This window comes from Passer montanus, unplaced genomic scaffold (assembly GCF_014805655.1).
Source record: "Passer montanus isolate IOZ18808 unplaced genomic scaffold, ASM1480565v1 scaffold1, whole genome shotgun sequence".
Lineage (NCBI taxonomy): Eukaryota > Metazoa > Chordata > Aves > Passeriformes > Passeridae > Passer > Passer montanus.
Genome location: NW_024356504.1, coordinates 15,386,383 through 15,674,740, shown reverse-complemented (window position 1 = coordinate 15,674,740; position 288,358 = coordinate 15,386,383). Strand labels below are relative to the sequence as shown.

General features: G+C 39.4%; 1 protein-coding gene across 1 annotated transcript; it reads left to right on the top strand.

The window, feature by feature from the left end:
- The first annotated feature begins 83,583 nt into the window (after positions 1-83,583).
- CNTNAP5 (contactin associated protein family member 5) lies at positions 83,584-277,272 on the top strand. Its single transcript, XM_039701582.1, has 23 exons — positions 83,584-83,614; positions 85,051-85,244; positions 130,118-130,265; positions 137,116-137,319; positions 139,322-139,506; positions 142,862-143,005; positions 153,555-153,819; positions 156,132-156,281; positions 157,347-157,518; positions 171,824-171,930; positions 184,847-184,966; positions 195,941-196,141; positions 223,603-223,759; positions 232,461-232,588; positions 232,771-232,941; positions 235,010-235,228; positions 240,715-240,954; positions 242,272-242,496; positions 257,255-257,385; positions 258,856-258,940; positions 268,457-268,675; positions 272,830-272,901; positions 273,901-277,272. The coding sequence occupies exons 1-23, from the start codon at positions 83,584-83,586 to the stop codon at positions 274,095-274,097; spliced, it is 3,765 nt and encodes a 1,254-aa protein (XP_039557516.1). The 3' UTR covers positions 274,098-277,272.
- Positions 277,273-288,358: the final 11,086 nt, after the last annotated feature.

Genomic DNA, 288,358 nt, shown 5'->3' with positions numbered 1-288,358 from the left:
GTTCTCTTTAGAGCTGGATAGCAAGATATCACTCTTTGATTTTAAATGTTGGTGTCCCTGTAGCATACAATCTATGGAGAGATGGATGTGTTCAACACTATCCTCCTAACAGGATTATTCCCAGTAAATAACCTATTATCTACAAAAACAAAAACAAAAAAAAAGAAGGAAAAAACCACCAAAAACCCCCCAAAACAAACAAATAAACAAGCCCTGTGAAGATTAGCAGAGACTTAAAAAACATCCATTTACTCCATGTCCCCTTCATTTTGTGTTATCTTCTCTTGTATCAGTGTAAGACAAGGTAACACAAAGTTCCCAAAGCTTAACACTCCCAATTTCTCCAGGTAGCTTAAAATTATATAAAACCTTATATAAAACCTGTAGAATTTGGATTTGCATTTCATTTTAGCACCATATGACATCCAGCTGATGTAAGTTGAGCATTAAAATTAGGTGGAGCTACGTACAGTTCCATTAGGAATGCTTAACCCAGAAAGTTTAAGCAGTAGTTTTCAAAATAGCAGTTCCCAAGGGCAATAGGTCAATAGGGCATATTCAGCAGATTTGGGAATTAAGCAATTCTCAGAAAAAAGAAATCTTAGGTACCACAAGCATAAATTAGAGTAATGGAATATCACCTAACCACCTCAAAATCACAGATTTAACCTTGACCTTTCATTTCAATCATCTTTGAGGTGACAAAGAACAAGAAAGATTTCACCTAGGTATAGCCAGGTATCTGATCTTTCATTAAGCATCCCTTTTTCTTCTGAAACTGACCAATAAAGCAATTATTAAGAAACACATTTTCTAATTCAGAACCAAAATGATTGTTACATAGTCCATTCTTTAATTTCAAAATACTTAAAATCTTAAAAGCTGGGTTGTAGTTTTGCTAAAATCCCTAATGGGAATTGGTATCAGTTTTTGTGAGAGACCTCAATAATACAATCATCTCAAGTGAAGCAGTGTCAGCAGACAACTGTATGCACTTAACAAAATGGATGTATCAGTAATGTTAATCCACAGAATGCATCTCCAGTGACATGGGTTTGTGGTAAATGAATTAACCCTTCATTATCCTAAGTTCTTGGTGATTATTTCCTTTTTTGGTATTGTGACTTTTGCTCACTGCTGTGCTGGAAGAGTGCTAATTGTTTGTGTAATCCTTGACCTATGGTAACACTGTGATTCTACAACTTTCCCAGTGGGGTCAGAACTACAGCACCTGCAGACATGGATAGGGAGGAAGGTGGCTGTTTCTCAAAGGCTCATGATGTAAATGGATAAAAAAGTGGATTAAAAAAGAATGGAAGTGGAGGATAACGATTATAGCTGGTTGTAGTCACTGCTCAGCCTTTGTCAAGGAGAACCTGGTAGACAGAACAGATCATGTTCATCCCTGATACAGCTTCCCTAGATTTTATACTGGGGAGTAATTTCACTCATATCACACATTCATATATCTTTGTCTGACAGCCTTTCAAAGCTTTATTAATCAGTGTTTCATGCAAACAGTAAAAGCATTGAAGCTGGAATTATGTGATCATTGTCATAAAGTGAACAATATATTGCATCTTATTTATCCAGCTGTTATAATTGCACTCTGGGAATTAAGTTGCTTATAATAAATTAAATTACATAAGTGGTACTAACACACGTAGATGTCAATACATACTCCTCATTTCCACATTTGATTCTTCATATTAGACACTGCTAAAGGTTTTTATGGAGACAGCTGCATGCTTGTGACCTTCACTGTTGAGATTCTCTGCTGCCTGGATCTGCCTGCAATGAACATCTTAACCCCTAAGATGGAGAAACAAAGTCAAATGTCTCTGCTGCATTTTGCTGCTTATTTAGATAGGATTAGAGCTGTATGCTGTTGCCACAGATGGCTATAATTCTCTTGAGTTGTTACATTTATGAAACTGATTTTCAGACTGGAGAGATAATATGGGACAATAAATCCAATTAAGAAAACAAAAAGAACCTGGGCTGTCCTCCTAGCTTTGCCACACTCTATCTGTGGCTTGATCCTGCCTTTTGACTCTGGATACATCTCTGCAACCCTTGAAAGTGAGTCTGAATCCAGTCTCAAGCTCAAACTTAGCTCATATTCAGTGTGTGGATGACAGGTTAAAGTCAGGGGTTTAGCTGAACTCCAGGGCACAGTTTATTGCACTCCACCCCTTGGTCCTCAGCTCTGCACACAGCCAAGTAACCTCCCTTCATGCAGGCTCACTGAAATCTGGGCTATTCATGCACATTTTCTGCCTGAACCTCAACTGATTCTACACACAACTAGTAAGTGCACAGAAGTTTGGCCTCCTGGGAGTCCTCCTCCTTAATGGGAACATGGTGCGACTTGTTTGCTCTAGTTTAAATCCCTAGCACAAAAATTCTGAGCAATGAGCTTGATTTTCTTCCTTATGCTGGAATTTACAACACCATCCAGTGTAACTGCCCTTATAATGATCAAAAAAAACCCAGACCCTGAGAGTCAGAAAAAAAATAAGGAGGACTTCTAATTTTGGCTTAGTTTTGATAGTGGTTGCTCAAATCACTTATTGTTTTTGTAATAAGTAAAGCAAAATACATTGATTGCTAGAAAACCCCTGAATATCCACCCTTGCACTTAGTTACAATATGTTAATATTCTCATGTTGTCAGCAGATCTTTAGCGAGTAGGAGGGATTCATTATCTCCAGTGCAATCTGCAATCCAGACTGGCAGAAAGCAGAGGCTTTCTATACCTCAAGCTGGCTGCAGTCAGAAGCAAGATGAGCGTGTCTGACTCAGGCCTACACATAACTGTATAATCATCTCTCTCTCACTGAGTTAAAATCACTTTGCTTTGAAAAGACAGTGGTAGGTCTACATGGAACTGTTTCGTTTTGATGCAAATGCATTCACTTCCTAGAGGAAATAAACATTTTTAGTCAGTAGGTAGGAAATAAATGGATCTCCTAGGGAGGGGTGAGTTTACCTTGTTTGATTTCCTGTTTTACACAGATTTCTATATGTCTGTATATACTTATGTACAAATATATGTGTGTATATATGCATGTGTGTGTACAGATATACACATATACAACATAAATAAATGGTAATTTTCATAGTTTAGGCCAGATTAACTTTCAGCTCAGCCCTCAGCCAGTACTTTGTCTAGAAGCAGGTCAGTGATACTGTGACTAAAGAACCTCTATTAATTTCATTTTCTGTTCCATGTCCTTTAATGCCTGCATCAAAGAAATTACAGCATCAGCCTTTAGAATGGAAGGTATCTGTAAAAACATGGGCCCAAGATTCTAAATATCCTGTGCATATGCTGAGAAGGAAGCAACACAGGAGTGCTCAGGAGCTGCTTATTCCCACAGGATTGAATTTAGAAATCCTGATGGCTTTTGAGACAAGGTGTATTCATTTCTTCCTCTTTTTTCAAGGGAGTCTAAATTACTATCTTGTCTTTCATTATTCTCAGTTGACTCCTTCTGTATGATAATTGCAGCAAGGTTAAAAATAACCTAATGATTGCATTAGCTTCCACACAACTTTCCTCTTTTCAGTCCTCTCTGACCTCCATCCACAACGACAGATTAGTGAAGGACAGGCAGAAAAGTAAAGAGAATGTCTGAATACAGGTTGTCATACCCAGCCCAGCTGTTGCTAATAATAATTTTCTGAGTGCAAGCAGTGGATGAGCCATTTGTCACAAATGATTTATTTGATGAAATTAGCTCTCTTTTTCACTCCTTGCAAACTTTGTCAGTACAATCATGGAGACATTCAAAGTTGTTTGTTATGTATATAGGCCCAGGTGATTGTTTCTCTCCTAGAGCATGAGACTATGGATTAGTGGTAGACTGAGGTGCAAATGTTCAATGGAGGCTAATGATTTTGGATGCCTCTCCTTTTAGATGTCTTTTTTGAACAGGCAGATCATGGCACTGAGCAAGTAAAGGCCCAAATAATTCTGAAAAAAAAATCCCCTTAAGGGATACCTTGGTTGTTCATGCAAAATTGCTAATTGCTTCTGAAAAATCTATCCAAATTTCTATTTATTATATGTCATTACACACATCGGTGAAATGGCAGACACTATAATTCCATGACTGAATGACTGAATCTCTGCAAAATGGAGACTTGATAGCCACCAGTGAGTGACAAGTAAAGCTGTCTTCTTTATGTATGGAAAAAGGCATTCATACAGAAAACATTCCTCCCTTCCAACCCTGTAGTCTGAACTGGGCTGCCTATCAAATAGAGATTTCTGCTAAATGCTTCCCCAGCTTTTGTAATTTCTTTTGGTCTTGTTTGCCTTGAAGTTTATAAGTATTGTGAGACAGATGCTGGGCTTTGACCTCAGCTGGGAGACTCATATATCTTATTCCACTATGTTCCCATTAGTTAGCCAGCTGTACTCCTAGGACTAAAGCCATCCTGTGACACCTAACTGTCCAGGGACTTTTTAGGGTTTTCTTCATTCTAATTTGTATGGCTTTAGAACAAGGGGAAAAAATTGCATTACTTAGTTTGTGTATGAGTTCTCTAGTCAGGGCTGATTGTGGTTGATGAGACCACAGGAATGGGGTTTGCAGTTATGCCAGCACCTCATGAAGTCCATTTCTTCACTGGGCACTGGTGGAAAGCTGGTTCTGGGACAATAACTGCACCAGGATTATGCTGCATTTCAGTAAAAAGCAGCATTGCTCAGGGAGACAACGGTGGCTGGCCCAGTTAGAGCTGACCACTGTGTTTGGTAGGGAACCAGCACAGACAGCAGACCATGGCTGTGTCCTCTGTGACTCCTTCCAGCACTGCAACGCACAATGTCACTGGAATCACACCATGGAGGAGTGTGTCCCAAATAAGGCCTATTTCAGTCCCTAGGTAATTTGTAGTCATAGTCATTTGTACTATTATTTACTCAGGTTATTGATCTTTTAAGACCGGTAGCTGTATCTGGCCATGATTGACACAAGTGTCTTCATAGGCAGACAAGATAATGTAATGAAAGCAATAATACCAGCAGACAGTGGTAAAATAATGGGGGGGGAAGGTGAGGGGGAGGAAGTGGTGATTTCAGTTCTTTGTCTTCCAATAATCGCTGCACAGCTTGACATCTGATTTCTTTTACCTAATCTCAGCATGCATCTCAAAAATGCTACTGGCCATCAGATTATCCCAGCAGATCATTACATTTTCCTATCCTCTGGACTTAGGTATGCTGTGGATCTATCCAAGGATAATGAGCAGCCTGCTGTTACACTCACCTGGTTGAGGTCAGTGTGTTTTATGAAAGCTTCCCACATATTCTCTTTAATGAATGAGTCCTTTCTATTTATAGGGGAATACTCAAAGGGAAAAAGAAATAAATGACCTTCAGGGCTTTTTTTTATGTGATCTTTAGGTTTTTTGATGGGAAACATATTCTTCAGGTAAATTCTTAGTTATCAACAGGAAAGTGCAATATGTGATCCCAAAGCCATGTACAATTAAGTTTTCATATATGTAATGATATTCTCCTTCTGTGGATTCTGTACAGTCGGGGTCAGAGATAAAGCTTCCAGCTGCAATTATCCAAACAGCTGGATTGTTTGTGTTCATGGGCTAAACCGCTATTGCTTCTAGTGGCAAACTCAACATGGGTTGTAGCAGTACTAATGCTGTTTACTGACTCTAGGAAAGAAAACAAGTTTATCTGATCACAGATAAACTTACCTCCTCAGATAAACATTTAAATAAAAAAAGCTTTCTCCTTCAACATACAAAAATACATTCCCTAACTTCCCTGGTGGTAGCCAGCTTTTCCTGCTCTTCCTTATGTGTTCATGTCCTTCCTTTGCTTTCGTATTCATTAATTCCCACAAATGGTTCCTTCAGCTCAAATAACAAGGCTCCAGACTGGTAGAATAAACTTGAGGACACTGAGGCTAAAAAACTTAAATGCTTAATTTCAGCAATTTGTGGCTTGCATTGTAAAACCAGTAAGGCTGTGATGGGACCAGCTATTGGTGTAGTGCTGCTTGTCTTGCTCTTCCCATCACGCAGGTGTTGCACTGCCTGTGTCCTGGGCAGCATTAACAGGGACACTCAGCTGCCATCGGGGTGCAGAGAGTAAGGACCTGATTTCTTTTCCCATGTTAGGCTTTCTCACCAAGAACTCACACAGCCACTTCAGTACAGCCCCAGATGACTTAATGATGATTGGTATTGTCTCCGAAATTATGATCACTGTGACTGCAGGTTCTGAACAGGCGCCAGACATTTGGATATTTCTCCTCCTGCCACATGAACAAGAGGAAGTATTAGTGTGTTCCCTTTGTTTAACAAACAGGGAGTGAACATCAAGTGACTGGCAAAAGGGTATAAATGAAATTTATCAAAGGGACAGACATGGAAAGGAAAGAAATCAGGGTCTTCATGGTTAAGGTCAATTTTGCTTTCATTGAGGAGAAGAAAATGCGCCACAGTGAATGCAAGAGTTAGAAAGGAGTTAAAAACTGGTGAGTTAGAGAGGACTAGTAACTCTAGCTGTAATAAAGCCTCCACTCGTAGCCAAAGCTTTGAAACACCTTTAGTGGCAACCACCATTGTGATTTTGAATAATGTCCAAATACACTAAAACTAAATAAACAGCTGAGTTTTTCCAAATTCAGGGTACCGAGATCTGTAATTGATGATGAGCCACAGTTTTTGTCTGAACAACCTTAATAGTAATTAATAAATTTACTCTAATAAAAATCTTGCTGGCAAAAAGCCCTTAAACATGACATTATTTACATAATTTCCTGCAACAAACATCTGCGTAGCCCTCCACTCTGGTCATAACTTCTCACTTGTAGTGCTCCTGCACCCAAACATTCACAAATCTTAAGGCAATGCCTGGCATTAATGATACAAAGGAGATTATGGAAGAGGTGTGTCTCACAAGGGTGATTTGAAAACCAATATCATAACTGGGGTCCAGATTCTGCAGTCAGATCCATATTGGTGACCACTGGGATGCATTGTAGGATGGGGCTCATATTTACTGATAGCTTTTAATTAGCCTGCATAATTCATTTCCACATCTGTTTTCCTATAAACAAGCCACTAATTAGTTCTGTGAGTCAGTTAAGAAGTGTACCAATGTGCCAGAGAGTTTAAAGAGACACTGAAAATATTTTAAACACAGTCAATTTAATTTTTAATTATTTTTAAAAGAAAAGCATGAAACACCCCTCCCCATTTTTAATTTCCTTCTTTTGAATGCTGCTAATTTCAGAATACAGAGCTGCAAGGTTGTGAGTGTGTCAAAGACTTGTGTCTCCAGAGAAAACCCACTCTGGCTTATGATTTCTGATGTATTCTACTGCTTAGCTTCACTCAAGTGGTAGCTCTGGAAGCACTGCGAGCACTTCTAAAACTTGATCGCTCACCTGAAAAAGTCAAGTTAATAGCATAATTTTCTCAGTACTCCAGGCTCCTGGCCTAATGCAGCAAACAGAGTTCTTACCTCCTGGGCCAGAGTCACCAGTTGTGATTGGTATGGGGAAGATGAGATGTTTCTGACTAGGACCAGAAAACATGAACAGGTGTGAGACCCTCTCTCTCCCCATCCGCTGAGGGAAACGAGCGGAGCTCACTCCCTTCAAAAATGGGCCTGCTCAGACACAAGGCTGTCTGTGCCCTTGCACAAAGCTCTCCTGGGTGATCAGTTTAATGCCTCCACCAGGACCTGGGCAAGGAAAAGCTGACACTTCATGTAGATGACTTAGCCTTGGTCTGACTGCACCACCCTAATTTCCAAAATCTCCTTCTGCTCAGGCAGAAGTGTAGAGCAACTGGGTCAGGTCTTTGCATGAGCAAAGATGAAACCTTGGTGTGTTCAGATGTGTTTGAAGTAAAAAATTTGACACTTGTAGAGTTCATTAAGCTTTTAAGTTCTTCCTAAGTCTTAGTTTTGTCTGACTAAATCCTTTATTGACTCCAACTAAAAGCCTCGGTGCTAGGCAGCTATCCTTCCTGTTTAACCTTGTGTCACTTGTGTCACTTGTAACAACAGAAACTGAAATAATTAGGTCAATTTTTAAATGTGGGCTTCTGCTTTCCAAGCTGGCTACCCCTTTAAAGATAAGATGTACCCCTGACACCTCTCTGGTATAGTTAGTGCCTAATAGCTAAGCACAGTCTTTTCTCCACCCTCTCTGCTTTTTAAAATGAGGTTTACAGCACGCCAGCAATTTAAACTTCTGCTCTCCGTTGGCAGGTCGGGATGGCTTTGGAGAACAGTCTATTTCTTCTCATTATTCCTTGCCACTGTGAGGGATTATGGTTGAGCACCAGCGGCTTCCCCCTCCCCACCCCCAAAGACGACCCAAACACACTCTCCTTGCAGATTACAGCGGAATCGCTAATGCAATTTTGGCCTGACTTTGATGCAGCACTCTATTGATGTGGGGTGACGCCGCAGCAAAGCAGCAAGGTTAGACCTCGGCAGTGATTAAGCCGGAGTCCCTGGGCTCAGGTGTGCTCCCCCCGAGCGGCTGCGGGGCGGAGCGGGCCCCGCTCCGAGCGCTGCGGCCGCCTGCGCGCACCCCGCCAGGGCAGGGCAGGGCAGGATGCGTGTCCAGATCTGGTTTCCTGTACACCCCTCGGGAAAATAATCCCGGCCCGTTCAGGTGCTGAGCAGTCGGGTAATCAATCAGTCAATCAGTCAGGAAATCTGATTTTTTACAAGCATCACCCTCACCAGCCGGGAGAGGGACACGGACCATGGGTGCGGGTCCGGGTCCGCTATCCCGGGGGTCGCGGTCCTCTTCAGGCCTGGGATGCTGACGGGAGCTCCCCGTGTCTCTTCTGGAAGCCCTGGGGCCACCTCTGATCGCCTTCCGGGAGGGCCAGGCAGGGAAGCTCTGGACCAGGCTTGACAGAGGAGCGGGTAGAGCATCAGTCCCGTCCGAGGTTCATCTCCCCTCCCAGGACGTGAGGCTGAGCCTCGGCGGCGGGGCTGGGGCTCCTCGGGCTCTGTCGGCTCTGTACATGCCAGGATGTCATGTATATTTTATGTATGTGTATATAACATATGTATACATCAGCAAACAAACATCTGAGCCGGGGGATCTTTAAAATGCTCCAGCTACAGTGCTACCTAAAGGGAGAGTGGGGAAGGATGGAAGATTTTAATTTATTTTCTTTTTCTCCAGGAATCTGATTTACTCCGTGACTCTGATGCTTATCAACAACGCGTGAAGATTGCAGTAAGGATCCTCCCTGGAAGGCGAGGAGGAGCAACTTCCAGGGGGCTGGGAGGAGGTGGAGTGCAGCGCGGCTCTCGCCTATAAGGAGGTGCCCAGCGAGCGGCTGGTGCTTCCCACCCAGCCGCTGCTCGCAAGGTGAATCGCCGCGGCGGCAGTCGGGGCAGCGGGCTCGGCTCGGGCACTGCCGCCGGCGTCCGGAGCGGCTCCTCCAAGGGCTGCCAAGAGTCCCCCGGCCGGCCCCGGCTTCCCTTCTCCCGGAGTGCTTGGATGCTGTATGGAGTAAATGCGCGGAGGCAGAGCGAGCGCACAGAGGCTGAGAGGCGCTCGGAGACCGGGACCAGGGGAGACAGGCGGGCGGCTGGCTTCCCCCTCCGGGGCTGAAGATGGATTCCCGAGCCCTCGGGGGCTTCACTCTGCTGCTCTGCACTCTATGGCATCTGGGATTAACTGCAACAAATTGTGAGTAACGGGAGTGCGAGGAGTTGCCTGGGGTTGGGTCGGGGGCGGGAGGAAGAGATGGGGAGTAACTCGCGGAAAAAGGGGGTTATTGCGCCATGACCTCTGAGAAACTTAGCTCGGCTCCGCTTTGTTAATGGAGCTCAGAAATGCAAAGTTGGGGCCAGATGGAGGAACTGCTCTCCACCGTCCTGCCGGTGTGGATGTGGGAGTGAGCGGGAGACGCTGGAGCCTGCGAGGAGCCGCTCGGGCTTTTCCGCACGGTTTGCTGTCCTTCCGCAGGCTGCATGCATCTTTTTGCGGTCAGTGGCCGCTGTCGCCTGCCTCTGTTGCGGGCCACCGGCCGGGACGGGGCCGGGATGGCTCCTCTGCCTGATGGGGAGGGTCGGTCCTTCCCGCAAGGGCCGGGAGATGCCGCGATTTTGCGGGCGCAGCCTGGCTCCAGCCTGGCGGAGCAGCGCCGGTGGCGCTGAGCATCTTCTCCTGGCCCGGCGGTACCGTCGGTTCCCTGGGCGCTTCCCACGGGCGCGGCTGTGTCCCGGGGCGTGGTGCTCGCCCTCCCCGCTGCCCCAGCATTTCCCGGCTGGGAAATCGCCGTTCGCTCTTTTTTTTTTTTTTTTTTTTTTTTTTCCCCCCTCGGGAGATCCGCTCATAAGTTCGCCACGTATCTCCGCCGGCCCTGCGGGGTCGGTCCCCGCCGGCAGGACCATCCCTGCCCGCCGGGCTTTGCGGTGCTCCGGCGGGCGGGCGCGCTTGGGCGAGCCCGGCGCGGCCGGGTGCCGGCCGTCCGTCTGTCCGTCCGCCCCTCCCCACAACCCGGCCTCTTTCCTCTCTTTTCCTACGTATATGTGTTTTCCTCATTTATCTTCTTTAATTTCCAGTCAATTAAATCACGGCTAATATGTTTTAATATCGCTCGCGAATACTAACCGGCAGGCGATTTAAGGCTGAGGCTTGCCGTTACGGATGCGGCCGTAAAGTTAATTCCTAACACTTAAAAAGAAACTCGGCGTTAATGAGTTTTACTATTTCACGGGTGACAGTTTAATTTCACAGTGCCAATAAACATTTCCATTGAATACGCGCTGCTTCCTAAATATTTAGGAGTCAATCTTAAAGCATGATGATCAATGGTTTTATTATACTGTACAGATTTTACTTATTCATTGAGCAATGAATTAGCATGGAATCAGCTGTAAGTGCTTTCCCCGGAGCTGAGTGGAGGAGCCTGTGAATCTGTAATAGCTGCAAGTTCCCTGGAAACCTCGTTAGATTCACATGTGAAGATCTATGTGTGCTCGCACAGACCTCAATAATTGCCCCCAGTATGAAAATTCATCACCTGCTTAAATAAATCATCTCCTTATGTTGGAGCTCAGGGAGGCTGTGCACTCTTCCTCAGTTTTGGGCCAAGAAAGCTTATATGTGGCTTAAAATATTGAAGCAGTATCCTGAAATGTATTTGAGTAGCTGCATGAAAGTGCTGTTGCTTTAAAGGGTTATTGAGCTTCCAGGTACCAGTAACCAAAGGAAATAACAGAATTCCACATGTGAGAAGCTTCGGTACAGGTGACAGTCACAAGCTTCTACTTGAAAGCCCAGGTGCAAATGGGAAGGGATGGGTTCTGCACCCTCCTCAATCTGAATACTTTGGCCAGAGGAGTTGCATTCAGATGCCAGTGCTGGTATGCTCTCAGTGACTTCAGCAGGCTGATTTCTGACAGATTTTGTGAACAAGAACAAAACTGGGGACAGTATTTATAGCTGAAAAGGACTATGCTTGGGGGTGAAAGGGAGAGTACAACTCATTTAATTTTCTTCCTAATATGTCTTTAATCTAATTAGGGTTTTTTCCCCTTACTTCTAAATTTTAAAACTCTTAAAAATTGTTTTTCCACTTATTTAATTAATGTAAAATTAAAATCCTGAGTAAGTAAAAATCTTCTCCGCCACTGAGATATTTGAGTCTAAATTTCTCTTTGGTAATAGTTTTTAATTAAAGAAAGAATTGGTGAAGAAACTGCTTTGAAACACAGCTACAGGCTAGGGGTCAGTAGACATCATTAGAAAGATCAGAATTGCCAAATGCTAATAAAACATTAGAAATTCCTCCCACTTTGCATTTTGCAATATTTTATTAAATTAGGTAAATAGAGTGGCAATCGGATTTCTCCCCAGGATACTAATTACTGGAAAATGAATAAATAGCCGTGTATGTAACGGTGAAAATGTGTTGCATATGATGTCTGGGAGAACTGAAACTTCAACATTTATCAGACAGACAAGGAGACACAAAGCCTTGCCTGCTATATAACAAATTAGTTGCCCTTTAGCAGTATATTCTGTGATCTGAAAACATTAGTAGCTTTGGTGAATCTAGACTTGTTGAGCTCCATTTTTTTTCCCCCTACCTTTTTCATTTTAAACTTGGAAGGAGGGAGTAGTAGTAAAAAAAATGAAAGGAGATATGAAGTAATGTTTTTCTTAAGCACTTTTCTATATCAGTTCAGGGCTAGTCTGCAGCTGCAGAAAAGAATTGCAGGACCCATTACTGATCTTCCACCCAGTTTAGTGTTGTATACCCCAAAAAATACTCCCTATTGCTATTTTACACCTTATGCCTCCCTCCCCCTTACTTGCATCTTTCTTGACTGACTTTTCACACATGGCCTGAAAAGATGTAGCAGATTAAAACACATCCTGTTCAAGTGGCACCATTTAACTCCCCTTGTGAAAGTTATTCTCAAATTTTACATGTTTCTGTTCCAGAACACAGCTGCCTCTGCCACCTACAGCATTGCTAATACTTATTATCCCTTTTCACCAGCACCTACTAGCTGATCAGGAGACTTTCAAACCTTTCACTTAAACCCAGTCATAATTGTCAGTCAAAACTGCAGAAATTCAATGTGCAGTAGAATGAGATCTTCAAATTCAGTGTGTAGTAGAATGAGATCTTCTGCTCTTGCAGAAATGTATGGTCTATTACTCTGCAGTAGATTTCCATGTGGCCCTACAGAACACATCTGTCTTTAATAATTCTGTTCAGTTAAAAATAAGCAATATGCCTGTTTTTTTATTTTGAAAAAAATTACTGAAGAAAATGTAATTTTTTTTTACATGGAAGTTACAGATATTATTTATTTATTTATTTGTTTGTTTTACGCAACCAGTGTTCACTCTGATTTTAGTCTTCCTTTCTCTGCAGTGGTGATAATTGCACAGGAGTCAGCCATGTGCAAGTGAAAACTTACAAGAGCAAATCTGACTCTGGATATTTGAGAACATCAAGATGGGGAGGGGGGAGGGTGTGTTTGGGATTTGTGTAACAGCACAAATGAGACCTGTTGAGTCAACTGTGGCAAAGGCAAGAGGTCTCTTAAACAGTGACCTTTCTATCCGTGTGGTCAGAAATGCTAAGTTTGAAAAGCTGTGCTGAAATAAGGTAGAATATTGATCGTTGGTTTGTGCCTAGTGTGCTTGCTGGCTGAGTAAAGAGCATCAGACAAATCTCAGGCTTTTCCTCTGCCTCCAGTACTTCAATATTCTTAACAAGAGAATAATATTCAGACATACCTTCCTCCTCTTAGTGTTATACAGGGGAGGGGGAGAACCCAAATGTTAGCTTTTTCATGCCTTCAGATGTATCAATGGAGAACTGGTCCAAAACAGTGAGATTTCCTGAGAGAAAAGCTGTGAATGACCCACAGCTGGTGGGTGCCTCCTTTGCATACCTGTCAGTACCTACCTTTCAATCCCTTTGACTCAGTCAGCACTCACTGGCTGTGAGTCAGTCTCAAGATGGTCATTCCATGGAGTGCAAAGGTCTTTGGATTCTGCATCCACCAGGCAGATGGCATTGCCTGCTACAGGAATCCATCCAGGGTTATTATCTCAGCATCCAATGCATGATCTGCTTGGACATTTTTTTTTTTTTCCTTTTCCCCCTCTTAATGTCATGCAAATGCAGCAGGTTTTTCCTTATAAATTAACAGCAAGAACAATTTGTTTTCAAATGTGCTTGGTACATTTGTACAAAGTATAGACTTCAAGTGTAAAATATGGTGGGTAGAACAACCTACTTGTGAAGCTCTCCCTGCACATGGCATGTAGTGGCTTCTGCCAGCACTCCAGTCCATGTAGGACTGCTGAAGTGTTTTTTTTATTGTAATCATTCGTTTACCAATGGGAAACTGAAGGTGTGTATATAAACAAGAGATGAATGTACAATCAATGTGAGAATCTAAGTAGCTAAAATAAAACCTTAGGGGTCAATTGAGTTGATCCCATCTGGCATGGTTGTGTCCCATTCTCTGTTGTTAATTCATATTCATATTTGCTATATGTAGTAGTTTCTAAATCCATAGACTACTCCTCATTTCCTCTTCCCCTCCTTCTCCTTTCTCTGCTGCTATTTGAAGCAAGTGGAGTTTAGATATCTGAATACTAAAATGAATAGGAATCCAAAGGCAGTGGGAGTGAGAGGTAGCATTTATTTATTTTTAGCCCTCCCAAATGGTTTTTCTGTAGGTGTGACAGGTTTCAGCTCTATTGGCAAACTTGAATTACAGTCTTACCTACCCCCTCCTCTGAAAGAGACATAAGAAGGGGAGAAACAGAGGCCTAAAGGTGTATATGCCAGCTCACAGGTGCCAGGCTCTCTCTCTGTCTCCTTTCCCTTGAAGCAAGTGGAGTTTAGATATCTGAATACTAAAATGAATAGGAATCCAAAGGCAGTGGGAGTGAGAGGTAGCATTTATTTATTTTTAGCCCTCCCAAATGGTTTTTCTGTAGGTGTGACAGGTTTCAGCTCTATTGGCAAACTTGAATTACAGTCTTACCTACCCCCTCCTCTGAAAGAGACATAAGAAGGGGAGAAACAGAGGCCTAAAGGTGTATATGCCAGCTCACAGGTGCCAGGCTCTGTCTCCTTCCCCTTTGCCTGCCACCCTCCAGAATCCTACCAAGTGTTCCAGGGCTGTCTGTACAGGGCACCAGGTAACCTGCTGTGCCTTTTTTTTTTTCTTTAAATAATAAAGAACTCTGCTGTGTTTTTCCACTCTCAGATTAGGGGAATGATATTCTGTTCCCATACCATTTACTTTTCTTTTTCTTTTTTTTTTTTTTTTTTTAATAATAAAGAATTTTGCTGTGTTTTTCCGCTCTCAGATTAGGGGAATGATATTCTATTTCTGTAGCATTTACTTTTCAGTCTGCTGTGGCCTTACTGATACAAGTATTGTCTCTGTAGGATGTGGTTCCTGCTGGACTCATCTCTTCTGGGTCTGTGCAAAAGAGAAAAGAGCTAAAGAACGGGTAGATCTGTATGAATATTTTCCTTCTGCTTCCAGTAAAGTCTTTAAGAGGCATGAACTGGTTTGTTTTTTTTTTTTTGCTTTTAACTAAGCTCCCTTTACTCAAACTAAGAGAAAGAGGAAGAGAATAATATAATAATGATATAATAAAGGTTTAAAATCACAGGCAATTTTTGGAGGCTTTGAAAGCATCACCTGGTAAGGCAGGAAGCATAAGCAGACATTTTGTCATGTCTGTAGAGTTAGAGAAAAACAATATTTTTAATTTTTCTTGCTACACAGTGCTGGGCAGATATAATTGATTATTAATTTCCTTGTATTAATGTTGTCACTGATTTTTACTTTTTTTAAATCGCCCTGTGCAGGTTCTCTTGGGCTGGTAATGCCATTTGTTCACTAGATGAGTACAACTGATGTTTTAAATGGTGAAAATAATTCAATATATAACTTGGAGGGGAAAAAAAAGATGGCAAAGCATAGGTTTTCTTATTTTTAATTATCTGCTCCATTAAGCAGTTAAAAAAAATTTGGTAGTTCATAGTATGGTGATCTAACTGCCCTTCTGCACAGATATATTTTGATATATGCAGAAAATATTTAATACTTCAGCTAGTATTTTGTCAAAAAATAAAACAGGGTAACTTAGTAAAAGAGAGGGCATGAAGCCATTTGTAAATGTCATGAAGGATCTTGCTTGGTCTGTATTCTAGAGGAGGAATCCCATTTTTCTGGCTGTGTTTTTCCTTTGCCTGATACTTGCTCTTTCTCTACTTTCTTACAAATATATGCTGGAACTGGGATAACTTGGTCCATCTCCTGCAGAACTTTGTGCCCAGAGATTATCAGTACAAGTTCCAAATAAATCAGTGGAAGTCTGTATGAGCTTACCTATCTACAATACTGAATGGACATTAGAGTCCTGCTCCATTCTCTTATGTTGTATTTTGTAACCTGTCAGTTAGAGGCCTGCAGAGCTGATGTTTTGGTTTTTTTGAATGTACAATTGTAGTACTTAAACTGAAAATAAGGTACAGAGCACAAAGTGGCAGTGGCAGGTTTTATTTTATCCAGTGTTTCTCTGCCATAATGAAGACCTCTCTAACTTTGCATTCTCTAATGCAACACCAGGGATCTCAACCTGTGTAGTCCTTGAATGATCCACTTACCACAAGTGTGCTGTCGCCAGAACAATAGGATGTGATGAGTTCATGGACATATGTGATAAAAATTTTTTCTTCTATGGAATTGTCTGTGGAAATAATTTTGGCAGAGAGATGCTTGTCTACTCTTTTTCAAACACTGTATATGGAGTTGGAGACATTTTCATGGTTGAGAAGAAGGCTTTAGTGTTAGAAAAGTCAAGGAATTGGTCAGGTCACAAAAGCAGAACTAGGCCCTTAGTCTCTTCTCTATTATTGACATCCCACCCTTTGTCCTCATTTTGCACATGCCAGATCAGAGAGGAGTCAGGCTTGGAATCGGAGCCCTGTGTGCTGGTGTGTAGCAGGTAGGAGGAAGCTTCTAGTGAGCCCTGAGTTTGAGCCTGTTGAAACAGGCTGTGGATAACAGCAGCTCCACAATTTTTGTTGTGAATGGAGATTATCCAAGTAACTAAGTTTAAAGTAGCATCTAGCACCGCTGTGAATGATGGTCTGGAGGGTGTTGTAGCTCAGGATTGTGCTGGTGTGCTTGTATTGGAACAGGTAGCCCAGATTCCTGGTAGGGACTGGCTTATCAGTGAGTTGGATGTAGGTGCTGGAGGTTTGCTGGGAAGTCTCTGTGACTCCCTCCTGTTTTAGCATTAAACACATTACACCAGTGATAAACTTGTAAAATGCCTTCATTCACTGTTCCTATGCTGGACAACACAACTGTGAATTTCAGGTTAAGGAGTATTTTTAACAAGCATCACTGTTAGGTGGATTCCTAAGAGCAGTAACAAGAAAAAGCTAACTTTGTAATTGCTCAGTGAATACCATTCAAGACTATAAAAGGCTTTTAGTAGCTGGTGTTAATGTACTCTTTTCCAAACTGTTAATTGCTGGAGATCTGCGATATCTTTATGGCATAAAGAGCATTGAGTTGCTGTGGGACACACGGCATTCCTTTCAGCTTGGTACTTTAAAATACTCAAAAGATATTCAGCAACAACCACAGCAGTGGAAGCTGCAAAGAATAACTGGTATCATTTTGAGGAATGTTTCTCTTTTGACATTGGTAATTAGGGTTCAGCACAGAGCCCCAGCACATGAAACAGAATGGTGTTCAATGCTAACCACCCTGGCACTGCAGCAATTGGACTGGGAAGGAAACAAATGTGTTTTCCTTCTCTCTTTTATTGTGTATATTGAGAAAGATTGAGTGTTGACCCTTAGGAATTCTGGGGCATAAATTTTTCTTCTAAAACTATTCAGTGCACTGTGTTGCCAATAAAGTAGTAAATAATAATAATAATTTTCAAATGGGTAGAATCCTCTCTTTGTTCCCAGCTGGGCAATAAGGAGTTGATAAATGCTGTACTGCCTGGATAAGAATTGGCTTGTTCCATTTACTGCTCTAAATGGTGAAGCATTGTTCCTCGATGACAATGGTTCTTCACTGATGACAGCTCGTCAGCACTTCAGGAACAGAGACAAATGCCTCGTGATCTATGCCACCAGTGACACATCTCTAATCATTCCCATAACAATTCAGTGATGTCTTTATGTTTGGGCATCAGTTGCCCCCACTTACAATGTAGATACTGAGCCATTGCTCTCTGTCCTCCTCCTAGGTTGTAAAAGCAACCTGCTGGGCATTAATATATAATTTTCTTCCTTCCCTTCATGCAAATTTGTCACTAGAACAGGAGAGGAAATGCAATGTTTTAACTGGAGAATGTGTGTTGTGTCTATAAAATTATACAGGAAGAGCAGGAGAAGGAGTCTGGAGTATGCAGTCAAAAAGAGGAGGTCACAAAGAATGTACTTCCTCTTTCCCATTACCAGTGGCAGCATCCTAATGCACTCAGTGAAGAGGTCTAAATTAATGGTCCAAGTGAGTCATCAGTGAACCCTTAGTGGGAACACGTTCATTTGTAGTAATCAGGATTGATTTATGAGTGGGACAAAAGGGACCAAATAAGCTATGAAAATGTGTGTTGTAGATTTTTTTTCCTTGATGAATAATTCATCCTTTTCTAGTATCCATGAAAACAAAAACACTGCATGTAAAAACCCATTAAAAAAGTTAATCCCACAAATGGCTGAACATGGAGAAAATCAGCTTTTGTTTTAAAAGGTAGATTTTCTCAAATCTTCTCTAATTTGATTTGCCAGTGGGGTATAATTTAAGTCAAACAAGTTAGCAGCATTACTTGCTATATAAAGGTCTAAATATTTAATAGATTTTGATAAACGCCTGCCCCCCAGGATAAAGAGCTAAGGAACACTCATTTTCCACAGTGCAGAGGGTAAGCTAAACCAAATAGAAATGGCAAACACGATGGAGAGGGAGCTTCTGTTCACAGGATATGGTCCTCCAGACCTGGCCTTGGGAGAACTTGCCTAAGTGCACCTACATAATCCTATAAATAATCCTAAATCTGAGTAATCCCGTACAACTGACCTCAAATGAAAATGGATGCTTTTTAGTGACACTAAAGTATCATGGTCTCCACATGCCTGTGCAAATGCCTACAGTGAGCCTCTCTTGGGCAGAGCACATGCTCTGGAACATGCAGGATGCTGTGTATTCACACAGTCCTGGTGGCCATCTGCCCATCTCCTCCTGGATGGACATGTCAGTGGGAGAGGGAGATCAGTGCCCCTACAGGGACTGGTGCTCCAGAGGACCTCAGGTGCCTGTGTAAAGCTACATAGGAAGTCACTGGAAAAAACAGAATTTGAACTTGAGTGTGTTGGACTCTAGGTGGGCGCTTTACCCCTTGGCTGCCCAACCCTTGGTGTACCTCCTATGTCAACACTAAACAGAGCATCAGAAAGCAGGGAGAAACCTTACACAGAAAGAACAGTGCCCCTGCATTGCTTCCTAACTGCCCCCAAAAGTTCAGAGGGGTTGGTTTGTGTTATTTTACTATTTTTTAATTTTGTAGAAAAATAGTTTGCATTTTAATTTTAGAGGAAGAACCTCCTTCAGCAACCCTGAAGAAGATTAAACAGCTATGGCATTTTTCATAGAGACTGTTTGTTTGGAAAAGAAAATGAAAATTTGATGAATTTCAGTCAGATGTAGCTTGCAGCATTCAAATATTTATGGATTATCAAATTCCCTTTTCCCAGCTCTGCTTCTTAAGTACAGAGCTCATCTTATATGTAATATTAATTCTCATTATTCTTAGACAGTTATTCATTGAATTCTTGTGCAGACTCAGTTCATCTAGGACCTGGTCTAAATTCCAAGAAAATTAAGGCAATGACTTGTACTTGAATTTCAGATCATCTTTGCCTCAGAAGCCTGTTCATCCAGCATGCAGATCCCTTTTATTGTTCTCCTGCAATTTTTATTTTCCTTAAAATCTGTCTGACAATGTATGCAATACAAGTTGTGTTTGTACCTGTCAGCAGTGGGAGGAAATATCTTTTTTCCTAATGGTTCCTTTTGAGCTTCTCATTTGAGAGTGAGTTGACCTGTTCTGTTGTCATGTTCTGTGCCACCTTTGTATGCAATGTACTGAAAATACAGTTAGTTAAAGTTGCACATCCTTTTGCACACTTCTTTGCATTTTTTTATCAACAATTGTTCTGTTTTCAGAACTCTCCTGTTCTGTTGAGTTGAATACACTGCGCTGTAATACATGGGATTACACAGTGATAACAGCATTTTACAAACATTACAGAAAACATTTTAGGTGTTCAGAAAAGCTGATAGTCCAAGGATATTTCTTCCAGGCAAATACGAGCTCATGGTGCTGATGCTGCTGGGTCCTAGAAAACATATAGCTAGCTTTTTGTTAGTAACATTAGGTACATTTGCTTGCTAAATTACCAATGCTAAACATTTTAACTAAGATTTTTTTTTTTTGCAAATTATAAACTGTTTTCCTTTTGAAACCTATGCTTGGTAGGTGGTCTTCTTTCTTGGGGCCTCCTCCAGAGAGACTGCACATGAGTCAAAGCAGTCTCTTTACTGCTCCATTAGGAACTGGGATTGCAAACTCCTTTACACGCCCACATTCATAACCAAGTGTTTGCAAAAGCCCAGACTGTTTTTCAGACATGCAGTGGAGATGTACTTTTCATCTGTGCTTTTGCTTAGGAGCTGTGGCTGGCTTTATCAGATGGGGCCAGCCTGTATTAAGAAAGTTGCTTCCTTTCTTGAGACCTCAGCAGAAGCGATAAAGACCTGCTCACTAAACACAAGTCATTTTTCCACTTAAACTTGTATGGAGGTGGTGTCAATTGCCATGACTCATCCCATTTCACCACAAATATGTGTTATTTCACTTGCCTTGACAGCCTTGATCCAAACATCACCAGTTTTGCCATTGGGTCCAGGCATTAATGGCTTCTGTGGATTAAACGAGTCCTGATTTGAAAACCTTTCTCTGATAGCAAGCAGACAATGAGTCAGAGCTATAAGAGAACAGATTTTCCTCCTACCCTCTCCATCTTGCACCCATCCTAACCTTAGCAGAATCTGATTTATAGAGCCTGGGCTTTTTTTCAATTTCATCTAATTAGCAGAAGCACTGAGGTCAGTATTCTAACACCTGACAGACTTTACCAGGGTACACCACAATTACAAGTGAAATTATCTGTTTTTCTGCTGCACTGAAAAATGTAGCATGTGAAAATTAACATAAACCTCCTAACTGTTAAGATGAAAGTGTGGGTGTTAAGGAAGAGGCACCTTCTTCAAATTTGAAAGGCCTGGGCTTGATGCTTGACTTTTGGAAGGCTTTCATAGGCATCATTAGGTCATGTGCCTAATTATTTTGAGCTTGAGTTTACCTGTTCTATTTCATTAGGGCTAAATGTTCATGTGTATGCAGACTTTCACCTGCCAACAGGGGTTGGAGAAAGAGGTTCTTATGCTAAGCAGTAAATTAATATAAGCAATAATGCCTCTTTTAAAATTACCAACTGCATCCATGAATGATGGAGTCTCCGAACCATTGTGATTGTGTTGGCCCTCTCTAGTGGTGTCAGTAGGCAGAAACTTTTACAGGGCCTGGATATAAATCTGCAGTTACAAAGTTTTCACTGGGAGAGCTATGGGCTCATTGGCTGACAACCAGCAAAACAAAACATCTTTTTTGAGCAGTGTGTCCTTCCAGTCGTTTCTACATGGCATGCAGGTAGAGCTGACTTGCATCTCCCTACAAGAGCACATAAGTTTGCACCAAGTTGCTTACCTGGGTGCTAAACTAAAATTGTGTGATGAAACTGATGCATTCATATTAAATTGAAGAATAGCATCAGTTAAATATTATTATAAAGTACTGTCCTAAGAAGTCCTGCAGAAGACCTGCACAAGACAGGGGCTATCCCTTCTATTTCTTACATTAAGGGAAATGATAATCTTAGCTTAGAGGAAATTCAGAGCAAATCTATAAAGTCATGTTCAAGCTAAGCTTTGTAAATTCAAAGACAGGCACTTATTTCAGTGTTCAGGCAGGGAGAAAAACAGTTCACAGCTGGAAATGCCTGTTCTTCTCTTCCACGAGATGCACAGAGAAGGATAATTGATTTAGACTCCTTCAGGACAGGAATGGGTTTTCTGTGTTAGCAAGTGTGAAGCACAAGGTCTTTATCCTAGTGGGGGGATCTCTTTATGCCAGTGATAACAGCAAAGTCTCTGCTCTGAACACTCTGTATGAATGCAAATGCATTTTTCTGCTTCTTTGGCAAATTTGTATGTCATTGACTGGTGGCAGTCTTTAATACCTAGCTTGATGAGAGCATAGTCTGCTCTCAAGGAATACAAAGTTTTTTGGAATAATCCTTAACTAGGAAACCGAAAACTGACTAAGCTGATATTGAAGGTAAGAGTTCAGTAGTTCTTAGATTTCCACCATCCATATATTTGTATTTTTCTCAGCTGGTGATGGAAAAGCTGTCCCCCTTTCCATGTCTATAACTTACTTTTGAGGTTCTTTCATAAACATATGAAAAAAGGCAGAAGTAATTGATATGAATATAAGTATGGAGTAAATGATACTCCAAAGTATTATGTTAATCAATAAGTCCAAATATTTCATTGAGGCCATTCTTGTATGAAGCACAGTACCAAAAAGGGTCTGAGGCTAGCACCAGTATGTTTAAAGCCAAATGCAACCATATGATTATCCCACTTCATGATAGATTTGTCGGAATTATTAAAAAATGCTTCCTGTAATAGTCTTACATGTACGAACAAATAAATCTTGTGCTTGTACTTTGTGTGTTATGAATAAACAGCACATTACACATTGCCTCTCTTCATTCACTGAAGAGACCAAGAAGATCAGAACAAAGTGAAACAGTCCTGAGTTATGCAAATAAACCAGGCTTAGAGTGAATCTGCCTATATTAAGTCAGAAATCTGATTTTTTTTTAATATATTTTAGCTTCCCTGGGGGAAGGAAAAGTTTAATTAAAAAGAGATTCAATGAGAATTCAGAATAATAAGTCGTGTCTACTTTTCTTCTGCCAGAGCCTTGGAAAAGAGGTGGTTTCTGAAGGAACATATTGAGGTGCAAATAGGAAGGAAATTGGAGAAATAGGACCACCTCCTTTATGAGTTTGGACCTTCCCATCTGTACAAGTACTGTTTTCAGTATTCTCCCTCTTGATAGCAAGAGACTCAGCAATAGCTTCTCTTCCCCTGCTTTGTCCTATATTTCTTTTTTCTGGGTAAAGCAATTTCAATTACACCATCTTGTCAAAGACCCCAGATCTGGCAACATCTGGCTACTTGGGCATTGTGGTATCACTTCAGGTAGATTAAAAGCTGAGTCCCTTAAATATTAAAATTCTGGTAGAATCAAGTGTGTCAAATCAGCAAGGTAAAAGAAAGGACCTCTCTGTAAGCAGACAAGCACTGGCATTTTTCAGGGCAGTAAAGGATTTGTCTCGGATGGATGTCTTCTAAAAATGACTGAATGGTTTTCTAAGGTTGTTGGTCAGTTTTGGTGCAATAACAAGTGAAAAAGCACTTCAAGAGCTATTTCTAAGATTCTTTGGGGAAATTATCTTCATTTTTCAGGTCACATTTTCTGTGGCTGATTTTTTTTTTTTTAACATGTAAATACCTACCTTTGTAGTTTGAAAAGTAAATGGCTACAGAATCTCATTAGGACTACTGAGGTTGTGTTTTACAATATAAACGTGTTTCAGTTCAGTCCAGAGGATTTCTTTCTTAGCTTAACATTTAGAAAAGTAATAACACAGTACTCAGTTATGGTAAACTGAACTGAGTACTCTGTGTGCTCACTGAAGTCCAGTGTTCCAGTAAACAGGATCAGAAGCCAGAATGGTTCAAATGTAAGACAAGTATCTGTAAATCTTAATTGACACTGAATAAAAAGTATGCAGAACTGATGGATGTAAGTTCTCTTTCTTCCCCTTCTTTTAAAGGAATTTAACTTATTTTTCTTTATTTCATTCTATCGTCTAAATGTTAGTTCCTCCATCTTGAAATCAAATAATGAATGCTCAACTCTGACAATGAGATATGAAATCCTCAAAAGATGCTGTTCCTAAGTTCTGCCGACTGTTTAGTTCACGGAAAATTTGATCTTGAATAATATCTCCAGATCCTTCTACTGATTTCTGTGTGTGCACTTACCTGTATATGACATTTTAACAGAAAAGCTGTAGGTGTGCACACTGTCAGCTCTTCATATAGAGCAGGAGAGTATCTTTGATGTTGCTTCTCTTATAGAAATCCATTTTTTTACAATTATTAAAATAAACCCTTCAATACAACACCTCATTTTTTTCCTGGTTAAATCCATTAATTTCAATTTTTGTGTTTTATTATTGCCTTTGTTGCGCTCTTTTTTTTTTGATATGAGAATAATTTCCTAAGACTGAGTAGCTTCAATATCCTGGTTAATTAGACATTTACAGTTTTTTGAAGATTAGTCATTAGGAATTTGACTTCTGTGCAATCCTTTCCAAGAATTACTCTAATTTGTGACTTGCTGTCATTTCCCATTTAATGATGGCTAGTGCTGTGATGTGGCTCTGTATTACCAAGAAAAAGACATTTGTGATGAGCTAAAGGAATCTCTATGATTAAACTTCTCCTGTTTCACTGTACAGTTCATGCACTGAAATATTTCTGTGGTGTCAGAGGTGGACTCTTTGTACTGATTACATCTGATTTTAAGAATACCAAAGAAGTTGCCTAGAAAGGGGCATCATTAGTTACCCTTACACCTTCAAGCTCTCGGCTCAAGAGCCTGCTGCTGTTCCTGATAAGAAGAAAGAGTACATCCAGAAGGACCTTTATGCAGGCAACGTGCTCTGATTTCTGTCTCTGCCATTTAGTCAGTTCTCTTGCTAGCTTTCAACTTGTCTTCAGTCACGCTGCAAGAGCTCGACCTCTTCTTTTTCCTCCCTTTTTCTTTTCCTCTTGCTTATTCTGCTCAGCCCTCTGATTCAATGACTAATCTGTGTCTCAAAGTCAAAAAACCCCCAAAGAGTGAGTTGCTTTTTCTCCCATGATCACTCTAATTGTCACCACTTTTAAGTTCAGGATCACTGTCCTGCCTGTCCTTCAGCCTTACCACTGCAGACTCCCCTGGCTTCCTGCAGTCCAGCCTGTGTCCAGATCTTGGTACTTCTTGCTCAAGATTGAATGCATTTTTCTACAACTCTGTGTCATGCTGATAGATGTAATCCTGCCTCTCTTCTGTTATAGGTGGTAAATAATGTGGAAAGTGTTGTTTTATAGTGAAAGTGTACAAAAAGTAGGAAGAGGAAAACCAAGGGTCCTTTAATATAATAATACTGGAAAATGCTAGGAATACTCCTGATTTCAGGAAAATTACCTTCCAAGCAGAGAGACACAACTACTGCTAGAAGCAGGAAAACATAATTTTATCTGAAGCTGCAGATGGGGTTTACAAATGTTCAGGTTGAATGGGGAGCTCATAGACAGCAGTCTGCTTTATCTGCTGTAGCCTAGCGCACATAATTTTATCTGAAGCTGCAGATGGGGTTTACAAATGTTCAGGCTGAATGGGGAGCTCATAGACAGCGGCTCCTCTCTTTATTGCTTGTTTGGCTCTGGAAAGTCCTTTCTTCCAAGCCATGAGGTCCAAACTTTTGTGGAACCTGGCATTCAAAGTTCATTCCCATTTCCTTTTCATGCTATTATATTTGCATCCAAGTATAAGCGTGTTTACATATATAAACATTCAAAGGTAATTATCTGTGCTTTATGTGTAAATATGTATATACATATGTGTAAATATGTATAAGAATATAGAAAAATATATACCCAAAAGTAAATAAACACATACATATAGGCATTTTTCCAATGTTCATGGTCAAAAATGATCAAAAGCCTGTGCAGAGCTATATAGAATAATATAATGTGGTTCTTTGGAGACAGGAGAGTTTTTTACATCTTATATGCTGCCTCTGTATGAAGCAGGGCCTGAGCGTTTCTGTAGGATGCATTTAGCATCTCATCTGAAAAATAAAGCAGATAATAAATTTTGAATTAATGGGATTAGAATGGTTTAAAAGGTTTTGCAGTTTAAGACATATATATATATAAAGTCTAGATAAGTCTACAGACTTGTCCTCTCTAAAAAACTATATGGTTTTTTAATGCAGAAATAAGAGTTGTAAATTACCGCAGCTAGTTAGCCAGCTGGACAAATCTTTAAGAAGAAAGATTTCTTGTGTGGGCTTGAGCAAACTGTCAGCTTTATACTCTACATTTTGCTGGATCTTCATGCATACTCTACAAAAGTAGGGAGAGTGGATTGGTAGTGCTTTAATTTTATTGTTCTCTTCTCAAAAATGCTGAGTCAGTTAAGCCACAGAATACTGATCAGGGGATGTTTTGACGTATTAAAGATACTCCATTTATTTAATTGGTATTTTTATTGTTCAGTTTATCTTCCAATGATCTGAACCAAATCCTAGCTTATTTTGCCTACAGTTTTTATTATTTCAATTTATGTTCTGTTTTAGAGTGAAGTGGGAGGAGAACGGAATGACCACAATTAACCACTGAAGTTTAAAATTTCACAAGATAGAAAGACATGATTTTTGTTTCTCTGATGTAGCTACCCTGTTTTATAAAACATGCTAGTTTTCTTGATTTTAAGGTACAATTGTTTCAGGATTAAAATATTAGATATATTTCACCATATTTATAAAAACAAATATAAGAATAATTTTTCTGATAACAAAATATAGTTCCAAATAGGAAATTCCCTAGAATATAATTAAGGTTAACTATTAAGGAAGATGAACAGATAACAAGTTTGAACTACCATGTTCAAAGATCCACATAACTTTCCTCTTGCATGATGGAAAGCAGTTACTAAAGCAGAATAGTGAAAATGCAATATGAAATAAGCAGCTTTTCCTGAATATTCATAAGCACACATGTGCCTACAGCAACACATTGATCCACTCTGTATCAAAGAACAAGCAGGTGCCCCAAACATCCCCATGGATGCCCTGTGCCAGGGCCCTTCCTGTGCTGTATCCACAGGGATATTGGTTGTAAATATCCCCTGGCTTGCTCTGCTCATTCTTGTTGGCAAACACGAGGATTAAGGGCAATGATCCACAGCTAACCTCGGGTGTCTCTCATGCTTGCTTTTCTGGCTTTGTACAGTGTCTTATTTTTCATCACTAATCTTATTGACTTGCATTCTCCATAGGGAGCTGCAGCAGACTCCTCTCTGCCAATAAGACAAACCCACTTGTGTTATTTTGATTTTGGTTGTAGAATCTCTCTCCAGTGGTTTGTGTACATATGTGTCATCCAGAAAAATACTGGTGCAGGATGAACTGGGACATCCTTCTCAATTGGTACTGCTATAAATCTTTTTTGCATCACAGTCATCTTCTAAACATTTCTTTTTTAGCATTTTTAATGTGGCCTTGTTCTAATTTTCAGTCCCGTATAATGTGTCTTGGTAGATTGACCATGTCAGGGATGACATACAAGCATGATGTTTGGGCAGTGATGGCATTTTTTTTTTATTTTTAAATTGTTTGGGAAGGAGAAAACAGCATTGTGGCAGGATTTCCAAAACTTTTTCTCTGTGAAATCAAGCAGCCCTCACAGAGCAACTGAACTGTTTGCCTTCTGAATTAAAGAAAACAATCAATACTGAAGATAGACAATATTTACCTTCTGTTTTCAGCACAAAACTCAGAATTTAGTGTCTCCTTCAGACTTGAGGGATGGGAGTTAGCAAATGTTAAAGTATGTGGAGCTTTAGGAATGGGAGGTATTACTCCATGTTCTAGTTTGAGTTCATGACTGTAGCTGAAGACACCCAGAGAAGGATGGATCTCAAAGCACTATATATCATGGTAGAAGACTGAGGAGAAGGATGAAGTTTAAGTGAAAGTTAAATTTTGTTTAAAAAAGAAATATGGATTTTTGTAACTCGCTGTTGAGAATTCTCAGAGGTAATCTGAGACATGAAGAAGAAAGAGTTTTAAATCCCCTTTTACCCTTTCATGGGGACATGGACTCCAAAAGCCATTAACAGAGGGAAAGTGTGCAGAGAAAAAACTGCAGGGAAATAATGATCTATGCAGTGCACAGAATCCCACTGGAGAAATGGACTAAGAATGTTCAAATTGTTTCTATATGCAAAGGCTTGACAGTTGGAATGAAAAGTTTTGTGACTCAGAAATTAGTTTGATATGTTAATAAAAATGGGGCTTCTCATTTAGTTTTATTATTAGTTCAAAGACACAAACAGTTAGACTTCCTGTTCTACCCCCTTTATTTCCCTGATTTTTCTCTGTTCCTCTATTTCATTTTTTATCTTTGTATTTTTTTTTTGGAGCTGGAGTAGTTTAGAAAGAAAATGAGCCCTTCCATTTGGAGGGAGAGAAATAAAGAAGCATGAAGGAGAGACTTGATAATTGTTTTTTCTCTCCAAAACATGTTTCCATTTTTTAAACATAAAAATGACATTTCAATGCAGGTGGAAATGTATGAGTCAAAAAATTGGGAACATGTGTCAGACTTTTTTCTTGCTCTTTTCTTTAACAGTTCTTTTATAGTCTCTGTAATGCATCCCGCTAGGAATCTCTGCCATTTAGCCTGCAGTGGACTCAGAAAGACAGTCAAGTGGACTATCTTTTTATCAGATAGTGGGTTCAATCCTGTATGACTAAAGGGACTGGAGACTTGTCAGCATCATTTTAGCAGGCTGGCTTGATCAGGTGATGCTATAAAGATTCCTATTGCTGTTCTATGTTATCTTTCATGTCTTGCAATTTGTGCTGTTTGTACAAATTGCTCCCAATGATGGCATTCAAAGCCAAATTTAAACATACTACTAAACCATGGGAACATAGCACATAACAAGCCACTAGGAATCCAAGAATTATTATCATCTCTGGCTCAGAAATACCTCATGAATGGTAAATGCAGTTCAGTTCAGCTAATGTTGAATAATTAGCTCAGAAACAATGATGAAAGAGAGCTGGTCTGATGAAAGGGTAGTAGCACAGTAAGTGAGAAATAAATGTGGGAGTTATTAAAGGCACATCTCCTAAAACTTTGAAGCAACAATTTAGTCTTGTAGCAAAGGAACAGAGTAGGCAAAAGAAATGTGTAGTTGGTGAAAAGGAAGCCACTGGATAGAAGATGTTTGCTTGGACTTCTGCATGGTGAACTGAGGCAATTTCCCTTTACAGGTTGGGAAAAAAGACTCAACTGTGAGCCATAGGGTAATCTCATATTTTACTTCAGAAATTTTATTTAAATCAAAAGGGAGAAGGAGACCTGTCAGTCAGATTAATGAAGAGTTATAACCCCTGCCTTGGGAGGGAGAGTAGAATGGTCATTAATTGTAGGCTAAGTGGGTGTCAAGGCAGTACATAAACCCTATATTTAGCACCACCTCTGTGCGTCGTTTGGCATGGAAGAGAGCGAGTTCCTGCTCAGTCCTTCTGCCTGTGCTCCCAGCCCAGTTCGTGGGCAGCTCCAGTTGTGCCCTTTCTCTGACTAAGCACTGTGGGCAGCACCCTCCATGTTTCCCATTTTCAGTGCCAGCCCTCTCCCACTGGGAGGCTTCATTTTCTGTCACACAGCCTCTCAGTCTCCTCCCAATGGCAAAGACCAGAGACATTTCCATGTGGGTTATCCTTCCAAACTTCTGGATCCAAAAGTTGAAGTACAGCTTGCTCCATCATACAGAACACCTCCCTCAGGATGGGGATTGGTCTCTCACTGCTTGTCCAGCAGGTTTGAAGAGCTGAGGGGAAAGGGTAATAAGCTTTCCCACCTGATGTCAAGAAAAAAAATTGTATTTTGCTCATATATTCACAATAAAATGTCTTCATTTATGCATCCAAATGAACTGGACCCAATACACCTGTCACTTTGGTCTCTGAATGCAGAGAACAGGTTACAGTTTCTCCCCATTCTTTCGTTCTTTCGTTCTTTCATTCTTTCGTTCTTTTTTTTCTCTTTCCTAGAAGAGGGAAAGAAGAAGCTTTTGAATCCATGGGAAGTTTTAGTACTTTAGTTTGGGGTGAGATGTTTTTAAAAAATAATTTGTTGTTTCTTAGGCATGCCTAAACAATAATTGGTCAAAATGAATATTTTTATGAAAGGCCTTTGAGCAGTAAAGAATGTTTGCTATGTTTCTTTCCTTCCTTATACTCTGAACCTGCAGTGTCTTTATGAGAGAATCATTTATGTAAAACCACATTTGCTATATGGTCTTGATTACTGCTGCTTCAGCCTTGCTTTCCCTGAGAAATAAGCATTTCCATTTAGTCTGTTTGAGGCTTCAACCTGTCTTAAGTAACATGCAAGGGTTAAATAGACACAAGCAGAGCAGCACTCAGTTTGTCAGCCCCAGCATGCTCCATAAGCAGTTTCTTCAGAAATTTTAAATTGAGAAGAACACAGCTCTGTGTTAGTGGTGCTCTCCTTCTTTCACTGGAGTCTTTTGCTTGTCTTGTAAATGGATGAACTGTAAGCAAAATTCTGTCCGCCTAAAATATAATTTGCTCTGCATGGTGCTGGAGGAATAATTTATTGAGCTAACTGAGTATAGCATGTCTTAGCACTCGATCAGATATCCTTGACTGCTTGGATGGGTGTTGGAGAAAAGTCCATTCAGCTTTTGTTGTGGTATACACCTAAAAATAGTGAATCTCTTAGGTCTTCTCTCTCTGCACAGCCTCTCGTGTAAGCTAAGACACAGAGAAAATGACCATGTTTGGCAAAGAATTTATGCAATCAGTCTTCTGATAACTTCAAGTCTTTTATTTTTTGTCTCTGATATACTTAATGCTGCTTGCTGCACGTGGGATTGCAGGTAGTTATTGAATATTTTTTTAATATTTTGTGGAAACTTCTGACATTCTTTGATGTGTTATATTTATCAGTGCAGTGACAGCGCTTGTGTCAGCGATGCGATGTGTTCTAAAATGCACGGCACACAAAAATTATTGATCCTTTCAAGAAGCCCAAATGATTTTTAGCTTTGCCTCAGGCTCCATTAGCAATGTGGAAAATTGAAAAGGGCTCTCAGGAAAACTAGCACAAGATTGAAACTGCAACTGAAGAGCTGTCAAGTGGAGAAGTGCTTATGAATTATAATGAGCGTGATCTAAAGATGACATTATCCTTTAGGAGTTTGGTTAAATCTTCCCTCCTGTCATATGACTCGCAAAGGTCCCTTAGAGAAAACAAAAAAACAAAGTTGGAGTGGTTTTAGGAAATGTATTTAGGGATGGTGCACATGAAATACAAAGGAATTACAGAATGATGGGTGGCAGGGACAGGGTTTGAGGAGCTACAGAGGAAAGCTGCAAACTGGCTGTTCCAGGGGTCCAGGGTGCATTCAGAAGGAATTCTCTTATGCGCTTACAAAAGAGATTCCTATTGGTTTTTTTCCCCTTACACTATGTATTTTGGAACTTGTCTCCAAAACATCACAAGGCTTTTCACGTTACACATTTCCATATATTTATATCCACGTTGACATTTATTTCTAATTCACATTTTTGATGGAAGGAGAAAACATTTCTGTCATTATCTGGCACTGGTTGTACTGTGAGCTCTGAGTTGCACCATCTGGGCTGGAAGGAAACCTGTCCCTTTCTGCAGGTTTCTCAAACAGATTTCACAGGGCACATTAAGAGATATGTTAGCATTCCTTGGCAATAATATGATGGAAAATAATCTTTCTGTGAACTGCATGACTGGAATAAAGGGCCACAGTTGATCCACAGGCCACTGCTTCCAGGAACTAACCATAAATACCAGTCAGCAGTATTTCAGGTGAAGAGAATTATTTTTTTTCTTCCAGACTGCAGATATTTTTTTCCATTTATTCAGTACTTTGTCATATAACATTTACTTCCAAAAGAAAAAAAGAAAATCACGACCCTAAACTCTGGCAAAATATTTAGGATACAAATGTTAATTTACCTTGATACTTAGAAGGAATGTTCTCACCTTTGACAAAACAAGCAGTTTTTTTTTTTTAATTGCTCCCTTGTTAACGGAACAAATGAGAAATGCAATGAACAGCAGGTTCAAAGGCATTTCTAGGATCAGAAGAATGACTCCATCAGAGCTGTACTTTGGTGCTACTAATATCACTTTCCTGGATATCTTCCAGGTTATATCTGTTAAGATTTGCTGCCAAGGAGAGTATTTGGTTTTACTGTTGTCAGCACTGTGCAGACATTGTGGATGCAGAAAGGTACTTGGGTTTTTCTCAGTTTTCATGCATTTCAGAGTATATATACCTGGGAAAATTGCTAGCAGTGGGCTGTGTGGGGCAAGAGGGGTCTAGTCTTTTCCAGATTCCAAATCACTATGTGAGCAGCCATTTAGAAAAATCTTAACTTGATAGTGACCGTGCAAAGCCACTAAGGAAAAGTAAATGCATAAAATGGGACAGCCTTTACTTCTGAACGCATCTGAAGTACTGATACATCCTTCTAACAAAGTTTATAATGATGTTTCCTCCCCCCTTATAAATGTACACTTCATTCATGGCTAATACATGAACTCATGAAGGACCTGTGTTTAGACAGCTACAAACTGAATTATGAAACACAAAATTGACAAAAGCTTGCCCAGAGAGATGATATTACTAATTAAACTGTGGTGCATTAGAAATACTGCAAATCAATCTCACTTTACATCATGGAGTATCTCAGTCAAAACACTGAGTAGTGACTGATTAGAGCTGGGGCTCCTGAGAGTCTCTGACTTTGCTTTTATGTGGAAGAGGGGTGGGATCTGACCATGAGTGTTTGCCTGGAAGGGAGCTTGGGAGGAGTGCTTTGGTGCTTGGTTTTCCTCATGGCATGTTAAGTTATTTGACATTATTTGCCATATGGAGAGCAAGAGGTGTCCTAAGGAGGGATCAGGGAGCCTGGAGCAGCTGATGTCAGGTGCCTTTCCCTTCTCTGGAGGACACTGAACCTTGTGTCTCTCTCTGCATGTATGGACAGAGCAGCCTTGGGGGACTCTCTGACCACACACAAATGTGTCTTTATCAAAATAAATATTTTTCTGAATTTTACAATCAATGTCCTATTAGATGTGAATATGAGTTGCTTCCTCTTCAACCTTCTTTGAAGAGGCTCCTCAAAGAGAAGACCTTGTGTTTCCATCTTTCTTGTTAGATTTCTGGCTAGCACTATTTGACATGTTATAATACTGAAGAAATGTGGTCAAGAGCTGGCATTTATCTAACCAAACCTTGGGTACTTTAAGAAACTTTTGGATGGCTGAGATCATAGGACTGCAGCTTTTTTTTAAACTTTTAATTATTGTAACTATGTTTAAATTACATGTTCCCACAGACTTGATTACAAGGTGTTTGAGATAAAGCCTTTAACTTTGTTGGCATAAGAAACTTCCTTAACGCTTCCTGCCTGCAGAAAACACAGTGTTTTCCCCCTCCTATAATTCTTCATCCCCTGATACAGGGTGCATGCCTTCGTTCTAAAATACCATCTCCTTTCCAGCAAGGTGTTTGAGATAAAGCCTTTAACTTTGTTGGCATAAGAAACTTCCTTAACACTTCCTGCCTGCAGAAAACAGTGTTTTCCCCTCCTATAATTCTTCATCCCCTGACACAGGGTGCATGCCTTCGTTCTAAAATGCACCATCTCCTTTCCAGAGAGCAACAGGACACCAACTTTCTATTCTAAAAGCTCACTAAAGCACCTTTTTTTTACACAATAAATTCCACATAGAATGGTTTGGGTTGGGAGATCTTCTAGTTCTAATTTCCCTACCATTGGTAGGGTTACCTTGCACTAGACTTGGTTACCCAAAGCCCCATCCAATCTGATCTTCAGCATTTGCAGGGATGGGGCATCCACAGCTCCTCTGGTCACCCACTTCCAGTACCTCACCACCCTTATAGTGAGAAATTGCTTTGTTATATATTACCTAAACATGCATTTTGTCAGTCTGAAGCCACTATCCCTTGTTCTGTCACTCCATGCCCTTGTAAAAAGTCCCTCTCCAGCTCTATTGTAATTCCTTTCAGGTACTGGAATGTGCTCTAAGGTCTCCCCAGGGCCCTCTCTAGGTTGAACAAACTGAGCTTTCTCGGTTTATAGAAGAGGGATTCCAGTCCTCTGATCATCTTTGTGGCCCTCTGGATTCTCTCCAACAGGCCTGTGCTATGAAATAATCTCAAGCTCAGGGAAAAATGAGGCTGTCTTGCCAGGTTGTATCTTATTGCTTTGGAAGCCTTTATCAGGGTAAATGGATAGTGTGGTGATTACACTTCTGAAACCTTTCCCCAACAGAAAATTATTTTTCCCTGATTAAAAACTGGTTCTTCTGATAGAGGATTGCTGCTTGGAAAACAATTTTGAAACAGCTGTCAGCTGTTACATCATTTAATCTTTCATTTTCAAAGCCACTTTAAAACATGGTTATTGTTAGAACTTTTTCAAACCCTACTCTGCCTGAAAACAATGAACTTTCAAATCTTGTGGAAGGATTATGCATAATTTTCTGATGGTCTGTGAAGTGTGACTTGACAGTGTTATTGAAGGCTGCTTGTTGTCCTGACTCTGCATTTTGTAAGAGGAAAGAGAGAGAGGGTGGAACTTTGCTGCAGCACATCTGGGCCAAATGGAGGAAAAGAGAGAGATGAGCAGCTGGACAACTTGAGAGGGAAGCAGAGTCACATACCTGCAAACATCACAGGCCACTGGAAGCGCACTTACCAGATACACAGCCATGCCCTAGTGGAATATAGGGAATATAGGATAGTTTTTCTAGGGACCTGAGGCAGGCAGTGAACAAGTGTTTGTAACATGAAGACTGCTAATCTTTTAAATAGGCCTGTTGTCAGTCCAGCACATAAGGAAGTAACCTGCCATTCAGGACACTGGAAACCTGGGGTGACTTGTTAGCCACTATCTCTTAAGTTTTCTTTACTTTAAAATGTTCATCTGCTAGGAAAAAGGCTTGGGGGTTTTTTTTTTGTTGTTGTTGTTGTTTCTTTTTTTGTTTGTTTGTTTTTTTGGGTTTGGTTTTTTTGGGGGTTTTTTTGTTTGTTTTTTTGGGTTTTTTTTTTGTTTGTTTGTTTTTTGGTTTTTTTTTTCTGGTTGGAAGCATTTAAAATTGTGGAAGTACTTTAGTGAGAGGAGGCAGGCACTCCACCAGGTCCACCTCTGGTTCTCATCCTGGTGGGATCCTCTGAGTAGCTTTACTAGGCCTGTGCAAGAAGACTGTGACCTTGTGTGGATTTAAAAGTCTCATGGGGCCTACCTATGTCTTTTTGCAATGAATTCCTGTGTGTTTCATCCTCATGTTGAGGATTAAACACAATAATTTCAATATTGTGTTTTTCACCAATGAATTCCTGTGTGTTTCATCCTCATGTTGACCCTTTTCAATAGTCAGGAGTGAACTTCTGGAGATGACCCTGCCCTTGGCTGGCACAGAGGGGACCGAAATGCAAAGAAGGGCAGGAGGCAGGGGTCTGGCAGCTGTTGCACTGATCCCTGGTAATTTCCTTGTGGAAAAGTCCATGCTTCACGAAAATCAACTTCACTGGTACCCCAGGGAAACCCTTGTTGCTATCTCTGCCAAGGTGGAGCTTGTTCTTTCTTGCTGCAGAAACTGCTTCAGGATAAAACGTTTCCATTAAGTAGCTCTGCCACTAATGGATGTTGAACACACATACCCCAGGAATGGTTGGAGAAGAATGAAGGGGTTTCTCCTGTCAGAATAAATATTCTTGTATTTTAAAGTACATTCCCCATATCTTTACCTCTGTTCATGCCTATTTTTCACACATCTACTTTAGTATTAATGTAAACAATGCAGTATGAATATTCATAATGTGAACAGGTGTAGTCAGAGATACTATGGATTGTCTACCTCAGCATTAGAGAAAAGCTGAAGCATTATTAAATTTTAAAAGAATTTTTAGGTCAGAGTTTGGGCTTTAGCTAGGAGATGGAGTCATTGCACATATTGTGATTCAGTGGAATTCACCCAGCAAATTGTATGGGCAAAAACATTGAGTGTTTCAGATTTTGTGGGTCACTCTGTAAGACAGACTCCTACTTCAAGGTCACTAGACCAAGACTGATCTTTCCAGTGGCTTGATTTTCAGATGAAGAAAGCAGAATTTTTTGTTTTGACAGGTACTGAATCACACATATTTATGTAGATTTCCAATGCAAATTAAAGGTTCTGCCCCAATGTTAACTACTAATCAGGGCACAAGTTCCACTCCTATGGAACCTGTCCCATTCCTAGCCCTCTGCTATAGAACCCATCACATTCATAGCCTTGCTCTTGGCCTCTGCTTATGTGGCTGTATCAGAAAAACTATCCTTCAGAATAAATACAGAAAATGGAATGGCATGAAGATACTTAATGCTTTCCTCAGCGCAATTCTAGTTTATTGAAGTTTAAAATCTTTGCTTGAGTGATCTTAAAACGTGAAGGGAAAAAAGGACCCTTTTTAGTGGACAACAGATACCAGGCTTTGATGCAGTTGCTCATGAGATTGTTTTATTCTCCACATTCTGCATTTCAAAATGTGGTGGGAAAATTTTCATGTTGAATTTTTGGTAATTTGTAAAGTCCAAAGCCTAACTAATGTACATTTCTCACTACAATGCCTTAGCAAGTTCACAGGGCTGTTCCTTCAAAGGCTCATTAGGGACTCAATCCATCTCATGCTGCTGTTGTAATGAAAGTAAGAATTACAAGAACAATGAGATTTTCTTCGTTTATGGGAAAGAGGTGCAGAGCTACTAAAAATCTCACCATCCCAATTAAGTTGTGGGGAAAAAATGAGTGGAATCTTCATGGCATTTACATTAATTGCACTTAGGCTATGGCTAGTAATAATGTTTTCATTAATGCAGAAGTAGTTTGAGAACAAAATATAGGAAGCTTTCATTACATGGGAGTCTACTGCATTGAGTTCATTTATTTATTAGTTGGCTGGCCATAAAATGAATTTTATAATGATGGCACAGACAAAAGTTGACTTTAGATGAGTTCAGCAATATTTTTTACAATACATAAATAAAGTCCTCTGTTTGTGTGTGCGTGAAAAAAACCAAACATTTACCAAGTGAAATATGAGACATACAGAAGGAAAAAAAAAACCTATCTCCAATTGGAGAAGTGTAGTGGATTTAGCTCAAAAAATGAAATGTTTTCTTGCTTTTCTCTCAGTATTTTGGCGTACCAGCACATTCCATGGGAATCTAAAATTCCTGCATGAATGTATCGAGCTTTGCATCTGTGCCTGTATTTGGGTGCTTTGCATGTCTGCCAGTAAGGGCTTTTCAAGAATCCATCTGTGTTCCTCTGGACAAATGGGAGTGATTTATGAAAGAAGCTTTAAAATGTTAAATACATAATTCACACATTACAGGTGGGTGTGAGCTGCCTCTTGATGGAGGTGGGAAGCATACTTAATCTTTATTGCCCATTTGACATATTCACATTACCCCACAGATATTAACTAATCTTTTCTGTAACTCTAAGGTAAATTAATAAATGTTACTAATCCAAATTTTATACAGGGGGAAATGGATGGATTGCCTTGACCCTTGTGAAAAAGAAGGGGCAGAGCCAGGAATAAAATCTCAGTTTTTACTCACACATAACCTTCTATCAGTTTGTTCAGTTTGCCATTGCCGTTTTTAAGGTAAACATCTGTGCCAGCTGGTGACATCAGCACCTTTCTTTTCTTATGGGTCCCTGTGCTGGATGCTCACAGTTCAGTTGTGCTGCTGGGGGGAGTTGAGGGAGTTTTTCCCTCACCACACTGGGAGAACCTGTCTGGAGATATGCATTAAAAATACATAAAGATCGTTTACAAGGAAAAAAAAATTACCATAATTACCACACTGGCTAAATGTCATAGGATTGCTTATCTCTGAGAAGTAGATGTTCACAGATTATCCTGAGGGACCTGCTGTGAAGCAAAGCCCTGGTACCCCTGCACAGGGCAGTCCCGTTTGTAAATGGGTCTTTTACATGTGCTCTGCTGTAGCCAAGCATTAAAACCTTTTTCCATGAATGTTTAACTTCAGCTTATATTTGAGTACACATTGAGCAGATTCAAGTTGTTGGGTCATGAGTGTAATTCTTTTCTAGTGAGTTCTTAACAACTTCACCAGTAAATAACAAACCTATTAAGAAATACTGTTTTTTCAACACTCCTCTATCAGGTGTGAAAAGTAGCAATGCACTGAGCATCTGTTTTATTTCCTCTTCCTAGTTTTGTATTTGACACAACCTCCCCCATTTGCTTCAGCAGGAACTTGTTTGGCTTTAACTATGTTACAGTGAGTTGCTATTAAAGTTCCTAGAAGGAACAGATGGCATTATTTTAAGACTCACAACAGTTCAGTAGAGGTGAGTTCTGTGAAGACAGATTAACTTCTGCTCCATTTATGTCCATCTTTAGGTTCAGAGCAAGCTCATTTGGAAAGTTGTGGTGATTTACCAAGTTTAGTGTGAAATATTTAGTGCAAGTGAGATATTCAGTCGACAGTACAAGGCAGCCACACCTGGCACCATTAGACTTCTGAGTGGCTTTCAGGATAGGCTGTGTAGGGCTATTTGATTGAGAAAATCACTGTGTAAAATCCCAATAAATTAACTCCATTCTCAGTGAATAGTGGGACAGGATATATTCTGCCAGTCCCTAGAGAAGTCTCTCCTTAGAGTGCTTCTGTATTTACTGATATGGAGGCCTTTGCTATGATGCCATCTTGCTACTTGTTATTAATGATCTCGCATGTTTTGCGTTTGTAATGCCACCAAAGGCATTGCAAAGGAGAGATCAAACAATGCCAAACATCTCTTTTTTGTTATTCAAGTCTTTTATACCTGTAATTACCTCTCTTCAGTCATTTCAATGTTTTGGAGTAGATGTCTGAAGCAACTAGAGTGATGTCTGGAATTGACTACAAAATGTTCACTTGGAGTACATTTGCGCAAGGTGTCTCAAATCCCTTCTCGCTGTACTCTAACTGTAAATAGACAAGTGCATTCTAGAACTTCTGTATTTGCTTTTGGATTTCTGCTGTAGATGTGGATCTGCAAACCTGCTTTAACAGAGCACAGAACTATTTGCTTTCTGCTGCCTCTGTTCCCTTTTTATTTTTCTTAGCTCCCTCTTGGTATTCCTCTGCAGATCATATAATTTTCTGACTTAAATATACTAAAAGGCAGCAAGTTTATTTTACTAACTATCAGTAAGGACATAAACCAGTAGAAAAATAGAAGTACTTAAGAAATACATATCTCCTCATCAGTTGGATAATTATGTATTAGATGTTTGTGTTTTTAAAATCCCAGAACTCCTGCTGCCTAGTTCAGGGCTGGTTCATATCAGGGGATCAGCTGTGCTGTTGGAGTGTCCAAAGACACTGAGGGCTTGATCAAACCTGGGGAGGTTCTCTTTCAAAGACAGTCTTAGCTTTTTCCCTGTGTTTCCTCCTACACTTGAATCTCACAATGACTACATCCTATGCATCACTTCAGGGCTTTTTGGGTCACACACATTTCAGGCAAGTGATTTTGAGATAGACAAAGGACTGGCAACAAGTGCATGTGGGTGTCTGCGTGTGTGTAGGCATTGCTTTTCTTCCCTAATCTTCTTTCCTCTTTCCTCAGTGCAGTTATTCAAGCTGCAGGGCAAGGATTAAATTTATCTTCTTGATATTTTCATGTCCTACAGCAACATAATTAAGATCGTATTGCTATATTCATGGTTTCTTCAGTGGAAAACTCACCATGATCTTGAACAGTATGTGTGGGTTGACTTCATTCAGAGAATTGAAATTGGATCCATTTCACGTAACTGCATATGGCAAATAATTCAATGTAAAAATAAACATCTTGCCGATGTAAATACTACTCATTTTAACTGACTCTTTTTTTTCCTATGCTTCTTTAGAGCAATTACTGCCTGTCAAATTGTTGTACATATATTTCCTGCTGTCTTGGAAAAAAAACCCCAGTGTATTTCTTAGTTTTAGTTTCCATTGCACTTTTAGCAGGGAAGAGTCTCTATACATTGCAGTAGTAGAGAAGGAGTAGCAATCAAGGGAAAATACATTCTATAATTCAGATTCATTAATAAAGTCAGATTGGCAGTACGCAGTGCTCATTTGAAAAACTAAAAGTTTTGAAATTTAATAGCGAGTTATTAACGAGTATTGTTCCTTCTTTAAAACATTAGAGAAATTCACACCAAGGAAAATAATTGCAGAGTCCATGTGAATGAATGACTGTACACCATGAAAATAACTAGTATGAAACAGACACCCAGGGCTTGTCAGTAGGAAACACTGCTGAAAATTCAGAAGTAGGTGCAAAACCAAACACCACAACCTTCTGAAATTGCTATGCTCTTCTATAGAAGTTTTGCCACTGCCTAACTACTAATGATCTTCCTGAGTTATAAATATAGAAACTATCTTTTGACTCTGCAAGTATCCTGATTCATGGAACAAACAGAACCACAGGTGCTCCAGCAGGGCCAGATTTGTGGTTTCAGCTGTGCCCTTGTCATATGCAAGAGGGTAGTCCCTTTTTCCTTCCCTGTTTGTTTTTCTTTCTTAGTGAGTATCACAACTGAGAATTAATTCAGCATGGATACATTTTGTCTGTATTTCGATGGAAAAGACCCTTTGTGCATTAAGAAAAAGTATCTTTTTAAATGCACTGCCTAATAGTTTTGAAAAAATGGATACTTCTTCCTTATGCTGTGTTACGTCTCCCAGTAGAGATTTCCTGAGCGTAAAATAGATTTATTTCACTTGCAATCAGACTTGTCAGTTAAGATCCAAAGCCAGAGAGTTGTTGATAAATGTCTGTGTTGTTCATATTCTGCCTATACTTTTAATAAATATGAATCTGTAGAATGCTTTGTCAGATCAAAGATGGATCTTCTGAAAGAGGCTGATCATCACAAAGTAGGCACAACTTTGTAGCACTTGGAGCATATGGACAAATCTGAGTAGAGACATCTTTGTCCTACTTAGCTATCTTATATAAAATGTCTGAGACACTGTAATTAAAGCCCAGAGGAGAGGAAACAGATCTGGCATAGCAAGGTCTGCAAAATTCTGAGTCCCATAGTGAGTGAGAAACTACCAGGAAGATTATTTTCCGGTTATAAAGAAAGTAATTTACAGGAGTTAAAGGCCATATGATAATTTCCATTATGTCTAGATGATTAGGTACACATTCCAACACATCATGAAATCATCTATCAGTGTCACCAAGAAGTACATAACATATTTTTGCAGTGAAATGTATAAATTTCTATCTAGTCAGGCAGTGACTTCAATGGAGCTGAAGGAAGGAACTCATGTTTGGAATGTGATCATTTTGCTCTGTAAATAAACAAACACCATATTTCACAACTGAAAAAGATCACTGCAAGAGTATGAAAATTTCTTCCCCCATGTATATTAATGCATGTGTGTTTCAGCAGCATTACTCAGATAATTAGGACACATTCTGGAGCTACAACAATCAGTAGCTCAGCCTAACAAAGCACATCTGAACAATGTTTTGCTATGGAACTATCTGCTAACTGAGGATGGCTTCATTTACTTGCAGACCTAAACGTGCATGATTGCTTGTAATTAGGAAAGGAAGTCAAGGAAAGGAAGAGGGCAAGAATAGAAAAACTTGAATTTTGTAATGAACAAATGCAACTGAAAGAAAAATAAAGTTCTAAGCTAAAAAAAATCCTGAAAATCTGTAGCCAACAGCAGTCTTCTCAAAAAGTTCTCAGTTAAAGGGAAGAGAGCAAGAATTCAGTGCCATAGGAAGTACAGGGGCGAAGAAACTGCAGAATAAGTCATGGTGTTGAATATTTGCAGTTGAAAGTTTTTCTGTAAGAAAATTGTTTTAGTCATCTCAAGCTGCATATGTCTTTTCCCTTTGCCTCTTTCATTGCATAAATATCAGATGTAAAATTGGGAGCCAAGCCAGCTACAAAGTACACGTATGTGTCAGGGGGGTAATTACCATAACTGATGTATGGAAATCAGGTAAAACTAAAATTCCTATAGCACACATACAGAACCAGCTGGGTGCAGCCGAACTTACTGCAAATAAAATGCATTCAGCCTTTTGCTGCAGCCTTTTAACATCACTAAGTTTCCTGGCCTTTGTGTTTCTTTGAAATGAATTAATTTTTTTCACCTGTTTAATTCTCTTAATGATTGACTGGGATGTGCTGGGGTTTTTATATAAATATATACTTTGTATGTTTACAGTAATTTCAGACTGAAACTTCCTTGTCTGAGACTTTTTGCCAACATAAAATAATATTGCCAAGAAGCTCATCTTTGTAATTTTCTTTCTCCAGGAACACTTAGTGACCCATTTCATTCTAAATGTTTTAGATCTATTAAATACTTACATAGGAGATTCTTTGGTGCTTCAAAAACCTGGATTTTTCGTGGTTTTAACGTGGTGGTTCTCTTACCAAAATCAGGCTTTCTGGCTCAGTTCTGTCACATATGATGTATTACTGTCTGCATTTTTCCTCATCCCACCACAGAGCATCACAAAAGAGGATCTTTGAACAGGGACTCTGGCTCTGAGAAGAAAAGGGGCAAAAGAAAGAATCTTACAACCATTCAAGTGGTACAGCTTGATTTAGAGGAGAGAGAAAATAAGGCAGATTTCTGCTTTCCTCCAAGTTAGATGTTGTGTCAGAAAGCTTTGTCTTGTGTAATGTTTATTTGGAAAGGAATAACAACATTTTAGAATTTCAAGAAGGTCCAAAGTTTTCATTTTGCTTTAAAATTTAATTAAATAAATGGGAAAAATATGAGACTTTGCTGGACAGCTGGCGTTATGAAAATTAGGTGTATGCTCTGTTTCACTGACTACAATTGAACCACTTGTGTCCTTCACGTTTCAAGTATGCCTAAGTGTGTTTTTGGATTGAATCCAGGGATAAATGTCCTTTCTCAAATCTTGTAAGAGGTAATGCAGAAATAAGAAAAGTCTAGTAAATTTGATTGTGGCTGCATGGGGAAAAAGGAAGGCAAGAGAACTATTGTAAAATCTCACTGAGTATGCAGAGACATAGAGACCAAGCAGAAACATTCCTCTGGAATAGGTTTTATACTACTGCATGACCCAGATTTCTGTGGTCTCTTCTTCTGGCACAGGAGCCTCTTGAGGTGTTTGATTCTGTATTAAAGGTTTAAATTTGGTGTTGAGATGTTGGCTTGCAGATAGGGCACTGCAAAGTAAAGACTGCTTCTCTCTAGTGATGCATTATAGTCTAGAGCACAGGATTGTATTTTCAGATACATATGCTGGAATCATTTGGAGCACTGCACCTGGTTAATGCTGCCCAGTGCTTGAGGAAGGTAGATTACTAACAAGTTTTCTTCACCTGTACTTTTTCATTTGATTCTTCAAGTGTCTACCTGTCCAGGACTCCCCAGACTGTCCCTAGGAGCTCCTATTTGCATTCCACCCATTTCTGCAATAGTGGTGTAGCTAGTAATGGGGTGCTTAGCTCACAGCCTGAAGGCTGGGTAACACTTGGCCTGGGAAAACCTTAGAGAGAAAGCTGCTGAGATGCAGCAGTGAGACACAGACTGAGAAACCAGTAAGAACATGGAGTAATCTGTCCATGTACAGGACAAGAAGAGGCTTGAACCTGCACAAGACCAGTGATGTGCTGCTTCTCTTCTGGGTGGGGCACCTGGTAGGAAAGGTGGTAGCTTTCAGAAGTAAGCTTTCAGAAGTAAGGAGCCCCAGGTTTCAGCAGTCACTGTTTGGAAAGTGTTTTATGTCTCAGTGCGGTCTTGGAAATGCTCTCTTATCCTGGGATGATTTAGACCTGAAGTTTGATGTGATGACACAAATAACAGCCATTTTGGTTAAACTGTTGTGGTGGCTTTTGGGCTGTTCTTCAGTAGTTGGTTATTTAGTCAGTCTCTGAAGCTTTGAACTGCTTAGATCTTGCTTCTGTGTGCAGTCACATAATAAAGTTTGTGTAGCTTGTGCAGCTGCTGGGAAGTGCTCATCTCTGGCTAATAACATACAGTAACTATGGATCTGGAGGGGATCTGTCAGGGAAATAAAGCTCATCTAGCTACGGGTATCTTATTAAGCACATCTTGCATGAATGCTTAATGCTGTAACTTTTAATGGGATCTGTGTGAAACCCAATCAAGACAGGCAAATAATAGCTACAGATAAAGACTGTGGTGCTCAGAAAGCAATGAGGGAGGCTGTTAACTTCTCTGTTCTTGTCTTCAGCTTCAAATAGGTTACCAGCCTTAATTTACCAAAGACTAGAAGGTCAGAACAACTCTAGAACTTTAAAAGCCTTTTTCAGGAGGAGGGAAGGGGAACTGACACTTCTTCTGTGGCATGTAAAGTATATTTGAAATGAAGTAGTTTGGAAACTATGGCCCTTATCAAAAAACACCAGGAAAGATTTTTGACTAAGGTTAATCTGTGAACAGGCCAGGTAACAGAGACAGTTTCACTTGGGTTAGGGAAGCCAAAGCAGGACTGAAGTCACTATGGGGATCGACCAAGATGTGCACAAGCATTCCCCTTTATCTCTTCCCTCTTGTTGCTCTTGCTGCTCTTAAGGAAGGCAGCAGCACTTTGAGAGCAGTGCCACCACAGCAGCTCTCAAGGAATGAGGCACAGCTTCACTAATGTACGTTTCAAGAAACAATTACCTCTGTCCTGGTGCTGTCGCTTTATCCCATCATCAAAAGATGATGATCTTTAATCATAAATTGGCAGTTGGTGTTTGTGTGCATGTGAATCTCTGGGGGAATCAAGGAGGCTGGATGCTCATCTGGGTCTCTTTTGCCCTCAATTCTTTCTTCTCATATCTAATCTCAAAAAAAAAAACCTGGTACAAGCAAAAACCCCTAATCCAAACTCCTGCTTTTCATCCCGAGCTACTGTGTTAGACACAGTAACCCAAGGCAATACACACCAAGGCTTAGCTGAGATCGGGAAGATACACTTGCTTGTTTTGTAAAATAATTCAAAATTCCTAGCTGATCTGAGTTTGAACAGAATGGCACCTCAGTAGACACTGGCAGTGAATTTATGATGGCTGCAAAGCAGGGAGTTCACAAGCTGTGACCAAAGCTTTGTTATAGAGCCCTGTGCTTAAGGTTAACATGAGGCAATTTCCCTCTTTGTGCTGGAGGGTTTGTAAATTTATATTGTACCAAATACAGGAAAGTTCTGTTTCTTTTTGACAGCATACTATGCACTTGGAATTCTGACTGTACCTTGATTTTGTCTGCTGTAGTGATTCCATGCTTCTCTTATGAAATGCTTAAATAATAAAATGCATTTTTAATATTTAAATTGTTCAAGCTGTCTTCATAATTAGTTGGGAGCTAGGGGCTTTTTGAATGTTTGCAACAAGTTGGACAAACAGCAGATACTTCTTTGCCCATGTGTATACTTTTTATTTTCTTTTTTTTTTAATGAATTTTTTAGAGAGTGTAGTGCATGTACCAGAGCCTAAAGAGGCTTCAAATGTATAGTGCTGCAAACAAAAACAGCAGGAGCATGGACTTGCAGAGTATGTGTCACTGGAAAAGATGGGTGTCAAAAATAATGAGGCAAGCTAAGAAGATATTCTGTTTGCTGCCCCAAGAAAAAGGAGAAATTATGCCTATTAGCTAAGGGAACCAGGAGTAGAAATAAAGTGAATTATGGAACTCTCAGCTGTAATAAAAGTTAGTAAGGCAATAAGTGAGCTGCATCAGTAGAGAGAGAAATTTTGCAGTATTTATTAGTAAAAGAGAAGTCACAAAGATTAAAAGATAAATGACTAATTTAGGGAGGAAGAGCATCTGAATTTGTTTGTTGCAGTGGAATGTCATTAAGCAATGAAAAAAAAGCATTGTCTATGAAACAAGTTGTTTATGACGTGAGTTTTTTCCCTTTTTCTTTTTTTTTTCTCATTATTTCTGCTGAAATGTCACAGTGTAATTAGGTTAGTTTTCTTCCGAGAAGTCGGGTAAGGACTGATTTATGTAGTTGTTGCTCCACTTGGAGCCTAAAGTGAGTGTTTGTTAGACCAGTCCTTGCTAGTTAATTTGTGAGTTGAAGATAGTCCTGTCGTGGTGGAAAGGTAGAAAAATATCTGCCTGGCTGCTATAGCTGTTGAGCTGGGTAAGAGGAAAACCAGGTAGCTACTATAACACTTCCTTAAGTTTTCACTTAACTTGTTCTTATGCTAGCAGTAACTTCTTTGGTTTCAGCAGGATTGCTCATTGCTTAATTTATTTGTTTTTTATTGGTGCCCCAAGGGAAGATATTTCTGAAGGGCCATGTTTGCTGTTTAGGGGAGGAGTTATGTAGAACTTGAGTTACACAGATCTGTGCCTGGTCATAGAGGTGCCGTGACCAGCTCTCTTGCTGCTTTACATGTGGCTTTGACCTGCTGCAGCTGTGTTTGGTCCCAAAGCATCCACACAAGATCACTGGTGGGGAGCTGTACCTGGTGGTATTGGACCATGGTTGTTGAAGCAGTGGCTGAAAGGAATCCAGACCACAGAGTGAGGAAGTAGCAGGGAGGCACAGAAATACAGAAAATATATTGAAAAGGATAGAACAATGGTGTTTCCTGCCTCCAGTACAGATACTCACAAAAGTATTTATTGCTTCTTTCACCTGTTGCTTTAAACAGCATGCGGCCCTTTTAATGCTTGCTTGTTGAGAGAAACTGTTGGTTATTGTGTGTATTGAGTGCTTGTCCTAAGTAAAAAGTCTGTTCCTTCACCCAAATTAATTCAGGATACACTGGGAAAGAAAATCACCAGCTAATCTTCTAAAGTAAAATATAGATGTTATGTGGAGCAGCATCTTTTTTCTGTTACAGTTGAAGGTATGTGCTTCTCTCCCCGTCACATTTCCGATCTGGTTGAGGTATAACTTACATTTATTATTTCCAGAGTGGGTTACTACAGCAAGCCAGGCCCTCAGCTCAGTGAATTGTTGTGTACATCCTATTACTGTTTCATATGTTTCAAATCCTTCAGTCTCAAAGTGTATTGATGGGACAAGGGATATACAGTAAAGCCTTGCTTCATTTGTGCCTGACTGACAATATACTATTCCAAGCAAGCTTAAGGATGATCATCAAAAGATCTACAGAGAACACACTCTTTGTGTGACAAAAGGTAAGATGGGAACAAACCCCATCACACTGATACAGAATTATCAACTTGCAAAATGAAAGGAGACACAGAGGGGAAAATCACTTGTGAAATCCTCAAAGCACAATAGTCTGTAATTCTGAACAGCTGTAGTTAGGGTTTAGATTCTGTAGTGTGAGATGCTCTGAAATACTGAGGACTTGCAAAAAAATATTAAGAGAATTTTGTTGTACTTCATGTTTAAACATTTAAAATTATAGTAACTGACTCTTAATAGGGAGTCTTTATTCCAAAGCATTTAAACATGTATCACTTCTGTAATGCTTCTCTTCCTTGATGGAGCGTGGCTGTCACTCTTCCTTTGTATTATGCAGGGCAATGCCTCAAGAACAAATGCAAAATTTTAATATGTATAAAAACTGCATTCTCCCTCTACTACAGAGAATAACCCACTCCTTTGTAGTGTTCAGACTTTGAAGTTTGTCTGGGCTGTCTCAGAAGCTGTTAAAAGTGTTACCTTATTGTGTGTGCTTTAAACTTCTTATTTTTAAAGTGCTTTTGAACCAGTTTCAAATTGGTGACAGTCTCCACAGTGAAGTTGTGAGATTTTGGTTCGTGATTTTTTTTCACCAAATCTGAGAAAGGCAAAGTTATTTTTCTGTTTGGTTGATAAATTATTTGCTTTATAATTACTAGGAATTGGCAGTGAGGAGAAAAAGTTTCATTTCCCATGTCAATAACAACTTCTGTGTGTTGTATCAGTGGCTTGCATATCTTACAAAATGAAATGAAACCTTATGAAAAACAGTTTTCTTGGTCATATAGCATCATTGAGAAAAGAACTTCTGCCCAACATAAAATATTCAAGTATCGTGTGTTTCAGGTATGTTGTTATTGATGTTCTTCATCTGGAAATAAGCTCCTCTTAAAAAAGGTGTTTTATTGTGGAGCTGCCTGTGCATCTTCCTCACCTTCCAGTCCTGGATGATGTCTTTTTGCAGTTTCTTTCCAAAAGGATGATGCTTGGGAAGAGTGTACAATATTCAGTCAGTCTGGTGCCTTAGGGCTGGAAGGATAAAGCTCAGATGATTCCTATTTTACTTGCTCCTTATTGCCCTTCCCATGTCAAAGGAGGTTTAGGTGCTCCAAACGGTGGAAATCAAGTAGTGAAGGAAAGCTCAGATTATTTTTGTTGCCAGTTACTTGTGGAAGAGTTGAGTGCCTGCAAGCCTCAAAGGTGAAAACTGTGTTTGAGGGGAAACCAAAAGGACTGGTTCCCTTGAATTCTATTTTCTGCTCATAGATTTTTAACAGAAAACACTTGCTCTCTGAATTATGCAGAAGAAAATCTGCTGTGCTGGACATTCACATTCTTATATTGACCGTATCAGTACTGTTTGTGTTTCTGTAATGCAGTTGCTCAGTATTTGCAAAAGAAGTCAAGAATGTTTTCAAGGAGCTTAACTTCTCCCTTCTAAAGTAATCAGCTGCTGAAACAAATAATAATCATACACACAGCTCCTCTTTTGAAAGCCTGTAGGAACCCACATTCTGCCATGTTCGTTCCTGCCACATTTAACTACATTATGACCTGTTCATATAATCCTAAATAATTCAAAACAGCCATTATGGTCATTCAGAGCTGGGCCTGAGCACATTAGAGTGTGTCTGGGGGAGCTGAGGGTCTCTCAGGAACACAGCTCCTGCTGTCTCTGAACACCAGCCAGAGCCTTTAGTGGAAGTAGGACTGGCAGTGGGAGAAAGCCATCTTGTACTGTGTCCACCATGTGCAACCCAAATGTTTTTGGGGTGTTTTTAGGAGTTTTTGGTGGGAGGTTGTCTAGCTGTGCTGACCTAAGAGCTCAACAGCTTTGTGGCTCTGAAGTGGGTAAGTTGGTAGCTTTCTACCTCCTCCTGCTCCTGTAGAAATGTCTCTTCAGCCTGACTCGTTGTCTGCAGCATGGAGAAGAAAGTTGTACATCCCTGTATCAATTTTTGACCTCTTAGAATAACACAGAAAGGAAGCAATTTTGGGCACGGAAGGGAAAACAGAGATAGGTACCATAGGTTTTACTGTAACAGTTTGGAAGCAGTTGACTGGATATGGAAACAATCAGTTAAAGGGATTTTTTTTCTCTTTTTGAGTTAGACTTATTAATAAAACCTTTGCTTGGTTGGTTTTTGTTGGGTTTTTTGTTGTTGTTGTTTTGTTTTGGTTTTTTTTCCAATTAAAGACCACCAAAAATTGATATATCAAAATTGTCTGAAAGATAATGGTATTTTTTTCGCCAGATTTATTATTGCTTCTTCACAATTATTAATGTAAATGAATTTTGTATTTTAAATTCTATTTCTCCTGCAAATTCAAACTTTTTTGCCTTAAACTTTAGGTTGAAGTTTTTTACAGCTTCAGGTTGCCTTTACAATGAAAACAATTTAGACTGGCATGGGAAAAAAATACCCTAATGAACCCTTTGGGTGGTATATCTGTGGATGTTGTCTTGGAAAGGTGTGTATTTCGGGGAAGGAAGGATAGAAACATGGAAAAGCCTCTCCTGAATTTCAGTCATGGTGGACTTGTAGAATTTTTTTTTCCTCTTACTTTTTCTCATTTTTAGACATGTTGGAACTTATAATTGAAGGGATACAAGAAAGCATTTAATCATATAAAAATGTTTTGTCCTTTTGGAAAAATATTTCAATCCTCAAAAAACAAACAAAAAAACCCTCTTAGATTTTCATATTTTATTTTACAGTTAAGCTGGGAGAGAAATGTCCATCATTCCTCTTATTCCTCTTATGTATTTGTGGGGATAGGTGCTTTTTTTTGTTTGATTTCGTTTTGGTTTTGTTTTTTTTTTGTGGTGGGTTTTTTTTTTTTTTGGGTGTTTTTTGGCTTTTTTTTGTGAGTGTGTGCTGCTTAATGATATTTTTGGTATCTTTTTTTTCAGATGAAACAGGATATGTCATAAGCCCTACTAAAATATCCTTCTAGCATGAAAAGAGGTTATGTTTTACATTAGTCTGCTGCTTGTATGTAATCATCTGAAAATGCAGAGGAGAGGGAAGGATTTTTGAAAACTCAGCTACTTAGCCTTCCTGTGATGAAAGAGATCCTAATTTACTACTAAATGACAGAGAGGAGTGTATGGTTGTACATAAAATAAATAAATAAAATTTTTTTTAAAGCCCTGTTGATGCCATTTTGCATCTATGGGCTTGCTGAAAGGGAGGGGCTTTCCACTATAGAGCCCTGTACTTTGTGGGAACTGTTTGTTGTGGATGATATTAGCAGTGGAAACAAAAACTGTACTTGGATCATATGAAATGATTGCCTGCCTTCATATCTTTGAACCATCACCTATTAAATGGCTGAGGGGAACTGGTTTCGGGCCTGTGCAGTAATATAGAAGAATACCAAATTTGCTGAAACTTTATATGTGGGATGAAAGGACAACTTTTATTTAGATCAGTCAATATAGCCCATATTGGGCAGTTGATGTGTGTGCTCCCAAGTAAAAATAGATAAATGGAAGAACACTGGGGCTGTAAATGTTGTCTTCATGGTAGAAGCACAAAAGATCAAGAAAATGGTAGAATGGCGCCCTTAGAATTTCATTTCAGTGTTCTGAAAAGTAGTTGACATCATAAATATTTGTACCAAGCAGCTCTGTAATTGGGTCATTATTTACCTACGCCAGGCACAAGTACGAATGAGTTCAACACGTTAGCAGCTGTTGAACTGTACACAGGGCATGGATTACATTACACGCCCTATTGTTCAGTTTAAAATTAACATGCCATAATCCTCATTAAAACATCATATGTGATATTTCATTGTGGTTATTATACAGTTATCATTAAGGCAAATTGTATTACTGAGTTACATTTAATAATGCAGTGCACTGTAGCAGTTGCATATATTTCAATTAGAAAGTAGATTATGCCTGTAGAACAATTTAGCATTTTCTTTCAGCCTGCAAGAAATTAAAGAAAATTTTTTTATTTGTTTGTTTCTTTTTAAAAGTTGTGGATTAGCTGAGATTTTTATTCTCTCTCATGCATCTTTCCCTTATTCATGGTCTTTTAGCTTTGAGACTGAATGTCAGGGTGAAGGGGGAAATAACGTCAGCAGGACAATCTCTGCAACGGGAAAATCAGTCCTGCTCTGACTTCCTTTTACCTTTTTTTCTAAGTATAGAGAAAAATTAATTTTCACTGCAGCCAATCACTCTCCTTCTACCAGCTTAAAATTTACCATAGCTCTAAAAATTAAAATTTAATGTGTCATATTCTTATCCTAGAGGAACCTTGAGCTTCTTTTTGCTGAGGAATTGGCTTGATAACGTCGTCATCCTCCCCTCCTGAGTGTCACCTGGGGTTTGATTAAGAAACATTTTCTTCAGTGCTGCTGTCCTCAAATGTTGCTGATCTAAAATGTCAGACAAGTTTAATTCTGGTCTGCTGCTGTTTTCAGCATTTTAGCATTCAGACTCAGCCTGGCACTGTTGTGCCCTTCAGTATGAATCTCCCCCAAACCCCATATGTGAATTGTCTGTAGAATTTGTACATCAGCATGTTACACATGAGCAACAGCCACATAAAATAGAATGCGCATAGATGCTTATGGGTTCAGGTGCTTTCATTTTTTCCCCTGCTATTAAGGAAATGCTTTTGTTTTGCAGAATAGCTGTAATAAAAGATGAATTTAATTCCAGTTATGAAGACTGGAGCAAAGAGTTTGTGGGCTTGCAGTACAGTTGAGATGCAGGTGAACGGTAGCTGCTTCTAAATGTGTATCTTTGCTGCAGATAGGTTGCTAGCATTGAAATTACAGACCTCTGAGATAGGTGTTCTGTAATGTAAGTGATCTGAAGCTGTTTTCTTACACCCCGTGGGTAACAAATAGCATTTGGTGATAAATACAAGAATGAAAATGTGGAACTATTGCTTCACCCCCATATGCGTTGGCAGTTGTTCCTACATAATGAATATATTCACACCCAAGAACTGTTTGAGGTCACGTTAACCTTATTTGCCTGGTGTTGGCTATTGCAGTTTAAGGAATATTTAGTTACCTGGGCATCTTCTCTCTTTTTCACAACTAGACCCTTACTTGACCAAGGCATACCTAATACTTTCACTGAATGTTTTCTACCTCTAATATGTTGAGATTATGTTCTTTAGGATGATTTGTATCTCTCAGAGAGCCATAAAGGTCTAATGGACAGTGTCAGCATCTCAGTATAGAAGGGGATGTTTATGCTCAGTCACACAAAACCCCAGGGGCAGTTTTGAAAAATGCCAGCTGAAGAATCTGACCAGGTGCTTCTGCTGTGTTTAACAAGAAGGGTATTTATGTGGAAAAACTAGCAAGCTTACATTGAAAGGGCTCTTGATATAATCTCAAATTCTGTAGTTGCAAATGAAAGGTCACATCCTTTAGTTCTTACTTTCTTAATTTATACAGAAGTAACCTAAGTGCAAACTGGATAGAAAGCAAGGGCTGCTTTGGGTCCCCAAGTTTTGAGTTTAGTCTGCTGAACAAGAAAATAGACACAAAAGAATTGGTGAGTTTAAAGGATGCAGCCAGTTTTTACTTTGGTTTTCAATCAGAGGAAGCATACTCATGGAAGACTAAGAGTCTGTAGAAATTGGCTTTGATAAGCAGGAGATCATGACAGAAAATTTCCAGACAGCTCTAGAAATGTAGAAAGGTGATCTTATCTTCTATTTACTAGTATTATACCTTAAGGGAATGAGATACAAAGAAGAAAAAAAGTGATAACTTCAGTACTGTTGACTCGAAGTATTGTGAAAAAATTAATATTTTTGCAGTATCCTTTATTATCTCATTCATTGTTCAGGACTTCTCCTTGTTTGCTTGCTGAACTTTAAATAAAAATAAAACCTTCCTAAATATGTCAAGTAAGTCTTTTGGCTGAAGTAATTGGCATGAGGATAAAAATATGCCAGGCTGGGTTCTCAGCAGCACAGCTTGGCTTTGAAGGAGATTTGGAAATATATTGATATTTTGCATGGGATTCACACTGTTATTAGGAAGAACAGCATTATCATTTAAAATGAGATTAAAAAAACACATTCAAAAGAATTAAATATATACTTCACTGTATACTCTTGGTATTTCTAGCTTTATTCAGCTTAGATCATTCAAGGTCCTGGTGGAAACTGGAAATGCAATACAAGTCTTGTACAATACCATGACATAATGTCTTCTTTCTGCAGTGTGAGCTGAGACTAGATGCTGCAGACACCTAATTTGTTTACCTCTGCATAACTTATTGTTAAACAGAAGAAATTAAAAGCCTCAAGTCATATTTCTCACTGCAATCTGAATTGCAATCTGGAAGAAAGTGCAGCCATGTTTCTGTTGATGAATGTCATACATACTTATTAGTCCTCACGTAAAAGATTACTGTAAATCAGTATCATACCTGTAAGTTAGCAGAGAATTTTACTAATATTAACATATAAAATCTCTTGACTTTCAGGTGTGCTTGTGCTTATAATTCTTGCAGAAATGATAAAGCGTTTTGAAACACCATCTTCTCCAGACCTTGCTAGTGAGTGACAATAGAAGTGGAGATACCATTTTGAATCTGATAATCTAAGACCAGCTAAGCATAGGAGAAGATTTTGTGTCCTAATTTGTCTGAAGGCAGGAGTGCTTCAATTTCCTTTCACTAAAACCCCCCTAAAACCTGCCTGGCTTTTGGAGGATTAACAGAACTTTGATGCATCTATGATAAATTTGATTTTTAGATTTCAACAGCTGGTACTTTACCTCAGACTGACTTTGTTCATCTTTCTTCTCAGCAGACATGCATATTATAGAATATTCATTTTAAGATCTTCATCCAGGTTAGGTAGATCTTGGCAGAGAAATAAAAATGTAATCTTTTTGTGATTATTGTTCCTGCTGTGATTTCTAAGAACACATGCTTTCAGCTGTTTGGATGAAAATGTTTTCTGCAGCAATTGCATAGGAAAAAAAGATGATATAAAAACAGAATTAAATTTCTTGTATCCAAAGCTGTATTAAAACTAATGTAATCAATTATGATACCTAATAATACTCTTATTTATTTTATCTAAACCATGCCTTTAAATCAATTCATAACTTAATGACTTGTACACAGGAGACTGAAAACAGGGATAATTTATAGCTGGCACTAGTCTGTATCCCATCTTCACACTGGGAAGCCTCTAAGGAGTTAATTAGGATATCTCTGCAGTTCCTTTGCTCAAAAGCTGGATGAAAAGATCTCCAGGGTAGTGAAGACACTAAAGTGTTTTCAGGACTAAGTCCTTAAAGCTGGGATCTTGCTGTAGCTGTTGTTGACATGCACAAGCAAAAGCTAATATAATATGATGTTACTTCAGTTTTTCTTTTGAGAAGCGGTGATGGCTTCAGAGGCTGGTTAGTGGTGATTGTGGAGGTGAGAATAGAAACTACTTTTACACACTCTAAGGTGAGGAAACCCCTTGCTGACTGGCAGATACAGGGAGCCCACCCTTCTCAAACCCCTGTGCTCGCTCATCTTGATGTTAAGCTTCTCTCTGCACATAGCAGGTGAATTTCTGTAAGCTTTAACCCTTCCATAAAGCAATCCCTGTTAGAAACTGTCTTGCTACTTTTTCAGACAGCTGCAAGATCTCCTGGGTGAGGGTTGAATCTGCCTTTCTCTTCTATTCTCTACTGTATTCACTTCATGTTTTCCTACATGAGTTAAGATGAGTGGTCCTGTAGAAGAATTCCTGAGGATAATGACCCTTTGTATCATTCACCCTACAGACTTCATTGCCCAGGCTTTGATTCTTCTCTGCTGAGAGGAAAGGCTTGGAGCCCCTCTGTAGCCCAGGATCCTGGGGCTGTGTCATGAAAAACTTCAGATCCAGGAGGGTTCAATACAAATATTTATCCTGGCACTTCTGGGATGTTCCCTCTTTTGTTAGTTTAAAAAAGCGCAGTAGCTGGTTGGTTATAGCACCTTTAATAGCTCTAAACGTGTTTCTGAATTTACTTACTTCTCTCCAGCAAGGAATTGCCTGGAAGTGCTCTCCAGTGAGCTCGCTCCCTGCCTGCAGCCCCGTGTGCTGTGATTGCTCTCATTAGCTGCAGGAAGCTCTACTTCGCCACTCAGTGTTCACTAGGAAAATATTCACTGCTGTGCTGACAGTGATGTGGTGCATCTAGTTCCTGCTCAGACCTAAAGAGGTGTACAAATCTAAATCAGCTGCTTTTTTTTTTTTTGTCTCCTTATCTCAATGTTCAGTTTTGTCTTATGCTAAAATAAGCTTTAAAATAATTGAGATCCGTGTTGCTTTTTAGAGAAGTATCTGTGGTAGCAAATACATTTTAAGCTAGCATGAGTTGGAGAGAGGGAACAATTTCCTGCACATGCAGTAACTTTCAATACTGTTGAGAGGCAGCTTCGTTGCTTGTTTTCTTTTATAGATATAGGTAATACCTGGTGCACAGAGGTAAATCAGCAAAGGCAGTCTTCATTATGACAAGCTGATTTGCCAGGGTATATAGGTGAGTTTGATGGAGATAAATGGTTCTATCTGTTGCTTCAGTGAAGTTTTTTCCGTTAGAAAATTGAGTTTTCTGTTCTTCTATTCAATGCCAGAATAAATTAATGTCATGACCAAACAAAACATATACTGCAGTTTTCTCCACAGGTATTTTAGGACTAATAGGTCTTGCTCTTTCCTGAAAGAAGAACCATTACAAAAAAAGAGATGTGGTGCACAGAACTGTAGAAGAATTTTCAGTCATAAATGTGGTCTCTTCAGTATAGGACCACAGTAAAATGATGCTTCTGATGAGGTTATCACCCAGTCATGTGATTTAGAGAAAAAAGTATTTCAGAAAAATATTAGCTGGGGTAACTGCCCTTTGAAGCACCTCTGTTTCTAAAAGTGGGTAGAAAATAGTAATGAAAGGAGGTAGGAAAGCAAAAGAAAAATATTGTATATAAATGCAATATATTGAATTCATATATTCTAAGAGTCTTTTTTCTTCTTCCCCCACCCCCTCACATTTAGGGCTGCACAGGAATTTTTGCTATCATATTTCAGTTTAAAATTAAATATTCCCAAAGTGATAAACTGACTTTCCAATGAAGGAAAACTTAGTAAGGATTTAGATTTTCACAGGCTTAGTTGTAGGGAAATGAAGGACAAATTCCCACTTTTTGAGGCTTCTCTTATGGGAGGAAGTCAGAAAGGTGTGGACAGCATACATGTCCTGGATGTAGGCAGTAAAGCTTGCAGTGAGAGCTCAGCTTGTCCTGGGGAGCTCCCCAGAAAGAGGGAAGGTGGCAGGATGTGTTTGCTGAGTGCATTGGCATGCTCTGGTTACCAATGCATGTCTTTTCCTTGGAGTTCATCTCCTGAGCTCGTCCTTGCACATGAATCATGTCCTTCAGGGCACAGTGCTCAGCCTCAAGAAACTGACAAAGTTTTCACAGGTGGAAAAAGAGGTGTATTTTCCCCTCAAGAGTGATATTCATTGGCACTTCAACACCTTCATGGTTTCCTAATAGTAGCAGCTGTAGAGCTTCTATTTCCAGCATTGCTTGAAACACTCTTGGGATGAACCTGAATGATCTGCATTTTGTTCACATTCCCTGAGGCATTGCTCTCCCTGAGCCTACCCAAATGTAAATATAAAAAGTGGGCCTGACATCTCCTCTGCAATTATTACCAGTTTTTCCTGTCATACTGTAAGTATGATGTACTCTGTGTAGGCAGGACCGTGTTGTATTTTACTGTGTACTATGCATCATCCCTGCATGAATTGATAATCACAGTGGAGTAGCAATAATATGTCTGGTTTTGAGCCACTGATACAAAACACATGAAAATGGGTCTTATTTGCCTTCAGTTGAGGCTTATTCTAAGAAAAGAACTGATTTTTGCTCTTCTTTAGTCAGCTGATATTTGTTCTTAATATACAAGCTAACCACATGCCTGTGCTTCAGGAAGATACAGGATCTTAAAACTCTCCTGCCTTTTCTCCCGAGAGCTAATTGTTCTCCCAAGCACTTAGAGGGTCTCCAGTAGGTGTTTTTAAGTCCTAAACATGTTGGGAAAACAGTATTATAAAAATAAAAGTAAAATCTTATGAAACGGGAAGGTGATACTTACGAAACATTTAAGTAGATTTTTAAAGTATCTGTACTCTGCAGTCATAGGTGTAATTCTCTTGCATCTGTGAATTTGCAAGCATCAAGTTGAGCACATCCAAGTGGACTCGTTGCAGAGAATAAAGGATACAAGTTGATAATGCCTCATCATGTCCGTGAGGGTACCTCTTGTTAATGGTGATAAACTGGTTTCTGGATAGGTACTTCATGGTGTTCTGTAGTCTTCAACTCTTTCAGTGTGACCTTTTGTCTCCAAATCTTGTTGACTACAGCTTCCGTAAATCATCATCTGGCTTCTTGCCTATTTTCTGTTTTTTGACTAATTTTGACTATGGAGGAGTTCTGCCTTCATTTTGTTTAAGAAGAAATGAGTGGGTGTATATGATATGCTACAACCTTCTTGCCATTGTGGCTTTGTCCTTGTGACAGAAGATGTTTGTATTTCTTCTAGAACTGTTGTCCTGGGAATGGGGTCCTGCACTACCAGTGTAGGCTTTTTTCTTTTGCTTTGTGCTGGTTTTTAGTGCTTCACTCATACACCAACCTCTAGATAATATTTCTGTTACAAAACTGTGTGATCATTTGGAGAAAGACTTGGTACTGCTATGCCCTTTGCTTAGGTTGTATATAGGTAACCTCTTACTGCAAAGCACCTTTTGAAAACTTGATCCTTCTTTTCATTCAAGCACCCAGAATGCTTATTCCTACCAGAAAAAGAAGATAAGCCCTTCAAATGAAAACAAACCCAGAGGCATTTTTGGCTGAACATGCAGTAAGTTGTTGCTTCTGAATGTTCTTTTGGGATTGTTATAACTTCCTATTTGGTAGCATTAAAAAAATCCTTAAATTCAATGTGCAACATTAAAATACAAACTGATACAGCAAAACCAGTTTCTTTCTTTCCTGTGCTAAGCTATGTTGAACTATATTGGCTGAAAGAGAAGACACTGCTAGAAACTTACCCCAAGAGTTTATTGCTAGTTGTAATGTACAAAATTTTAACTGTAGCTCTACAGGCAAGAATCTTGTAGGATGAGACATATCTTCTGTTTTAATTTAGCCCTCATAACATCTTGACCACTGTACTGGTTTCTGTTTGTTTTTACCAGGAACAATTTTTGCAATATTCCTTGTTTAAGCCTCTCCATGACATTTGTCTTCAAAACCCAGCAGCTGAAATAGCAGAGCAGTTAAAAATAACTGAAGGATTCTTAATGGGGGAGGGTGGTGGTGGAAATAGGTGCCATAATGTCGTTCAACCCCTTTAAACTGTTTTCATTTAAAATTGGAGGTAGAAATGTGTGGGTTCTATAGGCATTTTACAGGGCTTGTATAACTCTTGGGGCTATGTGCAATTTGCTGGGAGTGACAGATGATTGATTTTGTGCTAAGAGAAAGTGGATGGTTGCATTTGTGAGTGTTTGAGTTCAAAAGTCCAGAAGTTAGGTGTCTGAAAAAAAACTTTATGATGAGGAGTTGCATTTTGGCAGATACCAAGTTAAGCAGAGGATGTTTCTAATTATTAATGAGTTCCTGGGCTGTGCTTTTTTTGACTTTTTTTTTTTAAGTACTTTCTGTTCTCTGTGAAAAGTACTAAAATTAAAAAAAAATATATACCTTCTGCTACATCTTGCTATTTCAGTGTGAAGAAGCATCGTATCTCTATTGGATATAGGCAAAAAGAAAGAAATAGGCAAGATTAATAACCTAGAGTATTTGTTGGTTATGTTTGTAGTCTTTTGCTTTGTTGGGTGAATAGGTGTTTGCATCTTGATGATATTGGATCAAAGGGAAAACTAGACTTTTCAGTTGTTTTAAATATTCAAAAATGTGTGCGTTTCTTTTTTCTGTGTGTGGCAATTTCTTTTTCCTTTTCATTTTAACAATCTTTTGTTATCAAAATAGTCAGGTGCTGTTTTTCCTAATTTGCTTATTTAATTAACTTTATCAGTCACATTCCTGAGAAAAATGAGATGAGTTGGAGGCAAAAATACTGCTTAAGAGAATTCGATGATTTATGCATTTCACACGTGAAGAAAATGTGGGGTTTTTGTTTGGTTTGTTGGTTTTGGGGTTTTTTAAAGTAAGATATGTTGGGTGTTTCCTTTTTTCCTTTTTATTACTTCTTTGGAATTGGGGCAATAAGCTAGATGTTTTGGCACTTGTGCTGTTATCTCACCTTTTTATTGATCATAAAATTCTCTAAAGTTCAGTCTGATCCATGGAGTGCTGAGAGAAAACTTCCCCTTGTCTCTGGTCTCCACATCTGCAGTTTTCTGACCATTTTTCTGGGCCTCATGGAAGAGTTTTTGAAAGAAGTGGGTTGCTTTGTTGACAGCTGTTCCTCTACCCTAATCACTCTTTTATTGCTTTTTGTCTCATCTGTGAGGCTTGCAGAGAACCAATGGGTTCTCTGGTTTAATCATGTGATAGTAGTCTGAAAAAATTCTGTCCTGGTGTGTTGCAGTCAGAGCAGAGTTTCTGGGTCTTGGGTCACTCATCTTTTAGAGACACATTCTTCAACTGAAGCTCATTTCTCACTGTTTCCCTCTTTACTTGCCTTTCTACTGATGCTGGCAGAGAGCAGCACTCTCCATGGTTGGTTGCAGACCTCCTTCTTCCAGAGTTGCAAGACATTTAAAAGTAAGCCTTGCTGGCTTTGCTAGGGGAGAATTGATATGGCTCACTGATGGTTTCAGCTTTGTGCGACAGCAGCAGCGCAGTGGTTTTTTTGTCTGCATTTTTTCCCCTCCCTAAAATAGCAACCAAATATAATAGCTTAATTTTAATACTGAAAATAATTAACTCAGTCCATCTCTTTATGTCCCCTTTTCCTGGTTTATGAGCAGTAGTCCAGAGTCTGCAGTGTAGCACAGGCGTGTCAGTGTTTGGAGATCTTGACTGATGTGGATTGAATGGAAGGGGTGGGATGAGGTGCATAGGGATGTGCCTTTTCTCTTTCATTCAAGGGGCTGAATCATGAACACAAGCCCCTTTTCAACATTTTTTTCACCATTTTATCAACAAAGCTTTGCTTTTGTGCATTTATGTAGCACTGCTGTTCAGAAGCTTGGGGGGATCTTTAAATAACACCTTTGTTAGGGTTCTTATGCAGGAAAAGTACAGGAAGGAACATTTTCAGAATTGCCTTCAGGGGAGCTAGATATAGTCAGTGCTCACCCTGCAGATGTGCAGAACTGAAAATAATGGTTGGATTACAGTAATTCACAGTGCAGGAAGGAAGCACAAGATTGCACACACACACATATATATTTATATATATATGTATATTTTAAAAAAGTAGTTCCTCATGCATTTAAAAATACTACAAATTCTTCCTTGTATCTTTCCTTTTTTTTGTTATTTGTCCTTCTCTTAAAGAAACCCACCTATACTCATTAAAAAAACCCCAACAAGCAGGCAAATAAAATATGACAAAATATCAATTAAAATAAAACCCCAAAACTGAAAACAAAACAACTCAAACCTCAAATCAGTTTTCCAGTACTTTATACAAAACAGTCTGTTGTGTTTGGTATAAGAATAACTATAGAGAGATGCAGAGACTGAGTTATTCTGGAGTTTAAACAAGGTAACAATCTCTTCAATCCTCAGAAATCCATAGATCTAGATACAGAGCTAGACTGTGTAAAGATGCATCAGTAGGAGTTTCTTTCCATGCCACCTAAAATTAATAGCCAGTTGTGAATAATCCCAGCTATAAATGAATCCTCTGGGATTTGGTTTTGTGTCTTTTTGAGTCGGTAATGAAACAAAGCCTGCGGTGAAATGCCTGGATTGAAAAAGTTGGTGACAGTATTTGGTGCAAATACAGCAAATAAGACCTTCCTTTGCTGTTGATGAAATCACTTGCAAAATCATGAAGAAATGGCCTGAAGGCAAACTTACTTTGAGTGTTATGTGATGGTGCAGTTTTTAGCAAGTCTAGCAAAAATGAAGGCGCAATACAGTGGAGGACTGAAAGATAAAGCCGATGAGCTCTGGCTCGGAGCACGTTGTCATGGAGAGAGGTCCCTCTCTCTGCACTGCAGTGCCTCATTGCAAAGGCACAGCTGGGGCTCCTGGAAGAGGTTATGGCATGGGCTTCTCCATCCCAGTGGCTGCAAAGGTGGCAGCAAAAGTACTTTGCTGTAGCGCACTGTGCAAGGGTGTAGTGCTGCTTTCCAAGGATGGGCTAAGGTATGAGCCAGAAGCAGTAGTGGTAGGACTTTCTTCTGTGACAAGGCTTTGTGTTGTCTCATAAGCTTCCACTGTGAAACCAGCTTTTCCCAGATCCTTTGGGAGAAAGGGAGGAAGGAGCTGTTGGGTAAAGCTCTGAGAATGTCATCTCTCACCAGAGAACACGCTGAGGTATGGGTGGGCTGCAGAGTGCTTCAGAGTAACAGGATGTAAAAGACCTTTGTGTTCTAGAGGATCTGTGGTTTAATGCAAAAAAAGGGATGAAGACAGTTAACTATAAATTTTAATAGTCATCTAGAACAGAAACAATCACCTTCAAGTATAAAAGATAAGAAGTAATAGGAATTTAGTAAGAGTAAAGCATAGTCCGGTCCTGGAGAACCTTCAAGACCAATGCAAATAATATTGCTTGGTAGTTTCACAAAAAAATCCCACAGCTTGCCATGTTCAAAAATCAAACTTTGCTTTTAGAATACTAGGTTTTTCCAGGTCTGAACTGAAAATAGGTTCCAGTTTGTAGTTTGCTTGAGCCAATGATGAAACTTTCCCTTACGTCAAACATGTAATTAGCAGGTCCATCACACAGTTGGGTGAAAATAATAATTCAGACTTCCAGTGGAAGATCTTAAAATGAGAAATTAAGAAAAAACTGTCAATGAAGAGAATGATATTATTATGTAAAAAAATTATATTTGTTTAAAATAAGTTATTCAAGTGAAAATTCCTTCTAGAATATAAGGGATTAAATGTGGGATTTAATTATGCATTATTCAGATATCTTTCCCCAAGAGAGGAATGCAGATATGTATATTGATGTTTGTTCAAACAAGAGTTGGATACTTCTAGTTTACTGCAATACTTTTCTATCTTAGTTGTTGATTGAAGCTTTTTCAATACCCAGTCTGTTGAATTATAGAGAAATATAGGTATACCTTATTTCACATGCCAAGTTGATATGAAAGTATAACAATATATGTGTTTGTTTAAAATAAATGTTACTGATATTGCATGTACAAAACTTGTGGAATGTATTGAGGAAAAATGGTTAGCAGGATTGGAAATGAACTAATTTTCAAAATAAAACTAAATTTATAATTCTAAAATTATAAAACTATTGCTCATGTACAAATGGCTTATATTTTTATGGGGCATTTGTTGAACTATGCACTGCCTACTTGGTTAATAGAAGAAATTAAAACCAAAGCTAGGAGTTTTATAATAATACAAAATATGAAAGCAAGACTTGGAGACCTAGTCCCTGTTTGTGTGATCAAAAGGCAGTTTTTCTTAGTAGGGTCTCTGCTATTAAGCAAAGTATTATCATAGTGAAAGTTGCCAGAAACCCATTTCAACTACATAAGGTGTGAAAAACTTGATTATGAATGAGTAAACATACTCTGGTTGGCATGGAAATACAGAAGCTAATTTTGCATCAGTCATATTTTCATGCTGCAGTGGTTTGACTTATTAGCTGTTGCTTTCCCATTAGCTCCAAAATCCAACCTTCTCCCTTGGTGCTTCCAAAAATACTAAGTTGTACTTGCAGTAAGAATGAAGCAAAAATGTATCTTGTTTGAACACAGGCAACTCACCTTCTGGTTTGTATCTGTAACCCATTGAAACATAAGGCTTTTGGATTACATAACTCAGAGGGTTGGAAAGTAAACGGAACTCCCAAAATACTCTAGATTGTTTTTGTATGCCAAGTTTTCTGAAAAGCTGCTTTTCCTCCAACTCTGGCTGAATAGTCCTGGTCTGTGTGATTTTCATGGAGAAGTTGTTTCTGAGAGCAGACTCGAGCTGCACTGATCTGGAAGGTCCTGTGCAGAATCAGTGGCTTGGGCATATGGAGGACACAGAGGAATCTGAGTCATCAACACATCTGGCCATAAGCTGTGGCTGTACTTTTCCACTGAGGCTGTAAGGCAGGGTTAGGTGCAAGCTTGCAGAGGGAAAGACGTGATGTCTCTCCTAATTAAATATTTTTTATCCAATTAGGAGAGACATCACGTCTTTCCCTCTGCAAGCTTGCACCATCTCTTCATAGTGTACCAAAAAAAGATAATTTTTCCTTTGTAAGAAATAGAAATAGTTGGACATACACTCTCAAGTAGGTATGTCTCAAGAATGCCCAACTGACCACTTGACAGGTGGAACTAATTCAGCTAATGCTTGAGATGCTGTTAAAGTCTACAAAAGATTTTATTTTCAGGGCATAATTACATGTCTGCCTTGTTTTACTGCATTAACAGTGTAAGTCGAGTTTCTAAAGGTTGCCAATGACATGAATTACTATGAAACTGAGAGTCTGCAGTGACAGTGAGTATTTAAAAAAAATGGAGTTTCCAAGAAATGAAAGCCTTTGACCATATAGAAATGTCATTAATTTATTGATCTCTTAGGAAACTTAAGTGTTGGGGTTTTTTTAAATTAAATAATTCAAAACATCGAAGTTGTTCCCTATAGTGCATGTATCATGCATCAATGAAGCTTTCAGGATGAAGTTTTATTCCCTTGAACTTCTCAGACCAGCAGTGTGAGAAACACGCTTTCCTCTAACACTTACTCAATTTGATACGTGGTGGGGGAGGCAGGGATTTGGCAGATTGGGCCAGAGGTAGGGGACTTGAAACCAAATAACATGATTCTGTTGAATGACTTGCATATGGCATAGTGCATCTCTACAAGGTCTTAGTGGAGTCAGTAAAGCTATATGATAGCACAAGTTGGCTGTTGTGATTATTCTTACAGGATTAATGTTGTAGCTCTGCATGCAAAATGCTTTGCAGCTACCCACATGTGCCTTGTATGTACCACTTGGTAGGCAGGTCTGGTGATGGGGAGAGGCAATGCTATTTAATACATTTTTCCCCTGTGAATTTTCTTGATTCTACAATCTGTTAATAAAATTAAAAAGAGTATTTTCATGCTAATTGTCATTAAATCTTTCAAATTTCAGAGAAGGGGCTTGGAGTCTTCAGCAGATGGTTGAAAATGAAATGCACTTTGGGGGAAACAGAAGCTCTGCCAAATCTGGACCTTGAACAGAACTAGTCAAATAAACAGAAGTGAGACACAGCAGGGATGGTTTGGAATAGGTTTTATTATGGCCAGAAAGCTTCAGGCTGTGAATGACCTAATCAACCTAAGCTCCAAACATATACCTAAATTAGCTTCCATTTTACCAATCCTCATAGTACTCCATTTTTCTGTGCTCAAACACCATCCTAACAGATCTGAGCTCTTTTAACTGGCCATGGTTGTCCTCTTTTCATTGTATTTGTCCTATTCTACTCTCCTAATGCCTGTATTTTAATTTTCTCTTTTAGTTTTCCCATCCTTTTCCCTGACTCAGTTCTGGCAATTTTCATGCATTTGTTGAGTTTCAAACGACTTGTTGTTCTATGAGAACAAGCAAAAAAAGTAATGGGAGCAAAGCTCCTCAGTGTTGAGGGACTCTGTAAGACTGTTCAGTTCCCACTTAACCAAAAGGATTTCTGTGTGACCTTGTTTCTCCCTCATTTCCATCTCTGCAGCATGGGGATAAAGTAACGTGCCCTGCCAGAGGAAGGGAAGCCATGCCTTATGTCCTATAAAGCACCATTCCAAAGGGGTCCCTCGCTGTCTGCATTTGCTACCCTGTGCGGTCCCTACTGCACTTAGGACTGCTGTTTACAGCTGGAATAGCAATTGAGCTTGGGCTTGCTTCTGTTCATTTAACCAGACTTGGCTTGATTTGCTGTGTGCAGCCCACAGCCATTGCCCCGCTCGGGCAGCGGCCGCAGAGCGTGGCCGTGAATGTCACACGGACGTGGCCTTGTTCTGGAGACACTGGTGCAGGCAGCAAACTGAAATGGGATAACAGGACTCTGAGCGTGCTTCAGCATTAGCCAGGCCAATGACAAAATGCTATAAACATCCTCCAGGTAACAGCTAAATAAAGGCTGCATAGCATCGTGTTGGTTGTCAGTGTTTAAAAAATGGTTCAGCGTGAAATTTGAATGGCAACAGCTTGTGTGTCATTGTGGTGTGAATTTGATTAACAAATTGGTCCAGCTTTATTTTAAAATGTTATACTGTGTGTATATGTTATCTACTAGTATGTATTAGATATAATAATGTACTAAACATAGATCTTTATAAAACTTTCACACTTTTTATTCATAAATCACATAGTCTCATGGCCTTTGAATTTGGCCTCTGCTTTGTACCAATAGACATGACTTTTCAAAATCTTTTTGTGGAAAGTACCTTTGAGAGTAGGACAGTCTCTTTAGGGGGTTTGATGTGGGTACATAAATAGTCACTTGAATTTATGAGGCATTATTGCTCTGGAATTCAAGAGAATGGGAATTAACCTGGTGTAGTAGGTGTTGGTTTCAATCACCTGAGGTGATATTTCTAAATTCTGTTACATTATCATGGTTTTAACATGAATTTAGTGGTTCACACAGAGGTATGCAGGGGATCATGTAATTTCCCTCTGTCATTAGGGTTTCAAGTGACCATAGTTGTAATGATTTACTAGAATTCTAATTCCCTTTACAATTAGTAGGCACACTGGAGCCCACTGGGTTTTATTCAGAGCTCGTTGAAGCTAATGGAGGGGAAAAAAATCCCTTTGACCTCATTTGGCATTGGCTCAAGCTCTTTGCAGTTGAAGCTGATGGCTTCATCAAAATCCACTTAACCTTCCAGGGCTGAGTGTGTGACAGGGACTGGCCATCAGGTCATTCTGGAGCTTTGTGGGTCTGCTGGGAGGGGCTTCTATACTTTTCCCTCATTATTCCCTTTATTACCATGCAGGTGAAAGGGACAATTTCAACAGTAGCAGAAGCCAGTGTGATGTCTTATGTGGTCTCTAATAACATGGTCCAATCTCAGTGCTGTTTGGGTAACCCAGGATTTATACAGTTAATAATAAATATGACAGAGGATATGCCTTAGAATTTGCATTCTGACGGGTTTGTTTTCCTTGTTTTCACACTTTGAAACATCCTGAGGTTAAAAAACAAATTATATGCCTCCCTCCCACTCTATTATTTAATCATATCCCTGAATCTTTCCATATTTTAGATGTGTCTTTCCAATGAACAAACCTACACAGATAAACACATAAATATAAGCAACTATTAGCATGTTGGTTTGGAACTGGTTTCTATTTCAAGAAAAAAGAAAACAAATAGAAATAATACAGATGAAAAGAAGAAAATTATCAGCCTTCCTTAATTCTTCCTCAAAAATGTGACAAATTCCACAAAATCATCTCTTTAATGCTCTGCATTATCATAAACACAAATTTAGATGTGTTATTATTGTATTAAAGTTCTTCTTGTGTCCTCGAAAACTAATTTATCTGAACTTCACCTGATTCCATTCATCTTAAGTGGGATGCAGAAGGAAGGTTTACATGGAGTTTCTCCAAGTTAAAGCCCATGAGGACACCACAAGAACTTTTTTATTCCTGAATTCCACATTTTGTGGTATGGAAGGATAGACTTTTGAATCTACAAATCAAGTTAGTTTCATTGTCCCTAAGGATTAGGGAGGAGCCTTGCTAAGACAAGCATGAGTCTGAAACTGGTCTTGGGCAAGCTGCTGTAGGGAACCCTGTGTGATCTCCTGGGCTCCCTCCCAACTTCAGCCACTCTGAGTTTCATGAGTGAACCCCTTCAATGGCAAGGGAAGCAGTAAGATCTGCTTGTTGGCTCCTCCAGGGCAAAACTGAAGGGAAGGACCTCTTTCACCTTTTCATTGGGCTGACGTACTGGGTTACGATGCTGCAAATAACTGCTCGTGAGATAACCAGGCTCTGCATTTCTTGTGTTGAAGGCATTGGCCGTGGATCTTCTGAAAGCATATTCCTGTCCCTTTGATTAGTGCTAGCAGCAGGGAAAGCTGTTTCCACCACTGAGGGATATGTTTCAAAGCTATGTGTAGGGCTTTGGAATGTGACACCATTAAATGTTAATGTGCATTTTCAAATAAGGAGCCTCAAGGCTAGAGGTAACTCTTTGATCTTTAAAAAGCTTGCCACATAGAAGAGAGTTTGAATGTATACTTACATCTGCAAACACTTGCAGGTAATTAGATTTTAGTTTCAGGGCTGCAGGACTTTGCAGAAATTATTTGGATTTCAAAAGGCTCAAAATCAACATCAATTTCTATTTATCTCAAGGGATTGAGAGGGGCATAAAACAAACCTTTAATGGCCTGAGCCACGGTTTATTAATTGCTTTGTTGAAGAGATAAAACCTGTGGGAGTTTGTATATTAAAATGGGATGTGAACCAGCAAAAATCCAAGCAGGATCTGAATTTGATTTAAAGTGAGTAAGAAAATACACAGCTGAGCTTTCCTCTGTTGTTTAAAAGATTATTACCCTAATATATACAGTTGCTTTGTTTTTAAATGTGTGTCTGAATTGAGCCATAATTATATGTGAAAGCATTTGAGCTAGTCATTCAGTATTGAAGGAATTGGATCTGTCTAAACAAAATGACATGCAATTAGGGAGCATGAGGGAGTTGTCTCTTTGCCATATCTGAAAATAAAGTTATCAATTATTACGTAAATTGTTCCACATCTGACAACTGTATCTAGAAAGGCTTCTTATGGTAACTTTGCACAGATGGCTCAGGTTTGTATCCTCTTTGTGACAGGGGACAGTGAAACATAGGAGTTTGGTTAGTTTGATTTTTTTCTTTAATTGAGACTTTTTTTTTTTATTATTTTTTGGTTTGCAAAGTTCCTCACAAGGAGGACTACTAATAGAAAGTGAACTATTTTCCGTGAATGAAAAAATGGCATCTTTAGACAAAACAAAAGGTAGCTGACTGCTAGAGTTCTGCTGGTGTTCAAACTGATAAATTTATCAATACTTTAAATCAAAACTGCCATCTTGTTGAATTTTGCCATTTTGGGTTTTTAGTTGCTTGAATTTTCACTGTTTTTTAAAGAATTTTTAAAAATTCTCATTTTGTTTACGCCCATGTGAAAGAAATACTGCATGCAATCCTTAGTGTATTTTATAGCTGTTATTTATTGATTCTGTTATTAATGTATGTGAACTTGCTGCAGAACAAGTTCTGCATAATCCTCATGTGGACAGTCCTACTTGTTCTGGGTGTATCCTTTTCCCTTCTTTTTCTCTTACTCTGTATTCACATGGTTTATGAGAGTTTTCTTCACCACCTTCAGTGTTCTGTGTTAAGTCCAGGAGTTACTGTCTGTTTCTGAAAAATAATGCGGAAAACACTACATGGGTTCAAATGATCATGGCAATTAGCAGATATGTTTTGTAGAGGGTTAGGAAATACCTTCCACTTCAGAGAAAATACAATGACAGAGATGCTGAAGTAGGTTTGAGTTATAGACCAGAATTACAGAGATGTAAAGGCTGAGGACTGTGGTCATACAGTGCCCTGGGTCTTGTTCAGAGCATGGGATTTGAGCCTATGATTGCATAAGTTTGTAATAAAGACTGTAGCATCGATATAGTCTCAAATACTGATTCTCAAAATAATCACAGGTAGTTAGAAAAGTTTGTGTATAAACTGTCTTGCTTTTTTGCTATCATGTTAAATCTAAGAGATCTCTGTTTCTTTTCTCCTGTGGCATTAAAAACGCCACTGTGACTGATAAAGAGAGAGAGAACACAGTGCCCTAAGAAATGCCTGGAAGAAAATTTTCATCTTTAAACTGACATCAAAGCTGCATTCACCTTGCTTTAGAACGGGAATTTTGAACTTTTTTCAATCCTGTCTCTTATCTAAACCATTAACTTGCACAGAAGAGTCTTAAAAATTGGTGTTTCAGGGCTAAATAAGGCATTTTTGTTGGAGGTTATTGAGACATGAAATGATTACTTATCATCCCTTGAAATGACATTACATTTAAATGCAATGGTACATGGGCACTTACCGCTACCTTCATCTCTGTTAATCCTTGCTCACAGCCTGCAAATTGAACATTCTCTCAGCCTTATGGGATGCGCTGAAATTCTCACAGTTATAATTGGTTTTCAGTGTGCCATCCTGCATGTTGCACAATTTGAAGAGACTCTCCAACTGAAAACATTTAGTGAACCCCTCCAAACAGAGCACATTTTATGAGTTCCATGCTGTGTATGCTTTCCCCTTTAATCAGTTTTATCCATGAGTTCACCAAAGATTCAAAGGGAAAATAAAAATGGAATTCATTTTATCATGATTGATTTGAAAATTCAGGGGACAACCTCTTGGTTATTGATGGCTTTTAAATCGCTCTGCATTGTTAGCTGGGCATGCCTGTGAAATTCATCAGCATTCCACAATCTGCCTCTGTTGTTTGCTTACAGATAGCAGCTCTAAATTTAGATGTGCACAATATAACCTTACCAGACAAAGTTATGGCATTAAGTTATGGCAGTCTGAAAGTCTTTGCAAGGTCTGCCTGTATAAATGAGCCCTTTTCCATAGAAGTCCATGGGAACCAGAGCAGAAACATCATCTTTAGGAAGGCGAAAGCTGCAGCCTGATTGAGTTTCCCACATGATGGATGTTGTCCAACATTATTGCTCTTCTGAAGCAGTGGTTGGGTTAAAAATAGAGAGAAAGGGAATGAGGCATCACAATCATGTAGATACTCCTGGGTCTTGCTCCAAGGTGAGGGTAAACAGTATGACTTCAAAGAAGCTGGGAGTATGTGAACTATGATACTGTGCTGGGGAAGAGGACAAGACAAGAACTTACAAAGAGCTAATTCTTAATTTTCCTTCTTGTGTTCATCTCTGAATTAGTGAAAATTGTGTGACTCCCTGAAAGGAAGCCTATCATGGTAATTGAATTCTTGTTTTTATTCTCTGAGCTACACTGTGCATCTCTACAAAGGCATCAGAGTCTTCCCTTACAGGTCTGATCTTAGGTGTCATGGTCACAGGTGTGATGGTGATAAGCAGTTGGTGTTCAGCTGCTCCACTGAAGTTTGCAGCAGTGCTGCCACAAGCACACTAAATTTTAAGGTGACTCAAAATGTGAGGAGTAGCATAAATGTCCATCTGTATGAAAGATTCCTTAGCTTGGACAGGTGTGAGGAAAGCCTGGAGAAAAGAAGATTCAGGGGAGTCCTTATCACTAACTAGAGCTGCCTGAAAGGGGGTTGCAGACAGGTGGGGGTCCGCCTCTTTCCCAGGAAACCAGTAACAAGACGAGACGGCCTCAGGCTGTGCCAGGGGAGGTTCAGGTTGGACATTAGAAGGAATTTCTTTACTGACAGGGTGGTTAAGCATTGGAATGGGCTACCCAGGGAAGTAGAGGAGTCACCATCCCTGGAAGTGTTCCAGAAGTGACTGGACATGGCACTGCTCTGGCTTAGCTGATGCAGTGATGTTCAAAGGTTCGACTCAGTGCTCTTGGAGGTCTTTTTCAGCCTTAATGATTCTGTGATTCTAGGTAGTCAGAACTATGTTTCTGCCTCATTTGGCTGAAGATTAAGTGGTAGAAGATATAATTGCTCTACTTAAATAATTGAAACAATTATTTTTCCAAATTTTACTAGAAAACAGATAATTTTTGTTATTAGTGGTGTTAGTTATTTGAAATGGTTATTTTCTCCCACCTGCAAATAAAGCACTTGTGTTTCCCAAACTGGTTTTCATGTTCTAGTCATGATAACCTATGTGCTGCTTCTTTTGGGCAGAATTTTTTTCTTATTTCTCTCCTGCTTGTTTGTTTGGGTTTTTTCTCAATAAACCTTATTCTCAGTGAAACAGGTATTTATATTCCATTTAAAAAATTGTATTTGGAAAACTTAGAAGAACTGCTTCACCAATGAATTCATGAACAATTTTAATACTGAGTAACATCAGCAGAAAATCTTCTGTACTCCCTCTGCATTTTAATTTTCTGATTGTCTGTGGAACTTAGTCCAGCTGGTTCTGATCATTCTTGTGTTTTTCTTCTAATAATGATCCTGGTAGCTTGCTGATGGGTGCACATACATGAACATTCTTTCCTGCAAATTTAGTGTTGTTTTAATTGTATTATGGTATCTTAAAGCATATATTATTCTGTTTTTAGAGTCCATGGCTTAATGGATGGTACTCTGTACTCCTTCAGTGACAGCCTCTGGTGAACAGAGCATGCTTGTAGCAAAGTCTGATGCTTTTGAAAGGCATCAAGTTTCTCTTTTAGTGAGTGCTGCTAAAACTTCTGAAATGTTAAAAGGCAGTCTTGATCTTTGGTGTAAATAAACTTTCAAACTTTGCTTGAAATGCATGAGTAACAAGTCTCATCCATGCCAAGGTAAAAAGAGTGCTTGTGATAACATGATGCTGTGTGGCCAGAGAAAAGGGCTTCCATGTCCTTAGATTTATTTTTTTTTTCTTCCCATAATGTAGCAAAAACTGCCCTGTGCTGACAAAGTCACTTGCCTGTGTTTTCCCGTACAGAAAGGTAATCTCAGGATACATTTCCCTACCATGGTGTGAGGGGATTTATACTGCCTCTTCTCTAAAGCGTGTTGAATGTCAAAAGGGCAGACTTCAGGTATAAAACTTGCTTCATCTGTTGTGCCAACTTTCTAGGTTTGTGCTCTCAGGTCAAAGATCAAAGCACTCTTGCATTAACAGGATATCAGAAATGTGGAAAGGAGAGGCAAATGGGCACAAGAATCATATTCTGAGAAGAAAGTAGTAAGAATTTCTGGCAACTGCTGCTACACCTGCTGAGAGTAAATCACAGCTTTAGAGAATAATATGCTTTTGCAGGTTGTTCATAGAAATATAAATGTTGAAAGGCTGAGTCAGCACATCCTTTTGTTGTTGTGGTCCTTTTTTGTTTTCCATATAGAGCAGTTCCAGTAATTTTTGAGTGTCAAAAACTGATTTCTGTGATGGATTTGCTGTTCATTGAAAACAGCTTATTCCTGTCTGACAACGAGCCTCTGATGTAATGAAAAGCATGTGGTATAAGATGAGGTGATGGTACCTTCATTTTGTAGCTGCAGACATGACTCACCTAAATGACATGGACTGTGACAGAGCTGAAATTGGAGAACACTTCTTCCTTTAACTTCTGATCATTCTTCTTTAACTATATTTTGTTGGTAATTGGCTTAGTCTGATGTTCTTTCACCCTCTCAAAACAAGAATTGCTTCTGCATATTAGTTTACTGGAACTGCACTGATGGCTATTTGAAATTCATAGTTTGAGCCCTGTCGCTCTGTTCCTCAAATGCAATTCTGCTTCATTATTGTGAGTAGGAGTTACATGGCAGATATGCTTGTTTCAGTAAAAAAATAAGACCCAGTATTGAATCAGTTTTATGAGAGCCCCTTTAGTCATTCAGAATTAGACTTGACCACTTTTTGTGAGACAAGGTTATAAGTCCACACTGTATCATAAAAGATACTCCATAAATGCGCTGATTGAGTAATACTTTTATGTCTTTACAGGCATATGAAGGAACACTTATGTAATTTACAGTTGCTTAGGAAAAGCTCATGATTAGCTTAACTATTGACGTTTATTTGCAGTATAGCACAAAAAGAAAAAGGAACATTGTGTTGTTAAGTACTTTCTCTAGTGTCTTATATCTTGAAAAATATGCCATGCATTTCAGCTAACAGATGGAGTTCACAGCTGTGCATGTACGTGTAGCCAGTCTCTAAGAAAAAAAAAAAGGAAAAAAGAAGGAATTTCTTTTTACAGAAAAACAGGTTGTTTGGGGTTTATTTTATTTTTCTCGTCATGTTTTCAAGCGTCATTTACTAAGGGCGTTAAATTGGTAGTAGAACCTGGTTGTAGGTGGTAGTTCCCATGAGAGGCTTTTTGTAGGGACTGTTGATACAGAAATAATCTCTCAATCTCTTCCAAATCTGTAGCCATACTCCATGTTACTGCACTTCCTGTGTCTTTTGTGTATGTAATTTTTTTTTACCCCTCACAGAATCTGTCCTTCTCCCATGCATATATATCTCATTGGACTATAACAGTGAAGGTTAATTTCCACAGTAAGTCCAAGTATGTATTTTTTGCCTTTTCAAAGGATAATTGTACCTACAGGAGGCAGGAGAAAAACAGATGAAATGAAAGGCATCAGTGGTCACTCCTGAGGACTGTTAAGAGGCATGGTACAAAACGCGTGGTTTACATCTTTAGAACAAAGTATGCCATTAAGTGGGTAATGCTAAGAGGAATTTTATCTAGCCTATAAATACCAGTGAATCTTTTCAACTTCAAATCCCAGTATGGAGACAATTTACAATTGCAATCAAAATGATGCACACAATTTAACTTCAGTACCATCTGTAACTCTGCTGGTATTTTAATAATGAATAAAATTATATCTTGGCAACAAAAGTCTCACTGAAATAATATACCTTTAATTTCCAAGTGAGACCTCTTAAGACTAAGTTACAAGGCATCTGTTTTACCCTGAAATCTCATTCATGTTTATTAAAAAATGGACATATCTGTACTTAAATAGCTATCAGTGTGCTAAAGGTCTGTGATTCTGTGAAGCCTTTGTTAAATTCCTTTGAAGTTTGGGGATTGTGGCTTAAGCAGGGGTTTGCACAGCTGGTCACAAGCACTCCTGCCCTCACTGTACCTCTTGCATCTGCTTCAGCAGAGATGTGTGAGCAAGGTCTCTTGCAGGAGCTGTTTGGTGATGGGCCAGGCCCTGTGTTCTTGAAGTAGAGCACCTACAGGAGGCACCTTCCCTTAAAATGCTGTTATTACCATGTGATAGAGCAGAAGGCATGACAGTTACCCTCTTCTGAATTTGTCTTTTTGACTCCATCATGGCACCTAGCCACACCATTCTCTGGGTTGTAATTCTCTCTTTTTTTGTCTTTGATTTTTGTATTTTGAAGAGAGGAGGCAATTTTTGCTCTGTTAATAATTTGCATGCTATGTCCTGTCCCCCACCCTTCCCTCAGTTACATCATTAGGTGATACCAGTCCCATGTTCCTACTCTGAGTGCTGCTTTCATGGTATTTATAATTATTTTGGGATGTTTGTGGTTGCTAATTGAGTAGCTGCAGCATAGATCTGAGTCTTACTGTGGCTTGTCAGATACTCTGCATTGATGGTGATATGAGATTGTTGGTGTAAGTACCAGTATAAGTAATTAGTTATTATAATGATAGGAGATCTTGACAAACAATATACTACCACATTTAAGAAAAATGCAAACTTTGCAGTAAGAGATTTTTTGTATGTTTGTCCTGGTACAGCAGTACCAAAAGCAGTTAGAGGCTGATGTTTGGAAAATCTGTGGAGCCCAGGGACTGGAAATGTTTGACTGATGGTGCTCTCTTTATCAAAGGCTTTGTTCAGAAAATGTTAGTGACCTTTCTGGATGGCCTTCGCAGGTGGAAATCAATGTGTTTTGTCCCACTGGCTCTTCAGGTGAACCAGGGAAACCAGAGCAGGATCTGTTGTTTAACACATGTCAGTTTGGGTCTGTAATGAGCCTGCCCATGTTCTAGGGACTGATCCTCTTCTGAGGACCTGCGCTAAGAAGCAGTAGTGTGACCATGATGGGTTCCTGGGGTTTGTGATTTTCTAAATGTCTTCAGTGCCCACTAATCAGAAATCTTCTAAATTTGTACCAGTTGCTGCTGATGAAGGCTGTCTCAGCCTTAAAGAAGGTCATAAACTGGATCATGACAAGCCTACCAACACCAGTGTGAAATGTGTCCTGGAAGAGCTAGTAAAGTTAGTCTAAATCTCTTATTTCTGTGCAAACTCTGTTTTGATAATATGTTAACTGTATTTGAGTTAACATATATACTGAGTTAACGTTGTATCCTGCTGTTCTTCAGGAGCATTTGAAATACTGTCTCACTAGGCCTTGGATATATATTTTTCAGTTATTTTTTCATACATGTCACAAATGTTGAAGGCCTTCACAACATACAAATGTTAATCAGGTATTTGGGCAAAAGGCCTTCTCTGAAATTCCAGTTTGTGTACTAGTAGCTGAAGCTGGTATTATCTGACATGTTTCAAAGAAGCCTAAGAGTTAGTATCTAAATGTCACTTGAATGATTTTGAACTGACAACATTTATATTTGTGGGATTGTTCAAAGCATTCTGTAAAAAAAATTAAAATACATTGGCAAAGAAGGAGAAGATATTTCTTTGTTTTTATTTGGAGGGTAATTAAAGCTACAAGAAAAGAATCAAAACCAATCAATAAACCAACTTCATAGTATGAAAACAAAAAGGATAATAGATAATCTGTTCAAAGCATTCTGTAAAAAAAATTAAAATACATTGGCAAAGAAGGAGAAGATATTTCTTTGTTTTTATTTCGAGGGTAATTAAAGCTACAAGAAAAGAATCAAAACCAATCAATAAACCAACTTCATAGTATGAAAACAAAAAAAATAATAGATTAATTTAAATTCTTTTTTTGTTAATTTTATATTTTTTTTTCTAAAAATCATTAATGAATAAAACCCAAAAAATTCAGGTTGATATATGTAACTCTTTTTCTTAATTCCAGAAGCAGGATTGCTTATGAAAGTTCTACTAACACTCATAACACTGAAATGCTGTCAGTAACTGTTTGTTTTTCAGAAGTTGGCATGTTCAAGGTCAGCTCCCTTTTCTCAAATGCAAATCAACATCTGTATTGTTGTGTGGTTTGCATAAAACAGTTGGCTTATAGGTACAATTAGACCCTCTTTTTCATTATTTCTTTGCTAATTGTCTTGTCAAGGAGAACATAGGTGAAAACAACTGAACAACTGGCTAGTAAATGCACTTTTGTGAGTGTCCAGATGTTTTAAATGGGTCTGTGGTGTAGAATTATTCATTGTTAAAACCAGTGTTTTTAATAGGCATGTAATGCAATTAACTCCAAGGAGCAAAAATCCTGTCCTGACAGGTAAACAGCCAAAGCAAATGGAGAAATAGGTCAGGAACTATAGGTAAGGAGCTGTAAATGTGGGAACGCCTGAAATAGTGGGGTTTTTTTGTCACATCAAGTGAGGGGGTATGAAGCCTCTTGAAATGTGTATGTTGGGATTGTATGGTGGGAATCAGGATACTCTGGTTTTGCTTTTGGTTTTACCATGGGTCTTCTCTGATCTTGCATAAGCACAAAATTTTTCATCTGTCTCTTGTCTGCATCCATCACAAAAAGAAACATGATAATAACATTCTTTCTTGGAGAGTTTTTTAATCTTGAGAGGTGTGTGTTTGGTTTGTTTGCTTTTCAGTATTGCCTCCTCATGGAAGCAGGGCCAATGGAATGACCCTCACTGTACATGCACATCCCACCTTTTTGAACTCTGTACCCTATTTCAGCTACGTTTTACAAGGAGATATCAGTCTCAAATGTGTGCATGTTGTGTCTCTGACAAGGGATGTATTGGAGGTGTTCTGCAAATGATCTGGATTGTTGTACATGTACAAGTTGACTGGTGAATCCCCCCAGGAACTTTGCTGGAATTTCATTTGGTGTGTAAAAACTGTGCCATATTCTGCATTGAAGGTCTGTGCATGTGGAAAGTTAGTTTTGACTGAGTGAAGGGCAGAAGAGTGACCTTGCATCTTGTCAGAGTATCCATTCAAAAATAATCTTCACTTGGAGGAAGTTCCTGCATGTACTCTGAGTCAATCGTTACTCTCTTATCTGTTGAAAGTTAGGCGGTATTAGTCCTGATGCTCTCAGAACTATCATCATTTTTTTAATGCTGTCCTAAATCCTGAAACCTTAAACTTACATGTTTTTATAGTTATATATTAATTCAAAAAAGGTTTCCTAGCTGTAGTTCGGCTCTTTTTTCTTTGTTTCTTTCTTTTTTAGAACAAAGCAAAATAAGAATCCCAGAATTTAGTGTGGAAATGATGTTGCAATTCTGTAGCTGCAGAAATACAGATGAATACGCATTGGGACAGAAGCAGAGGATACAGAAATTTAGACAAAGCATCTCATAGTTACAGGAGCTAATTGTCACTTTTCAGCCTGGAGCCTCTAGAGGTCCCAGCGAAAACCTTAAATGTGTTGCTCTGAAATGGTTTCCTCTTGCTGTGATGCTGAGATGCTTGGTGTCCCATAGGTGTCCAGTCCTACCTTTGGGGAACAGTGATGGAAACTGGATCACAGGATGATTGATGTGCTGGGCTCTCTCATGGCCCAGGAGCAACCGCAGGGAGCTGAAGAGAGCCAGCAATCTATACAGTGTTTAAAATGAAATCTCTGCATTCAGTTATTTCCAGCCTCTTGTTTTAAGTGTTGCTGAATAGTCCTGTAGATCTGTCCATCAGCATTCTAGACTTCCTTTTGAGAGGTTTCCAACCCCTCTGTTGGTCATTTGTTTTAATCACTTTTACAGAGAATAACTTTCCATGCTGTTTGTATGCAATGCATTCAGAGCCAAACGGAATAGAGCCATTAATTTGTGCTCCTGAGAGTGTACAATGTAGGAGCTATTTCCTCCTTTATTATAGAAAGCTTCTATTAATTTTGAAGATCTCCACTTCTAGAGATATCATTAAGGAAGTTCAGACAGTCTTTTTGCTTTGGATGAGTTCACATATTTTAAGAGTTTAAAGGTCATTAGCTTTGAGATCCTATTCTAAAATGTGTTAAAGACAATAGCAAGCAGGTATAAAATTCCAGTGGAATTCAATGATTGCACAACCCTGCAGAAATAGTGAACGTGAAAAACAACTTTTCATACATTTGCTGTCAAGAATGTTTGAGGTCCAGATAATGAGTTCACACACCAGGTGGAACTATGAATATAAAGCATAGTACCAGAAAGAAGTTGGCAATGTTTAGGGCACCATTTGACATCCTGTTGCAAATTTGGGTTGTCAGCTCTCATCTTACTTCCAAGGTAGAGCTACTAAAATTGGAAAGCCCTGTATTATCATATTACATATGAATTTCGTTTCAGGAAACACTAGAAAGATCACTACTAGAAAATAAGTTTTAATTGAAAATTAATCAGAATTTTCATTCTTAAACATCCCCGAAGTGTGTTTTAATCAAACACCATTTGTGATAAATCTATAGAAAGACAGTAAAGGGCTCTCTCTTACATGCTTGGTACTAATGATAAGGAGTTGCTTTGCCATTAAATAAGTGTTAGATGGGAGTTACAATATCATACTTGAACTCTTGAACCAGAGTTCCTCAACAAGTAAAAGGTCATATGGTTACTGCTCGACAAAAGAAAGTTGTAAACATTGAGCATCATACTTGAGTTTGCTCTGCATTTGTCTCCAGCTGTTGGCTGAGATGGTGAGTAGATATGCTTATGTGACTGTGTAGATAGCTCTAAAAGCTAATTTTATCTGTAGAAAAGAGGAAGAGGTTCAAAATCAGTATTGCAAGTCAAGCTCTGGCTATACTCTGTATTAAATAGATATTAACAATGTTTGAAATTTGTGGTTTCAATTTAAGGTCAGAAGTTGAAATAGGTCTTAGTTAACTGTCTCACAGTACTTTTGTCGTGTAGTGAGGGGTAAAATACTGTCGAGGAAGAGGTTCAAAATCAGTATTGCAAGTCAAGGTCTAGCTATACTCTGTATTAAATAGATACTAACAATGTTTGAAATGATGACAGTTGTTTCAATTTAATTTCAGAAATTGAAATAGGTCTTAGTTAACTGTCCCACAGTACTTTTGTCATGTAGTGAGGGGTAAGATACTGTAATTTTTTTAGCAATCCAGTATCACATTGGTAAGGTCCATGCTGTCTTTTAGCACTAGTCATGGGAACAGAAGACAGAGTATTGAAACCAAGCCCTAAGTAAGAGGGTTGTTTCAGCAACTTTTGTTTCATGTTTTGAATGCTTATGTGATAACTGATGAGCTGAGGCCAACACAGGGACCTAGAAGCTAAACTCTACCTTGTCTAATTATTTTGCTGCCTGGACTTGTGTAGGAATGTGCAGTTGTAGTGCTGGCAGAGTTCATATGGGGACTTGCTGTGGTTTAACCCTCAAAAACAATGAAGCCCCACACAGCTGCTCACTACAGCATGGCTTTACCACAGCCACAGTCCTTTTAGAAGTAAACCTGCTCCTGCCTTCCCATGGCTGCAGTCCCTGCTTTGTGGTGGGCTTTGACATACTCCAGCATCGCCTCATGCTCAGCCATGGTGCTTCAGGGAGTGTACACTTACCCCTGGCCCACAGTCCCTTCAGAGGTAGCAGCTGTGGTACAGCTGTAACCACAGTCACAGGCACTTTGAGGTGTGCCTGCTCTGGCATGGGCTTCTTCACAGCCACAGCCACCTGGGCTGTCCTTTTGCCACAGGGATTCGTCCACAGGTCACACCCCTTTGGCTTGAGTTCACACTGGAGTTCCAGCCTGCCCAGTGCACAAGAGCAGCAGAGATGCCCTGGCCACCTGCCAGTCCAGGAGCATGGGCACTGCTGTTATCAAAATGTTCCCAGGCCCAGCAGTCAGATGATAAGCAGTACAGCAACCACCAAAAGCAAAAAGTAGCTACTAATGAGCAGTAGACTCTAATAAGCAGTAAGGGAAGCAAGCCCCATGGCAAACACCAAAGCTGCTGATTAATAGGTGACCAGCAGTAACAGCTGTAAATTCAATCTAGTACATTCCATACAAATCTGCAATTTTCTCAAACCCTTTGAGGCCCACGTTGGGCACATGTCCTGGACAAACCCCAGCTCTCAGCCCTGCACAGCGACTCACTCTCTCTGGTGGGATGGGACAGAGAATCACAAGAGTAAAAGTGAAATCATCACTCTGAACTAGGGAAGTCATCACTCTGAACATCCCTTTTCCTCCTCCTGCATCCTCTGGCTGTAAGTGATGCATGGTGCTGTGTGGGATGGGATAACCCTGTGGTCAGTTGGGGTCAGCTGTCCGGGCTGTGTCCACTCCCAGATTTTGCTTACCCCTACCCTTCTCACCAGTGGTGTGGTGTGAGGAGCAGAAAAGGCAGTGTAAGCAGTTCTCACCAATAACAGACACATCTCTGTATTGTAGACACTGTTTCCAGCACAATTAGCCCTGTACCAGGTACTGTGGAAAGAACTAAGTCTACTCTTGCCAGAGCAGTGCCTGACCTTGGGTTGGAGGAGCAAGCAGGGGCAGATGGTGGTTGTAGAAACTTTCTTTGACTGTCACTTGAATGCAAATAGTAAATATCTTTCCAGGAATTAATATTTCTTAACAAGGACTGGGATGTGGCTTTCCGATAGTATTGAATGTTTTGATGAGTTGGCTTAGCTTTGCTTGTAATTGATAAGACAGTGCTGCAAGGAACAGGGCCTCTGGGTAGGAAGCCAGATGAATGTATTTGTTAATATAAACATGAATGCAACAAGTGAAGATGAATTTATAAAGCACAACCCAGTCCTTTATTGATATAAAGTTCTAATTCATCAAGTTTATTCAGTAATAGATAACAATAAGTAAAAGGCTGTTGTTTTTTTAAAAAAAGGCCTGCAGTAGTGGAATGTGCCATTTAAAAAACAAACACAAAAAGTACCCATGAGTAAAGCTTTGTGTGAACAGCTGAAAGTGCTTAATTAAAATTCTGATAAATCTGTACTGGTAATGCTAAAGAGCTAGTATAATTCTGATAAATATAATTCTGAGGTATGAAATATATTATTTTCCCATGAGAAGGATTTATCAGCTTCTTTGTATACAGTAAATAAATAATGAAAAATAATAAGAAAATTGCTACAGTATGACTGTATCACCTAAGATTTTTCAGTTCTTATTAGCTCTCAGCCTGAGTAGTCAGTATATACAATTATGTATGGGAATATAAAGCATATATAGTGTCAAAAAGAATTTATTTTATGGCCAAGAAGTGTTTGATCTGGGCATTAAAGTAAAATTCTGCAGCAGGGAAGCACTTAGTTGCAGTGGGAAGTCCAGGATTTTTTAGTGATATATATTGTATATAAAGCCATTTGAGCTGTTTGTAAGGCAGGTAGGGTGGAAATAATAATTCCCTTTGCTTTGTAATAATCAACTACAAATAAGTGTGGGCATCCTGAGCAGCCCTGGGGAACATCAAAAAGCATTGACTGTGTAACACTGGGCTTAAATGCACTTTTTGAAACAACTGTGGCAAAATGTACAAACAGTCTGAAAAATAAACAAAAGTATTTGATCATATTTCTTAGAATCATATGGGTCTCCAACTGAGAAACCATCAGATCCTTCCTCTCCACATATTTCTAACATTATGGTTCGTTGCCATGGAGAATATGAGCAATATATCAGATTCTTGTGGTATTGTTTCTCCACTGGGGTATTTTCCCCATGCCATACCATGTTGAATGCCTCCTTTGAAATGATCCCCAGAAGATGTGAAACGTGTGAGCTGTGAGGAATGATGGTGTAGCACAATGTGCAGAATCCTGTCGATGCCAGTGGGAACCTGGTGGGCAGAAAGGGGAAATATTGAGCATCCTGTCTCTTTCATTTTTGTGTGAGAGACAATGTGACATCTTAACACACCTAAAACGTGTGCAGATCTCATGGGCATAATCAAAGCCAAATTTTTGTCTGGTTTGCATTTATGCCATAGTTAATAAAAGTTATTAATTTTTATTAACTGTGGCATAAATAGTTAGTATGTCCTCTTCAATATGTTTGTGTCCAATTGCAGGAAAAAGATGTTGAGTTATGCTTGAATCTGTTCAGAGGACTTGATGTCCTGTAAGTTGTGTCTTTGGTAGCCCATGTTGTTGCTCATTAGAGCCTTCTTGTCCTTTGTCTTGGGTCTGTGCTGCCAAACAGTCCACAGGGCAAGCATCAAGGTGGGGACAGGAGCAAAAGGCTTTAAATAGTTGCTCTGCTTTGGTTGTACTTTTTTGCTACTTACTAAAAAAGGTACAGGATGGGTTGTTGACACATTATCAGGAAAGATGTACATAAAAGAAGTGTGCAGACACAGACTGTGCTGGAAGAAATGCCAGTATCCCTTGTGCCACCTGCTCTGTATGACAGAGTAAATGTGGAGGAAAAAGAACATTTATTGATTTTTGGCACTCACAGCAGTATTTGGTGAGAATTTGGGACAACCACAGAAGCAAGCATGTTTGCTTTATTAGCACAAGTGGGAAAAGCTTCAGTTCTGCCCTCAGTCATGCAGCCAATGCAGCTTTGCTGTTGCTGGGATTTTAGCTGGTATTCTTACCAGCAGTAGAATTACTGTCCACCTGTGGAAATGGTAATGGTGGAAAGTTTGGGAGAGGGGAAACACAGTGTGCTTGCTTCTCGACAGGAAAAAATATATGGAGCAGCTGCTGTTCTGTAAAGACATGGCCTGTAACTAATCTTTCTTGGAAGATCAGCTTTGGAGAGGTGATGCTACGAGCAGGTGGCAGTGCTGTGTCTGCAGTGCTTGCATCTAGAGAGTGACATTCCCAGCAGACAAATGTGCTTGTCATGTAAAGAGAGATGCAGTTCAGTGATACCATGCAATCTATGATTTTAGGGCTCAAGCTCAGCACAGGTCTCCCAAATTTCTGTTCAGTGTGTATCATTTGTTTGACTTGAAAATTAGAAGCCTGTGGTGTTGTGCTCAAGCTGGAAAATAGCAGTGCACAGTAAAGCCAAACACTTTTGTTGAAAGCATATCACATTCCTGCCACTTCTAGCAGCAGAAGGGAGAAAGCATAAAGTAGATATTTAGTTATGATGTTTGACATACTGCTGGGAAGCATCTGTGCTAACAGGCTTGGCTTAAGAATTTATGTATAAACCTAGAACATAGAAAGCAAAGTTTTGTGTTTTTTAATGGAAAACTCACCAAATATTTTTGTTGTATGTTATTTTCCTTCATCTAGTTGTCATTCTCTATGTTGAATGAAGGAGAGATGAAAATGCCAACTTTCTTTTAATATGTGCTGAAAACATTTAGAATAGGCTCTTTTGAGTCATGAATGGAACAACTTTGCCAGAACTTCTGAAGCAGATTTTTATATCAGTTCCTGGAATAAAACTGGGGAAAAAAAAGGCAGCAACTACTCTGTTCAGAGTCTATTTTAGATACTGGATATTACAATCCAAAGGAACCTTGCCCTTGGTTCCTGTGTGCAATAGCCACAATTGTGTGTAGAAGAAATCTGTAGTTTGTTGTCTTTGAATACAGCTCTGTAGTTTGTACCTTAAAGGCAGACAACATACTTTCTATATGGCACTTAAAATATCAAAATAAAAAAATGGTGGTGTGGGAGGCAGGCTTGTTAGGATCTTTAACAGGAGGTATTATATAAGCTGTATATAGATATGGAGTTAAAAGAGCTGTAAAGTAGTTGACGAAGAAATCAGTGATGAAATTCCTAGTATTCTCATTAGGTGTTTCATGGCATGCTCATAGGACAGAGTATTCTATTTAAGGCAGGTAAAATAATCAGTGATGGTGAAGACTTCTGTTGTGATTGAAGAGGGTAAATCATGGAACTAAGAAGCAGTATATGTTGGTTTGGTTGCAAACTCCTTTCCCCTGGAGAGTTCTTGTAGAAGAATGGAGGCTGAGTCATCCAGGGGAGCAGGAACAATACAGGTATGGAATAGATATGGTTCTGTTTCAGGAGTTCAGATAAATTCTATATTAATAAATTGTAAATTATGACAATTCTAACACCTACTCTTAGACAAAGGGATTTCAGTTGTGAGTTAGAAAGTACAATACCATCCAGGAAAAAAAAACTAGAAGTGCAGAGTTATTGAAATTGAGTTCATTGATGGAAACCACATTTATTAATCTTTCAACTCTATTCACTTCAATAAACTTTTCATGCAGCAACTTTGAGACAGATATGTTCAGTTTTATTCCCAATGTGATTGTGTTCACTGTAGTCATACTGGAGTGCTTTTCCATACTTCATTAATAATGACAAAACAAAAAGGTGTTGGGTTGCAGAAGCAGTGGCAGCCTCAAAATTTGCAGTCTTGGTTGATGGCTTGTGTTCTTCGTAGCTGCATTGGTTGCTTATTGGTGAGGCTGAATTGAATACTGGATGTATGCAGAGACTAAATGTGTGCAAAGAGAAACAAGTTAAAGGAAAATAAACATAGCCTGTAGTTTTAGGGTGTAAAAGAAAGCAGGAGACCATAAAATAATATATTACAGTCTGGAATGGTTTGCCTTTTAATCATAATCTTCCATTTATTGTAGTGGGCAAAGTGGTAAAATGCAAACAGTGGTTGCAATTCTGTTTCACTGGCTTGGTGTTACCACAGGACTGTTTATCCAATGAAGGAATTCAAGGGATAGTGCCAATCTTTACTTCCAAAGGACAAACAGGAATTACAAGCTCATGTCAGAGACATCCTGCTTTCCAGTGTGAAGGCAGTCCGTTTAGTTGTTCAATCAAATGGTTTCTAGCTTTACAACACATTATCTGGAATGCATTTATAAGCTGTAATTAAACAATTTTTTCAAATACTTAATAGGGCTCAAATAAAAATAACTAACATTTTCCATTTCTTTCAGAACACAGCAAAAAGGAAAATATCAAAGCAAACTGCAAGTTACAAGTTCACATTCCCAGAACTGCAAGGAGGGAATAGATATGTTTTTTTTGGGTTTTTTTTGTGATTTAGCATGAGCCAATCTCATTGATGTTTGTACAGCTGAAAAAGAATAAATTTCCTTAAAATGTCTTAGAAATTTAAAATTCCTCATGAGCTTTAGGTTAATGGAGATAACCTGATGGAAGCACACCTCATATAGTGTATTTCCTAATACTAAAATATGAATAAACATCTGCATGCTCAAGTAGAGTCTTCTGTGATACCTGAAATAATTTAACAGTTCTTTATCAAGCATAATTTTTTTTTCTGCCATTGTCATCTAAATCGTCCTCATCCAATCTTTCAGGAGCTGGTGGCTGGTCCCCGCTGGAGTCCAACGAGCAGCAGTGGCTGCAGGTTGATCTGGGAGACAGAGTGGAGGTGGTGGCGGTGGCCACCCAGGGCAGGTACGGGAGCTCAGCCTGGGTGACCGAATACGCGCTGATGTTCAGCGACACCGGCCGCAACTGGAGGCAGTACAGACAGGACGACGCCGTCTGGGTAGGTCTGGGCTGGCAGTGCCTTTGGCCCCACAGCTCTCTGGTTCAGGCTCGTTTGGCTGATTGGAGAAGCAGCTCTGGTTTCACATTGAGCAGTGCTGCAGTGTGGTGAGGGAGCAGAGACTCCGTGGGATGTTTGATCTAAATGGGTTATGTCACCGACTGTCTGTGTAATACAAGTTTAGGCCCTCAGGAGTACATTGCATTTCAGATTATGAGGATGATCGGGGCACTTAAAATGACCTGTGTGCTTTTGTGCCTGGTTGGCTCTGATTCAGGCACACCAGGGTAAATGGGGCTAATCACCTCCGTGCTTTCTCCAGGAAAGATGAAAATTAATTCTATGCCTTACACGTGTTTGGCCAGAACAAGAGAGATCATGCTGGGGAAGATGGGTGGTAAATTGTTCCTCAGCTGGAGCTGCAGCATGGGTTGTGGGATGATTTAGGAAACACACTAAAAGTGATTAGAGCTTTTCCTAATACTTTAATGCAAACTTGACCATTGCTGTGTCACAAGTTCAGTGTGTGGCTGAGCCAAGTGCTGTTGGTAGGAGTGCCTGGGGGCAGCAGTGGCACCACAGGTGTGGATGGAAAAGTTTACAAGCCTTCCTTTTGTACAGAAAATGTCAATTGTTAGTGAATGGGTAAAAAATTGTGGGATTCTCCCCATGCTATGTGTTGTAGTTCTGTGCCTCAATAGCCCTAGTAGCATGAAAATATGTGGTGTTAAAAGAATCAGATTCTTCACGAAAATAAAGGAGAGTGTGTTAAGGGTAACCAAGTACACTTATGTTTTGTCTTTGGTTAATACCCTGTTTAAATGCTGTGTCACAAAAGCAGATTTTGCTTCCAAAACATAGTGACTGTGAGTGGTGAGAGCTGGTGTACAGCAAGAAGCGGGGAGAAGAGCTACTTAATTTTTCCCCAAGGGTGTGGTAGCAGTGGAGATGCATGTACAGGGAGGTGAACTTCTGTACATCTAAAATCCATTGTATCATCACTTTGCTCTATCACAGTTTGATTCAGGGAAAGCTGATGAAATCCTTCTTCCCTTAGAAAAGCAACTTTGGTCCTAAGATGGTCATAAAGTTGTCAGGTGCTTCACCTGTCACTTAAAATGTTATGTTAGGCTGTGTTTGCTCTGATGCTTACATATAGATATAGTATGTATATATACATATTATATATCTATATATTTAAAAGCAGTGGAATTTGGACTGAATATAGTGATCATTTAATCTGTCTCTTGACTTCCACCCCTGGGAATCTGAAATTCATACTGAGATATTTTTACAGATTTGGTGTCAGTTAAGTGCTTCTTTGCCTGAAAATATTATGTGGATTGTTAAAATTTTGTATTAGGACAAAATATTTTTTTATTACATGTTAAACTTTTCAGTCCTTTTCTTTCTGGAAACACTTTTTCTTTTCTAAATTTTTCTTGTTAAAGGGAAACTTGAAAAGACAACAAGTAGAATTTACCACAGCAAATCTTAATACCCTAAGGATTCAATTTATGAGTTTCTTATCTGGTACCTAATATTGCACATGAGAATAAGAACAAGCCTAGCAGGCATTTAACAGTGAATTAGGATTTATGAGCAGCCTGGGCTCTCTTGTTTTACTAGAGTGATCAGGCTTGAAGTTGATTCAGGGCAGAAACTGACACAACTTCCAAAGCCTCAGCAGACATGGATGCTTGCTTTCTGTAGAGATAATTTTTGTATGTTTCTAATGGAAACCACCATAGACTACAGGGCATAGTTTTCTCTATAATTTGGGAAAAATGAATAGACTTTGGGTGTGGAAAAGGAAACAGAGGATTTGGATAATTTTCCCATTACCTTAGTTTCTGGGAGTCACACTGACCAAGTGAGCCAGTAATGTAATTCTAGTCCAGAAGAACCATTTGCTCTGTGTTCCCAGAGGGCTTGAAGGGATTGTTAGGATGACTCACCAAAATTTCCTGGTGGAAGTATCTGATAATGTAAATCCAAAGTGGGCTCATTTGACATTTCATTAGACACTTTAGTCCACCTAAACTGGCAAGTCTCATTAACACTTAGGAGCTTGTATGCCTACCCATGGAATTAATGAAGATCAAGAATTCCTTCTGTACAATTTTTATTCTAACTAAAAAAAAAGTTGATTTTTTTTTCCTCTGGCACTTTTGGATTTTCTTCACTGAATTAAATTAGATCTAGAGAGCCATTCAGAGTGCAGAGAGGAAAGCCAAAGAGGCTTTCAGAAGCATGTATAGAATTATAATTTTAAATTATGCAGTGTTCCTCTTTTATTGGCAGTTATCCTTTCCTTAGGGTTTTTTCCAACTAAGAAGAAACATAGAAATGTGCTGTCCAGCTGAATGTTAAAAGTTTTTTCAGACCCTTGGATGAAATGAGGGCAAGCACAACCTGCTACTTGTCCTGAACATCTGGCTCCTGAATAGCTGTGAGGGAAGTTTTGCATTGCACACCCCTAGGAAAGAACCCTTGCCCTTGACTTAAGGTAGTGGACTATTTCACAGGGCTGGGAAAGCAGCCCCCAGGGTAGCCTCCACTGTCACAATCTGTGGCAGTGCACACTGTACCAATCTGTCACAAGTGTGGGAGTTCCAGACTTGGGAATCTCTGTCTGTGCTGGCTTTGGTTCAGTGACGTTTTTTGCTCAGCAGGAGTGAAAACATCCCTCAGTTATCAAGACTGTTTTCAGCACAAACCCAAACCAGGCCCCCAGTACCAATTACACTGGTATGAAGAAAATTAACAGTTAAACACTGCATTTTTTTTCCTGGGGTGCGTGGGATGGTCTGTCAAAAGGGATTTAAGGCAGTAGTTTCCTCTGTCAGGGTGAGGTGACAAGTTACCAGTTCTTAATTTCTACTCAAGCCAAGTCAGATTTGATTTGCCTTTTCTCCCAGCCTATGTGCATGACTCAGAGAGAAAGCCGTGGTGTATTCCCAGTTGGTGATGCTGCAGTGCTCTCTTGGAGGAGCATGCATTGGCCCAGCCTTTCCCTGCTGCGTATCACCGGGCCATTGACCACATGTGGTGGGAACAGCAGGAAGGCAGCAGGGCCTTCAATAATCCCTAAGTAAGTCTGTCCAGATTAAACTTTTCTTAATGATCCCAAGAATGCCTGATGGTCCCTATTGCAAGTGCTCTGATGCTCTGAGGAGTTGTAGTGGGTATAAGTTTGGTCCACCCATATGGCAGAGATGTTCTGCAGTGCATTGGAGACCTGGGCACATAAATTCTTTATTGGGCTGCCAATAAGACAGATGTCTGCACACCAGCATATATGACATATCACCAGTAAAAGTCCCTTTCTCTTTATAGAGATTACAAGGCTTATTATCCTCCTCTCCCAGCTTGCATACAGCTCCCATCAACTTCCCTGTTAATGAGGACTGCATAGACAGATCGCGGGGAGAATCAGAAAACCTTTTAAGTTTTCACTCAGCCTGTGTTTATGATGTTAGTAAATTCTGCAGCTGGAGTTGAAGACAAGACAGATTAGCCATTTAAAACCAATTTTCCAACCCTATTTGTATTTAAATAATCTTGTTACAAAAGGACTCTCTGGTTCAGAGCAAACTAGACTTATAATTATATTTTCAATATGGATAAATCAGCTATGTGTGGACACACTAGCTATTGATTGGGAGACATAAAACATAAATCTTATTGCTTGTAACAAGTAAATGATTTTTCAGTGTTTTTAAGTGTTGAATAATTCAGCATTTGCTTTACCTGCATACACATCACAGCTTGAGTCAGTCCAAATTGTGTATTTTACTGGGAAAAAAAGTGTGGGTTGTGATACAATGCTATTTCATTTTAGATTGCAATTTTTATGCTATCTATATTGAAAAATACTTTGCAAGGCTGAAAAACACAATTATGCAGGAAGGCACAAAGGAAGGGGTGAAACAGGCATAGATGCATGCAACAAAAGGAGAAAAGAGATGTTCTTTATACAAAGTTTGAAAGAAGAAGGAGAGCTTGTGGAATTGGAGATAAAGGCAGACTTCTCTGACAGTAGCAGAGAAGGCTTTTATATTAGAACAATGAATCTGTGCAGAAGGCAATGAAGAGGGAAAATGGCATAGATAGCACACAGAGATAGTTCACACTCTGTGCAGGCCCATGCACATCTAGTGCACATTGAGCAGGAGTGTGCTGGTTGGTAATGGTCAGCTGGTATCAGAGACTTGGTGAACTTTCTGATAAATCTGCTGTCCACTGCACATGGAAGGCAGAAGATGGCTCTGGGTGGGAGAGGGGCTGTGAGCCCTGACCCCAGAGCTGCATCAGAGGATCTGAAGTGCTCCTCTAGTGTTGGACCATGACCTCTTGGTCATGCAGGGAATAAGCCAGAGCACCTCTCCTGGAGCAGTGCCCCAGTGGTGTTGTGCTTCTCACAGGTGCAAGGATGCTGTGTGAGGCCTGGAGAGTTGGCAGGAGGCTGAGGATGCATTAGGAATATGTAATTTCGAGGAGAGCAGGAAAAGTGTTTAATAGAGGTGATAAAGATCCCTTGCATCCCCTTTCATTGGGAAACTTCTTACTTGCACGTGTGAGCTTTTGCTGAACCAGAGGCTTTTCTAATGAAGTCTAGAGGAGGGTCACCCTTAATTGGCTTATAAATCTACAGGGGTGCTGTAAACTTTCCCATTCCACCCTAGCTGGATAATGACTCTGGAACTGTTTTGGTGAGTTAATTATTGTGAACATAGTTAGAATATTAATCTTCTTGTCAGATTTATAATTGTGCTAATTTATTCTAAAGCATCTTTTAGCTCCTAGTCCTAACACCCTCTGAGCATGACCAGAGCAAATTTCCACATGTAGCAATGAGAAGTCCCACATTGTTTGCTTGGGTTAGAGAATGAGTTTTTGCTTGTCTTGTTATAATGCTTCCTGCTATACTAGTATTAAGATATATTTAAACTCCTTTATGCACAGTAATTATTGCCAGTCAAATAGGTGTTAAGTGGTAAGTATGTATGGATTTTTTCTTTTTCCACCTTTGCTCTAAGAAAAGAAAAAGAAGAAACAAAAAGCCAATTGCTACTTTCAAGCAGGAATGAAGAAAGCAATTCAGTCTTGCTGCAGGGAAGCAAGGTTTTCCGGAAGTTTTCATTGCTATGTTATTACAGATTTTGAAGAGGCAACCATTATCCCTTTGTTGTAATTAGGACTGTTCAGATTTAAGACTGCCTGATTCTGAGATGCTGTTTGGATGTTACTAATTTGCTTCTAATTCTGGTTTCACATACTGAGCTGGCTGCAAACGTGGCCTCCTGAGTACATTCTCAGGAAATCTGTCTTTCTTGATATCACCAGGCAGTTCTTCCATGGGAGGATAATTCAAAGTGTCAGTATATCTGTTTTTGTTAAGTGTACTCTGTGTGGATTTATGTCTGAATAAAATGGATATACTTAGATTTCAAATAACCCTCTACTTTTGAGATAGTGGATTTAGCCTTGAGCTAAGTGAATTTTGTATGAATTCTGTGACCTTACAATATGCTTTTATCATTGGTTAACTGTAAAGTGATATTAAGGTGGAGTCTAGATAATTTCATGCTGATATTAACATGTTATCCATCAGCAGTGTCCTCAGGAATTCTCTGTGCATGGTGTTTGGCAGCAATTCACTCTGACCCAGAAAAAATTGCAAGAAACATGGTTATTGACAGTTTGTGCTGTTGTTACTGACTTCCCATCCTATGCCTTTGCAAATTGCCTGAAATGCATCTTTTCTGTAACCATTTCACACAGGAAGGCTGAGAAATGTTCTCTAATTTCTCATTCCTACATCCTGAATATACTCCATGACCTTGTCTCTCCTCTGCTTTGTGCTAGCAGCTATGGGGTGTGACTCCATAGGGTCAGCCCTAATGGATTGGAGTGGGAAGAGTGGTTGGCATGAGTCTGGCTGGTGATGTCTGGTCCCAGAACATAAGTGTCTTCCAATTATCTCCAGCAGTTTTGTCTGCCACAGCCAGAAAGCTGTTGTTTCCCCTCCAGGCATCTACTGAGACAGAAAATTTGGTTTGTGGCATGCTAGGATGGTTAATGTGGAAAATAGGGGACATTTCCTCATAGATGGTGGACTTTAGCCAGCAACTCTTTCATATCAGCAGACCAAGTTTCATTATTTCTGTTTGCAAATTATGTTCCATGGCATTTGAAGGCTTAAATAGGTGCCTTTACAAATTCTGAGTAAATATGGAACAAATAGTTATGTAATCCATATGCTTACAGAGCTCAGTGAGTTTCTTTGCAGTTGTTTAGTACATTTTTGGAACAAATAAGTTGGCTCTAGCTGTCTGAAAAACCAATTCTTTTGTGGGGAACCAACGAACAAGAGTGCTCTTATTCTGCTGTTATGTACTGTAAAATAAGACAAATTTCCTGCTGCTAAAAAGTGTGTCACTTCACTTCTACTGATTCACTATTAGATTAGATTAATCCAAATAAATAAACTGGTTTGAGTTGTAGTGTTCAGGTGTTCAGTAGCTGTTACCAGATTGTACTGATTTTGCTCTGAGCCCTTTCCAAATGTTGGATTAATCCTGTAGTGAGAAGCTCATGAGCAGAGAAATAGAAACCTATTGCTTGTGGCTGGTGAAAGTGGTGCATGAGAGAGGGAGGCAAACAATGAACAAACCATTGCAAACCCCTCCAGGACTGGCTGTGATCTTATGTAGACATCAGGTTTAGTGATGAGACATACTTGTAAACTGCTTGGAAAGAGGAGAAAGGAGAGGAATGGAGATGAGGGGAGACAGAGACAGATGGAGAGGTAGAGAGCTCCAGTCAGTGGCCAGAGCTTCAGTATCTAAGATGGAATGAAGAACAGTTTCATTACATCTGAAGTCAGCAGCAGCAGAAACATGGAGGGTCTTCCATTTCTGCTCCTCTTCTTTTCTCCTTGGTTAGCAGATTTGTGTTCCATCTTGGGTTAATGTACCCAGTGTTTCCTGCTGTTGGACACCCATCAGCTGCAGGGAGGCCCCTACAAACTGTTTCTGATACTTTCTTAAAAAAGTATTGCTTGCACAGAAACTTTTTTTTCAGCACTGAGATTGGATCTTTGCATAGTGGCAATTCAGGAATGGGAAGATGGACAAACAGATAGGTCCAGATGATTTATGGAGAGGACCCTGATTTATTAAAACTTTAATTTTCTTAGGCTATTTGTCGAAGGTCCCATGTTCTGCAAGTGTCTTTGCTGGTGTGGAAATTCTGCTGCATTGCTCCTTTATGGTCTGACTGGGAGCCTGCTGCTGTCCCTGGGGCTCTTTCCCATCAGGGATCCCCAAACTGTAAGGATAATGAAATGTTCTTCCTTGAATGAACTCAGGTGCCAGTGCCTTTTTTTTTGCTTTTTCTTCTTAACTGTTGTGTAAGCTAAGGTGACCTTGTTATATATTTAAAAAAAAAAAGTGTAGTCACACAATTAAATTGTCTGATAAGTTATATTTTCTTGCATTTATATAAACCAAGAAATTCTGTAGTGACATCATCTTTACAGTGCTGGAAAGATGTTCTTTGCAGAATTCCTTCCTCCCAAATCCCTAGTCATTTCAGCTAATATGGATTTATTTTTTTTTTAGGCTGAAGAGGGGACTTTTACCTTGCAAAAAGAACTTAAAAATTATTTGTTTTCATTGTCATTGAGAAATTAGTTTTATGAGATTTATTATTTTTTAACTGCCCATGCCTGTACTGGGATATTCCAATTCTGGAAACAGTGTTTCTCTAATGATTAATACAGAAAAAATAGCAATATTTAATATATTTTATTAGATCTCTTCCCTAGTTATAAAACAGATAACAATTAGTGAAAATAGTGATATTTTAAAAAATTACTCAATTACTATTCTTGTGAAGGACCTCTTTTAATATATTGCCTTTCCAGATGTGTAGTGCATAATTTACATCTCTCAGTGACTCCCAAATTTTAGTGCATGAGAACTTTCAATACACTTATATAATCATTAATCCTGAACGTTTCTATACCAATTGTACTTTTGACTCTCAAAGTTGATTCTCAGGGAATGGGGAAAGATAGAAGTCCTTAGAAGATCCCTTGAGGTACAAATAAGTAAGAACAAAATTTATCTGTGGAATCTTTGAAATTTAATGTAACTGAATTTTTTTGATGTATTTCTGACACTTTTGGGGAGCTGCCTACACCTGGTCTGCAGGAGTTAGTTAACGTTTGTGGGGTTAGTAAGCAAACATGAAAATAAACTTCAGCAAATCAAAGTAAATAGTAAATCCTGACATAGCAGTACTTGAAGGACATTTACCCTTCAGGGAATAAATATTCTTATATATTATGAGTTGAGGGTACAAATGCAGTTCTGGAAACATGATGAGAGGTTCCATATATAGACACCTTTACAGCTTGAAGGAGAGATGAGATTTGACTCAAATAAAAACTAGTCAGCTGTTGTGCTCAGAGAAACTAAATGTGAGCCACATTTTTAAGTACAGAGACTTCCATATGAGAAGAATGGACAAATCCTCTCTGTAGAAGATTCTAGCTGTCTCGAGATGAGGTTTGCTAGACTTTGTGGAGAATTTGTATGGAAAGATTTTGCCTTGGATTTCTTTGTATGGAAAGATTTTGCCTGGGATTTCAAGTTTAGGTTCAGCTCACAAAAATAATAATTTCATTTGCAATAACTTCCATTTGGAAATTTTATTTACCATTTTGAAATCCTTGTCATGGTTGCCTCAGGAGAGTCTTTGTCTTGATAGAAAGTCAAGAAAGCATCCAAACTTGTCCTAGTTAATTTAGGAAAGCTGGTTCAAAAGAGCTTTACACCTTTTGCTTGGGAACTGTTTTAAAGATTAAAGCAATTCTGGCAATGACTAGCAATTCTGTTAATTCACCTTCCATAAATCCCCATGGATTCAAGAGATGCAGGTCCTTTTGGCACTGACATAATAGCCAGTTCTGCCTGATGCTTTCAAATATTTTCTCGGGGTGCTTTGGGGGAAAACTGAGATTCTTAAGATTGCAGGGCAGGAGTTTACTTTTAGTATCAAAAGAAAACTGCAGTCTGTGTTCTGTATCTAGATTTTGTATTTCTATTATACAGTTTGCTGACACAGGGGGACTTTCTAAACATCTAGAGCATGTTTTACATCCTCTGTGTTGGACCCAAACCTCTGTTTTCCTCTGGGCACAAATGCTCCTGCTGCACTACAGAGCTGTCCACAGTTACCCATCTCTCCTTGCTGAGTCCTTCAGACCAAGAGTGTTTGTATGCCAGTTAGAATATGTGTGTGCCTGGTGGAAAAATCTTAATGTTAGCAGTATACATTAATGGAAATACTTATAAATTCCATATGCTCAGCAGATGCTTTCTCATTTAGGCTTCTGTTAAAAAAAGTTAAATAGGATAAGGAAAGGAAAAATACTGAAAACGTGTCTCCTGAGAAGCCTTCTGTGTTCTGTTACTTAGTAAATTAATAGAGATAGATTTTAGTCTGGAGAGCAGATATGAAGAATCATGCTCTTGAAGGATACCTTACAAATACTGCCTTCTTGCATCACACAGTACTTCAGGGAAAAGGCTTTGTCTCCAAGGAAAAAGGCACACATTGGTATTGTTCCCATAAAGCAGTCTCTGGAAAAAGTCTATTCTATAGAGATTTAGGAGAGATTTCCACATCATGGCTTCTACATTGTTTTGCAATGGAATCATTGTTGAAGCAGCTGTCACTTTGTTCGTTATGTGTGTTCACAATGGGTAGTTTTCTTTGTTTTTAATTTGTGTTCCAGATGTATGTATTCAGGCTTTTATGTACATCCAATATGTGATCCTTCATAACCACTCTCTGATATCTTTACACTTTCTAACTTCTGCTTATTTCTTGATACAAATTCACAAGCACACTACCAAATCCATGAATGATTTATGCTGAAGAAAGTTTGAGATTAGTGGACTGAAATGTGCAGCCTTTTCTTGGTTATTTTTTCCTCTGAAAGGGAGATCAAAACTCTTGGTTTTAGTGTTGAGAACAGTTTTGTAATGTCTAAAGCAGAGTTAGATCCCAGAGTTAGAATCCAAGTATCTTATTACGTCAGTGCAGACAGCTGAAGTGTGCAGCTGAATTTTGTAGAGAGCACTTAGTATTGACAAATTACACCCAACAAACCATAACAAAGTTCAGTCAGCCAAAGACAGGGCTATCCCTACAGAAAGATTTCAAAAATTTCAAGTAGTTGTGATTTGTATCTCAGTCACGTCGTTCATGACTGACACATTTACAGGTAGCAACTCCTTGTTGGCAGCAAATCTCAAGTTTAGATACTATAGCAAAGAGAAAACATTCTGATGTGGTCTGCTATCTGTGGGACTCATCAAAATATGCATAAAAAAAGGGAAAGATAGCCACCCTTTAAGAAACTGACTCTTTGGAATCTGATGGCTGTGGAGGTCATGTCTGGTAGCTTCTGGCTGACTTTCCACATAGGAGAAGGGGAGTTTTGAGTACTGCAGGAATGAAAAAGGCATCTTCATGCCTTATCTTTGATGTCATTTCCCCTTTTTTTCTTTTTTTCTTCTCTCATTTTACTTTTTCCCTTAACTACTCTTCTGTCCCACTAGACAGGGCCACAGTAGACTGGCTCTGTTTTGGTTGCTTCTCCAGCTGAGGTATGTATTATAGTGAAGAGGATAGCAGAGATTAGCCCAGGTAGCCTTTATTTATAGAATTCAGAGGTATGTTTAATTTCTCAGTGGAAATTATCAAGGCGAAAAGTATCTAAAGACAGTCATAGAGATTCTGGAAGTTCTTAATACATCCATTTTAGTGGGACACTTCCTGTTACTTATGTTTAATTTCTCAGTGGAAATTATCAAGGCGAAAAGTATCTAAAGACAGTTATAGAGATTCTGGAAGTTCTTAATCCATTTTAGTGGGACACTTCCTGTTACCTCTACTTGAAGCAAATAGTAACTGACTTTGAACAGTGCTTTCTAAAATCTGTGAGGTTATTCAGGTACAAGTAACTACTCATCTGAATGAAGGTTTTAGCCCGTGATCTGGCAAACATATGGGCACTTATCTCATGCATTTACATTTACAGAATGAGCCATGAAGCATAGCAATTTAGAAATGAGGAAATCTGGAATGTTGATTCTACATAACTCTATAATAAAACCTCCAGTGGTGAGAGGATTTCATCCCACAGCTGTAATTAGGTGCTCAACATAAGATATTGTAGAGTAGGGGCTTTGCAATTACATACTTGCTGAACTTGAAAGTTACTTACTTAGTTGTCTTATTGCTCTGAAGCTTGTTTTTTCTCCTTTCTGTTTTTTTGGTTTTGTTTTTTGGATTTTTTGGGGGTTTTTTGTTCCCTGGAAAACTGCCAATTTCCCAATTTGTTCATCTTGAGGGGCTTTCTTCTTGCCTGCCTCTTGTGGATGGCTAGAGTCATTAGAAGCAAATGCATATCTGCAGTCAGATTTTTAAAACAAACTGCAGCAGCAGCACATTGCCATCAAATGAGGCCCTGATTTCACACTATCCTTCACCTAACTTTGCTTCTTTCTTTCTTTCTGCCAAGCTGGAGGTCAGCATTTAGTGCTTAGTCTTAGTATTTGAAGGCTTATAATGGTTGCGATGTTTATGGACACTGGTTTATGTCCATGGACATTATTTAGTTATAGCCCTGTAAAATATGTGTGCTATTCCAGCCTGAGAAATATGTGCATGTGGTTATGCATACATCACTATAAAGGTTAACAGAAATGTGATCTGCAAGGAATATTCTTATGAAATTAAAGACTCACAGATATTTAAGGCAGGTTTGAAGAGTTATTGTCAAATATGCAGAGCAGTTGTGTGTATATGTGTAAAAATAAATTCATAGGACAGTGGAGAAGCAAATCTGAGCTAGAGAGGGAAGGCAGAGTTTCAGGTGGCATTCATCCAGCCATATCTGCAAGAATGCAACGATGATGATTTATAATTACTGTGACGAAAATAACGATGATTCTGCTGCCACGTTTTTACCGTAGCCTTGGAAGTATAAGTAATTATGCAATGATCAGTTGATTCTACATATTCACAAATTTTGCTATTTATCATAATTGGTTTAGTCCCTTGGAATTAGTCCAGAGTTTTACTTCATACAGTCGCTTGTAAAAGGGAAGTGGAAGGAAGCAAATTTCCTTCAGCTGCATACACCAAATCAAAGTCTGACCAGTACTTGTTTATTCCAGGTTTTTTAAAAAAGCAACAAATAAAAAAAAACAATTAAACCCTTACACAGAAGCCATCTATGTCTCCTCTTTGGAGATGTTTTCAGTGGGTATCAAAAATTATCTGGTTCACACTTCAAAACACACCTTTTGTGAATTTTGTCTGCTGGATGTTCAGTTCATATTAGATTGAATGAATGGGATTCAGGCATCTGGTTCACACTTCAAAACACACCTTTTCTGAATTTTATCTGCTGGATGTTCAGTTTGTATGTTCAGTTCAATCATATTAGATTGAATGAAGGGGATTTGTGTTTGCTTTCATGCCCACCAAAGCCTTTACCTGGTTGTGTCCATCCTAATATTGTCATTCAAGGAAATAATCTGATTTCATGGCCTCCAAAGCCCTTGTTACTTATGAAGCCGTTTTATTCTTGACTGATATTTTGACATCTCTGTAGCCAGAAAATATTTTGTCCCAAGCCCTCTACCCTTCACAAAAAAACCACCCTACCAAACTAAAAATGCTTTGAGGTGAAAAGAAAGAGGCATGCTAATGAGTAACTGAAGGATGTTCAGGTACACAGCCAAACTCCACATCCCAGAATTCTATGTTAAACTGAATATCAATATCAATTTTGATGCTGTTTGTCTGTAAGATTACAAAGTAACTTGAATCCTCTTGCTGCCTTTTAGGGACCCTTATGCATTCAAGCACAAAACCTAATACAGCATCAAATGGTCCCAGAGGGTTTATTTGTCTGGGTAGCAGCAGGCAGAGTGATAAACAAAATGTCACAGATGAAGGAGCAGTGCAGGCAGTCCTACATGTCTAGCAGCCATAGACAGTGAGCTGTGGCCTGTCTGTTACCAATTTGTCTTAAATCATGCAATTAGACATCTTTCTTTATCACATGCTTATCACTACCTTCCTGGCCCAATTATACCTGCTAGCTTTCAAGCACACAGCTGTATAAATGGGGTCACTGTAATTCAGATTTGGCAAATAGGCTGAACTTTTCCCACCTTCTTAATAGCTGGTTACAAGCTGAAATTGCAGCATTTATCTCTGTGCAGCCAAATACTTCTTGCTACCTTGAGTAATTCTTCTAGGTCTTCTAGGTCTTGGTATGCCCTGGACCTCCCTTGGGGCGAAAGCACAGCTGATCAACACCAAATGTTTCATTTCCTGAGGTATTCCCATGATAAGGGGAGTGGTTGTGGCCCAGAGACACATTCAGGTTCCCTATGGTTTTCTGATCTTCTGGCCCAGTGAGCCAGAATGAAATGACTCCTCTCTTAGTGGCAAATAATGAGAGAAATATGGCTCCATGGTGAGCCTTCCTTCGGATGAGATGCAGAGCTGAACCTGAGTCCTTCACTTCCAAATGAGCACAGGTGTTTCATTCCCAAGGTGTCTGTTCCTTGTTATCTTGTATTCTTCCCCAGCCATTTCCATTTGTAATGGCATTAAGGGCACTGCTGGCATTAGGGACCACTGCCTGTTTAGTAGATCCACCTTCAGGAGGTAGAACATTAGCAGAAGCAGCAGCAAAATATCTGACTGGTATACAGAGAAACAGGGCTGCAGGAAATTGAGGAACCTTTGTGTCCAATGGTCAATCTCCTGGGTCAACCACATGTTTTCCTGGGAGGTTTAGGATCCCAGCTTTAAATTTCAAAGGCTTAAATCTGCTCAAATCCTTTTGCGATTCTTTAGATGAATCTAGTTTTATGGTTACATAAATTTTTTGGCAGTGGTAGAAGGGACTCTGTTCCACTGCAAAAGAACTGAAATAAAATGGCAGTAGACTTAGGCAGATCAATATCACTCTTCTGTGCAATTTTTAAAAACCAAAGTTGCAGCAGAAAAACCAGTTATTGCAATGCTACTTAATTCATTTAGCAATAGAGTGCATTGATTGATATTGTCATAAATAACAAGCCACTTCATCTGTGCCCCCTCGCTGCCCTATCATATTACACGTACAGGCTAAGATGAAAAAACAGCTGCAGCCCTTCTGAGCCTCAGGCTAACAAGCCTTATTGATTGCACTTGTCGTGAGTAATCTAAAGCTAAAAGATAGCAGCCCATAGGATTTGTATCTAAGCATCATGGGCCAGGTTTGAACCCACAGCATTTTCTAGGTGGGTAGTGCCCATGGAAGCTATGCTGATTTCTAGGCAGCTGACATGTTTTACTGGAAACAAGTGCAAGCAGAAGAGTCATGTTCTGAGCAGTGATTGACAAAATCAATCCTAATTAGGCTGCAGATATTCAAGGCCACTTCTAAACCTGAGCCTTTTCTTGATCCCCTTTAATTATGTATTCAGATCAAAATGACACCCTGAGCTATTATCCTGCTTGTTAAACCCACTCAGTCGCTTGCTGTCTGAGCAAACGCGTCTACGTTTCGCTAAGCGGCATAAATGGTTGTCTCTGTCAGTCTCTACTCTGAGGGAGCTGCAGCTGTGTCCTTCAGCATCTTGGATTTCAGGGCTCACTGCAAAACTTTGGAGAACTTTGTGCAAGTTGGCTTTGCACTCAATCAAATTTGAGCTGTCACTTGTTCTTTTCCTCTGTGGGGCTTCAGAGGTACCTCCTTTAGAGTTGTTAAATCAGAGTGTTTTAGAAGTATCTGTAGGGGAACAAAAGGTGTTTATTTGCTTGTTGGTTTTTATCTCACATGTGAGCTGTCACTCCTTGCCTTGCCCTTCCCAGAAAAAGGAAGAGAAGAACATGTTAGGTATGGAGCTTAGAGGGTTGATTTTACTAATTAGCAGGGCTGACAGTCAGGGGCAAGAGAGGAGCAAAGGCTGCTTAATCAGTGTGCATTTGGGGGCTAATTCAGTATTGTAGACATGACCTTTTCTTTAAAAATCTGCTGCAGACACAGATTTCTTGGGCCATTGTGGCATGCTGAGGTGTGAGATGGTCAGTGACACTGGGCAAAATACCTGAGCTAGCAAAAAATTCCCTGAACTTGCATATGAGTGAAATAGCAGGTAGAACAGGAAGGTAATAATAAATGTGTTAAAACCATATTTATAAAATACTGATTTTTTTTTTTTTGAGAGAGAGATGAACAGAGTACTTTGAGGCAAGGTACTCTACTTCTGCAGTTGCTCATTCAGTAAAAAGCAAAACTATGTATGAAAAAGAAAGCTAGAAAATGTGCAAGTGTTAAAATAGGTGCTATTGTGGGGCACACTGAAGGTTATCCCAGTGAAGGTGTTTGCTTTACATGGAGATCAGCAGATTTCAGTGTTTATTTAGATCAATGAGTCATCTTCCCTGCTTACAGAGACTGGTGGAGTTCCTTCTGTAGAACCTCTCTTTCTTTTTACCTTTGTTTTCCTTTTTTTTTTCTTCAGTGTAGTTTTGCTGCTTATATTATTTAGTTCTACCAGCTTTGCTGGATGTAATTTCCTTACATACTATTTGTTTTAGTGTTTTTATTAACTTTTATAGCACAGGTTTTGTTGCCACTTAGCTACTAAACATGAATGTAGTGCATACAAGAAATATAGCACACTGCTTACTCTGAGAAGTAGCAAAGGGAATACCTTCGTACCATTCCTATAAGAAACACCATGAACTCAAGATTGCAGGAATAAAAACCAAGGAAAAAAAAGTCGTGGTTTCATCAAGCTTAATTCTCTAAAAGTCATTGTATACTAATTTTTCTAGAGACCATAATCACATAGCTAGAGAGGAGTTTTTTCCTTTTCCTTTGACTTTAGGATACAGCTGAAAATTCTGGTCCATTACTGTTCTCAAAAGGAAAGCTGTAAGTAGGGCTTCTTTTATTTGTGTCTGTTATATGTGACCTTGGACTTCATTCTGCCATCCCAAGGGTCATTTTCAGGGTTCATTAGTCCTTGTGTGCTACAATTTTCTGGTAATGTTGGAGGCAGTTCTGGAGCTGCTACCCAGTGGGCAAAACATTAAAGGCCTCTTTGGAAATACATACTGAACAATGCTATTCATGTTTTAATATGCCGTAGGTTAGTCAGAATTTGCTTTCTTCAGCTTGGGGTTTAATTGCTCCAGTATCAGTTGGGACACCTGGCGACTTTGTCACCAGCGCTGTCCAATTTTTTAAGCTGTTCTCATAATGGAAACCGTTTGTACTGGGTGAGACATCCCTTGGATTGCCTTTAGCAAGGCACTGAGAAGTGTTCTTTCTGAGCAGCACATCCAGTGCAGGGATCTCAGTGAGCAGCTGCAGTGGGAGCTGCAGGTGGAGCTTAGGGGCAGGAGCCGACAGCCCCCAGACTCTCCTGCCTTAGAGTGTGAGGGTATAAAAGCCCAAGGTTGCTTTGTTCAGAGTCTTCCCTCAGAGACACCAACTCGAGCTGTTATTTTGTTATTTGGTAATTGGATCAAGATGAAATTATTTCAAGAGCTGTTAGGGAAACCAGGTCTGACTGTGAGTGCTGGGTGTGCAGCTGTGAGCACGCCACAGTCCCAGCCCTGGTGTGAGAGTGTGACTGCCAGAGGGGCTCCTGGGCAGCTGGACAGGGAAGGGAATTCCTTAACATCCTGGCCAAAGAGCTAGGACTTGCAGGAAGGAGAGAACTGTACACTGGCCAGTGTGGTATTGGCTGGTAAAATTAGCTGGCCTCAAAGGATCCTATTGTGTGCATGGATACTAACAAAATCTTTAAAGGTTTGTTGTTTCTTGGTATTAAGTTTTGCTACATTAAATTCTTGGAACTGAGAAAAAAGCTTCATTCAACTTTTTAAATAGATAATATTTATGTTTAATGAGATTTATTTTTTGGGCTGCAAACACTGTAGATAAGGCTTTTTGTCTTTTTGGTTTTTTAATTTAAAATTAAAGGGAGAAGAAAAAGATTTGTTGGGCTGACAAAATATTAGGGCTGCCCAGTTGAGGGGATCTAAATTTATGTTCTGCCACCTAAATTCATTACTGTATTGATGAATATACTTGATCAATTTTCAACATGTAATCCTGCAGTGCTATTAATAAATTATGAATCCAGAATTACCAATAATACTTTATTACTCACTTTAGAAAATGAACATGGCAAGATTTACTAGTAGTACAAAAATCTCTGTCCTATCTTTTATTTTGAGCCTTTTTTTTTTTTGATTGTTTTTTCTATTTTATTTGGCCAAAATCATGACCTTCAACTTTCCTGCATCACTGCTGGATAATCATCAAGTTTCAAATTAATATTCTTCTGTGTAAGAGATCACTGCAGCACGACTTCACAAAGTTTGCTTGAATTTTAGCCTGGATTCATGTAAGTCTAGATTCATAATGTATTCTTGCCAGGTGTCCAAGAGGGGTGTTTCCTCTTCCCGAGGCTATATCAGATACCCTCACAATTAATATTCACATTAGCTGTAATTTTTTTCTTAGTTTTCATGATCCAAATGGCCTAGAAGCATTAAAAGATATATAATGATGCTCACGATCAGGGCTGGATCTGACCTTTTAATATCCATGACAAAACAGAGGGTAAATAAATCCCTTCAGAAAGAACTTGACATTAATTCCACCTTATCTGCCCAAACCTGTCAAAGGTTACTACTCATCTGGGCTATTAAAATGCTAGTGTTTGCAGACTCGGAGAAAATTGCTGTCTCTTGGCAGAACAAGAGCCAGCAAGCCAGAACAACAGTCAGAAAGTACAATTTTTTTCACTCTGCATTAGAAAATTGTTTTTAAGGTCTTTCCTACCAGATTTCTCCAGATAAAATTTATGAAAATCATGTTTTGCAGTGATAATTTGATGGTGCACCAAATCTTAATTCAAGATAATTACCTACTTTATCTTTGATGTGCATTTTACAGTGTATCATTATTTTTTTCAAAAGTATTGTTTGCATTTTCAGGAATACTGGCTTTCCCTCCAATTATTTGAAGTAACTCGAATTCTTTTGTTTTAAACAGATGTGTAAGAGTTATTACTGTAAAGCTCTGTATACTGTTACTGTCCTTACCCAGTAACAAATTAACAGGAGACAAACTTGGAGAAACCAGAGCACAAACAGAAAAAAGACTTACATGAAGACTTACAGAAAGCTGAAGTCAAATACAGAAACACAATTCAATGTTTATTTGTGGAATAATTTACTCTTGGGTACCACCCCATGTCTAATCACAGTTTGGCTGGATGGTTGCACAAAGCTTAATTCTCCTTTCTCTTGGCTTTTTGTTAAGGAAATGGAAGGAAGCTCTTCTTAAAAATAGGTTAGGCCTTCATGATTAAAGAAACTGATGTATTTGATTCTTTCTTAAGAGAGATGGGGACTAAGAGATTTCCCAGGATTATTCAGCCACCCTAAATAAGGACTTTGGAGAGATGGTAGAGCACATTTACCCATGCACCCTGACTTTTCCCAGCCCAAATATCGGCGTGAGCCACACCATCTTCCTCCCTGGCACCTTTCATGTTGTGCTTGTTGCCACTGGAAGTCTAGATGCATTGGCCTGGAGGGGCACAGGCACTTCAAAAAGGAGTGGGCACAAATGGAGGGCCAGGGCAGTGGGGCTGCCTCTGAGGCTCATGTGTTCTGCAGTCCAGGCAGAGCATCTGGATTTGCATTTTCAGACTCCAGTGGGGATTTCTGTAAAAAGAGTCTATTAGCAGTCATGACTGGTAACTTCAAAGATGCCCTTTCCTTATTGCAGGCTGATGTGTGTGTGGCAAACTATAAAGTCATGCATAACATTTATGATGGTGAAATACACTGCTGGCGTGCTACAAGATTTTGATTTGCTCCAGGAACCAGCTCTTGTCTCACATCAGCATTTTATGTAAATAGGATGACTTTGTTTTTTCCCACAGACAGTAAAAATAAGAATGTAGTTAATGTCCTTGACAAAATATATTAGAAAAGAATTCCACAAATGTATTTTATTTTCCCTGAGGAGAGCAGTTAGAGATGACAGAACACGAATGCATTGCAAGAAAATTGTCCCATGAGCATTGAGTTTTCTTCCTCTTGCTACTTTAAGTTACTGCTACATGGGACAAACTGTAATGGTGACCTCAAAATCCTGAGTTACGTGTGTAATTCAAACACATAAAAGTGCTGAGCAAAATCGGTGATATCACTGATATAATTCTAAGCACAGCCTGGTGTTTGCCTCCTTTATGCTTTCCCTTCAGTAGTAGCTACTCCAGTGAAATGTGCAACTTTGGTGTTTTCTCTCTCCCACAAAACTCTCCACTCAGCAGATACTTCCTTTTTTTCCATTATGAAGCAATTTAAGGTTTGCATTGCTTGGGATATGAACATATTCCATCCATATTTAATCAGCTTGGCGGAATGTCCTTGACCAGGGCTAGGGTGTCTTCTTCAGAGCAGCTGTAGACTGGCCTTTCCTTGATGGAAGTGGCAGTGGGAATGTCTCTGGTGTTGACACCACACTGCATCAAGCAGTTCTATGGTTTGATTATGATACACCCTTGTTTTCAGCTGCTGTTCTCTCTTTGTCTGTAACTCAGGTTAAAAAGGAAAGTTTATGCCATTTGGAAAAATGGCAGGCAACTCAGGAGAACCACAAGGATGTTGTGAGGTCATGGAAGGGAGGAAATTAGAGGGGCCAAATCCCTGGACTGTACTTTTAATTTTTTTTTTTTATTCGTAGTAAGAAACACTCAGCTGTACATATCAAACTCACAAATCTATTTGCACGAATTGCATTCATCTACACAGCAAATCCAAAAAGCAAGGCTACAAAGTCAAGCAGAAAGTTAAAAAATAGTAGAACTATTTGCCTGCGTGACATGAGTCTGCTTAAGTATTTGCATTTTGATCTAGGACTTCAGGGGCCATATTTATTTGCTTTTCCCCCCCTGCACAGGAATGCCTTGAAGGGAAAAAATGGCTACAATTTTACTAACTCTGATATTAAGTGTGAGATAATTACAATAGGGGGCTCTTGCAGAACTCCTGTAATAACCTTTATTTTTATTGCATAGATGGAAGGAAAGGTCAAGATCTGTTAAACTAGTATCTTTGTGTGGCAGACTTAGTGTTAGCTCCATGCTTTATATACATAATATGTCCTCAGAGACTGCAAGGAAAGCAAACAGACCTCATCAATTTCTCTAATGATTCCTCTGAAAGATACTTTTTTTTTATCTTGGTTTGTATTTTTAGCTCACTTTAACAACACCTCTATTACCAGGCTGTCAGAGACCTCGTACATAGAATTTATGTTGGCTTTCATAAAGAAAAATTAGATGCTATCTCAAGGACAGTCTCTACTTTTAATGTCATTAAAGCTAAATGAGTTATTGTTGATATTCACTGAGGAACAGCAAATAGAATTAGATGGAGAAAAATCTTAGTGATAAGATGATGTGCTGGCTGTAACTGTCCACTGCAGAGAAGAGGTAATTTATAAGCATTGCTCTCTTTAATGTATGAGTAACCTGTACTTTATACTGTGTGGTTGGTTCTATTAATCCTAGGGGAGGGATGGAGGCTCTGGAAAAGGGGTGTGGATATTGGTTATAATACTCTATTTCTCGAGTAGCACTGAGTGTGGGGCTGGGCAGTTCAGCCCCAGGCATCCTCAGCATCCCCAAATGCTGCAGAGGAAGAGGCACCTGGTCTGGGCCCATTGGCTGCTGGAACAGAGCACAGCTCATTAAAAGAGTGACAGATTTTAAGTATGTTGCTGAAAGGTGGTGCTCAGCAGCACAACAACAGGTGATACCTCTGTTTTGGGGTCTGTGTCCTGTTTCACAGGATGGGTCAGGCTGGAAGGCACCACAGTGCTCACCTGGTCCAACCTCCCTGCTCAGGCAGGGCCATCCCAGAGCATGTGGCACAGGATTGTGTCCAGACAGTTCCTGAATAATTCCAGTGAGGGAAACTCCCAGCATCTCTGGTCAGCCTGTTCCAGTGCTTGGTCACTGCACAACAGAGAAATTTTTCCTCATTTTCAGGTAGAACTTCATCTGCATCAGTTTTTGCCCAGGAAGTTCCACCTGATTGTTTCTTAGTGCACAACTGGTTATAGGTGAATGCTTTTAAAGTTTAGTATTAAAAGCTTCTCTATTAGGATAAAGAAGCAAAGGAAGGCCAGTGGTATTTCACATGCTCCAAGATTCCTGCATCTGCATACTTTGCACCTGAAAAATACAACGTTTGATTTAAATTGGTTCTGTAAAAGAGTGAAAAAAGAAGCAAAACAGGGTTGAAGATTTCCCTGTATTTGCCCTGCTTGCCCAGGCTCATAGGGAAAAGCAGAGAACTCTGTAGATGATAGAGAATTTTGTAAAAGGCTGTTTTCTGTGGTAATCCCACCTTATCTATAGATCTATGATACAGATGTCATCAACTTTGTTTCTTGTGCAACTGAGAGCTCTTTAGCTGTTAACTCCAAAGCTGGAGTGGAATGAATATGGAGATCTCACAGCATATTCTATGGGCTCAAAGTGTCTGTGGGGAAAAAAAAAAAGAGATATTGAATTTCCTGGTAGGGAAGAAAGTGCTACATATTTCATTTTATGTCTGTGGTATAAAGACTGAGGAATTCTTTTAAGAAAGATCAAAAGCAGATACATTTATATGTAACATCTTAATGCATAACTGGTTTGTTGGGGTATTGCAGAGAGCTATTGCAAATGAAAAATAAATGTTAAAAGAATATTATTAAGCTATGAAGTTAGAAACCTGAAGGATATAAAATGTCATTGCAAACTTAATTAGACCCCCTAATGTGTGTGCAGTGTGAAGGGCTTTAATTACCTGATCACAAACTATTTTTTGCACAGCATTCTCCATTCCTTTCAGCATAGAAACCGGATAGTCTTTAATTAATGAGCAACTATTCAATACTTTGTTTTCTCCTCAATATGCCATCTTAAGTTTTGCTCACTGTATGTGCTTCAAACCCAGCTCCAGACCCATAATTATTCATTTCTTGATGGGGAATTCTTGTGAAGTGTACTTCACAAGAAAATCTATTTTACAAATATTTGTTATTTTAATACCATCCAAAAGAGATGATGGGTTATTATGATTTTTTTGGAAGTTAATTAAATTAATTAAAAACAAGGAAAAATTATACATTAATTTGGAATCTTTAAGCAAATATAACTGTTTTGTGAGTTTATATACATTTGAAGAAAAATTTCAATTTACTTAAGCTGCATATACTACCTGGTGAAAAAAATCAAATCCCAACATTTTAAATAGTTTTTTGTCCTCTGTCTCATCCCTGCCCCAGTATGGGCTAAACACAAGAATTTGACCTGTAAAAGACAAAAACAAGTGAGAGCAAGAACATGCCAGGTGCCAAAGAGGGCTGTTGCCTCCCTTGCTGTGCCATTAAAGCACTGAGCTGCTCGCTTTGCACTGGTACAGAGCTGCATTTAAAATTGTTGCTGTGAATCAGAAAGACCAGCCCCGGTGATAGTAAGAAGTAGCTATTGGAATAAAATGCCTCCTCTATTCCCAGGAATGAATTTTTGCTCTGCATTTTAAAGTCACTGGCTGGTGTACAGGTGTACTCCTGACCTGAGCCTTTTGCTGATGAGCAAAGTGGTGCTTGCTCCTTCTTCCTGGCATGTCCATCTGTGTGGTTTTCCTCATACCCTGTCCACAAGGTGGCCTCTGCAAATAATTTAAATCAAAGTATTGTAAGTAGTTCCCTCACAGGCAGGAGTGACCTGTCACTGAGACCACTCTCTCACTTCACAGATCAATCTCTTGATAAGAGGATTAGTGTTTTTAAGCAAGTGGAGAGAGGTACCAGCACTACATGAAGTGAGCCAGAGCTTTATCCCTTAAGGCATAGTTCAAAACAAGTTTACAGATTTCTGTTTAAATGCCCACATTCCAGGTGTGCATAATAGGGAATTGAGCCTAAAATTTCCAAATTGTGGTTGAAAGCCTTGCAATCAGTTACTCTGCCTTGCTGTCATAGACTATAGGAGCTCTTTGTATGAATCAGCATTTTTTGATGAAATGTAACCAATATTATAGAAAAACTCTCTTCATAGTCTTTTTAGTTTGTCTCCATAAAACTGGTATCTTATAATTGGTAGCTCCATCTCTGAAGTACAGGTGGGCTTAAAATGTATTCTCACAGGCATTATGAATGAAACTGTAATTTTTTTCAGGCTTCCTCTCCCTTTCCTCATGTACTGTGACAAACCCCTGTGATTGTGTGATTTTATTGAGTCTTGCATGGCTCAGAACTAGGATGAGAGGTCCATATTTGCTGCTATTGAATGTCTGCAGCAGGCAGAAGCACCTTGTTTTTCCTTGTCTGATCACTGGTAAAAGGCCCTGAAAAACTAGATCTGAGTTTTTTTCAGAAAGACCACTAAAGCAAGGTGATAATTTTGAAATATGAACAACCACAGTAAAATTGATATTGTTTCTCCTGGTCGGCTCCATGAACTTTGCAATCTTTTGGGTTGGATAAACTGTTTGAATAATGGGCAAGGTCTAAGAGGACAGATCCCAAGGGGAATGTAATCCTGGAGGTGCCCTTATCCTCCCTAGGATGCCTCCTTACAAACATAAATTCTGTTTGCTGGGGAAGGAAATGTTGCGTCTGTGATAAAGAATTTAACATGCAAATTGTTATTAATTCAGCTTCAATCAAAGGAGCACAGAGCAGCTACAAGGAAGAATTATAACAGAATAATTTGACTTATATCCCCTAAAATGTGACACTCCAGCATGTGTCAGTAATTTTAACTTCTAGCTAGGGAGGCAGCATGTCAAAGAGGTAAAAGTTACTCCAGGTTTAAACATGCATATATCCTTTGAAACCAGGATATTTATTTTATTTAACCCCACGGAAAATGGCTGAAGTCTCTCTTTTCAAGTAAGTAAAGATTCTGTGCCTTTGAGGTGATATGCTGGACTCTGAATTAATTTGTTTAATTTTTCTAACTGTAAATGTGTCAGGATATTGGGATCTATCACTGTGTATTTGGTTAATTTATAGGTGAGACGCTCCCCCTAAAATGGCCTCCATAAAAATATTATGCAACATTCAAGAGGGTTCTTAGAGTTCTTTTGATCTTCCTTTCTTTCTCTCTCCCTTTCTCTCTCTGTTTCCTTTTCTTTCTTTCTGCCTGCATTCTTCTCTTTCCTTTATCAAAATCTATTAATTTCCTTTCACAAGCTGCTTATATTCTACAAGTTCAGTAACTTCACAACTCCTCTATCCATTTTTGTCATCCACTGTTTGGCCATTGCAGTTTCTGTATATCTTAAAAACCATTTGTAAATTGAATTATAGAACTTCCTTTCAGTTTTTAGCTCTTTTAAGTGATGTCAAGTTTTTTGACACCTGCATTCAGTGGTAATAGCTTGGTGGACTCTGGATAATGGTTCTCTAGCAAGAGAGGAAGATAATATGTTTCTACACTGGTGTTACTTTATAGGATTTTTAAAAAAGTGTAGAACAAGTTCTTAGCTAAGATCAGAGCTGTGTGCTGCCATGCACCAGGAGCATCCATCAAGTGAGATGATTTGTCCTGAAGAGAAGCTGTAAGTAGGTGAAAAAGGCTGACAAGGTATTATTTACCCCTTTTTGACAGATGAGAAGTCAGGACCCAGGGACTGTCTAGATTAAGTGGGAAAAAAATAAATGGCTTTGTGAGTCCTGGTGTCCTGTTATTGTTCAGTCCAGGAGAATGGAGAATGTTAGAAATTCTTTGTGGTTTATGCAGTTAGTTTCTGTTGGCATGGGAGTGGGATGTCAAACCAGGGAAAAGATGTGTTAGCAGTCAGTGTAGCATCTTGAGACAAGGCCAAGAAATCCACTTAAACAGTGAGCTTGGTAGGAGCACTTGAGATATCACCAGATGACTGGGCCCACCCTGAGAGTAGCCCATGTATGTTAAACTACAGACTGGTGAACTCTCTTCTGAGTATTTAACCTGCTAAATAGCTGTAATGGCTAATTCTGAAATCCTTCTGTCTCGTTGTATAATGCATCTTAACTGACAAATGCCAAAGTTAAAAGAATCTATTATAAAATGCTTTTTCTCAGTGTCACTGAAAATCACGCTGGATTTCTTTTTTCTTTAAGAAAAAAGAGAAAACGATGTTATTTGATGGGAGAGTAACATGATGCTTTTGAGAGAAAGACAGTTTTTTTTCAGTTCAGTCAACACTGGGGGTTCATGTGCTTTTCCTCACCTTAGTGGGATCACAGCGAATTGAAATTGGCTGGGGATGCAGCAGCTAAGCATGTCACTTTGTGGCGTTCATTTGGAAGTGCACTACACAGGAATGCTGAATTAGCCCTCCTGCTGTGCAGCCCAGGATGAGCTGGAGCTGAGTGATTGTAGTGTCAGAATGAGAAGCAGTTCAATGGCATAGAAGGAATATAATTTCTGTGGGAACCTCAGGATGTGTACAGAACAGGCTGGGTTGTTAGTGGAGATCACTTCTGAGAGGAAATATGATTTCCTGACTGTCTCTAATAATGGTAAATCTAATTCATATTTTCATATTCATTGCTGAGTATTATGCAGACTTGGCAAGTTGTTAAGGACAAAACAGAGTAACTATAAGATACACGAGCAGTGAAGCACAAGAAATTGTAAAATCATAGATACGAGGAAGCAGGAAGTTTGTGGGGTAGGTGGAATGAGCATACTGCTATCTTGAAAATTTTGGTGCCAGGCTGTAGCCTGAAAGAGTTTTAGGTGCTGTTCAGTGTAAGGTGTCATATTACTGCAATAAATTAGATACATTTTCTTGTACACTATTTCAAGGGACAATGGAGGGTGAAAGAGTTGTGGAAAAACTCATACTATATGTCTGCATTTCTGCCCATTACAGATTTTAAACTGTCCCATTTTTAGGAAATGTTTGCTGTCCATCCCCTCGACCTACCTACGTGCCTTTTCACAACTGTTCACCACTAAAGGCAGTTTCAGCAGTATTGCTTCTTTTCTAAAAATAGAGTGCAAGAACATCTTTGTTATCTGCAGTGTGAATTGTTTTAGTAGGAAACTGCTTTGCTACAGTATCATTTCTTAAATTGCATATTACTTTAACAACCACTTCCACCCAAAACATAATGATTGTGACTGAAGAAATACAATTCTGAATCACAAAGTGGAATGCACGAGAGTTTAGATGCAAGTGACACCAGTTTTAATTCTGCATATATACACAGGAGTTGTGATTACAGCAATATGCATTGTCATCTGTTTGCAGCAATGCCAAACCAAGACTAGGCTGGATGGGGCTCTGAGTAACGTGGTTTAGTGAAAGGTGTTCCTGCCCATGGCTGTGGGATTGGCACTAGATAATCTTTTTAATGGACATTCCAACCCAAATCATTCTATGATTGCATGAAACCAAAATTCAAGTGTAGATTAAAGTATGTCCCAGTGAAAAGAACAGAACTTCAGTGATGAAAGAATGTATTGCTGAGAACCATTTTAGTGACAGTCCTTAATCATGTTCTCAGAAGGTGGTATGTGTTTCAGCAGCTGTAGTGTGGGTTTGTGAGATCAGCTGTAGTGTGGGTTTGTGAGATCAGATCTGTTTGTCCAGATCAGCATAAACCTTGAGAAGTGAGCTGGCTTTGTGCATTCCCAGCAGTGTGTTAGCCACTGTTTGTTGCTGAACAGTGTCCTTCACACCTTCTCAACCCATCTTGCCTTGCAAATCCAAGATTTGGATTGAAAATGGTTGCAAACGCCTCCTGTGGCAGAGGCAGGAAGCCAAGGACTGGCAGAGCCTCTGTGAAGGGCTGGTGGAGAATGTTGGGTTAACATGACTGAGACAAGTCAGTGGTGCAGCAGATGCATCAAAAGCCTTGGCAGGGGTTGCTGCAGGCACATCTGAAATGGCTTTTCTAGCCCTGGGTAATGCTAGAGTCAGTCATCAGAGGGAGTCTGATGGGCAGAATTTTCAGTGACCTAAACTAGCATCGCACATAGTCAGTAGGGCAGACTTTTACTTCTCAGCAAAGGTTTTCAACTCCTCATTGTAGGTTAGGTAAGGTTTTCACAGCTAGGAATTGAGGAGCTTTGATGACAGCTATACACCACTTCCCACACATGCCCACTCTTCCCCATAAAAAAGGACAAAAAGCTCATATTTCCAAGTTGACATTAATTGTTTTCTGATGAGTTCATAGTGGGGCAGTTAGTAATGCTTATAAGAAACAAGATACAGTCACATTATTGTTTACCTATTTCATTTTCTTTCTTCTTTTAGTCTATTTCCTGCATTTAATATTTAGAACAAAAAGCACATGAAAACACAGAAAAAACTTGGAAGCCTAAATACGAAAAAAAAATCACAGAACCTTTCCACTTACATAATTCAATTAAGCACATTCTTCCCATGATGCATTGAGGAAATATATTATTACAGACACAAAGCACTTTGTAATGTTGTATTATTAACTCCTTCTGGGGCCAGATGGTTTTTCTGCCAGATTAGAAGGAAGGAGCAAGAGGATGTAATGTCAATTAACCTAATTGCTATGGGTCTTTCAACACTAGGGCTTATGTGCATTCCCAGAATGGGGATACAAAAATATGTGCATTTAGGATTTCCAGATCTTTGGAGAGAGTTTAAAATGCTCTGGATATTACCCTGGTGAGAGCTGTGTGCTCATCTGTCTGAGCAGTAAAAATAGACTATTTTTATTTAATTGGATGGTGGAAAGCTAAGGATTTCTCACATCAGTCCGATGGCAGATTCAAGATTTTACATATGTCAAAACAAAGCCATCTGGATTTGTTTATATTGCAGTTAGTCTTTTGCAGGAGTCCAAGTGGCTATTTGAGAGGCACTGTAGCATCAGCATAACAAATAAACATGGGTCACGTTACAGCCCTTTCCAGTTTCTTGGGTCAGCATGGAGAACCCTTTGCTTACACATCTGCAGGATGAGTGTGTGTTAGCCAAAGTTGCAGAAATGAAGATAGGGTCATAAAAAGTATGAAGTCATATGAATTAAAAGACCAAGTCCCAGTTTTAAACCTTCTTATTGCCTTATCTTTTTTCTTCAATTCTTTCACTTCTCAATCCTGTTGCATTATATGGGCATACATTTTATTTTTGTGTTTAGAAATAAAGAATTTATTCAACAGAATATTGGTTTTTTAGGATGTTTTACATAAATAAAGCATTTTACTTCTGAGTTAAAAAAAACCCAAAACACAACAAAAAACCAAACAAAACCAAGCATTCCTGCTTGAAATAACAGAAATCTGTTTTAATTGATTGAAGGCAATTGACAAGATTGATTGCTCAAGCCCCCTTCAATCCAGTTAGAAATGGTTCATTGTGCAAGAGATAAATAAAGATGGTTTGTGAAGTTCCTGGTGGAACCTTGATTTGAGGTATGATTTTGTAGCAATTCATGACAGAGCAAAGCTATCAAATGGTTCTGTCCCTTCTTTAAAGAGACCTCCAAGTCAGCTGGCAAAGCCTTTTCTATTTGTCTAGGGAGACAACAGTCTCTCAGTTTTATGGTAGTTCAGGCTGGGAATGGCTTAATCAAGCTTACTGAAAGAGAAATTAATACATAAATAATACATTATTAATGGGATCATCAGCTCAGGTTAGGTTAGTTTGTAGCATTTGTTAGCCAATGGGTCCAAAATCTTTCAAGTCCATTTCAATTTAATTTTCTTTAATTGTCAGAGCTCGCAGATAGGTTTTCCTGACCCTGTGTCATTATTTTCTTTCTCTAGAGTGGGGCACAGGTCAGCTCACACATTGTCCTTAGCACAAGGCATGGAACTTACTCTATGCAGCACATGAAGGGGCTTGAGGCAGTTTGTATTTGGGGTGATCTGATTGTGCCTTGGGTTGTTGTGGTAAGAGGGGCAGAGTTTGTGATTTTTGACCCATCTTTGATGAAAACTAATGCTTAGGGTGACCTTAGGAATAAACCATGTCCTTTCTATCTACCTTTATGGTACAAAATGCAAGAAATAAGAGTTCATCTCCTTCAAATGTTTGGTTCTGTTTTCCTTATAGATAATGGGAGCTCCCATGAATGTTAGGAATGTGTCCTGGCCCTGCTGATTTCTGCCAGCTGCTGTCCCTGGGTAAAAGAGGCTGGTAGTGTAGCTGTAAGGCCTGGAAGCTGGAGTGTTCCCCAGTTTGTCCCTCTCCATCTGTTTGGATTTGGAGCTGGAAATAGCATTTGGATTGAGAACCTTGGAGAAAGTCAGCAAATCCCTGAGAGCTGCCAAGAGAGATGATTCCTGGTAGCTGAGATAAAGCTCTTCATCTTGGAGACTCGGAGGATGAATGAGTGATTGTCCTGGCTGGGGTGCAGCTGAACTTGTCTAAGCCATGGCAGAACAATGGCATAAAATTAGATGTATTAAAGAAAGGTGCTGCTTTTGTAGCATCAGTTTAGTCAATATGTGATGGTGGTGATGGATGAATCTTTGTGCATCCTCCCCACTCTGCACACCCCTCTCCTCTTCTGCTGGGCAGGGTTTTGGTTTGTCCCAATGTAAGAACGTGGGGTGGGTATTGCAGCATGATTAAATTATTCCAGAGATGGAGGAGCTGAGATGTTCACAATTGACTTTGTGCACATTGGCTGGCATAAGGGCCTACAATGCTGCTGGAAACTGGGCCACCTGGGCAAAGTGGTTTTCTGAGTTTGGTGATAGCTTTTTGGGGAATCCCTCCAGCCCTCACCCCCAGTAGGGACACCTGCAGGATACGTCCAGCCCAAAGATCAAGACTTTTTTTTTTAAGAGCTGTCTAAAAATGCTCAAGTAATAATCTCCAGTTCTTTAATTCTGGATGAATTTGAGGCAGAAATGTCTGTTTAAAGTAATAAACTTATTCTGAGAAGTTAGGATGTCATTAAAATGAGCACTAACAATTTTTTTTTTCAGTAATATGGATGTCCATTCAGCTACTGAATCTTCTTAAGTGAGATAGAATTTGTAAGGCTGGGTGGCTGGGGCGGGGGGAGGGAACTGATGGACCACGATACCAGGTCTGTGCTTGATTTCCAGATAACTTTGCAGTCACGATCCCTCAAGTAATAATCTCCAGTTCTTTAATTCTGGATGAATTTGAGGCAGAAATGTCTGTTTAAAGTAATAAACATATTCTGAAGAAGTTAGAATATCATTAAAATGAACACTAACAATTTTTTTTTCAGTAGTATGGATGTCCATTCAGCTACTGAATCTTCTTAAGTGAGATAGAATTTGTAAGGCTGGGTGGCTGGGGCGGGGGGAGGGAACTGATGGACCACGATACCAGGTCTGTGCTTGATTTCCAGATAACTTTGCAGTCACGATCCCTGGTTCTGACTAGTCAAATTAAGGATAAACTTTCTCTTTGAAAAACTACCTGTGTCAGTACTGGGGTTTTTTTGTTCAAGGAAAAGGATCGTTTTTGGTTACATTTTTCAAAGAAACTTTGAAATTGAATTAGATTTTTATTGTTTTTCAGAGTTCTCCTGTTCAGTATAGTTATTGGAAAATAAACCAATGAATAAATAGTTCACAAATAAAATTAGTTGGCTTTTTGCAGGTTTTTTTTTTTTTTCATTTATTCACAGTTTTCTATGAAATGTCACCAGCTTCAAATAGGAAATTTCCTTAATACGTTTCACTGGGGGAAAAGAAATAGATGTTTTTCAACTCTTCTGTCAGCATATGCTTTGAGACGCTGAATAATTATGAATCTCAATATACCCCTTTATCTAACAGCTTATATGTTTTATTAGTTTTGTGGTTTCTAAGGTTTTGTTTTTACTTTAGAGGGTTGGTGAAGAGATCAGTAAAATTTAGCAACAGATTTGACAATTAATAGAGACAGACCTAGAAATCTGACAAGCAAACGCATCTGGAAATCCCTAGTAAAACAAAAGCTACTGGGTCCACAGGTTTTCTGAAAATTATGTTGGGTGTTTGGCTTTCATGTTCTAGTAAACATGAATAATAATTCCCCAATCTCCTGCTATGTCTGTTATTCATGATTTTATAGCTCTGTGTTGTGTTCTAGTTCAGACATAATTTTTTTTCAGGCTAAAAAATCCCAGTTTGTTTAATCTTTCAACATTCTGAAGATATTTTATATCATTGGCCTACTTTATGGCTGTTTTCTATTTGTTTTTTCCAATTCAACCATATATTTGTCAAATGAAGAGAGAAAAGCATCACAGTTTTCAAGTTGGGGATCACATAACTGTTAATATATAAAGCAATTTCATTGCTTTCTGGATGGCTGGTTCTCTTCTTTTTCTTGCAATTCCTAAAAATCTCTTTGAGTTTTTGGCCATTTTTTGAGTCCAGAACTGATGTTTCCATCTAGCAGTTTAAAAGACTTCAGGATTCCTGAATGACAGTAGCAGATTTCCAAGCTATTTCAGATGGGGTGTGTGGTGAGGATAATTTTGTCTGTGTGGTGCTTTACATTTTCTGATCCTCTTTATTTTCTATTTTACTGCCTGGTCATTCCATATCAATCAGATCCTTGTGCAGCTTTTCAGTCACTCTTTATTTTCACAGGCCCGCAACTTCTGTGTTATCCCCGAGTTGTGCTAGTTCTCTGTAGTGTGTGTTTTCTTCAATATGACATTTAGGAAGCCAAAAATAGCGTAGATCAGAATAGATCGTCAAAAATGCACATTTTATTTTGTCATATATGAGCCTGGTGTGATTGGTTTTCTTCTTTCAGTGATTTTCAACAAAAGTTGATGGAAGTGCAAGTACTTTGGTATCAATTATAGCATCATTATCAATCCATAAACTGATTCCTTTGAAGGGTAATAATAAATTTGTAAGGTCTGTATTTTCTCTTAAAAACAAGATGTCTTTTAGTCATTATATAATGATCTGCTTGTTTGTTTATTCTGATTTTTAAAATAATTTCTCCTAATTTATGGATTTATTTGTAAGTGAGTACAACAGTCTGTCTTAAAGCCTTTTAAAACATGCTCATGCATTTGCCACCTTCTGTTTTCTGCTAATGAAGTACATTTCCTTGATAGCATAGCCATCAAAACCAATAATTGAGCAATAATTTATACTGAATTTCTAAATTGTGGAAGAATATTAACTGATCTTAGTGGATTTTCTCTGTTTATTTTATCTGCTATTTCCACAGTTCAATTTAAAGTAATTTTCTCACCCATAACTGCAAAAGAACCCTGAGCTGGAAATACCCTAAGCTGTATCCTGTACTCTGCTCTTATGAAAAGAATTAATTCATCATCTCAGCAATGGCCTTGTCTTTTTCAAGGCTGTCTTGTAGCATTTTAAAAGTTTGTGGGGTTTTTTTTTCTTATCACATATTCAGAAAGGTATTTATTACTGGTTCTTATGCCTTTTCTCAAATTATTTAGAAATTTTAAAGTTCTGTGTTATGTTGGTATTCTGTACTTACCGAGCTGATCCTAATTTCCATTTTTATCCTTTAATTGTGAGTTCTTTAGAGGAAAGTCTTCCAACTTCAAATAGCTTCTCAGTCTCTGATTTTACCAGATGGTTTTTACTTCTTTCCTTTTAAAGAAATTTGTTTTCAGCATAAGTGGTTTTGATTTATTTTAAATCTCCAATATGATGACTTTAAAGTACTTATTGGTTCTCAAAATAATTTACCCTGTTGTTAATTTTAATTTCTAACTAGCAAATCCTGGGTTTTATGTTTTTGTTTCTTGAAGGTAATCTCTGCTTTAAACTAATACTTCAGGTTTGTGTGTAGCTCTGCATTTGTGTGTTGGATTACAATTTTGTGTGGGCAGTGTTGCAGAGAAGCTCCTCAGTATCAGTGTTTTCATCCTGAGTGCTGTTTAAGTTTAAAGAGGACATTGTATCTGTGTCTTGGGTACCTCGCCTGCCAACTCCAGCAATTATGTATTTCTGTTTTCTAAAATTTGGAGTTTAAAATGATATGACAATTACACTCCCTATTCAGAGGTGAAAAAGGCTTCTCTCTGTTCTCTCTACACTTGGATCTTTTCTTAATGCCTTATCTACCACTGAATGAAATAACATCACGTGGTCATGTTTTTGGTAACCCAGACCTAACACACTAATGTGGAAGAATTTCAGTGCATATGGATGTTAGAGTGGTCAATAGTGACTCATTGTCCCTATTGGCTTCTAAGCTTTTAGACATAGCACCTTTCCTTTTACCAGTGTTTCCCACTGCATCCTTACAAACTCTGTACCCTTTACTGCCTCCCTGATGTGCCTGCTTTCCACTTGTATGTCTGCTGGGATGCGTTTTTGAACACACAAGGCATAACCCAGGTTAGTTACACTTCCAGAGTTAGCACACGTGCCTTTGACATAACCATAGACACCTGTAGTACAGGCTCAGCCTAAAATCCCTGAGGCTGTACTGTACTGTTAAAATGAGTGCATTTTGTCCATTTCTCTCCTGTAATCAAGAGTAATCAATGGACTTTAGTACGATTCATTCCTCAGGAAGTCACATGAACACCAGTATGGGGAGAAGTTGGATTCTCTGGAAATGCTAATCTGACACTCTCCAAGCATACCATAAATTAAACTATCAGGAGCCTGTAGAATTGCTGCATTTTCCTTCATTAATAATGTATTGATTTAGTGGTGTTTTAAGAAACTGCTGTCAAAGCTGTGTGTTCTCCACATGGGTACTGGTTCAAGTGTTCATTAATGCTGTACTGCAGAAACTTAGGGAGTTCAAATGTGCATGAGACTGTAGCATTGATGCAGAAGCACTTGAGGGTATATCCATGTCCTTCTGTACTAGAAGTTAAATTTGTATATTTACACAGTTCTTTTCTGTTTGCCAGAGAACAAGCTCATCTTTGAAGACTGAACTGTGAACGTACAGCTTAGCCCAGCTTATTATTCAGGCCTCACTGTGTGCAAAAGGTTTGAAAGGAAATCCTGTAATAGGTTAATTTTCCTCTCTGTGGGTTGCATTGTCTAAAAACACTTGCTTCTTTCTTCCCTTCTTTGTTACTTTTCAAGGTATAGCTACTCATACTGCTTTCAGAATAAAAAGAAAAACACCTTAAGCACAATGCCTTCATCTTAATATTTGCAAAAGATGTTAGGTGTTCTTATTTCTTTTTCTAAAGATGAGTTCTTTCATGGATCCTATTCATAGATCCTTTCTTTCACCTATGATCAGGAGATAAAAAGAATAAAAGAGCCCTGTGTGCTAGATTTCACACCTCAGGAGAAGGGCTTGTTAAGGAGCTATTGATTTCCTCTCTCCTCAACTCCCTCCTCTTTTCCCATACTTCCCCCCCACCCTTAACTCCCACCACTTTTGCCATACTTAAATGGGAAATATTGATGCCATTGGAGAGGCTTCTAAGATTTCTAGTTTTAAGTGTTTGCCTAGCTATGATTTAAGGAAAAACTGTATGGAAGTGAAAGGAAAAAGGGCAGCTTACAAAAAGCAGCATCACATACCTTGCTGTTAGAGAGAAACAAGTTCTCTAGGATGATCCTCCGTGGGGCAAGGACAAGACTGAAACTGCTACTGAAGGTCCTAGGCACAGTCCAGTGTGATGCATCCCAGTTTGCACATTTACAGAAATATCTATTGCATAGAAGCTCCTCTTGTTGAAAGAAATTACTTCCATCTTCCTTCTCTTGTGTTCATACACATAGAGGTAATGCTTATTTCAAAATCTGTTTCTTACAATCATTGAAATTTCAAACTCACTGAGAAGTTTCCATAATCTTCTAATTTCTAAAACAAAAGTAGTAGAACAGTTTTTATTGATGGTCTGATGTGATCTTGGGCCTGCCAAGTGTATCACGACTCCATATGTCCTACCATAACAACAGTAACAGGTGTTATTTGTATGCCAGAAAAAATTACACTTCAGAGTCAGAATTTCAGGCCTCCTCCTTGGATCACTAACAGAAAGTTAATTTTTTTTTGTGCTATAGTTTAGAGAACATCATGATCTTCAGAGCCTGCTGCTGAGGATTGTTTGGTGTGGTTGGCATAATGAAATGTGTGGTTGAAACTTAATGGGTAGACATGCATTTGGAAGACATTGCACATTTGCCTGCCAAGATGCTGCAAAAGCTCATCTTACTTTATTGCAGGAGGAAGAGATGTGGTTTCTTTAAGTTGCTTTAGTGTCCTCAAGATTAATTTAATGTGGTTCAGTGATGGACCTCAATGTGAAAGTGCAATTACAAGACTCAAATGTAGGATGCTGCAAGCATTACAGTAACAGTTTTGTAGGAGGAAAATATGTCAATTAAATTTAGCTCTCCTGTGGTAGAGACAAGTCTATGTAATTCACTGGGCCAAGACTATGGCTGATGTACATGAGCACAGTTTCACTGCTCTGAGGGGTGGGAATGTGGCTTCATTGCCACCCACGTGGAAGAGCAGTAATGGGTAATAGTCTGAGGGTCATACCAGGCTGGGAATTTTCCTGGTTATGTCCTTAACCTGGGCCCCAGGAAGGGTGCAAACTTCAGTAAGAGAAATATCTGTCCAGTGTATTGAGCCCTCTGTTCCCCTGAGAAGGGAGTTCCCTACTATAACCTGTCTTTTCTTCCTTATGGAAGTTGCTGTGGGGCAGGGGGGAGGAGGGTGTAAGAAAAATATGCGTGTAGGCACCTACATTTCACTGCTTTATAAAGCACTGGAGAGAATCAAGCCTACCTATTTTTCCTCTTTCACAGGATATTACTTTACTGATCCAAAGGCAAATGCTATGAAACTTTATAACAGCGAAATAATGTAAGATAATGAAGCACAGTATTCATCTGAGGTCGCTGTTGCATGGAATAACTAACACCTCTCTGGTGTCATCTTGCTGGATCCGTCTGGCAAATTACAACCAGAGAGATACTGAGTGTACAGCACCAGCTATTTAAATGTACTTTGATGAAGCTAAACACAGGGAAGGTTCCCAGAGTTCCCCAACACTGCCAGACATAAACACTTTCACTGCATTGTTAATCCCACTAATTTAATGTAAAGCATGAAGGTCTCCATGAGATTTATGCAGAACAGCTGAAATCTATGATTAGTGTTGGCAGCAGAAGAGCAGTTTCAGTCTGTTGGCTAAGGTTAATGTAGTCAAGGTACTAGGGAAATATTTATCCTTGTTGTGATTTAGTTTAAAATACTATCTTTATGTAGGATTGCCTTTAAGATAAAGTGAAGGAGGCTGAACAGAAGCAGGAATTAGCTGCCGGCTTTTAGCTTAGACTTGTAATTTACAGGTTTAATTTTGCTGCTTGCTTCTTGCTTCTATTATTATTTATTTATGTAGCAGTGATGATATTAACAGTGATAACAGCTTCACCTCCAGGTGCTCCAAAGACAAAGCTGATTCTGAAATCTAAAGATAGGGATCCATTCTCCATAAATACAGTTTTGTGAGATGCAACTTCACATATGTATGCAAAGGGTGTCTCAGCACGGTAAGGAAATTGCACTTGGTTCATTGCTGGGAAGGAGAAGGACAACCTGCCCAACTACAGATTGAATCATTTGGGCTACATCTGTATGAGGAATGGAAGAAGACAGAGACCATTTTCTCGTCCTGAGGTCAAGTGATGTAGCTCCTGTATTATCCATTTGGTAAATTTGCTTTTCTTCAAAAGAGATCACTGTACCCAAGCTGCCTTTTGGGAAAGGTCTCTGGCAGACACAGAATCTCAGACTTTGCCAAGGTACAGTTTGGCAGACTCTGGAAACAGATCGACACTAATTCGAACTGTTTAAAGATCAAACTGTCCATTTCAGTATAGAAAGGTGGTGCTGAACAAAGCAAGAAAATAAATCAGAATTCTCTAAGGGTGAATCAGAACAGGGAAAAAGTGCAAAGGGTTAAAAAGTTGTCCAATATTTTGTTTCATTTTCTTTGGTCTAAATAGAAGTGTTTCATTCTCCTTAGGGGACCTAAGAAACTTCATGTTTCTAATGTCACCATCATTTACTCACATGTTTTTTATTTTGATAAAAAAACGATTTAGAAAATAATATTATATAGATTATCTCAATGGCCAGTCTTTATTTTTTATGTTTTTGCTTGCAAAATATTTTGATGATGTAAAAATGATGGATTTTATTGGAAATGCTGAGATTAGCTCTGCCAGCTGTCAGGAGAAGGGTAATAAGCAGCATCCTTAATATAAATGCAGTTTACTTTGGGCAGTCATCTATCTGATGTTAATGATGTTGTTAACAGCATTTGTTCCTGTATTTGGAAAGCAGCTAACCAGACAGAAAGGTATGAACACTGTAATGTGGTGGATTAGCAGCAAATAACCTTCTCACTTGAGCAGATCATTTAGGGAAGTGATGAATTAGTATGGACCCTGACACATTACTGCATCTCCTCTCCCCTACTTGTACAGAAACTGCCAGTAGCTCAGAGGTGTCCAAATGATGCTCAGGAGCCCAGGTGGACACTGCATTGCTGGAGCACAGCAGTCAGCCCCTCAGTAAGTAACAAGTCTAATGCAGTCCCAGTAGGAATCCTGCTTGATCAGGAGTCATTTTAATCCTTGCTGTGCAGGGAAGTTTAACTACCTCTTTGTAGATTAATTTTTTTTTTCTGTAAGGGGGTAGAGGGATGAGATGGAAAGCTGTCACTTCCTCGGATAATATGTTATGGGAGGATAATTTTGACAGGTGCCTCTTCTATTCTTTTCCCCCCTGCTCCTCCCTAATAGCAGCTCTGACAGTGTGCCAGGGGATATTGTTTCTGAGGTTATTGTCTGACAGTGTGCCAGGGGATATTATTTCTGAGGTTCTTGTCAAGGATGGGTGTTTCACAAAGAAAAATGTAGCTGCTGTTGGGAAAGAAGAAACACAAGCAGAAAGGAGGCTTCTCTTTATGAAGGTAGGATAGGGTTCAGGCTGGCTTGAGTCATGGTATTGGAGCTGGAAGCTGAAGCATGAGTCTGGAAACAAGCAAATCAGCTCAGAAGGCTGTTAACCAGAAATAACTGTTTACCTTTTGTCATGAAGACTATAGTGCATTTATAGGAAAGAGACATGAAGTGGAAAAAGATGCTCAGAGGTGACTGATGTGCTAAGTGGACACAACCTTCCCTCCAGCTTTTGGTCCTCGGACCAGGCTGACAGCTGTTTTCTCTTGGGCTCAGGCTGAAACCTGCTTAAATTGGTGGAAAAATCTCCCATTTATTTTCCTAAGCAGGCAAGTTCCTCCAAGTAAATTTACTTTGTTTCTGCAGAAGGTTTGAAAGGATACTGAAAGAAAATTTAACTTGCCTTTTGAGAAAGAGAAATGGGAAAGCAAAGTACTTACATTTGCCATCCATATACCAAATGTAGCTCTGTGGTATTGAAAACAGAGCTCTTAACTTCAGCTCTTAAAGGAACTGAGCAGTCCTCCTTGTCATCATTTCCTTTTCCCCATGGTTTGGCCCCCTCTAACAGTAAAATAATTTTTTTAAGGCCAGGTGCTGAAAGAGAGCAACTCCCAGGGGCCAGGTCCTGCCGTGAACTCCCGAGCTGGGCAGCTGCACTGAACTCACCCTCCAAACGAGGAGGAGCTTTTAGCAGCTCCCAGTCTGGGCACAGGGAGATGGAGATGACAGCAAAGCAATTTCACTGTGTTGTTTTGTGACAAGATATTAACAGTTCTGGCTTGATGTGTTAGGCAGGACTTTTTCCATTACATAAGCAAAGTAACATTTTTCATCGCTGGCAATCACAGGATGCAGAAATGGTAAAATATGAAAAAGCCCCAAACATTTAGACTTTGAAATTATAGTTTATTTTTTTAAATTTTTTTGTGTATTAGGGCTGAGCTGAGGTAAAAGGGACGAGTTTCTACAATTGCCTGAACTGACAGTTATTTTTGTCTTGCAGCAGAAACAAAATGTATTTTTTAATTTTCAGTGTTGCAGAAACTTGTAGCCACAACCATGTCCAGGCCTAAGGTGCAGCTAGCAAGCACTGATGCAGTATAATTTTTCTGTGAAAAGAAACCCCATAGCATCCCATTAAAATCAGAGGGTGCTGAGTTTCCATATGGTGTGTTTATTGTGTCCTTGTCATGGTAGCCCTTGGTCTCTTTCCACACATGCAAGCAGAAACTTAGGACCCCTGCCATAACCTGATTTTAGTCACTGGCTTCCTCCAAACCTGGATTTAGTACCCACACCCAGTAGCCCCACTGCGTTGCATTCCAGGTAACACAAACTTCAGCAGTACTGAAATCCTATTGTCTTTGGAGAAGATGAAAGTCAGAGTTTGTTTCAGCCTGAAAAATGTGAAAAGCTAGGCAATGCTTTCTCCTTCCTCTTTCAGATTTTCATGTTTCTTCATTGAAAAGTCTTTTTTTCCTTAAAGTGCATGTACACTCAAGTACTTGGGGGTCATTCCCCAGGAAGTATGTTCTGTATCACTCCTAGCTCGTGATCTTTCTCATCTGGCTATGGAAGTTTAAGGGGAGAATGACATTGTTTTGCTCATAAGTACTGCAGTTCTAGGATTTATGACAGTCTTAGCTGCTTTTTTTCTCCCTTTGGTTCCCTCACTAAGCTCTGGATATCTTGAATCAAGTGCCTTCTTGTACTTTTCCTTCAGGAACTGGAGACAGCACACTCTGATGTCACAGGTGAGATTTGAAGGTGGAGTGCTCTTTTCCATGCTTATATTTCTTTTACTGACGGTTGAAATGTTGTAAATTGCTAACATCTGTGTTGCGTGCCCTCTGCACATTCATAATCTGATTATTTCTTTCCCCTCAATTCAGCTCATCGGAGTTACTTGGGCAGAAATGAGAGTTTTCAATATGTCTTAAAATATCTCCACTAGAAGGTAGTTAACCTCAGGTCTGCCTGCTCACCATACAGGGCTGAGGATTGTGCCAATGTTGCTGCTTGCATACTCATTTTGAACCCATCCCATTACTCGTCTAACAAAGTGGGAGAGCAGGATGTATTCAGCAGAGCCATTATGGAAACCACCTTCTGCAAGTCTGTAAATCAGTTGCCATTTAGTGTGCAGAGAGTTCATGCTGGGGGAGGCTGAGATAAAGTCCTGCATCTGATCTTATCTTTTGAATTAACTAGGCTTTCATGAGCAGACACTTGCACTCAATTTCCACTTGTCTGTTGGGAGGTCGAGACCAGTCTAAGAGTTTGGCCAAAGGGTGATCTGAAGCTCAACAAGTCTCACTGGTATGATCTGGTATAGCTCTGAATTAATTAATGAAGTAAAGAAACAAATATGTGTCTTTAGGGTTATTAAATGACTGTCATATTTCACTGTAGTTGTGTGACATTTTCCTGAGCTGCCCTTGAAAAGCTTTGGGGATCCCTCTGAATGGGAAAGTTGTGAAAATAGCCCTTTAGTTGAATCATTGTTTTTCCTGAGAGACTCATCCATGCAAATTCCAGGCAACAACAGCAGTTTTGAGATTTATGCTTCTTTTTGAAATTTTCTTTTTCATTTAAACTGGAATTCCATTTTGTCCTTTTCACTACAATCCATGAACTAGGTGAGCTGAGCGTTGGGAGGAGCACTGTGCATGCTTGTCTCTGCCACTCTTCCCTACGTGCTGACAGCTGCTGCCCAAGAGGCAGCGCTGAGCCGGTCGGACCCTGCTCCAAACCAGTGCAGCTGCTCTCCCCTCACCTTTTCATGCCAGTGGGACCTGCCTTTGCTGGCTCATAAAAAAAGCCTCATAAAATATTACTGTGGTGCCGTGGTCTGTGTCACAGCAGAGCACCGTGCAGCCAGGCATTGTGAAACAAGCTTGGTTCGAGGGGCAGCCCCGGCCAGCTGTTAACCTTGTGGCTGCTGGCACTGGGGAAAAGCTTTTGCCTTCAAGAAGCTGGTGGCAAAATTTGGCACTAATGGAGCTCTTTGATTTATAAGCCCCATAGAATGCCAGAGGCAGAATTTCCCATGTAAATCATCCGTCTGTTGTGTTTACAGGGCTTGTTAAAAGACACAGATTGAAGAGCTTGTGCTCTCTCCCAGAGCAACTGTGTTGCATGGGAAATGCAAGTGCTTTGTTTTCTGCATTTTTTTTTCATTTTGGTCCTGGGAATTAATCTTTATCAACAACAGGTTGTAATAGAGGCCATTTCTCAAGAGGACTTCTGCCATTCTCACCGATAGGTTTACTGTTAATCAATATTTGAATCTCCAGGGCTGCAAAATCTGGTACTGCATCCTACTTTCATCTCCTTTAATGGATGGATTTTTTTCTTTGTCAGCTGTGGATCTTAAGTTTTCAAGTGACTGTCTGTGGCAATTGGCATTATTCAATCAATGGTCTACAGCCCACAGGTGGTCCATAAAGCATCAAAAGGTGATCTGTACAGCAGTGGGAGTTGGAAGGAAAAATCAAAGCAGTCCTGAAGGTACACACACAGTGACACCCCGTCGGTAGCAGCAAGCAGGATGTGCCAGCCACATCCAGAACCATCTCGTAGGCACAGATCAATGGGTACAGCATTGCCTGTGGATTTGCTTTCTCTAAAAGGGTCATTAGCTCTTTGCTTATCAGAGGAGCTTGAGAAAAAAAGTGCTATAAGGGCGGTATTGGACCTATATTTTTACCAGTGTGGCTCTTTCTGTGTGGGAAGGATGTTTTTACATAGTTGTCCATCAGGTTTGGGGTGAACTAACTGATCTGGAGGCTGGATGTGAATAATTCTGGCTCTTGCTTGAGGTGTTGAGGGAGGATCCCTAGCAGAGATGCCAGTGGGTAGGCAGCGAGATCAGCTTGCAGTGGGTGTGGTACAGCTGGGAATCTTTTCCCTGGCAAAACCACAATCTCCTTGATGGCACAGACAGCCACTAAAGTATGCTCGACACCCCAGCTTGTTTCACAGTACTAAGGTGTACTTTTTCTTTTGTCTCTTACTTTTCACCTTTACTCTCATTCTGGTCATTGTGTTTTAAGTTTTTCTTCACAGTTGGGAGGACTGGAAACCCTCTCTTCTCCCTTTGTTGTTTTTCTTCTTTCTTTTTTATCTTATTAAAGGTGAGACATTTACGTAATCACAGGACTCCAAGAACATGAAGCAAACAAACAGAAAACAACAGTCTCCTTTACACATCTTATATATCCATAAATGTCTTACTAAAAATGTGGGGACTGCCACAGCTGTGACTGTGAGGCTTACTCTCTACTGACAGTTTCATTACTGAGAAGAACAAGATTTTTCACCTGAAATACAAGGAAAAAAATCTAGGAAAGACTCTGCTGGAGTTTGAAATTGGCTTCTATGTGGCAAGCAGTATGAGTAGGATCAGGACATATAGAACTATGGGTTGTTCCACTCCTCAAAACATATCTGCTGTATTTGGTTAACTTTAAGAATCTTAAGAATCTCCATAAAAAAAAAAAATATAGCTTAATTTCTGAGAGGTTAGTTATCTGTCACATAATACTTGTAGAAAACGAGATCTTGTGCATAAAAGGTTCAGAACTAGAGGTATAGGAAAACCAAAGCTTTGAGGACAACTGGGATAACCAAAATGTTCCTCTTTTCAGCCTGATAAGCTCCTAGTAGAAATAATTTTACAGATCTGTAATGGATTAACCCCAACCATTACCTGAGCCCCACACAGCTGCTCACTCTCCCTCTGTGGGATGGGGGGGAAAATTGGAAGATTAAACATGAGAAAACTCCTGGGTTGAGATAAAGACCATTTAATGGGTAAAGCAAAAGCCACCCACACTTTTGCAAGCAGAACAAGGAGTTTGCTCTCCACTTCCCATGGGCACGGAAGTGTTCAGCCATTGCCAGGACAGCCAGGCTCCACCACTTGTAATGATGATTTGGGAATACAAATTCCATCACTCTGGACATCCCCCTGTCCTTCTTCCCCCACCTCAGTGTGCTGAGCACAGTGCTGCCAATGGGATAGGATGGGATATCCCTGTGGTCAGCTGGAGTGATGCCTCCCATCTTCCCATGCCTTCCAGTCTCCTCACTGGTAGGAGGAGCAGAGAAGTCCTTGACTTTGTGCAAGCACTGTTTGAGAATAAATCACCTCTGTATTATCAATGCTTTTTCCAGCACAAATCCAAAACACAGCCCCATACAAGCTACTGTGAAGAAAATTAACTACACTTCAGCCAAAACCAACACATGATCACATGTTCTGAAGGGTGGTTTTTCAAGTAGGTAACTGGGATTGTGAGAGATCATTTCAGTAACGTTGTTCATCTTCAGAGGCAGGCAATAACGGCAATGAAATGCAAAGAATGTTTTAGGAAGGGGGATGTATGTGGTCTTTTGCATTCATGACTGGGTGGAAAATAAGGCCTATTGTATATAGAAGAGAATTTCCCCAAGTTACAGCTTTTAATGTGAAATGAAATAAACAAGGTATGGTTTCAAAGGATTGTTCCAGAATATTTTAGAAATGTTCCAGAATATTGTTTATTTAATATAGTTCTAATAAAACAATTGAATCCTGAGTTTAGTAGAACAAGAATACGCTGAATTTGAGGTTTTACACCATTTATTATAACATTTGGAAAAATGTTGTAATACTTGTATTTGAGGAAAAAAATTGAGTGGAGATGAACTCCTAATCTCTTTAGCACATCCTTCAACCATCAGAATGAATTGTATGTCTCTTTTAATGGGCTTATTCCGATTTTGCTCACAATTACATTGTGTAGGTGAATGGTGCCAATTTTTGAACTGCAGAAGCATTTTAAACTGGTACAACATTTTGTGATGAAATTTTATGCTTACAAAATGCAGGACCTCTTTTACAAATATGGCTGTCCTGTGAGATTATGTTTTTGTGTGTTCTCTCTTTGCTTTTCATGTTTTACAAAACTGTTAGCTTCAAATTTCAATCCTAGCTGAATTACTGAAATGTTCTGAGGATTGTAGGAAGTCTGTGATATTCCTGGGCCAATATTACAGATAAGGGTGTAAAAATGAATTGAAAATGCTTCAGGCAGGAAGACAGCCTTGAAGTTTTTCTGAAGGTTTGTCTTTGAAATCCCTCGGTCATTCTTCATCCATGAGAGAATTTCCTCTTGTTAAGTTATAATTCTGACTAGGGCCATTAATTTTGGCTTGCTGTTGCAGGCAATTAATTAAATAGGTAAGGAAATAAATTAAATTATTATGTTTGCATGCTTTAACTCTCTTGAGTGCAAACACAGTCAAAATGCTGATTCTCCTGTGTACTTACTCAGGCTTTTATCTCTTCCGGTTCCTTGCTTGAGTTTTCTGTTGGGTATCTGGAAGTACACTGTCCTGTTCTTCTTTCCAGACTCTCAAGACCTTTATTGGCTTGTGTCTATCATTTAGTACTTCCATGAGTGCACCAAAGGCTAAATCAAGCCCCATCCTTCACTGTGATGACAGGACCCTGACTATTTTATGGTTGATGGAGTATTGCAGTGCACGGAAATAGCCTGGGTTAGGAGAAATTGTGCAGCATCTTCAGTATCATCCCCATCTACAGCCTGCTTTTGTAACTCTGTGTATACATCCCCCCACTCTGCTGAGGTGCTGCTGTCTCCCTTGTTTCCCTTCATAAGAGATGCAGCACTTAGCAGAAAGCTTGACAACCAATTTAAATAATTTTAAGTAGTTTTTGAGACTAAGAATTGTGAAGATGGGTGACAGTTCCCAGCCTTTGTTCAGAGTGCTGCATTCACCTCTTGTTGCTTAATGTCTCACCAAGGCTCTTTGTCCTTCCAGGTTTTCACAGGCAACAGCAATGCTGACAGTGTGGTTCACCACAAACTGCTGCACTCTGTGAAAGCTCGATTCCTGCGCTTCATCCCCCTGAAGTGGAATGTTGGTGGGGGCATAGGACTGAGAATTGAGGTCTTCGGCTGCACTTACAGTAAGTGGCTGCATCTTAACCCACATTTTGTCAAAGAGCTTTTACTTGGTGCTGGTGGTGCTGTGGAAAGAGTGCAGTAAAAGTTTTATGAGTTAAAATGTAACATGAAACACATTGCCATTGTTTATTTTTTCCCAGTAGTTGTTCTTGCCTTTCTGCCCAGGGATGTGCTGCCCATCTCACTCAGCTGGTGAAGCCTCCTCAGGGATGAGCCCACCACAGAGCAATTTGCTGCTTCGGGTAGAGCCAGGCAGTCAGATGCTGCAAAACCTCCTGCCCACTGGAGGTCACAAGGCTAAGTAGGAGCTTTATAGAGCTACATTTGCCTAATGTGGCAATTTTGTGAGTTTAAGGCAAGTTACCTAGTTGTGAAGTGCTGTGTATTCTGCAGCTCTGGTTGTATTTGAGGCTGATGACTTTATAGCTTCAGAGTGCAGAGAACCTGTCTGTTGATTTAATTGCTTTTACATGACAGCTTTCTTTGGCCACTCTTAACACGAGATGGTCTTTGAAGATATAGTCTGTAGTGTTTTGTGCTTTGTAGCAGCCTGCAAATGTTGCTGGCTTGGGGTGTTTTGGTGACAAATCTTGTCATAGTGCTGCAGATGTCTGACCTATGACTGTGGCACACTGTGGATGTAAGGCAGAAGGATTGATGCAGCTCCATGGCAGAAAAGGGAAGTCTACTCATTAGGAAATACAACTCCAGTATTTGTTTCTCAGGTGACTTTGTGTTCCTCCCAAGCACAGATAATGGGCTGTAGCATAATAAATATGAAAATTAATTGGGAGACAACCTAAATTCATCTCAGCTGAATGAAAGAGAAGTTTATTAAACTTTTTGATTCACATGTTTCCACTGAACAAAGACACAGCTCTAGGACTCTCTGGGGCCTTGTCACTGTCCATGGATCTTAGGACTGCTTCACATGGTTTCACTGGAAGATTCTTATGGTCCCTATGTAGGTCTATCTTCTAGAAGGTTTCTCTACCTGCCCAGGCAATGTGGGCTGACCTACAACTGCCTCGTCTCGATGCACAGTCATTAGGGCAAAAGACCTTTTCCAGGTATATTAGTGAATATGTAAACTGAAATCTGGAATTCAAAATAAGCTGCCTTTGGTGACATAATTCTGAAACAGCCAGCTAATCTCTTTTCAAGAGCTTTCTTCTTCCAGACTTTTGCAGTGAAGAGTATAGTCCAAGTAGTTGTGTTAAAACTAGAACTTGACCTTTGGGAAGGCTGAAACTTTTGCAGCTGTTTTTTCTTTTTTAGTGGTAGTGCATGTGATGTACTACATGAGCACTACTTTCATGTCAGACCGTGGTTGTATTTTCTATGACACAAAGATGTTTCAGAATCACTTGCAGACTGAGTTGCCTTGTGTTATCATCTAAGTCTTCATCTTTGTCCTGTACCCTGCAGTTGCAGGAAATAAAAGTGCTTGTGCAGAATTAAGGTATGAGGTTAAAGCGAGCCAGAAAAGAAATAAAGGGATTCATAAAACTTTTACAGGGTGTTGAAATATTCATTCCATTTATATAAATGTGCCATTCACATTTCTCTCTGGCAAATTGCATATGCCAAGCAATACCTGTCTACAAGTTGTGCTTATATAGTTTTACTGACTTGGCTACTCCTAACCCAGACACACCAGCACTGTACAAAAGATGTTTGATCATTTATAAAATGTCATCTTTAGTGGTATACTGACAAAATATCTGCTGCAGATCCTGAGCTGATATACAGCTACATAACTGCATTTTGTAAAGTTGATAGCAGACAGACTCCTCCACCTTGTTCAGCTGTAGCATAAGAAATATTAATAATCTGGGGGAAAAAAAAATTAAAATTACAAAGCTTCAGTTTTTTAGAGACAGGCTGTTGAACAAGCCAGGAAGGAAATGGAAGTAGAAGAGCAAGTATATTGAATGTGCACCATCTTCATACATGTGTCTGTATGTACATGAATGAAGGAATGTGATGCTGAGAGCAGAAACAGCATCAGCTGATACAAATCCATCTGTAAGAGCCATGTATGGCTTCCCTGCTGCCTTTTTAGGTGAATGTGACAGTCATGTGGCAGTAGAAGGTTTTGTTAACCCATTTTTGGTGTATGACTCTCCTATGCAGTATTCTCTGCCCGAGGGGCCCCAGGAACACAATCCTGTGCTAACCTGTGCAAGTGCAGCTTTCATTGATCACTCTTTAGTAGGGGGCACACAGAAGGCATCAGGTCTTTTAGGTCACCTGCCAGGTGATACTTTGCCAGGACACAGCAACAAAACATACTGAGGAATCCAGCTGTGTGCACTGGATGTCAAAGTGGGTAACTTAGCCTGGGATGGTGCTGTGCTGCTGCTGAATGGCACTTCCTGTTTATTGCTTCTGCTAGAAATAATTTACTATGAATTTGTTCCTCAAGTCTCCCTGTCAAACAAAAGAGCTTTCATTTTTTGGACTTTGGGTTTTTTTTCCTTCTTCCCTTTCTCTTTTCACCCTCTATTTGGCTGCCAGTTGTCATTGTTTCTTTGGAAAAATAAAAACATGTTTTGATCTGAAAAGCTGTTTCAGATTATGAGTGTACCTGATCCTATCCCATACGTATCGAAGTTCCTATGAATAAAGGACTCCAAGGCCATCATATAAGCTGTAATTCACAGATAGCCTGCTAAATGTTTACTTTCTTCAGAAAGTATGTATTTAAATGAAAATTGATTACATTTTAAAAAAAAATCCTTTAAATATCTCATCTGGTATCCTCAAAATAGGCACTGAAATAGGAAGGAGATGATGATCTGAAAGCATACATTAATGTTTCCTGATCAGATGATGAGTTCTGTGGAAAGTTCCATGCAGAAATACGTGTAAGCCTTTGCTGTCCCTTTGCAGCAGTGGCTCCAGCAGTTATTTGTAACAGATAAGCAGAGCTGCAGCAGAGGACAAGCTCAGACAAGTGGCAAACCAATTGCTTTTGGTGCTGGCGGTGGCAAGGGGTGACTAGTGTATCTTTATACTTGGGAAAAGCCTTGTTAGCTTAGCACAAGAAAAAAGAAAATTGCTGGCACAATTGCTTTTATAGGATAAGATTTATAGCCACACTGAAGATGCTGATCATATTCTATAACTGGTTAACAGCCCAAGGTGCATCAGCAGAATTGGGTGTATGTGCAGTTAACAGGCTGGGATACCACAGGAGAAACAATGATAGGGTGTGAGACAGGGTGTCTTCTGAGAGCAGAATCCTTCATTTGCAGGAATCAGGACTCTGAACTCATATTTTGCTGTCATTGCTTCGGGGAATATGATCTGATACTGTGCCTTTTTATTCAGAGATATTTTTACTGGATTATTTTTCTCTCTTTTTTTTCTCTCTTTTTTTTTTTCTTCTTTCTTTTCCCTCACCTTCCTTCATCCTCTCCTTTGTCTTCCTATGAGAGAGAAAATAACTCATTGCAGGGTGTCTGATGGTCGTTGACCAGTCATGATTGTAATCAAATGCACAAGGTAAATACCCAAGTGATTGCTTACCCAAATGAAGCAGAGATTTTTGATAGGGGTAAAGCTGCATGGCAGGACAAGCACCTCTGAAATAGTCATCCACACTCATCCCTTGGGTTGTATGTCTGAGAGGGAGGTGGGCATGGCTTTAGGGTCATTCAAGCCAGCAAGCTGAGATAGGCCAGGGGACGCATCTGTTCAGACCAGGATTGTCCTCTTCCCTCTGCCAGGAGGGAATTAAAGATTCTGTTCATATCCTCTCCTTTGTCTTCCTATGAGAGAGAAAATAACTCATTGCAGGGTGTCTGATGGTCATTGACTAGTCATGTTTGTAATGAAATGCACAAGGTAAATACCCAAGTAATTGCTTACCCAAATGAAGTAAAGATTCTGTTCACTGGTGCAAACTCAAGACTAAAAGTTCCTGTCTCACATGGCAACTGTTCCTAGAGTTATTCTTGGTTTAGAATATCTTTGCTAAGTAAGTGTTCACTTTTCCCAAAGTTGCTAGGAGGAGGGACTTTCTTCTTGAGTATGGCTGTGTATCCTCTCTGCTGGCGGCAGCAGATTGCTGCATGAGTGAGCTCTGTGCTCTCATACTGCTGCCAGGCTGTCAACAGCCTTGTTGATGAGGACAGTGTAGAGAGGAGCCCAGAATGAGTAAAGTCTGTCTTCAGGGAGCATAAGAACACCAGCAGGCAGTGCAGGATGAAATCACATGTTGTGTTTCAGTCTGTTATTACTACAGATTTTCTGAGACTTGAAACGTTTTGGATCCTCTCTCACTTGCTGGAAGAGGGTTATGGACATACATGGGCTAAACAAACACTAAGCAAACACCAAGCAGGTTTTCTAGAGTGGCTGTTTTTAACAGGAACCAACGATTTGTTGTCATGCAAGCTGCCACTAATGACTTTTGGCTGCCAGTGTTAGCATTTATTTGACATATTCTCGTTTCATTCAGGGCTATTTATTGGCCAATGTGCTCACAACTGATAATTAGTGGAGCAGAGCTTTTCAGAAACAAGTTTTCCTTTGTGATATACTCTGTAAATGTCAGTAGTAGAGCTCTTCAAAAAATCATGTTATGCTGTGGCTTAATGGAGAGTTAAGAACTGAAGTGTGAATTTAGACTGGCTGCAGTCTTGGGTCTTAGGAAAAAGATTGTAAAAGGGCCACTTTTTGAGCAGCATTGAATCAGCGCACCCTTGATCCTGCAGTACCTTTGGTTTTATGAGCTAGGAGAAAAATCAACTTTAGTTGCAAAATGCTGTGGAAATCAAAGACTGTAAATTCTTTATAAGCTATTTCCTAATTGCTGCCTGTGTTGAAACGAAACCATTTTTGTAAGACACTTGTGATTTACTTTAACCAAATTGTAGTATTTAATGTAGTTAGGGGAAATTCACAAGAACTAAACTGCCAATTTAATTCCCTTTATAGAAACTGGCAGTCAAGGTGTCAATAGAGAGAAGTCAGCAATTCTGAAGAAGCTGTTTCATAACACCTAATTCAGAAGTTAAAAACAGATGGCAGGAATACTTTTATATTTGTGATAATTCCTAAACTAGCAACTGTCCCACAAATGAAGGGAAACAGCCTGTTATAATTCTGACATCACAGATAAGAAGCTGGTCTTAGTTTACTCAAGAGTGAATTTTCCCCAGGACTGAGTTTCTTTGTAGTTTTAGTCTCATAAAAAAAATCAGTTGCCTTCTGATTTGGAATGAAGTTGGCTATGGAGTTACAGAGTTTTGCATCAAATTGAAATGTTGTGCTCCCTGCAAGTTTGTAAGTGTGCCATCAAACTCCTGCACAACTGTCATACTGACAGGCAGAAATTTTCATGGTAGTTTCCATGGTAACAAATCGTTAACAGCTGTTTTATTTTCTGAGCTTTTAATAGTTTTTAATTGCAAACCTCTTCAATTTTTTCACCAAAAAAAAGATAAAAAGGTTAAAACCCTGCCCCCCCCCTCCAGCTCTTATTATTTTTAAATAATAAAAAAAAAAAAAAAAAAAAAGCAGATGAAACTAGTGTTAATTTTTAAAAGAATAAAAGAGCTCTCAATGGAGTTTGGGTGCCTTAAATTACTGACTTGAACCACCATACAGTTGCTGGCTGAAAGTCTTGATCATATGAACCTCTCAGTTATTTTTCAGAAGAAAAGAGAAGACTGATAGCTTTGGTTTATCACTGAAATGTATGGCTTGCAAACAAAGAGAGTCTACATTCTTTCTTCTTGGGCACTAGGAAGGTGCTACTTCTCTTTGTGCATCTGCCTCAGTAGTTATGTAGTTTAGTAAACCTCTGTTCAAATTCTTCATTGTCTGGTATTCTTTATTTTTAATATTTTTCTTAACAACAGAAAATACCAATTGACAAAATTGATACTTTATACATAAATTGTGTCAAATTGCAGTTGGATAGAAATTGGAATTGAAGTAATGTATGTCAGTCAGATGTTTGTGTACAACATATTACTTTAAAGTATTTAAAGCTACCTGAAGTATTCCAGTTAGAGATACATTTAAAATTTTGTTTAAAAACATGTTTTGCTTAAAAAACTACTTTATAAAGCAGAGAGGGTACTTCAGGCCACTGCTGCCAAAGAAGTATTAATTGCAAGTGAGGAACAGAAAGCTTGTTTCCTACCAGAATGATTGGGAATTTAGAGGCTGGCTGAAGGGGAAAATATGTTTCTAATAGGATTTTCAAAGGTGTATAATCAGTTTAGATGCCCAGTTCCCATGAAATCTCTTCAAAAGCTTTTTGAATTGATATTTGGCTATCCCTGCCAGCCTAGTCAATTTGCATGCAGAAACATGGCTGATAAATGCCCATCACAAGCAGGCAGCCAGCCCTCGGAGGCTGAGGGAACCCTTATCAGAATGCAGAGGTGGATGCAGGCATGGCTGACATGCAGGAACAGCTCAACAGACACTTGTGAAGCTACAAAAGTGGAGTGAGTACTGAAGTGTTCAAAGTAATGAATAACATCCTGAATGCATTTGAGATGAGCAGCAAACGTGGCAAGGGATGTTCTGGAGATCTGAATGTGATGGAAGGCACCTGTTCTGTTCTCAAAAGTTAAATGAGAGAGAAGTGTTGTATGAGGAAGGCAAATGCAGAGGGGTTCTGGGTTTATCCTCGTGTTCCCATTCTCCAGCAGAGGGAGAGGATTGGAAATGGATGAAATGTGGTTGCTCAAATGACCTGTACATCCTGTGAATGTACACTCAGGATGATATCTGACTCCAAACTGTATTTGAAAAGATTCTGAAAAAAATACAATCCCTCTTCTGATGCTGCCCCTCCTTGCCATTTTGCCATTTTCTTTCTTCCAGAGTCAGATATTGCAGACTTTGATGGCAGAAGTTCACTTCTCTACAGGTTCAATCAGAAGCTTATGAGCACATTCAAAGATGTAGTTTCCCTGAAGTTCAAGAGCATGCAGGGGGATGGAGTCTTATTCCATGGAGAAGGACAGCGTGGAGACTACATAACCTTGGAACTGCAGAAGGGAAAGCTCTCCTTGCACCTCAACCTGGGTAAGGGTAATTAGGATTACTGGTTTGCATATAAATCTGTTATTTATACTGGACAGTATCTGAAGAGTTTTGCTGATATCAACAGAACGTTCTGTGTGCTGATGTCATGCAGGACATGGTAGCTGAGCCAAGAAGAGACCTTGGCTTCTCTAACTAGTGCAGAGCAAGGCAGAACTAGAACTGCTCAATGGCTAGTTCTGATTCTTCACATAACTTTTTTTTTTTATGTGTGTGTGGGTTTTTTGTATTATTTTTAAGAACAGCATTCTCAGGAAGTGGTCTTTGGACTGCAGGAAAAGTTTATTTTTGGTTTGTGTCTAATTTTTTTCCATTCACTCAGTGATTCAGAGCTGAGCTGAGAATACATAATTTCAATGATAACATACTGGTCAAAACATTGTTCACACTGCTGTACGTTTCCTTCCTGAAAACTGTGAATATTCCTTCTTCAATATCTGTGAGGTTATCACTGTATGATCATATTGGATCAGAGCATCAGAGGAAACGCTGGCTTGATTTCTTTCTGTAGAAGATGCTTGTTTTTTCCCTGATGAATACACTGAAGCACTTTGATAATGGTAGGGACTACTGCAGTAGGAGTGCTCATACCCCCTCTCCCAGCCTTACTGCAAAATCTTCACTGGCTTCATCTCTGGGTATCCCATGGTACTGGCCTCAGCAGTCTCTGCTGGCTCATGTTTCTCATACTGAGGGGTTTAAGTTGGGCATTTCTCCCCTTGTGCTTAATTATGTTTGTTTTAAAAATGAGTAACTATTTTCCACAGCTGTTGGATTTCATTTTTACATAAGCTCATTAATTGTTGAGTCCCCAAGTTGTGCTTTCTTTCTTTCCTTCTTTCTTTTTCAGCAAAGATTGGAAATGATAATGCATCACTTTCTGATTTGGGATTTGGATGTTACTTGGACCAAAAAACTACATCCTGAAGCTCTGAGTGGGGGAATCGACCCCACTGAATTGTTCTCTTACAACTTTTTAGTGCTAGGATAAGAATATACTCCACTTAATTATATTATGTATCTTCTTCCAGAGGAGATACTGTTTTGAATGTGTATTCTGAGATAAGTTGGGTTTTTTCCTTCAGTTGTAGCCCCAAGTGTACAAAATTTTAGCCATTTTAGGTCCTCTTTTTTGCATTCATATATCATGGCATGGGTTTTGATGACTTCTCTTGAATGTGCTTGCATTTTGCCTGGCAGTTTTGGAGCATGTGTTCTCTCCATTCTGCGGGAATGTAAAAGAGGATACACACTCCCTTTCAGTGAGAGGCTCTGAAGTATTGAGACATGTAGCCAGCTGGAAAACAGAAGAGAGCTTGAAATTACTGGGTTAAAATTACCAGCCTAAATATTTTTATGATTTCTGATCTCTACTTTTGGAGAGCTAGGCCAGGTTTAAGAATTTTTGTGAGCTGAACAAAACACTCTTATTGCTTCACTGACTAGTGCCTTCCCCCCCCCCCCCCCCGCCCCGCTCTTGTTCACTTTCTNGCCCTCGAGGCAGGGGCCCCCCCCCCCCCCCCCCGTTTTTTTAAAACAGTTTTCTTGTTAAAATGCAGAAAGCACAGAGTTGACAGTGAAGTGTCAGGAGTGGTCTGTTGATGTGATTAGACAGAAGATTTTGGTGTTACCCAAAGGAAGCTCTTAAGCCACCAGGACCAAAAAGGCCTGGAAGAAGCAAGGATACAGACAAAGTAGTAGTGCCTGCTGCACTCACACTCAATGTGTGAGTGCAGCATCTGTAACACCTCCTGGTTTATCACAAGGATTTCACAGGGAAAAAATGTGTGTGGGCAGGGGATATACACACATGTATGTGAATAAGGGACCCAAGGAATATAAGTCAGTCTGTGAAAAGGATCTGTTCACAAGAGCTCTGGCTTGCACCCTGGAGCTCTGCTTCATGCTTTCCTTGAGTCCCCATGCTCCAGTTAAACTGAGTCTGGAGGTAACTGGTGTCTTCTGCCTCTCTGTGCCACTCCAGGGGACTCCAACCTGCACTTCAGTAACAGCCACACGTCTGTCACCTTGGGCAGCCTCCTGGATGACCAGCACTGGCACTCAGTTCTCATAGAACGCTTCAACAAGCAAGTGAACTTCACAGTGGACAAGCACACCCAGCACTTCCGAACAAAAGGGGATTCAGATCACTTGGATATTGATTATGAGGTGTGTGAAGCCCTTTGCGTTATAACCTGTGAATTGAGGTATGAATTGCTATAAAATGGATATGATGGAAAGCAACCACCCTATGAGCTGTTTCTTTCTAGCAAATATCATTATTTAATATTCCTTCCTAGAGAGCTCCTTTCCTACTTTACCAGCATAAATTGTGTCAGCGTAACTCCATATATGCCAGCATCAGAAAGTGCCAAATCTCTGGGCAAATAGGCATTGCATTATGTTTGTACTTCAAAGTATGACAGACTTTGAATAAATGAGAAGCCATAGCCTGGGTTCAAGTTAAATGTTCAGGGAGCAGCTGTGTTATCATCTCCACTATGATTTTAATGGCATCACTGTGCACTATCCCTACACTGACTTGAGCATGACTGTGGGGATTCCAGCCCTGAGTTGTCCCTCTATCCAGACACCACTCACTTGAATCACAGCTCTCCACATAGAGATGAAGAGATGAAAATTATTGTATTCCCACTAGGAGTGGAAGACCTCCAGTATGCAATGAAGTTTTAGCGAGGTGGGCATCTGTCTCTTCTCCCAGACAGAAAATTACAAGATGAGAGGAAATGGCCTCAAGTTGTGGCAGAGGAGGTTTAGATTGGATAGCAGGAAAATCTTCCTTACTGGAAGGGTTATCACACATTGAAATAGGCTACCCTGGGAAGTGGTGGGATCATCATCCCTGGGAGTGTTCCAAAGGTGTATGGAAGTGGTACCTGGGGATATGGTCTAGTCATGAACATGAGGGTGCTGGGTTGGACTCAATCTTAGAGGTTTTTTCAGGCTTAGTAATTCTGTGATTCTATGACTCTCACAACCACCAGCTTGACCCAATTTCCTTCACATCTGAGCATGTTGCAAAGCATGCTCAGGAGCCAGAGCAGCTCAACAGAAGAAACATTCTGCCTGCCCATAAACCCAAGCCTGGTGTGCTTCCCTGTGATGTGACCAAGGTGTGGCAGAGTGCAGCTTGAATCACCCCAGCAGTTCAGTGCTTATGGATGATGGTTGTTAAAAAAGTACCTGAAAGCCCTAACGATCATCATATCTGTATGCAAGGCAGCTCCTCGTCTGTTTGCCATCAACGCACACCCGCGTGCAAATTACCCCTGCTCGTTTTTATCCCCTTGTGCTTGTCTGTCAAGTCTTCCTTGCCCACAAGGCTCAGGGTCGTGCTTGCACAGAGCCATCACCCTATCTGGATGTGTTGAGCTGGCATGGTTCACTGCTTCAGAGACCACAAGTTCCCCCTTTGCACTTTGAATTCATTTCTCCGGAAAGGATCATTTCCCAACGCACCCAAGGGAAAAAAGCAGACGGCTCAGCAGTGGCAGGTGCCTGCTCTCTCCTCTCTTCTTCCAGATGAAATTTCTTTCTTTGCATTTCACAAAGTAGGGTGCAGAGAGTGGTACCTGTCCCCTGGCACTGCTCTGCCAAATCATGAGCATATTTAGTAGGGACAGCACTTAGAACAATGGGATTCTGCAGCAGCTTTAGACTGAACTGTTAGGGGCCAAAACTGTAACTGCTTTTAAGATGGAGTTGAGAAAAGTCAAATAACTGAGTCATCAGCTTTTCTAATTTCAAATTAATAAAATTTCTTGCCTCTTGCTTGGTGCCAACTAGGGGAAACTCAGGCTCCAATCTAATTTGCAGAACATTTTTCCAGATGTTCCAAAATAGGGAAGATGGTAGAAAAGATCTTCAGGTGTTGTAAATCACCATCAGCACCAACCACTTGGGCACTCAGACCTTGTCCCCTGAGCTTAGTTTGAATTTCACAGTGTGTTTTTTTCTCCATTTGCACTGAGAGAGTCTTTCAGTCAAACTTTGCAGCAATGCAGTCTACTGAAAGTTTATCTCAGCACACTTTAGGGATTAAAGGTCTTACTGAGGGTAATAAAATCATTACTTTCATAATTAAAATTATTACCAATCACAAAGGAAACTGTTTTCTTAATAATGCATTGGTGTAATTGATATTGATTTTTCTTCTGATTTTGAAACCCCAGTACAGAGTCCCTAAGCAGGAGACTTGAAGAATAGAACATGAAAGAAGGAAAGTCTGGCATTTTAGAAAGAACTAATGATTCTCACTGGAAAAAAAACAACACATTGCTACCAGATAAGCCCTCATGCCAATAACAAACCTGCAAGTGACGTAAAATAGCAGTCTGTTCACTCTTTATTTCTCTGAAGTGATCAATTAAAACAACTGAGGTGCAAGTTCATTAAGAACTTGTTTTTAAGTAAGTGTTTTCAAGGTTACCCAGAGACGTTTCACTTGCTTATGTATCCCACCTTGTTAGGTGGAGTGGGAGGAAAAATAACCCTCAAATTGCCCTTTATTTTTTGTAATAATGAGCTGAGGTAAGGCTTTGGGAATTGTGTCAGGGGAATAGGGCTGACCAGGTTCCAGGAGCTGTCAGCCTGTAAGCAGTGCCACACAGCAGTGCATGCTCTTGCTGCACTGGGTGCAGCAGGATTTTGCAGCGCGGGTCCTGATCAAGTGTGGCTGTAGGATCCCCACCTGCATTATATCACTCACCATGCTGCTGGCTGTGATGGGAAAAATGAGTAAAACTTTAGTGGTACCACCAGTAATGCTTTGCCAGAAAGGTCAGTAAAGTTAATTAGAAATGAGCTGTGACATTTGGAAAATGAAGGTAGGATTATCAGAATTTTTTGGGGTTGTGGGGTTTGATTTTCTTTCTTTTTACTCTCTCTCTATTCTTCAAAATCTAAACAAGCTGTATTTAGGCAGCTTAATTTTCTTAGGCTCTTTGTCCTCCCAGGACTTTCAGCCTTCCAGTTCAGAGAGGAGCTGTAACCTGCACAGTGTTAACAACTGCCAGTACTTAGACAACAGCACAGCAGAAGTTTTGTACAAATATGTAGCCTGCAGAACTTCTCCATCACAAAGCTCAGTCCCAAATGCCACATGTGACAGTTGTCACCATCTGGGTCAGTGGGGCTGTGGGTTGCACACTGTGGGGAGGTTTCCTTGTGTGTGGGTGTTCCTGGCAGGGGAGCTGGGGGCACTAGGTTGGTGTGCCAAGGCACTTCAGAGCTGCTCCCAAAGCAGTGAGCTATCTGTTCCAGAAGTGTTTCTCCAGCAGCAGGAATGCAATGGGGGCTGTAATTTCCCCTGAGACGTGGTCAGGGCCTGCCTCATGCTCCCAGTGATGTTGTTGGTGGGAATTGGTTCTTAAATAATACCCCAAGTGGATGTATGGAGTGGGGCTCTGCTCTCCTGCTTTTGGGATGATAACATAATATAATGTAATATATACATACATATATATAATATTATAAATAATGCTGTTCTTATTCTTTCCAAAAGCTCAGTTTTGGAGGGATTCCTGTCCCGGGGAAGCCAGGAACCTTTCAGAGGAAAAATTTCCATGGGTGCATTGAGAACCTTTATTACAACGGAGTCAATATAATTGACCTGGCCAAAAGACGCAAACCTCAGATCTATACTGTGGTAAGAGGCAGTACCGTGTGCTTTCCTTCTTTCCTTCCATGCTTTTTGTGCTCTCTTGCTGCTGCTGGCTGCATTGAATGAGCAGAGTTCAGATTGGGAGAACTGTGGGGATAATTAGCTTGTTAAAATGATATTGCTGAGGTTAACACCAGCCAGCACTGGCTCCTGCGGAGAGGGTTATTGAGGGACACATGTGGAAACCAATGCATTTCTCTGATTTTCCTGGTGCATTAGAATTTGCTTGGGGAAACATTTTAATTATTTTTTTCAAGATAAAAATGTGTATATTTAATGGCATGAAAGAAGTCATAGAGATTTTTCTTCCTAGTTAACTCAGATAAAATCTTACTTTCTGAACTATTCTCTGTCACTGTTGGGAAGTACAGCACTAGCAGAATTCTACTTTGATACTTCAGTTAATATTATAGAAGAGAAAAAGTACTCCTGTTATCACTGGAAATAGCCTCCTTTGTGCTGCTCCTTATATTCAATGTATTGGCAGTTCTGAGAACCATTGACTTTGTACTACTGTCTCTAAATGTGGAATGGTAAAGCAAGAGGAACTACAGTTTTATCCAGCTTGACAGCATAAACCACAAATATAACTGAACACATAATAATGGCCAAAATTACAGATATATTTAAATACATCAAAAAATAACAAACATTTTATTCTGTAAAAAGAGTGAACTACACTCCCATGCAGCATTGACAAGCTGTATATAATTCAACTCTGTTCAGATTTTGACACTGTGATTCAATAAATGCCTTTTGGCTAACACTGTGTCTTTGGAGAACATGGAGATGAAACTGCTTCTAGCTCCCATGGCATCTTCTGGTTTGTAGTAATGTGTATGAATACACTAAACAAAACTAAAACAAAGCAAGCCAGATGACCAAGGAAGTTCTCTCTGTGTTTTCCCTGCCTAGGGCAAGGCTCAGTAGGCAGGGAGCTGGAAAATGGAAAGGTGATGGGTGAGAAGTTCCTCACTGTGTTGTTGGCAGTCAAGACTGCCTCCAGGATACTCCCCTGGGATGGAGAGACTTTGCTTTAATAATCTGGAGTTTGATTGTTCTGACTGAGGACTCAAAGGCAGAAATTCTATGAACTGTGTTAAATTGCTCTTCCCCTCAGTTTATTTTCTAATGGGGGAACAAAGAGCTCTTGTCTGCTTCTTAGGTCATTAAACAGCTGGTTGTTTTGGTGGCTGGATAATGGGAAGGCCTTACTAAAGGGGAAGAGCAAAATTTTGCAATGCACTTTTTCTCAGAATGGCATTTCTGGGTATAAGTGACTCCAAACAGTGAAACTCTTATCACGACACTTGGTTAGAAAATGCTGGATGAAAGGTCTAGAAATCCAGCTCCTCCTCTCAATTTAAGGTAGTAGGGATGTACCCTTCAATCTAGTTCACATAAGTGATGTTTTAAACACCATGGCTTTCAGAGGCAGGCTGCTTACTGCATTTTTCAAGGTTTATGAGCTGCTCTGTGCTGTGTCTGTGGCATTTGGGTATGCAAAGTGTGTGGAAAGGTTGCCACGCTCAGAGTGCCTCATCATCTTAGATGAACACCCTTCTATTGGAAATGGGCCCTGCAAATCTGTTTTCCAACATTCTTTGCATCCCAGATGTTTGTAGCAACTCTCAGGTACTTCGAGGTTATTCAGGCTGATCCTGTTTCCCTTTTCTACTCTTCCTGACTCATTAGCAATTAACTTCCTCAAATTAAAATAACTTGTTCTTGTTAAATCTAGTGTTTTGCCTGCCAGAGTTACTCTGCACTAAATGCTTTTACTCAACGTGCATTGAGGTTTTCAAGCAACAAGCTCTATCTGCTGGGAGCTGCAAGCTTCTCTACTTCATGTCTTTGTAGTCACAAAGGTTGTCTGAAGTGCAAATGCAATGAAAGGATCAGCACAAAAGAATGATTAAATGTAACAGGGACTTTGAAGTACTCCTTCCAAAAATATGTTGCATATTTACGTTCTCTCCCCACAAACTGGAGATCACCTGGGATGGTTCTGTGTTGTAAACCCCAAAATACCTTTGTCTCCTAGCAAAAGATAATCAATGACAAACTGGTTGGTTTGGGATTAGAAAGCCATTAATGCTTAGAGACATCAGTTTTTGCCTCCAAAGGCAGGCAGACTTCAACACTCAATCTCTGTGCAGTTGTGAATGTTGCCACAGTTAGTGAGCCAAACTTGAGGGTTTTCATACATGTCACCTTTTGTTTGTTTTTTTTTCACTTTTAACATCCTTCACACTAGCAGGAGAATGATACACCAGCTTCGGAGGTATAGATTTCCTCTTATGTTGTAGTTCCTCACTCGTGTAAATAATGGTTCCAAATCAGCTGCATTTAAAGTCAGAGGAAGACACTACAGGTTGTCAATAGCAGAGTGCTGTAGTATGTATTGTACTCTTGGGTGGTGGCTGTGATTATCATTCTGCCTGTTCTTTTCCGTGACTCATTTGCAGTTTTCAGACTTGCACTAAATCCTCTTGAGAAGGCATCTCAAGATAACAAGGCAGCTTGTCTCTTTGAACTGGAACTTGCCTTCAGAATTCCATTTTTGTATTGCCTGATACTTAACCTCCCTACATAGCACTGTCTGTTTGGACAGGCCATCTTTCTTCTCTCTGGGGTTTCTTCTGTCCCTGATGGCATGTTGTAGGCTTTGTGGGTTTTTTTTGGGGGGGGAGGCGGGTTTGTTGGATTAGGGGTTTTTTTGGATGGGTGGGAGAAGGTTTGTTGTTTTGTGTGTTTGGGGTTTTTTGTTCATTTTGTTTTCCCTTCCCTTGATCATTGAATGCGGAACATGGAATCTTTTATGTGCTTTTCAAATGATTACTGCAAAAGGTTAGGAGAAGTCAAATTTCTGTAATTAACCACTGTCATGGTCCTAGGGTGGACTCTTGGGAAACCTCATGAAATACTTTAAAATAGTAATCTAAAGGTTTGCCCTATTTACAAAATGTCTTCTCAGCACAAGAGAAGTGCAGACTGCTCATTATGAGAAATTGCACAGCAGTTACACTTCTTGGGCAATTAAGTAGGGGCAAGAAAATATGCAAGCAAGAGCCACATTTATGAGAAGCAGAAGGGAAACTTTTCTTCACAGAAGGAAATTTGGTCTCTTGATATCTGGGACGGAGAAGTCTTTATTGAGGGATTTTGTGCTTGTTAAGCATGTATGTAGATGCAGGAAGAGATGGGGCAAATTTTAGGAAGACAAATCCATTGAGAATTGCTAAATGCATCTGGTTGAAGGAGTAGATAAGATAAAAAAATAGCAGTAGCCTCCTGAAAATATAGGATCCATTCCACCATGGATGGGTGGAATCCAGCACCATTAATGCTAGATTCTGGTTGCCCCTTTAGAAGCTGCTCAAATGTGACCTGTGGCCAGGGTCTTGAGTTGTTTTTGTGCTTCACTGATTTGTGATGCCAAAATAGGAAGTTGTCTAGCTGATGAGAAGAAATTAGGAGGCCATGAAAAGATGCTGTGTTTGGTCTTCTCAGTGTTCCACCCTACTTACTCAGTGAAATTGAGAAAAACACGATCTCCCTTTCTCTTCCATTACCTCTGGCTAATAGAAGTTGGAGTTTCATTTTTGTTTAGCAGAGCAAACCCTGCTTTGGCTCGCGAGGAGTGCAGGGGACTGTAAGGCAGAAGTTGTCAGCTCTCAGATACGCTTGAATTTCTACACTGGCCTGCCATATTGAATGTGAGAGTGACAGCTCGGCACAGCGAGGGATGTGGTGACATGTAAATGTATCACTGTAGTGCCTTGGGGAAATAACCAATTGCCAGCATCAAAGAGCAAAGAAAGATACCTAGTGACAGGAGAATGTAAACTAATAATTCATTCTCTTTATAGAGAATCCAAACATGCTATTTTATTAAGCTGATTTGAGATACCTTCATCCTGAGAAGAATTTACTTGTCTGTGAATGTCTCGTTCTACCAAAGTGCTCTGGCAAGTGTTCATCTATCTGTGAACATCAGGCTGGTGATTTGTGAAGGCCCCTCCTGGGGTTTGGAGAATCACAAGTTAGATTCTTTTTCCTATTTTTGGTGCTCCAATAAGACTATAGGAATCCTATATAAAAAATGTTGGAAGGTTTTAGTGACATTTTTCACAACTTCCTGTGGACCAAAATGAATTTCTAAAAAAAATAAATTTTATTCAATTATTTAATGGAAGTGTTGGGTTACACAATTAAAGAGAGGACTGGATTTGTTATTTTTTAGATAAGGCAGGTGAACTCAGATTCTAGAAATATTTGGTTCTTTTAAAAATAGGTTTTATATTTTCTTCTATCTTTCTGTGTGGTTTCTGGATCTTCAGAGGAGTCTCCTTTGCATTCTACCTGCAGTGTGGAATTGCAAGGAAGTCTATATAAATAGCATTCATTCTGAGGTTCTGTTTTATTGTTGCTGAAGGCTATAACAGGATTATTTTGAAAGAAATTAAGTGTGTCACCTCAATTGAGGTCTTGAAATAAAGTCTATTTAAATAACATCTTTCCCATTGATTTCAGTTGGCTTTGTCCACAATTCTAAAGAGTTTCAGTGTGCAAATGTATAATCCAGCACATAGCTGCATTAATAAACTCTCCTTGATATAAAAGTTTCTTTGTGTTAGGATTTTGATAGTTGTGATGACAACAAGTGAAGCAAGTCTTTTGGGAGAGAGAACATATTTTTTAATAGGACTGGATGACATGCATTAAAAAATGACATGTTTCTGAGCAAACAAGGCTATTTTGAGAGTCATCAGACTTCAGCAAATTACAGGTTAGAAACAATTGTTCAGGGTTTCATTTATTACATTATCTGGCCAGTCAAATTGAATGAATAGGGCAGTTAGTGCCTGCTGAGCAGAGGAGGATGTTTCAAGGTAGGAGGTGATAAGGCTGTTAGTCCCTGCAGGAGAGGGAGAGAGATGGCTAATTATTGTCATAGGAGTTAGCAGGGGATAAGAGAAAATGGGAGAAAATATAATTTTCTGCAAAGCCAAGGATTTAGTGTATTTTTTTAATGTCTTATTCCAATTGGTAAGGCCTTAGGAACTCTTTGGCACATGGCATAACAGAAGCTGTGCCCATCACAGTCAGGAGCCTGGATTGTGTGCAGTTCACACTAACCATTTAAGCTGGTGTTGTGCTATGATACACAGATAATTGGAATTTAAAAGAGGAAAATCTATTAAAGGAAACTAATACATAAAAAAATGAAAAAAACTGATAGGAGTTGCTCTCTATATACTTTTCTGTTTTAAGGTAGATGTGGTTCTGTTTTCATAATAATAATAATGAAGAAAATCTCCTTGCTGCTGTGTTTTGTTCCAGGCAATAAAAACTAATAAGCTGTAGATCACTACCTTGAAGTGGAGCAAAAATTGCACTTGGACTGTAATAATTTGCCAGTTTGATATAAGACATCTATCTTATTCACTTCTAGCAAGGTGAATTTGAAAGGCTGGCTTCATTCCTACTTGTTGCTTAAAGTGAATATTCCCCCTCAGCAGGAGTTTGGGTGTGGGTGAGATCTTGGGAGGAGACATAGCCAGGAGAGCTGATCCAAACTGACCAAAGGGATATTCCACACCAAATGAGTCTGCCCAGCCATAAAAGCCAAGATAAAAAGGAAGGGAAGAGGCATTAGTTATTGCAGAGCAACTTCTCCATATGCTGAAACCCTGCTTCCTAGGAAATAGTGGGGCATCATCTGCTCATGGAAAGTAAAGATTGTCTTTTGTTTTCCTTTGCTTCTGTGTGCAGCCTTTGCTTTTGCTTTATTGAACTGCCTTTCTCTTGACACAGGAAGGTTTTCTTCCTAGCATCCATACAAAGTCAATATACCACAGAGAGAAAATATTAAGTGGTCACTATTTTCTCTGTATGTGTGTTTCCTCCTGTGGTCTTTACCCTCCTTTTCTTGTCTCTCTGAGAAAAACTATGCAGAATGTTTCCAAAATGTTTTTGTATTTGCTCTCATCTTCTGTCAGCATCTCTTATCTATTGCACTATGTAGTGAAACAGTGATATACAGTTACTATGGGCATAAAGATGCTAAAATCCTTTGTTCTGCTTTTGACCAGTGACACAGCTTAGGAGTCTGAGATAAAGAACATCTGGAAAGGTCCAGCCAAGCATCTAATCCCTTTTTCTCTCATGGTCACAGTGTTTCAGTTTTTTCTAAGTCTTCCCTATTTTTTGTTAAATGTTACTTTCTCTCCATTGGGAATATTATTTTAATGTAAACAACTTAAATCAGTGTGATCAACAATTAATATTTTATTGGAATGCATGAGATGTGCAGTAAGTGGAGATAGGACAGTTCTCTGTCACGAGATTGATTATCACAGGGCCATATTAGTTTCAATGTAACTTGGATCAGGAAAGCTTTCAGATTTCCATATTGAAACTTTTCTCAGAGAAGCAGAAACCCATCTCGGTACAGGAACTTCTGGTCCCCTGCTCTTGGGATGGACTGGATGCTCACTCAGTGGACCCGAGGAAACTGAAGGAACACTGTGCACCTTGGTGCCCTCGTATCCTCTTTGAAGGCATTTTGTAGCAGTATTTCAGAAGGCTGGAGCTGGTATCTCACTTTGATTTGCTTTTCATTTAGTATTGAGCATGGTCTTGAGAAGTACTTGAAATATGTGGGTCTCTTGACATTTGTTCTCCTAGACAGAGTTAATTTAAAAACAGGGCTTGAAGGAACCTCCCTCACTCTCAAAATCCAGTTTCTCAGTGTTGAATGCCAATTTTTCATCTTATCCTTTTAAAACTGCATCAAAGGTCACCTTTTTCTTCTGTTGCTCTCCTTGTAAATTCATCTGCAAACTCAGTCCCTTCACAGGTAGAAGTAGTCCTCCAATTTCCAAGCTGGAGATATTCTTGCCAGTTTACCACATTTGTATCTCAGCCAGGCCTGGGACCTTAGTCCCTTTACCTGTCATATGAAATCATCCTTTCTAATCCTCTGCAGAAAGCAAGATACCCTTTTTATTGGACAGTATCCACAGAGTGATTAATGAGGAAATTTTAAGTGCCCATTTGATGCTCTAACCTGCAGGTAGAATGAGAGCTCAGAAATACTCATTTATTGTTCTTTCTTTTCAAGCTGTGATCTTGGCCTGGATCCTCTGGTAGGCTAAGTGCTGAGAATTGCAGTGCAGCTGTCAGTTTGAATAATTTCCCAAGTGCATATTATTTTTGATTAGTATTCTCTGAGAGCAATGGGGATGTATAAGGAACTTGTTACCAATTGCCCTGACTGTGGTGTTGTCTTCTCTTTTCTTTGAACAGTACATAATACTACATGAAGAAAGGCCAGAAAAGACTGAAATGGTTCATTAAAGTTATACAGGTTTTATTGAAGTCCTACAGAAGTCACTGGAAAGTTTCCAGTCAGTTTTGGATGAAGTTTATGGCTCAGAGGATCTTCTATGTAATCCACTTTTATCCTCATCACTTAGCAACTGTGTTCTTCCATTCTCTTTTAATAGGAGAAGCTCTGGTTCTTCTTTAAAATGCTGTAACATGCTGCTGCCTGTTCATTCAACATCTCACTTGAACAAGAACCACCTCTAAAGCTGTACCCTGCCTGCAGAAATCTGGGCTGCTTCTACTCTTTTCCTAAGGCAGCTGTCATGGCAGCCAGTGAAAAAATTGCAAGTATCTTCATTGCATTTTTAGGCTCCGAAGTTTTCTCTTGTAAGAACAATAAGAACTATTTTGTTAAGATTTCACTGCTTGTTAGAGGAGTCGTTAATCAGTCTGGAGATGGACTCAATGGAATTCTCAAATGCCACGTGATAGCTAAAGTTTCCAGCAGCTGGGTAGAGCTGAGCGTCTCCTTTATTTTCTCTAGGGATTAGACTGTTCTTATCCCATTTCCTAGCCAATGAGCTTTTACTTTTCAGTTAAATTGGGTTCAATTATAAAATCAAGTGTCTTCCAGAAATCTGGCATATACCCTGGAGAGTTACAGAACTGCTGCCAATTAATGCAAAATGCTCATGATTAGATGAAGGTTTAGAGGGAGCTGTTTACTTTTCTGACTTAGACCTGCTGGAATCATTTGGTTAAGAATAACACTCACAATAAATTTAACAATTTTTTTAAAGGGAACCTATCCCACTTCAGTGGACAAATGTTTTTCAAAGTAACAGTTCTGTATGACTTTTTTCAGGTTTTCATGTTAATGTCTCTAGGAAGGTAGACAGGTTGGTCAGTGTAAGGATGTCAGCAACTGTTGTTGGTGTGTGTTAACTACATCATCTGTCTTTGCTCTGGAATGCTGCTTTAAGGTGTTTCCCTCCTAAATTAATCAATTGAATTGATGTAAGTTCTTGGGGCATCAGTTGTTTTACTCAACTTTTCTTTTTTTCCCTTTTATTTTTTTACAAATCATGGTTAGTTTTTAGTCCTGACTGCAATTACTTATGGCCCTTACATCATGGAGGTCTCAATTTTTGAATAAGAGTAACAAAAATACCTCCTGAAAAGAACCCCACCAAAAGGCAGACACACCTCTTGTCTGTTTTACAAATGCACCTTTAATCCCATGTACACAAAATATTGCAGCACCACCTTTGTGCATTTCCAGCTGTCTTCTTATGGTATGTGGAACAACACCTGCTCTGCTTCGGTTTAGACAATGAAGAGGCTAAAGTTGAAGTCAGACTTCGGAGCTTGAAATCTGTCCAGGTTAAGCCAGGGATGAGATGTGCAGCTCCTGTCCACATGTCCCAGCATTGGCCTTGCAGTCAGCACTCTTTGCTGATCATGTCTCAGGACAGGACTTCTGGCCTGAAGTTTGATTAAAAACTGAGGTAAAAATGTAACAATAGCAAAAAAAGTTTGTGCCATCCCTTCATGCAGCAAGTCCCAGCAGGTAGTAGAAACTTTTTTAAGGCTGAGACCAAGTTTCCATCCTACTTCCCACCTGACTAATGTTTGGTGGAGTTCAGATAAGCTTTGGATTATATCTCTGTTATAAATGAGCACAACAGGCTATCTGAGCCAATTCAAAGCCAATTTATTATTACAGAAAAGAAAAAGCAAACTGCAGCGCTGGGCGACAGGGGAGTCCCCGCTCCACCAACTGCCGCGCTGAGGGTTGTTCCGTTCCCCTTTTATGCCCCATCCTTCCTCCTTCCGGTGTCTCTCTCCGCGCATGTCTGCTTTGTTGCCAGGGGGTCTTCTCCTGCCTTCTGGTGGTCGCTGATGAAGGTCCTTGATGGTCTTCCTCGGCACTTTCTCCCTGAACCTAAGACTTGGAGCAACTTGTGGTTGATTAGCTCGGCAGTGTTTGTCTTTTGCGGTTTCTCAATTTCGCAAACTAGTTATCACATTCCAACTGACAGTTACTTATTTACATTATGTCCCCTCCTGTTTCTAGTGAACAAGAAGGTCATGTTCCCCACAAGCTAGTCATCACATTCCAACTGACAGTTACTTATTTACATTATGTCCCCTCCTGTTTCTAGTGAACAAAAAGGTCATGTTCCCATCACAATCTCAAACTTTTCTTTTTTTTCCTTTTATTTTGTAATATGATATACCCATGGATTTATTTTGCCAAATCTGGTTGGTAGCATTCTGAACTTGACAGGTACTATGCAGATAGCTCCATACAGATAAGTATCTATCAAGGATTGTTTCATCCAGTGATAACTTTGTCTATTTCTGGCACCTTATTTTCTGTTTAAAAAATAAAGACTGGAAAGACATTTGAGAGTGATAGGGAGCAGTTCCATCATCTGTCTGAGATTGCAGGCAGGAATTCCCCAAGCACTGTGCAACTTCCCGCACATCCATCAAGTGCTGCTCGTTATAATTATCCAGTTAAGAGTGAGGTTCAGGCTCTGATGAAAAGTGTTATTGTGGAGAAAGTCTTACACTCCGATGTTTTTATCAGATTACAGCTGGTATTTTACAAAGCAGCCATGTTCAAAGCAGCTGGCTGCAACAATCTTCTCCTGGAGTGGCTTTGAAAGACGTGGCTCCTTAAGTGCCTCCTGTCTTTGTATATTGTTAAGTTTTTGCACCATGGCCTGTTTAACCTGGTGAGGTAATCTACAGTGGCTGAGCAAACTGATGGAGTAATTTCTTCCATCAGCTACAGTGATACAAGCTGGTGCAGATTCTGCAGACTGCTTTGAGTAAATGTTCTTCTCTTCTGGGCAAATTACAAATTGATTTAAGGGCTGTGTCACTGAGATAATCAACTAAGGTGTGGCATTGATAACATTTTGTTACATTTAGGTCCTGCTAAAAAGTAAGGTTTTGATTTTTGATCCTTAGCATTTGGGATAAAAACAAAATTTTCAAGTTATATATGTTTTCCCAACATGGACAGATACATTTCCTATTGAATTCCAAAGATATATGTCTGAATAATAATATGTATTTCAGCCTTGAGGGCAATTAGAAATCCAATGAGCTTATTTAATTGAAGATATTTTGGGATGACTGAAAAAACATCATGCTGATTATGTTTGATTTTTTTATTTTTTTGCAGGGGAATGTGACCTTTTCTTGCTCAGAACCACAAATTGTTCCTATCACCTTTGTGAGCTCCAGTCGAAGTTACTTGCTGCTGCCTGGCACTGCTCAAATTGACGGTTTGTCAGTCAGCTTCCAGTTCCGAACATGGAATAAAGATGGTTTACTTCTGTTCACTGAGCTCTCTGAAAACTCAGGACATCTCTTGGTTTACCTCCATGGTGGGAGATTGATGCTACTTATTCAAAAGGAGACTGAGAACCCAGTGGAAATCTCTGAAGGTGTTTATTTTTTGTTTACTTTCACTTGTCTCCTCCTAAAACACAAGGGTTCAGCTCCATGGGATGAAAGGATCAAGCAATAAGGAAACACCCAATCTTCCCTTCTTTTCTAAATCTTCTCTTGCTTTCCAGTGGTAAAGCTGCTCTGTACAGCTTGATCTAAGCTTGGAAAATTGGCATCCTGAAATCTCCAGACTCAATCTCACTGACAGTTAGCTGAGCACCTATGTTCTTAAGCAGTCACACTCAATTTTCTTCAGTCAGGTCGCACGAAGACCTTTCTGTTCCCATCTCCAGACTGTGCTGAAATCAGCTGGGAGCCAGCTCAGCCACAGCATCTTTCCCCAGCAGAAGTTAAGGGCGGCTCAGAGCTGATTTTCTTTCTCTGACTGCAGCTTTGGACTCCCCCTTTATGCTACACTCAGAGGACTGGCTGACCATGGGCTTCCCCTCCTTACACTCCCTGTTAGGCTTTCTTAGCCACTTTGCAAGTTGTTTTGTGTAATGAAGCTGGTGGGATGCAAGAGGGTAAAATAGGGCTCCCTGATTTAAAATGTGGGGGAAGAATAATAATAATAATGATGATGATAATAACAACAATAATATTGTATTTTCTAAAACATTAGATGTTTAAAAACATGTAATATTAATATATTCCCTGTACAGACTAAAAGGGGGCAGATGTATCTATTAAAAGAAGCAGAGATAAAAAACTGACAGAGTTGTCAAAGCAGAGCTGTTCTGTATGCATGTTTCATTCCCCTTTATGATTGAAAATGAAGCAGCCCTGCATCTATCCTTACTCATGTAGATTGCTACAGCCATAGCTTGCTGCAATTGAACACTGAAAACTGAGATTCCAGCCTTTATTGCAGTTCTAATGAAATTGTTGACAAAGCTGAGACAATGTCAATATTAGGTTGGTGCGTTTGTTTTTATGTAGTTCTGAAATAATGAACCTGAGTCCAGCCTATCCAAACATACTAAACTGCCTACTTGTACATGGGAAATATGCAGAAGGTGCTTGTGCCATGTTCTGCAGATGTCAGATACTCACAATAAACTCATGCTTGTTCAAGAATGGACCTGGTTTTCCCCCAAATGGGATCTATTTCCTCTTGTAATTGTTTCAAACCTCAACAACATATTCCACTTCAAACTGCACTTCAAGTTGAAAATCCATTTTTTGCTGGAAAACCAGCCTCTAATTCTGTGGTAATTGTGCATGTGTTAACAGCCATTACTGAGCAAATTTCATTTGGAAATTCATGATGAAATGGCATTATACACACCTAACACCCACTTTCTTTTAAATTTTGTTTTGAACGGTTCTCACACCTCTTTGTGTTCCTAAGTGCTTATTTGTTTTCTCTGAAAGCAACATTAAGAAAAATATTCTGGTAGGGTGGGGAGTAAATATTAGTTGTCTGTACCTGATCTCAGTCACTTCAGCCTGATGGTAGCATATTTTGAACTGTAATTAGGTTGCTTATGATCTGCACCTCTGTGTGTGGGTTCACAAGCTTGCCCACTGATTCTCATGGCTGTCAGAATAGAGGGTGTGGCGTTTCTTTGTAGCTCTCTGTATTTCAAGAGCCACACAATGCAGCACTGATTTTCAGAATAAGGAAACAAGACAGGTAATTTCCCACTTCACGTGAGTGTCTAGAAGGAGACTGCCCAGTATATCCCTCAAACTTTAGAGGTTCTTGGTCAGAGCAACAATCCCAGTTCTCAGAACATCCATGTAGAAATCCAACTTCTATACATCCATTAATAATACCATGTGCTGCATTGGTACTGGAAGGTTTTAAGAAACATAAATCCTACTGATACCTGTTGGAGTCAGTCAGGTTTCAGGTTGGAGTCTGAGAACAGCCTATGAATGTCTCACTGAATCTAATCCTCTGCAATCTCACGCATATGTTTAGTACCAGAAGCTCAGTACAGATCTCTGCACACTTTTGGACTTGTCAGCATTTACCAGCAGACTGAAGATAGACATAAACACCCCCAAAATGGTAACAGTATGCTACCAGAAAGGTGAAGGATTGAACTAGCTTGATGAGTGCCTGCAGTAGTACAAGCTTAGATTAAAAAGTGAGATGACCTACTTAAATACTCTCAAAACTTCCCTTTTCCTGGGCCCTTTCTTCTATGCCAGCTTGTTTCCAGAGGTAATGAATTCTTTTCAGCTGCAGTTCTCACTCAGCTGCACAGTTGCAGTCACAAGTTGGAAGCAAGAGGAAATTTGAAGAACACAATTGTCTCCTGCATGTCTTTTTTTCCACTTTTTCCATGTTTTTTGCCAGGCACCAATCTCCACGATGGGCTCTGGCATTCTGTTAACATCAATGCCAGAAGGCATCGCATTACCCTGACGCTGGATAGCGACGCTGCCACCGCCAGCCACGCAACCACTGTCTCACGGATCTACTCTGGGAACAGCTACTATTTTGGAGGTAGGTTGTTTCGGGGGAGTTTTTGTGATGCAGATCCTCAGATGCTCATCACAGAGTTCTCTCAGCTCTTACTGTTTGCAGCTAAGAGCAAAGATAATGACTGATTAAATTGCAGTGCATTCAGCACCATGGACAGGGTAAAGGGTGTTGGTCAAGCAAAAGTGGACTACTGGTAGTGGTAGTTAATGAGTACCTACATCTTTCTGACAATATATGCAAAATCTACAAAGCTATATTAACCATTAGTGTTTTTTGTTTTGTTATGTTTTGTTTTTTCCTGGTTAAAAGGCCTTAGAATTATTAGTGTTATCAGCATTCCTGTAGATACCACTGTTCTGATCAGGCTCAGTGACTTCTTGGAGCTTAGGTGACATACAGCTCAAATCTTCAAAGGTATTTATGTACAAAGCTCTTGTGGAAAATGAAGATAGGTTTAGCTCAATTTAGAAAATGGAAAAAAGTCTTGAAAAAGACTATCTTCTGCTTTTTGGAGTGGAGTGCAAACATTAATGTCATTAACTATCTTTTAATCTAATATATTTCTGTGTAATGCTTACTGTAGTATGGTTCTGATCTTGATGAACCCTGTGGATACAGCACTAAGTGAGGATGTACAGGAACTTGGATCTCAGAGCTGTCTAAGTGCTGGGAGGCTCAGATACAAATGGCTTTCTTGCTGCCCACAAGATTTCATCTGCACATTGCTTCAGCAGCAGAATTTAACCCATAATGATTTTACATTTTGTACAACTCTTTTAACAACTCATGTTTTAGTTGCTATCAACTGTGCAGTTTAAAGAAGATGAAAAAAATCCCATTTTGATTTTGCTCAACACAGGTGCATTTCACAAGGTGAAAACCTCATATTGTGATACTCTCAGTGGCTGGCTTCTCTCTTTTTTTCTTTTTTCCCCTAACTGGAGGATTTATAACACAGGAGGTTGCATAGCAAAAGGAATAAAAACATTTGGAATAATAAGCCTCTGAGTTCTTGCATCAGGAAATCCCAGCAGAAATGGTTGAACATTCCAATATTCTTCTCTGCCTCTTCTCTTTTTCCCACAGGGTGCCCTGACAATTTCACCGATTCCCAGTGTTTAAATCCCATTACTGCTTTTCAAGGCTGTATGAGGCTCATCTTTATTGATAACCAGCCCAAGGACCTTATTTTAGTTCAGCAAGGCTCCCTGGGGAATTTTAGTGATTTACACATTGATCTGTGTGGCATCAAAGACAGGTAATTATTATTTCCTCTTTCTTGTATTTGTTCTTTTTTCATCCTAGTGGTTTATAAATACAGGTTACATTAAGTGAAAATTCTGATCTGCCAACATTACAGATATTAGGCATAATAGAGCTACTAATAGAAAATACTGCAACAAAGATAGGAGGACTGGAGGGGAAATGGTTTCAATTACATGAGGCTCTCTTCACATTGACTTGTAGGAAATAGGGTATGCAAATTCAATCAAACTATAGATTGGTGAAAGGATTAAATTTTATGCATAAACAACATTTGATTGCTTTGAAGTTCTAGAGGAAATGAAAGAGAAGGAAAAATTAGTTGATTCATCAGGACATGTCATACCCTTAATATATAAGCTGGTTCTGCTTAAATAAATCATCTACAATTTTTCTTGTTAGCCATTACAGCACGTTCATGATGAGGATATGGTACATCTCATGTGCAATACTGCCCATTCAGTGGGACAATATAATGATGGAATGTCTGCATCTGCCAGAGAAACATTTCAGTTTAAATAGTGATCCACATCCCTCCTAAGATGAAACCTGACAGGAACCCCAGACTTTCCCATAAACAGCAGAGAGGAAATAAGAAACCAATTTTTTTAGAGTATTTTGTAAATCACTTTTGCTTAGTGTGTATTTTTAGTGTCTAAATATTTCTGAATCATATATATCATACATGCAAATATATACTTTGAAGTTAGTATGTGGAATAGGAGGTTGTGTAAAATTTTTTTTGTTGGGTTTTTTTTTGGGTGTTTTTTTGTTTGTGGTTTTTTTTTGTTGTTGTTGTTGTTTTGGTTTGGTTTTTTTTAATCTACCTAATAGATTCTGAAATGAAACTGCTGGAAATTTCATGTGCTTCAAATAGTTAGGGGAGTAATAAGGATATTTTGGAAATGCATTAGGACTGTAAGCATTTAATGTTTTGGGTTTTTTTTCAAACATGTTACTTAGATGAAGTTGATGGCTGATTTCCATTATTCCTTCTTGTACGAGGGATCAGCCTGCTGGAGCTGCAGTCTATTTATAAGTGGGCAAAACATTTGTGATGCAAGACCTTGGCGCTCATCTTTGTATTTTCATTTTTGTTAATTTATATGGAGAAATTACTGACTTGGCTGATCAAATCTCTTTCCACATTTAATGATGGCTGAATTCAGGGGAATGTGAATTTCACACTTGGTGTGTCTGAAGTGGTGGATGGAATTCTACCATTCCAAGACGAAATGGAAAAAGATGCAGCTATTTTTACAAAAGGAAGCAAAATGCAATCTTTCATAGAAACTGAGAGAGAGAATTTAGCTGTTTTCTTGGAAAAACAGATTATTTAATATTGAGTGGACCATTTAAAAGCATTTTGTGTGATTGTATGTTGAAAAAAAAGAAAGCTCTTCTGGTATGATGCAGAGGTGCTGTGGGACATATTGCCTTCATTGTCACCAAGTCCAGGCTAAGTGCAACTTTGTGATACTAATTAAAATATCTTCCTTCTCTTTAGTGTCCCAAGGATGGCAAGCATATGTGTTGAAAAAAAAGAAAGCTCTTCTGGTATGATGCAGAGGTGCTGTGGGACATCTCCAGTGCCTTCATTGTCACCAAGTCCAGGCTAAGTGCAACTTTGTGATACTAATTAAAATATCTTCCTTCTCTTTAGTGTCCCAAGGATGACAAGCATTAGTCTGTGATCATACCATAAAATTATTTAGGGCAAAGATCCAAACATAATAAGAGTGGGATTGTTTTACGTAATGCCACCTTTCTTGTTGAATATATCGATCACACAGACAAAAAAAAAGTTATGAGTGATGTAATGAAGGACCTGGGGGTGCTGATTGACAGAGGCTGGACAAGCCAGAGGGTGCCCAGGTGGCCAGGAAATCCAATGGCATGCTGGCCCTGTACTCTTGAACATCTTCATCAATGATTTGGACGTAAGACTGGAGGGATTCTGGGCAGGTTCGCACACGATACGAAACTGGGAGGAGCTGTTGACCCCCTCAAAGGCAGAGAGGCCCTGCAGAGAGCCTGGACAGATGAGAGGGCCGGGCAATCACCACTTGGATGAAGTTCAGCAAGGGGAAATGCTGGATTCTGCACCTGGGATTGGGCAGCCCTGGCTGTATGGACAAACTGGGGAATGAGATGCTGGAGACCAGTGTCACGGAAAGGGAGTCCTGGGGGATCCTGGTCGATGGCAAATTACACACAAGTCAGCAGTGTCCTGGCAGCCAGGAGGGCCAAGCCTGTCGTGAGCATCAGGAAGAACATGGACAGCCAGGCAAGGGAGGGGATTGTCCTGCTCTGCTCTGCACTGGGGCAGCCTCACCTGCAATTCTGGGGACAGCTTTGGGCACCACAATGTGAGAAAAATATTAAACTATTAGAGAGCATCCAAAGGGGCAAGGAAGATGGTGAAGGGCCTTGAAGGGAAGCTGTGTGAGGAGCAGCTGAGGGCGCTTGGTCTGTTCAGCCTAAGACTGCAGGGAGACCTCACTTGGTTACAACTGCTAGTGAGGGCAAGAGGAGGGGCCAGTGCTGATCTCTTCTCTTGGTGGTGATCTGTGACAGGACCTGAGGGAATGGCCTGCAGTTATATCAGAGGAGGTTTAGCTTGGAAGTTAGAAAAAAGTTCTTCACCCAGAGGGTTTTTGGACACTGGAACAGGCTCTCCAGGGAAGTGGGAGCACCAAACCTGACAAAGCTCAGATTGACTGAATTCTTTAGCCAGAAAAGATTGCTGAGGGGAGGCAGCATAATGGTCTTAGGTACTCAAAGGCTGCTGCAGCACTGATGGGAATATTCATCCTTTCTGCCCAGGATGTGTAGGAGAGCTGCTGTGGCACAGACTGCCTGAGGTGACTGTCAAGCCTCTGTCACTGGAAGGCTTTAGGAAAAGTTAGATGAGTCTGTGAGAAATAATGAACATGGGTGTGGGTGATCCTGCCTTGGGCTGTGAGCATGGACTGAGTGATCTTCCAAGTTCCTTCCAGCGCTGTTGCATTCGCTCAGGCTTTTCCTGCAGGTGGAACAGCTGTGCCTTGTTCTTGCTTTGGGGGTTCTGAAATGTCAACAATAACAGTGCATAAATGAAAAAAAAAAAAAGAAAGAAAAAACAAAACACCAAAAAACCCGCACCAATAACATGGGAAAAATCTTTCAGGAATTCAGCTCACAAAGTGTCAGAGCTGTGAGAAAGCTCATTTTAGTCAATACATCTCTTAGACAATCTAAGGGAGTGCTGCAGCTGTGGGTAAGGATTGTGTAGCCCAAAGTTATGTTTGTTGTTTTTTTTCTTTTAATAACCTGATATATATAGGTAGATACAGGTATATATGAAATGGGAGAGAAGGAGCAGCAGATCCTATTCATATGTCCTGATTTGCTCTTTTTGCTTCTAGAAAACACATTATTCATTTTTACAACTCAGAAGAAAGCTATGTGATTGCAGAATTTTTTGCTCTGGGGTTTTTTGAAATATCTCTTTTGCAAATTGCATTATGTCTAGAATAGTGGTTAAACTCCATTATGGTTAGTGGTATTATTTCCTTTGATGAAAAATAACTTGATTCCCTTCTACTTGTACCTCTGTTTTCTTGAGGTCCTCTGACTTCTTGGAGGTGCCTGTCTCTCTTTCAGATGTGGTGTAAATGAGAGTGAGAAGTTTAGAGAAGGCAGGGACTGAGCCACTGGAGAACTACAGAAACATCTTCCTCCCCAGTAAATCAAGATAACAGCTCTGTATGGATCCCTTCACAACCCTCTATTTTAGTAATATATCCAGTTGGATGTATTCACTGACCTCCTTCTTGGTCTGACGAGCCCTTTGCAGGAAGTGTGTCCTCTCTGTGCCACTCAGAGGAGGTGCTGCGTGCAGCTCTGACCCCACAGTCTGTAAGTCTGTCATTCAGCCCTCATGGCTGTTTCTAAAACTGACACTCTGTTCTTTGGTGTGCTACAAACTCTTCTCTGCAAGGAGAGATGAAATAGATTTGGACTCTTCAGCCTGGAGAAGAGAGCGCTGGGCAGGGTTGTGTGATGAGGAGCAACAGGAAGGAGGTGAATAATAAACAAGAATAAACTTGTTTCTTACAAGTTCAAATCTTACACAACATCAAATTGGATGTTATTAGATACTGTAGAGGTCAAATGTAAAGGAAAAAGGTAGTAAGGTGTACATGAATTCATAAGCCACAGATAGCTGGAAGCTGGCAAAGTGTTCAGTGGGATGCTTTTGAATTTATTTCATCAGCATTTTTGCTTACTTACACTGTCAGAGTAAGGAAATTGAAGGAGAGACACTGTTGATCTGAAGCAAGTCTGGAGGGAGGTGATAAACTTAGGACTAGGAAGTCCAAGCCCCTCACTGTTTCTAAAACATTGTTTTCATTACATGCAGCTCTCTGTACCTCTGTTGTTCAAAAACAAAATATATTGCATCATAGCTATGCTAATCTCAAAATACATTTGAATCTCAGTGTGCATTTTGCTAAGCACTAATAAGTTCTGCACTTTGTTTTCTCTTCCTTTGTGTTAGTTGAAATAGTGGGTGTGTGGGTCTGTCTGTGTGTGGGCCAACAATGGAAGGCATAGCCTGGGGAAAATTCAGTCAGCCTCTCATTTAAAAATAAATGAAATGGGTAGGAAAACAAATAGGCAGATGCTGAGAATTTGGCCACAGAGTTGAGAAGCTCTGGGATTTCCCATTCAGCAGTTGGCTCGAATGCCAGATTTTGTGACTAGAAATACTAGCTCCAGTCCTGAAGCTGAGTTGGTTGTTTGCTGTGTTGGCATCCTGTTCAGAGAATAGATGCAGGAATGTGGGCTCAAGAGATATTGCAGCTCAAGAGTTGCCATGGTTATTAGGAAAATGTGCCAGAAAATCATTAGACCTCAGTCCAGAAATGCAGTGAATCCCCAGTCCTTCATCATACGGCACAGATGCTCCCTCAGGGCTGAGCAGGGCTGGCTGCTCTTACCACAGATGGACCCCTTGGAATACAGCAGCGAGGGCTGCAGTGTTGCCTGGAGCCTGAAGGCATGGCTTGATCAATCTCATACACTTCTTGAATGCAGTGGAACAGACTGCTTTGCAGTGTTAGTGTCAGAGAAGAAAATTCCATTTTCAGGAGTTCTTGCACTCTGTGTGTGTATGCAAACAAGCGAGATCTGGTGTGGTTTCCCCTGCTCCTGCAAAGTCTATAAGGAAAAGTGCTTAGGAGGCATTGCTGTTGGAGTAACTTGTGCTGAAGAGCTGTTGTGAGTAGAGGAGTGGTCTCTTTTTCCTTTGAATTGGCATCTAATATGGAAATAGTCTCTTTTGCCCCTCAAGGTGGTGCTGGACAAATGTTTGCATTCACCAGGCTTTTGAGGCAAATCCTCTTGGAACACACCCATAATGATGACATTGGTTCTATTAATGTTTTTTAATTCCTCAGCCCCCATCACAAAGGATGAGGAATTTTTGTTTCTCGGTGACAGAGAAAAATCTTTTAAGAAGTCTAAAATTTCATGATTCTGTCAATCCTGCCAGAACTGAAATACTTTGAAGTGATGGACTTTTTGATGACAGTTTCCCTGGACAGAGGTGAGGCTGAAGCAGATGGAGAAGCACGATGTTGTACGCCCATTGTTTTATTGTCATAAATTCTATACGTGATTTGCACTTGAATACATTGGACTGGGTTGTCTTCGGATTAGGAAAGCCTGTTCTGTGTTAAGCCTGTCATTATCCATAAAGGAACTATGAGGGTAGCCAGATCCTGCTTTTCTTTAGGCTCAGGTTCACAAGTTTACATAGATAATGGATGTGTTGCTCTCCCTGCCTACAGCTGCTGAGGTACTTTAATCTGATTGCTGCAGCTCATGTTGATTTTGCGCTGATGAAGCTCTGCCTGGGTTGTCCTATTTTTACTTGGCTGGCACCTTGCCCTTGCTGTAGTAAACACTGACAGTACTTGTCAAGGACAACACCAGGGACTTCAGTTCCCTTAAGTGACCTGGGGGAGAGGGGGAGGGAAAAAATATTCCTGTTGAATTCACCTTAGCATCTTGAAAGACATCCTGGGAATTCCAGTGATGTGCCATGAGGAGCACAAACCTGACTCCAGATATTTTCTTCTGAATCCTGGCAGGGTCCCATCTCTGTAGCATCAGTGAGCAGAACACGGACACACGTTGATTGTACCATCCTCATTAAACCAAGATTCATCTGCATATTCCAGTTCTCCCAGCAAATCCAAATGGAGAGAGGGGCATGTGGTATCCATAATAATCACTGTGATGAGATTGGCCTCTACAGTTTTACTTCTTTAGGAAGAAATATATGGAGTTGATTCATGAGTTGGCTTCCCTCAACTGCTTCAGTTGTGGAGCAGAAATAGTGTGCTTAGTCCCTATTCTTTAACCATACCCCTGTTTTATCTATGAAAATTCTTCATAGTATTTTCTAAATAAATTAGCTTAAAGTGTTCTTTTTCCTTGTTAAATAGAGCTGACCTTTTTAAACCTGCTTTATGCCTGTTTCCTTTGTAGATTCTGTTATATTTTATTATCAATTTTTACTTCTAAGAAAGAATATTTTTTTTTACTTTTTCTTCCTTTTAGTGCTGAATTTAACACTGCTTCTTGTGTTGTACTGTCAAAATGGGCCTTTGGGAAATTAATTACTATTGCAGGTGAAGGGTGTTAGGATAAATCTGATAAAAGCATAGTGGTTTTTTATATTTCTTAACTCTCCTCATAGATTTCATGTATGCCTTGCAGCAGAAGCCAAACTTCATATGATCCTTTCACCCCCTAGCTTGGCCATGCAAGTGAAAAAATACTCTGGCTAATTATGGCCAATGAATTTTAATTTTTTTTGTTAGAGTCCCAGGCTGGGATTAAAAAATCAAGCATTTAGTATCACATTTAACCCCACATAAATATCTGCAGTGCATTGCAGAAAGAATAATTAAGAAAACCCCAACCCCCAATTTGGCAACCATTCTTTTCATTCTCTCTAATTTTTCCTGTTTTCAGTACTTAGTGCCTTCTCTGCAGAAATGACAATTAATTTATAGTGCATATTACTTTGCAGGAAATCCTCTTATGTTTTCCCTTCTTGCTTTTATAGCAATGAGTGGGATGTTTTTACATCACATTTCTTGAATTTGGATGGTGATCAAAGCTGGAATAAGCTGAAGACATAAGAGGGGATGTTGTGTCCTTTTTCAAAATGTTTCTGATTTTGCGTAAATCCCAAGTTTGGTTTGAGAATTGCCCAACTATGTCTCCATCCTCAGCCAAAACAAAGCATTTGGACTGCACACATTCAGATGTTGGAATAACAAGATCTAGATTTTTTTTTTTTCCTTTAGATGCTGCAGGAGGCAGCTAGTCCTACTAGCTGTAGGGATCTGATGGTCCAGATAAGTAGTTCTTCTATGTTTTTGTTTCACCTTCAGTCCTGTGAGTGAAAATTTTCCTTTTATCTTTTGTCTCTTTTGCCTGTTTTAGGATTCAGTGGACAAATAGCTCAGGGCTACTGAATTTTCATGTCTTATTCTAGTTTATATATTAATTAAGGAAAATGGGATAAAGTTTACAAAAAGTTTCCCTTTCTTGTGCTTGATATATTGCAAGCCACTTTGCTTTGTGCTTGTTCAGCAAACATTAGGCTATTGTTAGAAATGTGTCTTTCATATTGCCCTTAGAGAAATTCTGGGTATTCTGGGGTTTTTCTACATCCTTTGTACTAAACCCAAAGCAGAACACTGGAATGGGGTTTGGGGAATGGAAAATGAATGTGGAAATGGAAAGGGGAAGATATCTTAAATCCTAGCTATATTACATGGTGGGAAACAAAAAAGGGAAAAATGTATCTTAATGACTTAATTCCTTGTACTGATCACTATACAGTGAAGAAAATAGTATTAAAAATAGAGGAGGAAATGATGTTTTGGGAGGGTTGAACACTCTCTTGGGTAGTTCCCTAAAGTATGCACCTATATCACAAATTAGACATGCTAGCTAATGGAACTAAATTACAGGAATTACACCCTTATAGGTAGCATTTTGAAGTGTGATCTTGTAAATCCTTTCCATTCCACACAGGTTTTAAGATGGAAGGACAGGATACAAAAAAAGCAGAGCAAGGTTTAAAAAATTCAAACCCACAGGCATCTAAAGCCTGGGTATTGGAATTAAAATCCCTGTAATTCTGAGGAGCATTCCCTCATCTCCTCATATCTATTCTAATGTTTAAAGCAGCTGAATAATACAGGTAATGGCAGAGCTTCTCTCCAATAGCTTAAGGGCTGATTGACAATGAAGTGTAATAAAACCATATAGCACAGTTTCCTGCTCTTGGACTGGGATATGATCTTCACACTGTCAGATGCTCTTGCTCTGTGATAGACAACAAGAAAATATTTGTACAAAGCAAATTCCTGCAAAAAAAAAATAGGCAGTTACAGTGGAAAATGCTATCTCTGAGGTGGGGGCAGTTTTCTAGGGTTTGTGGCTTTTTTTAATGAGAATGAAAAGGAATGCTCAGATTATTTGGATAGTGCCATCAATGGATTTTGCTTGCCCTTCCTTTATTGTGTTTTCCCTGTCCTTGTTTCATACATGCAATACCAGCTGCAGAAAATGACAATCAAGGCCCATGAAGTGTTCACTAGTCTGTATAAGTGCTGTGTTTCAGAGCAAAATAAAGACAGATGCTCCAGATTTGTCAGTATCATTCAGTAAATCCTGTCAAGGGTAGATAAAAAATTGGTGAATTGAGCAGGGTGAAAGCCTTCCTGTAACTGCAGTGACTTCTACATGTGGAAAGGTGCTGAAATTGAACAAAGTTAGTTATGTCCCTCTGAGTGTAGGGACTTCTCACTAGGGTGGGAGAAGGGATTTGTCCTGAATGAGGACGCCCTTGTGGAGAAAGAATGCAGTTTTAAAGTAGGTAAGGGGCTAATTTATTAGCTTTTGAAATCCCACTTTATTGTGGAATTGAGTTTGGGAGGAACCTGAATACAGTTTTCTCTTGTTGTTCTTCTTTTAGAGTAAAGATCCATGGGATGTGCAATGCCATGGTAAATTAAAGGCCAGATATGGGGATGCAAGTAGAATATAATATCATATCTTTGTTTGTTTGTTTGATTTTTGCAGATGGCTTTTCTGCTTTTGCTTTGTAAAATGATGAATTCTAAATGGAACAGCTGTCTGTACAGGATGGTTTATTTGTTTGCCTTTTTTCTTTTTCAAATTTATTTATATAAAATCCTTTCTGCTGATGCTAAGCCAAACTGCCAGCACATTTACCTATATTAAAAATGTAGGTGTTCTAACAACAAAGCAATCAAACCTTAAAAAAATGCCTTTTATCTAAGGCACAGATAACAGGCTTTTCCTTCACTAGTGTCAGTCCCAGCACAACCTCTTCCACAGTTCAGTGCTACTCACATGCCCAAGGGCTGTTGGCATCAGTGTTCAGATCTTTTAAATGCTGATCTCACAGTGGTATGCAAGTGCAGGGTGAGAACCAAGCTGACTAACAGTGCAAACAATAATATATTTTAAAAGTTCTGTCATCAAGTGTTGCAAATCTCGCAAAGAAGAAAAACCTACATTTGTTGTAAACTATTGAGGAGTTTTTTGTTTTGTTTTGTTTGTTTTTTGCATCAATTCAATGGGATAGACTAGCTGATTTGCATCATGGAAAACAGGAATAGTCTGTTCATGTTATTCGTACTCTTTGTACTCCATGTGTTTTCATAACATAATAAATTTAGGAAAGAAAACATAGATGACTTAAAAAATAAAGAATGCCACAAGACATTTTCGTAAATTGTTGGTCAGTTTTCTAAAGTTGAAAGAGGAAGGAGAATTTGGCATGTGTGGTGATGAGGAGGAAATGTCTGCTGAGGAAAACCAGAGGTCTGAAGAGTGTTAATACTTTTGCAGGTCACTGTAATATTTGCTCTTAGACATTTTTTCTCTCTTCCTCTGGTTCTGGTAGCTCTTTTTTCTTCCTTTACTTAAGGACACCTAGCCCACCATTTTACCACAAAAGAACATCCAGGGCAAAATAAGAGTGGGATGTGCTTTTGCAATATTTTTTCTGATGCTCTAAGTTCTTCATTAGTTTTCCTCTTGGTAAAGCTCTGAAGTTGTTACACATTGTCTGTCTGGTACCATTGCTAAATTTCTCTTCAAAGTAATTGTCTGGTCTCCCCTTGAAGCCATTTCTTGCATCAAAAATAACCTTTAGCAAGGAGTTTCCCAGATTTACGGCTCAGCACAGCAGGGCTGAAATCCATGTTGTTGCAATTGGCCTCAATCTATTGAGTTTAGTGGAAAGACACCATTTCACTAAAGCAAAATATAGTCTGTTACAGCATCACCATGAGTTTCATCAGACATATATTCCCACTATATGAAGTCATCTCTTTTAATTCTAAATTTTGTTAATTATGAATTAAATAGCTGCTGGCTGTAAACAGGAAAACATGCTGAAATAAAATGAATTTGATACTATATTTAAAACAATTCATTATTGATAGACAGTCTTCCAGAATTTCATGTGCTTTTTTTGTTACAGTATTACTGAGTTTTAGGGACTCAGTGCTCATCTAAAAAATATATATATATATATACAGTCTTGATATTTAAGGGTGTGTTCTTTTTTTCTTTCTCTCTGTGATGGTTCCCTTTCCTTCCTCTTTACTTGGGAGCAATTGAGGGTAGTGCTGAATGTATTGTGCTGACTATAACAAAATCTCAGAGGTGCTTATTGAAAGTACACTGGGTTTATTTCCAGTCAAGTGTAACATCAAATGTATAGAGCTCCTTCAGCCTTCCCACTCAAGTAATTTTGCCATTGTTATTTCTTCATCATTCCCATCAAAGGCCCAGATTTCTCCCCCCTAATGTCTGTGCAGTTTGTCCTTTGATTTCATAGGAAGCACACCTACAGTTTTGGAGGTGAATGTTTCATCCAAGGACAGTGAAGGCTTTTGTGCAGGCTGTGCATATTGCTCACTTAGATGGCTAAATTGTGCATTTTCCAGCTTGGCTCAATGAGGGAAAAATTTATTTGCTTCAGTTATTTTTTTTAAATAATAATTTTTCACTGTGATATATATTATACGAATAAATGGGGAAGATCAGAGTCCCTGGTCTGTCAGAAGCTTTCTTAGGCAAATTCATAAATTTTCAAGTGTCTAATTTACGTTGCTTGCAAAATTGAGTTGAGCTGTTTGTTCGTTTCAATTGCAAATAGGTCAGGGTCTGCCTGATGCAAATTTTTGTCCATGAAATGTTCTGTGATACCACTGCATTTTTTTTCTGAAAGTGTTTATTTCTACTAGAATGCAAATATTCATTTATATTTCAAATTACGTGTGTTTAAATCCTTCAACATAAGATCTAGGACAGTTCACAAATGCAACAATCTGCGATTTATCCATGCCTTGATTAATTTTAATTGTAGCTATTTCTTAATTTTGAGCTCTCTCACAATTAGGAAAAATTTTGCTTCTATTAAAGACACAACTGCTCAGCTAAAATGGGATTATGGTAATTATTAGAGTTGCAAAGAAATTTTTTTCATAAGCTCTTAGAAGGGTTAGTTATCTGACCAAAAACAAGATCAATGCAGTTGGTGTTAATTAAAGCAAATAGACTAAGGAATAAAAAAAAGATTTAATTCTGAATTTATGAATATCATTAAAGGCTGACATGGTTAGTTTGACTTGCATTTTGTGCATTGTTGGGAGAAGAAAAAGTGTTTGCATTTGTAAGACAAGTAGAAATAAGAAGTGACCTTCAACTTTGTAAAGTCTTTAAAAGGAAACTGTTTCAAGGGAATAAATGTGGCTAAGCCTCTAATACAGGCCTTTGGCAAACCAGAAATGGTTAGTAATTAGCTCTACTGCATTGGGTTAATTAATAAAAGGTAGTTTAAAGTAGGCAAAAAGCATATTTGTCCATTACACTGATGATGTAAGTTATGCTAATAACACAGCACTATTCTTTTTATTTCTCCAAAGAGCTCTATTAACATCATATGTTTCTTCTCACCAGCCTCCCTGTGAGGTGAATAAAACTGCTGCTGTACAGGTGACATAAAGGAATGTTTATCACTAAGTGCAATTAAAGGCAGTGTGCTGAGGGCAAGGGCAGGGACCACCAAAGTTCAAATATGAGTAAATGTGCTCTCGCAGGGGAAACTCACATGTACCACCACAGAGCTGTGGTACCGCTGTGCTTTGGCTCTGAGGTGAAGCTGCTGGGGAGCTGCTGGTTCAGGTGGCTGGCAGGGTCCTGCAGGGCCCAGCAGGGTGCAGGGCACACCACACAGAACCATCCCAGAAGGCTGCTCCTGCTCTCTTCAGCATCGACCCAGAGCTTTAAATCTCATGTCAGTATTGCCAGGAGTATGTGTGATGGCAGAGGGGCTGGCGGGGCTCTCATTGTACCAGCAGGCTGTTGGACTGATAGATGATTGCCCGTTAAAAGCCAAAATCTCATCCCTTCTCAGAATTCCTGCCTTATAAGGGTAGGGCAAACCCAGAGGTTTTGACCTTCTCCTTTGTTTCTTTCTTGTTTTAGAAACAGGATAGCAGTGGAAATAGCTTCCTGGAAAACTAGAAAACTAGGAATGTAATTCTCATCCTCTCTCCTCATTTTGCATTTGAGCTCAATGATTAATACAAGTCATGACAATAATTTTTATAAGACCAATATATCTTAGAAATGTTTTAAAAGATGTTGCAGATAGTTATAAATAACATACGTTCTTCTTGAATTCCTTATTTCTCTCGTATTTGGATAATACGTAATTGCTGCAGTAATTGAGCAAGCATTAATAAAAATAATCTTTCATGTTAATATTTTAATATGGCCTTTATAATCTTATAGTATAAATAGTGATCCAGTGAACCTGTGTTCTGGAATGAATCTTAGACTCACTGATAGAGATGAATAGATGTAAGTTTGCATGAATGAGCACGGAGCATATTGAGGACAAGAGGTTGTTCTGACAGGCCTCTGGACACATGAACAGGTTCCTTTGGCTTGTCAAGGTTTGGCAGCTCCAAACAGCCTTGGACTCAAGTAAATTGATGAAAATTTGGCTGATGAGGCTCAGAAGGCTGGTGAAGATGGCTGTTAGTGACATACAGGTTTTCTGCTTGCTTGCATGGAATGGGTTTTAATTGTAAGTAATTTAGAAGAAACAGATTGAAAGCCACTGCTAAGGGCAATATACATACTTGAATGCAAAAAAATTTCCTAAGGGTAAGATGAACTGCAATAAAACCACATCTTCAGCTAGAAAAAAATCAAGGTAGCACCAGTGATTTTGCACTAACACCCTGGAAAGATCTGGGCACTGAAAGAGTTTTGAGGCTCAAATTACAGCAGAGCAAATCCTAATGGAGTTCTGTAGTGTAAAGGATAAATTGATTGCCTGTTTCCTCTCCACCCACCCATCACAATTGAATCAGCAGTATAAACAAGTTACTTATTTTTCAGAAGTCAGACATACTGTGTAAAAGAGATTAATATACAGTAAGAGGGAAAAAAAAAAGAAGAAAAAAAGGCAAATAAGAGAACAATCTGTTTCCATTTAAGCTGGTGTAACTCCATTGCACTGCCTACATTTATACCAGGGGAGTTCAGATCAGCATTCACTTCTTGTCCTGGAGATTGAATTTATCTCCCACAGCTTTTATTTCTGTTCATTTCCTAAGCTGCATGCTGTTGTGCCTCTTTCTTCTTTTAATAATTTGTTTCACAATAATACTTTAGAGGCACACCAACCAAAATGAGGAAGAGAGTACAGAACTCATAATTGAAGCATATTTTTCCTCTCACTTTAGAGATTTGCATGCTGTTAGTGTTACCACAAATGTAACTTAGCGTAATTTTGATAACAGTTGTGCCTGTTCAATCAGAGAACACGGGATTCTCCTTTGAACAAGATTTCAATAGCATTTTCACCTGCTACTTGTCTTGCTCTGTGGTCAGAAAGTTCATGACACTTTAATTGCTAACAAGTGGTATGTTTTTTTATTTAGAGTGATATTTGCTTATCTTCTGGATTGCTTAAATGTTGTTTTCTTCAGTGCTTGGATGTGAATCACAGAGAAAGAAATAATTCTTTCATTACACAGCGATTTCAGCCCTAGGAAACTCTTGCCTGAATAAGGAGTTGAGACAGTTCTGTTGGTTTTGATTTTTTTTTCCCCCAGCACATTATTTTTGCAGAAATATTTATAATTAATTGCATTTTTAATATCCCTATTTAGATGTTTACCCAACTACTGTGAACATGGAGGAAAATGCTCCCAGTCCTGGAACACCTTTTACTGTGACTGTAACAATACAGGCTACATGGGAGCCACCTGTCACAACTGTAAGTAAACCCACGTTCAGTTTTCACTTGTTTTGCTTCCTTATCATAATTACAGTGCTCATTAGACATTTAGTAGAATTTGCCTTGCTGATTTTAATCTGTGTTTGGTGCTTTAAGTCAATTTTACCACGCTGGGCTTTGTTTTTAGATCGTATGAAAGTCCATGTAGCAAGAACCCAGTTTCTGACAGTTTATGATTTTGAAATTTTGCTGAACTATTTTTTGGGCTTCTACTATTAACAAGAATACAGAAACATTCAGCTACTGAAATCCACAGCAAAAAGAATATTAAGGTGTTTTAAAGGTTAAAAAACACCCATCAAACAGTAGAGACACAAAATGCTGTGAATTCTGGTAAAAAATAGAGAAAGGAAAAGCCACAATAAAGCCTCTTCTTACAGCTGACTAAAAGGAAAAAATAGAAAATGAAGGTAAATTCCCAGTTCTGACAAAGGAAATAAAGAGGAAAAAAAACTGAGTAAGAATAACAATTCCAGGAATACAACTGTAACCACTCTGGATGCTTGATGAGCACTTGGACCGCAGATAGGATGGCATTGGTGAGATGGATTTTTTTTTACCCCTGTTTAACTAAAAAGCCAAAGAGAAGAAAAGGTACTTAGTGGTTTGAAGCTGAGAATATTGGCAACCATTCTGTCATTTTGGAGACTTTAATGGTTTGCTAGTTAACAGTGAAAGCATTTGTGGGGTATGCAGCTGACAAGAGATTCTGTTGAGGAATCTGTTCATAATTTGTCACCTGAGCTCTACATTGTGAGAACAAAGGAAGCCAAGGGTTTTGTGTGGAAATCATGCCAAGCCAGATGAAGAGAGGGAAGGAAAAGGCTGACTCTATAGTTTTAAAAAGAGGGCTTACTTTCTGTCCATTGCTTCTGTTGTTCCAAAAAAAACTCTTCAAAGCTCATAAGGCCATAGCAGAGTGTTTACACCAGCTGATGACTGGTACAGAACTAGGTGGCCAAATCAGGTGGTGAGAAGGAAGGGGCTCCTTGGGGAAGGAAGAGAACTGTCACTATTGACTGTCAAAGGTGATTAGGGACACAGCTCTGGGCTACATCTGTGCTGTCATATTAGCTTGGGGCCTGAGGCTCACTGTGTTGGTGCCAGCTCAGTGTGGCTTCTGTCCAAAGGAGACCATCTCATACCACAGGGAGCTGGTTCATGACTAGTTTTCCCCACAGACACTTCCATGGAGCTAGTGAAGCCTCCTGCTTCTGTCAACTCTTGTCTGCCCTTCAAAGACACATACATAGTTGCAGTTATTTAAGGTTCACTGATGTGAAACTGCTCTGAAAAGTGTCTCAGGGAGCTCTTGTGTTAAGCTGTGCACACCTGTGATGTACAGCTATTCAGCTGCTCAGCTTGCTTACAACTGATTTATCAACAGCTAATTTGATTCCAGCTAGATTGTGGAGCCAGCTACCCTGTGAGCCAAGCAGTGCTGATAAACAGCAACATTAGTCTGGAGAAATCCATTCATCTATTTGAAATATGCAGTGAAACCAACTCAAAGCTGGTGGGCAAAACCGACGGGTGATACGAAACTTGCAGAACAAGAGATGTTATCACTTTCAGCTGATAGTGGTTCATGTGCAGGAATACCTTTCAGCAGGTGAATGAAAGGCACAGATTTGATCACAGCATAACTCCAGAATATCCTTAATGTATAGGAAACTCTCCAATCATGTAATTCAGTGTAGTACTATCAAAGTAAAACATTTAATTTTGTGTGGTTTGAAACATTACCTCAAGAGGTTTTTATTTTTCTAGAACACTGATGTTGACAGGCCTGAAATTGAACTTATACCACTTTAGAGAGGCTATTTCTTCTATTAAACTGCCCTTCAGACCCAAATCCATGCAGCAGCAAGGGAAAGATTTAGCTGGCAATCTGCTGCAAGCAAAACAGTCATAATTATTTCAGTGTTGCCTGGTCTGAGTTACATCACCATAGGTTTTACCTCATTTTGGTATGGTAAAACGTGGGTGCCACTGGTTGAAAACAATAAAAGGACCCATTCTTTGTCATGTTTTTTGTAAGAACTGCATGGCATGCATCTGCAAGCCAGATTTAATTGGTTTGTGTCTTGCCAACTCAGACTGGGAGATCTTACAATTTTAAAAACTGAGATCTTGAGACAAATTGCTCCTAACTTGCTGTCATCAAATATGAAGCATTGAAATACATTTTATGGTTAGTATATAAGCAGTCTTATTTTTAGTTCCAAATATTCACAGACCACGCAGGATCCTGCTAACAGCTAACAATACATACTATCTCTTCTCCAAAGAGATTGCAGTTAAGTTTCTGAGGGTATGAAAACATGCTGGCACAGGTGATGGAATGCTGGAAAGGCTTCATCAGCATTACAGGTGGCACTTTCACTCTACCAGGTGCATAATTATTTCTAGGCTTTCTTATAGCAAAATAGTCATAAGGTAGAGATTAAAAAGAGGAAGAAATGGAGTTCTTAGTGACATGGGAGAAAGCAATAATGTGCTTGTTTGAAAAATATAAGGCTATGGCCAGAGGAGTTTGACATTTTTGACAAGGCAAATGTCAGAGTCGTGACAGGTAAAGAGGTTGGAAATGTGCCATGAAAAGCAAAGATAAATAGTTTGCATTTGATGCAACATAAGGGAATTAGAGAGTGTCAGAAAAGAACAGTAAGTTGATAGAAGACACAGCTGGGACAGTGTTTGCAAGACTGTGTCAGATATGTGGGACAAAATTGTGTCTGGCATGTCTGAAAATATGTAGTTGAAATTCAAGATGTGTGCATGAAGGAAAAGCATGCATCTGAAAATACATGGAAAAGAACTACCTGGCTCTAGACATGGCCTTAATATAATCTTATTGGAGGCAGCAACTTGCCTGCAAACCTCAGGTGTCCTCCTACTCACTCCAATCCCCTCCAAATCCTGAAAGCTCCTAAACTGTCACAGGATGTTTGGCAATCTTCGTGGTCCAGATAAGGGTCCACTACTGAAAAGGGTGTAGCCCTGTCCTATTAAAGCCTTATTTTGTGGCAGACAGGTTTCACACTAAATTGTCGTCTGGTCCTGCTTCCATTCTCCTCTTCTCTGAACTTAAATGTAAATGCAAGTAAAATCTGTATATGTTTTCTGGGTTTTACTAGTCTTAGTGTTTCCCAACAGATAGTTTCTTGCAAAGCTTATTGCCTGATGCATAAACACATTTCTTTGTTCTGTCACAGTTAATCCTCCTTTGCTAGCTGCCACATGGAATGTTATCAATGCCTTCCAAGTCTTTCGTCATTGTTGTGGTTTGTTTTGGCTTTGGGGTTTTTTCCCCTTTTGGATTTGCCTCTCATCATTACATCTTCCAGTGCAATTCCCATCTTCTCTCTGGCTAGTCACAGCACTGACAAGCAGTTGTGTTTCCATCTCTGTACTCTGTGGTTGTGGAACCCCAAAGCACATTCTCTGCCTTGCTCTCACAAATGCACGTGGATGTGCAGTTCGATGGTAAATGTAGAACTGCTGCTGACTATCTCCAGGTGCCCATTTCACTGCCCACAGTGTGGGGAAACCAGGAGTCATGGAATAACCCTACAGAATATAAAGCTAACTGTTGCTGATTTACATTTCATTGTAGAAGAGTTTTGCTGTGTCTTAGTTTCTCCATCTCTGTTGGAAGTAGGATCCAATTGCAGATATATTAAAAGGTGTGTGATCTATATCGTCTACTGAAATTGTGTGGGCTGTTTCTTTTGAAACTTATTGCTACTTGAGCTTATCTGTAGCTGAGACAGTGCTTTGAGGATACAATCGTGTTTCAATCTCTAAAATGTATGGTTTTCCTTTTTGCTTTATCTTTTAAATGTGTTTCACATAGCTTGCATTTAGATAGGTTGGAAGAGGAGCTCAGCTGAAGCCTTTTAGTGATAAATACTTTCCCAATTTCTCCGGTGTGGTGGGTAGCCTGCTGATCTGTCAGGTATTGGAGTAGTCTGATAAAATCCAGATAGGAGAGGATCCATTACATGTGTGAACCATAGCAAACTGATAATAATGTAATGCTAATTTTCTCTTTTCCTCCTCTAGATACAAACACTGATGCTGGTACACAGCTTGGGAAAAGGCCTGGGTGGGATTCAGCTAATTTATCTTTTGCTGTCTTGGTACTGTGACATCCAAGTTAAGATAGTGGTCTGGTCTCTATCTATATTTAAAAAGGAGTATGAGCTGCTTTCAGAGCTTAACTAATCTCACTATGAGCTAGGTGTCCATGGGAAGTTCATGGACCACCTCTGAAGTCTGTCATCTGTAGAAGGAGGCTGTTCCAGCTTAGAGATAGAGTAGGCAGCTAAAGGTATGACAGAATTATAGGTGAGAAGAGAGATAGTGGGATGTGAATTACAGATCTTAATTTTTATGTATCTGTATGCATATACATAGGTTGATATATGTATTAATTGAAAGTGCATAGTTTAAAAGCTGCATGGTCATGCCTCTCATATTATTAATTCTTGTAATTATTGATAGTAAGAGCAGTAGACTAGTGTAAAGTGACCCTGAGATACAGAATAGTATAACTTCATTGCAAGATACTGATTAGTAATCTTACCTTTTTGTGAGTTATCTTAGTAATTTAGAAAGCTTCATCTTGCCCTTCTGTATTTCTATTATTTTTATTTATGATAGTTTTCAGGTAGGTTTTAATCTTGCATGAATTTTTTAATTCCAAAGAGTGTTGAACATTGATATAAAATATGTTGAGAAATATAAAATAATTAATTAATTCCTCATATTTTGGGGTTGTCAACATGTCCCAAAGCTTTGCAAGGTGATAATTAACAGAATATAATTTAATTCTGAATATTTGCTTTGGTATGTGATCTATCTCACTCATACAGGCATATGTCTTACTGGCCTAGGTAATTGCTGGAGGAAAGAGTCATCCAATAATTGAAATGTCATATAGTCATTGATATGGCATAAACTTAACATAACTTCATGCTTTGAAAGTATATTTTTAATACTAATATGCTTACTGCATATATCATTTTTCTTATCTGAAAAGCTTAATATAGCTTCAGCCAGATTGTTAGCAGTACTGGAGCTGCATCTTAAAATGCCAGCTGGGGGTTTGGTTGTTCTCCTGTGTTCCAAGGTAGGGAGATGTGTACAGTTTGCTGGATGGGTAAATGAGGTTTTGAGAGTTTCAGTCTGAAAGATGCCTACTAGTAAGTGCAGTAGGGCAATTTGCATGTCCTGAGTAGCCAATTTTCCTGTCTGAGGTTCTTGAACAGCTTTTTTCCATGTGTGCTTAAACACACTGGCTTTCTTTGACTAAAGAAAACACATTTAATATTCATATCAAACCTTCAGTACTGTACTTGGTGTTCCTGCATATTTTTGTTCACACCATGCTTTTGGAATATGAATTTTCCTTGTTTATTTTGTAATAAGTTACTGTGTTATTAATGCTTTCCCTTCAGTGGTGTTCATTTAAAAAAAGTTTTTCCCTTTGCTTGAGATTTCCTTTTAAATCACACATTGAATGTTCCTTTTTGGGACTTTTCTGCAGAAGGGAGCATGTGGGAAACTCAGTCGTGTGTGAAGCCAGCCATCCTCAGGTGTGATCATCCCCCGAGGGATGTGGGGACTTGGCAGCAAGACCGAAATACCCAGCTTTGCACAGCATCCTTCACCCCTTTGGTCACTCCTGTCCCTCCAGCACTACCCTTACATTGGTCTGGGTCTCCCTGGCTGCTCTCCTGCAGCACCAGGGCTTGCAGGTGACCCCGCACCAGCACTAGCCTGGGCTCTGTGATTGTCACAGCTGCCTTCCAGCCACAGCAGGGAAGTGACAGGGGAGGATGGCTTGACACGACCTTGGCCAGGGGGAGCCTAAGCTTGGATGGCAGGATTTGTCTAACAACCAGGTGAAATGGGAGCATCTCTCCTGAGCATCCATTTAGGAGATGCTGTGCTAAAAGGCATTTTAATTCTATCTGTGGAAATAACATATTCTTTACCAGATGAGCAAGTACATATTCTAAAAAGGAAGAAATAAGCTGTCTGTCATCCAGGCACGTCACAGCAGAGACTGCATTATTCTGTCAAGAGCAGAGCTGTCACAATCCAGGTTTTGAGAGTACATTTTTCTGGCATTTAACAAGACAGTGGTATTTTAGGGGTGAGAATGATGATCATTCCCTGAGTTCATTGCTGTACTAATCCCTCTGTTGTTGAAATAAGAAACCTGCCATTGCATATTGCTTTCTTTTTTATTTAGAAAAATCTTTTGTTCATTGCTCATTACTCCAAGTCTGTAAGAGCAGATCTGTCAGGCCTAAGGTACCTGAGCAGAGATTGAAATAGTCATCTCTGATCTGCCTCCAAGAGCTCTGAGCATTTTGTTGAGAACACTTAATTTGGCCTGCTCAGCATTTGTGTGTATCTGTTTTCCCAAGGTCAGTCTGTGGCTGGTTGAATATCCTGGCAGAATCCCCAGCTCTTACTGGCCTCTCCAGTCTAACCAGTACATAAGTTCTCCCCTCTGAATGCAATAGTAATTACCATTATAGGGGTTATTATTACTCTTCTTGTCTAAGGTGCAAAGAATTACAAAATTATTAAATGAGTCTGAAATTATGTTGCTGCAAATATTCTGTCTACAGTTTTTCATGACTTTGCAATTTTTAGAGATGATAAAAGCAATATTTTAGTTGAGAAGTGGACAGTGTCAGCACCTCCCAATGAAATCAAGAATTAAAGTTCTTTAAGTCCCTTTAATGTATTTTATTTATTATATCACCATAAAATGGTCTCTCCCTCTGAGAAATTGAAAATTATCAGCTACTTTTATTAGATCATGAGAATCTAATCTTGAAGCAGGAATACTACAGGCTTCATTTTGGTAATCATAACTAGTAGAGCTCAAATTCTGAATCCCTAGCTCACATTTCATACAATGAAATCAATTTCCAAAGTAATTGGGAATGCAGTCAGAACAAAATATAGGGAATTTTAAGGTTTACTTCTATTTTCTGAGGAAAGCTATCTTGGTGTCCATTAAATCTGAAAAGGACAGTGTCATCTAAGGAAAAAACAAACAAACAAATGTTTTTTTGTTTGGAAGTTTGCATTGTTGCTGGTATCTACATTAGTAACGTGCTGCTGGGTGCAGCAGAGAGAGGTTTACCTTGCCTGGTCTTCCCAGCAGCAAAACTGAACATTGTCACTGTAACCTTTACATTGAGTGCAACGGCAAGTGGGATTTTTAAATGTGGGGTAAGAGGTGCATCTTACTGGGTGAATAGCAGGTTCATTCACCCATTGAGGAGAGGGGGCTTTAAATATGTTGCTCCTTGAGAACAGAAGTTCTCAAACAGTTATTTGCAGAAGTTCAAGGCTTTGTAAAAAGAATGCCCTTTCCTTTTTTAGCCAAAGTAGGACTGTAGGTGAAAAAAACCAAAAAAGTGGCCTGAAAAAGAGCAGAGATTTCATAAGTTAGGAACATCAGGACAAAGGAAACAGAGCTAGAACTTATGAACTGAGACCATCTAAAGGCTCCTCTGCTGAGCAGCCCCGCAGTGGAACAGGAAGCCTGTGCTTAGCAAGGGCTGCCGTGGAGACTGCAGGTGAAATGCATGGGGCAAAAGTAACACTGGAAGCCAGATATCAATATAGTAAGGGGCAGTCTAGAAAAACTGGACAAAAAAGATTTTTCTATTGGAAAAAAATAGAAGTTTGACATTGGAAATGTTTGTGCTTAGGCATGAACTGTTATAGATTTCAGCTATGGCAGGGATAAAATCACCTCTGGTTTAAGGACTGTAATTAGAACAGTTGGATTATCAGGTTCAAAATACTTCAGAGAACTGAACACTGACACAATTACTCATATATAAAGTCTTTCAGGCTTGTGAAGCATATTGAATAAAGGCTGAATTTTCAACTGCAGACCCAAACCAAGAGTGACCCCAGTCCTTGCAGAACTGACCGTGGCTGACCAGCCATAAGGGTCTTGATGCAGAAATTAAGAAATGGAATTCTGAATGGTTTTTATACACAAAAGGTCAAGAAAAGGTTTTATTATAATGATATTACAATCTGACAATGCTTTTCTGACACTGAAATCTGAATCATGGATCTGTAGCTTGAACCATGACAAATCAAAGTGAATATTTAGAGTTTCACTAGGATATTTCTGTGGGGGCTTGAAAAAACATGGGATGTATACATTTTAGAGCCATGGTTTTGATTTTTGAGCTTATGAATGTTTATATCACAGAAAACATGAGAAAGCATGTAGAATTAGGATGCTGCTCTGACTGGGGATAAAGTGTTTATTTTGTGAATGCTGATCAAAATTTGACAAATGATTTCCTAAGCACCTGGGAAGATGAAAAGTGAGAACTAAAGGGAAATATAAGCATTATGATCAGTGAGTAAAGCAGTGCTATAAATGAATGTTCTGATATGATGAGCTGTTGATCTGAAAAGCTAGTTCAGCTTGAGATACTTGAGACTGAAAAAGATGTCTGAGGGAGAAATTGGTATAGTTGTTTTACAGAGGAGGCTGGGAGATAGATATCTTGAGCTCTGTCAGTGCAGTGAATGCCTGCACACCATCAGCACAGCCCATCCTAGCAGGTAGCAAGAGCACGGCACTTACTTAGAGGAGCAGCTCTTGCTCTAAAGAATGGGGCTCTCAGGCTGCATCACTTTCAGCAGCCAGCTCTGGGAGGATTTTAAATTTCTTTGTGAAACACAGGAGCAGCCTTCAGCCTTTAAAAAAACTCCTTATAGAGCAAAAATGTCAGCATAGGGTCTATCCAATGTTATAACTTACAAGTGATTCTGGCAGGAAAAAAAAAAAAGACAGTAAAAGATATCCTTTGTGACCAAGTAAAACAGATATCTCTGATGTCGTGTCCCTTACTAAATCTGTGACCTTGGAGTCAGGCTGTTTCTTGTTTGGTCTTGGTGGTGTAGCCAGTTATCAGCAACAGCCTTGTGACACTTTTTACACTGTTTTCTTGCCTTGTGCTGTACCTCACCGTAATGCTTTTACCAGCCATCCCTGTGAGGTCCAGGCCAAGCTTGCAGGGGGTGGTGTGGGCTCATGGGGCTGCTGACTTCTCTTTCAGTGGAGCACTGCCAGGATGCAGCTCTGTGAACCTGCTCCACCCTGCTGCCTGTGCCACTGCAGTGCCACTGCTGCTGGCAGAACTGCTCGCCCAGAAGGGCCTGAGGAAACACAGCAGGGGCTCAAAGTCTTAAACTGGGATTTTCAGTGTTTCTGGCTCTCTGAAACAAATGGTGCTGGGAAGCATAATTTTATCTTCAGCGGCTGGTGTTAATCAAAATTTGCCAAAGAAAGAAACAAACAACAAAATAAACAACTGGGAAGGTGGGAGAAGGAAAGCTGATCTTGCTTTTATGAGACAAAAACAAGCTAAAGGTTTCATTTTTGAAATTATGCTTTTTCAAAAGTATTTTAATGAGAAAACAAGTTTTGCATGAACTGCCTATCAAGAAGGCTAGGTTTTTTTTTTGTTTCAGTCCCATTTGGGTGAACATTTTACAATAGAAAAACAAATTTGAAGAAATAAAAGTGTAAAGACTATTGAAATACTTCATGGAAAGGAATGAACCGACTAATATTTTTTTTTAATTTACTTAAACATTTTAAAATATTGGTTAAAACAATCATGGTGGGTTCTGCTCTGAATGGAGCTGATTAATACCTCTGCTTTATTAAAAAGGTTCAATTACTACAGATTCTCTTTGGCATTAAAATGTGTGTGTCTGTCAACAGTTCCATCATTACCTTTGGTGCTTGCTTTTTGAGAGTGGGGCCTTATATACCTAAATGGTTGGTGACTTTAATTGCAGTTAGAATAATGGTTTCCCTAGCATTCCTGAAATGAATACAACTCCATCTACAGCAGAGAGGCCTGACACAAAACAGAACATAAATGTGAAGGCAGTTGTCAAAGTTGAGGTTCTGGGGTCTCAACAGCCACAGCTGACTGTCTGTTTTTTTAATATGATATTTTTGATTGCAAAAGGAGAATAATGAATGCAAAGAGATCTTGTCTTTCATGGACCCATAAAGATGGCTTCAAGTTGTTACTGGCATGATAGAGCCTTTTTCAGCAAATGGAATTGCATAACTCTATTCTGAAGCAAACAATCTTCTGAGGCCACAAAGGAGTTGAGCAGAGCTTGGAATGGTTGGTGCACTTGAAATGTCTGTAGGGGCATCTGCCAGTGGCTGAAAAACAAACATAATTTTCATTTTGATGCATTTTATATAGAAAAAAAAGAGCAAAAAAGAATTAAAATCAATGGCCCATCTGCTTGCAGACTAGAAGTGTGCAGTACCAAGTGCTACAGATACAGGCATGTGAAACTTTGTGTGCATGTACAAAATAAACTGCCCACCAAAACTGCTTTTCACTAATCATGATGGAATATGTTTTATGTGCTAGAGCTCGAGGTTTATGGCCTTTTCCCATTTCTTCTGCTACTTCCCAGTTTGTAGTGTTGGATTTCTCATATAACTGAAAGGCAAACATACCAGGATAGATTCCCTTCTGGCAGACATAACTGTAGTTTTATGGAAGCTTGTGTATCCTTTCAGAATTATACCAGTTGAGCACCATAAGCTTGATTTCTAGGTCTATATAGCCTTTTTCTTCTCGAAAGTTACAGTGACAAAGGGGCCATATAAAGGTGAGTAAATAATCTCTGTTTGAATCTGCCCACATTATTAATGGCAGAATCTTCACATCTTTCTGTACTAATTTGAAAAAAGTAGATCTGGGCTCCAGCCAAAATGACAGTCAAGAAGAAGAACACTTAGAAAGAACAAGTTGTGATGAAGACTGAGATTTGCTGTGCCAGTTCACTGACAGCATATTTGTTTTATGTCTCTACCCCTCGCACCATCCTTTGTCTTCAAAAACACTTCAGCAAACAATTCAGAGGAAGCAATTGGCATATTCCCTAATGAGACAAGATGAAGTGTCCTGTAACGATGATGACAGCAAATTCACTAAGTGAACTGCAGTTTTAGAACTTTGCAAATTGATCAAACCATGATTCCTTGGTTGCTTACTTAATTGCCTGTTACCATCTCTCTCCTGACCTCCATATGCCCACTGCTTCTGTCAGCACTTCTGCAACTCTGGGACTCTGTCAGCCCCTCAGGTTGTGAACACTGGAAGAATAGGTTCTGGTTTGGGGATTTTATTTAACTTGCATTTAATATGTGTTCTTGGCCAGCCGTCACAGTGGGAATTCAGAGATATTCAGGCCTCCTACCATGCTTGAATACATCAGGCTGTGAGGAAAAAGCTTTCTTAATTCTATTTATTATGGCATGGATGCTAATTAAGGCACTGTCTCATCAGGTGCTGAGTACCTTAAGCAGCTTCTTAACCCTGGGAAGGATAGTGCTGTGCTTGTTTAACACTCAGTGATGTTCTGTCTGCTAAAGATGTCTGGTCAGGCAGGAAGTGTGCAAGGGAGAAGGATATTTTGGTGAGTATACAAATGATTGAACGATGAGACTTAATCCATAGCCAGTTTGGACCAGAGCCCCTAGAACTGTGGTTCTATTTTGTTGGCAGAAGTGAAGAAATGGACAAGATCTAAGTGGTGAACTGTCATACAGCATTCTTCAGACAAGGCTGCTTCAGGGCTCGCCATATATGCCTTTTTGAAAGTTTCATTGGAGAAGTTTCTTTAAGGGAATGAGGGAAAAGGAGGGATGTGAATCCATGTGTGCAGAGGAGTGAGAGTAAGGAGCTTTTCCTGCTGCTGTGAAGCAGTTGCTGTCTTCTGCAGGGATTGTGTTTAGGAGTGGTGAAGAAGTGCTGTCCCTGCCAGTAATCTGCAAAGCTCCCTGAGTTCCTTTCAGATGAAAAGCACTGGGAACTTTGCAGTTGTATTTACAGCCTCAACACAGCAGTTATAAACTCTTAGGGAAAATAATTTTGTCAGTATAATCAGGTAAGTTTAAGCAGGTGGAGAGGTAATAAATAAACTCTCCTGAAATGAGATTTAAGGTTGTTGTTCAAGGTCCAGGATCATACATGTGACTTTCTGATACCTCTCGACTGCCTCTCTGTGTGAGTTTTGTCTTTGCCTCATATGACGTGACAGTTGTAACTTTCCTGAAAATATGCCTCCAATACAAAGATTGTACTGACTGACTGTTTTTCCTTCTTTTCTTGCTCTTGGTGATCTGCTGTACTTGTTTTATTGGATTTTCATAGGCACTGATACTCTGAGAACAATATTGATAAGCACAGAGAAAGAGTTGGTTGTATAAAATTAGGTCTAAAGCATAAAAACGTAACCTAGGATGGTTGGACCATGTCTGAGCTTGAGCTTTTCTGCTGGGGAACAATGAATTTCATTTGGATAGTAGACTATAGTGGGGCTTTAATGCTTTCTGTTAACTTTATCCTGCAGGGAGGGTAAGGACTGGCAAAAATATCTGTGTTGACAAGGCTTAAGTGTATGCCTAGGTAGTAAATCATGTGTACCTGTGTGTATGTAGGTATGTCTTTGAAATACCATACATGGTGAATGTATGTACCACCCCATGACTAGATATATCACATTTGAAAGTTCATATCCCTTTATTTAAATATTTACATACTTTAATCCAAAATGAAGCAAGTACCTGTATCTTCAAAGCCAGCATGCATTAAGTTCAAGGAATTAGTTAAAGAAATGTGTGATTTTGAGCATGGATTCAGGCCTAGATGCAGTAAGATTTCACATGCTAATCAACTGTGTGCTAACAGGGTATGTTATGGTAATAATTAATGCAGTATTCATGTATAGAATGTGTCTGTCTGTGCTCTGGCTGTGAAGCACTCACTCTCTCTTTCTTTTAAAGCTGTCTATGAACAATCCTGCGAGGCTTACCGACACCAAGGGAAGACATCAGGTTTCTTCTACATCGATTCTGATGGAAGTGGACCACTGGGACCACTCCGTGTTTTCTGCAATATAACAGGTAATGACCTAACCTTGACTTGGCTGCTTGATCTCAGGTCTAATTTGATTTGAGGTGGTCTTAATAAAATGATAGAGACGTCAATAATACAGCTCGGGAGTGGGGAAGAATCAAACAAGTTGTAACTGAAGTTTCACTTTGAGATGTTTCCTTAAATAAGATCCTTGTAAAAGTGATTTTTAAAATAAGTTTGAAGGATTTTCCTTGCTAAGTGATATATACAACAGTGTCTGCACCTTATAAAGGGCACTTCATAATATCATAACTTTTGATGAGATGTTTGTTTTTTACTAAAGAGGGTAGAAACTTATAATCCAAACCATTCTTTTGTAATTGAATGGCTTCTCTGCTTTATTAGAATACTAGATCTGGGAATTATTATTAAACTCCTCTCCCTGAGCTGTCTATAAACCCTTCTAGGCTGATGTAGGCAGCAATCCATCCCCTCATACAAGTGTGCTGCCTTTGGCATTCCGAGGAGTGGAAACCTTGATTGTCCCGGGTATTTGTATGGAGGAGAATGCATGATGATCTTAGGAGAGGGGACACCAAAGAGATGAGTACCAGAGCAAGAGCCTGGCAAGGTGACCTGCTGGTTGAGGCTTTTTAACCTTACAGTTCCGTAGGTTTAAAATAAGAATTGTTTCAAATGAACAGACCTGTCTGGCAAATTCTCCCCTTAGGTGAGTCCTATTTTGTAAATAGGATTGTCAAGCCAAGAGTATGAGGAAAGATTGCATGGCCCTTATTGTGGATGGGGATGGATGGGAGGGCTTTCTTTCTGCTTTTTATGTTTGAAATGGAGGTGAAATTTCCCACACTGTCTCCTGTTCGGCATTTTTTGCTTTCTGTGGCCAGGTGCGGATGAGGGAATGTTTTATTACCCTTTCTAAATTGCTAATTCTGGCTGAACTACTTTGCCACATATCACTTCCACACTCAGTGCTGAAAACTGAGGACTCAGGATATTCATATTTTATCCTTAATCTCCTTGTACTTAAAGTGCCTCAAATTAAATTTTCATTTTTATTTAATTGGGCAGTGATTATGTTAATTAAATGCACAACAGTTAATTATTAAGTATGTTTTTTATTCAACTGTAACAAATATTTAATAAGATGTGTCTCCTTTGCTGTTGTATCTCCAAAGAATTGAAACAGAGTTTCACCTTTCTGTCTGAATATCCTTCCTTGATCTTCAATATGGGAAATGTGCTCATTTTTATTATTTATCATATAAATATGTGTGATCAAAACATTGTCAGTGCTTTTTATCTCTGCTGAAGAAGTAGGATTTTTGACAAACACCTTGCATTTTCTTTCCTCAAAAAAGAGGATTTATCTGGCATAAATCCAGAAGGCATATACCTGATTTTCTCTCTATCTGTAATGAACTTGCTGACATTCTCATAACATTGGTTATGAGCAAGGTGGAGGTGGGAAAAACTCCTATACTTCTGGGTCAACTAAATATGCTTTCGGTGCCTTAATCACAAGAGCTTCTTTTCTCTCTGGGAACTTCTCTTATTGTTATTCTCATAAAAATTGTTTACAGTAGTCAATTAAGTACAAAGTAGAAAAAAAATTACTTTGTGTACACAGGAATTCTCAATTTGCTTCTTTTTTCAGATGATGCCTCTGCTTAGTTTTCTGAAACTGCTCCATATTCAGGGAAAGGTGAAATACAAAATTCTGTGTTGTTACACTAGGTACATGAAAGGAAGAGAAAAAATATTTTGTTCCATGACATAAATCTGTAACACACCTCCTGAGAATGGAAAAACATGGATGGCTTCCATGTGTGGGGAAACTAAAGAAATTTAAAAGATGGTTGGGGGAACCTGTCATAGGAGAGCAAGGAGATCATGTGTGGCATAGAGAACACACACAGGAATTGATTCTTTTTCATCATATATGATCTAAGGGACACCTAAATGATTACACAGCTGGATTTGGGAGTCTTTTATTTGCTTGCTTTTTCCTGATGCAATGAATTCAACTTGAAACCACCACAGGACAGCAAGGATCCTGATAGATCAAGAGAGGGAGTGCAACTCATCTGGAAAAAGGCCCAGTTTGGTCTCATAGATTCAGAAGGTGCAAGTAAACATGAAGGTTTAGTTGTAGCTTCCCACTCAGGTAGCTGTGAGGCAAAGACCATTGGGAAATGGGAATGAGCTTCAGGAAAACCTTTTGGCTTCCCTGGGTTTCTCTTCACCCTCAGAGGCAGAGGTGGGTTCCTGGGCTAAATAAAGCTTTTATTTTACTCAGGCTGGCAGTTCTTTCTGTATACAGTTCAAGAAGCAGTAACCTCTTTGTGCCCAAAATGTGTTCAAGCTGAAGAATTTGGAGGTGGAATGGAAAATTCAGGGCAATGACTCATTTAGTGTTTTTAAAAGTGGAGGTGCAGAGAGCTCATGCCTTCTGGGAATTACAGTGCCTTTAATCTGTGAAGGATGAATTCAAGGAAGAAATCCAACCATCAGAAATGAGCATTTAAAGCTCATTTAATGCATTGCATTTAAAGAAAAGTGATTTTTTAATGCTCACTTACCTTTTTTTAAAGTTCTTTCTAATTCTAATTTAAGTTCCTTTCTATTTTTTTAAAGTTATTTCTAACAGCATTTTTACCTGTTTAATTGAAGGGATTCGGATAGCAAACTTGTTTGTAGCCAGTTATTAACTGGGGCAGATAAACACCAGATTTCTTGCATTTTGGTGTCTGGTCATAGGTATCCAGTGTCTGGTGTGGATATGGAAATGCCAACATTACAAGTTAGTTTACTGTGTTTATGTTTGCAGTGGTTTCTCTGCAGCCTGTCAACTTTAGAGCCCACTGCTGAATAGAAATTCTGAATAAAGCAGAAAATTGTGATTGTGTGTGTTGAGAGGGAATCGGACAGTTATACAAAGAGGGAGAGAGATATAAAGGAAAGGAAATGTTGCAGGGAAAAAAAAAAGGAAAAAAGTATTAAAAAATATAAAGTCAATTTTCAGCATGGCAAGAAATTTAACAGTAGTGTCACAGAATATCTGATGCATAGCTGATACTAGAGTGGGTAAATGTACTTATCCACTGTCTGAAGAAGCAGCTGAAAAAGCAAGGTGACAAAAAACTGTTGATGACGTGCTGCGATTTAATAGTATAGTATACTACAAGTATAGCATACTTATTGGTCAAGAAGTGAGAAGAGCGTATGAAGCACTTTAAAAGGATCTTACCTTGGGGGCTGTTTATTTCCACTAGAGGTAAAATATGGTGTTGAAAGAGGAGGTTGTCACGAACACTAATGTGCCTAATCAAAGGCATAGAAAGACATCTGTACAAAGAGAGGTTAAAAGTAAATCCAGGACTATTTAGAATGGGAAGACTCAAAGTGAGTAGAGCTCACTGACAGAAGCAATGCTCATTTTCATTTTCTTACAATAGGAGAAGAGAGACAGTTCAATGACAGTGAAAGACAAACCCCTCAAAACTAGATCTAAAAGGAGAAGACAGCACCTTATTAACATAATGTTGTTTTCACCTTATATACCCATTGTACACAGAGCAAAGTCACTTTCACAGGGAAATTCATCATTTGTAAGAAACACTGAGGAATCCACACCAAATATGCATCTGTGTGTGGGGAAGTGAACCAAATGTATGTGCCCAAGCCATGACTGGATGTACTTGGATGCCATGAAGGACACCATGAGGATGTGAATGGGTCCGTGCAGGGATTATTAAATTGGGATGATTGCATTGAGTGCTTTGGGAACACATCTGGCACATTTTCAGGGTCATCCACATGGGAATGTAAGCTAGATAATCTTGCTTTTCCTGGGTCTCCAGTCATCCATGGGGGATATGGCCATGCCTTTTTGACATGAAGTGCAGAAAGAATGTGTTGTGTCATGCTTTGGGGTAATGAGCTGCCACCAGGGCTGGGAAAGATTTTCCTTGTAGGCTGGTTGTTTGATAATCAGCCCACTTGAATTAATCTTAACTGAAGATTCATAGCAGTCAATAGAAAAGATGACTGACAGACCCTCTGAACCTCAGGTGTGTCAGTCTTTGTGAGGCTTATTCTTTTCATGCTGCTTAGAAATCTATTGGTCTGTCTGGAGTACTACTTAAATGCTAATAACCATGTTTTCCAGGACAAAGCTTATAGACACGCAGTCTACTTCCATGTGCTTGTTTTGCTGTCCTGTTTGAAAAGTGGAATGAACTTTTCTCATCTCCTTTTAAGTAAATTTTACCCTTGAAATCTGAAAGATTTACTTGCAGTACACTTAAGTCATCCTGTCACTGTGCTTCTCCATTGATGCTGTTTTACAGTATTCAGACCCTGGGCTATCAAATCAATAATGCTTAGAAATTGCCATGACTAAATCAATGATTCAGTTTATCTTTGCCAGATATTTTTCCAGTCCTCAAATAGTCTTCCTTTCCTTTATTCCCCTTTTTTTCTTCCAGGATTGCAGTTTGGGGAAAGATGCAACCTTATCTCAGGTCTTGCTGCTGGTCCAAGATGTGTTTTTGAAACTGCCACAATGAAAAAAATCATTAATTAACAAAAACACATCTCTACTTTTTGCAGATAATTTCTGTTTTGGAGTCTCATCTCAAAGTGCAAATACTGCTAATTTCTCTGATGCAGAAAAAAGAAAGGGGTTTTTTTAGTCTAAAAAAACTGCATAGAAACTGTGTCTAAATCTCTGAAAAAGTATGGGATTCTAATCAGATGTAAAGTAGATCATCAAAATTGTACTTGCAATTTTTTTTTCAAATTGAGTCCTTTTTTTTCATTCAGCCAACAATGATTAAGATTTTATTTCTTCCATATAGTACATATCCCCACTGATGTTTCTAAAATAATCAGTTGTATTATTGTCCGTGGAACCCATCTTTCCCTTTGTTTCCAAACATGAATCTCAGCTTATCTGCTTATAGAATTCCTTAATCTATTTTCCATAAGAAACCATCTCCTTTTTGCTTTGTGTAGCAATTATACAGATGCAGGAGTCACCATGTACTCAGCCCTTTTTACATTTCTTGTGGACTTAGGAAATTCTCATGTGAAGAGGAGGGCTGCCCCTGGGCAGAAGCAAGAACAGATAGGAGAAGGTCATGCCCTTAATTCTGCCTTTAGTACCTGCAGCTACAGGATTTTGGAACAACAATTTAAATGGTCAAACTCCCTCTACCCTGTAGCTTACTGTCTGTAGTTATGATTGATTTTATCACAGGAGAAAAAAACAAATGGAAATTCCTTACAAATTATTTACTACTGTTTAGATTAAAGGCAGACCTTAAAGATTTACAGTTTATGCCTCAAACACTACAGGTCTTTTGGCACACTGTAGTTCTGATAATTGGTATGTTTCTCTTTTGAATTTTCATTAAATATTCTTCCAGAACCTGGGGGGAGGAGGGTGCAAGATGTCACAAAAGAGGTGTCTTGTTGTCATCCATCAGAGACATCTGGCACAGTCATTCTGCCGAGAATTGCCTTGAATGCATTGCAGTGCCCTGGATGGATGTGGCTGAATCAGAACTCAGGAGGAAGCTGATGAGCAGAAAACAAGCTAACAAGCTGCAGAAGCATATATTGCTGGGTCAGCCAGCAGGGGAAAAAAAATAGATACAAAAATAGTGATGGGATGCTTTCAGAGAAGACTCAGGAAACACTTCTTTGGAGTGGGCGAATTAACCTGTCTGTGATAAGAATTTGGTCTTTTAATATCCTTTGAGGGGAGTGTATATTAGAGTAGCTAGGTTGACCTGCCACTGCAGCTTAGAACAGTACAGTGTTTAAGAAGGAAAGTCTTTTCTTTTTGTGTACTTTTAGTTATAGGTACAGCATTCAGGATAAAATCTGGCATTCAGTGTGGAGCACCGTGAAACAAATGCATCGTATGAGCTCTGAGAGTTATTTTTTTTCTCTCATGTAGCATTTACCGTATGTTTGGCTTGTTGGCAATTTAATCAGTCTGAATAATCTTGTTTTGTGACAAACCTCCTAAATCACAAAGGAATGATGCAGTTTGTATGGGTGGAATATGCTCCACAGGGATATTTCAAGTTGAAGAATAAAAATGAGAATTAGACAATACAGAATTCATTGAAAGCCAGTTTTCCAGCTGCTCTAATTTCCCACAATTTAATTTGTGTGCCGTCAAAAGCAACTTGGAGGTTTCCAGCAAGATGATAGAACTATGGGCTAGACTAAACAGAGAGTCTGAAATGTGCTTAATTCATTGCGGTCCCATGCTGTAAAAACATCTCCTAGGGCCAAATGCAGACAGCATAATATCCTAGTGAATTGGACCATTAAATAAAACTGTGAAGTCATAAAGCTGTAGCATTAGCCTGAAATTAAAGCATTGTCACCTTTGAATTATGGAAATAATTTAACAAGCATTTAGGAAATCTGCTTTTCAGGGCTGCATTAAACTATTCCACATTATACAATAGAAGATGTGGCTGCAGTCTCCTACTTGGTTTTGAATGACTTCCAGCTTATGTTTAGTTTGAAATTTTAGCAAGCTGAGAAAGTAATAAAGAGTAGAATGGAGTAATAGAAGATAAAAATTAACAGTAACCTCTGCCTGGACAACAGCTTTTTAATTCCCATTGCAGTACCGTTGAGTACAAGGAGAGCTCATTAAATGGAGTAAACAGGAAAAAAATGTGTAGTATGGACAGATGTAAAAACATAATGATAACTGCTTAGTATAAATACATGAGAAGAGAGCTTTTTCTGTGTAGTTTAACAGTTTCCAGGTATGGAAACGACTAGAAGGAGGTAGTGGTGCTCGGCTTGGTTTGCACCTGTGATTGCAGTATCATTGCATAAAAATATAATGTAAACACAGTAGAGCAAAGACTAAATAAAAATCCTTGCATTATGAAACAGGAACAAGTTTTTGAAGCCCCATTTTTGAAAGCTGTGGGTGTTACTGGTGTAGAGGTGTCCCTCTAAAAGCAAATGCCTAACCCAGAGCTCAGGTGCAGACAGCTGTTCACTGTTTGCTGGAGTGATCTGTGGGCACCTTCCGATGGCTGCTCCCTGTCTCACACAGGTCCTGAACCTGCCTGAAGTGCCAGATCACAGATCATTGTCAGGAGGCTTCAGAGGACCTGCCAGTCAAGTAGGGAGGGTAGGATGCCTTGACCTCATACTGAGGCAGGCAGTGATATTTTGGGAGCAGCTCTAGCTAAACTTGTGCAAGTGAATTTGAGAAAATAGAATTATCTTTTTCTGATTATTGCCAAGTTTGAGGTGGAGAAACTGGGATTTGAATAAACCTCAAGGGCTGATCTGAAAGGTGATGGTCTTCAGAAGAAATGTTGAGATTATTTTTTAGTGGTTTTCTGATCTATGGAAGCAGATGCAATGATCTTGCTATTGTCTTGGAGTGGTTCAAGAATTTACTGCCCTCTAGCTCTTAGTAACTTCTCTCTCAACCAGTGGAGATGCAGGAGGGAGAACTGTTGGCTCTTCTACTCTGTCCAAAGCAATCTAAAGTTTAAATAATTTTCAGTCTCACTTGCTGCATTTAAACAAAACTGTGTCCTTTTGAAAGAAGGAAGTTTGTTTTTTGAGGTTTTTTTACTGTGATGTGAATATAATCCTTTATTCTTGTAGCAGATTGTGTTTGACTTTGCATTTCTTTGCCCCTCTACACCTCACGTGCTGCTTTCTAAAATGGAAGTACTTACTCTTTCCATGGGAAGTGGGAAGAAGTGTAACAGAGATAGTGGAATAGATTTCCTTTTCGTTTTCTTCCTCTCACCTTGTTGCCACCAGCTCTGTGTTGTGTTGAGCTGCCCTTCTGTTCTGAGGTTTGCTTGCTGGTGGCTGTGACTTCCCTGTTACTAGATCAATGAGAAAAACACAGATCTCTTTTGAGAAGCTGAACTGATGGGCACCTTTACTTCAAAGGTGAAGCACAGAGGGAAACTTTGAAGTGACCACTGTAGCATAGATCTGATCTGTAGAAGTATTAAGCCTAAAAAACTGGGCATGTGTAGATTAGGAAATCTCTGAAATGTAACTTCAAAATTCTTCTCTTCTGTGTAACTTTTTTAATTCCATTCTGATGTACTTGCTAAATTGCAATTACTTTGAATACAGAAAGAAACTTGATTTGTTTTTCCTTTCCCTTTGTAAACTAGAGGATGGAAAATAGGTCAACTTATTTCTAAATGGTCCTGTGGAGAAAAGCAGGGCTAGAATGTCAAAGTTCAGATCTCGGGACAGCTGTGTGCAGCTGCAATGATAACAAGACTGCTGAAAATTAATGAACAATCATAGAGGAAGATAAGAGGAAGACCTGTCACATTGCCTGTCCAGCACTCCTGTTAATGAGTGCTGGCTGCTTACAGTATATTTGCTGATACCTTGTCCAACCTCATTTCAAACATGTCAATTAATTATATTTCCAACACCTTTTTTGGGAAGACAGTTTTGTGCTATGCTATTTTTAATCAGCTTTTTCTAGTATTACTTCTTTGCTTCTAAATTGCTAGCTCTTGATGATTTTAACTTCTCAGGTACCCACATGGCACCTTTCTTGATATACAGCCTGGAAAGTACAGCAGTGTTAACCACTGTACAACTACAGCATTAGGCTGCTCTACTTCCTGAGCAGCACTGTAGCCACTATTTTGAGCATTGATTTTATTGCATTTTCTTAAAATTATGTTCAGAACTCTCAGTGGGGAGGTGTTTTTCACAGCCCACCTGGAATTTCAGCAACCAGTATATTCCATCATCTCCTGTTTTTTTGTCTCACATTATCAGCAACTCGGTGTTTGTCTTTTTAATAGTTATTTCAGTTAAGGCAGAAGTTAAACTTCTGTCAGCTTTTGTGAGAGGAAAGTTAACTCACCCTCAGCTGCTTTTGAAAAATCCACTCTGTTCTTGTCAATATTGCCTTGAGAGAGCAAAAGAAAACAGAGGGACTGGCTGATAAGGAGTGCTGCTTTAAGATGTACACGATGTCTGTTATGAAGCCATTGAAGTATATTGTGTTTGAAGCAATATATGTGCAGGACTGTGCAGGGTATTGTGCTACAGTGTTCACTGTGATTACAACCACTGGGACAAGTATTACAAGCCATATATTTGCAGTATTTCTTATCATTTTAATCTGACTTTCCTGTATCACACATTGCAGCAATGTTTCTTTGAGCTCCAACTCCAAGGATCCACAAGCAGCTCCCTGAAGTCAGTAAGAACTACAGAATTGCAGACCTATGAGCAAATTTTTTTGTCTCTCATCACAGAAATGATGAGAGGGTTGTGAGTGAGTGTGTGGTTTGCTGTGTGTAAGCTGTCTTTAGAGTTAATGCAAGTTAATTTCTCTGTCACTTACAGCCAGGTCTTGGAACAGACCTCTTTAGATAGGCCCAGGTGGTTGTTGTTACTTGCCTGTCATTTGAATGCCTCCCTAATGACAATCCATCAAATCATCCATGTCTTTGCACAGACAGTCCATTTAGATTTTTGTACACCTATTAACACTCTGTTTAAGTAATCTGGAGCATATATGTAGCTCCATGAAAAATACTTTGACTGCCATGCATTGTAGTGACCACAGAGCTATTGGGCTCATCATGCCAGTGTATTGGGGAGTTACTGGGAAGCTCAGGCTCTGCAAAAACTCAGGCCAGGCAATGTGGTAAAACCATCTGAATCCTTAAATGCACAGTTTTTAAGATCAGCTTAGAAAAGATATGATTCATTGTTATCTAGAGTTTCCCTGATGAAGCATAAATAACAAAATAGAAATCTATTGCCTAGATCTTACTTCTTCCTCTGTAAATGTCTGCGTGTTTCTGCAAGTGAGATTGAAATCTCCTTCTCATCAAATGATTGAAAATTGCTGCCTTAAATTTTTGCCCTGTCAGTATCTTGTATTCTCTCTAGGCAAGCAGGGTCTTTGATAAAGAGGAAATATGCTGGTTGTGACTTTTACTAATAGTGTTGGGCATGTGCAGGGCTCAGTCCTATGAATCCTCTTTGAAGATTTTTTCTGTAACTCTGTGTCAGCTCAGCAAATTGACTGTTCAGGTTGTCCTTTCTACCTTACCCATTGCTATACCAGAACCAGCTGGGAAAAAGCCTCCCTGGAAACAAATTCCTTCTAAATGTGGTGTTCTCATTATGCCAACCCCAATGCTGATCATGAGCTGGGTTGTAGGGTGAAGATTGTGCTTAAGCCTAGATTCTCCTTTCTGTCAACTACACAATGCCTTGCTCTGCCAGTAAATGCAATGAAGGCAAGGAGAATGGGCTCCCCAGCATGGGAAAGCATCAATATTTAGAGTTAACTACAGATGCCAAGTCATATGGCGTTCTGTACCATCATCCAAGTAGGGCATCTCTCAACTTATATGCAAAAAAATCTGAGAATTGAGTGAAATGAGTGATCTGACTTCCAGCTGGTGGTAAGAACATGCTCTCAGTTTAACTTTCTGGCAAGAGATTGTGCTTTCTGCTCATGGTGAGTTTGTGCAAGCTCATCAGCTGTAGTTCTCTGCTTCCATTTGTTGTTACAACAGCATGGGCTGTGCTCTGAGGCAAAAGGTGGATGTTACCCCTATGAGCCATATTAATATGTGTTTTCTCTCAGGGACAAAGCCAGTTGAAAGGTATCTAATTTTATACTGATATCTGGTAATAGAAGAAGCTGAAGGTCTCCTGTGCTTCCCAGGAAGTTTGTAGTTTCTGTCTTGCTCAGCAGGCAGTGTAGTGTTTGCTTGAGCTGGCTCAAGGAGAAATATCTTTGTGGGCCCCGCTGATCTTTAATGAATACAAACCTGTTGGTGTTCATCACAAAGTGCCCATTTTGGAGCCCGGGGCCCTGCTGATGGTCTGTCCACTGCAGTAAAACATTACATTTCAGTTGGTTTTTTGTTCCCTGCTTGTTGGAAGTGTTTTGCTGCTAACCTCCTGTTCCATCGTTTTTCATTTAACAGAAGATAAGATCTGGACTGAAGTGCAGCACAACAGCACAGGGCTGACCAGAGTGCAAGGAGCTGGTCCAGAGAAGCCCTACACCATGTCCTTCAACTACAGCAGCAGTGCAGAGCAGCTGGAGGCTGTGATCAGCAGTGCTGAGTACTGCGAGCAGGAGGCAGCCTACCACTGCAAGAAGTCACGGCTCCTCAACACCCCCAGTAAGTGCCACCATCCCAAATCTTTCCTTCCTAATTCCTATTGGTTGTAGAGCAGGTAGAGGCCATGCTGCAGTTAAGGAGGAAAAAAAAAACTCAAACCAATAAAACCCTCCAAATTAATAGTAGCCATATGGAATAGAATGAAAAGCATTTTATCATTTTGGATTCTACTGTGCCATGTCTGTACTCTGGTGCAAGAGGGTCTGAACTCCACAGGAGAGTTTTCACTCTGAGTCTGCCCAGACTCTGAAAACTTTTACAATTGGAAGTGCTACCTAGAAACCACGAAAAGTGTATTTAGCTGATGGCAAATAGATGTGTTTATTCTTTTACAGGTTTTACCTGTATATTAAAGATAAAAAGCATCCAGATTGCTGCAGAATCATAATGTTATGTAGGGCAAGGATGTAACCTCTTCTGAGTCTCACAGCCCTGAATATGATGTTCAAAGTGCTTGGTAGTACAGCTCCTGGGGCAAAACTAACATTCCCCTTGCAATAGAGGGAATACATTTTTTCCCTGGTCTTAATGTAACAGAAAAAAGGAAGCAGAGGGTCTCATCAGTGTGTGTTTCTCTGCAGCACCAAATTTCTAATGGCTACTCAGGATGTCTGGATTCCAGTCAACTCTGTCTTGATGTCAGGATTTTATGTTTGTTCATTTGGAGATGTGAATGACATTAAGGGCAGACTTCTGAATGACTTTAAAGTCTCCTCTGTTACTTGTAATGTCTGTATTGTCCTGGTGATTATTTGATTACTAGCAACTCTTAAATTTGCTTGTTATTTAGAAGAAAGACCATGGAAACCTGAAGGGGAGTTTGCAGTAGGAGTTCCTATTGTCTTAAAACCATATTGCCTAATGAGATGTATCAAAACCCTCCTGGTTCCAGTTATTCTAATGCTGAATTTTTATGGATCCAGTTATGCCTTACAGTTAGTTTATTTTTAAAAGCTGTGAATTATGTCTTTTATTATCATCAGATTTACCAGCCAAGAATTGCTTGTATAGTTAATCTTATTTTAAAGAATGAAATGTTAATATCAGCACTCAGGGTAGAGCACAAAAGGAAAACAAATTGTGGGCATAACTGCTCAAAAAGAAGTGGAATTGATGTCTTACAAGCACTTTCAGTGTTGCTGGCTTCTGTATCCCACAACACACGGCTTAAAGATAAAACCCCACAGAGGTTATTTCCAAAATGTTGTTTCAAGAATGAATGCCACAATATTAGAGCAGGTCTGCATGTGTTTATTTTTGCACATATCTGTGAGGCACTTGGTCATGTGTCTGCAGGAATGTACACTATGAGTAGGTTTTGAGATGCCTCTTGTATGTGGGACCTCTCTAAAGCTGGGGGCACTTCCTGAGAACTAAAACTTTTTTTGGGGGAAAAAAAAAAAAAGATAATCTTGTGTAAATTGACAGTGTGTAAACTGTGCATTTCTGTGCATTTTCAGGGCTGAAGCTGTCAAACAACAGGCTGACTGGCTAAAAGGGCTCCTGACAGGCAGCTCATCCTCTGCTTGTCCAGGAGCAAAACTGTGGCTGATTCCTCAGGGAAGGGATGTGGGGCTGGTGTCCAGCAGTCTGGCTTGTGCTCTCGCAGCTGGTGCAGTGCCACTGTGGTCCTGACAGCTGACCACACAAGAATTGCACAGCTCATTTAGTCTTTACTGTAGGACTAGATGAGAATTTAAAAAAAAAAAAAAAAAAAAAATGCAGTCCAGTGCTGTGCATGTGGTAGATGGCCATCATTTTTCCCCTTTTTTTTCTTCCTTTAGTATGCTATTTAATTGCACTTTCAAATTTTCTGGTTTTTCATCCTGCGCTTTCTCAGTAGTCTAAGGATATGGCAAGATGTGAAACATGCTCAAAAATAACATTTCAGTTCTTGAAATGACAAGATAAGGGTAATTTGTTCTTAACTGAATATTTGTAGAAAAGCATTATTTTCCCCAAGCTCTATTAGTTGATATTAATTTTGTAGTGAAATGCTGTTGTATTACAGAGGAACTTAGAGAACAAGTAGTGCTGAACACTAAAGGTGTCCTGAAGAGTTCTAGGACTTAAGGAATTTCCACTCCTAAACTTGAAGATGAGCTACAAGTGTGAGTGACCTCAGAGTATTTTGCTGGACCTGCTGCAGAAGGTTCTCACCTGTGTTGTTTTTGCCAGATTTGGGGCCAGAGCAACAGAACAAAGATCAAAACTGTTGGGTTTTGTTTCTTTGTTTGACCTAGACTTCTGGATGCCTGAAGCCCTGTGTTTCTTCTGTGTTGTCAGGGTATCCTAATGTGTAATTGCTGTTAATGTGCAACACTTCAGATCTGACTGCAGAATTCAATATGCAATGCCTGTGCATTAATGACGATACTGCATCTGTAGGCCAGCAGGAAATGTTACCTGACCTAACCCAATTTGCTGAATGTCTCCACGCAGTATTGCCTCTGGACTGAGCCCAGTGGTGAATGCCTGATGGAAGTGCATCTCCCAGAGGTACATCTAATCTTGACATAAGTATTAAAATTTCTGTTCCTCCAAGAAATCAAATCCATTGCTGAGCTTACTCTCATTCTGGGCTTTGCTATTTTTTTCTTTTCTTTTTTTTTTTTTTTCCCACACAAGGACATGGAATTTTTTTTTCCGCACAAGGACATGGAACACATAATTAGGATATAACAGCACACCAAATCCTTGTCTTCAGGACCTAAATACTGTCATGTTTCACAGAGAAGCAATAAAAACTTTTCCCTTTCCTTTTGCTTCATAGTGCAAAGAAGTATGTTGTTACATAGCAATTTTGGCTTTCACAGCTGTGACATGAGGCAAATGGGACAAGCAAGGGATTCTGGGCTGCCTCAGAGAGAAGCCCAGGGAGGCTCCTGGCTTGCTTAAAATTGTTCCAGTTTATATCAAGGAATTTCTCTTTCTTCTTTTGCTGAGCCCTCCTGCCCTAAAGACACAGGCACTTCCTCAGCGGGTGTGACTGAGCGTGGTATCCCCCTTGAGTTTCTTGGATTTACATCTGCAATGTGTCAGACATGCAATCTGGCAGTTGGCAGAGGAGTTTACTCATCTCCACCTCCTGCTGTCTGGAACAGCCTTATTGGTTCTCCCTGTCATACTACAGTTTAGCTGCAAGAGTGTCTCTGAAAGCAAAAATTAAATTTCCCTAAACTGTAGTTTTGTACATCTCTGCCATCAGACAGATTTGAGGAGATTTGTGAACGCTGCAATAGATGTCTGTTCATCAAGGCATAGCTGGCTTTCTTAAGAAGGTGGCAAAGGAGACTTGTATGACCAGAAATCACAAATCTCCTGTGATGTTCCCTGGCATGTTGGAGAAACACTAACTTATCTGATAGTGGGAGGAGACTTGTATGACCAGAAATCACAAATCTCCTGTGACCTTCCCTGGCATGTGGAGAAACACGAACTTATCTGATAGTGGGCATTAACTAGAAAAGTAATCCACACTGTTAGAGAAAGATTGCAGACTTACCCTTACAAGGAGAGGCCACGTCAAGCAAGCAGGAGAGGAGCCAGGAAGGTTGAGCTTTTCTTGAAATGTGCTCTCTGTATTCTGAGAATATGAAAAGAAATGTAGTCCCCCCAGGGCTTTGATTTCCTCTTCGGAGCTTTTCTTGAAATGTGCTCTCTGTATTCTGAGAATATGAAAAGAAATGTAGTCCCCTCAGGGCTTTGATTTCCTCTGGAACATCTCTGGCAGTACCTAAGGAAAAAGCATATGTACAAGGAGAGCCACGTGTGTGCAGATGCATGCTTAATTAAGCTATTAACATACAAGATGTTTGATGGTATGAAAATATTAACTGAACAGCCTCCCAGCTCTTGACTGAATTTGCTCAGTTTTCTAGAAGCAGTGGGTGGAATCAAATGCTTGTCACTTGGGAAGCTTCCTCACATCCACCTTATCAAGGACTTAGCACAGTGATGGCTCTATCAGTGGCAGCATAGCTTGCTTTACAATACTTGGCTGACAGTCTGTCAAGTTCATAGCACATTTGTGTAGGCAGGGACTGAGAAAAGATCAGTCCAAAAGCAAAATCAAAGAAATAGGAATGTCTGTAGGTGGTGGGGTTTTCCTGACTTCTTCCTTATTTTTCTCTTTCCAGTAGAATCCCTACACCATGTCACCTTAAGCTTAGATTTCAAACATTGATCCTAAACTACATCAATCCTAAACTACACACCTCTTCCCTGAACTTATGGTCTGTCAAGTCTCACTATTATATGGCTTGCACCCAGGTTTCCACCTCCTCTGCTCCTCTTTGGTTCCCAGTTAGTCCCATATCTCAGTGCCAAGCTGCACCAGGTGTGTTCCACAGTCTGACCCCTTATGCCAGGCAGCTGGTTGCCCTCACTGGTGAATCCCTGCATTTGCATTTTGTAACTCTCTAGTAGAGGGAAAGATGTAGTTCTGCCTCACAGCAGGGAATGCGTCATAATTTCTTAGCTTAGACTTAATTCTGTTGCTGAGACAGGTCAACTTTTCTTTTTCTTTATCTATGCCCTGTATGTTGCCAGAGCTTTGTCTGTGCAGGCTCCCTCCTTAGCTGCAGGTGAGGCCACTGATGCGAGAGCAAAAGGTGCTCAGAAATGTCTGCAGGGCCCTGCCTTCAGTAGTGGCTGCTGGAAAGATGCAGCTTAAGGTGAGCACACAAGTTGATGTCTTTAGCTCGTCCCTCAATATGTCCCCATCACCCACAGCTGCTCAGATAAGGGCATTAGTGTTTATGCTGTTGCCAATCCCTTTTAGTATCCACTATGAATCTGTTGTTCATAAACTTGTCTAATCACTTTTTGAACTTCATTAGGCTGCCTGCCCTGCAGCCTCCTAGGAAAGCAAGTTCCAGGAGTTCCCCACTTGCTGTTCTACAGAACTACATTTTTTAATGTGTTTTTAACTACTGTGTTTCTCAGTGCACTGAGTTCTTGTATTACAGGATGCAGTGGAACACAGTTTTGTGCCCACACAGAGCTTTTATAGTGCTTTTAGTTACTCATCTAGGACTTTCACTAACACTGGTATTTTTCACCTGGAGTGATAGATATGGTTTACACCAAGAGATAAGTTGAGATATGGTTTGCACCAAGATTTCACCACTTTAGTAAATCTTTTTGAAGAAAGGAGTCTGAAGTCTGGGTTCTGTTGGAGTATTTTACATAGATGTATCAGGAGGTGATGTAAAATGACCTGTAACAAGAAGTCATTTACCAATGGGGTTTTGCTCACTAGTATTTTATGCCTTTTAAATATAATTTCCAGTTTATCATTCCAGTCTTTTCAATTGTTAATGCATTACCAAGGGACTCTTTGTTCTTGTACAAAATAACTTTAAATTGTTATTGCATTACCAGAAGACTATTTTTCATTGCACAAAATAACATAGAACAGGGCAGTCTGCCTTCAAAAAGTGGCTTGTGTTGAAGGAGTGGTGGATAGGTGGCAGGTGTGAATTGTGTGCTGCAATTATTCTTGGGTAAATAGGATCCCTTTTTTGAGAATGATTGACTTTCCATCTGCGTTTCCATCACCATACTTTGTTTCTCCCACCAAAGTGCCAGTGACAGCTTCTCACAAGCACAATTTTGGACAACTTGTGCTATATTTGGAGACTTCAGAACAGAGTTCACCATAGTAATGCAATGCAACCCCCTTTTATTTGTAGGGAGAGATTTAGAGGCCATTTTTAAAGATGCTACATTGGTTTTTGTGTGCAGCTGATTAAAATGCAGGGGGTCTAAGCAGAATACAAAACCTGTGGCATTGCAGAGGTAACTTGGCATGGAGCCTGCACACACCTGTGGGTAGTGGAAATATCATTATCCCAGTTTCTGACCCTTTACTCCCCTTTCCCTCTACCATCCTCTGTGGCTGGCAGGGAGGTACAGTGTACTGTAGCTGCCAGCAAGGAGTGGCAGCTACTTGCTGCTATTGCTTCTCATCCAGTCTCGTTGTGTTTCTCTGAGATTGAAATGAAGCCAAGAGGCTAAGTGATGGGAAAACATGGGAATAAATCCTTGCTCAACCGTACACTAGATGGCTTCTAACACAGTGGAAGGAAAGCATCTTCCCTCCTTGAAACCCACTGCAGGAGAGGGCAGGCTTCTAATGCTGCCTGACATAATTCTGCAGGGACACAGCAGGGTAGGAGTCTCCTGGGATGGCTCCAGTGAACGCTGGAGCACCATTATCTGTACTTGCTTTAGCCACAAAGTGTCAGGTGAATTTAAAAAAACACTTCTTCTAGTGAGGACTGATAGAGTAGTGAGGAGAGAGCTTCTGTGGTTAACTCCTGTTTGCTTATATTGAATACATGCTTCATATTTCTGCTGTCCCTGGATACTTCTGTTGCTTTTTTGTTGTGTGTTTGTTTCAGTTTTTTTCCCTTCCTTGAATGACTTTATTTTTGTAAGTCTGAAAAGCCATTTTGGAATTAAAATTTTATATTATTTTATCAAATTTCATTTAATTTGAGACCTTTTACAGTTTACATAGAAAACATATTAGCACTCCAAACCGAATAGATCTACTGTCTTTTACTGACATGGAAATTATCTTTTACAGTATACAGGAAGCTTGACCAGGGGTATTAATGAAGGTACATAGGACATGTAAATGAAATGTAAATCTAGACAACAAATTTTGAGCCTGAATTCTGGAATTAATTGCATACACTATTATTGGTGGTTCTGTGAGGAAGTCAGTGCTGTGAGCTGATGCTGCAAGATGTTTACCTGACCTCTACAATCTGTTGGTTTGGGACTTTTGATCCTAAAGAACTTCTGGTTTTGTTCAATCTGTGAAACCTGTGGGATTGTGTAAGTGGTCATGGCTCAGTAATGCTGAAACGTTGAGTTCAGGGAATTCTGCAGTCCAAATAAGAGTTTGGAAATTGATAGTTTTATGAGGAACACATGTGCCAGAACCAAACACATCTTAATGGTACCTCTGGCTTGAGATCCAATTCTATAAACTATTCATACACACAGTTTGAAGAAGGGAAGAAGAACAGAATTCTTTCAAGCTATTTCAGCCAACATTGCCTTAATCATGAGCAGTAATGATCTCCTTTTTCTTTTTTTTTTTTTCCTTTAATTTGCAGGACTTAGCATTTTGTTAACAAGAAATAAATAATGGTGATTAGAAACAAACAGCTAATCCATGGTTTGTTATATTAGTGGATCATTAGCTATGACAGCAACCTGTCCTCCATTCCAGGAAGAAAGCAGGACTGCTGCCTGAGCAGAAAAGTGTGCCTTCTCCCTCATTAGAGCCACAGCAGGGAGTGTGTTCTCATCACACTTCCATTTGTCTGCTTCTTTCAGCTGCCCTACTTTAAACACCTTGGGCTCCATTAGACTCAGATTGTCTTACTGACATTAAACTAATTTGTCTGTCAAATATGGGCCAGTTCAGAGAGTGATGTTTTCTGATTTTGCAAAGCAGAAGATGTAAATTGCAGCAGTGGAAGAGTTCTCATCTAATCTCTTCCACCAAAATGCCGCATGAGTAGCAATAGTAAATGGCAATAGTAATTTTCATTGGTACTTACGTTATTTTTGAGGCTAAAAAAGCATTTCTGGCTGTAATTTCTAAGTTTTATGCATGTTTTGGGTTCATGTGACTCCTGTTTTAGATCTGGGGAAGAAAGTAGGTAGTAAGGCAATTGCAGAAAATCAGATAGGATAAAACCCCTGTGCCTAGATTTTGTTGGAATTGGTTTGACCTGTCCAAGAAAACAGAGGTATTAGGAGGCTATACACAAAAAGATCAATAGTATAACTTAATCATATAGGTAATTAGGAGAAAAGAAAATGCAACTCTATGTTAAAAAAAAAAAGAAAATTTTTTACTCTGAATAATAAGGCTATTGCTCAGATTCACTGCTTTTAAATCTGAAGTCCAGGAATTTTATCCCCATTGCAGTTGGAAGGTAGCCTGTGGAAAATTCGTATTGATGTTTGAAAGTGTGAACGCAGAGATAGGAGAAAAGAGTCTATGTGAGTCAGCTGAAGGTGGCATTTTGACATTACTTGGTGTTCAAAAAACAAGGGAACAAAAATCTTCCCTCAGCAAAGCAGTAAACCAAATACTGTTACATGAGCTATCTGGTGTTAAAAGGGACATAAAAGTAGCTCTTCTAAGTGTCTCTTACTTCCTTTTATAAAAAGAACTCCCCAAAATGTAGAGGATAAACAAGCATACTTTGAGAAAATTTGCAAAGCATACTTTTGAGAAAATTTCCCAAAGCATGCTTTGGGGAAAAAAAGTTGTGTAGTTCTCTGACTCACAAGAAGCACCTAAAAACAATTTAGAATTGTTTGAATCCTCCCAACCTGGACTGATCTGGAGAAGAGCAGGTCTGACTGAGACTTGACGAGTAGCTGGAAAGATGTGATGACCTGAAAGAAAATAACCCCTTTAAAACCTTCTTTAGAGAAGCTTTTTCGTTATCTGCTTGGCCCAAAATATTGAGAACAAAAATGAAAAAGCTTTTGAGCCTGAATCTTTTCCAAGTCCTTTTGACAAGAGAAAGACTCAGACTGGTTTAGCCAAGGCATGTATTCCCTCTTGATCTGTGTAGGACTCAAAACAACATCAAGAGTCTTCTTCCTTTACTCTCAAGAGCAGAATTCAGAAGCCCCAGAAGAAAAGTGTTTTGGTTTTCTTTTTGTTTTTTTTAACATTAGCATTTAGAAAGGTTAACCAATTAATCTAAGCAGTTCTCCTCTAAAGGTAGCTTTCTTGTTTAGCAGAGAAGAAAATTGAGGCATCAGGCTGCAACTGACACCAATTTTGGCTGAAACTGGAATGGGCCATTAGATTGATTTAAATGTACCCTTCTAAAACCAATGGCCAAGTTCTTGCAGCCTCAAAAAAGAGCCAAACAAGTGTTTGCTCTCAGCTGAACACCTCTGATGTCTCACTCCAAGTGCGAGCTTTCTGTAGGTGACTCTTGTGCCTTGCCCTTGTGCTGCTAGTGGAAGAACATGTCATTCCTTAGAGACACATTTGCTTTTGTGTCACCACAGTTAGTGATTTAGCAGGAAGATGTGATCCTGTGAATTTATATGGACCTACCAAACTGCAAAGAAGGTAATGGTATATTCAGGTGGGGTTTCATGGGATTTTTGTTGTATTCAGCCATTAAGGGTAGAAAGCTGTGATTTTGCACTGTAACTGGTGAAGTAATAAATGTTGCTATTTCCCCTTTGGTTTTGTGGTTTAGTGTTGAGTTTCTGTATGGATTTTTTTATATACACAAAGGAATGAAAATGCGTTGCAACCTTCATTTAGGCTAAGTACTAGGAGGATCTTTCCCAGCAGTAATGCCTGTTTTCTGCTTAGGCAGTACATGGAACCTGTAGGAATGCATTTCTCAATCAAATGTTCTTGAAATTGGCCAGTGGGTTGCTGAGTTACTCAAGCAATAGACACAGGTGTGCACAAAAATTCATGAAGAATGTTTCAATATGTCTCATTTCTCTAGAAAATCAGGTTATTATTTATATCTAAAATCTGCTAGAATCAATAGAGACCCATTCCATGGGTCCTAGTGCTAAAAGGAAATCTTAATTTGGGCTAAAATGAGATGCAGATGTCAGTATTTTCTCACCATGCCAGATACACCAATGTCTGCCTCTTTCCATGATAGGAACAAAAGCTCAAACCAAATGTTCTTCCTAAACTCAATTGAACTTCCTCACTACCCACTGTTCTTTCATAGATCTTTTGACCATTGCTGTTGTGCTAGATTCAATCCCTGTCTTTGTGTACTGACTTTTTGTTTACTTGGGATGGTTAGTTCCATGTCTCCCTTTCTTAAATCTTCTATTTCCCCAAAAAGTTTAAAGTGACATGTCTAATTTATAACGTAGTGATTTCAGTGTATTAACATTGATAGCACATAAAAAGTGATCCCAGTATAGACTGAAATCAGTTTTGTTCAGGCTGTCTCATTCAATGTGATCAAAATGTTCACAGTAACAATGAGGAAGGAAAAGATAAGAGTTCCTGGCTGTTCTTTTTCTCAGTTCTGTGTTAGTGAACCTAGTTCAGGTCTGACAGGTTTGTTTTACTGACAACTCCAAGCCTATGATGCTTTAAAAAATGACCAGAGATCTGAAAAATGGTTCTGAGGAAAGAATAATATCGATCTCATGATATGTTTGCTTTAAACACTAACTTTTCCTTCATCTGATGATTCAAATGGTCAGTAGAGTCCATAAAGTTATATATTCATACAGATAGAGTTCTCTCTTTTTGGGAAAGTATGTGTTTTTATATTTATGTAGATATGTGTAAATCTTCTATTCCTCCTTTTAGGAGGAAAAAGAAGAGCAGAATTTGCATGTAATTAATTTTTTAGGCCGCATGGATGTTGTCAGGCCTGGTACAAGACAAAGTAGTGCTGGTTACTCTTTTTTCCTTTGCGGTAAAGGCTTTCTCTACATTAGTACTTGTTTGCCTGCCGTTTGTCACTGTGATTTCAAAGTCTCAGATTTTATCTACATGAAACCACATGAAATTTAAACACATACTAACACTTTGGGGTGTGGCAGAAGTTTAGGGGCTGTTTCTCAGAGATAAATCTGTATGACTGAATGGTAAGGTAAACAGCAGAGGATGGGATTTTAGGACAAGTTATCTTCTAAAGTCAGCTCTACTTTGGCTTTTTTTCTGGCAATGCAAAGTCAATTTGATCCATTTGTTTTGCAGCTCTAATATCTGCTGTTGGACTGGGAAAGGTTCTCGTGCAATGAGCATTTTTTTATATCCTGCTTTTGGGTCCTGTTTCCCAGAGCCTCCATGTTCAATGCAGTGGCAGCTTTCTAGGTCACTTCCTTCCCAGTGCACACTTTTGTTCTGGATTCACAAAGAGATTGTGTCGCATTTTGTTTACTACCTCTGTGAGACATTCTAGGGCCGCTAGTCAATCTGCAGGACATTAGAAGTACCTACTTAATAGAGGCAGAATTTTACTGAGTGAATAATTACATCCTGTTAGTGCTGAAGTAATCACCTTACATGCAAGCAATGCCTCCAGAGGGAGGTATGTCCTTTCCAAAATGCCACCCTGGACAGTTCATTTTATGTCCATACAAAGCTCCAGAATCTGCCTGACCATATTGCACTACAGGTTGTCATGTTTTCAGAGGATGAAATTTATGTTCCATGAAATATGCCATTGCCAAAATTAATAGGTAAATGAACAAAGTGAAACAGACCATTAGAACAATTGTAATATCACAGTTGCTGGGTTGTGGCACAAAAGCAGAAACTAATGGGTAAACATAACCATATTATAGCGACAGGAGCCATCAATGTGCACAACTGTGGTTACACAATGGAAGGCACTCGACCGAAGTGAAATATGATCTAGCAGTCAGGTCAGTTGCAGGTAATCTTGCTTGGAACAACTTCCCTTGGCTGGTTTGTTTTAGCTGATGGAAAATTATGAATATCACCTATTTCACTGCTGTTCTACTGGAATTTCAGTTTCACTTTGATAATTTTCATAATTCTTTTTTTTTTTCATATCATTCTGGACAATGATACTGAGATTTTTGTCTTTGCAGAAATTTTCCAAGGCATGAACAGATTGTTCCTGAATGTTCATGCAAATATGAGTTCAGCCAATGACCTTCAGAGTAAATGTTCACTCTAACCATGAAATCTTTGATGCCCTTGCTTTTATTTCTGCTCTAAAGCAATGCTTCATAATTTTAAGTGAACACTCAAACAATATCTAATCAGGATAAACAATTCAGAGACTGAACTGTGTTTATATAATGTGATTTAAAAGCTTTGAATAGCTAACAGAATCATAACATTCTATTAATGGGCAGCTTGAGAGAAGCTACAGTAACAAATGATTCAACTGAAAAATTACAAAGCTCAAAGATATGCAGGATCAGATCCATTGGATTCAGTATATTTGTACTGATTTAGGCAAGTAAGATGGTGGATTAACTCCTTAATTTTTACATCTTTAATTAAATTCCACTTTAGTATAAAACAAACTAAAAACCACAGAAACATTTTAAAAAATCAAATATTTAGAGGAGCTAACAAGTTCATCCATAGCTTGTTAGTACAGTATTTACAATCAGCACCTAAACACTTCAGCACTGATAGTTTGAAAAAGCTAGCACTCTCCGTTTTTAGAGAGGTTTACCCTGCAATACTGAAGTAGAGAGGGGTGGAGAGGTATCTTTATGCCAGGTTACTGGAGTGGTGCAATATAAATTAGAATACCTCTGAATAGAATATCTCTGGCCATTTGCTGGAGCCTGAAGTGGGATTGATGCAGGAGCTCCTTCAGATCGCTGTGCCACTCAAGAGTTTACTCATGCAGGAGGACTTTGTCAGTGACTGACTAAAACAGATTCAGAGCTGCTTTATTCTGCTAAAGTGGCTCAGAGTAGTTGGAGCACAGGAGAGAGCTGGGTGCTCAACTGTTTAGCTTTCTCTCTCAGAGATTTCACTCCATACATATGCAAAAAAATTTGGTCTTCACAGAGCAAGATCTTTCAAGGGAATATGTAGCAGGGAACTGGGTCCTAATAATAGTCTGGTACAGAGAAGGTTGCAATGGTTCAGAGCCAGCCTGAGCTACAGCCAGCATTGCTAATTGCTTCCTCCCATGGCAGACCAACAGGGGTTTCTCTACACAGCAAAATAAAACTATGCAAGTGTTAGATATGTGTCATACATGTGATTTAGCATATGTTTCATCAGCATATAAGTGTTTGCACTGAACAATGTGTGACTTACATAACCTCTGCCACCTGGTGCAATACTTGTATTTGTGTTTTGACCTTACACTAGTTCTTACTGAATGGATACCCTTTGCTGCTTTCACCCATGGAAAACACAAAGCCAGCTGAGATTTAAAATGCACAAGTAAATCTTGAAATTAGAGTCCTCAAAGTCCTTCTTCCAGTTATCAAGAGAATGCTGTCTTACTGTTACACCATGCTACTTAAATGTGAGATATTGCTATGATGAGTGTAACCTATGACAAAAAAAGTGAAAACTTGAATACGCTAAATGCAGAATTAGGTGACTAGTTGAGTGATAATATATTGCCTAACCTAATGAAAAGACATTACCTTTGAATAATGGACCACATCGTAGATTAAATTATCCCAAGGCAAGGTAGTAGGTGCTTCATGCAGACAAGGTCAATTACCTTATCCGGAAGAGCCTGTTTGAAGTGTATTATGAATAATTCACAGACATAGAAATTAGCTTTGAAAAAGTGTCCCAGCTATAATGTGGTGAAAGCATTCAATTTCTTTTTTAATGTATTTAAGATAACACCCAAAGGACAATTATGGCTGCTTAAGTGCAAGACTACTTAAATGACAAGGAATGACAATTGTGTGGTCAAATTCACATTAATGCATTATGCAAAGGGAGGCATCTCCACCATGGTGTGATTCTGTCAGGATACAAGTAACAGATTTCAAACCTCATACTGTATTTTTAAATGCTGAATGAAATTTGATCAAAGACTGATTAATTTATTAACCTTTCTCAATGGAGAAGACATAGTTGTTGATGTATTAGCTTTGCTTACTCTTGCTGTTCAGGCCTTTTAGTTCTTTGACTTTCTGATATGGAAACGAAGGTTCAGAGCGATTAAATCACTTGTGTGATTTTGGAGAGTCTGACAAATGCAAGGGTAAAACCAGAACATTTTATTTTCTATCATTAATCAGAAGACCAGTCTTCTGCTATAAGCACTAAATTAGGCTGTTTCCAAGTCAGTATTGTTCCAATCTAGAACTATTTAGCATTGGAGTTAAAATGATGGCAGTAGCCATGGTAGCAGAATGCAGACTCACTTGACATATGGTGACCTTAGGTGTGAATTAGAAATGCAATAAACCTCTAAGTCTGGGGATTAACATGCCCTCTCAGCATATTTTGATTCCACAGGCAAAACAATAACCTTAGCTTTCTCTCTTTGACTTTGCAATAAGTGGTAACGGCCAGGGGAAATCCCTCAGGGGCTGCAGTTTTCTAAGATGCCTGGCAAGAAGATGGCTAATTCATCAGGTATGTATTTAAGTGCTGAAATGTAATAGTGACATTTCATGGCCTCTGAGTTTACCAGCTTTATTTGCTTGAAAGGAAGAGTTCAGCAGAATTTTAGAGGGTGCTGTGGAATCGTGTATCTAATGAGGCGTACAGCCTTCCCAGTCCTGTTTCCATTCACCTCAATGTCAAGAATCCCATTTGGCTCAGCAGGAGCAGGTCTGGGACCCTGGAGCTTTCAAAGGATGGTTTGAATAAATAGAGATAAAAATTTGACACAGAGTCCAATTATAAAACAAGCTGTTAAAATATGTGATGAAGTAGAAACCACCACAAAGATAGGTATGGAAACTTCCACTAAAGCAAACACACTGAAAGGTGTTGGTTTTTTGCATGTAGTTAGGTTTTTTATATTCTCCATCATCCATCTTTTCAAGGATTAATTCCTTAAAAAAGATCAAGAATTTCCTTTCCTCCCACTTCACACAGTCGTTGGCCTCCACCCGAGTGTTTTCTGTGAGGACTTGATAAAGACTAATCTGAGTTTAAGAGACTCGCAAGCTGATGTTCTTATTTGCATGCAGGAATGTGAACAGATGTTTACATAGTAGTGTTAAGTAGGACAGCTGTTTGGGCGTCATTTATGTATCCCATTTAAAAGCAAAGCTTTATGGTTACAATTTTTACTCACAATGTGGAAGAGAAATCTAAATTCAGACAAATGCATTTCTTCCTGTGCTAGGGGTGGCTTCCTTTAAACCCATCAGTTTTCTGTGCCTCTGAATTTACAGCATCATACAGACACCTCTCCCCTAAACCTCAAGGCAAAGGCACCTTACCTTGGCCAGTTGCCTGTGGGTGAAAGAAAATATATGGCACAACTTTGCTAAATGCTATTTGACTGAGGGAAGAAAAATGGCACTGAAATCAGGGGAGGGAAGCTGTCCCTTTTCTTTGCAGGAGATGGCTTATTCCTGATTGTTTCTGCAGTCTGTTTGTAATGAAGTGTGCATCGGGGTAATATTTGCCTTTGCATTTGCTCTGCTCTTGAGATGGGTGAAAATCATTAAAGTGTGTTACAGCCATAAATGTGTAACTTGTATTTATTAATTTCCTAACATAAATCTTCATAGAAAAACTTCCATTATGGAGGTGTACATATGCATGAAGCATATATGTAGAGAGAAGGGGTTGGAGGGAAGGGGCTCTCGTATATTTTTAAAAGAAGTTTGCCCCTCAGGGATCTATATTTTAAATATGAGGCTTGGGCCTGATCTTGGTCATGACTTCATTTCCCCTGATGCCTGTCCCCCTAGAGCTCCATATTTGAAAAGAAATCAGGGAAATTATGTATGGACAGTTAAATGGAAGTGATTGATTCCTGTTACTTGCATAGTGCTTTGTTTGGAGTACTGTGTAATGTGTTAATACCTGGTCAAAATCCTACACTAGTCTGCGAGAAAAACTTATCTGCCTCAGTTGTGTTGTTTCCACCCAAGCACCACTACCTGACAAAGATGCCTGCATCTTTTCAAGCCAGTAGTTGACAGGATTTGTAGTAAGTTATACTCGTCCAGAGGAAGGATCACTCCACTAAAGAGCCTCACTGCTGGAAGGAAAGCTGGTGATGGATATGATGGTCTTATGGACTTTTGATTCACAGCATTGATGCAGCCCACAGAAGGGTTTGTCTCATCATCTGTCACGATGGTAAAGAGTTATTTCATATGTAAAGTTCTTGATTCTCACTTTGTGATACTTGTAAATAGAATGGCTCCCGTGCTGCTTCTTTCTCTCACCATTAAACACAGAAGACACACAGGCCTGTTCAGCTTTGGGAAAGAGAGGAAGGACTAGGGCTTCTCAAGGTTGGATGGTTGTCATTCTCCTGCAGCCTCTGCCCATTCCAGTATTCACTGCAATGCTGAAGTACGGCTCAGTTTTTTCCTTCAGCACCAGGAGCAGAAAACTGTCTTCAGCTGCATAATAATCTGTTAGTAACAGCAGAGCTACAGAGCAGAGCTGAACAGTTCATATTCTATCCAGTACAGTCTGTGCAGGAATGTAAATACACACCCATGTTTGTTATAGCTGTATAGAGAGATACACAGGAACCTGAGACCAATTAAGCAGCAAAAATAGAAGATCTATTTGAAAGATGTGAACCTGTTGCTAACAGGGTAAAGAAAAAAGAGCTGCAAATTGATTAAGCAGTCCCACAGAGAAGACAGATTGTTGTCATCCTGACCTTTAAGGCTGGTCAGGATATATCAATAGAAGCATCTTCTGAGTACAGTGTTTTATGATTTTTTTTCATTTACATTCTCTTGTTTTTGCCTTTACATGCTGGCTTGGAGCCAGTTCATTTCATGGTCTTGCCTATACATATGTTCTGCTACAGCTGCATTTTTCCAAAGTGCCCAATTTCACAGCACTCCAGCCTTCCTTAGGATGACAAATGGTGCCCCTGCTGCTCTGACCAACAGAACTGTAATTGCAGCCTGAGACAGGGACAGCTGAACTAACGCCACGCTGCAGTTTGGGTATATCCTTAAGTTGAAATCTGACTGCATGTGTTTATCGTAGCTGAGTTTCTGATTCCACCACTTAAGGCATTAACTGATGACATTAATTGTAACATTGAGGAAAGCAGAATGGCTCTGCAGTTGAAAGCAGCGTCAAATCAGCAGTTATTTATTTACCATTGCTCTGTAATGTGTTGTAACACATCAGACTATAAAGAAGTTTAATGAGTTGTAGTAATGCCTCTCAGAGATACTGGAACACTGTTCAACAAGTTATTGGGAGGCTTTTTGTTCACTTTTGTTGATTGGTTGGTTGGTTTTTTGTTGTTGATTCTTTTTTTTTTTTTTTTTTTTTTTTTTTTTTTTTGTAAAGCTTAAACCCAGACTTTCTGCACTGCTGTGCAGGACTTTTTGATCATAAGTAGTACAACTCAGAGCTGTCTTTTGCCAACTAACATGCTTTGAGAACATAAAATAAGCAATCCAGTTCAACTGGCCCTGTGAGATTTCAGTTCAGTAGGGATGTGACAGAAGGGTAGGAGGAGAGGCTCGGAGTGTGGTTTCTACGCTGTCCAGGCTGCCTTGCTGGCTCATAATTGGTGTAAGACTCAGAAATGTGCTTATATTATTCTCTGAGCTCTCTTTTTGGGTGTTGGTGTCATTTTGTAGTTGTTTACATTGCCTGTCTTGTAGAAGACAATGGATATATTGCATGCTCTTCCCAGGGACTTTACAACTTCTTTTTGCCATTAAAAACAAACAATACACCAACCAAACAAAAATCCTAAATGAAACAAAAGAAATAAAACCCCCAAACTTAAGGGCTTTTTATCTACAACTGCATGGGGAGAGATACTGGACTTCCCTCTTACCCAAGATACTCAGGTAATATTACAGTCCTTGAGATAAAGAACTTGAGATGTGATCTCATTTTCCAAAGTTGTCTTTTCAAAATAATAGTATCTGAGAGTGCTACTATCAGTTTTAAGAAAATCCTCTAATTTATCTAATTAGGGATTCCAACTTTAAAGTGATTAGCAATATATTATCTTTTCTAATTTATATTCTATTAAGACTGTTTTTCTATTTTTACTCCAGTTCAGATATTCAGCATATTTACTGATGATATTTTCTGATTTCTTTAAGATCAATATGAACCATGAAATTCAGTAGTTATTATAAGCCACTTGCAGGAGCCAGCCAGTAGTTGCACTCCAAAAAGGCAGACTGTGGAAATGACATTGTTCTAATGACTTTCTGGTCAGATTCACCCCATGTAAATAGATGTTATTCTCTAACTGTCAGCTGTGCTGTATTAACCTGGGAACTGAAGGACAAGGTGTGTTCTTGTTGCTTCATGAATCAATAGTGCTAATAAAGATTCTCTATACCTGAATCTAGATTTTCTTATTCCTAGAAGCTGCCATTGCAAGTGCAGTGGGAACAAAATTAATCTGTCTTTTGTGGAGGGTTGTCAAATCTGAAGACGTCCATTTGAGCCCACTAGTGACTGTATTGGTACAATGTGAGCGGGGTGAAAAAAGTAATGATAAGGATCCTTTTCTCATTATTAATGCTGGTAGTTAAAACTGCATATACAGGAAACAGTTCTGTCGAGTAAGGTAATTCCATTTTTACTCAGACACTTTTCAAAATAAAGGAGTGGGGAAGAACTGTTATTAGTGCATGTAGTTTCTCCCAAAGGACCAAGCAAAGATTGCTTTCCACAGCATGTTTTTCTGTAACTCATCCAGTCTCCTATTAAATGTCCCAAATGTCCCCATTTTATCTATTTTCTTTTTCTAGTTTATCTAGTGGCATCTCATTGTGGGTGTAATCCAGCTAACTGTCCGTGATTTCTAGCAAGAATTGAATTAATCCTTGATTAATTCAACTCAACTTTACTCCAGCTGGCTTGTGCTGGTAAACAAGCTACCTGCTCTGAGTTATACCCTGAGGTTCAGACCACTATTAGGCCAGGCTGTTGCCCTGGGAATTTTTGGGCTTTCTTGGTGAAAGGCTCTGGCTGGTGGGCAGGTGAGAGCACCTGAGCCTGGGAGCTGCGCAGAGCTGGGGACTCCATTGCACGAAGTGCAAAGTGCTGCAGTTTTGGTCATTACTCTTCATCCATGCCCAGTCTCAAGGGTTTGAGCTGTCATGATGGGTAATTAAAGTGTGAATGCATCAAATATATAACTTTTTTTTTTTTACCCCCTTTAAAAACAGGTTCTTCAGGCCTGTATATCACTTGCTGCATACCTGCAGATGGTGCTTTTGCCTGACTCTGTAACAGCCACAGAATTTTTCTAAGGAATTCTTACATCCTGAATCTGTTTCAGATCAGTAGGAGGCTGGGCTAAACTTCTCCAGAGGTCCTGTCCAGCCTCAGCTGTTCAGTCTTCCTGTGAACAGCCTGATGCTCAGTGAGTGCAAATCTGCATGGCTACCCTGATTTCACTGGAGCTGGATGCTTCTATGCTGGTTGCTGGATCTGTCCATTATTATTCCTGGAAAATAATAGGACACGATTAAGCTACAAAGTATTTCTTCCTGGAAGTCTTTCCTGGGACAGTTGCTTATAATGTAGCTTTACTGTTCTGTAAAAGTTTTCTCACTTCAACATTTCCATGAATAATAGTTCAATACCAAGTTTTCTTGTGGTGAAATGATTGGTTTACGGTTTGATGCACCATTCATAGTCATTGATGCTTCAGCTATTCCCCTCTGTCCTCTGCAATCTTATTTCTAGCCTCTGAAAGTGCTTTCATCTATGAAAACTTAAATAGCATTTAAGAACAAAAACTGCTGTGATAAACTACTAGTCTCACCTTGCAGTATTTTATAAGGTGCATTAGTTCAGTGCTCTCTTTCCTGTGGCCTTTCCATGTGGCCCTTTCACATCCATTATAAAATGCTTTAAAAAGAAATCTCTGAACAGCATATGATGTGTCTAAACTTATAAACTCACCCATCTCTTCCATGCTTTCCTCCATTCTGCATGGGCACCTCATCCAGTTAGCTCATAAGATAACGTGGGTAAGGCTTCAGCAGGACACAGAGAGGGCTGTGTTACTGTCTGACTACAGGGTGGCTGCACATGTCACTCCTGTTGTCTTCCTCAGGCCCTAGAGAATCACTGAGGAGTGTTGGTCTGCTGCCGGTGCAGAGAGCCCCAAAATCAAACATGATCATTCAGTGTCCCATAGCACTTTCACAAGAACTGGAATTACATAATCTCATTTATTTTCTCTTTATTAATCTGTTAATTCAGCACTCGCTACTATTTGCTCTCACTAACAATTTTTATACTTTTGCAAAAGAGCTGGATAAGAATGAAAGATCATTTCCTGGGCACTGTATTGATCCACCTCACGAGGTGGCATTCCAGTGGTAATGGGTGAGAGGATGCTGGTAATGAAGATGAGAATGAACACAGAAGAGCTGGTTGAGGGCGAGAAATGATGGGTTCATCTTACTGCCATTTTTCCTACTGGGTATACCTATGATATAGGGAAAAAATCCAGACATCTGCTAAGCAGGAACTGCTCCTCTGGCCCAGGCAGGGTTGTGTTGGAGCCCACTGTGGCTTATCCACTGTCATTATTCACTTGCAATTGAATCCAGAGCATTGATGGGTTTCTGGTCCCAGCACAGAGTAAGGATGTGGCAGGACATGCATCAATGTCATAGGCTTATCTGTTAAGGCAATGTCAGGCTTGTTTATCTGAATTTACCTGGAGGATTTAGGCTAAACAGAGAAAATGGGAAAAGAAAAGGGAAATGAGGAAGAGGAAAAGGCATTGAAAGCAAGAGAGACAATTTTGAAGTGAAGGTGAGCTGGAATGCAGAAAATAAAGGAAATGAGATAATTTTTTTTTTTTGTTTCAGCAGGGTAGAATATCCAGTTCATCTTCAGCAAAACTGCTGAGGATTCAAATCTGCCATTTCCTGTTTTGTCATTTGTCCCTAAAAACTATACTCTTATTTGGATTGTTTATTTGTTGTTGCTTGTCCTTCCCAACCTGCATGCCTTCAGCTGTTCACATAGTTTCTCTTGTTGGCTGGAGTCCCACTTGCATCTTTCAGGAAACTTGTCACTTGGCCAGAAATTTATTGAGAAAAAAACCCAGCCTGGGCTGGCAGACGAGAATGCGGGTACTCATAATATTTTCAGCCTTCTTAGGCCTTCAGCTGGGACATTCATGAGGCACAACGTTTTAGTTTGGATGTAGATTTAATATTCCTCAGCATCTTAAAAGTGTTTGGGTTTGAAATCCTTATGCTCATTCTCAAATCTGTCTCTTAACTGCTTGATGATGATTTTGTTTTTGCTGAGGCGCTCTGAGTGTGCAGTGGCATTAACTCTGTCATTGCAACCCAGCAGTTTGGCTCATTAGGCTCCTGTTAAATGTAGAAGAAGCAAAGGTCCATGTTTATTTACCTTCTTTCTGCCCATTCTCATCTATGAGAATATCTTAACAACTCCAGAAGAACAGAGCAGACTGTGGTAACAGCTGCTCTAGAGGGAGAGCTCTTTCTCTGCTTAAGAGAAACAGACAAATGCTACTATGTGGTTTTTTCTTTATTTTTTTTTAAAGCAATTACTTCAACCTGGGACACTGAAAGCAATGCACCTTGGCAGCAAAGCTGTATAACAAGAAACAAAATGTCAGCAAAGTACTGCTTTTCCCCCCCTTTTTCTTACCACATTTAACAAAATAATTTTAGAGCAAGGAGCAAATTTTGTCATCTTGCCCATTGGGTAGTTCCACTGGCATTAGCAGAACTACTTCACTTTTGGATAGCTGATTTGAATAATGACAGAACCCAACCAGAAATTTTAATCTAATTCAGTGAGATTCTTAGTAATATTGGCTGGTACAGTTGGTACACAATACAGAAAGTGACTGTCTTGGTTCCGTGTTTGACCACCTGTGATTTCCAACACAACCATGTTTGTCATCTCTGAAAATAAGAGCAGTGATATGCGGGTTGTAGTTTTGGGACAGGAAAAGGACTGTGAAGCTGGTACAATTGCCATGGGGAAGGTTTAAAGTAAAGGAAGGAAGTATTAGATAGTCATTATGTCTCTACTGTAAAAAAGATGAGACAGGCAAAAAACTGGTGTGTGTCCCCATGGAAGCAAAGTACTCTGGTACAAAACCAGCTGGGTGACTTGGTGGCTCACTGAGTAAATAACATTCAGAGGAACCGTGTCATTGGGAATTCTCATTTTTTCCTGGTCCATATTATATGTTTTTTCCCAAGGTAACCTGATCTTGGCTTAAAAGCAGGGTTGTTTGTGAGGTGAAGAGAGCCTGACATTTTGGGGAGTGGGTGTTGCTTTCACATGGCAGGGGCAGAGCCACGAGACCCTCGCCGAGGGTTGTGAACCAAAGAGCAGCATTTTCACTGTTAGATCTCAGCATCCCCTTCAGAGAATGTTTTGTGGTTAATGCAGCACAGCCTGAGCTCACCCTGCTTTGAGTTATCAGTTTATTTTCCCAGCGGTGGGAGTTGTTTTTTAAACCAATACAGATCCTGAGTCATTAATACCACAGACTTCTTTGCTGAACAAACAGCCTCTAAGAAGGTATTAATTATGTGCTTTCAACTAAGCGTGGAATATTTCTCTAATTTGTCCTGGATTTATCCAGAATTATTTTAAATACTTTTTATTTGATTTATCAAAACTGTATTTTTTCCTTATTTTCCTTTCAGGCCAAACAGGAAGAATTTACTTTTATGTCAATTGGATATTAAAGATTTAAATATAAAAGGCTGTAAAATGTTATGATGGAAAAAAATTTAGTGCGAGCAAACAAGATCTTGGTAAACCCTTGCAAAAATATTGAGTCCGTTTTCCCTTCTCATTGCTTTGTCCATTTATCCAAGAGCCTTTTAAAAAATTATTATCTGAGGTGATAATTTGTACTCTGATTTGGCATCTGAATTCAGTTACTTAGGTTGAAATTGCCTCATAGGTGTGTGTATATATGCAGGCATATGTATGAAAAAAATCTGCTAACTGCTTGTTTCACATATTGTTCAATGTATCAGGTGAACCATTTGCAGGATTTGATATTGTTGAGGTGATTAGTGCAAACAGATATTTAATGGTTTTGAGTGAATTTTCAAAGAATTGGCTTTGATTGCTCTCTGCAATTCTACAATCAGCATTTTCCTAATTTTCACTACCTCTTGATATGTGAACCTTTCCTTTTAAGAGCAAAACAGCATAGATGTAAATTAATTTACATTTTTATTAGTAAAATTTATAGATGCAAGATTTTACTAATTCAGTTCTGCTTAGCTTGGTTTGAATTTGGAGGACAAAATGAACATGAAGATTGTCAGGACAATGATGTTGGAGTACAATATGCTTTCAGTGTTTCAAAGGACAAATGTAAATAAATTGACCTTAAGTGTGGTGAAAAAGACCTTTAACTGACCTGTTTTAATAACTTGGGTACCCCAAAAAACCTTGACTGTCTTAGGGGTAACTGCTGTGTCAGACTTTGGGTTTATACAGCACAGGAGTTTAACACAGGATCCAATTTATCTTGCTGTGTTTCCATAATTAGCCTGTGTTTGTTGCCATAGCAAGAACAAACTGACAAATCATACAGACAAATCTGACAAATATTTAAAATACAATACTTCTAAAAATGCATGGCTTTGTTTTAACTCATGCTATATAAACATAAAAGTCAGTACTAAGACTTTCTGCCCATATAAAGGCAAACTGAGTCCACAGAAGCTGCTTGGAATTTATACACACAATGATTCATATAATGTGTATAAATGCTGTTGGAATAAGCTGCTTCTGCCACTCCTTCCGCTTCTGAGTGCCTGTGCAAATAATTTTTGAGAAAAAATGCAATTTAAAACATAAGCAAACCTAAACCTTTGAAAATAACTTGTATTTCAACAAATGTCATTGCCTCCTAATATGAAAATGAGACAACTGCCAGTATGAGGGAGATTTAAGAGAGTTTCTTTTAAGCTGGTGGGAGAGGGACACCAACTACGTATTCAGCCATTCTTGTCCCTGGAAGAGGCAGACATGCAATGCAGGTGAATTTGATCTCAAGCTGCATCTCCTAAGGATCACTGGAATCCAGTTCCACGTGTCTGTTATGCTCCCCATAGTCCTCAGCCTCTGTGCTGGTGAAGAACACAGTCAGTGCCAGCCTTGCTGCTGCTGAGGCAGGTTCCATACAGGGAGCTAGCAATGAGCAGCTGAGTTAAACACACTGGTGGAGCAGATATGGGAAATCTGCTGGAGAACTGACAGCAGGGAGGAGCCTGACCCTCCCTGCCTTGCTGGATGGACACAAACTGAGTTCTTGTTCATGTACTGCAGTATTGTGTATGTCAGGGTTTCCAGAGTCTTGGCTCTTTGGATGCACACATCCAAATAGAGAATCCACAGAAGATTATACCCCTTATACCCCTTCATTTTGTAAGATCTGTGCCAGCTGTACCTTCTATAGTCTCTGCCTGACTGCACAAAGGAGTACTTGGTTTGATGTGAAATTTGGTCTGCCTGCTCAGTTCTTTTATATTATTTTATAATTCATCGTAAATATATCTTATCATCATTATATTGTTCGTATTGCTATATTATGCTTATATTTATTATAATAGTATATTAAATTATGGTAAAAAACAGCTGTGTAAATATCAGAGCTGTTTCTAGAGGCTTCCATACAATGACATTACTGTCATTGTGTCCACTACAGGAAATGCAACCCAAAAATTGCCTTTTTTGAAGTTTTTGTTATCAAAATTGAAATCTTCCTAAGGCAGTTTAAGCAGTGCAGAAGAAAATCACTGGGAAGAAACGCGTCACTGTTCCACCATTGGTAAATTTGTTCATTTGGCACTTGCTTGTTTTGCTTCATTTGGGATATTTTTTCACACATATTCTCCTTCAAAACCATTGCATGGAGTTCAAAGACAACATTAAATTTTTTTTCTTACAGAGGATTTTTTTCCCATTATAAATTTAAAAACGCATTGAAAAGAATACTTTTAATCGTGCAGTAGGCTTTTGACAATGTTTTTTACTAAATGATGCGTTGCTAGGAGCAGTGTAAGCATATAATGAAGAATTAGTAGCACTTCTTATTAGTGGACTTTTTAGCTTAGCAATATTAAAGTAGAATTCTACCGATATATGTTACCATAAGGTGATGGGGTAATTTTAAATCCTTGCTTAATGTCATTGATTTGGTCTGTGGCTTCACCAGAGAAGGGAAATTAATTCATTTTGAGGTGCTGGGGAATTGATAATGCTTTGAAAAAATTTTAGTACCATGATTACAGAAGTGAAGATTCTGCAACAAATCTACAGACTTAGAAGAAATAATTTTAATCAACACAAGCTGGCCAAACTCAATCTCAGTGCAAGACATCCTCCAGCTCTGCCAAGGTATTATGATGTAAACTTTCTGGAAAGAACTCAGATTGACTGGCATTGTTTGTGAAGTATTGCTTTACTTCAACATTACAGGTATATGACATACAATATAAGTTTCAGAATTCCTTAACTCTGCAGGTGTTGATGAAGTACTGCAGATTTGGAAGAGCTTTGCTGAAAAGCTCTGATTTCTCATGCGTTAGAAACTAAACGTGGAAAACAGTTTTGAAGAATCAGGGCATAATTTTCCTTAATACTACAATTGATTTCTAGGGGACTAGTTACTGAAAAAAAATCAACTTGTCTTGGGTAAAGGTGGCAGAACTCTGCCTAATAAATAGAATTTTGGAAAATACACTGTTTTTTTATAGCCTGTTCCCTTGACGATCTGAGATTGTTTCTTACAATGTTGACTGCTCTATTTTTTAGCGCTGTATTTAATTCAGTTGTAAATGACTCAAACTGTGGTGCTTCTACCACTTCCCCAGTCTGTACCATAAATCTGAATATGCATGTGTTTGCTTGGTATTGCTCAATGAAACAAATAACAACAGGTCTGAAAAAGACGTCAGGAAATTACTTATTCTTAATATGCACGAAGGATTGCTTATTTCACTGTTATGTTTAAGTATATAATGGCTTCCACCAAAGGAAACTGACACAGATTGTGTTTGATTAATGAACACCATTATTTGCTGTTGGCCTGAAGAATTTATCTTTATCTAAATATTTTTTTTCCAGAATTGGCACTTTTAAAATTAGATTAAGCACTTCTGTATATCTATTTCTACTCCTAGACAAATCACCCTTTTATTCAATTAACATTACTATTCCAAGCTTTACTGAGTAATTTCCCAATAATATAGTATAGAACTGTTTCACTGGCTGCAGCAATGAACTTCTGCAAGAAAATCAGCTGAATAGAAAAGAAAGAAAATATAAATGTGTTGACAATAATATGAGGCCTAAAATGAATGTGTACATTTTTGTAAGATGAATCCTTAGATGTACTTGGATTGTGTTTTTCTAATGAGTACCTCTGGGTATTGGTCAAATTCATCATGTGTTAATTGTTGGTATCATGAGAATGGAGTTGCTCTTCCTATTTTTATTTTCCTTTTTTTATGAATTTACAGTTCAGCAGTCTAAGCTTAGAAGAAAAATAAATATGAATTAATTTTGCCAAGTGATTCTAAAACTCATTTTAATTAGTCTCCTACATTCTACAGTTAACCTTGATTGCATTTCATAATTCAGATTTTCTTGCCTTGTGTAATGAGAAATACTCCCTACTAGTAATGTTAGAAAAGCAGAAGAATAAATTGATGCATCTTTCTTCATTAGCCATACAGTTTATTTTTCCAAGCTCCTTTGATCAAAAAATCTTGATATGTCAGTTTTGTTAAATTTTGCCATCTACCTGTACGTATAACTGATTACATTTCTTGATTTAAGGATTAAGGAGTCAATGAAAAAGTTAGCTGAGCTGGAAGACAAAGTCAGTCTTAGAAAATGTTCATCTGTGAATTTCATTACATCAGATTCTGCTTACTCTATCTGACTATTAATACTTAATGCTTGATGCATAATGGATTCTGAAATGTGAACAAAAAAACTGTCTCGGTTTATATAAATGCATAAATCTTAAAGCTCCTGTAGGTAGAAAATAGCTTCACAGAGATAAATTGATTCCCAAGCAGAGAAATATTTTTTCCCACTTACATCCTACCTGTTTTAATATCTTATCAAACTTTACATTTGCAAATTCCACCCATGGACAACACATTAAAATTCCTAATCTTGCTCCCTGAGAAACCAATAGAAATTTTAGTCTTAGTTTTGAGAGGAACTGTGCTAAGTTCATAGTAATATATCAGTTAGTGTGTTATTTCTGTAGATTTTTGTTCTTTATATCTGACTCCTAAGGTAAGAAATCTGGTCAAAGGCTAAAGGCTCCTGCAAAACCAGTTGACGCTACAGAGGTCCTTGTCCAATACTGTGTGGCACAGTACAATCTGTGTGGTGTGAGTTGTGGCAGGAGAATTGTTTTCAGTCTCATTCAGTGATCAAATCTGCTCCCGTTGTCACACAAAAACCACTGGCACACAGCTGGTGCAGGTGCTGATGTTGGCTTCACCATTCCAAATTCTTTGCAGCAGAAAGGTGCCAAGGTTCTTGAGAGTAACTGGCACGTGAGCCCTAATGGGATTACAACAGAACCATTGCTTTCTCAACGTGTATTCCATAAAATGGAACTTGGGGCAAAGGTTGTGGTTGGTTGCTTTGCAGTTTGCACCTTTTCTTTGAGTATTGTCTAATATGTCCTCCTCCATTCCCTTTTGCATTCTCAGAAGAATCTAGTTTGCTTATCAAGTTCTCTTTCTCTCTCTTTTTCTCTTTTCTCTTCCCCCCCCCTTTTTTCCCTTTCATCCAGATGGAATGCCATTTGCTTGGTGGGTTGGCCGTGCCAATGAAAAGCACCTTTACTGGGGAGGATCTCTTCCGGGCATTCAGCAGTGTGCCTGTGGATTGGAAGAAAGTTGTCTGGATATGAGATATTTTTGCAACTGTGACGCAGATAGAGAAGAATGGTAATAATTTTAACATGTGTGTAGCAGTGTCTGTGTGAAGAGTCAGGGATAGGTGGCAAAAAGGCTTAAATCTTTCCTGCTTCACAGTTCAGAAAGCTTGAATGGCTTGAGTACAGTCTGATAAGAATGAAAATGAAACTAGAATTTGGACTTCTGATTTCACCTTAAATTCTTATATTGAGCAAAGTCATCTGGCTGAAGCAGGTTTCTGGGATAGGTGGTCTTCAAAAAAATGTTTTTTGTTGAATGCCAAATCAGGTAATTTTATTTGCTTAAAAGTTTGGTTCAAGTGGAGCATTGCATGAATAAAAGCTCTATGAGCTTGTTTTATAGGTGTACATCAGAGCAGAAAATTGAGGCTTTGACAGCAAAATTCAGATACAGCTAAACAAGAAATATGTACTACTAAACAATCTCATATTTTTCTTATGAAACAGTATAATGTGCCTTAATCTTCTGTTACACTGGATCTCAAACTTTTTAAGGTCAATAGGAAGAGCTGTTTGCTTCTATAGGTTTTGGTTCAGTCTCCATAGGAAGTTTTAGAGTCACAGCATGAAAATCCAAAGCTTTCCTTGGGTTCTGACCTTTGTTGTTCTCTGATGCTGCATGAATCTGGGAAGGCCACCTCACAATCTTCTGTTATTCTCTGTACTTTCAGAGACACTCCAGCCACCAAGAGCTAGTTGGTGAACTTTCCAAATGTGTTTCAGGGGACTGAAATGCCAGATGAGTGTTATTGGAAGTACAGTTTGAAACACTGAGCATACATGTGAAAATTCTGCTCACTCAGTCTCCCTTCTACACTATTCATTCTTAGGATATGCTGTCCTTTATCTGAAAAAAAGATATTTTAACCTTGAGTAGTTCAGAAATTATGAATAATGGAAGTAGACAAGAAATGTCTTGCTGTCTTAGGATGCTGTGTTTGAAACACTGTCTGAATTAGCCCTGTGAAACCTTCACTTAAAATGAGCAGAAAGGAATGGTAAGGGGTCCTAAAACATTAAAAAAGTCAGAAATTACTTGTCACTGTAAGTGTTGGGCTTTTTTGGTTGCTTGATTTCTAGATCATTTGCTTGGACCCATTGAATCCCTGGGGTCACTATTCACTTCCAAAAACAATAGCTATAAGGAGATTTCTTCAGGAAGATGTTTATGTAACTATTGGCTTATGAATGTAATTTGTATTGAATAGCCTGGCTGTGCATGTTAATCTGTCTTTTCTTTAATGTTTGGTTATCAGATGTGCTTTTCACGAGGTTTGCACGTGAGCATCACGAGCATCTGTTTTTGCTGGTGCTTGGCTGTTGTCATAATCCACGTTCCATTTTTCACTGCTCAAGCAGAGCAGGGTGTTATGCTGGCAGACACTGGGGTTGCAGTTTTAGACTGCAGGGCACTGCACCACTAGGTCTTACAAACCAATGCAAGGTGAATGCTAAATGCAGTTTTATAATATTTCAGCTGAGTCTCCTCAGGAAATGAGACCTAAACAAGTTATGCTGTGATTGTTTATCTCCATTTCCCCCCACACACCCCCAATGGTTTTGAATAAGCAGGCACATTTCAAACATCTTGGACAGAGAAGAAGAAATCTCAAAAGTATTACAAATTACACATTCTATGAAAATTTATGCCAGGCTGAGGGGAAAAAGCCAATTAATGCCCACAAGAAGGAAGTTAAGGAAGCATACACTTTTATTAGATTTTGGAACACCCTCATGGGAGAAAGATGTTGGAAATCATGCATCGTTAGCTTGGCAGCTCAGAGCCCTACTTGTTTCTCCTAATTTCATGATAATAACAGAATATGCTTACAAGTTACCTCCACTAAACTGCCTACTGTTTGTTGGTTTGGGGATTCAGTTGCTTAGGTTTTTAATCCATGAGAAAATTTTACTTTGGTAGTATTCTAAGCTGAAGGTTGGCTTTATAAAAGCTAAAAAATCCCTGACCTTTATGAAGGGTTTCTAAACATAAGAAATTTCATGCCTCTTGAAGATTGCTTTTGTGTTTCCCTGCTAGAACACTGACCCCCTGATATATAACGAGCATTCGAATCTGAAACCTGCTGAGATCTGAACTGTGACTTTAACCTGCTATACATTATAGTGGAAGGAGCAAGACAGCAGTAGATGCATTTATTTGCCTCAGCATGAAATAAAATGGGTGCCGCAGAGTGGAAAACCAGAAAATCATTTTTGCTCCTTTTAGATAAATCATGCTGTTCCAAGGTAGGAACTCTCCAGAACAGCTGAAGCATCCTCCTGAAGAGGAGACAGTCCTTGGATTTTGCTTTGATTTGTTTTCCCTAGACTAAATCATGACTGCGGAAGAAGCTACTAATTTCTCAGAGCAACAAAAGAAATTATAAACAATGGAAAGCAGACCTGACAAAATCCTGTGCCAGGTACAGCAGTATGGCAGCAACACAATATGCACTTCCAGGCATGCTGACTTGTAAATGATACCTGAGCAGACACCTGAGCCAGCTGCTATTTTGGGCTCTTACTTGACATCAAGTTAGTCTCCTGGCCAGATGAATAGGCATCTATAATTAAGCATTCTAGATCGGGAAGGCTTCTATGTTTTTCACCTTCTTTTTTATTAAAGTGTTGTACTGATAAGTATCTTTTTCCATTTGGCTCATCATGCTTCCAAACGCCACAGTAGGATGACAGTGAAATCTGGCACTTCAGAATAGTGGAGCATCTTCAGGGTGTTGTCTGGAGAATAGGAGATCTCTGATGTGGAAGCAGAGGTACCTACAACTGCACCCCTTTTGTTGACCCAAGCAAGGGATCTGAAAAAGTATAAGATATGCCTTAGCTGTGTGCTGCCAAAAAAAGAGAAAGACTCCTGACTGCTGAAAGCACTTGGTAGTGGGTGGAAACATTCATAAAAATCCAGTGGCTTCAAGCTGAAGCTAAAGGTAGTTCAGAGAATGTTCATTCTTTTTTTCTGCCTTTCTGTCTTTCTCTTCCCCCACAGTGACAATAGTTAAAGTTGGGACAAGCTCTGTGTAGATGAGACACATTAGTGATTGCCTTTCAAAATAGACACCCTGTTTCAAACAAAAATGCATTCTTGATTGGGGAAATATGTCGAACTGACCTAAAGAATAAAGCATTACTGAAATACTGACAGGATAGTGTTATCATGAGATCTTTTGGATCTTCAAATACTTCTCCCAGGTTGTCTTTCATCTCAAGTAAAATTCTCTTGCCTTGGCAGTTAAGGTCTTACTCCTCACCAAACCTTGCATTTAAGTGGGGAGGAAACTCTTTCATGCTGAGGTGAGGCACAAGACTGTCCTGAAGTCCTTTTGCTACTTTGGTCTCTCTATCTGGAATCCATTTTCCATTTCAAATGCAGACCCTTGACTGAAGCCAGTAATCAAACCGAACCTTGTTGATGGCATTCACCTGGAAACCTTGTGAATTTGGAGAATTTTGCAGCTTTTTGTTTTGTATACAAAGAGAGGTAGCTTTGGAACTCATTTTGTACAAAAAGCTCAGACATCTCACCAAAGTGTGGTGGATGGTGTTGCTTCCAACAATTAGCTGATTTGCCATCTTTTATTTTTATTCTTCAGTCTTATTATTCAAACTGGAGGAGTATCCTCCTCTTTTATCTTCCAGAACAGTTTTCTGGGGAACAGCTGGGGAACTAAATCTTTGAGTCTTGCCATTTCCAAAGTAACATGCATTTGCCTCTGTATCGTGGCTTTGGGGCACTAGAAGAATAAGGAAAACCACAGGACCTGATAAGAAGGGGAACAAAATAGAGGGTGGATATTACTATTGTCAGACCCACTTTGTCTCCCAGATGTATAATGAGTACATTGGGCTTTGTTTGAGGAGGGGCAAAGCCAAATGGAAGTGAATGAAGCCCTGCTTGGATAAGCTTTATTTGTGCTAAGCTATGCCAGAGCCAGGGTGATAGAACTGGAAGGGCAGAGAAACCCTGACGAGCACAGATCTGACAGGTTTTGTTTGCTCAAGCACTATCCCACACTGAATTCATTCCCTGAGAAGCAGTGCAGGCAACTTCAGAGAGCCTGTGAGCTCATAAATAACCCCTGCCAGAGGTGACCTGGCCTGTACAGAGTTGTCTTGGATTTCTGCCTCATGACTACATTTGTCAACAACTGGGAAGAGCTGCCTGCAGAGAGCTAACTGTAGCAGGTCCCTGAGGTGTTGAGAATCAGTTCATTACACTAATTACCAAACTCTGTATCTCTAATTCAGCCAAATATAGGCAGTGCATCTTGCCTTCAACTGTTAGGTATGTCCCCTTGTGCTGGCGTTTTTTTAGTTTATTGTGAATGTACATTATTTTACCCAGTAAAGCATTTTTGATATGGCTCATGGGTAAGATAGCAATTAAAATGTATTCTTTTGGATTATCAATGATATGTCCTGCACAGGCCTCAAAATTTTTCCTGATGGAAGCCTATATCACAGGCCCATTCCTTATGAGTTTCCTTGCCATCTGCTGATGACAGTATTCTTTTCCCCAAATGTATGGTATTCCTTAAAATCTGTACTGAATATCTGAGCTACTGTGGCTGAGATCCCACCAGAGTTTCCATTAATGTGCAAGGGAAAAACATACCAATAGGGGATCATATGAGAATAAATTATATTTAATAGCACCACTGTTCTACCATCTGTTACAAAAAATATGGAAATGGCTACCTAGAGATTAGCAATTTATGATGGCTCACACTGTTAGAACACCATTGAGCAAGGGTTTCTTGAGCACGTTTTTAGTAGTAGTGAGGAAGAAGAAAAATAGTTTCATAATGTTACCATCCAAATAGTTATTTGTCATTTACATGTGAGACTGCCTTTACTACACTTTGAAAGACCCAGCTGCTGCACTATCACCTTTAATAGCAAATTATTTTCACCTTTTTTAAGTTGGTCCATACATAGAGCATTTGTTTGATGTGTGACTTGGCTCATAGCTTATTGAGAAAGACTTTTGGGTAGGTGTAGACATTAATCTTCAGACATGGATAAACAAATTACATCCATCTGTATTTAATACCCACAAACAAAAAAATTTCAGTGGTTTAATTTAGAGGGCATTAGTGGATTTGTTTGATTTAGGTTTTGCTTGTGGAAAGGACAAATCGACACTATCATTTATGCAAAGAGCTCAGAAAAACATCTGTTTGTTGAGTGTTGTTTCCACCCTCAAAACATTCACATTTTCAGTTGGGTTTGTGCCAAATCAAGTGCCAAGTCCAGTAAGCAGGAGGTCGACTTCTGAAGTTATTAATTTATTCATACCATTTTCTGTGAGCAGAGGACTCCTTTCAGGAAAGTGATAAAACCAGCCTTGATTTTTGTGAAATCAGGACTTAACTTACAAGGGGTGTGCTTGGTGGAGGTAGCCACAGAGTGCAATGTGAAATGCACTAAGGAGAAAAAAAGTATTGGCTAACCTGAGAAGCAGCTGTGGAAAAGCAAATATAATCTGGTTTCAAGTGTATGAAGTGCTAAATTAAAATACATATAAGTGAAAAGGAGCTCTGGGAACAAATGCAAAAATAATTAATGTAACAAGGTTTAATTTTTGTTTAAAAGACAAAATCATGTATTTGCACATCAGAGTGCAGATGCTTTTTATCAGAAAATAGAAATTTTATCTGAAAAGTGTAGTACATGAAAAGTGATCCCCAAGCCCCCTTCAGGCAAAATTTCAAATGTTTTGTCCAAACCCTGGTATATTTGTATTTTGTAGTGCCACAGCAGTGCCTCCAGGAAGTTATTGTGCAGGTACACGAAGCTCTTTTGCTCCTCTCTCAGGAATAATACATTGTATTTGAGAGGCTGCCATGGTGTAGCACATAGGGAAGAGGAATTGTGGTGCTTTGTGAGAAATGGAGTCTGAAATAAGTTCAATTTACAGAATACAAGGAATTTGAAACACTCACAGTGTCTTCCACTCTCTTTTCTTCTTTTCTTAGCTGAAATCACTTAGGTGTTGATCTTTCACCAAAAACTTGATTTCATACTATGAAATAATAATAATTAACTGCAACAATAGATATGTTATTCCTCACACTGACATGTTCTCTGAAGGACAGAATGTTTTTCTGATAGGTTTTATTTCGGTGTCTGCTTGTGTGAAAATACATATCATTATATGAGGGGTTTTTCCATGTGTGAGAAAACAAAATGCATAAAATGTGCTTTTTGAGTTTGAAGAGAAGCTTGATTGAGTTTTCAAGGCATTAACAAAGAAGTGAGGATTTTTATTAATTCTAGAATATATTTCTCTCTCACACTTGAGCTATGCTACTAAAGTTCACTCTGACACTGGCATATAAGTAGTAAAAATTCAGTCGTAAAATTTGATATAAAAGAACTTCATGCAGTACAGCGGAATATCTAATAAGCAATGCAGTTTTCAGAGATGTGGAATAGATATCTTTAAAATGTCACCATTTCATGGTTTTTTGTAGATATTTTGAGTGCTAGCTGTAGAAAGATACTGATTTTTATTTTAATGCTGATCACAGCTAGTAAAAAGACTGCACCATTTTTAAAATTTAAATAAATTTGCAGGAACCCTCCCTAAATATTTTTTCAATTTTTGAAAAATTTTATTTTAAAAAAGAAAACAGCACCTTAGTTACTCATGTGTATATTGAATATTTCATGTCCCATTACTATGCATCTTTCTGCCTTTTTTTTATTCATTCTGCCTACTCTTCTTCCTCCCTCACTGTAATATCTTATTTAATTATCTTCCTAAGAAATACTTAAATAATTTAGCTTTTGTCACAGTAGTTTCATAATCCGTTAAGAGTATTTATGCTAACTTTCAGGTATTGATACAATAAGCTATGAGTGTGATACTGAAGAGATTTAGGGACCATGTACCTTTGATTCATAGATTATAGTTTTCCTTCTGAGTCTGCACTGAAAGCCTCACTCTGCCTCATGCCTGGGAATTTCATCTTGCTGCACTTTGTCTGTAATTATTTGCATGTCAGACACCCACTGGAGCAAGAAGAAAACGTTAGCGTCGGAGAGGATACCTCTCCTTTTCCCTTTGGCATTATGAGACAATTAACTATGCTGCATGCAATTATAAGCAATGAAAAATAAATGCAATGTGTGCAGCCTTTATGAAAAAGATCAAAATGCTCCTATTTTTGTCTAACATTAATCAGACTAGAGCACTTAGCCAAGCAAACATTTGAGGTTGTGTGTCAGAGCACAGCTGCAGTGTTTGTCCTGATTATTATTTCTTTGCTAGAAGTCTGTGTCTGTTCCTGTATCTGGAACTACACTGAGAAGTTGGCATTACAAGGAAGATATGGGCAGGTCTGGGATCCTGCCTGGAATGTCAGACTCTGACAGTGTCATCACTGAAACAGTGATACCTGTTTCCTGAGGCATTGTGTCACACCTGCCTGGAAGAGCAGTGGGTATAAATTTAGGCTTACTGGCATTCTGGATGCATTGCCATCCCCATGTGCAGGATGTAGTCTTTCACCTATGAGCAGACAGGTGAGTTGAGTCCAGACCCTGCTGGGATGTGCAGAGGTAGAGATCCTTTCCCCAAAACTACTGAGATTTGGTTCCATGAAGGATGCTCTGCCACACTTACGTGCCCAGATGTACAACAAACCTTAACCTTGACAAAATCACTGTGGAGATTCATAGCACTCATCTATTATCAATTGATAGAGAGACACCTCAGAAGGGCAGTTCTGCTCTGGCATGGTCAGGGTTGGTGTCTGGGGGACTCAGCTGGGTTCATGAAGTGCAGTGGGATGAATGCACATCTGTGTACCCTGCCAGAGCCAAAGCCACTCAGTCGGCTTAAGGACCTACCACGAAATATCACACGGCATTTTGAGGACAACTTTTTGTCCAGCTGACTCAGAATAAAAACAGAGAAATTATCCTTTAAGAATCAAACTTCCTTTTCCTTACTAGCAGCCATGAGTAAGTTAGTCACAGCTAAGAACAAGCCCAGCTAACCAAACATGAGAAGTTCGACAATGCAGTAAATCTGCCTTGAGTATTTCACTTGCTGAACCAAAATGTCCCCAGTGTACAGTGCAGAGGCTCCATTCAGTACAAACGGCCAATTCAGCTGTTTTTGCAGTGTGCAGGGTCAGTTGTGTCCCAGCCATCTAGAAGTTGGATCAGTAATTGTCTGGCTTCCCCTTGCTAACAGTGGGCTGGATCAGGCATCACCTATCCTCTTCCTGCTCGGGTAAAGCATAAAGCCAGCATAAAACATCCTTATCTGTCTCCAGCTGACTTTACAGAAATGCAGACTTGGACTTAGACCTGATCCACAGCAAATACATCCTGCTGAGGAAACCCCGTAGAGCCCAGTTTACATTAATGCCCATTAGTCAGCATGGCAGAGCTCTTCCTCAGCTTCACAGTAGTTCTGCACAGCTGAAGCAGGTTTACAGTCCATCCCAGCCAGTGTCGTGTTTCTAAATGGTGTCTTCAGTGGTCAGTATTACATGAGAACATAGAGCATACATGGGAACACATTGATCTTAAACAGTGTGTACTTGTCATAATTCTTCCAGGTAATTATGCAAAAGCTCTTTAAGTAAGCATCTTTTAAAGATTCTCTTGCATGAGGAATGCTGGGGGCGGGGTTTGTCTGTGGTTAATCTGTCTCTTTCTGTTTGTGTATTAAAATCCAGGACAAATGATACTGGCCTCCTTGCTTTCAAAGACCATTTGCCTGTAACTCAGATTGTGATCACTGACACAAACAGATCAAATTCTGAGGCTGCTTGGAAAATCGGTCCTTTGCGTTGCTATGGAGACAGTGAGTACTAGCTCTTCTCAATTTCCATAGGTACAGAATGTCCCTTTTTTCTTGTTGTTGTTGTTGTTGTTGTATTTTTTATAAAAAAACCCTATTTCTCTGCTAAAAGGTGGCTTTCTACATGCAGTCTGCAGCTGCTGTCCTGTGCCAATTAACTATAGAGAAGGGGGTTGTGTTTGCAGGGCAGTTCTGGAATGCTGCTTCCTTCAACACCGAGGCCTCCTACCTGCACTTCCCCACGCTGCACGCCGAGGTCAGCGTGGACATCTCCTTCTTCTTCAAAACCACCGCCGTGTCTGGGGTATTCTTGGAAAACCTTGGGATTAAAGACTTCATACGAATTGAAATAAGCTGTAAGTTTCACTGCTCAGAAATATTGAGTGGTTTTGCCCAATTTGACAGATGCAGAGAACTGGGAAGGACATATTTTCTGCCATTTTTAGATGGCTGGAAGTGCTTGGAGATGATAAGATGGAAACATAAAGACTCTTTTATCGAGACTTACCTACCTCTCCTGTCAGAGTTTCCGTGTATAGACTTGATCATTACACTTAATCTTATTATGGCTAGATTTATCTTTCTTAAACAAGAGTATGAATTTATTTTTTCAACACTGCCATTTCTTTTTTTTTGCTCTTTAGAGAAAAAACTACTGGTACCTATAGGCTGTTTCTAGTTGAAAGTTGAAAAATTTAATGCAACCATTCTGATGGTTACTTTTATTTCCATGTCAGTAACATACCCAGTCTGATGTAGCCCTAGTGTTTCAAAGGAACAGTGTGTATGGTACAGCTGCGAGGTGAGAGTTTATGAAGGACAAGACACTAATGCAATACAAGTTAGTCACAGTTGTAATGGATCTTGAATACTTCAAAATCTATTAAGTGAGTGCAGTGTAACTGCTACTCAGTGTATAAGGAAAATGGCAGGGAATTTAATTAGTGAGATTTTGCCTCACTCCTGTTGTATGACTTCAAATATTTATTAGTGACAAAAGAGTACGGCGGCCTTGACATGAAATATGACACGTGTATTCCAAATTCTGTCAAGCTGAGGGAAAACAAACTGAGTGCTATGCATTTGATAATATGCTTATAATAACCCAAAAATAAAATTTAATAAAGCAGGGCCCCAAGGCCCTTTGATTCATTAAACCAGTGGTAAATGTCATGGTGGATTATCACAAGGTAATGAGGTGTGATTTACTGTTAATTGCACATCAAGGTCCAATTTTGTTGCACTTCAGGGTAGTGCATTTTATTCTCAGGGATACAGAAGTAAAAATGGCATCAAATATAACAAGTACTGTTAACTAAGAGGATTGTTCAGTGAAAGCTTCTGGATGTGTTTACATCTGTACTCCTAGAGAAATGAGTTATTTAAAAGTTTGGGAAAAAATCTTTTAGACTTAGGCTTCTCATCAGTAGTTTGTTGTTGTGCTTCCTGCTACCAGATGGAATTTGCAGCCTAAAGGCCTTGTATCAAGGAAGCTCCATGGAGCAGGTGCTTCAAAGGGAAACAACTTTTTAGCAGAAGCAGGGGCTCGGAATAGATCTTTGTCTATCCCTCTGGAGCATTTCCTGTCTTAGCTATCTAAGAAGAGCTTCCAAAACCAGACCTATCCAATTTTTTGGGCTTGAAATAACAAGACTTTTAGGAATTTTTAGTCTAAAACCTTCTTGTTGTGTGACGTGTGGACCTGGTTCTTGGCCTTTTTGGTGCATTTACCATTTTAGGAAGAGGAAAATGATCAGTAGCAAATGTTAAAAAGTTCTGGCCCCTTTCAGGCTTCCAGCAGAGCAAGGCGGACTCCTTTATGTGGCTTTTGTTTTTCAACTATTGCCGTGTTTCCAGGAGCTTTATTATTTCTAGATGTGTGTTACATATACAGCTTTAGTTTAGGATCACCTATTGAGTAGTTTTGCCCACAAATTTTTTTGTGCATCTTGGGTCAGAATTAGGCAAACAAATGCTTGTAGGCTTCTCTTGTACCACATGCAGCCACGTTACACAATGGTTAATTACCTGTGTTTTGAAAGATCTAGTTGGAAAGATCTTCATCCTTGCTCCCATCTTAGCATTATTTGTACACAATCTTCTGGGACCATTGTGTGACTTTTGTGCAGCATTTAGCACTTTTTCTTCAAAAAGAAATGTGCCATTTCTAGATCACTGTGATTTTTATAGCAAAAAAAGATGGGTACCCACAACCAAGCCTAATCAAAGCAGAGATCAAGCAGTGAGGCTGCAGGCTTAAATTTATGTATCAGCTGCTGTGTGGGAGATGGGAGGTAAATGATCCTGTACTATTTGCTGACATAAAAGTTAATGATCCCTATATTTATGTAAGATTTCTTGATGTCAAAACCATGATTTAATCCAGACCTTCACTTCCTCTTCACATCTGTTTATCTGTTGCAGCCCCCAAGGAGATCACCTTCTCCATAGATGTCGGGAATGGCCCCACAGAAGCCACTGTGCAGTCTCCCACAGCGCTGAATGACAACCAGTGGCACCACGTCCGGGCAGAGAGGAACCTGAAGCAAACCTCTCTGCAGGTGGACAACCTCCCCAAGAAGGTCCTGGAGGCCCCTGCTGAGGGACACTTCCGCCTGCAGCTCAACAGCCAGTTATTTGTAGGTAGGGACAATCCAAGGGTTCCTGCAGATAACAGTATTTCATATAATTTCATATAATTTGGTGATGAATGCTCTTCTCTCACCATTGAGCTTGCATGTGGTGGCTTGATTTTGCTTTATCTTCTACTCCTTCATAGGCAACATGAATAACATGAATAACAGCTCTTTGCACTCAAAGGACAAACCATAGTTTAGCCATGCTATACTTAATGGGTTTTTTGGGGTCAAATTCCTAAAATGTATTTATTGCCAAAGAGTTAATAACCTTCCTTCTTATGCAGCACCGGCTGTGTAAAATGCTGTAAAAAAATGTGACCTCTCTCTTTAGGCACATTGTAAAAGTCAGAAATTTTTCATATAATTTTCCGGGGCAAAGCCTGAAGACAGTATGATCTTTCAATTCTATTCCTTTAAGCATGCCTACCAAAACCCTTATTTGGCTAGAGAGTCCATGAGTGAGAGAAGCATGAGCACAGTCAAAGCAAATACAGGTATTTTATCTGAAAGTGATTTTTCAAAGAAAAAAAGAAAATTAAAAGAGGAAAGAAAAATCCCTGCCTATATTTTATTTACTTATCGCCCTCACACAAAAAACCTGGACTGGGACTAGTTTGTATTTGATAATATGATAATGGCTTACAAAGGGAATTATCTCTTTTCTATATTCAAATGCTGTCTTTCTGAGTAATCTGCTCAATGATGAAGTGGGATGTTCTTATGGAGGGCCATTCAGGTAACTTCTGATTCCTTCCCTCAAATGGATTTTTTTACTTAGCTGAAATGCTGTAGCAAACCTCAATCTGTCAGTGCATTTTAATACAGTTTACTTTTGTATTCATACCCTTATACTTAAGTAGCTTTCGGGGTATTCATTGGAGCTTTTTATTGTATATGTGCAGTAATTACTGGGCTCTGAATGTAAAGAATTCATCTGTTAATAAATAGATATGGCTGCATCAGTGTCAGGAGTCCTTCCAACACAGCTGTTGATTTATACCTAAAATGATCTCTGTTAGACGCAGCTGGAGAGGAGAACACACAGAAAGGAGGCTTAAGACTGTCACAGTGCAAGGTTTCTGTTTTCTGGTATGAAGCATGCTGCTAATCACTTGTTTTTCAAATACTACATTGATCCTAAGAACGTGTTCTGTGGGAGGCCAGGCCTGGAGGCAGCAGGCTTGGGCTGCCAGACACCTTAGAATCATCAGAGAAATTTAGCCAACATACTGTTTGCAGTTAGGAAAATTAGATATTTTGTGACTGAATGGATTTTGTGATTTTTTTGGCTGTTTCTTTCTAAAGGACTAAATATGACGGGTTTATCATAGGCCATCTATTAGATATGTCATATATATCAACTGTTTACCATCTCACATCTGAAAAGCAGTATCTGCCTGTAAGCTTGTTCCTCAGCCTCAGCAAAATAAACCGGTCACCTGTGTGAATTTCATGGTGGTTTTAACATAACTGATGAATTGTGTCATGAAAATCTATGGTAGTTAAGGACCTCACCAGAGCAATGTGCCAACAGGAGCCCTTGTGGGCAAAGACAAACACAAAGCCCTGCACCTGCCACAGAACAGCATCAAGCTGTCCCCATCCCCCACAAGCTGGGGATTGAGTGGATGGGGAGCAGCTCTGCCAAAAAGGTCCCATTGGTTTTGGTGCAGAAATGAATTTGTACCTCATCTGAATGTAGCTATGCTTTAAGGAATAGGTTGGAACCTAGTCCCTGATACCAGCAGGGACTTCTGACTGATTGTAGTGAGTGTTTACAGAAAACTCTAGGATATAGGTATTTATTTCAGCCAGGAGGTGAAAAGTACTCACTGCGCAATAAATATGTTGCATTCTGTCGTCCATCCACACTTTTACTGAACCATGAACAAAAGGGACAGAAAAAAAAATTAGTTTGGGAGTGCTTTTTCAGGCCTTAACTCTGCCAGATTGAAGGCCAAAATTATCTGTGACTTGCTAAGTTTTCCTGAGAGCTGTCAGAAGAGTTGGAAACCTGGGTTGCCTCCTGATTCTGGCACTACTTCTCCCTGGGTGCTCCAGGGAAAGGTGGCAGAAGCCCAGCAATACACAGATGTGATATAGTTTGTCTCTACTGAAAGACTCATTTGAATCTTGTAATAAAAAGCTACTGATTTAATACCTCAGCCATGCAGAGAGAGTTTTAACCCATCTGAAAAATAAATGTATAAACACCATTGTAAAGACGAAAGAGAAAGAAGCAGCAGCACATAATATTGCTCCCTACTCCCCCTATAATCCACAACATATTTGTCTCTGCAGTATTCTGCATACTGACAGTGATTAAGGGGTTTCCAGCCCTTAATGACTGTGTCTGGCAGACTTTTGAGATAACTCTGTGTGTCTGTGAAGTGGAAGAGAAAAATGACTTTGCATTGCCCCTACACTCAAACAAGCTTGGGTTTAAAGCAGTTAGAAAGGAGTTAGAAAACCATTTCTCCCTTTCTTTTAGTAGGTCTGGGGTGCTAATTGCTCCAGCTGCATTATAATCCTGTCAGAGCATGGACATCCTTGCACCTGGCCAGATTTATTCTGTAAATTGGACAAAAGTACAGTAGAAGGAGTAAACCCCTACCAAATGTGCAGGCTAAGTGACATCAACTGCACCAAAGTGTCCAGTAACAAGCCAATCCTGAGAAATTAATTTGATGTGCAAAGCTTTGATCAGAAGTTTTTGTGCTGTTTGTTTGGTACATTTAGAAAATTATTAAAGCTAAATGTTTGTGTTCCTGATTTTGTCTTGGGAGGAATTGAGCAAGGAATGAATCCTTGGGTGAACCTCCTCTCTCTGTTGTAGACAGTCCAAAGGCAACATAACCCAGAAAAAGTCAACATCTGAGAAACTTTGTCTGGAGACAGAGAGAAGAAATGATAGGAAAAGAAGGAGTTTATTTACTGCTGTTAGTTTTGAAAGCATTTTAGACACCTTGGAATATTTTGGAGGCCAAGAGGAGAAATTAATGCCTGACTCTTTGTGTATCCTGTATGCTTTGTATGCTTAGAGACAAAAAAGTGTGACTTCAAGGTCTTCTGAGGAACACCATAACAAGTTCTCCTGCTCCTGATTATGATTCCTATACTTCTCTGCCCTTCCCTTTTCTTTGTATCAGTTACACAAATGCTCCTAATACTTATTTGCAGCCTCCCTAATCCAGTTTCTACTAACAAAAAGTCCTTTGTTTTCTTTAAAACAAATCCTCAACTCATTGCTAGAATGTTAATTGTTTAGCCAATTGTGTCACCAAGCTATGCTGTGAGTGCTCAGTTGTGAGCTTCTTGTCCTCTCCTCTCAGACTCTCCCTTCCTTTCCGAAGGGCTCCTCACAAAAATTCAGCTGCATAAACACCTTGCTGAAAACAGCTTGGGGCATTTGACTGTCACCTCTGCTGAGCAAAGTGCACCCTTAACCTCGGTGTTTATTGTCTTTAGGCTTATCCTAAAATATGTTTTCCTGAATAAAACATTTAGGTCTCATCCATTAAAGTCTGTAGTCCATCAGACTCCTATTAGAGTTGGAAGAATCTGCAAAGCCTAATTTGGGGAAGAGTTTTTTGTGTTTGTTTTCAGTTTTTCCTTTGCTTTTCAGAAATGTATGTGAAGATTAGATCTAGTCAATCGAAGAAAACTGTCCAAAATAAGCAATATATTTGTTTAATCAATGCTGTGTGGGTCTAGGATCACACAGCTGGTCTGTGTTAAGCTCTATACTCTCCAGAAAATAGAAGATGAGAAGAGTGAGAAACTTTACATGGCTTTCCAAAGTGCTTTAGAGAGCAGTAAGAATATGAGTAGTGCAATAAACATGACATCCATAGAACACTTAGCAATAGTTTTAACTCATGTTTTATATGGTACAGCTGGGATTGGTGTGTGTGCAGAAAAGAGGAAAGGGAACTCATTCATCCTTGTAATATTTGTGGTGGCCTTCAATGCAAAAGAAAACAGGGTAACCAGTAGCCTTAAAGGGAGAAATCTCATTTCTACTTACATAGACTTTACTGAAAAATCTCTATGGTATGTTTTGTTTTGGGTCAAAATCTCCAAGCAAAAGAATTGTGTGTGCAGTTCAGCAAATGCAGAAAGCCTGATTCTTGTCCTCAGAGGGCCTTTAAAGTAAATTAGCTAACATTTTCTCACCTGAAAACAATAGCTGGCTAAAGAGGAACTTGAAAATATTTATTTTTCTGAGAAAGGCATAATAAAATGTGTATGAAAGAGATGTGTCTCATGCATACTATCTAAAGTTCAATTACTTTAATTCACATCCAGTGAATTTCTGCTATTAGTGTTCCAGGAAGAAAAGTATGACAGAATGGTGTAGTAGAACACCAGACCTTTCCAGACTGTTACTGCATTCTCTTTAGTTTTCAGAAGTCTTGTTTTAATTAATTTATAGAATAAAAACAAATGCTCTTCTGCTGGGGCTTATCAAGTGATGTAATCTCTTAAGTCATACGCTATGAAAGAGAGCCAATTTCTGCAGAAGAATAATGACTTCTTTCATACTACTTTTGCAGGAGAATCACCAATAAAGCTAGCTTTTAAGAGTCTGCAAATGCTGATAACTCCTGAACCAGACTTAGATTTCCTAGCAGCAATCAAAACTGCAGTATCTTCAAAAGCAAAACATTGGCAACTGCAAAAAAAAAGCATATGATAAGAAAAATGGTTATATTTTCATAGAGAACTTCAACAATCATCATTATTATCATTCTCAGAGCTTACCTCTTATGGAAGAGTGCCTTCACTGTAACACTGTTAGCAGTTTCGTTTGACAGATATGGTGCTGGTTAGCTTGTAGAGACTGAACTGCACTCTTGCATACAGCTCTGGTCTCCAGGAAGAAATGCAATTATGTTTAACCATGTGCTAAAAAACACATCTGTGAACTGAGCTCCTGTTTCAGGCCTACAACAACCATTGGCATGCAACACATGGGGCTGGGCAGTCATGCATAAATGCAGACTGCAGTCATTTCCCTTCAGCCAGCAGGCCTGATGCTGAGCATGACTCATCCCTGCTATTGGGACTCATCAGCATGCGTAACTCTCCTGCTGGTGGGATTAGGGTGTTGTTTGTACTAAGGAAACAAATAAGAAAAAACAACAAAGCCCCAACATTTTTTGGTTTGGTTTTCTCATGTATTTGGTGATATGCAGACGTAAGATAAAGAAGCTAATCTTTCTCTTAAGTGAATTTGCAATTTCAATGCCAGACAGGGCAGCAGATAAGCCAAAAAAGAGAAGAATGACAAAAGGAAAATGTCATATACAGCTTTCTAGTTCTTTCATAAAAATAGAGAGATGCCTTTAGTTTCCAGGGCTGTCCACTTTATGCATTGATATATAGTATTTTTTTAAAATTTGTGATTTCGTATGTGTGCCTCAGGATTGAACATGGCTTTGATCACTGTCAGAGTCATCAATAAGTGCATTTTTCTCTCTTTCTCAGGGGGAACAGCTTCCAGACAGAAGGGCTTTTTGGGATGTATTCGATCTCTGCATTTAAATGGACAGAAACTTGACCTCGAGGAGAGGGCTAAAATGACACCTGGTGTAAAACCTGGATGCCCAGGACATTGCAGCAGTTATGGGAACCTGTGCCATAATGGAGGAAAATGTGTGGAAAAGTATAATGGTTACTTCTGTGACTGTACCAACTCAGCCTATGAAGGACCTTTCTGCAAGCAGGGTAAGCAGCAAGCTTTGGTCCCAGTTATTTGTGCAATAACTCTGAATGACAGCACCATTTCACTCATGTCAGCTTGGTGACCCCACATCTCAAGAGGTTCTATTATCAGCTGTCCCTTCAGTGTTCTTAAATGTTTATCTTAAGCAGGCTCCAACACCTCACTTTGTTGAGCTCTGTGTTGGCCTCAGAAATTAAAATTGTGTTAGTTGTATTAATATTTTACCACTGTATCCCACTATGATTCCTGTATTCCATTGCATGTAACTATTCCCAAACATTAGGAAATGGGGCTAAAATGCTTTTTAGCAGATGTTTGACCATGTCTGAATGTTTAGGTTCCTTGCTTTTTAAACCTCATCTTCCTTTGTTCACCTTAACAAATCCTTAAGGTTTTTCTTTACAAAGTTTTAAAGCATTGATGTGACAAAAAAGAGGTAGTCTTTTTATGTTTGGGTTTGGTTTTTTTTTCATTCCTGCGACAACCCATCCAAACGTTAAGAAATTTTTAAAATAAGCATGAAGCATTCAGGAGAAAACCGATTTGCATGGTTCAGTCTTTGGTGAATGTGTCCTCACTGAACCTTTCTGGTGACTTATAAGAGGTGCTGTCAACACCAGAAAAAAAGCAGGGCAAATATGGAACATCTAATTTAGAGAACATGCTTTTTGGAGCTAACAAAATCACTACTCAGTAACAGCAAGGTGCAGTGTGAATTTTTAATTACCATAGCTGTCCCCCTCCTCACAAATGCAATAGGTTTGCTAAGTGGGCTGCATCATCTGCTGTGCAAATTGGCTTAGTTGTTTAATGAAAACAGAAGTATGAGTTCTAAGGACCTGAAGATGCACAGGTAGATGTTTCTCTTTATTTGATGCTCCCAGAGACAGCTTCCCTTACTAGCTGTCTTTGGTCAGTGTGTTCCTTTCATAATTAATTTCTTTTAAAAGGAAACTGGAAAGAATAAATCTATTCTGGGGGCAAGACAGAGAATTTTGCCTTACATGTGACTGTCAGACGATGGTGAACAAAGCATTTATTTGGCTGACAGATATTTGCACTGTTCCATCTTGTGAAATTCTGATTCCAGCCCTGAAATAGTTGAGTTTATGTGTCCATACACTGTTTTTCTCTGTGCCAGACAAGCAATCTGCAAGGAAGGACACAGTTATACAGGTGAAGGAAGGGTGATGTCAGCTGGATCAAGGGTGTTTTTGCAGTGTTCTACTTCTGAGGCAGTCAGTTCTGGTCCATTCCCGCCTGGGAGATCTGAAAATGCAATAGCTGAAATAATTCCTTTGGTTTATATCTGCTTTCAGAGGTGTCTGCATTATTTGAAGCCGGCACTTCTGTTACCTATACTTTCCAAGAACCTTATCCTGTCACAAAGAATGCAAGCACCTCAAGCTCTGCCATTTATGTGGATGCTGTCGTGTCCAAGGAGAATATTGCATTCAGCTTTCTCACGGCACACTCTCCAAGCCTTCTGCTGTACATCAACACCTACTTTCATGAGTATTTGGCTGTGATTCTCTCCAAGAATGGTAAGTAGTCTTGATTTCCTACGCAAGGGAGACCAGTGTAACTCTGTGGAGTTTTTGAGGGGTTGGTTGGTTTGTTTGTTTATGGGTCTGTTTTGGGGGTTTTTTTTGTGAGGGAATAGTATAGAATTCTCCACTGATTTATATTCATTTCTGTGTCTTCAACTTTATCAACTTCATGGTGTTCAGTTCATGAAATGGCCATCACTCTTGTTTATGTCCCTTTATTTGGCATTCAGTGCTACACTTGCCTATTCAGTCTTTGAGTAATCATGTTGTTGGGGCTTAAAATGTGCTTTGACTTCCATTTGGCAAAGTTGTACAATAGTAATTCCTTGCTATTTATTCCACAGTGAGATCCATTAGGCCACCAAGATAAGGGAATGAGAAATACCATGTATGTGCAAGAGTGCTTGGTGCAGAAATACACTATAATTTTATCCATTGCATTTTGTCTTGGCACATGTATTGGTCCTCACTGGATTGTTTCAATGGAATAAAGCCATTTTGTGTAAATATTAAAGCCAGAATATGTCAAAGTTTTCTGGGGTAATTGACCAAAACATGAGGTGCAAATCCATTTCCTGTTTAAAGATACTTAATGTGGGTACTTTTTGAAAATGTGTAAAGATTTTAGGGGCATACACCTTTGTCTTCTCAGTAAAACTTGGGCTCCTGAGTCCTTGCAGTGCTTTCAGAAAACTCAATCCAGACAAACATCATCCTAGACAAGTGGGAAAATCTGAATTTTCCAAGAGTTACCAGGCACTGGAGGACTGGAAGTGATGAGTAAGCTTATTTGTGAGTCAGTAGCCTGTAGCAGAACAACAGAAAGTTGATGTAATGTGGCTGAATATGTAGATTTGACTGAATGACCCAGAGCACTCTGAAGCCTTGAAAATTCCAAAATAAGTAAGCTTTCAAGTACTGTCAAATAAAAATCGTTGAAGATTAAAAAAAAAAAAAAAAAAAGGCTTTATTCTAGATATGGAGTTGGCAGTAGTTTCTCTCTTGGTTATGTCATGTGGCCAGCATTGAGGCTGGCATGGACAGTGGACTGGCACCCTAATCCCTGGGAGAGGCAACTGGAATAGTAACTGCCTGAACAGATCTATTCCAAGTGAAGCTTTGGCAGGGAGGTGGGACTACTGAGGTGACCCTAACCCTCTCCTGTCCAGTCCCAGATTTCCATCTCTAATTTGCGCCTATAGATATGTGTTTATGATTTTCAGGTGTATGGATATTCTAGTGTGTAACTCCAGGGTTATGGAGGTTCGCCCCTGCTGTGGTAAAACCTTGGAATCTGCTTCTCAGTTACACTCAGGTCTCTTGATGCCACTCAGGCAATTGGAAATAGCTCTAAAGTTAATCACAATGTAATATCCATTTAAATCACCTTTATTGCTGCCAGAGCAGTCTGAAATTACCTTAAAAATATGAGTCAATTGACTTCTATTGATGGAATACTCTATAAGCAACCTGTAATTGTGGAGCTCTAGAGGGGGGTCTCTAATGGTGCTTGGGGTTGAGACCAAGGCATGAGGATGTCCTGTAGCAGCACAGCTTGAGACAATGAAAATGACCTTTCATTTTGTCAGCTGCAAATGTCCCATCATTTCCCTTTGACTTAGATGGAAACAGGCACTCTCAGTACACGTGGAAATTAGGTGGAGCAGGTCTTGGCACTGTCAGGCAGTACAAACCATGGTGCTTTTCTCAGATCTGCACCTCTTTTTATTCACTTGTAGTATGGTGGTAACAGTGGTTTAGAAGGTTGGTGAGACATCAAGCTCCAAAATTCTGGTCTATAAAGTGTAACACTATATGCAAAGAATGATTAAAATAACTAGCTGACCTTTGTTAACTCCTGAAAGTCTCCTTCAGGATTACTCAGTGCATGCTTCTGTGACATTTTTACAAGACAGTAATTTCAGTCATGTATATTCTCTGCCTTTTGTCCCAAATGGAATAATTCGTTAAATTTCATGTCCTTTTACTTTTTAGTCTTGTTGGAATTGAAATTATTCCAATGAAAATAGTGTTCAGATATGTTACTCTTTCTTCCTCCAAGAGGTTTATGCTTGCCATAAAGTTACTGGACTATGAATATCAATGTTCTTTGTAGCATTAAAAGTGAGTGTGATTCCTTCTCTCTTACTGGCTCACTTTCAAGGAATCTTGCTGAGTCTGACTGTGTAGTAGGACATGAGCAGGTCCCTGCTGGATAGCTGATTGGTTAAATAAAGGTTAGGCTGCTAGAGAAATGGGAATGGGCATTCTCACTTAGGAGGTGAACAAACTCTAGAGTAATACTCCTTACCATAATCCCAAGTCTCTTTCCACTTGTTAAAAAATATGTAGAAACAGTCTGTGTATAATTTAATACTTCACCTTTTGTAACTATTTTTGAAGCTACTGCTCATATTATTCTGTTAGTCTCTTTTCTATTATACACAAAATCACTAGGCAAAATATTAGTTAGTAAAAGTGACTACAAGAAGAATGTTTTTCCTAATTCTGACATCTCATGTTAAATATTTGACATTAAAGAAGTAAACTATTTGCAAGGATTATTCATAATTAAAGTATACTAAAATGTCTTATATGAAAGTGAACTTGTACAGGCAGCTATGGTCTAATTCAGTCAGGTGTGAAATATTCTCTAAAACCTATTGATTTCAGTAAATTTTTATATATAATACTTAGAAGAAGTTTCCACCTATAGAACATATTCCATTACCACAGAGTTTGTTCTTACCTCTGATCAATGGGCTCATGTCTTAGAAGTTTACAGGTAAGGTTTCAGAAGCTGATGGCTTTAAAGATGACTTAGGGATTGTTTCCTCCATGAGTTAATACTGATACCTTGAAATCACGCATGTGATTTGAAAATTATATACATATGAGAGCATCTTCCTTTCCTCTCCAATCTTTCATGGATTTTTAAATTACAGCTACATATATATATGTATGTGTTGTGTATAGATGGGTGTATGTGTACATATACATACACATGTACACATATATGGCTGGGTGTGCATTGTCCCATTGGCCCCACATCCAAGAGATTAGCAGTACTGTAATGATTGGCATTTTTAATATCTCTTTCTGTAGAAATTCAAATTATAGTGCTTGTTACTAAGCTACAGAAAATGGGTAAACATTTCTAATTAGTCTTCTCAGTGTGTCAATCCACAGAAATTATCCATATCATGGGAAGATGCTACCAAGAAAAGAGTATTTTTTTTCTTTCCCTAGCTAGCTTTTCACTGTACATTTTTGCAGTTATATGATTTCACAAAGTAACCAATACCTTTGAAATATTATCTTTGCCTTGCTGCCTAAAGGCAATAAATGATGGGAGAGAAAAGTGTTAAAAGAAAGAATGTTGAAATAAACTTTATTTCTCCTTTCTTTATTTTTTCTACCCCCCTGCAAATAATCAAATGCAATATGAATATGATTAAATATATTGTCTAGAAAATGTTTTAACAAGTCTTAGATTTTCAGTTTTGTTGTTTTTCTCCATGGAAACAATATGATTCCTAATCTAGAAAAAAATCAGATAGCTAGCATCAAAGAAGAAAGATAGAATCTCAAACTGTTCCTGAGTGATTGCAAAATTATCTGTATTTATTATCGAATTTCATAAGAAATTAAACAATTTGAGTCCTTTTTTTTTCTTTTTCCACCTTTCCAGCATCTATTGCCATCACACTGAGCTGTGTTCTCCATTTCTTTTGGAAAACAAGACTCTGATTTTGCATAGGAAAATTAAAGACAAGGAAAAAGGCACAGTTAAAAACAGCAGTGCAAATGAAAACATCTCAAGTAATTCTTAAGTCTCTGATACTCAGCATACAGTAGCAGGATTTATATCAGCTCCACTTCCCTGACCTAGAAAGTATTGAAATCAGCTGATATTTGAAGTGAATAGGAAAAGAAATCACAATGTGTAATGGAGGTAAGCTAATCTAACACTCTAAAAAAGAAAAGAAACAAATATTGTCAGTGAGAAACTACTGATTCATTTTTTTCTTATAAACTCCTAATCTCCTGTAATCTCCTCCTGTCTCTGAGTCAGAAACAGCTTTTCTAATGAAAGCATGTAAATTCTCCTTATTGTTTTTGCCTTCAAGTATGTTGAGCTGCATCTCCACTTAGCAAAGCTTTTCTCACTCAGTGGAAAAGAGATGCAAAAAATCCAGTTCAGTCTTTGAGGCAAGGAATCTTTTGATCCTGTTCATGCTGTACACTCTGAAGTTTAATGGGTCAAAACTAAAATGGGGAATAGAACTTGGGTGGATTTCAGAGTGTGATTCTTCTAGTTCCTTTTCCTTACTTACTTTCTTTCCTGTCTTAGTTTTGGGACATTAACTAACTGCTTCAGAAAGACCCTCTCGACTGCTCTATTGCTCATGCAGTTGTCTTCTCTTTTGAGAACACCTTGTGCCTTACAGACTTGCAGCAGGCATTGAACAACCTGCGCAGTTTGTGTGACTGAAGTGGGAAATGGTGACAAGGTTCAGGTATAGTTACTTTTAACACATCAGGAGCAGGAAAGAAAGTCACGTTAGGAAGTGTGGGAGACAGCTTTGTGGAGGAGAAAAGTGACTGTGAGTGAGGATTGTTCCCAGTCTAGCTCTGGTTCACAGCCATTATGTGGCAGATAGCATGTATGTCTTCTAAATATAATTTCAAGGAACTGTTGCAGTTGGCCCCTGAAATCTTATGGTATTTACTGAGTGAGGGACCAGAGACAGTTTGATCAGAGATGATGAATATAAAAGAAATTTACCCCAGCTGCCTTAAATGGAAAGCTGGCTTTGGTACCATGAGTGGGCAGGGTTGGGGTGACAGGAGATCTGTCAGCTTATTTATCTAAAGAGAGAGACTTCTGTTGTAAGAAATCACTCTACTCACTTAGATGTTTCTTCGCTGTAAGCACACTTCACAGAAAATAGGAGTGCTGATTAGTGTTTTCATGTCAAATCCAGTACTAAAAAGTCTTTGAAGAAAGGGTGGTCTTGGCACCCAAACCCAATTCTGTCTTCTGTTTGGGTTAGCATATGGCACTTTAAATTTCTAAGTGTGCAAAACTATCTTGAAAGAAGAAGCTGCCATAAAATTCAGCCAAGGACGCTGGCAGATCTCTATCTCTGCTTTCCAAGAGGAGAAAACTGAAAGATCTGTCTCATTAGCTGAATTCATGGACATGTTTGTACTCATGAAGACTATTTTGCCATACTGGAGGGCCAATAGATGTTCTGGCGACCCACAAGGGAAAACAAGGGAACTGTAATTAGATGACATAGAACAGGAAAGGTTGAACAGTCTGAATAATTGATCTGTGCCCTAGCTGTATGCAGACTGACTTTGAACTTACTGCTGTCTGGCATAAAACTCCAGACCACTGACTGCAGATAATCAGCTGGGAAGAAAACCTGTGTTCCCATTTGCTTATAGGAGGTTTTTATCTCCCAGAAGACTTGAGTTCCTAGTTCACATTTTCCAGCTGATAAGTCATTTTTATTGTTGGATTTTCCTGGAACTGTCCTGAAAGGAATGAGAGGAAGGGCAGAGGGTCCTGTCTGAATAGATGCTCCATATATTGTGTGTATGTATATGTATATATACATGCTCTTCAGTATTTCTGAAAAAGGAGTATTTCAGAACTCCTTTTATTGAAAGCTTTAGCCTTGAAAATTGATAGGTGTCGATTTTCAGTTACTTTTAATTTAAGATTGTCTGTGTTGTGGACAGACTGAGCTGTGTAGTAAGCACTGTAGTCCAGCAGAACCATTGATTTAAGTGCTGCCTTGGAGCAGTGTAGGTGTACAAAACAGAGAGCCGAATACTTGGAAGACTGACTCTGCGTCCAAACAAATCTCCTCCTCTGTCTTGTATGTGGTATCCCTATTAACATGTTAATTTTTCCATATAATATCAGCATATGAGTTATCCTGTCTGCATCATGAAAAGGTGATTCCTTCCTTCTTGCCTTTCTTGGTGGAATTGGCTGTTTATGTCTTAGTTTTTACAAGTGAGAGTGGCCTTTGGGAACTGCAGGCAAAAGTCTGGAGCAAGGTAGATGTACACTTGGTGAAAGAGGCTCAGACCTGGGAATGGGCATTAAGCAAACTGTAAATCCATGGGCTCTGGTGGGGTGCACCCACAAGTGCTGAGAGAACTGGAAGATGTCATTGCAAGGCCACTCAAAAGGCAAATCAAAACATGAGACTTTTATCATGAGAGTGACTGAGTACTGGCACATCATGTCTAGAGAATTGTGCAGTCTCCATCCTTGGAGGTATTCAAAAGCTATCTGGACATGGCCCTAGGCAGCTGACCTGCCCTTGAAGAGTCTTTTTAGTGGGACAGGGATGGACATCATGTCCTCCAGAGATCCCTTACAAATTCAGCCATTCCATGGTTTTGTGAAAAATCACAAAAGTATGCATTTGAAGGTAGATTACTGGAAGTTAATATGTGTAAGCATATGTTTTACTAGAGAAAAGTCATTACAATTCTACTATTATATGACTCTTACAAAAGGATTTTTACTAGGTAAATTATTCATTCTTCCTCTAATTTTTCCCATTAGATGACTTAAGAACATGAGTCAGTTCTTTGTATCCCAGTGGTTGCAGCTAGTTTTTGAAAGGTTGCTGTAATCAGGAGGTCACTCACTAAAGGATCCAACATTTCCATTCACAGAGACTGGCATAACCCATGAAACAGGCAATCCTTAGATTGACTTGCTGGTCAGAGGAGCAGAAAATTTTCCAGAGATTCCTGATCAACCAGGCAGTTCCTCTAGAGCTCAACACAAACAGGCATCATTAACCTCAGAAAGCCATTAATCCACAAAGTTCTGTGCTGAAGTATTATGAGTTAAGAATGAAAAGGGCATTTTAGAAGAAGCATATGATTACTTCTCAGTAGTTTTCTCTAAAAGATTATTGCTCGCTCTTCTGCTCAGGCCTCATGCAGTGCTCAAATTGCTTCTTTTTTTCCTGTTCATACCATCTTTTTTCTGTGTTCTCATTGCTGAACATAATGGCTATTTGTTAGGTCGGCATGACACAAGTCCTTGCTTGAACAGGCGTCTCTACTGCCAAAATGGAAAGAAGAATGGTTAAAAGATATTAGGAAAAATGGAAACTGTGAGCCAGAATCACTGTGAGGGCAGGCTGGGATGACTTTCTCAGGGCATCACAACAACAGGTCTGGTTGTTTTTTCCCAAGAGCTGTTCACACAGCATTAATGATGTTGCATAATTTGCAAAGCAAGGCTGAACTTTTGGAATAAAATTCATAGGATGATACTTTGTATTCCAATCACTGGGTAAAGAATAAAAAGTCTTCCTGCCATCCTGGCTACTCTGCAAGTCTTCAGTAAAATGTATAGAGGGAGATGGAAACCTGGAAAGATTCTTCTTCATACAAAGGTGAGTAAACCATGGGGCTTCCTGAATGTGTGTGAGACAATTGGCATCCAGTGTGTGTTTAAAGACAGAAAGGGAGACTTGAGCAGAGATATGAGTATCAGGTATGACACAGAAGCTGCACATCATGAAGTTCAGCAAGGCTAAATGCAAGGTCCTGAACATGACTGAGCAATCCCAAGCACATGTATAGGCTGGATATGGAATGGGTTGAGGCCAGCCCTGGGGAAAAAGACTTGGGTGCTTTGGTTAATGAGAAGCTCAACATGACCTGGCAGCGTGATCTCACAAGATGAAAAGCCAGCCAGACCCTGCATGGTCCCTGTATCCAAAGCAGTGTGGCCAGCAAGCTGAGGGAGGGGATTTTCCCCCTCTGCTCCACTGTAGTGAGATCCCACCTGGAGCACTCGAACAGCTCTGGGCTCCCAGCTTAAGGAGCACCTGGTCCTGGTAGAGCAAGTCCAGAGGGCTACAAAAATGGTCAGATGGCTGAAGCAGCTTTCCTGTGCAGACAGGCTGAGACAGTTGGGGTTCAGCCTGGAGAAGAGAAGGCTCTGAGGACACTTAGAGCCCTTCCAGTACTTAGAGGGGGGCAAGAAAGCTGGAGAGGGACATATTAGCAGGGTATGGAGTAACGGGACAAGGGGGTTTGACTTCAAACTGAAAGAGGGTGTGTTGACATTTGATTTTAGGAAGAAATTCACTGTGAGGGCACTGAGGCCATGGAATGGGTTGCCCAGGGAATTTTTGGATAACCATCTCTGGAAGTGTACAGGACCAGGTTGGATGCAACTTTGAACAACCTGATCTAATGAAAGGTGTCCCCTCCCATGTCCCTCTCCTTGGCAAGGAAATTGGAACTACGTGATCTTTAGGTCCTTTTCGATCCAAACCATTCTATGATTCTGTGGTAGCCTTTGTTAATGAAGGGTCTTAAAGTGAAAGTGTTTTAAAATTTCAGAGTCTTTAGAAAAGGTATAGTTTAAAATTTACTATAATAAACCTTACGATCAGAAAGCAGGTGGTTTCAGAGAGATTTACCTGCAACTGAAACCCTCAGTTCTCTTTTTCATCTTTATATTCAACCACCTTCAGGGAAAAAAAGGGTAGTTAATGTTGCATCACTTTGTAAAAGAAACTGTAAACACTTCCTTCACCAAAAAGAAATACCTAGGAATGTAGAGCTAATGATAATGACTAATAGTGGGTTTTTTAAATTGCTTCTGCCTGAGAGGCTTCATGGCATTTTCCCACAGATGAACATTCATGTATTTTACCAGTGGATAAACTGTGGCATAAAGAAGGAAGATGTGTGTCAGCAGCCATCAAGCTGGTAGATCCCAAATTGTGGCAGTGCTCTGTCTGTTACCTCCAGGGTACATAAAAGCACCACTGTGTATGATTACCCATGAGCTGAACTGGAGGAACATTATTTGTATTATTTTCCCACACCCATGGGTTATCCCTATTCCCATTTTAGACCTAGCCACATCACCATGTGCATGAGCTGTTTTGTTCAGATAAGAGGTCCCCTTAAAATCACTGTAATAAGCTCTGTGTTTAGGCCACTCAGTATGTGCATCATGAGCTCTCTGACTGTGGTCCTCTGGGTAATTTTTTAGATTTTGCTATATTTTCTACCTTTGAACCAAGAAGCATCTGCCCATTCCTTGTTAATTGCTGGTCAGTCTGTGTTCAGCCAACTGGCAGCTGGTGGGAATGAGATGTCTGTGAAGGTTAAACACATTTCTCAGTCACGTAAGGGAACCAGCTACATTTATTGATGTTTAAGTGACAATCTCAATCTGGGTCCAGCTGTCTAGCAGGATTGTAGAGTGAACTGAGGTCATGGGCCTCCAGATAGGCTCCTTTTGCTGTGTGTGTTTTTTTCTAAGTTGAAGAAATGCAATGTGACGAGTAAGTGTTGTTTTTGGTTTTGTTTTTGGTTTGTTTTTTTTTTTTCTTAAACAGAGGATGGCCTCAATATGATCCTTGAGTCCTGAATGTCTCAAGCTTTGAGTGAGAGGCATTCAAATAATCTCCTATTTTTTTTTTTAATTACAGGAAGAGACTGCAAAAAAATTGAGTGGTGGATTTTTCTTTTAAACCGTATGGAACAGTCATGTCTAAGCAAGTGTAATGGCTGAGTAGTGATATCAGAAAACACGTTCAACAGTTTTTCTCTTTGTTTTTCCCATGCAAAACAAATAGCAAGAGCCACCCCCTAAATAAATGCAAGTACTTTCTTAGTTAAATGCCACTGGACACTGAAGAGATGGGCTCTGTTCTTAAAATCACCAGCAGCACTTCCAATGGAGAGTAAATTTACTGAGTAAATATCCCTGGGGAGAAGCTGCTAATTAAGGAACATGTTTCTAAGCCAGCTGCTCCTAACTGGGAAAACAGTGGTTCATTTTTAAATATCTAGGCTATGAAGAGGGACACTGCCACACTGAAACTGTGCAAATTCCCAGAGATGTATTTTGTGGCAGAGATGGCTGAAAAGTGTCATGTGTTGTTCTGCAATCAGGAATGAGCAAACATTTATACCTCATGAGCTGCAAATGGACTTTGAGCCAATACTTTAATTTTTTTAATTTTTTTTTTCATAATTGCAACATCAGTAGCCTCACTAATATATTTCACCCTTTGCTTAATTTGTGCTTTCCTTAATTATTTGCTCTTTCAGCGACAGCCTGGGTGAATCTGGAGAATGCATGTAGTGGAGTAGTAAAGTGTAGCAGTCTAACAAGAGTGACTGCCAATTTGAAACAGCTGTAAGAAGTTTTGTTACTCCTATACACTTTTCTGGGTGACTCTGAGGCAGCAAGACATGCAGGGGTTGTCCAATCCCCTTTCATCTAATGCAGTGTTTCACTATTTCATACATATAGATTTTCCCCACCTCAGAGTTGTCAGCTGCCCTGGTTTAAATGTGTAAATTATGTTACACTGTGGTGATAAATTTGTACATTTTACATGTGCCACCCACATGTGCTCCCTGAATTAACCTCAGCTTCTCTGAGCAGAGCAAGATGTCTCACCAGCTGCTCCAGCCAGTTTAAGTCATTAAAAAGTGCTGTTGAAGTTGGCGAGAGTCGTTGAGTTCAATTTGGGCTCGTTTAAAACCGGTTTCCATAAATAAAGGTCCTGCAGAGAAGTCTCAGACTCACACAGATGCCATGCCCTTCCTTGCTGTTTGGTCCTTCAAGATGAAATGACCCAAGACCTGTGGTCCTGGTGACGTTTGTGACAAGAATTTGACTTAAGAATGATAGATTTACAGACCAAATTCCTGATGATCCATTTCTCTTTTCTGCAAAGCTGCTTTAATGTTGTTGCAAAATCCTAGCACTTGCTGAGGTCTTTCAAACAAGGGAGTCTTTTCCTGAGCTGGAAGACTCTGTGTAACATTTTCCCTTTTCTGGGTGATGATTTTAAAATTACTATCTGATTTTCAACACAAGCTTTGGCAGTCCAGAATTAATGTAAAGTTGGTGGGCATAGGCCACAAAGCCAACAGATTATTCCTGACATTCCACTCAGACACTGCTGTAGACAGAAGAAAGGCAGCTCTCCTGGTGACATGTTCAATCAGCACAGGTTTGGGACATAGAATATGTAACACCATGGCCACGCTATTTCTTCACATTGTGCAGTCTGAGAATATTTTTTTGTTCTTCAGACACTTTGAAATCTCTAACCGGTTTTGTATCCTTATTACCACTAGACATAAGAGCTGCTACAGCAGCTTATCCTCAGAAAAAAAGAAGCAGTTTGAAGGCACCATGCTGTTCCTGTAGCTGCCTGGAGGTTGGTTATGCTGGCACTGATCATTAGTGTTCTTCTAGCAAGTACAAGTGCTGGCCTCCATCATCATTGAAAGAGTGTCCTGGGAGTGTTTTGTTTCAGAAAAGCCACCTCAGACTTAGTCACCAGCATGGGATGGCATAAATCATGCCCTTTGGTCGCTGTTTCCCAGTACTCCCCTCTGCACAAGGGAACCCCCAGGAATCCTGTTAAAATGGCTCTTAGCTGTTTGATATCATCAGGGGGATGTCATTCAGCCCTACAGCCGTGGATTTGAGTGTTGCAGGTTGCAGACAGGACCACAGCAATGTGCAGCCAGCCAGCTTTGACGCTGGCAGTGGTCTCATCCCAGCAGCATGGCAGCCACATGGAATCATTTCCTCAGGGAATGCTGAAAGGAAGCCATGCCGTGCTCAGTAACTCAGCTCTCAGGCTGCTCTAGGGGCAGAATTCACAGCTGAAGGGGATGGGTAACTACAATAATCATGTCTGAATCTACTCTTACCTAATACTGCTGGGGTAATGGGCCCACTAAAATTTTCCAGCCAGAGGCCAAAAGAAGGATATCTTTCTTTTCCTTTCTCTCTCTCCCTTATTGACTTAACAATTGCTCCAGCAATTCAACGTACATTAGAGAAGGAACTCAACTGGATGTGCATTGCTTGACTCCAGGTGTGCATGCTCAGACATGGAGAGCTGAAAAGAGGATGACAGGCACGACTACAACAAGACTGACAGAAATTACACTGCTCATGATTAGTGTGAACCCCTGTTGTGAGGCAAAAATGATGCAAAGTAGAGAATAGGGAGAATAGAGCTGGTTTATGCACTGATTTCCATTTGCAGTTACTGACACTGGGCTGATGTGATGGAGAAAGTCAGTGGACCAGATAATCAAAATTCAAAGGACAAAATAAAATTCTTAATAATAATCCTAATTAACAATCCATTTATTTTGCTTGTCAAGTAATAAAATGGCAATTTAATCTGCCAGGAAAATTATTCTGTAATCTGAACACAGAAGTTCTAGTATTGAATGCAAAGCAAAATTAGCTCTCATCTACAATGATGAAAATTCAAAAGCACCTTGGTAGATAAGGTCATGTACTTCTGGGTTATATTAATACATATTTGACCCCAGGCAAAATGCCAACTTTAATTCAATAGTTTTGAAGAGCAGATGTCCATAAAAAGAGTTGCCACTGGAACTCAAAGCAATTTGACAAAATAAAATTCCATTCACCGATCTCTTTACATGATTTAATGTGAAATTGCACCACTTTAGAAAGTAAGATCTGTTCTCAATGGATGCCAAGAGCCTCCTCCATTGTCTCCCAAAAAATGGAACAGATGGTTTCTGGTTTAAAGTCACTGCTTCTTTGACAAAGTCATTGGGTAAATCCCTGTTTGCTGCAGCTGAGAGCCTGGAAAGACTGCATGTCATGCTGGCTCCCTTTGAACACAGATGTGCTGGTTGTTGTTGATCAGCTGCATACACCTGCATACATAATTATAATTTTATACACATGTGTGTTCATAGCCTTCAGAAAGAGCAGAGAAGTTGTTTTCACATTTACAACTTAAGGTCACGGACCACACCCTGTTCCATTCTGTTTTACATCCCTTTCAAAGGCTCCAGGTAAGAGGCAGCCTATAAACAGCTTCTGCTGAGACATGATTTTTAGTTTGGACCAGTCTGTTAGAGGATCATATTTTAGTTTATTTTAGCTTGCTCTGTGTGGTCATCTTGCCTGTGGTGCGCAGGGTCAGTCAACCTTTCTATTTTCTATCAGCTCTCCCACTGCCCAGAGCAAATCTGAAGAACTTCCTTGCACTTGGGCTTCTTTTCTCATGTATTTCTAAAGTGTTTCTAGGATGTTTACACTGTTAATCCCTGTTGATGCATCTTCCACTCAGTACCAGATAATGTGATGGTGATTTACGTTTGGACCTTTGAGTGTGGCAGTCATGGTGATAGACAGCACCTCCTTGCCCTCACTATGCAATGAGGGCTGGGAGCTGTTCACTGTTATTTGGGGCAGCTGAATTGGGACCCGTAATACCACACTGAATAATTTAGCAGTTTTTACTGACCTTAATGTCTTCACAAATTCCCCTCTAATGTCCATAGATATGTGTGAGAATTTAAATGTCTTTTATCACTTTTTTTTTTATTTTCGCTTTAAAATTTCTCCACGTCCAGCAGACTTCTCAATCAGCTAAAAAGCCTTCATTCTAGTAGTTCATTCTCATTTTCCCTCTTGATTTTGAAAGCTTTTTTTCTATCCTAGATAGTGTCCCAGAGAGTGTCAGTGCTCATCTGGGACGTACTGAATTTTGTAAAGCTTTTTTTTTTTAAAGTACATCTCTTAGGAGGAAAACATCCTGGCAAGGGAAAAGGAGGGGGAATTATCTTAACTGGACTAGGGATTCCATCTTGAAGGACTACCAGCTTCACTGTGAGGTGTGTAGAGGTGGAAAAATTCCTGACAATTTTCAGAACAGCGAATAAATTCAGGAGACTTTCTCAGGGTTGGGGTGCTGTCAGCATTTATTTTCTCCTTGGAGACAGTTAAAAATAGCACAAGAAAAGCTTTTGAACTCTATAGTACTACAGTCCCATGAATTTTGGTTGCTGATGCATAAAAAGAGTTCAGAAATTTCGGAATTTTTTTTCTCTGCTACTTAATTCCCAGAAAAGTGTGCTTGAAAGGATTTTACCAGAATAGATCCTTTTTCTTTTAGAATATGCCATATGTAGCTCCATGTGTCTATATATCTATATCATCTATATCTATCTATATCATCTGTACACATTCCCTGTAGTCATTTGTTGAAGCATTAAAATTCATACTGGATTCCTCATTTCCTTATGCATTTTGATTTGTATGGTACTGGTATTTATCAGAAGCCATGATGCTATTTTGATAGCAAGATTGAATGACATGTTTAGCGTTCATTTTTATATGGATTACATGAATTCCTTCAAATATGTTAGAGGTACTTCTTTATTTCATATGATAAAGTAAGTACAGACCTCTAACTGTTTGGAATTAAGTTATAATTCTTATAGTTGTCATGTCTCTTCTGTGTTGTCTGTTACATCTGGATGAAAAAAAAAATTATAAAAACCCAGCATTATTAGTTTAGCAGGGCAGTGCAAGCCCTGCATGCCCTCTGCTGGAAGTGATCCCTCGCAGGATGATGTAGATCAGCTATGGCAGGGCTCAGTGTCTGACCTGCAGACAGACACACTCACCTTTGGTATACTTAGTTACTCATTAAGTTCTGTTTCCATAGCAGTTTCTTAACCCAGTAGGAAGAAAAGCTCCTCCAGTGCATTATTTTCTTCACACTTTTCATTACAGCTTGAATTCTTTTGACCTTTTTCTTGACTTATTAACCTTGTTACTCCATAGTAATAAAAATAAAATTAGTTTTTGTTGTGTAAAGTTACTGAGCTGACATAGGTTTTATATGTACAATTTCTCTCTGCTTTTAAGGAAGCTTACAGGTCCGATACAACCTGAGTAAGGATGGGCTCCTCATTTTCACCATTGCATCTGGAAATTTTGCCAACCGAGAGCTGCACCGTGTGAAGATTAACAGGGAGGGCAGAGAGCTCATCATTCAGGTATGCCATGGCTTGTGCTGAGTGTTAAATAACACCTCAGGCCACAGACACTGCCACAGGTTGCCCAGAGAAGTTGTGGATTCCCATCTCTGGAAGTGTTCAAGGCCAGGTTGGGTGGGGCTCTGAGCACCCTGCTCTGGCAGGGGGTGGTGTCCCTGGGCACAGCAAGAGGGCTGGAACGAGATGGGTTTTAAGGTCCTTCCATCCCAAGCCATTGTGTGATTTATGAATTCCGGGAATCAGACTCCCTGATCTCAATGTCTGGTCACTGGCAGGAGACAAAGGTTTCACACTGATTCAGCAGCAGAACAGCCCTGTAGCTTCAAGCAGAGCTCCATCTGGACCCTATTCAAAGAGTGCCAAACAGTGGTTTTTTCCATTGAAAGATCTTCCCTTGTTTCTGACAAACTGTGAATTAGGAAACACCTTTGGCCAGAAGTTCATCTGTACCACTGGAGTGGTTCTGGGGCTTAGTAATGTCTGTGTGATCTGTAGTCTCCATTGAAACACACAGTATGGATCATGGAAAAGCTGCAAAAGGGAGAAAAAAGCTGAGGAATTTAATTTTGGTTAGGGTATGTTTCCCAAGGGAGAAAGTGACCCCGACTGCCTTATCCTCTCACAGGAAAGGAAAAGCTGAGGGAATGCAGGGTGCAGTCACCATGTACATGGCAGTGCTCCATCCTAGCAACTAGAAGCAAGCCAGGCTGAGTGTGACAACCTCAGAGGGGCAAAACCTCTCCTCTGCCTTGTTCCCCTGCACCAGCTGCTTTTCCAAGGCAGGGAGAAGAGGACCATCATGCTGCTCCTTCTTTTCTTCTAAGGCTAATTATAGCCATCCATATTGCAAAACAGGTTGGCTAGATCTGGGCAAAAATCATTTAACAAGGAAGGGTAGCAGAGTCTATAGAGAGGTTGTGTCTTAAGGAATAGAATGAAAATATAGAAACACACAGCACTCCATGGTTTTTTCCTCTACAGTTTCCATCTCTGGGTGGTAAAAACACACATCACACAACTACAGTGGGTAGGCCTCATTATCTAAGAAGAAGGGTTATGCTAAAAGCCAGGTTTTCCTCAAGTACCAGTCTTCTATTATCTGCTGCTCTGTGGTTTTCTTCTGTGCAGAACTAATTCTTCACAATACATTTCTAGAGTGGCCTCCTTTGAGTGTATTTTGAAGTGACTAGACATGGATTTTGGGAAGGGGGATTTCAGGGTCAAACATTTTAAGCTTTTCTGCAGGGGAAGTTTCTTCAAAGTCCTTTATATGACTATTCTGGTATACCTTTCAGCTTCTCATGCTGAAATCAAAGCACATCCACTTTGCTATCTTTAGAAACTGAATCACGCTTGGGGGCAGAATTAACAGATTGGCAGCTGAGAACATTCCCAGAAGTTTGCAGTACAATGAGATCTAGGGGTATCCATGTACTGTTGTACTGAAGTAATTTTATTGACCTTTTCCAGGTTGATCAAGTTCTCAAACTCAAACACAACTTTTCTGAGATTGATTTTAAGGCCATTAAGTCACTCACCTTGGGCAAGGTCACAGGTAGGTTCTACTAAATATACTCCTGATTCATGAGATGTTACAGTGCTGGAATTAGTCTGTGCTGTGTGTTGGGTTTTTGATGGAATTGGGGGGTTTGGATGGTTTTTGCTGGGAGAGTTGGCCTGAGCATTCCAGTACTCTATTTATATATCCCATCAACGCAAAACTTTGGCAGCTTTACTTGTTTGCATCGACAGCAATATTAAGTGTTCCAACTGCTCCCTCCAGTGAAGTGATTCATACAGCCTCTGTGGCTGCACAGGGCAGCATCTTCGCCTAATGATACCATTTTGCTGACTGCAGCTTCCTCCTCTCCAGCCATTTCTGTTCCCTAATGATAAGAACAGCACAATGGAGCCTTCATCCTCTCTGCCCTTTTTTTCACTGCCAGTCTTTTTCCATTTGAATTCTGCAAGGAATATTGCATATAGCACTTAGGCCACAATTCTGCATGTTCTGTACATGGACCTTCTTGATCTTTACTCGTCCATACTACAAAGCCATTACAAGACCAGGAAAACCCTGCCTGAAATTTGGAAAATGGAACTGCTCTTTTTTTATTGTCAAGTATGTCATATTCTTTTATATAAGGGTCTTGTTCTTTCCCAGTAAGATTCTAAATACAGCCTTCTTTACAGACATTTCAGTCCTTTGTTCAAATTGGATCTCCATATCAAGCCTGACATCTGAGTCACCACTGCAATTTTATATGTTTCATTATTAGCACAGGAGGCCTGTGGGACTGGCAGCTAGACAGGCACTACAGACATCCCCTGGTGCCTGCTTGTGCAGTGTAACCCTGTAGAATGACAGTAGAGCATTCTGCATCACCTTTAATTAAGTAGATTAAGAGCAGGACCTGATTATCCCCTTAGTTATATATAATGTTGGGTTTTTTTCAGAATGCAGCTGTCTTCCAAGCCTTTGTGGACAAGTTTGGGAACCTGACAGTTTTCAGCCCAGTTCAGAGCTAAGCTAAAATTCCAACTTTGTCAAGGTTTAGCTGTAGTGCTAAAAATCTAAAAGAACATTACTAATCCTGACCTCTACCTAAAACTCTGTAGACACCAAATCAATAAAGCAAGGAATTTTAACCAGAAAGATGGAAGGTAGCACAAAGACCTTCAAAAACGTAGCCAGCAAGCTGACATGGTGCAGCTCAGCATAATGGAGAGAAACTAGATTTAGTTACAAAAATATGATTAACTTCACAAGTGCAAATTGTTGCAAAGCCAAAAAGCCCAGGTGTATCTCCAAAGGTCAGGCATTTAGTTCCACTGAACACCACCGACTTTTATCCTTCTTTTATTTCTCTCTTGCCCCAAAGTTTATTAGAGTTTTGTTTTGGTATAGCAATAGTTCATATTCTGTAATGACACTAAAGCCATAAACTTGGCCATCCAGGTGGTGAAATACTATTGCCATACTGGAAATGGCACAATGCATCCCAGCAAGTCGCTTTAATTCCAGCCTAATTCTAATTCCAGTTTCTTTTTCATATGTTAAGTGAATTTCCACAAACTGTTTCTTCTGTATTAGGATTTAATTTTCCAGGTTTTATCCCACAGCTGTAGCTATGCTGAGTAAGTCCTTGTGCCCTCAGAAAATCACAGACCTTCCTCAGTCCTCTCCCTCCAGGATAAACACTCCCAGCTCTATCAATCCTCTCTTCACAGGAGAGATGCTCTGGTCCCTAAATCATCTTTGCAGCCCTTCACTGAACTCACTCCAGTAAGTCCATGCTTCCCTCCCACTGGGAAGCTGTCTTTCTCTGCAAAGCCTCACCAGCTGCTCAGCCCCAAACCAGTGCTGCTGGGTGGGGATTGTCCTAACCCAAGTGCAGATCTTCACATTTCCTTTGCTGAAATGCAGTTCTTGTTTTCTCATTCCACCAGCTTGTCAACATCCCTCTGAATGGTGACATAACCATCTGGTCTACCAACTGCTCTCTACCATTTTCTATCCTCTCCAAACTTACTCAGGTTGCACACTACTCCATGATGGAAAGAAACAAAACCAAACCAGAAATTCCTACTGCTACAATGTTAATTGTATTGCTTTGTTGTACAAAGAGGAGAGCTAGACATTGTTATTAGGGACTGTGGAACTTACATAAGTATGTTAAATCATTTTTTATCCTGTTGTATGGATAAAATGTTGACTACAGCTTCTTTTAATGATGGCTCATCAGGTGAATACGGGTGACTTAAACCAGTATCTGCCAAGTTTTTCCTTCTCATTGCTCATACCCTCAGCAAAACATAAACTTCAGAGGCATGTGATGCTTTGGAGTAGACCTAGACTTCCTGTAGTGTTTAATTTGGATGCCACTGGGATTACACACCTAAAGGCATTCATTAGGAAATTTAAGTGTCCACTGAAAGAGAACCATGTAAAAAAACTCTGTTGTATATGTCCTACATATCCATACTATAATCTTCTGAAAATCTGTCTCTCTTCTTTCCTGTCACACCACTGATCATTTGTCTGCTCTAAAAGCCTGATCCTGGCTGCCTAATCAGACACCACCTTCTTTTTTGACTTCACCATTAATTTTCCACTGACTGGGAAATCTCAAAGAGGTCTTCCAGCAGGACATCATGAAAGCTTGAAACTCCTTCCTCACCAGATTTTCTTATGATAGCCATTTCAGCACAGCTAGAAATTTTGAAAAGTGCACTTTTATAAAATGACCAGTTTTTAAAATAATAGTGTTTCCCCTGTTTCTACCCCTCCCCACCCCATCTCCATTACACTTTCTTTAGCTACTTACACTTGAATATCTTTTTCTCCTTTTCAAACTGGCTATGTTTTTTTCCAATGGGTGTCTTATTCACAGCTGTGAATTCTGGGAAAAAAAAATCCCTCTGTTTCAGGCAGAGGAGTTTCACCTGGAATTCAAAATGTAGGGACACTCACTCTGCCACAGACTACTTGAATGACCTTGGGTAAGCCATTTATGTGCAGATATAAAGGTAAGCAGGCATTTTATTCCCACTGGAACCAGTCTGAGCTTTACTATCTCCCTTCTCTATCAGTAAAGCATAGATAATAGAACAGCACTGTATCAGAGGGGTGCTGGGAGGATAAAAGCATTAAAGGCTGTGAGCTCTTCAGATACACAGTAATGGGACCATATAGCTGCCTTGGAAAGATCAATCTAAATATAAGTGTGGCTTTGAAGACAAGGGAGTAAAAGGAAGCATCATTCAAGTAGCCAGCCGACGTCTGTTGAGTTCATCCTCACTGCACCCAACAGCAATAGAAAAATATTATTATCCTGTAGTTTGTTGTCATTTTTACTTCACAAATATAGTCAGGACACAAAAGGACCTATCCAAAGCTTATCGGTATCAATGGGAGTTTTTCCATGGACTTTAGTGAGCACTGGATTCAGGCCCCTAGTGGGTCATACAGTTTATGGCAAAGCCTCAGTGAAATTTTAACCAGAGTCCCAGTTCATTTACTTTAAGTGCTCCTTGCAGAGATCATGCTGCTGTATTTAACCACATGAACATTCTGACCTAACTGTGAGGCTGGCTCTGCTTTGAACAAGGGATTGAACTGCATGACCTTCAGAGGTGTCTTTGAACTTCAATTATTTTCTAATTCTCTGATCTCAGAGACACATTTGCATGTGTTTAGGTGTTGTCTACAAAAAGCTGCTATCCCAGTGGAAAATATAATTTATTTGTTTGTGGGTTTACTTTAATAAGTCCTTGAAAAGTTTTTACTGTGCCCCAACATGTCTAAATTTTTCACCATTATTGTCCTTGGGAAAAATGATCTCTGATGCAGAGAAGTGAATTTCATTGTTTGTGTATTTGTGTCTGAGCAATTTAATATTGTAGTTGTGTAGAAATACCAGAGTAAAAGGTAGCACTGAAAGGATTCAAGAGGATTTTGAAGAAAAAGGTTGCAGGTATTTCTTTAGAACCTATTAGTGTTGAGCTAATTTATTTGTGTCTTCAAAGTGATCAATTAGCAGACCTTCCCACACTGGTAGCATAAATGATTGTGTATTCTAGCACAGGAACATGATATTTTTTATCTCTAAAAGCCTGAGCTAAAACACACTCAAGTTTCCACTGAGTCATTCAGCTTTGATATAAAGTGTACATAAAAGAAAGTTTATCTGGAAAGTGATTTTATTAAAATCATTATGTAGGTGCAGTACAATTCTTATGATTTCTACAATGGCTTTTCTTATTAAAAGTTCATGAGGAGAAAATGGAATCTGTACACTGAAGAGATCACATAACAGTTCATCCAAGAATATTATATAGGGGTAGATGATAATGGGATATTTAAATCACAAGGGGTAAATTGCCATTAACTCTGAAATACAAAAGTTGCCATGAAGAAGGACCTCCTTTTAGAGAGTTGCTATGAAAAATGATTAAGTCTGTTTTTTCTTCTATTTTTTTTTTTTAATGGAAAGACATTCCTGGTTTTAAGCTTACCATATCACAATCTACAGTTTAAACAAGACAACAATGTCAGCAAGAGATTTGGCTGCACTGTTCTGGTGACTGCAAAGCTCATTTCTTTGCTTCAGACTCTTTTTGACCTAAATACCTGTTTCTTAGACCATATTGTGAACAAAAATCTCTTAGGTGAATTTTAGGGTGCCTTTAAAAGTCATTGGTTTTCCTCCTAGTAGCATAGTAAAGCATTAAGGAAAATGGAAATTACTGCATAAGATAAAAGACCAATATGGCAAGCACCTAAATTAAGAAAATTTTGGCTACCCCAGGCAGTCCAAACAATTCAAGGTCTAAGCCAATGCCATCAAGTCTCTATTGAAAAGAGACCAGATCTATTCCAACATTTTCCCCAGCAATATAATTTACCCTATGATCATAACACCATGCTTAAATACCTGTTTTCTTGATGAAAAAGTGCTGCCTAAATAGGGGTCCAAGGTCATCTGCTTCTCCCCAGAAATTTTATTTTTAGACTGAATTCTTGCTACTTGAGTCGATTTTAGCTGTCTGCTTCTGGGACAATCATATATTGTACATCAATGTATGCTTTTGTACATCATCTCTCCATCTTCTTACATATTTTCTTCTTTTTATAGATTATGTTTTCAGCCCATGCAAAATCACATAGGACTGGTTGTGTTGTGACAGATTAGGATTCACATGTCAAATATGTCATGTTAACAAATTTCACATTGCAACTCCAAGTGCCTCATTTTCAACGATAAGCTGTCTTTAAGACAACATAATAAATGCATGCCTTAAATTATCTCTGCAAAGCCTAATGAAACAAAAATCCTTAAATATTACATTTGGCACAAACTGTTCAATTGCAAATCCAGGCTCATTGAGCAAGGTTGGGCATTCTGTTCTTTCCTGGGGAGACTCATAGGAAGAAGTGCCTTTACTCCTGCTGCTCCTTGCTTTTTCAGAAGTGCTTGGGAGGGGCATTGAATGTCTGAAGCCTGTCCCCTGTTCAAATTCATCCTTTCATTAAGCAAGAGTCAAACTGGTTGACCTCAGTTGTAACCAGGAAAAGCTTCTGTGGTTTTCACTCTGCTGTCTTTGTGACAGACTCACACTAGGAAATGAGATTATTCCAAAGTTATATTTTTGGGTTCCAGGCTAACCCAAGATACACTTTCTGCCCTTTCTAACTGGATGATTAATGTCAGCAAAGTTTACTGAGATTGTTGATGGGCACAGCAGCACATTTTTCAAGGTACCTGCACAGTGCCTTGTAGTCATCTCTTCTGAGACAGGTGCAGTGTGTGGACACCGCAAGTGTCTTTTATCTCAAGGTCATGGCTTCAAATCTGGTGACAATGTCCAAAAAGTAATCTCGCCAGTCCTGTTCAGCACCTTGGCAAATGAGGTTTAAGTTTCTAAGTGACATGAAAATAATGTTTATAAAGAAATAAAAAAAAAAAAATTGAAAAATGTTTGTTATGTTAATATACACATTGATACCTTTAGAAAAGGGGTATTTTACCCACTCTCCCTGCACAAAAATAACGCTTTTGATATGTGTTTGATTCCAGTTACCTATCCTTCTTGTTATCATTTACTGTGTCAATTTGCTGTTTCATTACTGAGCAGATTGATGCTTGGTCCTGGAGAATTCTTGTGGAATTCTGTTCATGATGAAAATTAATTTTTCATTACTGAGATATGAAGACTTAAAAGTGCTCTATCGAAAATCTTAAAACAAGTCTGTTGTATGTGGCAGAGGTGTATAATGAAACAGCAGGGGAACAGGATGTCTGATTTTCTGACTAGGAATAAATCAGCACATAAGTTATGTTGATACCTATAATATAGATACAATCTATAAAGTTTAAAAAATACAACTACATGTTAGACTTAATCCTCATTATCATGGAAAGCCATTGTAAATACATGGAAAACAAACATAAAGCTTGCTGAGCTGTGACATTGCAGACAGCTTCATCTACAGGACCCAACAAGAAGCCAGGCCAACTTATGCACAACTCAACAGATGAAGCTTAAAAATTACTTCCTAATGTAGGGGTAAACTTAATTTGTGGAGAATGAGCAGTTAAATTACTAAAAGCTAAAAAAGATTGCCTTCTTATTCTCCATGTAGAAATTACCCAAAATAACTTATTCTCCAGTGCTGGGAACAGAAATGAAATGCTAAAATGTCAGAAGATCAAACCAAGCCATCAGCAGCAATTCAGTGTGATTTTCCAGACCAGTGAAATGCGTGGAAAGATTCCCAGCACTGCCAGGTCAGAGGAAGGCCACTGAAGGTTCTTATGACCTTGGCTGCAGCACAGACCACAGAACTTCACTGAGTTCCTTTTCTCACTGAGCACTGTGTCACGTAGTGAAAACACCTTTTGGAAAAACATTTTATTGTGATGCAAAACCTCCGAAGCACAGAGTGTCCTTTCATAAAGCTAACCATGTCATAATCACAGATTTACATTATCCTCTCAAGAATTCAGAGGGCAGCAAAAGTTGTTCACAACCAAGTTGTGCAGCTTTCTTGTTGAGAACAGTGAAAACCCTCCTTTCTGACAGACATTGGGCATACACCAAAGCTGTACGATAAAGCAAGCTATATCTGTGCATGTGGAATTTTTACCAGAGGACTCTGGGGTTGTTTTTGGTTTGTTCTTTTGATTTTTTTTTCCAAAGTCTTTCAACAACAAATCTCTGAGTTCTCATTCATGCAAAGCTTACTTTGACAAAAGGCTCATGGAATTTGGCCCTTGATGTGACTTTTAAAAATGCCTGCAAAAGTACTGAATCTTAGACTTTTCAAACTACTGTACCGTGAGAGAGGAACACATCAGTTCTTAGCCTTTACTTTTTTGCACATTGGGGTAGAACAGAGCAACTTAGATTGCCTGGTTATAAAAGATAGCAACCAATTCACCTTTTGTGTCAGAGCTAAGAAAACAATAAAGGCTGAGGGTAGGAATGTTTACAAAGGGTTTTATAAATTCAACAAAGATGGCAAATACGGTAAATCCATCTTTTAGTATATACAAACCTTCTTGCAGGAACTTTGAAGCAATTCTTTGTCTGTTTCATAACATCTCAGCCAAAATCTCATTAAAAATCTGAATGCAGTCAATTCCTACATACTTTCAGAAGAGCAAATGTGAACTTCTGCAAGATTGCAGGTTTTCCAGTGACAAAGCCTCAGTGTTTCCCTTCCCATCTTGCAGCTCAGAGGCTGTGCCCCTGACAGCTCTGCAAACTGAGCATTTCTCCTGTAAGGCCCCTGGGAGAGCAAGCTGGTACTGTCCCTTGCTTTGCTGAGAAGCAGCCGCACTCTTCTGTGTTATACTTGCACAAAGACACTCAAATGTAATTAGAAATCTTTCTCAGCTAATTCCCTCTGGGTGCATGGCATAACAGTCACAGATCTTGAGCACAAAAATAATGTGTGATTTGGGCTGGCTTTGTGATTTCTCTGTCTTTTCTTATACCAAAAAAAAAAAAAGTTTATATAATTTAAATAGCAATTTCAGCTTTGAATGAAGGCCTTTTTTTCCATAAATCCTGACCACTTGTAGAACCATTGTATTTAAAAAATAATGGAAAAAATTGACCTTATTTTAAAATTTTGCATCTTATTCCTTCAAGATTTGAAAACAAAACTTGAAAAGCTAGGAAACCTTATTTCTCAATGCCATTGGAAGTATTCCCAAAACTTTTAATGCTTGAAGGTTGTTTTTTTGTTTGGGTTTTGTTTTTTTTCCATTAGCAAGTATTTTTTAAGACTTTGAATAAGTTTTGATACTGTATCTGTGTGCATTTGTAGGCTTTTTCTTGTTTGATTGACCTAGATATAAAACGCATCAGGTTTGAAGACCTCTGAGCAGCATGAATTTCAATTTCTGGAAAGTAAATAATATGAGTTTGGAGAAAATAGAAAATGGGCTCACTGTCCTTCCCTGACTTTCCCAAACAATCTTTGATATTAAAACTTTGATATAAAAACTTTTGGAAGTAAATTTTTTTACTGTGAGGGTGGAACATTGGAACAGGCTGCCTGAAAGAGTTATGGATTCTCATCCCTGGAAGTGCTCAAGGCCAGCTTGGATGGGGCCCTGAGCAGACAGGTCTAGTGAGAGGTGTGCCTGCCCATGGCAGGGGGTTGGAATGAGATGATCTTTAAGGTTGCTTCCAAACAAAACCACTCTATGATTATATAAAAACAACCTTGCCTTTGATTTGCTTTCTCTTTGTGAAATTTAACTGAACACACAGCAACAGATAAGTTATTTGTGCTCTTTTATCTACAGGCCGGAAAATAATGTTTTAGTTATGATTTAGATAAGAAAAGGTATAGTTTTAATCTTTATTTTATTAGTGAAATAGGGCTAGTAGAGTGAGAACCTGTCTAATAACTAGGAAGATTCTTAGGAATTCTGATAGTAAAAAAGCAGTAACAGTAACATGAAGAGGTGCCTCAGAAAAGTTGAATAGCAAACTCTTAAAGGAGGATGAGAAGCTGAGGTAAAAAGCCATTCAGCGACAGGCCACATAAAGCATTTTAGGACAGAAAATAGAGAGCAGGGTCTTTCATCCAAAGAGTGGAGGAGGCAGAATGCCTTGGAGGTATGATCCATGTATATGCAACTGATGCTGTTAGCAGATGAAAAAAACAAGTTAGCATATCAGCCTCAGAATTCTATGATATTTAGTGTTGCTATTTTACTTAGTATTATTATTATTGTTTTTGTTGCTATTGTTGTGGTTAGTAGATATGATGTGATAGATATTGTCCATTAGTAGAGAAAATGGATGAGGAAGAAAGTGCAATGCAGGCTTTTATGTGCAAGACAATTCAAGGTAAGTAGCATAATAGAGAAAGGACTTTGGGAACCTCATGGGTGAGGCCAGGGAGGACTTGCAGGCTGCTGAAGGAGAACCTGAACAGTTGAAATTGAATAGTAGATGTAAAAGGGGTAGGTAAGGCAAAAGAGGATTAATTTTCTTAATGCCTTCCTAAAACAGTCAATTGCCAGAGTGTTTTTCTGTTGCATTGCAGACAGTTTGTCCCTGGACCCTGAAGTCTCCAAGGCAAATGCCTATGGTTTCACTGGCTGCCTGTCCTCTGTCCAGTACAACCACATCTCTCCCCTGAAGGCTGCCTTACGCCATCCCAGCATTGCTCCCGTGACTGTCCAGGGCTCCTTGACAGAATCCAACTGTGCATCCATGATGGAAGCTGACGTGAACACAGCAACCACAATATATTCCTCATCAGGTATGTCCTACTGGGCGGGAATTGGGGAGTTCAAAGGATACTGTAGAGGGAGATTTCCTTCCTGTTTGCTGTAATGCAATTTGTGAGAGTATGAATGGTGGAACTGGGAAGTTCCCTTTTCTCTCAGAATCAGCAGTGTTGAGGACGAGCACCAGGAGTATCCAAGATCCCTTTAAAAGTCATTGTTCTGAAAAATGTTTTCAGGCTTAGTCCTTGGATTGCCTAAAACATGCCTGCCTAGAACAAACAAAAAAAGTCCCTAGGCTGTAGTGGAAAAGCTTTAAAAGTTTGGTTATGCACCTGATTTGTCATTCCTATCCACTCCAGATAATTCTAGTGCTGCAGATCTCAAAGGAGAACCTAAATGTTACACAGATTCTGTATTCTAGTGGTGATAAAGCAATAGAAGTCATATAAAAAACAATTCAAATTTGTTCCTGCCCTAACAGAAATGAGCAAAAACTCTTGTACAAACCTCTTGGCATGTGTGACTTCCACTGAAAGCTTGTACTTCATTCTCTTAGACTAAAGAGAGGGAGCACTACTTGAGCATACCAGCAAGATGATCCCCATCATTTGTGTATCTTTTGCAATCCTGAAGCTGTCCTCTGGGAATCTGAAGTATTTTGCATATGTGAATTTGTATGCAGAGTAGGAAGCTGAGAGCAGCTGGAAGTGTTGTCACCATGAACAGGGACTGGACTATCAAGTTGCTGCTTTAGTCACCAGTGGATGTGGCAGAATTCTTAATGACCAGAAAAGGGTACAAATTAAAGGCTGGTTTTTGCCCCTTGACCTATAAAGCTACTTTCTCCTTTTTGATAACTAATAAAACTCTGTTTTCAATCATAATACAATTCCTTTCACATTTGTACTTATATCAAATCCCCATTTCCTGCAGTTTCTGCCTAAGATGTTCAGCAGAAAACAAATGATGCTATTAGCATTCTGCATGGGAAAAAGGCTGCTGATTACTCTGGAGAGTGGCTGCCAGTGTGCATGTGCTCCTCCCCAGCCCCCCACTTCCTTCTCACTGCCTCGAGTTGTCTGAGGTGTCTGCTCCGATGCACAGACAAATGTGTCTTGTGAGTCCTGAATGGGCAATGATACTGAAAATATGAACTCTTCGCCCTGTGATCTGTCACCTCAATGATACAATTTTTCTAAGGAGTTTAGAAAGCAGTAAAACCTGAGGCTCAGAACTTCAGGGCAGAACACAGAGCAGAGTGTAGCATTTGAACTTAAATATTTAAAGCATACAATCAGTTGCACTCTATTGTTAAGGTTAAGCACTGTTGCATCAGAAATGCAGAATTATTATAAAAACTCAGGCCTGTCTTGTCACTCTGTGCTCTAAAATATGATTTCCTCTCTATGTGATGAATTATCTGACATTCCAGTCTCACTATTCACACTGGATTTGATTAAAGCCTGAATAAGATCTTTAGAACAAGTGAGCTCTGAAGACTTCATGTCTTTATCTGCTAAAGTAAAAGCAATGGGTGGTTGATTCTTGTTTAAAAAAAAATTCCAATTTGTAGCAAATTATAATTTCTATAGATGTACTTGAGCATTACATTTTTACATGCAAAGGACACATTTCAAGAAATAAAAAGAAAACAGAGTCAAGGATTAACTTTCAAATTTAGTGCTCATATCTCAATTCATCACTTCCAATTTCTCATTATTGAATGTCTGAGAAGAAAATAGAACTTCAAAGAAGGCTGTACATGTCTGTGTCAATATTCTAATGTGCAGATACAACAAAAAATCCCACTAGGAAAGCTCTTAAAGCATGTGAAAAAAGCCTTCTATATTTGTAACTTGAAAACAATTGAAGCTGTTTCCTTCAGGAAGGAATACTTGTGTTCAAAAAAGTTTCCTCGCAGACAGATATGGAATAAAATCCATTCACACAGTTATCTGAACACACTTCTTCTGATGAGGAAGCACAAAATGGGAGGTGATTTACTGTGGTTTTGATATTTAACACAGATCTGCAGATCACCTTCTTCCTTGCTGAGGCACATGCAAAGATCTTGTTATTTTGAACTCTATATTGATGGTACAGAGATAATAGACTTTTCCTATGATATTTTTTCTTAATATTAAACTGCTGTAAACAGCTGTGTGAATGGTGGAGTCTTGAGCTGCCTGTCCTCTGAGAGCAGCTCTTCAAGCATATAAAGTAAAAACAGTCAGATACTTCCATAAGTCTGGAACTACACAGAAAAGATTTTGCTTCTGAAAGGCACCTTAAAGAGTGAAGTTCTGTCTCACTGTGCTAATTGTGCTGAAGCTGGTATTTCCAAACAAGCTCTGAGTGGCTAGGGATGTGCCAGAACAGCCTTGGTTGTAGCAACTATGAGATGGTGAAGTTGAGGATCCTCAGAGGAAGGAAAAAAGGCAGAAATGCATGACTGCAACCTCTGACCTTCTCTTGGGTCTGCTTGAAAGAATCCTACAGGATACAGACTTGATAAGAAGAGTGGTGTGAGGTCCAGAGAGGTTGCAAAGTCTTCATGCTTGGATATTTTGAAAACCCAAATGGATACAGCTCTGAAAATCTTGCTCTAAGAGACTTGGATTTGAGTAGGGGTTTGCACCAGATGATTTATAGGGAGCATTGAGACCTCAGCAGGGCTTCCAACTTCAGTGAATCAAGCTGTAATGCCATCAGTTTTATCTAGAAGGAGGAGGATGTCCTGTTGAGGTCCTAGATTAGACCCAGTATTGCTATTCCTTGGCTTCAGAGTGTATTGTGTTCCCAGTGGAGATGACTCTGCAATTTCAGGCCATCTGCTGCATTGTAACAAACCATCCTCTTCTTGTATCCTGATTTTATTTTTCAGGCAAAATATAATTCTTGGGGCTTGTGGCTCTCGGTCTCCATTCTGAAACTGCTCTTCAACATTTGTTCTAGTTTCTTCTCAGTGCTTAAATTCTGGTAACCAAAAATTCTGGAGTGCTGATCACATTAGGTGTCAATCTTAAATAATATTTTAGGCACAAATTATTGTGTAATTTTTTAATTTAAAAATTTAAATTCATTCTTTTTCATACATAGTTAATAATTTTTCATTACTCTTTTAGACTAGTGCCATGCACTGGCACCAGTTGTGATTTTTTTCTCTAGTACAAGAGAGCTGTTGTAGAACAGATGTAAATTTTTGTTGTAGAACAGATGTAAATTTTTAATTGTCACTGAATTCACTGTCTTCAGCTGAGGAATGGATTAAAAAATATCTCACCAAACTTCCATTATCCAGAAAGTTAACTCATCTTCAGTCTGAAATAATGAACGCTCTCCTCTTATAGTTCGTGAAAAGAAGTGCGTCACACTATTAATTTTTCACAGCCATTTTAGGGTATAAAATAATTTTATAAATTAAAAACACCCTAAATTACTAGTTTTTATTTATATAACTCATGTATACTGAAAAATAAAGTGAGATTAATCTACTGATGGTGTACAAAATTATTACCAACTGTGATCTAATTTTAAATTTGGCCCTGGTTGAGTTTATGATCAGAGGCCTGAGATTAGGCTAAATAACCCCCAGATTTCCTTTCCAGCTAACCTTTTCTATTATGCATTCTATATTTGTATGTAAAAGTGCATTTTTATTCCCATTCCAGTCCCACAAATGTAGTAGATGAGGTGTGCCAAGCAGAGACTGCTGCTCTTCGTGGGATTGAATTCAAGTTGTATATCTCATCTACAAGCATAGGTCAGATCTAAATCTGCCTAGCATCCCTTTCTTTTGCCTTCTTTCTGATATCATTTCTTAGGTAACAACAAAAAAGATAATAATACATCTCTGACTGAGGAAAGCTCCCAAGAGGCTGTTTAGTTAAAATGTCTCTCTGATTCTTCTGATGAACTGAAACAACACTTTCAGCTGTTAGTGTGAAACTCTGTTTCCTTTTAAATATGCTCTTAATAGAATTTGCTCCTGAAGGTGTAGAAGAAGATTGTTCTGCAAACTCACTTTATTTTTCAGACCCTTCTGGTTCAGTTCTCCAATTCCCCAAATTACATCTTCTGAAAACAGATAGAACTCATGAGAGTAAGAGGCCACTTCTGTCTAAGCCACAGAGAAAATGAACAGTGGGTATAGAAAATAAGTTCTCTTTTGTTTAACCAACTGCAGATCCTTTTGGGAAGACAGATGAAAGAGAACCTCTCACCAATGCAGTCAGAAGTGATTCAGCTGTGATTGGAGGTAACTTCATTTTTAAAGTCTACATTCAAAACATAATTCTGTCAAGGCAAAAATCTAGGAGACTTTAAATGTGGGCTCCATGAAATCTAGTCCAAGGGTTTTGGGTTTTTTTTGTGTTCTGAAGCAGGTGAAGTATCTGCTCTGTTTATTAGCACGTATCTGTGTCAAGCTACTTAGGTAGGCAACTGCGTTATTGATTATTGTGGTCACGCATGGATCAAGAGGAACCTGAGTCTTCTAAAATACAACTGAACTCTGTCTGCCTGCCTGCTGGAGCAGGGGATCTGGACAAGATGATCTCCAGATGTTCCAGGTGTTCTCTGATTCCATCTGAGTCTGTTTTCTAAGACCCAGCTAAGTAGCCATTTTTTTATACACCACCCTGGTGAATACTTTGCAGAGCATTCACATATCTCATATTTCCAGAGCTCTCTCTTTGTAATCTGGTGGTGTAGTGGAACTCACCAGGTCATATGGAAGTATTTATATACTGGGGAACATTGTCCTCATAATTTCATGTGTGATTTTAATTTTCCTGTAATGGCCTAGAAGACAATTTATCTCTGTTTGATTATTTTATAGCATACCCTGTAGTGAGCTGCCTTTGATAATATCTAGAAGCTATAAACCCAAGTGTACAAGACTTGTGCAAGGTTCCCAGAGATAACACAGAAGAAAATATGACAGAGCAGAAATTTATATGAGCAGATCTAGTGTTTAAAAGCAAACACACTGAACGAACTGTATTTCCAGTGAAAGCATAATTTTACAGAAATTAGGTCAATTGTATCAATATATGCTCTATTTTTAGAGTTCTTAAGGTGACAAAATAGAAATAAAAACTACCAGAGAGGGTTTGCTAGAGGCATATGGCTGTGTATGGACTGAGATGAACTGATCTATCATACCTGCTGTGCATTGGTAAATGCATTTTTGAGGTAACTGAGCCTTTGTATTGGTTTTCACTCTTTCTATCCTTCCTTTTTTACCCCTTTACAGGCGTAATAGCAGTTGTGATATTCATCATCTTTTGTATCATTGCCATCATGAGCAGATTCCTCTATCAACACAAACAAGCACATCGAAATAGCCAGAAAAAGGAGAAGGAATACCCAGAAAACCTTGAGAGCTCCTTTAAAGCTGACATTGACTTGCAAAACACAGTGAGCGAGTGCAAACGGGAATATTTTATCTGATGGACAATGCAATTTCTTCTTACTCTTCCTCCCCTAATCTCCCTTTCTTTATTCCTTTCTCCCTTCCTTTTTTCTTTTTGAATTTTTTTTTTTTTTGTTTTTAACGCTCATTTTTTGCTAGCTTCTTTTTCATTTGGAAAAGACCGCCCTGCACAGGAAACACTGAGAACAGTCACAGTGCCTCATTCTCTGCACAAGAACCTGGCAATCACAGTTTACTTCTGCAGCTCAAGAGACCTGTTATCCCATCCTACACAAAATAAGATCCACATGCACACCTGGTTTCTGCTGTCAGTTCTTGGATGTTTCAAAGTCTTTACATTTATTTGTTGTTATTTTTTCTCTGGAGCCATTTAAGTCATTGCTTTTACACTAGAGCTGGACTATGTGGAGCACAGGTAAAGTAGTTGAACACATAGCTCTGCAGATACTGGGACAGGATAGAGGGAAAGAATGAGATCAAAACAGCTGATTTATTTCACGGGCTCATTTACAACAATCATAAAGAACCAGCCAAATTCTCAAATGTTACTAATTGATATATTGTCTATTGATTTAAATGGTGTTAAATTAATTTGTACCAGTTGAAAAGCTGGTATGACATAAAGGAAAATACAACCGTCCTCATTAAGCTCCTTCCCCCAACCTCCTGTCCTTTTACTGTAACTTTTAGGCTTCTCAGTACTTTTCCAACAATATATGTATCAACAATAAATATCATTCCCATGCACCTCTTTCACCTCCATCTCATAAGGCTGGCTACGTAGACCCAGCATACACTAGTATAACCCTAGCTGAAGCATGGAAAATAGTAGCTTGAATTTCCAAGGGGTTTAGGAAGCTACTAGGACTTAGGTGCTCTATATTTGTCTGAAATTTTAGAAATGCAGCATATGCCTGTTCATGCCACATGGAGGATTATCACACACTGAGGTTAAACGCTGTTGCCCCTGTGGAAAAGAAAAAGAACATAGATGAGAAAAAAAACCAAAATAGTTTAATCTTAAACATGACTCACACCTTCTGTCAGCTCTTCTAAAAAAAGAAAAAATAAGTCCTACTACTCAAAGAAACCTCCCAAAACTGTGTGAAAGATTGATTGATATTTCCTGTTTGTAGAAATTGGAATAACTTCTCCAAAACTAAATAGAGAGAGGTCTGAGGTCATGTTTAAAAAGATGAATATTTGATAAACCTTCTTTACAAGGAAGAACCTTAGGGAAATAAAGAGATCCCAAATACTCCAAATTAATCTTCACTTTTTTTCAAAGTGTTTTGTCCTTTCCTGATTGGGAACTCTACTGAAGAATCAAGTTTTGCCCATTTTACTTGTGCTGCATGGTTACAGTGTGAGGATGAAAATCCTCCTTTTCAATCACAAACATCCTAAGGGTAAGAAATGAAGGAGTCCCAGCCAGTGAGGTTTTGAACACTCTGTTGTGTCCATGTGACATCTGCCTTTGCAGGGCTTATAAAGAGGATGTAGAATTTGCTGGTGGTAGAATGAAGCCTAAAGTTAAGGGGAAAAAAAATCTTATTCATTGCAATACTCCTGATTTAATTTGAGACAACTGATTGTGCAGGTAAATCTCCTTCTTTGCCCTACACCCTGTGCAGTCATCCTGGGGTTTCCACATAGTGGTCCTTTTTACAAAGATTAAAAATTAAGGAATCCCAGTATGAGGTAGTAGCCCACAGTAGAGATGAGCTTACACTTGCAACAACTGCTGTTTTTCTAGGCAGTCCATTGGAAAGGTATGCAGGTGTTTATTTCGGTTTTTGTTTGAGTTCTTTTTTTATGAGAGGAGAGAGCAGAAAAGGAAGAATAAATAAATAAATGTTTGGATGTGGTGATTCTTTACCACTTCTTTTGGAGCACTCAGGGAAGAGAAAGCAGTCTTGGAGTGACATCATTCTTATGTGAAGAGGAATATGAGGCCAGCCCTATAACCAGAACTCTTCCCTGAGCAATTTTATAAAGCTGTCTATTTTGAAACTAGTTTGGTGCCATTCTCCCTCAGCCATGGTCAGCTGCAGCCATTTTGCCACACACTGGCTCTTTGGGTGACACAATTATTTGACAGTGTGTCTGTGTGATGAGTATTGGAATGATGGATTGAGTAGCTGGGTTCTCTTTATGTTGCTTTGTCTTTGGCAGTAAAATCCTGTCAAAGCAATTCCCTTTTCTCTTTCCTTCTTGCAGATCAAGCTGCTTTGTTTGGCATGGCAAAAGGGAGGAAAAGGAGAGGTCATGGGTGCCTCTGCCTGTGTTTGAGTCTTCTTTTCTGAAATGGCCTCTGTATGAGACATCGCTGATGTGCTAATGTGCTTAATTGGCTACATGAAGAATGGAATAGGAAGGCAAAACACTGAAAATTTAGCTAGGTTGGGGTGCATCTGTAAAAAGAAAGGACTTCATATGAATATATACATAAGTATACAGAGATGTGCATCTATACCTGATGGATGTACTGAAATGGGAAGATTTTTATGTTACAGGGCTGAACAAATAAACAAGTTTGTATGGACTTCTAAATCAGGATGTCAAAATTATTCTTATTAAAGATAGCTAAAATATACTAAATGAAGTACTCTAAATATAAACTCCTTGTTGTTTTTTGTTTTGTTCTAATGCTTTCTTTAGTGAGTGCATAATTGGATTTCCTTCAATACAGTTAAAAGCAATTAATATTTTTTTATAAAAGAAATACAGTTTTGAAAAAATCTACTAGAGCTAAAATTCATTTTCCTTAGTTCAAATTAGAACTTTTTTCCCATCTATTTCAAGCCATTTCTGCTGGTTTTGTTAATGTTTCTTTTTAAATGGGCTGTTTTCACTTTTCCTTTTAGCTGTCATCCTAGATAATATTTTTAAGTAAAGCCAGGGGATAATACTTTTTATGCATAAATTTTCAGATTTCATTTCAGTGAAAAACCTGCGACAGTCAAAGAGTTGTTTGCAGGCAGTTTGCATTTTCTTCCTTTCCCTAGACAAGTTTCATAATGAAAGTAAGGGACTGGTAGAAGGTTACTGTCTCTTCTTTTTTCCTCTTGGTGATATGATATGTAACCTACGAAATGAAAATTATTATTGTTAGGCAAGCTATGAAATTATGAAGTATCTTAGGTATGGATTTCAGCACTGCAAATTCCTGTTTTCCAGAAAAGACTTGACCAATAAAGCTATTTAGTCATGCAGTCTGAGCTGGATGCCCAGAAGGACTCTGTGAATGCCAGTGCCTGGCTTTAGAAAACAAAGGGAGGCTGGATGTCAGTTAGCTCACTCCAGCTAACTTGGCTGCCACCTGGGTGAAGGATAGCCTTTACAAGGAATTTAGACTCTTGAGGATGTGGATCAATGCTTAAGTGACTAAACAAAGTGAGCATTTAACTCAAATTAATTTCTGTGTCTGCCTTGCTGTGGAATGTTCTAATATACTACAAGACATTTAAATATCTTAGAAAATTGAGTCCCATTTCTCTTTTGGAAATAAAACTTTAATCCTAAGTTACCTATGTAACTAGCAGTTAGTATTTCACCTGTTCATATTCACTTACTAAAGACAGTGTGAGTATTTTGGGTCAATTTTTAAAATGTACACTGGTTTTATTTCTTCTTGTTCTTGCCATGGCTCCACACTTAGGTTATGTCTGCACTGAAAAAGCCAAATAAAAGACTTATTTTTAACTCATATGGGCTAAGCCAGAATTACCACCTGGGCAAATATAACTGTAAAAATGAGACATACAGAGCTGTGTGGTTATCAGAGAATGTTCAGTCATGAGATGCCCCTGATATTTAAGTTAAAATGCAACCAGACTACAAAAATAAGATGCTTTCTCTCAGCTTTATTTTAACCTGATCTAGCTAGACTTAACTCATCCTATTTATCAATTGCTCAATTTTTACAATGTAATTCAAACCCTTATTTTAATGAGATCTTTGTCTATATTAGCATTTAGCTGATCACATATTTCACATATTGGGTGAGGAGCAATCAATATATCATATTGTTTCACTATGGTGATGGGTTATGAATCTTTTCCTAATGAAGTCAGTTATTGATTTTGCTGACAATAAGATTGAGTCCAAGACCTATGAAGCACTTGGATATTGCTTTTATCTTTTGGGTTTGTTTCATTTTGCATTTGGTTTTACCAACTGCCTGTTTCAGAATTGTCATCCAGTCTTGTCCAGCCCTGTGGTTGGTGAGGACAGGGCAAGTGTCTCAAACATCCTGTAAGATTAAATGAATCATTAGAGATGTCTTTTTCTCTCCATTGATTATAGAGACAGGGTAGTCTCCTGGCAATAGAGAACTTACTTCTAGCAGAATTTGCCTATGAATATGAATTTTACAATAGTTTTGAAGATCCAGTAGACACATTTCCACAGGTATTACAAGTGACTTTTTTTTTACTGAGGTGACAGCTGGGGTCAAGGACCTTGCATCTAAATTACTCTAAAAATTACTCTAAACATCTCTGCCTAGTAAATGTATACATCTCCTTGTAGCCAAATACATGAAAATCAAGTTTCAAAGTACAGCTTTGAGCCAATGACAATCTGATCAGCAATCTGTGGAGAAGTGGATAATTCTCCTTTCAGTCTGTTCTAGATCCAACATCCATTTTTTGCCTCACATGGGAGCTTTGGCAGATAGCAGACATGAAGCCAGATCCACACATTTCTGAATCTAAAGCTAATTCAGCCCTCTCAGATGCCTTTCTACATGTGTGGTGCCATTTGAGATGATACCAGGGTATCTCTGCAGCTCCAGGAATTATGCAAGTCTTCTGTCATATCCTGGCATCTGTTAACCCCAAGTAGCTATGTCTGATACTTGCTGGCTTTTCCAATTATAAGTTTCCATCAAGAACCCTAAGTTCTCAATGAGATGAATCCCTGAAAAAATAAATCCCATCTTCAGAACAAAATCAACCTTCCTTCTGTAGGGAAGCCAATCAGTTGACGTGCATGCTCCACTTCAAATTAACAAGAGTGTAGAGTAGGCAGAACTTGATGTCTTTGTGGTCCACCATCTCATGCCATTATTGTCTGTTGGTCTCACCTACACAAAGTTTACCCTAAACAAGACTAGTTTCAAATATTCTTCTGCACTGCTGTTTTTTTCCACAGACACAAAGGAGGTTTTTTTCTGTTTTATTTTTCAAAAAGCAGCACTTTGTAAAAGACTTGAGCAAAGTCTGAGACCTTATGAGTGCTATTTCAAAGCTTTCATGCATTTTTTTAATGCCTACTCACCAAACAAGCCAAGTGATATTGTTACACCCCTGCCAAACCAAGGGCCTTACCCAGCATCTTTAGAGGTTGGTGGGAGGCCTCTTGCTTGACTACAGTTCAAGTTGCACCATGCCCTTGAAGTTTTTTGGGGTTTTCTTCACAGGTTGCCATCACAGCTTCAAAGCATGATTTGTTCCCTTGGGTTCTGCAGTTGGCTGCACTTTCTTTCCCAGTGGAAAGTTCTTCATGTCCTCTTTCAGTGTGGGCGGCCCCCTCCTCCCTGCTAGTTTTGTACATGAAATTTCTAAACACATTCTTCTTTGGGTCTGAAGTAGCTTTTTTTCTTTGACTGTTTATTTCAAGACATGCATATAGAGAGTTTGAATATTTCAGTGTATTGGTGCTTATTTTTGTGATCTTTTGCACTAAGTTACTATGACAAAAACAAAAATTGGGAAAAAAGCACACTTTCTGGTGAACTCTTGTAATTTGTAAGCTCGTTGTTTGTTGTTTGTAATGTGCCGAGTCTACAAGCCGAGCTAAGGAAGGATTAAGGCAACAATTTGTGTTGACAGTGTCACTTCATATCTAGTTCACCTCTGTTTTCTTCATCCCTCCTTTTTTTTTTTTTTTTAACATGTGGAGCTATCAAATTGCTGGTAGGAGTCAGAGGAGCTTTTTTCACAATTCAAATTAAGACTATGATTTTTCTCCTGGCAGTCACAGAAACCAAAATGTCAGCTGGGTGTTCAACCAGAAGGGAGACTGCACTCCATCGTGGAGATATAGTCACCTAGAGGTGCTGACATCTAAGGGGGAAAGAGGACATTAATACTTCAAACTACCATTGTGATGGGGCAGTGAAGGAGGCAAAAGCTCTTGGAAAACATGCACAGTTTGAAGCCGTGCATGGTAACCATCAAGTGGATGTGAGGCTTTCAGGTATTTTTCTGTGGTAGTTTTTTTTTTTTGCCATGGAATGGATTTCTGCTACTTAGTCTGCCAAAACATAGTCGTAGTTGTCCTGATGATCTGTAAAGTATGAGAGATACTTCAAACACGGGAGAGGATTTCGAAGCTCTGGCTGATACCAGATCCAAATCTCCCCAGTTAGATTGCTGGAACTCTCCTGGCTAGCCCAAAGAAGAACTGGGGATGGCTTCCCTCAATCATAACATTTAATGAAATGTTAGGCACAGCAGGTGATCCAAAGAATGGTGTTTGCCTAGAGACTCTCCACTCCCTTGTTTAACATGCTTATGGCAGCTTTTTTCTAACCTACTGACTGCTGTTCACATTGCAACGCTACTTACTTTTTGACATGCTAGTCATAACTCTCTTCAGAAATTTCAATCCCACAGCCCTAAATAGAGTCCATTTGGAACTAATTCTGCATGGGAAATTATTTACTCATTTCTGCATGCCCTTTACACCTCCTTCTTGTGTCCTTTAGGCACATCCTTTCCTGATGTGTTTTGTCATTGCTGCCAGTGCAGTACCCGTATTGTCAAGAAAGAAGGGGTGTTCCTTAGGTAAAGCTTAGATACAGCCAGTCACAGCCTCACTTTCCATTCACAACACAGTGGAATTGAAATTTCAGATGCTAAAGAGAGCAAGCAGGTGCATTTTTTTTAATTCAGACATCCAGTCATAAAAATCTCTACTCTGTGATTTTTGCAAGTGAAATCTGTAACACAGACCATATCTAAATGATAATGAGAACCTTAACATTGTCGTGCCTGACCTGCTTTGAAACCCGCTTTGTGAAAGCAACAAGAGACAGCTTTAGACCTGGTTGTAATTCTATTTAGGTCAATGTAGATACATCACAGATGAATTTAGCCTCATATAGCTCTTGCTTTGATGATCTCCTGCAAACTGGGGCTGACATACATGAATCCAAGTCAGGACCTCATGTTTGTCATCCCTTACTGCTGTCAACGAGAGCTGCATTAACTGAAGTTGTATTGTTTTCTAGCAGAACTATAGATAAAATTTGGGATAAGGAAATGAAATTCAGCTCCACAAAGCCCATGATATGGCTAAGTCACCTTCAGGAGTTTCTAAAATTTGTGGTTTTGGAAGGTTGGTCTGTGGGTAGTGTCTTGTCAACCAATTAAGGAGCCAGCACACTAACACTGGAAGGATTGTATGGAATTTTAATGGATAAAGGCACCCTAAAAGGAAAAATAAAAGAGCAAAATGGCAGCTGAGATTAAGTATTTGTAATAATAAAAAATTGGTTCTTTCTACAGATGAGCCCTTCATCATTCATTTTACTTTGTTCTACTCAAATTTTATTAAATAAATCTCTCAGAGCTCTGTTCATTTTATTAGCAAAGCAAAAAAAAAAGAACTTTTTTTAATGATTTGTCCAAGGGTAAAGCAAGAGTCTCTCAGTTACAGTAAAAAGCAAAATGGAGATTTAGATTATTCCCCTTTCACTATCTGGTTTTCTAAAGAGAATTCCACAGGACGTTGCCTCAGTCTAAGTCAGTTTTGTAGACAATGTAACATGTCTTAATACCCTGTTAAGGGATTGAAAAAATTTAGCCTTAGCTTCTTTTGTTTTCTATGGTTACTGTTGTACAGAAGAAAGACTTAAACTGTAAGTAATGTATATTTAATAAAAAAAGACTTTTTGTAAGATTTTGTGTCGAAGACAAATGCCTCCTCTTGTGTTTTTATTTTATCTTCTAGCTGAATGAACATTAAAAAGTACTGAATATGGGAAAACAAATTATCAGGTGTTTACATGTTAACTCCAAGCCAACACACCTCACTGGATGATACTATTGCTTTATTGATTTCAGCTATGGCTAAAAGTTAATGTCAGAGGAAATCTGATCATCACCCACATCCCTGACATAACTCATTAGTGTTGGTGGGATCACTAAAAGTCATGTCTGCAGCTACACCTTGGTTCTGGTTAGAAATCCTGCCTGGGCACAGCTCTGTAGCTCTGTGTCCACTCTCACAGATGTGTGCACACACCTTCTCCCTCCCCAGCCTGCCATGCAGGAGCATACAGTGTTTTCTGTTCCTTCCATGGGTCCCCTCACACAGCAGCTGCGCTGCTGGCTGTCACGGGGGTCACGCTCACAGCCTGCTGCCCTCACACGTGTCCCTGGCAGGATAAATAGGACATGGCTCAGTCTCAGGGATTCTGTCTTGGCTTTAGGTGTTTCGTCTGGTTTGGTTTTTTCCCTTCCTCGGAAGCTGAAGACATAAATCTCTTAGTCTCCTTTGAAAATCACAGTGTTTGATATTATCAACCAAGAACCAGTAAACACTGACTTAGAAAATAGCACATCCTAGGAAGTGCTCTTTCAAGAGTTTCACATGCTTGGATCTGCTGCAATTTTCACCATAAACTTGTGGTACTTACATAATCTGTGTTTCAGTCAGCCAAAGATTTTCATATTATCAGAGGAGATGTGGGTCCCTTAGGAGTTTCTCTGTGAGTTTTGTTTTTCCCTTTCATTTCTGGACAGCCTGTGACCCAGAAGGCAGGATTGACACAGGTTTGTAGTCCTGCCTGGAGATGGGTTATCTGGCAGTTCAGCTCTGCAGTGCCTACTTTGGAGTTCTACAGGCAGTGGTGCTTGGTGCCCTTCTCGTGGGGCTGATCCAGCCTAGCCCAGGCATCCCAGTGCACAAGCAGCCATGCAGAACACAGCCACCAAAGCCATGCTACCCAACAGAACCCTCCTGGTGTCCCCTTGTCCCTGGTGGCTGCAGGAGGTGGGGTTAGGTGTCACTTGTCTTAGACAAAGCTTCAAGTAACAAGTAATTCTCCATTGAGTTGCTTTACTCGGAAAAAAAAAAAAAAAAAGTGAAACAGAACTATATAAATATTTCAGACTTTTTTCATAGCTAATATAGTGGGAGCAGTAACCTTATGAAGGTTAGTAAGGACACTATAATCTTCTACAATTTTATTTTTAATCCAGACCTTGAAAATTAAGTTTGCATGGCTTAAAGTCTGGAAATGTCAATGTTAATTGACTTCCATTTTTCCGAGTGGAGAAAAACTGTTTTCTTTTTCTTTAACACCTTAAGTGGGTGCTTTAGTCTCCCCCATGATTTTAAGGCGGTTTGGGCTTTTTTGTTTTCTTTTTTTATCAATGCATTATGCTTCTTTCTTCCTGAGTAGGAACACGATGAGTTAAAGATATTATTCAGAGGTTACATTAAATAATTGCACTTGTATAATGGGAATGCATATATCTATTTGGCAGACTGACAAAACTTCATTTATTGCAGTTTATGGCTAGTTAGCAATGTCTGGAAGAGGGGACAAGATATCATTTTGGGTTTTGGTCAAATCTCCTTCCTGAGCACCTGCTCTCCTTTTCTATCATCAGGCTGAATCAAGGAGAAAAAATTTTAAAAAAAGCCTGTTTTGCAGCTTCCACATGACTAGCAGGTGTTTCATGTAAGAGCTTTATTCCTTCAACCAAAGGCCCATGGGCAAATGTATCCAGGCAAATACCATTAAGTGAATGCTGCTGTGAAAGAAAGGCAGGAGCCCTGCTGGAGTCAGCTGTGGCACTTTTTTGCTTTCTCCCCACAGTGTAAGTACCAGGCAGCTGCAGTCAATGCTTATTTTTCTGTACCTGTTGGCTTCCAAGTAATCATAAAAAGCAGCCATACAAGGTCATTTCTTTCCCAAACCCCATACCAGCAATGTCTGTATTTACCTCTTCTTAGCTTGAGATAATTTCTTTTCCTTTCTCAAAGGCTAATATAATAGCCTTTGCCTCAGTTTAAGCCTATTACAGCTTGTCCTATTGCCAAAGCAATGGAAAGAGCAGCTCAATCCCTTCCTGCCATGCAGCAGCCCTTTTCCTGTTTGACTGTCGTAGCTATCTGTTTAGGCACTCTTCTCTAACAAAATGTTCTCAGACCTCTGCAGTGATGGGGGCCAAAGCACCCTGCAAACCAAAACACTGGTGGGGCATCCATAGTGTGATTTAAGAGGCTGCTGCAAATGCTCATGCATCAGAAAGGAGCTCCCTGGCACAGACATCAGCTCTGTTTCCTATTACTGCTGGTGCCCAGGATGGAGAAGCACCTCAGCCCCAAATGGTTAAGCAAAAATCTTCCTTTATTAGTTTGCCCCATCCTCCTAAAAGGCTTCAAGTGGTTGTGAAGAAATAAATCTGCTTCCAGCTGGGAGGAGACCATTTAAAAAATGACAGGGAAGAGATTATGTTGGGGTTCTGTTTCCCCCACCAACACTGCCAAGGGTTCAGTAAATATTGCAATAAAAAAGCTACTGCAGGAGGAAAGGATTTGGATTTTTTTTTTCTAGAGCAGACTGTTGTGCAGGATCCTTACAATGTGATCCAGAGGCTTCTCAACACCATCAAGGTAAAGAAATTGCAAAATAAAAGGAGAGTCCAAAGGGACTTCATGTATCTGCTAGGGCAGGTGATGGTCCTGGGATATGAAACAAAACATCACTTTGAGACACTACTGTGGAGGAAAAAGATAATCAGTCATTCCTCAAGACCAATATTGGTTTATATGTCCATATAGAAATATATATATATATACACACTCACCTACCCACCCAATATATATACACACACCAGATAAAATACTTATACCTATATATGGGGTATATCTACATATATATATTTATATGTGTAAACCCTCTCTGGCATACATTTCCACTTCTCAGCTATTGGAAAAAACCCTTGATCACTATTTCCTTGGAACAAATCCCTTCCTTTAAAACAGGAGGACTTGAGTTTGCTAAGGCCAAAGAAGTTTGCACTGCTTCTTGCCTCTTATCCCATGTGTGGTATTCAACATCCTAAATCCCAGTTGTTGACTGGCACAAAATACCCACAAGGCTGATGCATTTGGGACCACAGCTCAAGTGCTGAGCTGCTGGCTGCATGCACAAGGGAAATGAAGGGAAATGCAGGCTCTGCTTTGAATCTCAGTGGCACATGGGGTTAGTGTGGTGTGTGCCTGACAAAACTGAAACTCAGCGGTACTGAGGACAATTAGTGGATTTATCATGAGCCACTAAAAGCTACAGAGATAATAAGACACAATGTGGCCAAAATATAATAATAATAATAATCATGGTGCTTTCAAAAAAGTCTCCTTTATATTTGCTTCAGCCCTTCATGACCCTAGCATGGCTGCTGCCTACTGGTGAGGATACATTTTGATGGTATAAAAATAAATAATAAACCACAATAATTAATATATCTTTCTCTTATGAGAGAGTGCTGTTAAAAATAACAAAAAAAACCACCAACCCTGTTGATCTTACAGGAAAAGACCAGACATCTCAAGGCAAAGAAGAATCAAATTGTAACTTCATTACAAAATGAGCTATGTGAAAATTTTTCTTTGAGTGGGAGCTCCATGAAAAAAGTAATAGAAAGGTTCCTGCTGCCATTGGGCCTGGCAGGTCCAGCAGCAAAACAGCTTTTTGTAGACGGGGGAACTGTGTTTGAAAGGGAGCCCAGCTGGAGGAGAGCTGCAGAGCCTCAGGAGCTCCTGAGCTAAGCATTTTTGGGATTTTGAAGGTCAATGGGTCTCCCTAGCCCTGTGGGCACTGCTGTTCCACCCCAGCAGTGGCAGGCCTGGGTCTGGGTCTGGGGCCTCCAGAAAAAACTTCCCAGGATGAGAAATTGCAACCATTCACAGCAGCACTACTGTGAATGCACCAAGGAAGTAGTTTCTGGATCTGAAGCCATCTCCTAAGTGTATTTTCTGGCTAAGGATTATGTTTCAGGCCCAGTCTAGCAATGTTTTCATGTAAACTAAACAGCAGAGGGGTTTGCTATCCTTGTAAGGAATTAATTAGATTTAAATTTGCATTTGATTTGACAGTGCTCTCATAATATACTAAAATCTTTGTAAATGACTTGTGAATATTTTTAAGGCTTTTATGCTTCCGGAGTCCAAATCTCCATGATGTTTTCTTGTGTATTGATACTTGCCATCTTATGCACATTTTTGGGATTTTGAAGGTCAATGGGTCTCCCCAGCCCTGTGGGCACTGCTGTTCCACCCCAGCAATGGCAGGCCTGGGTCTGGGGCCTCCAGAAAAAACTTCCCAGGATGAGAAATTGCAACCATTCACAGCAGCACTACTGTGAATGCACCAAGGAAGTAGTTTCTGGATCTGAAGCCATCTCCTAAGTGTATTTTCTGGCTAAGGATTATGTTTCAGGCCCAGTCTAGCAATGTTTTCATGTAAACTAAACAGCAGAGGGGTTTGCTATCCTTGTAAGGAATTAATTAGATTTAAATTTGCATTTGATTTGACAGTGCTCTCATAATACACTAAAATCTTTGTAAATGACTTGTGAATATTTTTAAGGCTTTTATGCTTCTGGAGTCCAAATCTCCATGATGTTTTCTTATATATTGATACTTGCCATCTTATGCAAAAACTGACAACATCTGCTAGCTTCAGACTAGAGCTTTCATTATTGAATGTCTCTTTGTTTCTTTCTTAGTCTAGTACAAGAAAAAGTCTCTAGAGAAATACTATGAAGAGCTTACTTGTCATTACCAAAACACAAAGATACAAGCTTGTCCTTGCCTTCAAACATGAACTACCTTGCATACACTGTGGAAAGAGATCCAGAACAAAGACTAAAAGTATTATTCATCAGCCACAAGAATTTGGAGCAGAGGAACTTCCCGCTGTGTTCAGAAGAGCTTAAATTTAAAGTTCCAGTACTGCACTAATTCAATTCATTTAGGCAGGATCAGTGGGCAGGAACCACACAAACATATAATTCACTTCCATGGGCTTTTGGATGCTTAGCACTACCAAAGAGCCTAAGGCAGAATATGCAAAAACAGTAGTGTCATTATCAGTGTTACTTTACAGGTTTAAGACTATGCATAATTTAAAAAAAAAAAAAAAAAAAGGTTTCACAGCTATCACATATATTCTGAGTCTTGTTCTCATGCACTTTGTCTGCTACTTTCTCACTCAGAATACCCAGGAGTCCAAACAGAAACATGCAGCATGTGTAGAGCCATAAGGATGGGCAGTCTGGCCAGGACTAGAAAGGACTTATGTCTATTGAGAAGGTAACAGACAGCGTGCTAATGCTGTCTGAGCATTAATAAAAAAGACAGGAGCAGAATCCTTCTAATGATTAGGTAGAAATTGATGTCTTTCTAAGGTGAGACACTGTCCTCTACTTGAACAGTTATGTGAATGTGAGGCTGAAATCTATAATGATTGATTGGCAAGATGGGATTCACCTCCATGGTAAGTAACCTAACTCAGGGGTTCAATTTGCTTCCTTAAAATACAGTCCTAATGGCATTTTTACTGTGGAGGATACTCAGGGGTTCAATTTGCTTCCTTAAAATACAGTCCTAATGGCATTTTTACTGTGCAACACAAATGTATGGTTGGCAGACACGATGGAGGACTTCATGTGAAATACCACAATAGCAGATAACAAGGAAGCAGTGTAACCAAAAATGTCTATAATAGCACCAGATGTCAATATTTAGGCAACCAGACTTCACCCTTGTCAGTACAGAGGTGCTGACATCCTGCTTTGCAAGCTGAGTCCCCCACACACAATGTGAAGCTGGAACAAGTGTGTCCCTGTATAATGTGCACAGACACACACACAGAGCAAGCAGACTGCCAGCTGAAATACAACACACCTTAGCACCCTTTCAAAACATGATCAGTATGCAGAGCTTTGCAGCACAAGTTCCCATTTTAATAATTTTATTTTTTTTTCACACATGGCCACATAATCCAGTGAAGTCACGAGTCTATCAGATAACCCTCTGATTTCATGGACTGCATGAAATCTGGATAAAGTTTCCTTTTGTATTTTGAGGGAAAGAGGTTGCAAAGGAAGGAAAACAGGCTTGCTGCTAACCATCTGCAAGTCATAGGCAAAAAAACAAATGTCAAAAGGTTTCTGCCAGAAGGCAGATTTCTCAGAGGTATGGTGATAAGTAAGCAGTTCAGGTTTAAAGAGGAATTGAACCAAAAATA

Excerpts from the sequence above, each read along its gene's own strand:
- CNTNAP5 (XM_039701582.1), top strand. The coding sequence starts at position 83,584 with ATGGTGAAGACTTCTGTTGTGATTGAAGAGG. Across the intron at positions 130,266-137,115 it reads GGTCTTCGGCTGCACTTACA|AGTCAGATATTGCAGACTTT; the intron begins GTAAGTGGCTGC and ends TCTTTCTTCCAG. Across the intron at positions 139,507-142,861 it reads ACTTGGATATTGATTATGAG|CTCAGTTTTGGAGGGATTCC; the intron begins GTGTGTGAAGCC and ends TCTTTCCAAAAG.